The 273128-nt window shown below is 58.0% G+C and overlaps 17 protein-coding genes across 23 annotated transcripts in view; 6 read left to right on the plus strand and 11 right to left on the minus strand.

Annotated features, from left to right (window-relative positions):
* Positions 1–5081: 5081 nt before the first annotated feature.
* IL17C (interleukin 17C) lies at positions 5082–6441 on the plus strand. Its single transcript, XM_058033979.1, has 3 exons — positions 5082–5126; positions 5776–6098; positions 6192–6441. Exons 1-3 carry the CDS (start codon positions 5082–5084, stop codon positions 6439–6441), a joined length of 618 nt encoding a protein of 205 aa, XP_057889962.1.
* Positions 6442–7696: 1255 nt separating this feature from the next.
* On the minus strand, positions 7697–11117 carry LOC131089336 (cytochrome b-245 light chain). Its single transcript, XM_058034028.1, has 6 exons — positions 11036–11117; positions 9720–9789; positions 9457–9531; positions 9268–9351; positions 9112–9193; positions 7697–8882 (listed from the first exon to the last, which is right to left on the minus strand). Exons 1-6 carry the CDS (start codon positions 11091–11093, stop codon positions 8703–8705), a joined length of 549 nt encoding a protein of 182 aa, XP_057890011.1. The 5' UTR covers positions 11094–11117; the 3' UTR covers positions 7697–8702.
* A 716-nt stretch (positions 11118–11833) lies between these two features.
* MVD (mevalonate diphosphate decarboxylase) lies at positions 11834–15297 on the minus strand. The gene is made up of 10 exons (XM_058034024.1): positions 15219–15297; positions 14802–14872; positions 14566–14680; positions 14308–14451; positions 13684–13883; positions 13526–13600; positions 12816–13034; positions 12611–12726; positions 12419–12527; positions 11834–11921 (listed from the first exon to the last, which is right to left on the minus strand). The coding sequence occupies exons 1-10, from the start codon at positions 15286–15288 to the stop codon at positions 11841–11843; spliced, it is 1200 nt and encodes a 399-aa protein (XP_057890007.1). The 5' UTR covers positions 15289–15297; the 3' UTR covers positions 11834–11840.
* A 582-nt stretch (positions 15298–15879) lies between these two features.
* Positions 15880–22273, minus strand: RNF166 (ring finger protein 166). Its single transcript, XM_058034026.1, has 6 exons — positions 22101–22273; positions 20839–20995; positions 20000–20112; positions 19228–19342; positions 18424–18531; positions 15880–17740 (listed from the first exon to the last, which is right to left on the minus strand). Exons 1-6 carry the CDS (start codon positions 22271–22273, stop codon positions 17675–17677), a joined length of 732 nt encoding a protein of 243 aa, XP_057890009.1. The 3' UTR covers positions 15880–17674.
* A 133-nt stretch (positions 22274–22406) lies between these two features.
* Positions 22407–26709, plus strand: CTU2 (cytosolic thiouridylase subunit 2). The gene is made up of 15 exons (XM_058034023.1): positions 22407–22661; positions 23027–23101; positions 23614–23692; positions 23772–23831; positions 23902–23962; positions 24468–24577; positions 24659–24927; positions 25005–25140; positions 25240–25371; positions 25467–25558; positions 25635–25726; positions 25943–25994; positions 26094–26160; positions 26234–26292; positions 26384–26709. Exons 1-15 carry the CDS (start codon positions 22582–22584, stop codon positions 26430–26432), a joined length of 1413 nt encoding a protein of 470 aa, XP_057890006.1. The 5' UTR covers positions 22407–22581; the 3' UTR covers positions 26433–26709.
* A 94-nt stretch (positions 26710–26803) lies between these two features.
* Positions 26804–52776, minus strand: PIEZO1 (piezo type mechanosensitive ion channel component 1). The gene is made up of 50 exons (XM_058034030.1): positions 52713–52776; positions 46519–46614; positions 44848–44970; positions 44550–44592; positions 44314–44470; positions 43337–43472; positions 42300–42513; positions 41820–41985; positions 41535–41627; positions 41360–41432; positions 41022–41107; positions 40660–40920; positions 40493–40589; positions 40232–40410; positions 40010–40158; positions 39679–39858; positions 39497–39585; positions 38683–38840; positions 38435–38611; positions 38219–38344; positions 37770–37970; positions 37484–37688; positions 37302–37406; positions 36461–36614; positions 35496–35739; positions 34922–35018; positions 34666–34834; positions 34502–34591; positions 34337–34416; positions 34064–34135; positions 33331–33428; positions 33153–33249; positions 32577–32749; positions 32392–32498; positions 32160–32282; positions 31816–32074; positions 31550–31738; positions 31077–31350; positions 30844–30949; positions 30607–30754; positions 30304–30518; positions 30023–30181; positions 29798–29945; positions 29503–29691; positions 29323–29415; positions 29047–29219; positions 28848–28970; positions 28686–28765; positions 28252–28447; positions 26804–27481 (listed from the first exon to the last, which is right to left on the minus strand). Exons 1-50 carry the CDS (start codon positions 52774–52776, stop codon positions 27232–27234), a joined length of 7284 nt encoding a protein of 2427 aa, XP_057890013.1. The 3' UTR covers positions 26804–27231.
* A 2406-nt stretch (positions 52777–55182) lies between these two features.
* CDT1 (chromatin licensing and DNA replication factor 1) lies at positions 55183–59684 on the plus strand. Its single transcript, XM_058034021.1, has 10 exons — positions 55183–55574; positions 55939–56103; positions 56191–56405; positions 56621–56815; positions 56906–57054; positions 57288–57391; positions 57585–57773; positions 58220–58354; positions 58745–58946; positions 59033–59684. The coding sequence occupies exons 1-10, from the start codon at positions 55215–55217 to the stop codon at positions 59194–59196; spliced, it is 1878 nt and encodes a 625-aa protein (XP_057890004.1). The 5' UTR covers positions 55183–55214; the 3' UTR covers positions 59197–59684.
* A 1328-nt stretch (positions 59685–61012) lies between these two features.
* Positions 61013–64932, minus strand: APRT (adenine phosphoribosyltransferase). Its single transcript, XM_058034029.1, has 5 exons — positions 64847–64932; positions 64394–64497; positions 63297–63430; positions 62442–62520; positions 61013–62068 (listed from the first exon to the last, which is right to left on the minus strand). The coding sequence occupies exons 1-5, from the start codon at positions 64924–64926 to the stop codon at positions 61926–61928; spliced, it is 540 nt and encodes a 179-aa protein (XP_057890012.1). The 5' UTR covers positions 64927–64932; the 3' UTR covers positions 61013–61925.
* On the minus strand, positions 64412–112458 carry GALNS (galactosamine (N-acetyl)-6-sulfatase). Of its 4 annotated transcripts, XR_009115239.1 has the most exons (16): positions 112377–112458; positions 109840–109963; positions 108569–108643; positions 107423–107525; positions 105170–105313; positions 103293–103359; positions 103057–103184; positions 102212–102351; positions 100928–101031; positions 95164–95300; positions 92612–92714; positions 84377–84498; positions 76542–76659; positions 70342–73392; positions 68972–69616; positions 64412–64497 (listed from the first exon to the last, which is right to left on the minus strand). XR_009115239.1 is itself a non-coding variant. In XM_058034022.1 (14 exons), exons 1-14 carry the CDS (start codon positions 112383–112385, stop codon positions 73306–73308), a joined length of 1461 nt encoding a protein of 486 aa, XP_057890005.1. In that variant the 5' UTR covers positions 112386–112458; the 3' UTR covers positions 70117–73305. The 4 variants fall into 4 exon arrangements, 1 of the variants encoding a protein (XP_057890005.1); XR_009115241.1 differs by lacking the exons at positions 108569–108643; positions 109840–109963; positions 112377–112458 and adding an exon at positions 105512–105637 and having other exon boundaries at positions 107423–107501; XM_058034022.1 differs by lacking the exons at positions 64412–64497; positions 68972–69616 and having other exon boundaries at positions 70117–73392.
* A 92-nt stretch (positions 112459–112550) lies between these two features.
* TRAPPC2L (trafficking protein particle complex subunit 2L) lies at positions 112551–115508 on the plus strand. The gene is made up of 5 exons (XM_058034082.1): positions 112551–112621; positions 113461–113633; positions 114053–114140; positions 114416–114495; positions 115340–115508. Exons 1-5 carry the CDS (start codon positions 112589–112591, stop codon positions 115383–115385), a joined length of 420 nt encoding a protein of 139 aa, XP_057890065.1. The 5' UTR covers positions 112551–112588; the 3' UTR covers positions 115386–115508.
* A 2273-nt stretch (positions 115509–117781) lies between these two features.
* PABPN1L (PABPN1 like, cytoplasmic) lies at positions 117782–121989 on the minus strand. The gene is made up of 8 exons (XM_058034279.1): positions 121970–121989; positions 121208–121385; positions 120986–121094; positions 120504–120568; positions 119616–119722; positions 119451–119538; positions 119205–119347; positions 117782–117821 (listed from the first exon to the last, which is right to left on the minus strand). The coding sequence occupies exons 1-8, from the start codon at positions 121987–121989 to the stop codon at positions 117782–117784; spliced, it is 750 nt and encodes a 249-aa protein (XP_057890262.1).
* A 3439-nt stretch (positions 121990–125428) lies between these two features.
* CBFA2T3 (CBFA2/RUNX1 partner transcriptional co-repressor 3) lies at positions 125429–143070 on the minus strand. 4 transcript variants are annotated; one of them, XM_058034273.1, is made up of 12 exons: positions 142972–143070; positions 133709–133839; positions 132166–132243; positions 130653–130894; positions 130260–130349; positions 128675–128856; positions 128320–128567; positions 128136–128221; positions 127711–127912; positions 127497–127565; positions 127154–127344; positions 125429–126188 (listed from the first exon to the last, which is right to left on the minus strand). In XM_058034273.1, exons 2-12 carry the CDS (start codon positions 133818–133820, stop codon positions 125913–125915), a joined length of 1776 nt encoding a protein of 591 aa, XP_057890256.1. In that variant the 5' UTR covers positions 133821–133839; positions 142972–143070; the 3' UTR covers positions 125429–125912. The 4 variants fall into 4 exon arrangements, with proteins under 4 accessions (XP_057890256.1, XP_057890258.1, XP_057890257.1 ...); XM_058034275.1 differs by lacking the exon at positions 142972–143070 and adding an exon at positions 141265–141741; XM_058034274.1 differs by lacking the exon at positions 142972–143070 and adding an exon at positions 141081–141741.
* Positions 143071–174834: 31764 nt separating this feature from the next.
* FANCA (FA complementation group A) overlaps positions 174835–273128 on the minus strand; it is a 319775-nt gene continuing 221481 nt past the window's right edge. The window contains exon 44 of the mRNA XM_058034414.1: positions 174835–174845. The gene's annotated coding sequence lies outside the window, so the exon portion shown is untranslated. The remainder of the gene's footprint in view (positions 174846–273128) is intronic.
* On the plus strand, positions 179256–232728 carry ACSF3 (acyl-CoA synthetase family member 3). Its single transcript, XM_058034426.1, has 10 exons — positions 179256–179306; positions 181568–182274; positions 183646–183801; positions 194289–194443; positions 194851–194996; positions 201742–201854; positions 214239–214365; positions 230047–230181; positions 230272–230383; positions 232174–232728. Exons 1-10 carry the CDS (start codon positions 179300–179302, stop codon positions 232289–232291), a joined length of 1776 nt encoding a protein of 591 aa, XP_057890409.1. The 5' UTR covers positions 179256–179299; the 3' UTR covers positions 232292–232728.
* Positions 236639–242298, plus strand: CDH15 (cadherin 15). Its single transcript, XM_058034415.1, has 14 exons — positions 236639–236689; positions 238339–238482; positions 238596–238751; positions 238828–238972; positions 239245–239405; positions 239611–239739; positions 239851–240036; positions 240104–240357; positions 240427–240569; positions 240636–240872; positions 240941–241180; positions 241657–241793; positions 241873–242028; positions 242101–242298. The coding sequence occupies exons 1-14, from the start codon at positions 236639–236641 to the stop codon at positions 242296–242298; spliced, it is 2337 nt and encodes a 778-aa protein (XP_057890398.1).
* SLC22A31 (solute carrier family 22 member 31) lies at positions 242788–245798 on the minus strand. Its single transcript, XM_058034422.1, has 9 exons — positions 245460–245798; positions 244889–244992; positions 244662–244816; positions 244274–244442; positions 243905–244026; positions 243697–243805; positions 243406–243620; positions 243204–243315; positions 242788–243124 (listed from the first exon to the last, which is right to left on the minus strand). Exons 1-9 carry the CDS (start codon positions 245796–245798, stop codon positions 242788–242790), a joined length of 1662 nt encoding a protein of 553 aa, XP_057890405.1.
* ANKRD11 (ankyrin repeat domain containing 11) overlaps positions 247940–273128 on the minus strand; it is a 127734-nt gene continuing 102545 nt past the window's right edge. The window contains exons 4-13 of the mRNA XM_058034413.1: positions 272800–272938; positions 263358–263528; positions 262102–262305; positions 259942–260084; positions 259142–259289; positions 251693–258411; positions 250821–250919; positions 250586–250729; positions 249465–249557; positions 247940–249146 (exon numbers count right to left, since the gene is read on the minus strand). Of these exons, the coding sequence (XP_057890396.1) occupies positions 248961–249146; positions 249465–249557; positions 250586–250729; positions 250821–250919; positions 251693–258411; positions 259142–259289; positions 259942–260084; positions 262102–262305; positions 263358–263528; positions 272800–272938 (8046 nt within the window). The 3' untranslated portion in view covers positions 247940–248960. The remainder of the gene's footprint in view (positions 249147–249464; positions 249558–250585; positions 250730–250820; positions 250920–251692; positions 258412–259141; positions 259290–259941; positions 260085–262101; positions 262306–263357; positions 263529–272799; positions 272939–273128) is intronic.

The following is a 273128-nucleotide window of genomic DNA, read 5'->3' on the forward strand; positions in this document are numbered from 1 at the left end:
CCAGACCCCTCTCATTCAGATAACACTTTTTGGGGTCTCTGGATTTCCCATCCTCCAGCCCTGCTCCTTGCTCCAGCACCAAACCAGCATCCCGCTGGTGCCGCTGGAGGCCGTGGGGCCATCCCGGAGGGCCGGTGGCAGCCCTCGAGCCCTTCCCAGCGTTGCCCAATTTGGGATTTCTGCCCGGGAATGCCACGGTGATCTCACGGTGCCGCTGACGCAACGGGGCACGGCCTGGGGGATGCCCGTCCCGGCCCGGTGTCACCGGGACACCCCTGCCCGCCTCCCTGCCCAAATTGCGGGGCTCGGAGGCGCCCGTGCTCCCGGCTGGCACACGTGGAGAGCAGAAGGAAGTGCCGGCCCTGTGCGGGGAGGAGGAAGGAACCTGGAGCTGGAGTTTCCAGGTGTGTGCACATCACCTGCCCGGCCCTATAAAAAGGCGGCGGCGGCGGCGGCGCTGCCACTCGGCCGCCTCATCCCCGGGGCTGCGCTTCCCGAGGGCCCCCCAGACCCTGCCGTGCTCCCGTGCCCAAATCCGGGCCCGTTCCCTGCCCCCCGTGCCCCCCAAACCTTGGCGTGGTGCCTCCACACCTGGCTGATGGTAACGCGGGGTCTGGGGGCGCTGGGGGATGTTGGGGGTGAGGGGGAAAGTGTGGGGCTGGCAGGGTGTGGGGTGTGTTATGTGTCATGTGGGGGGTTTCATGTGTGTTTAATGTGTGTATGTGTTCATTATATGTGTTATATGTCATGTGTGGGGTGTAATGTTTGTGTTACACACCTTGCACATTGCTCTGAGTGTGTGTGAGAGTTCATTATATGTGTTACATGTCATGTGTGGGGTGTTATGTGTATTTAATGTGTGTATGTGTTCATTATATGTGTTATATGTCATGTGTGGGGTGTTATGTGTGTTTAATGTGTGTACGTGTTCATTATATGTGTTATATGTCATGTGTGGGGTGTTATGTGTGTGTTACACACCTTGAACTCTGAGTGTGTGTGCTCATTATATGTGTTACATGTCATGTGTGGGGTTTTATGTGTGTTTAATGTGTGTGTTACACACCTTGGGCACAGCTCTGCGTGTGTGTGTTACACACCATGTGCAGGGCTCCCTGTGAGTGTTTATTATGTGTGTGTGTTCATTATATGTGTTAAATGTCATGTGTGGGGCTTTATGTGTAATGTATGAGTTACACACTGTGTGCATAGCTCTGTGTGTGTGTTTGTGTTCATTATCTGTGTTATTTGCCATGTGTGGGTGTTATGTGTGTGTTACACACCTTGGGCACAGCTCTGAGTGTGTGTGTGTGCGCTCATTATATGAGCTACATGTCATGTGTGGGGTTTTATGTGTGTTTAATATGTGTGTGTTTATTATATGTGTTATATGTCATGTGTGGGATTTTATGTGTGTTTAATGTGTGTGTTACACACGGTGTGCACAGCTCTCTGTGTGTGTTCATTATGTATGTTATATGTCACGTGTGGGTGTTATGTGTGTGTTACACACCTTGGACATTGCTCTGAGTGTGTGTGAGAGTTCATTATATGTGTTACATGTCATGTGTGGGGTTTTATACGTGTGTGTTACACACTGTGAGCACAGCTCTGAGCCTCAGTGTTTATTGTGTGTGTATTTATTATGTGTGTTATATGTCATGTGCACAGCTCTCTGTAGTTTTATTACACGTGTGTGTTACACACCCTGTGCACAGCTCTGTGTGTGTGCTACCTGTCACATGCAGGGTTCTCTGTGTGTATGTTTTATGTGTGTGTGTTACACGTGCACTGCTCTGTGTGTGTATTTTCATTTTATTACCTGTGTGTATCTGTTACACACCATGTGCAGGGTTCATTGTGTGTGAGTTTTATGTGTGGGAGTTGCACATCATGTGTGGGGCTCTCTACATGCGTGTGTATTTTGTGTGTGTGTTCTTGCCCTGTGTGTGTTTGTATCTGTGTGTGTAACACGCCATGTGCAGGGCTCTGTGTGTGTGTACATATAATATATAATATGTATATAATATGTATAAATATGTATATAATATAATATAATGTAATGTAATGTAATGTAATGTAATGTAATATAATATAATATAATATAATATAATATGTATATTGTATTGTATTATATAATATTATATTATAGTATAGTATAGTATAGTATATATATTGTATTATATTATATTTTGTTATATTATATTATATTATATTATATTATATTATATTATATTATATTATATTATATTATATTATATATTTACCTTAATATTTAATATACATTAACACTAATGTATTAATATTATATAAATATATTAATATAATATTTTAATACATAATATATTAAATTTCTAATATATAAATAATATAAATATATTATAATATATTAGTATACTTTAGAATTATATATTTTATAATTCTATATAGACATATATTATATATTTCTATCTTTTTTTTACCTAAGTGTTTATCTGCATTTATATCCGTGTGTGTGCTGAGTGTGGGAGCTCAGCCCACACTCCTGTGCCTCCCTGCACACACAGAGGGATCCAGGGGTGTTTTTGGCAGCCCTGAACACAGGGGCTGCTGGATGCTGTCCCTGTCCCTGTGTGTGTGCACTGCCAACACGCACAGATTTATATTTATTACTGCAGGGATGATATGTAATATGCAGTTATATTCAAATTTATGTTATCTATATCCCATTCTATGATATTTTTATTTGTTATTTTAATTTTCTATTTTAGTCTCATTTTCTATGTCTATGTATACTCTTCATTTCTTTACTTTATCCTTTTCTTTATATTACCTATTCCCTTATTTATTTATTTATTTATCTACTTATTTATACTTATTTTTATTTTATATACTTACATTTAAAAGTTTTTAAGTATATAAATTTATATCCTGCTATTATGTTTGTTTCTAATTTATTTAAATCTATTATTTTTTTTCCATTATTTATTTTCATTTGAGGGGTTGTTTATCCTTGATTTAATATTTCATTCACACACACAAACAGGTGATTTCTGTGTCTGTGTGGGTGTGAGCGCACAGGATTAGCTGCAGGTGTGTGCACAGATATTTCCTACTCCTGTAGGGGCAGGGTGTGCAGACTATGCTAGATGTATGTATGTAAATATAGACATATATTTTTACATAAATATAAAACATAGAAATAAATATAAACCTATATATAAACATATATACATGTATATAAATATAGACATATATTTTTACATAAATATAAAATATAGAAATAAATATAAACCAATATATAACCATATATACATGTGTATATGAATATAAAAGTATATAAATAAATAAAAATAAATAATATAAAATATATGTATATATATATGTATATATATAAATTTATTTGTATACTGATATATACGTACATATGAAAATATATAAATTAAAAATATATAAATAAATATAAAAATATACACATATATAACATATATGTATAATGTATATTCTGCTTTATATTAATATCTATACACGTATACATATATAATTTATAATACATAAGATTTTTAATATATGAATATATCCATGTGCGAGACAGTATGTTTATGTTAGTATATATTATATATTATGTTATATTATATTTTTATATTATATAATATATAATATATAATATATAATATATAATATATAATATATAATATATAATATATAATATATAATATATAATATATAATATATAATATATAGTATATAGTATATAGTATATAGTATATAATGTATAGTATATTGTATATTGTATATTGTATATTGTATATTGTATATTGTATATTTAAGCATATATATTATAGTTCATGTATATTATGTATATACTATGTAGATTTTATGAGACATAAACCATATGAGACGTTGTGTATATTATATTTACTTTACCATGATACATTACATATATTATACATTATGTAGGACACATTAGGCTGGGGGTCTATAGGTGTGTGCTCACCCTCTGCCTGTAAACACCTTCCCTTGGCCTTTAAATAAAAATTTAATATATATCTTTTTATATTTTTATATATCTAAATATATTTTTATGTTTTTCTATAAATATATATACGTTTTATATATATTTGTGTATGTGCACTTATAATTTAGGTTTTATTTTTATTTATTTTTATATATTTATATAAAATATATATTTACTTACTTTTCTATAAATATATCTCAAAAATTATGTGTATCTTTTATATATATATCAAATATTTTTACTATACATATACTTTAATATATTTTATAGAAATATACATTTTTATAGATACATTTGCGTGTGTATTTATAGTTGTGGTTTTTTTCTTTATTTTATATACTTACATAAAATATTTTTCTATAAATATAAAAATGTTATATATCTTTTAATATATATTTTTATATATAAACATATATTTTGTGTGTGCATAGTTTTATATTTTTGTTTATATTTCTCTTATATATTTATATGATATATTTATTCTATAGATATAAAAATTATATCTATTATATATATATCTTTTTATATATATAAAATAGATGTATTTTAATAGAAATATATAAAAAATTAATATATTTTTGTGCGTATGTATTTATAGTTTTCTATTTTTATCTCTCTTTCTTTTTCTATATTTATATAAAATACATATTTATATATATGTGTGTGTGTGCATGTGCAGTGTGTGAGTGTGGATATTGAGTGTATCCAAGCATGTATGCACGTGGGTGTGCTAAGTTTTTAGGGATGGGATACATATATATATAAATATATAGATCTTGTATATATATATATATAAATATAGATAGATATAGATCGATACAGATAGAAATAGAAATATATACACAGCTATATTGATATATTGATATATTGATATATAGATATAGATAGCTATAGATAGAAATAGCTAGCTATATTGACATATAGATATATAGCTATAGATATACTGATATACTGATATAGACAGAGATACAGATATAGATAAAGACAGAGATAGAAACAGAAATATCGAGATAGAGATACAGAGATGCTCTAGAGATATCTATGTACAGATAAAAATGTACAGATGCTCTGTAGACATAGAGATATGGAGACATCTATAGATATAGAGATTATACGGATAGAGAGACGTGTGGGAATAGATAAATATATAATGGACAGGAAATAGATAGATAAGGAATGGATTATGGATAGATAACGGATAGATAACAGATCAATACATGGGCACACACCTGCCCAGGCCCCGGGGCTGCGCACTCACATTTTGGGGAGGGCTCTGCTGGTCCCTGCCCGGTCTGTTTGAATGTCCCTGTCATTTTGGCTTGTGTGCCCGTCCCTTTGGGTGTCTCTGAGTCCCCTGGTGTGTGTGGCTGTCCCTTTGGGTGTCCCTGTCACTCTGTCCGTGTGTCCCTGTCCCTGTGTGTCCCTGACCCTGTGCTGTCCCCGCAGGGCTGGCTGTCTGTCCTGGCCGTGTGTCCCTGACGCTGTGCTGTCCCCGCAGGGCTGTCTGTCTGTCCTGGCCGTGTGTCCCTGTGTGTCCCTGACCCTGTGCTGTCCCCGCAGGGCTGGCTGTCTGTCCTGGCCGTGTGTCCCTGACGCTGTGCTGTCCCCGCAGGGCTGGCTGTGTGTCCTGGCCGTGTGTCCCTGACCCTGTGCTGTCCCCGCAGGGCTGTCTGTCTGTCCTGGCCGTGTGTCCCTGACGCTGTGCTGCCCCCGCAGGGCTGTCTGTCTGTCCTGGCCGTGTGTCCCTGTGTGTCCCTGACCCTGTGCTGTCCCCGCAGGGCTGGCTGTGTGTCCTGGCCGTGCTGGCGGCGCTGGGGCAGTGCCGGGCGCTGCGGCGCGCCGGGGCCGGCTCCGCTCACTCCGCCGTGCGCTGCTTCAGCGGGGCCGAGCTGGGGGACGAGGCTCCGGCGCAGCTGCTGGGCCGCAGCCTGCGCTGGGACCGGCACCTGTCGGTGCAGCTGGTGCCGCAGCTGGAGCGCCTGGAGGCGGCCGGGGCCCGGCGGCGGCGGCGGCAGCGCCCGCCCGCCTGTCCCGCGCTGTCGCTGCGCACCGGGCTCCGCAGCGAGCCCCACGAGCGCTCCATCTCGCCCTGGCGATACCGGTGAGTGCCCCGCTCCCCGACACCCGCCGGGTATCCCCTTCCTGGCCGGTTAGAGCTGCCGGCACGAGTGAAAGCGTCGCCGTGTCCCCGCAGCATCGACGAGGACGAGAACCGCTATCCGCGCAAGCTGGCCTTCGCCGAGTGCCTGTGCAGCGGCTGCGTGGACGTGAAAACCGGCCGGGAGACCACGGCGCTCAACTCGGTGACCATCCAGCAGACCATGCTGGTGCTGCGGCGCAAGCCGTGCCCGCGGCCCGCGGGGCTGGGGCTGGTGGCGCTGGAGGTGGATTACATCCGAGTGCCCGTGGGCTGCACCTGCGTCCTGCCCCGCACGGCGCACTGAGCCCACGCCGCGTCACCCCCGGGACCGTGCCACCCCCGGGACCGCGTCACCCCCGGGACCGTGTCACCCCCGGGACCGTGTCACCCCCATGGCCGTGTCACCCCCATGGCCGTGTCACCCCTGTGACCCTGTCACCCCCGGGACCGTGTCACCTCCATGACCATGCCACCCCCGGGACCGTGCCACCCCCCTGACCATGTCACCCTGGTGACAGTGTCACCCCACCCGTGCTTGTTTTAGAGCACCCGACCCCGCCAGGGTGGCCCCTCCCTGGTTATTTATCAGTTATTTATAAGTTTTGCTGCCAGGGGGGTTTTGTACCCTCTGTTATTTATTGCTGACCCCCGCCGGCCACGGCTGTGCCTCCAGGGCCAGCACTGCCCCACGGCCAGACCCTGTGAGTGCTGCACTCACTGGTTATTTATTCCCCCAAAAATGTATTTATTGTCTCCTTCCTAGTGCTATTTAATGCTGCAAATAAAAGCCAACAACTCCTGGTAAGGTCCTTGCTCTGTTCCCAGCCAGGGCATTGGGATGTGGGGAATTGGGGCACAGGGACAGAGGGACAAAGGGACATCGTGGGACAGCCTCAGCCCCTGCACGGCGGGCAGAGCACCAAAGCAGCAGGGCAGGATGAACTGGGAGGTGACAGGGAGGGCACAGGGTGCCCCACACCCCCAGCCTGGGGGGGACCCAGCCCTGGCACCCCGACACCCACACCTTTCCCACGGCTCTGCCCCCGGGCACCGCGTCCCACGGGCCTGGTGCCACCTGCCAGGGCCACCCCAGCTGTGCTGGCAGCACCTGGGGGACCCTGGGCCACCTGCAGCCCCCGAGGGGCAGGGTCTGTGTGGGGAGGGGGCAGAGGGGGCCTGGAGCAGCTGCTGATCCCAGTGGGATCAAGGATTTGGCACCCACGTCACACTTGCAGCAGCCACCAGTGGGATGGGCAGGGAAATGCTCCCCACACTCCCTGCTGGGGGTGCCCCAGGTTTTGGGGGCTCCTGTGGGACCCCTGTGCAGCTCCAGGGTGGGGCCCTCCCAGTCCCTCCCACTCCCACCCCACTGTGGGCTCCACAAGGATTTTGGGAGGGGGCCCTGCCCTGGCCATACTCTGCACATCCACATCCTGGATTTGCCCGTAACTGCACCGTTTGTGCCCAAAACACCTCCCCAGTCCTGTGCCCAGGAGCGGGGCAGGGCTGGGGGGACTCCCCTGCAGCAGGAGGCAGGGGCAGCCAGGGCCTTTCCCACTTTTTATTGCAACAGCAACTGCAGAAATGACAAAAATGACAAAAAGCAGGGAGAGCAGGAGCAGAGCTGCCTGATCCCCCTGGGAGCTGGGGATTCTCCCTGAGAGCTGCACTTCCACAGGGATCTGGGGATCCCCCAGGGAACTGGGGGTGCCTGGAGAGCTGGGACCCTCAGGGAGCTGAGAATGCCCAGGGATTTGGGGTTTCCTAGGAGCTGAGGAGCCCCTGGAAGAAGGAGACACAGGGAGCTGAGAATGCCCAGGGATTTGGGGGATCCTTAGGAGCGGGGAAGGCCTTGGGGGCTGCAGACCCCACTGGAAGCTGAACGTTCTTGGGATTTGGGGAGCCCAGGAGCTGGGGAGTGCCTGGGAGCTGGAGACCCCACAGGGAGCTGAGCAGGCCCAGGGATTTGGGAATCTCCAGAAGCTGGGAAGCCTCCGAGGACTGGGAACCCCACAGGGAGCATCACATCCCTGGGAAATTGGGAGCTGAGCATCTTAGGGGATTTGGGGATCTCCAGAGGATGGAGATCTTAGAGGGAGAGGGAGATCCTACAAGCAGCTGAGCATCTTAGAGGAGCTGAGCATCTTAGGGGATTTGGGGATCCCCACGAGATCCTACAGAGAAATGGAGATCCTACAAGGAGCTGAGCATTGCTGGAGATTTGGGGATCCCCAGGAGACGGAGATCCTACAGGGAGATGGAGATCCTACAAGCTGAGCATCTTAGAGGAGCTGAGCATCTTAGAGGATTTGGGGATCCCCAGAGGATGGAAATCCTACAAAGAGCTGAGCATTGCTGGGGATTTGGGGATCTCCAGGAGAGCTGGGGACCCCAGAGCATCACTGGGGTTTTGGGGATCCCTTGGGGAGCCCATGGGAACTGATGATCCCAGGAGCTGGGGGCTCCCAGCCCCGGGGTTTTGGGGACCCCAGGAGCCCAGCGGATGGCTGCAGCGGATCCAGGAGCAGCTGGGGAGCAGGAGCAGAGCAGGGCAGGGGATCCCCATTACTCCACCTCCACGGGGATGGGGTTCACCTGCCCCCCCAGCTCCGGCTGCTTCCTGCGGGCGTCGGGGGGCGGCCGGGGCGGGGGGTTGCTGGGGGGCGCCTTCATGGTGCCCCCCCCTTGGGGCCTCTCCCGGGGCTTCTGCTCGATGGGTCTCCACTCCTCCCCTCGCACCGCGGCCTGCGGGGTCACAGCAGGGCCAAGGATCAACCCCCAGCCCAAAAAGGGGCAGGGAAAGCACAGTGGGACCGGAGGGGAGGATGTGACACGACCCCTGCCCACCCCGTTTGGGACAGGCTGTTCCTGCAGCCCCACCTGGGAATGCTGCTGGAATTCCCATGCAAACACCGGTGCGTGGGTTTAGGGGTGGCCTCCCTCTCCCAGCCCCCCAAAACCCCTGTGCTCTCACCAGCAGGTAGATGCCGCTGGCAATGCCCAGGCAGACAGTGCCCAGGATGGTGGAGAGGAGGAATCCAGCAGGGACAGCCAGGCTGTGACAGAGATTTGGGGTTCAGAGGGAGCTGGGGGGGCTCAGCCCCCATTCTCAACCCTGCACCCCACTCACGCAGCGTGGAGGATGGCTCGGATGTAATAATTCCTGGTGAGGGGCCCCAGCAGCTTCACCACGGCTGTCAGGTACTTCTGGCCACTGCAGGGTGACGGCAGGGGGGTCACGGGGGGTGTCCCCACCCTCGGGGGACAGCCAGCCCCCAGGGACCCCCATGGCTGCAGGGTGGGGGGACCCAGCACTCACCACCTCTCCATGGTGGAGCCCTTTTTCCGTTTGCTCCTGGGATACTCGAGCAGGCACACCAGGACGCCGGCAGCGCTGCCGGGGCATCAAGGAAAGGCGGGATGGGATGGGAATGGCCCCAAGGACACCCCAAAAGGGCTGCGTGGGGCAGGGAACGCACAGCGGAGAGATGAGGATGTGTCCCATGCCCGGTCATGCCTCCCACCCCTTCGGGACGGGGTTTTCCCGCAGCCCAGCCCCGGGAATGCTGTCGGGAAGGATACATGGAGTACGCCGCGAAGTACCAGCCCTTGAACTGCCCCGCCACGGCCACGATGCCGCCCGTCAGCAGGACTGCGGGAACGGAGGGGACGGAGCGGTCACAGCGGGCCGGGATAGCGACCCCAAACAGGGATAGCGACCCCAAACAGGGATACCGAGCCCAAACGGGGATACACACCCCAAAGGGGGATACCATCCCCTAAGCCAGGATAGCGACCCCCAAACCGGGATACCGACCCCAAACAGGGATACCGAGCCCAAACGGGGATACCCACCCCAACCCGGGATACCCACCCCAACCCGGGATATCATCCCCTAAACCGGGATAGCGTATCCCACCCCAAACTGGGATACCGACCCCAAACAGGGATACCGAGCCCAAACCGGGATATCATCCCCTAAACCGGGATAGCGACCCCAAACCGGGATACCGAGCCCAATCCGGGATACCGAGCACATAAGGGGATACCCACCCCAAACAGGGATACCGACCCCAAACAGGGATATCATCCCCTAAACCAGGATAGCGACCCCAAAATGGGATACCGAGCCCAAACAGGGATACCCATCCCAAACAGGGATACCCACCCCAACCCGGCATACAGCCCCCAAACCTGGATACAATCTCCCCAGCCCGGGATACAACCCTCCAAACCAGGATACAAACCCCCAAACCGGGATAAAACCCCCAAACCGGGATAAAACCCCCCCAAACCGGGATAAAACCCCCCCAAACCGGGATAAAACCCCCCCAAACCGGGATACAAACTCCCAAACCTGGGATATAAACTCCCAAACCTGGGATGCAGCTCCCAAATCCCCAGTTACAGCCCCGAGATCAGGATATGCCCTCCCAAACTCCGGGTCACGGTCCTGGGGACACACGGGACCCCCAGCCCGGGGTTACGGCCCTGGGGGTCCCCGGCCCCGAGCGCTCCCGGAGCGGACGCGGGGGCGATGCTGGTGCGGGACCCCCGGGCTGGGGAGCTCCGGGGCCCTGGGGAGGTTTTTGGCCTCGGGGGAGGTTTTTGGCCTCGCGGCCGGAGCAAGAGCAGAGCGGAGGAGGAGAGAACGGAACCGAAGAAGAGAGGGCAGAGGAGGAAGAGAAAAGGAGGAAGCGGAGCCTCCAGCCCCGCCGGGCCGGGACTTCCCGGCCGTCCCCCGCCCTCACCCTCAGCCCGGTGGGACCGGGACCCCCCCAAATCCCATCCCAGCCCGTTCCCGGGGCTCGGCATCCCCAGCCCGCGGGGCGCTCACTCCTTCAGAGCCCGGGGACTTCCCGGAGCGCCCCAAACCCCCCAAACCCCCTCACACTCACTGAGCCCGGCGGCCAGCGCCTGCTCGTTCGCCCACATGGCCCACTCGATCTGCCCCATGGCCCGACGGAACCGGCCCGAGCGGGTTCGGCTGCTCCGCTCGGCTCGCTCCGAACGGGTTCGGCTGCTCCCGGCTCCGCCCGGCTCGGGCCGAACGGGTTCGGCTGCTCCCGGCTACTCCCGAGCGCCTTCGGCCGCTCTCGGTTCCGCTCGGCTCGCTCCGAGCGGGTTCAGCCGCTCCCGGCCCGGTTCGGTTCGGCTCTGCTCGCTCGGGTTCGGCTCGGCCCGCTCTGCTGGGATCGGCCCGCTGGAGCTCGGCTGCTCCCGGTGGGCCCGGCCCGTCCCGGTTCGGCTCCGCTCGGACGGTCCCGACCCGGAAGGCGGGTGCGGCGCTACCCGCACAGGCCACGCCCCATTCGTATTGACCACACCCTTTTCAGAATGCCACACCCATTTGTGTTAACCACGCCCCTTTGGAACAGGCCACGCCCCCGAGGGGACACGGCACCGGCCCGGCGCCACACCGGGGACACGGCGGTGACACGGATGGCGCGGAGGGGCAGGGACAGCCCCACGGACTGTCCCCATCCTCTGTTCCTCCCCCAGCCCCACACACAGAACGCGACACCCCAAAACAGCACTGGAGACGGGAACCCTCTATTTCCTTACAAAAGATTAAAAACCAGCCCCGGGTTGACATCCTGCCCCAGGGCTGGGGACAGCTCTGCAGCAGGGCTGGCTCAGGGTCCCGAGGCCCGCTGGTGGCAGTGGCAGAGTCCCCCTGGCTGTCCCAGAATGTCACCAGGGTCAGGCACGGCTCCGGGGCAGCCCATCCGGGCCCAGCAGGTGCTGGCTGGGGTCATCCACGAGCTGGGGACCAGGGCCAGGCTGTGGGACAGAACACAGGTCAGGGACACCAAGGAGCTCCCACTGTGGGTGGGGGGCAGCTCTGGGCCCCACGGACCCCAGAAGGGAATGTGTCGAGAAATGGGGTCCTGCACACCCACCTGGGCATGGGGACAGGGATGGGGGCCCATGCAAAGCCCTGGGGATGGGGACAGGGCCTTACACACCCACCTGGGACTGAGGACAGGGATGGGATCCTGGACACCCCTGGGAATTGGGGCAAGGATGGGGTCCCACACACAGCCCTGGGGATGGGGACAGGGATGGGGTCCTGGACACCCCTAGGGATGGGGACAGGGCCCCACACCCCACCCTGGGGATGGGAAGAGGGATGGGGTCCCACACATTCCCCTAGGAATTGGGACAGGAATGGGATCCCGTACACCCCGGGGCACAGCAGTGGGGTCCCACACCCCCTCGGGGGCAGGGATGGGGTCAGAGCCCCCCCTCCCCAGGCCGTGTCCCCCACCCCAGCTCACCTTGGTGTGCAGGATGTACTGGACAGCCCCGGGCACGGGCTCGCTGAGCACGGCAGCCTCCAGCTCCGGCGGCAGCACGGCCGAGCCCACCGGCAGCCCCCGCACAAACCTGTGACACAGACAGCGCTCAGTCCCCGTGTCCCCAGTGTCCCCAGCACTCCCACCCTCCCCAGTAAGCAGGGCTTCCCTTACTGGTCCCCGTTGGTGGCGGGGGGGAAGCTGCGCCTCACCACCTCCACAAACTCTGCCACGGTGTCGGCCAGCGCGAAGATGATGGCGTTGGGGCCGGCGTCGAAGGAGTAGGCGACCTGTGGTGGCATCGTGGGGACATGGGGACGGATGTGGGGACCCAGTGAGTGCCACAGTGCCATGGCAGCCCTGGGGGCCCCGCGGGTACCTTGGTGTGGCCGTGGTGGGCGTTGTAGCGGTGCGCCAGTGCGATGATGTGGCGCGACACGTCCGTCAGGTAGAAGATGGGCGGGAAGGTGTCCAGGCAGGTGGCGTGGAACTGGTTGCTGTCCCTCATGGCCAGCTGGCCAAAGCCCTCGAAGTCACGGTCACGGATGTGCTGCATCATCTGGGCAAGGCGCTCGGGGACCACCACCTCTGCCCGGTGCTGCCACAGCAGGGTCACCATCAGCCCGGTGACACCCACGGCAGGAGGGTCATGGTCACCTCAAATCAGTGACAACCACAGCAGGGTCACCATCAGCCCAGTGACACCCACGGCAGGTGGGTCATGGTCACCTCAAATCAGTGACGACCACAGCAGGGGGGTCACCATCAGCCCAGTGACACCCACGGCAGGAGGGTCATGGTCACCCCGCATCAGTGACAACCACAGCAGGCAGGTTGTGGCCACCCCAGTTTAGTGACATCCATAGCAGGAGGGTCATGGTTACCCAAATTTGGTGACCACCACAGCAGGTGGGTTGTGGTCACCCCCCAATCTGGGGATACCCACAGGAGGAAGGTCACTGTCCCCGCAGTTTGGTGACACCCACAGCACCATGCCCCTCTGGGTGCCACTGCACACTGTCCAGCCCCATTCCAAGGGAAAGGGGATCCTGTCCCTGCCCGGGCAGGACGAGTCCCGTGTCACCCTACCTTCAGCAGGGGACTGGTCTCCACACTGGTCTGCATGCCCGCCGTGCTGCCCACCGGCTTCTTCTCCCCACTGACCTGTGGGGACACAGACGCTGGGACACGGCCCCTCCTGACCCCCCGTGTCCCAAATCCCACCCAAATCCCTGCCAGCCCCTCACCACCAGGACGAGGACGCGCAGCTCCGGCCAGTGCGTCTCGGGGGCCACCTGCAGGGCCAGGCTGTCGGTGCCATCGGGGCGCTCCCCGCGCTGCCACTGCACGAAGCCACCGAACATGCTGCGACAGGCGCTGCCCGAGCCCCGCCGCGCCACCTCGGACAGCTCCTCCTCCAGCCCATAGAGCCGGGCCAGCGCCGACACTGCGGGGACAGGCACAGGGACAGCCCTGTCACCCCTCCTGCTGCCACCATAGAGTCAGACCAGCGCTGACACTGCGAGGACAGGCACAGGGACAGCCCTGGCACCCCTCCTGCTGCCCATAGAGCCGGGCCAGCGCTGACACTGCGGGGACAGGCACAGGGACAGCCCTGTCACCGCTCCTGCTGCCCATAGAGCTGGGCCAGCGCTGACACTGCGGGGACAGGCACAGGGACAGCCCTGTCACCCCTCCTGCTGCCACCACAGAGTCAGACCAGCGCTGACACTGCGGGGACAGGCACAGGGACAGCCCTGTCACCCCTCCTGCTGCCCATAGAGCCGGGCCAGCGCTGACACTGCGGGACAGGGACAGCCCTGGCACCCCTGGCAGCCCTGGCAGCCCCGAGGGGACAGCCCCACACGCACCCAGGCAGGCGTAGCCGGCGGCAGACGAGGCCAGCCCCGCGGCTGTGGGGAAGTTGTTCTCGGAGGCGATGTGGATCTTGTAGGACAGGCTGAGAGCGGCCGCGTCCTCACCGCCCCCGCGGCGCTTCCGGGCCAGGCGCCGCACTGCGGGGACAGCGGGACAGGGGGGTCAGCGGGGACAGGGGGACAGGGACAGCAGGGACACTGGGGTAAGGGACAGAGGGGACAGCAGGGACAGCCCCAGCAGGGGACACTCACCCTCGCGCAGACAGGCCTGCACCCGCGGGTGCCCCACGTCCGCCTCCTTCCCATTGAGCCACAGCCGGTCCTCCGTGAAATCCCGGCTGGCGGCCGCCGTCGTGGTGGTCTTGAGCTGTGGGGAGAGAGGGAGGGGGGGTCAGCACCCCTGGGGGCTGGTCCTAAACCCGGTCCTGGTCCTAAACCTGGTCCTGATCCTGATCCTAAACCTGCTCATGGTCCTCATGCTGACCCACCTGGTCCTGGTGCAGCGTCACGCTCAGGGAGGAGTTGATGGGCAGGATGAGGTCGGTGTCTCGCTTGCCCCCTGCAAGAGAGCACGGCATGGCACGGCTTGGAATGGCATGGGATGGGTAGGAATGGCATCAAAGTTTGAAGGCACTGATGGACCAGCAAAGCATGGCACGGCACAGCCAGGAATGGCATGGCATGGCATGGCTAGGAGCGGCATGGAGCAGTTCCGAATGGCACTGAGGGACACAAAGCAGAGCATGGCATAGCAGAGCTTGGCACGGCTTGGAATGGCACGGAACAGCACGGCCAGCAGGGACACAGCGCAGCCCAGCCCGGCCCGGTCCGACCGGACACGGCACACCCAGCCCAGCCAGGAGCCCGTGTCCCCGTGCCCGCCCCGGCCGTATCCCGGCACTCACAGTACTTGATCACGGCGATGTTCACCGGGGCCGTGCAGGTCGCCATCGCCAGCGCTCGCTCCGCCGCCATCGCTGCCGGCCGCACTCAGGCCCCGCCCCCGCGCCACGCACGTAACTGTGGGCTGCGGCCGGTCCCGCCTCGCTATTGGTGGAGACCGCAGCGCCCGGTTCCCAACAGCCAATGGCAGCGATCAGACCACGGGCGGCCCCGCCCCCTGAGCGCTCTGGGCGGGGCCTGCGGGGCGCCATTTTTGAATTGGGCAAGACCTGCGCATGCGCAGATGCTCCCGGTACCTTCCCGGTTCTCCCGGTTCCGTTCCCGGTTCCGTTCCCGGTTCCGTTCCCAGCGCTCCCCGCACCGCTCAGCGCCCAGCACCCCACTGCCCCAGCACCGCCCCAGTGCTCCCAGTACACCTCCAGTGCTCCCGCACTCCCTGTCACCTTCACACCCCAAATATCCAAATATCCCCGGTATAAAAGCACCGGATCCCTGCAAGTGTCCGGGGATCCATGGATCCGAATGTCCCCAGGACACTCTGAGTGCCCCCACAGCCTTCAGGGCCACTGTATCCCAGTGCCCCGGCATCCCAGTGCCCCAGTATCCCAGTGTTCCCAGTATCCCTCCAGTGCTCCCCCCCACAGAGGCCACGCGTGGATGAAACTGCCTTTATTGAGAAAAATGGTTTGCTACAAATACGTCATCGAGTTAATTCCTTTTCAAAAAACAGGACGGCTCGTTAAAAGTTCTAATTATGCAAAAAAGTGGCGGGTGATGCACTGGTGGGCACGGCCAGTGGGGTATCCATGGACCCCTGGCACAGAGGGGACCCCTGGCACAGCCTGGTGTGGCCCCTCACACCCAGGGCCTTAAAGTGCTTTACAAAAGCAGCTCTTGCTGCCCCTGCTCTGTCTCTGTGGGGCAAAAAGGAGGAGGAAAAGGAGGAGAGAGGGAAGGAGCCCGAGGTTAACAGAGCTGGATCTCTCATGGAGGCTGCTCCACGAGAGCTGAGCACAGCACAGGGAAACGCTCCTGGGTCCCTCCTGGAAGGAAGATTGCAGTGCTCTCCATCCCACAGGAACATCCCCCAGCACTGCTGGGCAGCTCAGAGAAGGTCCCATCCCTTTCCCTGCCCTGCCAGGGGAGCTCAGGGCTCCTCACAGGGCTGCAGGTCCCAAAATCATCCAGCACTATGAAAACCAGAACAAACCCCAAGGCAGTATTGCTAGAGCAGAGCTGGAGCCAGGTTTTGGATAAAGCTCAGGAATTCCTCGAGCAGAGGGGGCCTCTCCCAGCCCTTCCCTGCAGGAAGGCTCTCAGGAACCACCCCGTGGCTGGTGCCATCTCCCTGCCAGCCCTCCAGAGCCAAGCCCAGCAGCAGCAGCAGCAGCAGGGCTGAGGGGCAGGGGGCTCCAGGACGCTGTGGATGGATGGAGCACCTTGGATGAACAGTGCCCCACTCCCAGGGAGGGATTCCCACAGGGAAATGCAGTCCCTGATTTCTGGGGGGATCAGCAGCTCGGAGCTGGGATCCTGCAGGGACAGCCATTCCATGGGCATCCAACCCAAGCATCCTGCCTGCTCCCTCACAGGCAGAGGATTCTGCTGAGGGAAGGGAAAGGCCCAGAAATATCCAGGGATCTCCCAGAAATATGCAGGGATGTTCCAGAAAGATCCCTGCACCTCCCCCTACCTCAGAGTCTGACCTGCTCCAGGATCCAGCTCCTGCCCCATTCTCAATCCACGTGCTCGTTTGCTTGGGTTATCTGTGTAAAAAATAAACTTTCTTGATAATGTTCCATAAAAATACTCTTGTCCTGGGTGGCAGATATTGCAGAGTGAAGGGGAGCAGCTTCTGAGCCCGCTCTAGAAAACGTGGAAAAGGCTTCACTGCTTTGTGTAGAAAAAGGCAAGGATTTGGTGTCCCAAGAGCCGGTACAAAACGAGGAAGGGGAGGATTCCCTGGATGCCTCCTCCAGGCCTCCTCTGAACCACTCCTCAGTCCCATCCTGGGATTCAGCTGAAGGAGGCAGCTGCAGCCTCCAGCAGGGGGGTCAGGACAGCCTGACATCTCTAGAAAAATCCTTGGAGAGTTTAAAAAAAGAAGCTCTGTGCTGCCTTCCTCCTTTTTGAGAGGATGTGGCTGATTGCAGTCCCAAGGGAGGGTGTTAGGCATCCAATCCATCAGTTCCAGTACCTGTTCTGCTGCACCAGAGAGCAGGGACCAGTGTGCCAAAAAGCATCTAGCAATAAATAGAGCTGGACACAGGGCTAAGCTCCCAACAGGGATATTAAACACAATCCAAGGAGTGATCCCAGCCCCGCTCCACAGCTCTCTGCTCACTCACTGGGACAGCTGGAGAGGCTCCACCTTCTTCAACAAGGTGGGAATTGCAGTGGGAACAGAGAGGGTTCCTGGAGTGTCCAGAAGGAGCCAGGGCAGGGAGAGGGATCAGCCTCAGTTCTCAGAGAGGGACAGAGCCAGGGCTGCCTGCAACGCTGCCTCCTCGTCGATGTTGTAATCCTGAAAAGCAAACAGGGCAGCTCAGAGAGCTGGCACGGCCAGGGCACGCTGTGCCCACGGTGCCCTGCCTGCTCCTGTGCCATGGAGCCTGAATTCCCCTGGCACACGGATCCCAGGAGTGCCACCCGTGCTCTCTGTGCCCACACCACCCCTCTCCTGCCCAGGATCCCAGCCCTGCCAGGAGGGATGGAACCTGCCCTCACAAGCTGAGGCCAAAGGCTGAAGCCTTCCAGCGAGGCCAGGGGTTTTTGCAGAGCTCTGGGTTGGGATATTCCTCTGAAAATGCCTGGAGGTTCTTTTTCCTGACATCTCTCCAATGAAAGCAGGATGGGAACAGAGCCTCCCCTGGGGCCAAGGCTGAGCCATCACTGCTGCCCCCCACACAGGAGGGGTCAGGGACCCCCCACAGGCAGCAACCACAACCCCAAACCCTGGGGCAGGGCTGCTCCCAAAACCTCCCAGAAAAGGAGCTTTGTGTTATAAACCTCAGGGGAAGAGTTCCATGGAAAAACCCAAATTGTGGAGTGCAGGAACAACCCCCTCTCCTCCTGGTGAGTGAGGAGACCCTGGTGTGTGTGGGGGTCTCATGGGTGGGACATGAAGGGCTGGTTTCACCTCCTGGCACAGAACATGGGCAGGGGGATCCCCTTTTTTCCCCTTTTCTGGCTCAGGGTCAGACTCACCACGAAGGTGTCGTAGGAGAACTTGTGCCTGTGCAGCAGGTGCTGCAGGAAGTTGGCACTCTTGTAGCTGGGATCCCCCCAGGGCATGGCCGAGCACACCGGGCACACCTGTGGGGACAGGGACACGGGATGGTGGCACCTGCACAGGCACCCAGAGAGGTGAGTGCTGGGTGCCCCTCCTCTGACAGGCTTCAAGCCCCGTCCAGCCTGGCCTTGGGCACTGCCAGGGATCCAGGGGCAGCCACAGCTGCTCTGGGCACCTGTGCCAGGGCCTGCCCACCCTCACAGCGAAGGATTTCTCCCTGATATCCAACCCAAACCAACTCTCTGGCAGTTTGGATCCATTCCCCCTTGTCCTGTCACTCCAGGCCCCTGTCAACAGCCTCTCTCCACCCTTCCTGAAGATCCTGGAAGGCCACAGTTAGGTCTCCCTGAGGCTTCTCTTTTCCAAGCTGAATAATCCCAATTTTCTCAGCCTCTCCTCATGGCAGAGCTGCTCCACCCCTCTGATCACCCTGGTGATATCCATCAGCTCCAGGTCCTTCCTGTGCTGAAGACCCCAGGTTCCCCACCCTGGTCATCCCAGATGGAACAGGGAGAGGAAATGCAGCACCACCTGGTTTGCAGGAACAGGGGAAGGGAGGCAGCTCATTCCAGGGAGCCTCCAACAAAGCAGAGACAGATCCCCATCTCCCAAAGGGATTTAAACCATCTGGAACACAGCTGTGCCTGCACAAACATCCTGGGATGCTGCAGGGTTGTGGCTGGCTCCCAGAGCTGTCCCACACCCCCAGCAGCACTCACCACTTTGTTGGGGTCATTCCTGTGGTTCTCCATGCAGTGCTTCACCAGCTCCTGCTGGTCCAGGTTCCTTGCCCCGCAGTACGGACACACGAACGTGGAGCGGTTGGGAATGTTGCTGCAACAGAGAGAGAGCAAGGATGGGCTCAGATCGAGGGAAGGCTGCACTGCCTCCTTCCACACTGACACACACACAGCTCTGTGACAGCAGGAGCCAGCCCAGCTCACCTCCCTGCTTGGGTGGATCCCTCATCCCACCCCACACCCCAAAACCCAGAGCAGCAGCGCTGTCGCAGACATCTTTTCATGAAAATCCTTTCTTTAGGATTTTTTATTTTTGAGAAGCTGAGAGGCTTCAAGAACAAACTGTAAGCAATGGTTATCTGCTGCTGTGGAATGTAACAGGTAGATCTTTCATTGGCTTATCTTGAATATTTATAATTAATAACCAATCACAGCTCAGCCAGCTCAGACTCTCAGCCCGAGCCACAAATCTTTGTTTTCATTCCTTTCTATTCTTAGCTTAGCTAGCTTTCTGAGATGAAACCTTTTCTTCTATTCTTTTAGTATACTTTAAATGTAATATATATAAAAAAATAATAAATCAAGCCTTCCAAACATAAAGTCAACATTCTCATCTCTTCCCTCAACCCAAGCCCCCTGTGCACACGGTCACACAGCACCAGGAGGGAAGAGGTGCTGCTCCCCTCCCAGGACAGGCACAACACACACCTGGATTCTGGGGCACGCAAGGAGGGCCACGTTTCAGGCATACCTGGGAATAGGCTGGGACGTGGGGACCACTGGAACAAACTTGGGGCAGTTGGCCATCTGCTCCTGCACCTTGGCGCAGGACGAGACGTGCGAGCGCATCTTGGCCAGGGTCACCTGCAGCAGGGGGACAAGGAGCACTCCTGGAGCTGCAGGAGCACCTGCCAGGAGCCAGGACAGCAGCTGGGCTGGCAGCGACCTCTGCTCCACCACACACAGCACTGGGAACGCTGCACCCGTGGAGGGGCTGGACAGCTGGCCTGCAAGCCAAGCTGGGTTAATAGCAGAAATAACAATTGATGGTTTTGGAGTGCATCCATAGCAGGGAAGGAGACAAGGCCGTCAGCATGGAAACAGATTAGAAAAGACACATGAAAATCTTTGTAAGCTAGACTGTGTGCATAAGTAGATGTGTATACATGCCTTATTAAATTTCTGTAAAACTTTTGCCAATTACATTGACGTTAATTGCTTTGGACCAATGAATATAATAAGCTATTGTGACATAGTTAATGACTTAAAATCACACTTTGTTAGGAGTTTATAAGCTGGAGAACACACAGAATAAAAAACTTTTTTTTTTTCTTGGACCCTGATCACGTGTGTATGTCATGTCCAGCCTAACAGTGACGTGCACCCACCCTGCAGAATGGAGATTTGGGGCTGCAGGGACCCCCAGAGGTTCTGTCCCCATTCCCTGGGGGCAGAGCCTGACCCTCCCCGTCTGTCCCCTCTGTGCAGAGCCACAAGGTGCCCCCTGAGCCTCCCCCAGCTCTGTTTCCTTGTCTGGACACATTCCAAGGAGGATGGGGACAATGGGGACAAGCAGCCTCACAGCTTTACCTTCTTGCTGCAGCCTCTGCAGGGAGCCTTGTAGGACGAGAGCTGTTTCTCCACGCTGGAAGCCTTCTCCACCTTCTTGGGGTCGAACGGCACTCGGCAGAGCGGGCACAGCGGGGAGGGCACCTGCAGGCAGGGCTGCAGGCATTCCCCACAGAACCTGCGGGCACAGGGGGGCCCTGAGCAGCCCAGGCACAGCAGCACCCCAGCAGGGCACCCCGCTGCCCGGCACACCCCAAAACCCAGCTGACGGGGTCTAGCTTTTGAGCATTTTTAGGTTTTGTATTTTCAGGTTCTGCACTGCATTGGTACATAACTCTGAACTCCATACGCAGTGTCAGCAGCTCTCCTCACAGCTCAGGCACACAGAACAATCCTTTTCCTCTCCTCAGTCACACAGAACGATCCTTTCCACCCCCAGAACCAAGGACACCGCTGCAACTTCAGGCCCAAAAAGTGCAAACAACAAAAAGGCCCAAAAAGTGCAAACAGCAGGGAATTGAGCAGAGCAAACTGTGAGGATGGGAGTGCATCACCTGGAGCTGTGACTAGACAATTAACCCCAATGTGGAAATGGACCAAATCTTATAAAAATGTGAAAACCTGTGGCTCAGAGTCCATCCCGGGCTCTTGTACTGCCCAAGGTGCATCCTTTGAAGGCCTTTTAACAAATCCCTATTTTATTTCTTTAACTCTGCTCTGGGCAGTCTCTCAGGGCACCACAGGGATCAGCAACCCTACTGGGAGAACTGGGATAACTGGGAGCAGGGGAGTCCCCAGGGAGCTCCTGCAGGCTCAGACAATTCCCCTGCTCCAAGGCTGGATCTGAAAGGAGCCCAAGCCCGTGCTGGGTATCCAGGCCAGGCAGGAGCTCATTCCAAGCTCCTTACAGCCCCAGGAGCAAGGGAATCCCGTCCCCAAAATCCCATTATCCCGGCATTCCTGGTCCCTCCTGCTCACCAGGAACCCCAAATGCCCCCGAAATGCTGGGCAGACATGGAGGGCCTGGGGACAGCAGCGAGACCCGGGAGCTGAGGGAGGGGAAGGGGAGCGATGGGGATTCCGCTGTGGGATGGGCTGAGGGCCCCGGTACCGAACCATCCCCGGTGTGGCCCGGGGGTCCCGGTGCCGGCTGCGGTCACCGGGAGGATGATCCCAGGGCCGGCACAGCGCCCAGCCCCGCGTCCCGCCCGTCGCCGGGGCCGCCTCAGCCCGAGGGTCCCCGGGGGTCCCCGCCGCCCCCGCCCGGGCCCCGAGTGTCTCACGTGTGGCCGCAGCCCGCGATGCCGACGGCGCGGTGGAAAACCTCGAGGCAGATGGGGCAGCTGAACTGCGCCTCCAGCGCCTCGGCCGCGGCGCCGGGCCCGGGGGCGGCGCGGGGGGGCCCGGCCGGGCCCTGCGGCCGCTGCGCCGCCGCCACCAGCAGGCTCCGGAACATGGCGGCGGCGGCGGCCGGCGGGGCGGGCACCGCGTCACCGAGCGGCGCCAACGCGTCACCGCCGGGCGACGGGAGCGCGCCGGGACACGGCGGGACCGAGACGAGCCGAGTGCGAGGCGAGAAGAGCCGAACGAGGCCGAGCGGAGCCGAACGGGACCGAGCGGAGCCAAGCGGAGCCGAGTGAGAGCCGAAAGAGACCGAGCGGAGCCGAACCAGGCCGAGCGGAGCCCGGGCCGAGCAGGACCCGCCGGGACTCACCGGGACCTACCGGGACCAACCGGGATACACCGGGACCAAGTGGCGCCGCCATGTGCGACGTGGAGGGTGGCGGTGGCGGCTGCGGGGCGGACGCGGAACCGCCGCGGCGCCGCCGCGCACCGGCAGACAGGTGTGAGTCCGGTCCGGCCTCGGATGGACCCGCGGGGCCGCTCCCGGTACTCCCCGGTGTTCCCCCGGGCATCCCCGGTACATCCCTGATGTGCCCGCCAGCACCCCCCGGTACCGCCCCGGTGTCCGCCCGGTACTGTCCCCGGTGTCTCGCTGGAATCCCCCGGGGCCGCCTCTGGTGTTAACCCCGGTAACATCCCCGGTATCCCTGCAGTGCTCCCCATTGCCATCCTCGATCCCCCGCTCCCGGTGTACCCCCGATATCTCTCGGTGCTTCCCCCGGTAACATCCCGGTGCCGCCCGGGGACCGGGACCGCTCCCGGGAGTCGGTGCCGGTGTCCCCGGTGACCAGCCGTGTCCCCGCAGCCAGCCCCGAACGTGCATGAAGTGCCGGCAGAGCACGGCCGCGCTCGTCATCCGCGTCGGGGACCCGTTCTGCCGGTGAGGGACCGGGGACGGCGGGGCTGGGGACAGCAGAAATTTGGGACATTGGGGCTTGGGGACATTGGGACTTGGGGACAATGGGGCTGGGGGACACTGGGGCTTGGGGACATCAGAAATTGGGGACATCAGAAACTGGGGTCTTTGAGTCTCCAGAGGATGGAGGCTTGGGAACTTGTGTCTTGGGGACATCAGGGATTGGGGACATTTGTTCTCAGGGACGTTGTGTCTGGAGCATTGGGATGTTGGGGACATTAGATCTCTGGGACTTCAGGGTTTGGGGACATTGGGTGTCTGGGACAGCAGGGCCAAACAACATCAAGGCTTGGGGACGTTGAGTGTTGAGGATGCATGGGAGGGGGGACAGGAACGTTTGGGGAACGTAGCTCATGGGGATCATTGGATCTTTGGGACACTGGTCTGGGGGACATCAATGGGACTTTGGGGACGTGGGGTCTGGGGGTGTGGGCCCAGCTGTGGCTCAGGAGTCCCCATGTCCCCGTGTCCCCCAGTGGCTGCTTCCGTGAGTACTTTGTGCACAAGTTCCGTGCCATGCTGGGCAAGAACCGCGTCATCTTCCCGGGAGAGAAGGTACTGACGGGCAGGGGGACCCACGGAGGGGACCCAGGGGTGGCCCCAGGACTGGTGACTGTCCCTGCTGTCCCCACAGGTGCTGCTGGCAGTCTCGGGGGGCCCGGCCTCCAGTGCCATGGTCAGGCAGGTGCAGGAGGTGAGTGGGGACTCGGAGGGGTGCACGGCTCGTCCCCCCTCACCCCACAGCTCACCCCACTCTTCTGCAGGGGCTCAGCCGGGAGGCGGCCAAGAGGCTCCGCTTCATCCCCGGACTTGTCTACGTTGAGGGTGAGGGAGCCCCTGTCCAGCTGCCCATTCCAACCCCATCCCTGCTCTACATCCAGCTCTCCAATCCCTGCTCCACATCCAGCTGTCCATTCCAACCCTATCCCCTGCTCTGTGTCCAGCTGTCCATTCCAACCCCATTCCTTACTCCTGTCCAGCTGCCCAATCCAACCCCATTTCCTGCTCCTGCTGCCTCTTCCCTGCCTCACTCCTCATTCCAGCCTCGTTCCCTGTTCCCTGCCCCATTCCCAGCCCCGGTGCCTGTTCCCTGCCCATCCTGGCCCCATACCCGTTCCTGCCCCATTTCCTGCCCCACTGCCCATTCCATGCCCCATTCCCAGTCCTGCTGCCCATCCCTTGCACATTCCCAGCCCCACTCCCTGCTCCCTGCCCCGTTACCAACTCCCAGCACACTGTTCCCTGCACTGTGCCAGGGCTGTGGAGCTGCCACCCTGTCGCAGGGATGTGGCGGTGTGGCAGCAGCCCTGGCAGTGTGCCCACCTTGCAGAGGGAGCCGTGCGCAGGCAGAGCCCGGAGCAGCGGCAGCAGACCCTGGCCCAGATGGAGACCCTGCTGCAGGCCACCGGCTTCCCCTACCACCTGGTCCACCTGGAGGAGGTATTGGGGTGACATGGGACAGCTGCTGAGGTGAGGGGGGACATCTGGACAGCTTGCCCCATATCCCTCTCTGCCCCACAGGCGCTGGAGCTGCCCCCATCCATCCTACAGCCGGGGCCGGAGCGCACCGGCCCGTCCGGCCCGTCCTACAAGGAGGCTGTGGACAGCTTCATCCAGCAGCAGCGGCAGGATGGGGACAGTGGCACCTCCCTGCCTGCTCACAGCACCCCGGACAGGCCAGCAGGAGCCACCCCCTGCCTGCCAGACGCTGCCCAAACCCAGGAGCTGCTCCGCAGCTTCGAGGCCGCGACAACAGCGACGGCGCGGGAGGAGCTGCTGGAGATGCTGCGGTGAGGGACTGACCCTGCCTGGCACCGCTGCCAGCTGGGCACGGGGTGGCTCTGACCCGCTGTCCCCTCGTGCCCAGGACCCACCTGATCGTGCAGACAGCCCGGGACAAGGGCTATGCCAAGGTGATGATGGGCGAGAGCCTCACACGCGTGGCCATCAAGCTCCTCACCAACCTCTCGCTGGGGCGCGGCGCCTACCTCGCCGTGGACACGGTGAGCTGGGGACAGCCACCCGCACCCCAGGGCTGACACGATGCCATGGGGGACGTGGCTTGGTGGTGGCACAGTCCCCTGGCAGCCCTGCACCCACAGGGTTTCACGGACCAGCGCCACGGTGACGTGATGGTGGTGAGACCCATGCGGGACTACACGGCCAAGGAGATCGCCTTCTACAACCGCTTCTTCAGCATCCCCACCGTCGCTGTGCCACCCCTCTTCACCAAGGTAGGGGTGTCCCGTGGTGGGGAGCCCACGCTGGGTGTCCCCAGGGCAGGGACAGGACCCTCAGTGCTGCCCTGCCCTCCCTGCTGTTCCCTCAGCGCCGCGAGAAGCTCAGCATCCACCAACTGGTCGAGCGCTTCCTGCTGGGGCTGCAGGAGGAGTTCCCCTCCACCATCAGCACCGTGTACAGGTATGGAGGGTCCATGGGGGGAAACTGGGGGTGTGGAGGGATTGGGGTCTACCCACAACCCTCATTTTGGCCGCAGGACTGGAGAGAAGCTGAGCCCGGAGCCAGCCAAGGCCAGCAGTGAGACCCAGCGCTGCCTCCTCTGCCTCTGCGGCCTGGACACCATTGGGGGTGAGTGGGGAGGGCTCTGGGGGGATTTGGGGAGCAGCCCGGCACCCCTCAGTGGCTTGGACCCCATTGGGGGTGAGTGGGGAGGGCTCTGGGGGGATTTGGGGAGCAGCCATGCACCCCTCGGTGGCCTGGACACCATTGGGGGTGAGTGGGGAGGGCTCTGGGGGGATTTGGGGAGCAGCCATGCACCCCTCGGTGACCCCCTGGCTCTTACAGAGGAGGAGCTGGCTCTGGAGCCCACGCTGATCTGGGAGGAACCAGCACCAGGGTGAGCACGTGGGCTGGGGGCATTCCAGGATCCCACAGCTGCCCCCAGGCCACCAAGGTGGCACCGCTGAGTGTCCCTGTCCCCATCCCTGTCCCACAGGGTAGAGAGCAAAGCCGCCTACATCCCCCTGCTGTGCTACAGCTGCCGCCTCACCTTCAAGGAGCTGGTGAGATTTTGGGGTGCAGAGGGTGGGCCTCGGGGCTGGTGGGGGTCCCCAGGCTCACAGCCCTCTCGTGCAGGGTCCCCTTGACACGCTGCCGCCCTACGTGCGCGCCGAGGGCCAGCGCAGGATCCGCAGGTACCGGGGCTGGGGGTCCCTGGGGCTGGGGGGCTCCTCCCCACCTGCTCAGCCCCCGAGGCTGTGTCCAGCCAGTGTCTGTTTGCTGCAGAGCTGAGATGGAGCAGAACCAGGAGAACCAGGAGTCTAGTGAGAACTGAAGGGCTTGGGGACAGCAGGGGACACATCCCCATCCTGCTGTGGCACTGCCACTCCTCAGGGCTACATTCCTGACAGCCAGGCAGCTGCTTTTGTACCCCATTTCTGCTGCTTTTATACCCCATTTCTGCTGCTTTTGTACCCCATTTCTGTGCCAGCCAGGAGCAGGGAGAGCCCCCATCCCCATTTATTGGGGGTTGGTTGGGGTGCAGGTCTCCAGTCCCTCCCACCTCCTTGCCCCAGCTGCCTGCCAGCCAGGGAGGCCTCGAGTTTGTTTTATTCGGTATCTGTATAAATAAAACATTTGAATTATTAAAAAAAAAACAAAAAAAAAAAAAACAAAAAACAAACCCAAAGTCACAAGTGTCTAAAGTCCAACTGGGGCTGCCAGACCTCCTCAAACGTGGGGGGGCCACAACCCAGGACCCCCATCCTGGAGCTGGGGAGGGGGGGGGGCTATTGCTTGAGTTCAACCTGGTTCTGGAGCAGGGCTGGGGCCGGCAGGGAGGGGGCACGGGCTGGCTCTTGACCCCCCCATCCCCACCTGGCAGCCAGGGGTGCCCGGTGGGTGGGGAGGGGAGGGAGCCACCTCCTGTCCCCCCTCCCCGGGAAGGCACAACGCGGTCTGTGCACGTCGGACGGCTTCAAAGCAATGTAAGAAAAACATCCAGAAAAGGGGAGCGCCCAGAAGCCCAGATCGCAGTGCCTCCCGGGCCGGGATGCAGCCCCAGCCTGGGGGGCTGCTTAAGGCACTGGCGGTGATGTCCCTGCCAGGGCAGGGGGCTGCGGCCCCTTCCCCCCTTATTCCTTCTCCCGCGTCCACTTGATCATGGTCTCGGGCGAGCGGTAGAGGAAGATGAGCTTGGCGTAGAGCTCCTCCTCCAGCTCCAGCTCGCCCGTCTCGCGCACCAGGAAGATGTCCTGGCACAGCTTCAGGATGCGATCCACGTAGGGCAGCTCCTCGAACATGATGGAGTGCGACACCTCGCTGAAGAAGTCCCGCACGAACTTGCCGATCACCAGCACCACGGACACGTAGAGCCCCATGATCCTGCCAGAGGGGGGCACATCTGGGTGTCACACCGGTGTCACAGGCATCCCAGTTCCTTCCCCGGGTGTGCCAATAACCTCTCCCTTCCCCTCCCTCGCTCCCTGCTGCCCGTCAATCTCGGCATTCCAGAAAGGGTTTTGAGTGGGGACGCTGGGCCATCCAGGTGTCATTTGTCCCCTGAGACTTCCCCCGCCTTACCTGGTTGGCGGGATCCCTACCCCTTCCCTGCCCCTCTCCCCAGGGTTAAAAGGAACAACCACATGGTTTAGGAAGTTCTGTTGGAGGAGATGCTGAATTCAGAGGCCTGTGGGCCAGGAATAAAGCTCTGGATCCAAACCCTCCAGCAGAACTGACTCATTTCCTTCACCATCGCCTTAAAGCTTCTCCAGCAGAGGGAAACCTGAGCTCCTCAAGCCTGGATTTGTTCCAAGTGCCCAGCTGCAATATTCAGCCAGCCCAAAGGTGTCTCTGGGGTGAAACACCACACACCCAGCCAGCCAAAGGTGTCTCTGGGGTGAAACACCACACACCCAGCCAGCCCAAAGGTGTCTCTGGGGTGAAACCACCACACACCCAGCCAGCCAAAGGTGTCTGGGGTGAAACACCACACACCCAGCCAGCCAAAGGTGTCTCTGGGGTGAAACCACCACACCTGCCCCCTTTGGTCAAGCAGCGAGGGCCAGATGAGCCCAGGCACGTCCCATCTGGCTATACTGGTATTTAATTCCAATGCCTCCAGATGCCCCCACACCCTGGCACCCTCCACGTACCCGTAGCCAGCCAGGAAGCCCAGGCTGGGGGGGCTGACTTTGTCGTTGAAGATGACCATGGGGAGGATGCTGCCCACCTTGGATGGCGCGTCCTTCTGCCTCAGCACCCACCACTCCACAAAGTGCTCACCGGGGCCAGAGCCCCTGCGCTCCTGTTTCAGCTGCAGCTCCACGTCCAGGAAGTTCTCCTCGCCATCTGCAGAGGGTGACACCGTCAGGGCAGGGCACAGTGGCTGCTCTTGAGGACAGTTTTTGGGTGGGAGTGACACAGCAGGACTCGCGTCCTCACTGTCCGCAGGGGCTGGCACCACCAGGTGTGCTCCCAGTGCTGCTGCCTTAGGGAGGGACACACCGGGACTCATGTCCTCCCTGTCTTCAGAGAGAGAGGTGGCACCCAGTGCTGGTTTTCTTGTGGGGAACACGTTGGGACCTACCTGGCTGCAGCTCCTCGATGGGTTCGGCTTCGAGGCCAGTGGACGCCTGGATGTATTTGGGGAAGAGGTTTTGCAATGCCCTGCAAGAAAGCGGAGTGACAGGGGGGGTTACACCGTCCCACCGAGCCCAGGGGTCCCGCCACCCCCTCAGGGGACACTCACACGGGCTCAGTCCTGGTGCCATCCAGCATCTCGGCCAGCTGCAGGCGCTCGGGCGTGCCGGGGTCCAGCTCTGTGCTGTGTTTGCCGTAGGCGTTCTCCACCGTGCCCCCCTTGCTCAGGTCCCTGCGGGCACCAGAGGCTCAGCGCGGGCACGGGGGCGCAGGCAGGGCTGGCTCCTCCCTGGCCGTGCCCGAGGTACCTCTGCAAGGTCCAGCTGAGGTGCAGGGTCATGTCAGAGGAGCCGTTCTGCAGCTCCAGCCGCATCTGCTCGCGGCTGGGGGGGCTGATGCTCCACAGCGAGCCCGAGCTGCCCTCGATGCGGGCGGTCACGATGTCCTCCACGTCGTAGATGGTGATGAACTGCATGGCCAACTGCCACCGAGGGGGACAGAGCTCAGCCCCTGCCCTGGGGGCTCTGCCAGCCCCTGCCCCGGGCAGCCAGCAGGGATTTTTTGGGGTGGGGAGGGGATTTTACCAGCTTGCCCTCAAACTCTTTGGTGAGGTCCTCGTACTCCTTGTCGGTGAAGGGCTTGATGTATTGCTGCTGGGAGCTCGCGCTGAACAGAGGCTGAGGAGGGGGACAGGGGCACATGAGCCAGGCAGGGCACCCTGGTGTCCCATCTGGGCAGCCCAACAGCCACCCCCACATCCTCACCTCGTACCCCCCCAGCTTGAGGGTGACGGTGACGTCGATGGGGTGGTTGACGATGCCCACCACGGAGCGCACCAGAGACATGAAGAGCAGAGGGAACCAGATGATGCCCACCAGGAAGAGGATGATGAGGCCGCCCATGCCATACTTCACCACCTTCTTCTTCTTCTGCCCCCTGGGCTGGGGGAATTTCTGGGGTGGGGGGAGACAGTGCACGGTGTAGGGCGAGCTCAGGGGGACCCCAAGAAAGCCCCCGGAGGGGTTTAGTGAGGGACCCTTCCTGGCACAGGGGCTGTACCTTCTCAGTCTCCCGGCTGCACTTGATGATGAAGATGTTGGCGTAGATGTCCTCCACACACATCCAGTCGGGCAGGGACAGCGTGGTGTCCGTCCACACCCAGTCCATGACGGCGCGCAGCTCCACCAGGAAGGGCACGAGGCGGAACCTGGGGGGGACACGGGGACAGGGCAGTGGTACGGCACCCCCGGCGTGCCCAGGGCTCCCCGCGGCCCCGTGCCCTACCCCTGGAAGAGGAAGAGGTTGAGGTAGTTGTATTTCTTGGTGAAGAAGTTGCCCAGGATGCGGGTGGGGTAGCCGCAGCGGATCTGGTAGGCCGACAGTCCAAAGTAGATGCACTTCACAAAGTACCAGAGCTGGGCCACCGTGTTGTGGCGGAACAACCTGCGGGAGGGACGTGGCACCACCCTTCAGCCACCAGCCTGGGCCACCACGTGGGCTGGGGGACACCGAGGTGCCACGCGAGGGCCACGCCGTGCTGCGGCGGGGAATCCTGTGGGACGTGCCTTTGGGTGACGTAGGGCAGGATGAAGAACATCCAGATGTGGATGCCGATGACCAGGATGACCTGGAAGACGAGCTTGCCCAGCACGCTCTTGCGGAGGTAGAGCGCGCGGTCGATGACCATGGTGGTGAACTGGAAGAGCAGCATGAACAGGAAAGCCTCTGGCACTTGGTTTTCCAACAGCGAGGAGGTGATGTCGGCGGCCGCTGTGTATTTCTGGGGGGCAGGAGAGGTCAGGACCCGGCCCAGCCTCACCCCGTGCTGGAGGCAGGACAGGCAGGGCCCTGTGGGACTCCCCGCTCACCCCAAAGGCCCAGAAGCCGAAGATGATGATGATGAAGCCGACCACGTCGGCCAGGAACATGTAGGCGTAGACGTCGGTGGCCGCGCGGCTCTGCGTGTCCACGATGTCCCGAAAGAACTTGCACACTGGCTGGTATATGTCGCGTGCCCTGCAGGGATGGGGACACAGGGAACAGGGGACAGGTGACAGGGACTGCACCCCACAGCCCCCACCCCAACCGACACCCCCACAACTCACATGGTGAGGAAGAAGCCCTTGACCTGCAAGCAAAACGCCCTCAGCTTCCTGTGAGCGTGGCTCTCTTCTGACTCCTCCTCCTCTTCCTCCTCCTCCTCCTCGTCCCCTTGAAGTGAGGCACAGCGTGGGTGACAGCCAGGGTCCTGCACGGCCACATCCTGCCCGACCCCAGCACCCTGGGGGTGGCAGCTTTGCTACTCAGCAGGACATGAGGGTTGGGAACTGGTGCTCACCTTCCACCAGAACCACCTCCGTTGTCTTCCTCCCCTGCTTCTTCCTGAAGCGGAGCTGCGTGGCCTCACTCTCCTCTTCCTGCTCCACAGACTCATCCTCTGGCTCCAGCTCCAGCCCCGCGGCTGCTCCCAGTGCTCCTGGCTGGGCTGGGGCCTCCAGCCCTTCCTCAGCCACTGCTGATGGTGGGGACACGGCTTCCTCCGGCTTCTCCTCCCCTTCCACGCTCCGCTGCTTCTCGTCCGTCATCTTCTCCCGGTCCCACAGCCCATAGGACTGCAGAGGAACACGGTCAGGGCTCCTGCTGCCCCCCAGCCTCACACACCTCACTCCCAGGATCATCCTGCAGCATCAACTCCCACCAGCACTGGTGGGAAACCACGGCAGAGCCACCCAGCACCTGCTGGGTTCTGCCTGGAGCCCCCAGGAGCAGCTCCAGCTCCCCCCAAATGCCCACCCATGGCCCAGGGCTCACCAGCAGCAGGGAGCGATGGAAGAAGAGGGCCAGGAGCTGCAGGAGGTCATACTGGATGTAGTAGATGGACTTCTCCAGGCCAATGATGCGCGGTGGGAAGAAGGGCTTGCCCTCGTTGCGCAGCAGGGTGATGTAGCCGTTCCAGGGGAAGAAGCCAAACTGGAAGAGGTATTTCACCACCACCATCATCTGTGGGGATGCTGGGGTCAGTGGGCGGCAGCGGGGGCCGGGTGGCACCGTCCCTTCACTGGCCACCCCCTGCCCACCTCGGTGAAGATGATGGCGGTCACCCAGAAGCGCTTGGTGGGCCGGGGGTTGGAAAGCATGGCCCAGAGGAAGACGAGGATGGGCAGGAAGAGGGAGAGGACAGAGCCAGTGACCATGTTGTTGAGGACAATGGTGAAGTAACAGAGCAGCTCGGAGCGGCCGGTCCCGAAGCGGTACCCGGCCAGCAGCAGCTTCAGGAACCGGTTGTGGGACTGGTAGAACCGTTGTGACTCATCCAGCTCAGCGACACACAACCTCCTGCAGGATGCAAGGCTGGGGTGAGCCCCCCTGCTGCCCCCCACCCCATCCTGCTGTCCCCACGTCCCCGTGTCCCCCTGTCCACCTGCTCCTGAGGAGCTCGCTGGCAGTCCGCTTGCGCTGCTGGGGAACGGTCAGGAACTGCTGGGCATCAGCCCCGTCCTCCACGCTGATCTCCTGCTCCTGGCTGCCAGAAGAAGGGGCAGCTCTCAGGTACCTGTTGGGGACGACAGAGGGACAGGGCTGAGCCCCCTGCCTTGCTGTGGCACTGCCAGGGTCCCTCAGGGTATCTATGCACCTGCCTGGAAGCGTGGAGCAGGGACGCTGCAGCCAGGGAGGTGGGCGGGCTGGGCTCCTGCAGGAGCTCCTCTGGCGGCAGGTCGTACAGCTCATTGGCGAACTCCTCCTCGTTTATCTCCTCTCCCTGTGGCAGGCAGGACGTCAGTGCCACCCCCGTGGGCTGCCACCCCCGCCCCGTGCCCCGGCGTCCCCCCGGGCTCACCCTGGCCAGCCGCTCTGCCATGACGAACCTCTCGAGGCACAGCACCCGGGACATGTCCGTGTGCTCCCGCGTCTGTGTGTCCAGCCACTGGGCCAGCCCGTCCATCAGGGCCTCGCACAGCAGCCACAGGAACTTGAGCGTGTTCACTGCCCGCTGCAGGGCGGTGCTGCGCTCTGCCAGGGCAAGGAGAGGGCACGAGGGTCACCCGTGCCCCCCTAGACCTCCTCAGCACCCCCAGGGCTGCAGTCCTGCTGCCCACCTACCAGCTCTTTCCACGTTCTCTTCCTCCCGGCCTTCAGCCCCCTAGGCAGCCTCCACCCCTCTCCTTGCACCTCATCACGCCCCGCACCAAATGATGAACATCATTTCTGGGGCTCTCCCATCCCCTGTCCCCCCACATCCACCTGAACAACCAGGGTGGGCACCGAAGAAGCTGCACAGCCTGTGCCAAACCCCACTGTGCCACCAGAGAGCCCCCACGCATGCTGGGAGTGCCCTGCCAGGGCACACAGCGGGCACCAGGCAGGGCTGTGTCCCCTCCTGCCCCCCAGCCCCATTTTGGGGTGTCACACCCACCTGTAGGGCTCTCAGTGCCCGTTGGCTGTGGCTGCCCAGGCTGCTGCTGCTGCCTCAGCACCGCGTTGGGGTTGGTCACCCAGGCCTGGTAGGCGAGCTGGAGGGGGACAGGGGCCATCAGCAGCCTGGGGACACTGCCAGCCCTCGGGCTGCTCTGCAGTGCCCCAGCCCTGCTCACCTGGAAGGCGCTCGGCCTCCCCGACTGTGGCTCCTCCTGCACCTCCTCCTCCTCCTCGCTGTCCGACTCGAAGAGGAAGTAGTCCCCAGAATTCAGCACTGCCGGGGGGCACAGGGCGTCACAGCACAGCCAGGGCCATGGCAGGGCTGCCACACCCCAGGCTGTCCCCGCTGCCATCTCCCAGGGCGCTGCCTGGCACCGAGGACACCCATGGGGGACATCGAACCCAACCACTCAACTGCCACGTCCCCAAAGCGGCGCCAGCGTTCGGAGGTGACCGATGCCAGTGACCCCAAACCCAGCCTGGCACCCCCAGCCCAACACCCCGTTAGTGCTGGGGAGCAGAGAAGCTGTGGTTAGTGCTCTGAGGCTGAGCCTGGTGACAGGGGACATGCGGGGTGTGCCCCTGGCTGAGCAGTGTCCCCGCAGGTGTCAGTGCAGGGTCCCTGCAGGTGTTAGTGCAGTGTCCCTGCAGTGTCCCTGCAGGTGTCAGAGCAGGGTCCCTGCAGGTGTCAGTGCAGTGTCCCTGCAGGTGTCAGTGCAGGGTCCCTGCAGGTGTCAGTGCAGGGTCCCTGCAGGTGTTGGTGTCAGTGCAGTGTCCCTGCAGTGTCCCCACAGGTGTCAGAGCAGGGTCCCTGCAGGTGTCAGAGCAGGGTCCCCACAGGTGTCAGTGGTCCCACGGAGGGACCTCTCGAGGGCTGAGCCCTGTTATGGCCCCGTGCTGGGGCTGTACCTGTAGCATGGTCTAACCATGGCCGCCACCAGCGCTCCCTCTGCCGGGACGGGTCTGCCGGGCCACCAGGAGCTGTGGGATGGCAAAGGGGGCTGAGAGGGGCCCTCCCTGCTTAGGGCACCCACTCAGGGCACCCACCCTGCCCAGGGGGACTCCACAGGGCTCCACAATGCTCCACAGGGCTCCACCACGATGGGCGTCAGCGAAGGGTCACGGTGCCACCCGTGTGTCCAGAGAGGGTTGGGGACACGGGAGGGACCCCCCGGCTCTCACCTGCTTTGTCCCCTTCCTGCTCCGCGCTGGCAGCCTGCTCCTGGTGGTACTTCTGCTGCTTGGTTCGGATCCGCTCCATCCTGGGGGCACAGGGTGCTGCAGAGCCCGCTCCCCAAGGGGCACCCCATACTCAGGGGGGTCCCAGTGCCCCCCAAACCCACTCACTGCCGCTTCAGCTGGTCCAGAGACTTCTTCTCGGCCTGCTGGTGCGAGCGCAGGCTCTTCATGATGCTGGCCTTGAACAGTGCCACACCCCTGGGGGACAGGGACAGCAGAGGGTCAGGGGGGCCCCCCAAACCCGTGGGGACCCTCCAGGACCCCAATCCCACCTGGAAGCCTGCAGGGCGGTGGCTCGCAGGTCCCACATGACGTGCAGGTAGTAGGAGCTGAGGAAGACGCGGCGCTGGAGCAGGAGGAAGAAGAAGCAGATGCTGTCCCACATGATGCCGGCCTCCTCGATGGGCAGCGTGCAGTCGTGGTCCTTGTGCATCGCCTTGGCTGGCAGGCAGAGGAGCAGGCGGGTCAGGCAGCAGCCCAAGCCTGCAGCCCCACGCCCCCCAGATCTCCCCCAGAGCAGAAACTCACGGTTGTAGTAGCCCTTGACGGTGCAGACGAGGCTGAAGAGCTGGATCACCCAGCAGAACCTGCTCTGCATTTGCTGCACAAAGACGCAGGACAGGAGCTGCGGGCAGAGAGGGCACACACGGCTCTGTCACCGCCCCAGGGGACAGCCAGGGCTGCTGCCACATTTCTCTTCACAGAGAAAAGCAAGGCACAACTCTTCCCAAGGATTTTTTTCTGAGATTCACATTCTCTGAACCTCAGAGACAGGGCAAACACAATTCTCATCACTTGCTGTGCCTGTGTTGTGCCAAAGCAGAATGCAACACGGAGATTGTTTATCCAAAGTGAGGATGTTTTGTTTCCTTGGCCTGTCTGGGCCAGGTGTGTGTGTGTGAGGTGACAGTCACGAGATTCTGGGCAGTGTGAGCAGAGTGAGTGCTTGGCAGATTCAGCTTAGATGAAATGTATATAGTACAGTATAATAACGCAATTAATCAGCCTTCTGATATCAACGGAGTCAGATGCACCATCGTCTCCCCTTTGATGTACAACACAGGGTGACCCGAGGAGGAGCCCGCGGGGGCTCAGCACGCACCGAGAGCATGTTTTTGGAGATGATGACGGCGATGTTGTAGAGGATGAGGCAGTCCCAGAGCGCCAGGCGGGCGCGGGCCGACTTGCGCAGCATGGCGGTGCCCGAGAGCAGCAGGTAGAAGCAGGCCAGCACGTAGCCCAGCCCAAAGAGGCTGATGCGGGTGGTGCCGGTGATGAAAACCACCACCAGGACCACCCAGAAGAGGTAGTGGAACACCACCACCTTCACCATGTCCAGGTAGGACCTGTGGATGCATTGGTCAGAGCAAGGCCTTGTCCCTTCCCGACACAGTCCCAGTCCCCCCCACCAGTCCTATCATGGGGGACAAAGGGTTTTGTCCCAGTTTATGGCACAAAGCCTGTGAGGGTCCAGCACCAGGGGTATTCTGGACCACCTCATCTCCTTCTAGAAGAGGCTCAGAGTATCCCTGCTCCAGCCATCAGGGGAGTCAGGTCCAAAGGAACCCTGGCCCAAAAGGGTTCCAATCCCATTCTAGAGGATCCCAGCCCAGCAGGTCCCATCCCACCCACACCCCAAGGGGTCCCATCCCCAAGGATATGCCATCCAGAGGTGGGATTTCATCTTGCCCCTACCCCAAAGAGTTCCATCCCAGGAAGGGCAGCCCATCCTGTCTATACCCCAAAGTTTGGTATCCCAAGGTTGGTGGGACTCCATTGTGTCCACACCCCAAGGGGTCCCATCCCAGGAGACTTGCCATCCTAAGGTGGGATCTCATCTTGTCCCTACTCCAAAGGGTTCCATCCCAGGGGGGAAGCCCATCCATACCCCAAAGTCTGGCATCCCAAGGTTGGAATTCCAAGGCTGGGATCCCATCGTGCCCACACCCCAAGGGGTCCCATCCCAGCTGGGTTCCATCCCAGAGGAGCCCCCCATTCAGTGCCCACAGTGGGGATCCCATTCTGGCAGCCCAGCCCCGGCGGGGGTGCGGTGCTGGGGACACCCACTTGCAGTAGATGAAGTTTGGGGCGGGGTTGTGGTGGTCCTTCTCGCGGTCCAGCCGGTCAGAATTGCTCCCGGCCGCCCGCAGCCACGGCTCGGAGCGCTCGGCCTCGAAGACGCGCCACTGCTGGGCGGCGCACAGCAGCAGCAGGAAATCATCTGGGGAAACAGGGCTCAGCCCGGGCCACGGCCCCCCTAAATGCTGATACCGCCCCCCAAACCCTTCCCCCAGGGGTGGGGCACCCCGCTCCTGCCCAGCATGGGGAGCTGTTCATTCCCTCCAGGCAGCTGCGGCTTTCCCCAGCCCCACCTCCTCTTTAACCAAGGGTGGGTCTCTCCAGGTCCCTCCTTTTCCCAGAAAGGGGTGGGATAACAATTAAGGACCCCAAAAAGGGCTGGGATAACAAAACAATTAAGGTCCTCCAAAAAGGGTTGGGAAAACAATTAAGGACCCCCAAAAAGGGCTGGGATAACAAAACAATTAAGGTCCTCCAAAAAGGGTTGGGAAAACAATTAAGGTCTCCCCAAAAAAAGGTGAGTTTGCCATGACTCCTTCTCCAGCGGGGTGTGTGTGTGATTTAAATTCTACCTCCAAAACAGTGGGGCTCTTAAAGCTCCTCCACCCCTCCTGTCTGTCCTTCCTCCTTCCTGCACCCAAAGGATGGCTGGGGAGGTCCCAGAGGCTGGGACAGGGGGTGGAGTAGGGGGACAGGGCACCCCATGGGCACAGAGGTGCCAGGGGCTGGAGCAGGGGGGCCAGGGGGCTGCCGTGGGCTGTGCCACCCCATAAGCAGGGACTGCCAGGGGCTGGAGTAGGGGGCACCCCATGGGCAGGGGGCTACTCACTGATGAGGTTGGTGGATTTGGGAGCCTGGAAGAAGTCGGGCAGGTAGAGCCACTTGACGAGGGCCGAGTTGAGGGGAATGGCACGGCTCCAGCGCCACGGATAGTCTGGGGGGGCAGGGGGCACCATCAGCGCCAGGCCTCTCCTGCAGCCCCTTCCCACAGACAGGCAGGGTGCCCCTCACCTATGCAGAGGGCGGGCGGCATGCCCAGGCACAGCAGGTACTGGTAGAGGAAGAAGATGACGAGGAAGAGGCAGTACTTGGGCCAGAGGCGGGCGATGGCCGCGCGCCGCCGCCGCGTCAGCATCACCACGAGCCAGCAGCCGTGCAGGATCACCAGGAAGTTCATCCGCTGCCCGATCACGTTCACTATCATCAGGAAGCAGATCTGGGGGCGCAGGGGGTGCAGGGCTCAGCAATGGGATGCTGCGAGCGCCGGCACCCCGATCCACACAAGGGGTGCCCCCACCTCCAAGCCAAACTTGTAGTAGAAGTAGTTGATGAAGTATTTGGCGCAGTTGACGAGGCTGAGGTCGAGGTGCTCGCGGGAGATGTCCTCGAACACGGTCTCGGTGACGGGGGCCACCAGCTGGTGCTGCTTGCGGTGGTACTGCTGGCGCCGGTACACCACGGCCTCGAACACCAGCAGCAGCAGCACCTGCAGGTGGTTCTGGGGAACAGGGCACGCTCAGGACCATGGGGTGACACCAGCAATCCCCCCACAGGGTGGTGGTCCTCATACAGAACATCTCCCCAGGTTCTTGGAAGAGACCTCAGAACCGTGGTGTGAAGCCAAGAATCCCCTCCAGGTGGTTCCCAAAAAGAGCATCTCCCCAGGTTCTCAGAAGAGATGCTCAGGACCACGCTGTGACACCAAGAACCCCCTCCAGGTGATCCGCAGCGTGTCCCCGTGCCCACCTTGACGTATCCCCAGTTGGGGAAGCCCTTGCGGATGCCGAACCAGTTGGCGGGGTCCACGGGGCCGCGGTACAGCGTGGAGTTGCTCAGCTCCTCTGGGGTCAGGTTGGTGCCGTTGGGCAGGGGCTGCAGAGGGGAGCACCGGGGGACGGTCAGCACCCTCAGCCCCCCCATGCAGCCAGGGAGCCCCCCGAGAACCGGCCCCGCTGGGCACACCTGGGTGCAGTTGCTGAAGTACTCGTGGGGGTCCACGACCTCCAGCTGGTAGAGCATCTTGCAGACGATGATGATGCAGGTCCAGACGGTGGAGAGGCACGAGGCCATGTGGCGGAAGCGGCAGTAGGGCACGGCCAGGGTCCACAGCAGCACCAGCAAGAAGTTCATCAACGAGACCTGGGGCAGAGGCCGTGTCAGCACCGCGGGGAGCCCAGCAGAGCCCCCCAACCCTGCACCCCCAGGGGTACCTCCTCCAGGGCCACCCAGACAGTGTAGACAGCCACCAGCTTGAGGACGTGGAGCTCCAGCAGGCGCCTCACGAACACCTCGCTCCGCGTCATCTTGTCCGAGAAGGTGCGGCCCAGCACCACCAGGCGCTCCAGCACCAGCCCCCATTTGTTGGACACTGTGGGACGTGGACCCTCATGGACACCCCCACAGCCTCGCTGGCTCTGAGGACACCCAACGCCTCCCCTGTGTCCTCCCCAGTCCATTCCCACAGCCCCCCAGCCCTGGAGAACAACCCAATCCATCCCTGCATCCCCACCCATCCCTGCATCCCTCCAGACTTGGAGGAGACCCCAGTAAATCCTTGCACTACCCTGGTCCTACCCTGGCTTTCAGGACACCCCAACCCACCCCCATGCCCTCCCAGCCCATTCCTGGCTCAGAGAACATCCCAGACCATCTCCACACCGTCCCAGACTTGGAGGAGACCCCAATCCATACCCTGAAAGGCTCTTCCAGGCTTGGAGGATGCCCCAGTCCATCTCCATACCCTCACACACTTGGATATCAACCCAAATCCACCTCCTTACCCAGACATCAACCCAAATCCATCTCCTTGCCCAGATATCAACCCAAGTCCATCTCCCCACCCAGACATCAATCCAAATCCACCTCCTTACCCAGACATTCACCCAAATCCATCTCCTTGCCCAGATATCAACCCAAGTCCATCTCCCCACCCATGTATCAACCCAAATCCACCTCCCTGTCCTCCCAGGTCCCTCCTGGCTTGCAGGACCCCCCTCCCAGCCCGTGCCCCATCCCTGCCCATACCCAGGGACGCCGTGTCTGAGTCTCGGGAGTGGGTGGTCTCAGAGGCAGCTGCATCCCGCAGCAGGCGGCTCCCATGCAGCTCCTCAGACCTGTGGGGAGGGGGTCAGAGCAGGGACAGGGGGGTCACAGAGCAGGGACAGGGGGCTCAGGGTGCAGGGGGGTCACCCAGCACCAGCCCCTACCTGTGGATGTAGGAGGAGGCCAGAGAGGGGGGCCGGATGTGCTGCAGGTCGGTGATTTGCATGAAGGGCTCGTGGAAGTAGTGGAGCTGCAGGATGCAGGCCAGCAGGAAGAAACCCATCATGAGGATGCTGGAGAAGAGCTTGGAGACGCTGAACTGCTGCAGGCCCATGTCGCTCAGCCTGGGTGGGGAGAGGAGGGTCAGCACGGGGTCCCATCCATCCCACCCCAACCAGGCACCAAGGCTGATCCACACCAGGGACCAACCCCAACCTGCTCCGTGCCTTGGTTTCCCCAGCCCTTGCCCATGCCCAGCGAGTAGGGGACACTCACTGGTCATCGTTGAGCCCTGTAATGTTCCTCCAGTACATGGGGAAGTCCTCAAACTGGTACGTGTAGGTGGCGATGAGCACCAGCATGGTGTAGGCCACCACCAGCCACCAAAAGCCCTTGAGCACCTTGCGCCACAGGCTGTAGTACACCTGCGGGGACGGGGACATCAGCAGGGCCACCCCGGGCGTGGCACAGGTCCCCAGGGGTGCCCAGCCCCTGCACCTGGAACAGCATGAGGCACAGGAGCAGGAGCAGCATGTAGACGATCTTGTAGAGGACGAGGCGGCCGGCGAAGGTCACCACGATGAACTGCACGGCGCAGACGCAGATCCAGAACTTGGCAAAGAAATCCCTCAGCACCTCGCCCAGCTTCTGCAGCACGTCCCGCATCTGGCTGGCTTCTGTGGGGCACACGGGGGCTGCAGGAGCCGGGCAGGGACACCGGGGTCCCCCCACAGGCACAGCGACACCAGGAGCCCTCACCTGTGTCCGTGACAGACGTGGCCAGCGCCTTACTCTTTAGCACCTTCTCGCCAACGAAGCCCCGCAGCAGCATCCAGAAGGTGAGGGTGAACAGGAGCTGCGGGGACAGGCGGTGAGCGGGGCGCTGGCAGCACGGGGGTGGCACGGCGCCGCGGTGCCGCGCTCACCTTGGCCCCCAGCACCATGCAGGGGTAGCTCGGGTGCACCAGCCCCAGCGGCTGCAGCTTCACGAAGCTGAAGCGGGTGGGCAGCTCGGCGGCCACGTCCATGGCCCACACGTACTGCAGGCCGCACAGGCCCATGGCGTAGAGCACCAGGAAGGGCGAGCACAGCATGGCGAAGTGCCGGCGGCTCCGCACCGTCCAGATCAGGCACGCCCACAGCAGCAGCACGAAGGTCAGCCAGCTGTGGTACGTGATGCTCCACACCTGCGGGCAGGGAGGATGGGGGCTCAGACCAAGAGGTGACCCCCCAATGGCTGCGTCCCCTCCCCAGGGCCGTGTCCCCGTGTCCCCTGCCAGCTCTTTACCATCATGGCGATGAGGGCAGCCACGTAGCTCTGCTTCATGAGGAGGTGGCCCACGGTGTGCAGCCACGGCGCCGGATGCCTCCTGCCTGGCATGGGGAGAGGGAGCGTGAGGGACCCCGGGATCCAGGCAGGGTTTGGGGAAGGGGAGCATGAAGGACCCCAGGGATCCAGGCAGGGTTTGGGGAGGGGGAGCATAAAGGACCCCAGGGATCCAGGCAGGGTTTGGGGAGAGGGAGCATGAAGGACCCCAGGGATCCAGGCAGGGTTTGAGGAAGGGGAGCATGAAGGACCCCAGGGATCCAGGCAGGGTCTGGGGAGGGGTTTGGGGTCAGGCTTACGTGGGTTCAGGATGTGGACGGTGCAGTTCTCGCTGCTGGCGCTCCGTTTCCCAGTGTTGGGGTACAGCATGGGCTGAGGGCAGAGAGGGCTCAGAGGCCACCCTGGCACCCCCATCCCGCAGCCATTCCCTGCACAGCCCCCCCAAACGCACCCCAGACCCCCCCCCAGACCCACCTTGGTGTCCTCAGCCACATGGGGAGTGTCCTGGGGCCAGCTCTCCAGCTCCACCAGGTCCCTCGGGCGCGGCCGTGCCGGTGCCGCAGCTCTCTGCGAGGGGCAGGAGCCAGCTCAGGGCACCACCGGGGAGCAGGACATGCCCCAGCCCCCTGCCCTGGCACCCCGCACTGCGGGCACCCCACTGCCCCCCTGCAGCAGGGCCGGGGCGGTCACAGCCAGGCACATTGTCACCATTGCCACCGCTGCCACCACCGGGCCGTGGCTCAGCCCTGCAGCCCTCACCTTGACCTCCCGCCGGCGCAGCTTCACCAGGGTGGCCAAGGTGTAGTAGAGCAGGAGCAGGATGCCAGGGTTGGCGTAGACAGGCCAGGGGTGGCTGTTGTTGAGGTCCAGGACGTTGGGCTGCGAGCAGTTGTGGTACAGGATGATGTCCTTGAAGCCAAACACCCTGCGGGCACAGAGGAGCTGGCATCAACCCCCAGCCAGCACCAGCAGCCAGGCTGGCATCCCCATGGTGGCACCAGCAGCCAGGCTGCCATCCCAATGGTGGTACCAGCAGCCAGGCTGGCATCCCCATGGTGGCACCAGCAGCCAGGCTGGCATCCCAATGGTGGCACCAGCAGCCAGGCTGGCATCCCCATGGTGGCACCAGCAGCCAGGCTGCCATCCCCATGGTGGCACCAGCAGCCAGGCTGCCGTGCCTGTGGGTGGCTGCCCTCCCCAGGGTGGCTCCCCCTGGCACGGCTCCCCCCTGGCACTCACCGTGCCCAGATGGTGGGGGGTGGGAACAGCCCCTGCACGAAGGGGGTCTGGTAGGCATAGAGGCAGAGCAGGTGGCAGGCGCTGTAGATGCCAAGGAGCACGCAGAGGCCGTTGAAGGCCTGCTGGCTGGAGGGCAGGTGGCAGGCCCACCACGTGCACAGCCCCATGAAGAGCAGGAAGTAGACGCTGGAGGAGGCGGAGGGCAGGGTGATCCCTGGGGAGCAGCGCCCCGCGGGCGGTCAGTGCACATCCCACTGGAGCCTCCATCCCATTGAGAGCATCCTACTGAACCCCCCGTCCCACCGAGAGCACCCCACTGCACCCAGCATCCCTCCTCACAGCCAGCATCCCCTCCCCTTGGACAGTTTTCCACCTTGCACCAAGCTCTCCTTCCTCTTGGTCCAACCTTTTCCCCTTTGGACTCCAAATCCCGCATCACTCCTGTTTGGAATGAGCACCGTCCCTCCTTGCACTGAGCATCCTCTCCCTCCCCAGAGCAGGCATCTCTCCCTCCCCAGAGAAAGCATTTGGCCCTCAGGGTGAGCAGCTCTCCTCTGGACTCAGATTTATGCCTGGGATTGAACATTTTCTCCCCTTACACCAAGCATCCCTTCTCTTTGCACTGAGCTTTCCCCTTGGATGGAAAGCCCTCCCCCATGCACCAAGCAGCTTTCCCTTGGGCTGAGCATCCCCACTGGGATAACTTGTTAAATATAAACAATCTACAACTAAATATATGTTAAATATAAACAATCTACGATTAAATATATGTTAAATATAAACAATCTACAACTAAATATATGTTAAATATAAACAATCTATGATTAAATATATGTTAAGTATAAACAATCTACAATCTTTGCCTCTCTGTTCTTCTCAAGAACAGCGTGCGAGCAGGATGTTTTTGTTCATTAACCAATCAAACAGAATCCATCGTATCTCTCTATAAAACCTGTGTTCTCTGGAACAAATCCCTTCCAGCGCTGCCTGCAGCCCGTCCCCGTGTCACCCCCGGCACCGCAGTGGCACACACGCACCTGCCAGGGCCAGCAGCAGGAACGCCAGGCCCTTGCCAGCCTCCCAGAGCAGGGAATGAGCCTTGTCCCGCAGGCGGCTCCGCAGCCTCGAGTCCCTCCGCGCCCTCCGCTGCCGCCCCGCGTCCTTCTCGTCCCTCTGCCGGGACAAGGGCGCGCCCTGAGCCCGAGCCCGGCCGGCTCCGCCGTGCCTCAGTTTCCCCGGTCACAGAGGGCAGGCTCGGTGCCCGCCTGCAGAGCTCTGCCTGCCCGGGCCGTGCTTGCCTTGGCTCCGGGAGCTCCCAGCACGGAGCTTTCCCAGCTCCCTCCTGGGCTCACATGCTCGGGTTACACCGGGGCTGGGTCTGCACGGTGTCCCCGTGACCGGGTGGCACTGCCAGGTGGGGCTGGCACGGCACGGCACAGCGTGGCACAGCATGGCACAGCACCCACCCTGCACCAGCGAGCTCCAGCTGGGGGCCTGTACCCCGTAACTGCCCACCCCACAGCTGCCCACCCCATAACCACCCACCCCATAACCGCCCACCCCATAACCACCCACCCCATAACCGCCCAACCCCATAAATGCCCACCCCACAGCTGCCCACCTCACAGCTGCCCACCCCATAACCACCCACCCCATAACCACCCAACCCCATAAATGCCCACCCCACAGCTGCCCACCCCATAACCACCTACCCCATAACCACCCACCCCACAGCTGCTCACCCCATAAATGCCCACCCCACTGTCCCAGCTGTTTGCCACGATCCCTGTGGCACTGCCAGAGCAAACACAGACACTCCCCCACGGCTGAGCCACCCTAAGCTGTGTGACAATGACCGAACCCCAAAACCACCCCAAACCGGGTCCCCAGCCGTGGGGGTGCCCCCGTGCCAAGCCCCCCCAGGCCGTGCCCAGGGAAGGGACGGGGACAGCCACAGGCGGGCACGCGGTGGCACGCACGGGGGGATGTCCCCTGGCACGGGGGCGGCTCTCACCCACTCAGAGGGCTCCAGGGGCTCGGGATTCCCTCTGGAGGCGGCAGGGGCAGGGCTGAGGCGGCAGCACAGGCACAGCGACACGGACGAGACCAGCAGGATGCCAACGTCGGGTGCCACCAGCCGCACCGAGTTGGGAATGTCACTCCAGTCCAGCCTGGGGGGACATTGGGGCAGGGCAGGGCTCAGGGGTGACCCCCCCAGCCCCTGCCAGCCCCACAGGAGGGTGCCCTTACCTGGTGACCCCAATGTGCCGAGCAAAGACCTCCCAGGAGCTGCCTGTGGGGAGGAGGGGGCACTGAGAGGGGCAGAGCCCTGTGGGCAGGCACTGAGCACCCCCAGCCGTGGCAGGAGGGGCTCTGTGCCCAGGGCACTGGCACCCAGCATGGCACAGGCGAGGTGGCGCATGGCTGGCACACCCTGCAGAGCCTCAGCAGCCCCAGGATGGGTCACACGTGGCACCAGCTGGGGGGTGCACAGGGAGCAGGGCTGGGGCTGGGTGGGTGAGGGTGGGCACGGGCACCCCCTACTCACAGCTGGGCCCCAGCAGCTGGTCCAGGGCGGGCAGCGTGTACAGGCAGATCTGGAAAACCAGGTGGGCGAGGAGGAAGAGGAGGCTGATCCCCAGCAGAGCCTTGAGGATGCGGCTGCCGTGACCTGTGACACGGGCAAAGCTGTCACCCCCCAGCCAAGGACAGCAGGGACCCCAGCAGGGACCCTCAGCAAGAGCTGGGAAGGGAGAACAGTGCCCAGAGATGCCAGGGCTGTGCCCAGGGTCGGGATGCCAGCAGGGCTCTGCCCTCACCCAGCACAGCCCGAGAGCCAAAGGCCTGGGACCACCCTGGGGTGCAGCCAGCATGCCCATTCCTGCTGGAACACCCCATGGAAGGGCTCCAGCACCCCCATCCCTGCTGGAACACCCCATGGGAGGCTCCAGCACCCCCATCCCTGCTGGAACACCCCATGGGAGGCTCCAGCACCCCCATCCCTGCTGGAACACCCCATGGGATGGCTCATGGGGTCCCCATCCCTGCTGGAACACCCCGTGAGAGGGCTCCAGCACCCCCATTCCTGCTGGAACACCCCATGGGAGGGCTCCAGCATCCCCATCCCTGCTGGAACACCCCATGGGATGGCTCATGGGGTCCCCATCCCTGCTGGAACACCCCATGGGAGGCTCCAGCACCCCCATCCCTGCTGGAACACCCCATGGGAGGGCTCAGGGTCCCCATCCCTGCTGGAACACCCCATGGAAGGGCTCCAGCATCCCCATCCCTGCTGGACACCCCATGGCAGAGCCCCAGGGTCCCCATCCCTGCTGGAACACCCTGTGGGAGGGCTCCAGGGTCCCCATCCCTGCTGGAACACCCCGTGGGAGGCTCCAGGGTCCCCATCCCTGCTGGACACCCCATGGGATGGCTCATGGAGTTCCCATCCCTGCTGGAACACCCCATGGGAGGCTCCAGCACCCCCATCCCTGCTGGAACACCCCATGGGAGGGCTCATGGGGTCCCCATCCCTGCTGGAACACCCCATGGGAGGGCTCATGGGGTCCCCCCCCTCCAAGCCCCCCCCCCACCTGGCTCTGCCCCCGTTCCCAGCCGGCTCCCCGGGCCCTGTGCCCGTTTTCCTGGCCGGGGGTGGGCTGGGCAGCGAGCCCACCACAGCTGTGAGCTTTCCCTCCTCTTGTTTTTTCCTGTAAATCCAGGCAAGGCTCTGGGCAGTGCCGGGATCCATGCAGGGCCGTGCAGCCCATGAAATATTCAGAGGGTGAAGCTTGGGTAAAGCTTTTATCTGTGGCCGTGCCAGGCGCCGGCGGTGGGCACAGAGCCGGGCACGGGGGGGCTGCGGGCACCTGCCCGTGGGGTGGGGGTGACCCCTGAGGCCACCACACACCCCAGGCAGGGCGGAGGGGCTGCTCGTGGTGTGCCCACACGGCCCAGCCCTGAGGTTTTGGGTTAAAAAAGCTCCAAACGGGCCCTTGTGGAGCAGCAGGGCTATTAATAACCCCCCTGGGCTGTAATTAACAGAGAGAGGCTCCACACGGAGCCACTGCCCAGGCGGGGTGAAACCACAGCCAAGGTGCCCACGGGAGGGGGGGCAGCTCCCCTGTGCCCTGTGCTGTGCCCACCCCCTGTCCCCTGTGCCCACTGTCCCTTGTGTGTGCCCTGGGGTACCCTGTGCCCACCCCCTGTGCCCCCTTACCTGTGGAAAAGCGTGAGGAGGGCCCCGGGAACCAGGGCAGGAGCAGCAGGAAGAGCAGGTACACCAGGGACAGCACATTGTAGCGGAAAAGGCAGGCTGGGGACAAAGGGACAGGGTCGGTGACAGCGATGGGGCACAGGGAGGGGTCACAGCTGCACCCTCCCCACTGCGGGGATCCCCTGAAGAGGGGCACCCCGAAATGCCAGGTGAGGGGGGCAAGCCCCACAAAAGTGCCATCAGAAAGAGGGGCACAGGCAGAACCTCGGGCTGTGCCACTCTGGGTGACAAGCAGAGGGGACACCAGAGGTCCCAGACACGTGGGGTGACAGGGGAAGAAGAGCCATGACAAAAACCTGCAGCGTTCCCACACCATCCCCACCAAACCAGGCTGAGCAGGGCAGGGACCCCCGGCCATGACCTCTGCAGGGCTGGCACAGCCCCTGTCCCCTGTCCCCTGTCCCCTGGCCTGCCCTGGGTGTGCCACCAGCCCAGCACCTTCCCCCTCACTTATTTTTAGCCCTAAATTACAGCTTGTCTGCAGGCACGAAACTACCGGAGGAGCCAGCGCCCTGCGGGGACAGGCACGGGGACAGGGATGGGGACAGGGACGTGGGCAGGCACCTGCCACCCCGGCTGGGGACTCAGCGTTCCTGTCACCAGTGTGACAGTGACAGACACCAGCACGTGCAGGGGCTGGGAGCAGCCAGGGCAGCACTGAGGGTGCAGGGATGGGCAGCACCAGGGGGACAGCCCAGATCAGAGCCTGGGGACAGGGGACAAGCCTGGGACACCCTGGGATCAGTGCCCAGGGTCAGGGCACTGGCCTGGGACACCCCTGGGACACCCTGGGATCAGTGCCCAGTTGGGGACAGGGCAATGGCCTGGGACACCCCTGGGACACCCTGGGATCAGTGCCCAGGGTCAGGGCACTGCCCTGGGACACCCCTGGGATCAGTGCCCAGCTGGGGACAGGGCAATGGCCTGGGACACCCTGGGACACCCCTGGGATCAGTGCCCATGGACCTGGCACTGCCCTGGGACACCCTGGGATCAGTGCCCATGGACCTGGCACTGCCCTGGGACACCCCTGGGACACCCCTGGGATCAGTGCCCAGCTGGGCACAGGGCAGTGAGCTTTGTCACCGTGCTGTCCCAGGAGCTGTCCCCATGCCCTGTGCTGCAGACCAGGGGGACACGTCCCACCAGCATGGGGGGTCCCTTCGGGAGAGCCCAGGGAGGGGACAGCCCCAGGGGACAGCTGTTTGTCACCCAGGGCAGGAGCTGCTCCCCTTGGCACCACACCCGCGAAGGAGGTGCCAAAGGGGGCGACACGGAGGGTGACACGGGAGAGGTGACACAAGGGGGGGTTCAACTCTGACCCCGTGGCACCGGGGGGGTGAGGGGGGCCCGGCCCGGTGCCAGGGCCGCGCTCAGCCCGGCCCGGCCCTTCCCTTCCTGTGTTTACTCGGTTTCAATGGGACAGCACATCCTGGGGATGGGGACACGCGGCACGGAGCGGGGACACGGCCCAAAGCAGCTCCGGTGCCCGCGTGTCCCCAGAGCGCAGCCCGGGCCGGGACAGCGGCATTGTCACCTCCCCGCCGTGACCCCGGGCCGGGCCGGCGCTGCCGAGGGCTCCTGGCTGCTCCTGGCGGGTTCGGCACGGGATGATCTCATGGAGCAAACATCCCAGCGAGAGAGAGCAATGGAGCAAACATCCCAGCGAGAGAGAGCAATGGAGCAAACATCCCAGCGAGAGAGAGCAATGGAGCAAACATCCCAGCGAGAGAGAGCAGCCTTCCCGGCACGGCCCGGGGCGAGACACGGCTGCTGCTGCTGCTGCTGCTGCTGAGGGAGCCGGGCAGGGCCACCGTCCCTGTGCCACCACCTCTGTGCCACCTCCTCTGTGCCACCTCCCCTGTGCCACTGTCCCCTGTACAACCGTCCCTGTGCCCACCGAGAGCCCCCGGCCCTGCCACGGCACCGAGGGCACGGCTGGCAGCTCCAATGAGAGCACGGATCACGCTGGGCACTGGGGGTACCCATCTGCCAACCCCAAAATTTGGTGCCACCAGGACCCTCTGCTTGGTGGCACCCCCTGCACCCCCCAGGCACCGCCGGGAGCGCTTGACGGCTTCCACCAGGACGGAAAGGAGGGCGAGAAGGTGACGACAGCCGGGTTTGGGGGCACTCCCGGGTTTGGGGGCACCCCCGGGTTTGGGGGCACCCCGGAGCCCGGCCTGGCACCCCTTTCCCCGGGTGCAGCGGGCGTGCCGTGCCCGGTGCGTGGGTGCGCGGAGGGAACCGGTTCCCCGCAGTGCTGACAGTGGGGAAAGTGCAGCTCAGGGAGGAAAAACCAGTTTGGCGTGTGGGGAGAGCAGAGCCCAGCAAAGCCGGGCACAGCCGCCCTCCAGCTGCCACCCGGGGGTGGGCACAGCCCTGTGGCACCCACAGCCCGTGCCCTGCCCTCAGCAGCACACCCCGGCTGCGTGTGGGCACTTGCCGTGCCCCCTAAGCCAGGCACCCCAGACTGGCACCCCAATTGCTGCCCGCCCAGCCCGTGACCCCGGAGCAGCTCCCGGCATTAACGTGAAATATTAATGACATTAATGAGGCGGGAGGAGGCTCAATCACAGCGCCGGGGCTGCTCCGCGCCAGCCCTAATTGAATCTCCCCGTGGGAGGGGATTGGGGTCACCGGGCACCGCGGGCAAAGGGGGCAGCCAGGAGGAGCGGGCATCAGCCAGGAGGAGCGGGCACCAGCCAGGAGGAGCGGGCACCGGCGCCCTTCCCTGGCACTGCGCTGGGAGGAGATTTGGGGTCTGGCACAGCCCCCTCCCTGCCCACCAGGCACCATCCCACACCCAGGCCGCTTCCAGCACGGATCCGTTCCCAGCTGAATGGGGAAAGGGGGATGCCAGACCCCCCAAAACCGGGGGAGCCCCACGGAGCAGCCCCGCGGCATCGCTCTGCAGCCACACCGTGCTCAGGGTTAATTAGCAAAGCTCTTTAATTCCTGCCCTGCTCCCTCACACAGCCCGGCCCCAGCAGCAGGTAACGGGGCCAGGCACACCTGCCGAGCTGCCTGCCAGGTCACCAGCCCCGGGTGGGGACCCCAGGGACACTGACAGGGTCCCCAAGGTGTCACTTTGCTCCTAAGACTCAACCCTGCACCAGCTGGATGAAAACCAGAGGTAGGGTGAGGAACCCAGAGGCCTCATCCCAAAATCCCATCAGTGTTGTTCTCCCTGTCCCAAAATCCCGTCACTGGGGCCCTCCCCGTCCCAAAATCCCGTCACTGGGGCTCCCCCCATCCCAAAATCCCATCACCGGGGCTCTCCCCATCCCAAAATCCCATCACCGGGGCTCTCCCCATCCCAAAATCCCGTCACTGGGGCTCCCCCCATCCCAAAATCCCGTCACTGGGGCTCCCTACATCCCAAAATCCCATCACTGGGGCCCTCCCCATCCCAAAATCCTGTCACTGGGGCTCTCCCCATCCCGAAATCCCAGCAGCCCCAAAGCCACAGCCCCTGGGCACGCAGAGCCGGCCAGCAGCACATTCCCAGCCCCACTTTCCAGGAAAGAGCAGCCCCACCGGCTCACCCTCCACATCCTGTTTTTGTGGAAAGTTCATCCCGCCAGCTCCGACCCTCCTGCCCCCGGGAATGCCGCAGGAGATGCCCCAGGAGGGCTCCGGGCCCGGTGCCAGCCTGGCAAAGCCCAGCTGGGAGCCAGGAGCTCGTGCCAGGGCACAGGGAGCTCAGGGGACAAGTGTCACACACGGGCACACGCCAGGAGGGCACAGGGAGCTCAGGGGACAAGTGTCACACACTGGCACACGCCAGGAGGGCACAGGGAGCTCAGGGGACAAGTGTCACACACGGGCACATGCCAGGAGGGCACAGCCCATGCCACAGGGCTCCTGGAGCTGCAGGCTCACACTGGGACACACGAGGACACGTTCCCAGGGCCACCAACATTCCCAGCGGGGCCGTGACCGTGGCTGCCACATGGCAGTGCCAGCTGTGCCCAAACGCTGCTGTCCTCACCCAAAGGGGACCCGCTGCACCCCTGGTGTGCCCCTCACGGTGTCCCCCACCTCAGTGGGGCTGTGGGGGCTCGGTCCTGGGCACCTGGCCCTGCACCTCCATCCCATCTCATGCTGCCATCCCCTCCCCCTGCCCGGAGGAAGCAGCAGTTATTGCTCTTGGAGACAGCGGTGCCTCTGCTTTTCTTTTTTTATTTTTTTAAACAGGTTTTTTTTTTCCTCCTCTATTCTATTTCCCTGGGTTTTATAAAAAGCACCTGACCGCAGCAGGCAGCAGCTGCAGCCCACGCTGGCACCCGGCTGGGCTCCAGCCCCGTGGCACCCCCAGGGACCCCCAAACACCCTGGGCAGGCAGGGGGGGCCGTGTGCCCACCCCAGGGGGCTCGGGGGGCACCGCAGCCCCGGGGGCAGGGGGTGCCACCCTCACCCATCACCCCTCCCCACGGATCACCACGGGCAGGACTGGCATCGGGAGCGCAGGGCAGGAATTAAAGGGTGCCCCCACAGCACCCCAGAGTCCCAGCAGGAAGGACGGAGCCGCGGTGGGCACACAGCCCGGGGCTGTGCCAGCCGTGGGAAGCCGGGGCTGCCCCGGCCACGGCACCCGAGCCCTGCGGCCGCACGGGCCCCGGGCTGGCCGGGAGCCCCGAGCAAACATCCTGCGGACGTTCGGGGAGAGCCGAGCTGCCCGGGAAGGAAGGGCCGAGCTGGGGGCGAACCCTCCCGGCCAGGTGCGGCGGGACCGGCCGCACCCCCCGTGCCTCAGTTTCCCCCGCGGCTCCTGCGGCCCCCCGGGCGCTGCTGAGTCACCCCCTCCCTGCGGGCAATGAGCTGGAGCGGGACGGAGTCCCCGCCCGAGCGGGGCCCCAAATTCAAACACGCCACCCACGAGCTCCGCGGGGCCGCTGGGCACAGCAGGGCCACCAGCGCGTCCCCAGCTCCGGGGCAGCCGCGCTGCCCAGCGCGCCCCGTGCCGGAGCGGGGGCAGAGCCGAGCCGGCCGGCGGGATTTGGGGTCAATCGGCGCTACCGGAGCGGCAGGGCCCCGCGGGAGGCTGGCCCGCAGGCCACGTGTCGCCCCGGGCACCCATGGGATGCCCCCGGCAGCTCCCGCGCCCCGGCCCGGGCAGCGCGGCCCCGGCTGGGCTGGGTTATAATTAACGCGAACCTCCTGACATCCTGCGCGATGCTCTGAGTCACTCCCCGGCAAAGCAGAGGAAAAGCAGCTTTTTCAAGAGTCACCGACTTCCTCCGCCAGCGAGGCTGCGCCCGGAGGCAGCACCCCGAAACCCGAGCCCGCTCCCCAAAACGCAGCTGGGAACGGGGCCGGCTCGGCCGGGCGCGCCTCCCTCGGCCGGCAGCGTGTCCCTCTCTGTCCAGGGGACAGTGTCCCAAAAGCCCTTCTAGGGCCACCCCAAAGCCACCCCAGAGCTCCGCGGGGCTCGGGCCCCCGGCACGGCCGGTGCGAGCGGCGAAGAGCCCGGCACAGGAGCCCCTCGAACAATCCCCGCTCTAAGGAGGATTTTCCTTTGCGTCTACGCAAACGCAGCGTCCCCGAAGAGGCTCCGGAGCAGGCGGGCTTCAAAGAGCCGATTCTTGTCCTGCGCGTCCCGGGACACGGGGATTTTCCAGGCCGGTGGCCAGCCGGTTGCCTCAGTGGGTGGCACAGCTGCCATCAAAGGCCGACAGTGCCGGCAACGGGCTGGTGGCAGCCCGGGCACCGCAGAGCCACGGGGGCACCGGATCCGCCCGGGCACGGGGACGGGATGGGCACGGCCGCCCCCGGGCATCGCCCACCCGGCCGGAGCTCGCTCCTCACCCCCAGCAGCACAGCGGCGGCGGCCGTGACCCACCCGGGCCACCTGCGCCCGGACAGCTGCGGGGACAGGGGGGACACGCGCGGCGGAAAGCGGCAGCGCTGCCCGCCAGCCGCTCGGTCACGGGCGGAGCCGCGGGGTCGCGGGTGATCCCCGCGGAGGGAGGGACCGCCCGTCCCGGCTCCGGGATCGCCGCCCCGGCTCCCGCTCGCCTCCGGTTCCCCGGCGCTCCCCGCCCCACGTGCCGGGACAGCCCCGCGCCCGCAGCCACCGGCGAGCGGCGACAGCGCCGAGGCACGCTCCGCACGGCGGGGATCCCCGCACTCACCGGCCAGCAGGGCGAGCGGCAGCAGCAGCCAGTAGAGCCCCTGGCAGAGCCCCCGGCGCTTCATCCCGCCCGGCCGCCGCGGCGGGGGGGCCCGGCCCGAGCCGCTCCGAGCCGTTCCGCCCCGCCGGGGCTGGGCAGGCCCCGCTGCCGACGCCGCTGCCCGGTCCCGCGGCGCTCCGAGGCGCTGCCCCCGCCCCGCGCCCGCCGCTTTATAAAGCGGCACCGCCCGCCCCCCACCCGCGGGGCCGGCGCGGCCCCAGCGCCTCCCGCCGGCACCGCGCCCGCCGCTCGCACGGGCTGGACGGGCTGGACGGGCTCAGCGCCGGCCCCGCAGCCCCTCGGGGTCCGCTTTTAGCCGTCGGGGAAAAAAAATACCGACTAGGAAAAAAAAGGGGAAAAAAGGAAAGGAAGATAAGCAGAAGTGCTTCGTGTTTGTTTCGTCCGAAAATGAAATGAAGAAGTCAGAACTTGTTTTTGTTGAATGTTTGTTGTTGATACCAGGGCTCAGAGCTGCTGCGTGGAGTGGGGAGCTCGGGAGGGGTTGATATCCAGCCCTGGAGCTGGGTCCATGATCCCCGACACCAAGGAATCATTCTGTGTTCCTGGAGCTGGGTCCATGATCCCTGGCACCGGGGAATCATTCTGTGTTCCTGGAGCTGGGTGCTGTGTCCCTGGCACCAAGGAATCATTCTGTGTTCCTGGAGCTGGGTCCATGATCCCTGGCACTGTGGAATCATTCTGTGTTCCTGGAGCTGGGTCCATGATCCCTGGCACCGGGGAATCATGCCATGTTCCTGGAGCTGGGTGCTGTGTCCCTGGCACCAGGGAATCATGCCATGTTCCTGGAGCTGGGTCCATGATCCCTGGCACCAAGGAATCATTCTGTGTCCCTGGAGCTGGGTGCTGTGTCCCTGGCACCAGGGAATCATGCCATGTTCCTGGAGCTGGACCCCCAGTCCCACATTCCCAGAGCTCGGTGCCCGCTGCAGAGCCAGATGCAGACCCACACCCCCATGGAACTGGGAGCCCAGGCCACATCTGGAGCTGGGCTGTCCCAGTCCCAAATCCCACCCCAGATCCCGGCGGGAAGGTGCCAGGCACAGCTGGTGGCACGGGCAGTGTGGCTGGTGACACCTGGTAACCACCAGCCTGCAACAGGAACCACCGGCCCATGAAATTCTCCACATTCCTTGGCTCCCCTGAGCTTGTTTTCCCAACACGGTTCATAAACTGGCATCCAGCTGGCACACTGCCACACTGCTCCCCACTCTCCTCTGGGCTCCCTCCAGAGTTCCAGGGCCTCTCCTGCCCACCCCAAATGTGCCCAAGCCCCATCCAGGCACCCCTGCCCACCCAGAACCCCCAAAGCAGGATGGGTCTGATGGCTCCCAGTGTGTGATCCATGGGATCAGTGGGCACAGGATGGGTCTGATGGCTCCCAGTGTGTGATCCATGGGATCAGTGGGCACAGGATGGGTCTGATGGCTCCCCAGTGTGTGGATTCCTGGGATCAGTGGGCACAGCCCCTCGTGGCACCATCCTTATCACGGGGACTCAGCTGCACCCACCCTCAGCGCTGGCATCTGGAGGGAGCTGCTCGTGTAAATGAAACCCTGCTCATCACAAAGATGAAGTTCAGCACTGACGCCGTGTCTGGAGATGGGAATTACCCCTGCCCACCCCCACCAGCAGGGATCCAGGAAAGGGCGGTGCAGCACCCGCAGCAGCCCCGAGCACGCACAGCCAGGCAGGGAATGGAGGCAGTGGAAGCAAATGGGCACCAGAATGGCACCCCAGAGCCCTGCCCTGCCCGCCTGGATCCGGCCCTGCTGCTCTCTGCCAGCCTCGCTCGGGTTTTACGAGGGATGGGGGAGACACGTGAGGCTCAGTAAAGTGCTGTGGGCACGGCCTGAGTGCCTGGTCCGGCAGCGATGGGCCAGAGGCCGCTCCCAGCTCCGGGCACTGCCAACAGCACAGGGCAGGGAACGGCGGGCAGGGGGCAATGCAGGTGCCCCACAGCCCCTCGTTCCCATGGCTGCGCCCTGGAGGGTCCCCGTGGAGCTCCAAGTCAGGGCTTGGCCCCGTGAGCACTGGGGAGAGCAGATCAGGGATGACCACCAGCACCATTCCAATGGAAATTCCCGGATTTTACCCCACTGAGCCCAACCTGGAGTGGGCAACCTCCATCCCTGCCCATGGTGCATCAACTGCTTCCTGACCCAGCAAGGCCAGAGCCCCTCGTCCCCCGGAGCTGTCCCGGTCCCCCCGGACCCCCACGTGCAGCACCGCTCCGAGGGGTGCGGCCCCTTTAAGAGCCGAGTGGCGCCAAACCCGCCTCACGTGACCCCTGCCCGCCCCCCGGTGGGCGGGGCCTCGGCGCGCGGGCTCCCGCCAAGAGAGAAGCGCGCGGGACCGACCCCACGTGTTCCTGGGAGCGGGACCGGGATCGGGACCGGGATCGGGATCGGGACCGGAACCGGAACCGGGACCGGGACCGCGGCCATGGCCCAGCTCCGCCTCACCGACTTCTTCGGCCAGACCAAAGGGACCACCGGAGCCCCGGCCAAGCGCAGCGGCGGCCGCCCGCTCAAGGCCGCCCTCGCCGGTGCCCCGGTGCACCGGGAGGAGGAGGATGGTGTCCCGGCGGGGCTCAGCGGGCGCTCGCTGCCGCTGCCCGGCTCGCCGCGCACCCCGGCCCGCGGGGGCTCCCCGGCGCTGCGGGGCCTGGCGGGCAGGAAACGGAACCGGCGGGAGATGGAAGCGGGGTCGCCGCTCGGGGCCCGGTTCGGGGAACCGAGCGGGAAGTCGGCGCGGAAGAGGCTGGAGCTGCCCCCGGATGCGGAGCCGGGGTCGCCGGGAGCGGTAGGGACATGGAGGGGTCGGGGATGCGGCCCTGCGATGGGGTGGGGGAGGATAAAGGGGCGGGGGAGCGGATGGGCGCGTGTGGAACCATAAAACAACGGCCCCGCAAGCGTTCCACCCCTTTTCCCCGTGCAGGACCCCCCGAACTCGCCTCCCCTTCTCCTGATTCTCAATCCCCCCTCACCCGGACTGACCCCGGCCCCAAGCGCACGAACCCCAAAACTCGCCCCCTTCAGCTCCTCTGCCCCTATTGCAGACCCCTCCATGGCTCCCCCTCCCCATGCAGGACTTTGGGGGGCACAGGGGAAGGGGCGCCGGGCGGGTGGGTTCCCCGGACAGTCCCTAACCCTCCTCTCTCTTGCAGGCCACCAGCTCCTCGCCTCTGGCCACTCCTCGACCCCCGACACCGCTGTCACAGGAGCCGGCCGTGTCCCCCCCGGCCAGCACCAGCGGCTCCCCGGGCCGTGGGCAGGACACGGGGACAGAGCCCGGCCCAGGATCCCCGGGACCGGCCCGGCGCCTGCAGCGGGTACGGGCCGATCCCGGCTCTGCTCCCGGTGCGGGCGGATTCGGTGCCGCCTGTCCCGCTCTGACCCCGTGTCCCCTCCCTGCCCAGGAGGACGTGGCCGAGCTGCAGGGCCGCCTGCAGAGGATGAAGGTGATGAAGGTGCCGGGCCAGGTGCCCTCTGTCCCCAGCGGGACCAGCAGTGACCTGCGGAGCCGGCTGGAGCGGGTGCGGCAGCTGGAGCAGCGCGTCCGGCAGAGGAGAGCGGCCACCGCGCCTGGGGACACCAAGGACACTGGGGTGGCGGCTCCAGAGGGAGAGACCGGGTGAGGAGCAGCTGCAGGGGCGATTTGAGGGGGCTGCCACTGCCCTGAAGTGGTTTTGTGAGGGTTTGAGGGCTGTGGGGGCTCTGAGTGGTGTGACACCGATGCCACAGGTGACGTGACCCCGATGCCGACCCAGAGAAGGGCTTTGGGGTGGGGTGGGAGGTGGGCGCAGGATCAGCAGCAGGGCCCTGACCCCGTGCTGTCCCTCCCCACAGGCAGAAGCTCCCGGCGTACCAGCGGTTCCACACGCTGGCCCAGGAGCTGCCCCCGGGGCTGACGCTGCCCTACAAGTTCCGGGTGCTGGCAGAGATGTTCCGCAGCGTGGACACCATCGCCGGGATGCTCTTCAACCGTGCCGAGACCGTCACCTTCGCCAAGGTCAAGCAGGGCGTGCAGGACATGATGCGCAGGTGAGCCGGCCCCTTTCGGGGTCCCAGCAGCCCCTTTCGGGGTCCCAGCTGCAGCTCTGGGCGTCCCCAACCCCCGTGGTGCTGTCACAGGCAGTTTGAAGAGCAGCACCTGGGGCAGATCAAGGCTGTGTATCCCAGCTCGTACCGGCTGCGCCAGGAGAAGAACGTCCCCTCCTTCGGCAGCGGTGGGAAGAAGAAGTCTGAGTATCAGCTCACGCTGGAGCCAGTCCTGGGGGAAGGTATGGATGGTTTTGGGGTACTCTCAGTCCTGCCTGATCCCTGAATCCATAGGGATGCTCTGCTTGATCTGTTAATTTGACCCCCTGAGCGTACTGGAAGTGGGAAACGGGTTTGGGACAGGAGGGAGAACGTCCAGGCAGCGACTCAGCTCCATGGCAGGGCTGTGGTCCTGTCCTGCCATGGTTTGTGCCCTGCTGGGGCGTGTGGGTGACACTCGTGTCCCTCCTGGCAGAGGAGAAGGTGGATGGGCGCCCGCACCTGTCGGCGTCGCGGCTGCTGGAGCGCAGGAGGGAATTCCACCGCAACCTGGTCAACATCGTCAGGGAGCACCACAAGGTGAGGGGCACTTGGCACCCCCTGCTCTGGCCTCTGGGGCCGTCACTGGTGCCATCCAGGCTGAAGGACACGGAGGTTCCTCTTGAGATGGGCTCTGAATCCGCTCCCTGTGTCATACCAAGCTGTGCTGGGAGCGCAGGGCAGCGGCTGCCTCTCCGTCCTGGTGCCATGACACAGCTCTCACCCTTCTCAGGCATTCCTGGCTGCCCTCAGCCCGCCCATGGTGGTGCCAGAGGAGAAGCTGACCCGGTGGCATCCCCGTTTCAACGTGGACGAGGTGCCGGACATCAGCCCCGCGGAGCTGCCGCGGCCGCCGCAGGAGGAGAGGCTGAGCACGGCTCAGGAGGTGCTGAGCACGGCCCGGGGCATGCTGAGCCCCAAGGTGAGCCAGGGCACCCTGTCTGTGCCACCTCTGGGAAGGTGTGGGTGGCTTCCCACTGCCAGAGGGCAGGGATGGATGAGATATTGGGAAAGAAGTGTTCCCTGTGAGAGTGGGCAGGCCCTGGCACAGGTGCCCAGAGAAGCTGTGGCTGCTCCTGGATCCCTGGCAGTGCCCAAGGCCAGGCTGGACATTGGGGCTTGGAGCATCCTGGCCTAGTGGAAGGTGCCCCTGCCATGGGGACTGCAAATGAGAAGAACTTCCAAGTCGTTTCTCACCCAGAACATTCCATGATTCCATGAAGCACTCCAGGCTCCTCTGTGCAGGCAGGATGGATCAGGATCGCTGGGCTGGGCTGCCGGGTGACAGCGGGGGCGGCAGAGGGGAAACTTCTCCTTCCTCCAGCCTGAACTGTAACCCAACTCCTCCTCCCTCTTCCACATGAGCAGATGGAAAAAGCTCTTGCCAACCTGGCCCTCAGAACGGCCGAATCCAGCGCGGGGGAGCCGGCACTTTCCAAAGCCCCAAGCCCTGCCAGCACCTCCAGTGCGCTCAGAGGGGTGTCCCAGGGGCTGCTGGAGCGGGTGAGTCACCGTGCCGGGCCTCACACGGGGCTGGGGGCACTCCCTGTGCCCAGGGTGGGGGTCCCAGGGGCTGCTGGAGCAGGTGAGTCAGATCAGGCTGGGGCTGGGAGCGCTGCCTGTGCAGCACCCCACGCTGCACCACCCCTGGGGGTGCTGCCCGTGCTCAGGGTGGGTGTCCAGGGGGCTGCTGGAGCGGGTGAGTCACATCATGCCAGGGCTGGGGGCACTCTCTTTGCCCAGCCCATACCCTGGGGGCACTGCCTGTGCCCAGGGTGGGTGTCCCAGGGGCTGCTGGAGCGGGTGAGTCACATCATGCCAGGGCTGGGGGCACTCCCTGTGCCCGTCCCCTCCGCTGGGGGTGCTGCCCGTGCTCAGGTGCCCCCGTTGCAGGTGCGGGCGAAGGAGGCGGCGCGGCTGGCGGCGCTGCTGACGCGGGACGCGGGGCAGGAGCAGCGGGCGGCGCGGCTGGCACGGCTGCCGGCCCTGGCGCGCCTCCTGCGCGGCGCCTTCGTGGCCGAGAAGAAGGCGGCGCTCAGCATGGAGCTGCTCTGCGCCCGCCTGGCCGACAGCTGCCCCGAGCTGGTGGCACCAGGTAGGGAGGGATTTTGGGGGGGGTCTCTCTGTGGGAGGAAGGGGATGGACAGAGCTGAGCGCTGACCCCGCTGCTCCCGGCTGCAGGTGAGATGGAGGAACATGTGCGGCTCTTCGCTGAGCTCCTGCCAGACTGGGTGGGCATCCACAACCTCAGGACGGACGTCTACGTCAAGCTGGACAAAGAGAAGGACCTGGGCCTCGTCACTGAGAGGCTCAACAAGGCGGCCAAGGAGGCTGGAGCCCTCTGAGCCCCCCTCGGGGTTGGGGTTTTTCTGTGCAATCTCCTGGAATGTAGCAAATCCCGACAGTGCTCTGGGTTCTGGGCTGGGCTGGAGGGAGGCTCGTCCTTGGGTGTCTGAGGAAGGGCAAAATGTCTTAATTTAACTGATCCTGTGGTGGGAGCTGTGAGGAGTGTAGGTCCCCTAGTCCTGGAGCAATCCTGGGGTGGTGATGAATGCAACCCTCACCTGAGGAACCTTTTCTTCTCCCTTTCCTGGTTCTCCTGAAGGTTCAACGCATGAGGGGTCTCCTGAAGGTCCAATTTCAGAGGTTTCTTCCATTAACTGGGTCCTGGTGGGGTGAAGGCAGAGCAGGGCAGGCTGAGAGGGTGACAGGCAGGGAGGAGTGAGAGAAAAAGTCACAAATTGATGTTTCTGGAGCTTTGGGCCTCGTTCTGTTTTTAAGGGAGGGAAAACGCATCTTCCAGTCCTCACTGGAAACAACTGCAGGACTTGTCAAAACACATTTGTATTAAATGTTTTAAATATAGCTGACTTGTGTTAACCCAGTGCTCTTCCTCGCTGCCTGTCTCGTGGCTCTCCATGGCAATTGGCGCCGGCGAGGGCTGGCTCCCCATCCAGCTCCTGGAGAAAAACTCACTGGAAAAAGTGAGCGTGGGCTTGCAGGGAGCTGAATGCAGCTTTTGTGGATGGGGCTGGGGGAGCAGCTGCTGCAGGACAGGGCCAGGCGGGGCTCCAGGGGATCCAGGGTTTGCTTTTCCCAGGGGAAATCCCGGGCTGAAGTGGCTTGGCAAGAGGGACAAAGAGGGTGAGGATGGCACAGAGGTGCTGGGCTGGCACCGTGCCCAGGGGCAGGGCAGGCACAGCTCACAGCGCTCCCCAAGGCTGGGGACACCAGGGAGCTGCAGGAAAGGGGGCTCCAGCGTGCCCATTTTCCAGGGAGGAGGAACAGGGATTAAACCCAACCCAGGGTTTGGGTGTGAGGCTGGGGGCTCCTGAGGCAGGCTGGGCTCTCAGCCACGCTCAGGGACCTCACTGAGGTGGGAAGGAGCTGGATTGCAGCAGCTGGAGCGGAGCAGGACTGGAAAGGAGCTGGAATCAGCAGCCAGGCTCACATCCCAGGAGAGCTCCTGGCGAGCTCCCGTTCTGCTCCTCGGGGTAAAACTCGTCTTGGGATAAAACCCTTCTGTTCCTCGGGGTAAAACTCTTCTTGGGATAAAACCCTTCTCCCACCTGGCAGCCGCCCCTGCCCAGCCTGGTCTGTCCAAGCAGATGACATCAGGGGCTGCTGGCAGGGCCAAGGCAGTGTCCCCACGTTCCCTGATGTCACCTGCTGGCACGGGCAGGGCTGACGCTGCTTCCCCAGCACGCAGCTGCTTTCCATGGCTCTCGGGGCTGGAATTGATTTTCCCCTCCTCCTCCTCCTCCCCAGCAGCAGGGAGCTGTGAGGTGCTGCCTGCCCTGGCTCCCCTGGGGCAGCCTGGTCACCAGGGAGTTGTGTTCCTCAGTGCAAACTGAGCAGTGCTGAACGGGCTTTTCAGGAAAAGGGGATGAAAATAGCTGGAATGCTCCTTCCAAGTGGAAGGGCTGGCTGGGAGGTGGCCCCAGGTGCTGGGTGGGGAAGGGGAGCTGAGCTCACCAAGCCTCTGCAGCCAGAGGTGGGTGCAAAGCAAAGCAAAGGCACCTGAATGCTCCCTGGGAAACAATTCCAAGCATTTGGGGGACAAGGGAGAGCTCACAGCACAGCCCTGCCCCACTGACCAGCTGAGACACTGCCAAGGGTCTTTCACGGCTTCAGCCCCTGCAAGAACAGCTCTGAGACAGCTTAGGAAATATAAAAATACATCAATGTTTATTTTACCTGTGAGTCCAGTCCCTGCTGGGCCAGGGACACAGTCCCTGATGGTTTCAGGCTCGTGGAAGTTTTGGCACACAGGGATTTACTGTGAGCAAACTGAACTGTGCTGGAGGAAGCATCTCCAAACCCCCTGACACACCTGAGACCCCTGCAACACCTCTGCTGGGCCTCACCTGGCACCAAACTCCCACCAGGACAGGCTCTGATGGCCCAGGACAGCCCAGCAGAGGGGAAGCAGCAGCACAGGAGTGGGATGTGGTGCAGGAGAGGGGGAATTGTGCTGAACAAAGGTGCCCGTGGCCTCCAGGGAAGGAAAACACTGACTGGGCTCATCCCACAGCAGCACCATCCTGATTTAAGGGCACAGCAGGCACCTCATTCCCCTCAACAAGCACAGCCCTGGTGCAAGAGCAGCTTGTTCTGGTGTGACAGCACAGAGCCCCAGCCCATCCTGAGGTCAGATACAGCAGGATTTGTCCTTTACAGAAATAATTGCTTTTTGCCCATCTCCTGTGTTTCTTTGGGAATTTTTCAGCAGGTTCCTTGGAGGCTGACAGCCCAGCCCAGGGAATGCTGGTGCCCTGTCAGAGCTCTCCTGCCTCAGCAGCAATATTGTCACTTTGGTCTCCTAAAAACCACAGATTCAGAGAAGCTGCATCTTGGTCTCCATCCCCCCCAGTCAGTCTGCCTGTTCCTTCCTCCTGAAAGGATGAACTCCAAAAAGGATCATTACACTCAACACAGTGCTTGGGAAATTCAGGATTGAAGAGCATCTGGCCACGCTCAAAGCCTGTGATTAACCCCATTCCCCCTTCCCCACCCCCTTGTGACAGCCAGAATCACTACATACAGCCCCAGATTTGTTCCCAGTGCTCCCTCCTCAGTCATACTGCAGCAGGGAGTAGAAAGGGACGGAATTGAGCTTTTCTGACCCTTTCAGGGCTTTCAGCTCGATGATCACCAGGCACTCCAGGATTTCAGCCTTGAGCCTCTTGAGCAGCTCGCAGGCAGCACGCATGGTTCCTGTGGAGGGGAGCAGAAACATCCTCACTGCAGGGGCACCCCAAAGCCACCCCTGCTGCTGCCAGGCTGAGGGTGCCAGAGAGGTGTGGATGCTCCTGGCAGTGCCCAAAGCCAGGCTGGAGGGGGCTTGGAGCAGCCTGGGCAGGGGTGGGACTGGATGGGATTTACCCAGCCCAGCCATTCCATGATTCCATGCACACAGGGGTACAGGATCACACGTGCTTCCCTCCCCTCCAGATTTATCACCCCCAGCCATTCCATGATTCCATGCACACAGGGGTACAGGATCACATGTGCTTTCCTCACCTCCAGATTTACCCCTCCCAGCCATTCCATGGTTCCATGTACACAGGATCACACGTGCTTCCCTCACCTCCAGTTGCCAGCAGGTCATCCACAATCACCACCTTCTGTCCTGGCTCCACAGCATCGCTCTGGACTTCCAGCTCAGCCTGTAGGGAGCAAAGAGCAGCTTTGGTTTAGTCTGGCCTTGGGGAGAAGCCCCTCAGGAGCTGCTGGTTCATGCTGGAGCACAGACAAGTCCTCAGCGACATCAGCACGAATACTCAGCACCTAAAATCCCAAAAACCCCACGAATTCCAGCTACAGGGGAGCGCCACAGAAACACAGAGCAGGGAGGGGATTGCTGGGCCAACCCTCTGGCACACCAAGATCCTGAACTTTCACGGTGTGTGTTATGGTGGAATGTTATCCCAGAGCAGCTCTCCAGCGAGGAAAATCTCCTGTCACGGCCTGGGGAGCTCTGCCTAGAGCCAGATCCAAACTGGCACCTGTTTGGATGTGTCACACGAGCTCAGTTGGCCCAGACAATCCTCGTGGCTTAGGCCTGGCTTTGGGGGCTCTGCTGCTGTTAGTTCCTAGTGGGAGCAGCACAGGCTGAGGCTCAGCCCCCGAGCAGCCGCGGGTTACGGGGCGGGATGGGGGAAGCCATGCAGGACAGCTCTGACTTACAGCACTTACTGCCAGAGTGGGGACACTCTCCGTGGTCATGCCCCTGGATTCAAGCCAAAGAAAGCCATTTAGCACCAGGTCTGAGCACCACCCCCTGAGAAGAATCACGGCACAGCACCAAACATCCCCCACGGGCACAAACGGAGCGGCTCGGGGCCGGCTCAGTGCCACTCCCAGGGCATCAGAACCCACCCTGGGACCCCCTCCCCGTGGGTTCAGCCCCCTGGCCCCCCCCAGGGTGAGCCCCAGGCCTTGCCTTGCCGTACTCCAGGCTGTAGGAGATGGATTCGGTGGCACCGGGCAGTTTCCCCTTTTTCCGCACGGGCACGAAGCCGATGCCCAACCTCTGTGCCAGCGGGGTCCCGATGAGGAACCCCCGCGAGTCCAGGCCTGGGGGCACAGCAGGAACAGGCAGTCAGGGAATCAGGAATCATTCACCTGGGAAGAGGCCTCCAAGGCCATCAATCCAACCATCAAGGCTACAGCCGTGTATTTTTTGCAATGGTGACTCCACTACTGCCCTGGGCAGCGTGTCCCGACACCTCATCACCCTCTCAGTGAATTAATATTCCCTCATATTCAACCTAACCCCCTTCAGGTGCAACTTGAGGCCTTTTCCTCTTGTCCCATCACTCAGATTGGAGCCATTTCACTGGGGGAAGGTCTTGGCATAACCCCCCTGTTTTATCCTCCCATTCTAAAAGCAATTTGCTCTTCAAGTGACTTGTGAGGGTTGAAAGCACAGCCCAGACTCCTGTTCTCACTCACACATGCTGCTGCTGGCCCCATGAGCCCATTTCCCTCCCCTCTGACCCTTTTCCTTAGAGATAAAGGCAGCAGGGCCCTGGTATCAGCCCAGCCACACGAGCAGGAACTCTGCACCTCGGGCAGCCCTCATTTATCTCACCTGGGCCAGGTTTGGTCTGTGCTCCTTTGGCTGTGGCCCAGCCCAAGCTCTGCCTTCCTCTTCCTCAGCACCTGGCCAGGTGAGCTGAGGTGTTCTGGCCACCAAGGCCGTTTGTGCTGGCCTGGAAAGGCTCCCTGAGGAAAACCAGCTGGGACAGGGCCTGCCTGCCCTGGGGACAGCGTGGGGACACTGCAGGCTCTGTGTGCCCCCTCCTTTTTAACAATGAATTATGCACTGGCATGGAAGTGTCAAAGGGCACCTGCCACATCCCAGACCAGCATTTCAGGAACGACAGCAGCAGGAGAAGGGTAGAGTTCTGGTGTTACTTCGCGACAGAGGCCAATGTTCAGGTGATTTCTGTGGCCAAGGGCCACAACATTCCCCAAGGGCCGCCCCTCACTTCCCACCCAGGACACACTGCTCAGGGCTGTTCAACCAACACTCACCCACAATGAAGTCGATTTTCGGGTAAAGTGCCCTCACATGATCCTCCAGAAGATCAATCAAAGCCCTGAAGGCCACAGGATCCTTCAGCAAGGGGCTGATATCGCTGCAATGAGGGAGAGCAGGGGTGAGGGAACTGCGGGGCTGCTCTGATCCCAGGGGAGGCTCCTGACCCCAGGGAAGGCTCCCGAGCCCGGGGAAGGTTCCTGGGCCCAGGTAAGGCTCCTGATCCCAGGGGAGCCTCCTGATCCCGAGGAAGGCCCCTGCCTGGTGCTGCCGGGGCCAGGGATGGGCAGCGGGCACAGGAGCCGGCAGCGAGTCCCCGGCCCGGCTCCAGCCCTGCTCCCATCCCCAGTTCCAGCGCTGGTCCTGCCTCATCGCCGGCCCCATCCCCTGTCCTGGTTCCAGCCCCCGTTTCCCCGCCGATCCCATCCCCGACCCCGTGCCGGTCTCACCGGAACAGCACGCCGGGCTCGGGGAAGTCCGGGAAGGGCCGGACGCGGTCGCGCACCCGGCGCAGCCGCTCGTCGCTCATGGCGGCCCCGCCGTGCGCAGCCGCCGCCGCCGCCGCTTCGCTCCCGCAGGCCGGAACGGGCCGCGAGGGGCGGGACGGGGGCGGCACCGGGCAGGGAGCGGAGGTGACCTGGGGACGGAGGGTGTGGTACCGCGGGGCGCCGAACGTCCGTGCCCCCGGTGCTTGGAGCTGCGGTATCCCGGGGCCTTGGACCTCCAGCCCCCCCAGTATTTAGAGCTCCGGTATCCCAGAGCACTGAGCCCCAGTCCCCCCGGTATCCCGGTATTCGGAGCTCCGGTATGCTGGAGCATGGAGCATCGCCCTCCCCGGGCACACGGAGCTCTGGTATCCCGTGCACAGAGCCCCAAATTCCCGGTGCAATGAGGTCTGATACTCCAGACATGGAGCTATCCCAGAGCCCCCAGCTCCCCATGAAGGTCTGGTACGCCAGGACACGAGGCACTGATACCCGCAGGTGTATGGAGCTCTGACACTTCATGTACAGAGCCCAAATCCCCCCGTGCATGGAGCTCTGATAACCCTGGCACATGGAGCTGCAATTCCCAGGGGCATGGAGCTCTGATAACCCTGGCACATGGAGCTGCAGTTCCCAGGGGCATGGAGCCCTGGCACCTTGGCACATGGAGCTGTGATTCCCAAGGGCATGGAGCCCTGGCACATGGAGCTGCAGTTCCCAGGTGCATGGAGCTCTGATAACCCTGGCACATGGAGCTGTGATTCCCAGGGCCATGGAGCCCTGGCACATGGAGCTGCAGTTCTCAGGTGCATGGAGCCCTGGCACAGCAGTGGATGGAGCCCCAGGCTCCCCTCTCAAGAGCTCCCAGGTCCCTGCTCCGTGTGGAGCTGGATTTCCCTGCCTGACCCCAGCCTCAGAAAGGAGCTCCCTGCCTTGGGGCTGCATTTGCACCCCCTCACCCTGCTCAGCACAACACAGACAGCAAACTCCTCAGGACTTCACTGTTTCCTGCTTTCCCATCCCTCATCACCTCGCGTGAACTCCTGGAGTCGTTCTGTGTTGGTTAAACCCGTTGGTTGGGGATGAGGGACAATAACACAGCCCCAGGTCCTGGAGCAACAGCTCCTGGTGTCACCGAGCCCTGGGCAGGGCAGGGAGCTCCCACAGCTCCCATCTCCCATCTCCTGGTGCTGAATGTTGTTTGGCCATGCAAAATCCACCAAGTGAGTTCAGATCTCCTCTTCCATTAGCAAATACACCTTGGATGTGCTCCAAACCCATCCAGGCACGGCTCGCTGTGGAAAGCAGGAGCAGTTGGAGCCTGTAACACCCCTGGCTGAGCTCAGTGTTTGCTGTGAGAGCTGTGACTGGGAAAGCTTCACCCACAGCCTCTGGAGAGCCCCTGCCATGGCAGGGACACCTTCCACTGTCCCAGGGTGCTCCAAGCCCTGTCCAGCCTGGCCTTGGACCCTTCTCTGGGTACCCTGTGCCAGGGCCTGCCCACCCTCACAGGGAGAATTTCTCCCTAACATCCCATCTAAGCCTGCCCTCTGGGGAAGCCATCCCCCCTTACCCTGGCCCTTGTCCCCAGTCCCTCTCCAGCTCTCTCAGAGCCCCTCCAGGCACTGGAAAGAGCCCTCAGGTCCGTCTGGAGCTGCTCAGGCTGCACAACCCCAACTCCTGTTAGGTTAACTCCCTCTGCTGCCAGAGACAGCCCGTGCTCCCTTCACAACCATTCCCCCACAAACCGAGCCTTTCCCTGGACTCAGATTATCTCTCTGGCACCAGAAGAACCCTCGTGGGCAGCTGCTGCAGGGCAGCAGAGGAGAGGGGAGGAAGGACAGGGCTTGCAGGGGAGCTGGGGCTCTGCAGCGCTCACACTCCCTGCCCCGAGCTGGACGGGCTCCTCTGCTGACCTTACAGCACAGCACTGCACGAGGAGCTCTTCCAGCAACTCCTCTTCTTCCTGGCAGATGGAACTGCTGATGGAATTTATCTGCCTACTCGTGGAAATAAATAAGCAGGAGTTTATTTCCTGGGAAAAAGGATCTTTTCAGCCTGCCAGGCAGCTCTGCCGCTGCCTCTCACTAACGGAGGGGCCGGAACGGGGGGGTTTGTGTCACCCCTGTCCTGTTTGTGGCCCCCCCACCACCCCACGCTCACTGCAGGAGTCTGCACCACATTTCCCTGGAGGCTGAGGGAGGCTCCCAGGCCCCTCGTGCCAACCAAGCCCTGGCAAACGTGGCAGGATGAGCTGCTGAGTGCCCCCCTCCTCCTGGACGTGGGACCAATCTGTCCCCATCAGTTCTGCTGGGAAGGGCACAAAAGGTTACACCAAAGTGGACTTGCAGCGACCCAGCTGCCAGAAACCATGGTTAAAAGACAACATTCCTGAGATTCCTGTTGAGCTCCTCACTCATCCCCCATCCCCAGGGATTCCAACTGCACCCACCAGCACAGATTGGACTGGAACACCCCAAGGAAATCAGTTTTCCCTGTGATTGTTCCACCTTCCAAACAACACTGCTGACTCCTACTGCAATTTCCATCTGCAAAGAACTTTCCTAGGACCCCTTTCCAAATGTGATGTCAAAGGGCTCTGGAATATCACCCGGGAGGTGACTCCACATCCGCTCTGAATGCTCTGTGCCTGGCAGAGGAATCAGCACCTGGAATCTGCATTCCCCCAGGGAACTCTGGCTTTGCTCTTTTCTGGACACCATCAGTGATTTAAAAGTGCTTGGAGATCCTGATAGCAGAGGTGTTATTAGCCAGGGAGCACAGAAGCTGGGAATATAAAAGCCTGGGAACTGACTTTAATCAGCTTAACCAGGCAATTAAAGAGCTGTGCTGAGCCTGGAAGTTTCTGTTCTGTTCAGGATTTTAACACTTCAGTGTGAAGTGGAACAAAATGCCCCGAATTTCAACATCTCCCTTCCACGAGGGAAAACGAGCACAAAAATTTCCCTGCAAATCCACTGGAATGTTTCAATCTCAGCTGAGGAAACTCATGCACTTTAAACCCTTAAAAAAAAAAAAAAAAAAAAAAACCAAAAAAAAACCAACAACAAATTTGAAATATCTTATTTCAACACCAGAAGAATGCAGCTCCCCAGCCAGATCCTGGGCTCGGGATGGAAGCCTCAGACCTGGTTTTGTCCCCCTAAAAGAGGGAAAAGTGTGGAAAAAATAAAAGTGATCCAGCTGTGCCTCGCTGGGAGCCCAAGGCAGCACCTCCTGCCTGCTGCAGCAGGTTGGATCAAGCCCTTGGAGAGGACACAAAACTCCTCTCTCTGCCCTGGCCAGCCTGGGTTTTGTGTCTGATCCAGAACTAATGGATTTGGCTCGCGTTCCTCGCTGCTGGCTTTTATCTGCTCTCCCTTTCAGCTGGGAATTGTGCTACCAAGCTCCTGTCACCCAGAGGGTGTTAAGTGACTCCAAGAGGGACAAAGGCCCACAGAGCTGCCAGATTTCCTCTCTGCAGAAGCTGGAAGGCAGAGGTTTTTTTCTCCCTTCTAAAAGGCCACAAGCTTCTGGCTACGGATCCACCTTTATTTAGGATTTATATAATCCCAACTAGGCTTCAAGCAACAAGAAAACTTTAAATGGTGGAAGGGGATATAAAGAAAACAGGCAAATGGAGCCTTGGTGTTTAAAACAGCCATTTTCCAAAGGAGAAAAGAACCCAAAATGGGATTTCAGCTCTTCCCTTACAGCTGTTCTTAAAACCTGACAGTTTAATTCAAGGGGCACCACAGTGTCGCCTCCTGATAACATAGAAAAACATCCAGTGCTACCAGAAAACAAAAGGAAAAGTCCATTTCCAAGTATTCTAACTGCTAGGAGAGATGGAAAACAGGCCATTCTGACTGCAGAACAGTTACTTGGAAGCTGAACAAGCAAAGAACTCTTAAGAGAATAAAAGTGTGTTTAGTTTGTAAAGTTTCCCAGTGCTGAGGACAAGGGCAGGACCCTGGGGAGGGATTTCTCTGCTGCCTTTGCTCCAGAGGCTGCTGGGGACTCTGCAGCCAGAAATCACCTCCCAGCACCCCAAACCTTCCTCCCCCTCAAAATCCATTCAGGTCTCACCTTCCACAGGTCCTGCTTCAGCTGCTGCAGTTCTTTCATGGGGTTATTTCAAAGCTGTTGTCACTGAGGAGAATTTGAGTATCCAACCTTATTATAAGGAATTTTGGGATGCTGTCCATGATGTCTGGGAAGGGCTGGAGGTGACAGGAATGGGAGCTGCCACTGTCCCAAGTGCCACAGCCTCCTTCTTGGACATCAGTTCCACTTCTTGTACTCAAATCCCACTGTCACTGGGTTTTACCAGCAAATCCATGGGACTCTCTCACTTCCCTGGTTCCAGAATTTCCCATTTTCCCTTGGATCATTCCTGAGGCCCCCTTGGCCAGGCAGGGCCGTGCTCTCCTCGCTGCTGCTGCACTCAGGGCAGTTTGCAGGGCATTAACCTTGGCTCCAAGTGTTGGGAATTGATCTGCAGCTTCCCAGTTCCAGCATTCAGCTCCCCAAATTGCTGCTCCCCAGGGAGCAATTTGCCATGGAAATAATCCATTTGTCGCTGCAGGATTTGAAATCAAGGCTCCAGAGCCTGAAGTGCAGCCCCAGCTCCTCCACCATTATTAGTTCCATCCATTTCAGAAGCTTCTCTGCACGGAGGGTGGGATGATAACACAGCCTCAGGGGCAGAGCTGGGAGGCTTGAGAGGCTCAGCTAATTGGAAATTAAAGGCAAGAAAGAAATTCTTTGGACTCTTAGGCCAGGAAGAGATGGAGCTTTTAGTGCTCAGCATAATAAACATAAAGAAAGGAACATCACAGCCCCAAACTCCAGCATTCCTTTGGCATTACTGTCTCTGCTGGAGAACAGAAGCCACCACCAGAGCAGTTTGGCTGCTGCAGGTCCCTGAGTGGGCAGGAAATCCCTCCAGCCCCAGTTCCTGAGCTGGGAAGTTTCAGGGCAGCAGCTCAGGATGGTTTTTAAAGGCAGATGTGGCCACTCTGTGCCCTGAGTGGGCAGTGGGGGCTGCAGGCACCATCCCCACCCTTGTGCTGGCCCTGGCTGGGAGACTGATCCAGGTAAAAATAATTCCAGGAAAACAAACCAAGTTATTTTAACCCCAGTCAGTCCCATGATCCATGAGGAAAATCTGGGAGAGTGCCCCAAAGCAGGTGTCACTCCCTTGGCTCACAGGTGAAATCACAGACTGCACTGCTGATAAATTAGTTTATTTTCCCTCATGAGTTCTTCACCTCACCACTTTTAAATCTGTACAATTTTAGGAAAGGCATTCATTTAAAATTCCTCCTATTATCCAGCTGGAAAACAACTATTCCTATTTAAACTTAAAGCAGAAGCTTTGTCACATTAAACCCTGGTAATTTATGATCTGCTTCGTGTCCTTTTACTCTAAACAGACACGTCAGGGCTTCACTTACTTGCTTTCAAGTGCAGCATTTCCCTGCAGGATCTGTGTCCTGAGATCGCTCCAGGGATGAGGAATGAGGCTTTGCTGTGCAGCATCTCCCAAAGGCAGCTGTGACAGAGCAGGGGAGGGAGCAGCAGGCAGGGGACAGGGAGGAGGTGGCCACAGCAAACTCTGGGACTGAGGAGCTTGGCCAGGCCAGGCCCAGCTCTGATCCTGGGGATCTCTTCCTAAGCAGCACAGAACCCCACCAGGGCTGTTTCCTCACAAGGATTTGAGGGCTGACAGGATTGCCAGGGAGCTGCAGCCAGGTACTCCCTCCTCTGGTTGGATTTTACAGTGAGTGCAGGGCTCTGACAGCCCCAGGGACACAGCTGTGGAATCAAAGCCACTGAGGCTGGAAAAGACCTCAGAGATCAAATCCAGCCCTCAGCACCATGGTCACCCCAATGCCACATCCAGGGGGTTTCAACACTTCAGGGCTGGGATATCACCCCTGCCCTGTGCCCTGCTTTTCACCCTTCCCATGAATAAAATTCCCTGATGTTCAACTCAATATCCCCTGGCACAACTCTGCTCCTGTCCCTGTTCCCTGTCCCAGGAGCTGTGCAGAGCCAGGAGGGCCCCTGAGCCTCCTTTGCTCCAGGCTGAGCCCCCTCAGCTCCCTCAGGATTCTCCATTCCCTTCCCAGCTCCCTCAGGATTCTCCAGCCCTTTCCCAGCTCCCTCAGGATTCTCCATTCCCTTCCCAGCTCCCTCAGGATTCTCCATTCCCTTCCCAGCTCCCTCAGGATCCTCCAGCCCTTTTCCAGCTCCATTCCCCTCCCTGGACACGGAGAAGCCCCAAAGCAGAGCTGGAGCAGCCCCAGCAAACGGGGAGCTCCTGGTTTTATCAGTGCTGACAGACCCACAGCTGCTGGCAGCCGTGAGCTCCCCTCTGAGGGAGCTGCTGGCCACATCTCCCAAGCCTTGAGCTGTGTCTAAACAAGGAGGAATGTTATGGGTGAGCTGGAAATGCCGTGATTCACTTGAAGGACAAGCAGGAACATCCTGAGAAATGTGGGCTATAAACAAATGGCACTTGCACATGTGCAGGGATCCCTGAAATGCTGGCTGGGATTTCTGAGAGGTGCAACAGCAAGAGCTGATCCAAGGGCTGTTGTCATTCCAGTTTAATGGGATTGTCCAGCATGAGACACACAGCAGGGATTACCAGGGAGGTACACGAAGCATGGGATGGGGAAATGGGAGGGTTTGGGGTTACAGGGGGGTAGGAAGCAGCTGGAGCCTGGAGCTGGCACAAGGACAGAGCTCTCCAGCAGCTCCAAGCTTAGCTGGGGAGGGATTTGAGCTGTTTCCAGGTACAGAGCACCTGGATTTTCCTAAGGCAGCACAACATCACACAGAGAAGGCACCTGTGCGGTGGAAAACACTGCAGGGGTGGAAGTGGAGCTGTTGTGGGACCAGTGGAGAATCATGGAATGGTTTGGGTGGGAAGGGATTTAAAGCTGACCTTGCTCCACCCTGTGCCATGGGCAGGGACACCTTCCACTATCCCAGACTGCTCCAAGCTTCTCTGGGCACTCTGTGCCAGGGCCTCCCCACCCTCACAGGGAACAATTCCTTCCTTATATCCAAGCTAAACCTCCCCTCTTTCAGTGTGAACCCAAAGACGCTCAGGCTCCCTCCAGCTGCTGCCCTGAGGGCCCAGGGGAGGCTGGTCTGGCTCCAGACAGGTTTATTGGAGATGGGGAAGGGTGTGGAGCAGGCTCCGGGGCAGAGCAGGGATCTGCCCTGTGGCATTGAGCAAAGGCTGATCCTGTGTTCCCCAGGAGAGCAGCAGCCAGGCTGGGGAAGGTTTGCACAAGGAGAATTCCTGGGAGAGCATGTGCTGGAAATGGGGCAAGAGTTAAGTGCTGGTGCCAAGGGGCATTTCTGAGCCCAGAGCACCAGATGGGAAGCAGGGCTTGGAGCAGCTTTAGACCCAGATTCCTGGAAATGAAGGAAAGCCCTGAAATGAACAGACCCCCCATAAACGTCCTGCACCAACCATTGGCAACAGAATCCTGGAATGGTCTGGGCTGGAAAAGACCTCAAAGCTCTCCCAGTGCAGCTCCACTTCCACTGTCCCAGGGTGCTCCAAGCCCTGCCCAGCCTGGCCTTGGACACTTGAGGGATGCAGGGGCAGCCACAGCTGCTCTGGGCACCTGTGCCAGGGCCTCACCACTCCTGCAAGGAGGAATTGCTTCCCAATATCCCACCCATCCCTGCCCTCTGGCAGTGGGAGCCATTCCCTGTGTCCTGTCCCTCCATCCCTTGCCCAAATTCCCTCTGCAGCCCTCCTGGAGCTCCTGCAGGCCTTGGCAGGGCTGTAACCCCAATCCCCACCTTTCCTGAAACCATCACCTGGGAATGTTTGCAGCTACACATGGAAGGAACTCAGGGCATTCTCCCTGGATCCAAACCCCCCAGCTGTGAGCAGGAGGGATGCCTGGTTTGCACCCAGAGCTCACAGATTTGGGGAGAAAGCAACAACAAGTTGATGTCCAGAGCTCACAATGGAAATGAAATGTTAAAACAACAAGCCACAGGCAAACAAAACATGGGCAGTTTGGGCAGGGCTCCCTGGCAGCTCTGAGTTTCCTGACTGTCCCGTGGCTCCTGTTGGGGCAGCTGAGGGAGCAAGGCTGGGTGGAAGGAGCAGGAGTGATCCAGGGCATTCTGGAGCTGGTGGCAGAGTCCAGAGAGCTTTTCCAGCTGACCCAATCTCCCTGGAGTTACCATTTAGGGAAAGAGCTGGGGGAAGAGAGGAGTAGAGGCTAAACCCTGAGCATGAGGAATATAAACACTGGCCCTTTTGGAAGAGCGAGTGACGATATCATGCACACATCACACCCTTCCTGTGTAAACAGGAGTGCCAACAGGAGCAGGCATTGCACACTGGATGTCCTGTGGGCAGCTCTGCAGGGCTGCAGCCATCAGTGAGGCCAAGAGCATTTCTTAGGATCAGACTCTGGTGCTTTCAGGCACTTCCCAAGCTTCTCGCAGCCCGGAGGGGCCCAATTCTGTTAAAAACAAACAGAAACAGACAGAAAGATGATTCACACCAAGTATCTGCTAAGCTCTCACCCCAAGCAGCTCTTTATGATCCTCACAAAGACACTTTTATGTGCTGCTTGAAAAATGAAACTCCTCTTGCAGCCCAAGCCTCTGGGCTCATAAACTTCCCCACTCCAAACAGTGCTCAAATCAAAGCTGGGAAAGGCTGCAAATGCTGGGCTGTGCAGGATTCCCTGTGCTGGGACACTCCAGTCCCTCCTGGCCTCTCCCAGCCCAGCTTGGGGCGTGCTGCTGACCCTGCTGGGGCAGCACAGAGGAACAGAGCAGGAGGTTTTGGGGACGCCCTGGCAGCCCAGGGCAGTTCCCACTGTCAGCACTGCAATATCCAGGCACTGTCCTGAGGAGGCAGAAGGCAGCACAAGGCCAAGGGTGTGAGAGAGATAAGAATTTTAATGGTATTTTAATGGTATTTTAATGAGTGTTTTGATGGAGGGATCCACGGGCAGAGGGAGCAGGAAGCATTCCTGAGACACGTCTTCCAGTGCCTGCACACCAAAACTATTTGTTTGCCAAAACTATTTGTTTCCACGTTTCTGGAGCTACCTGAATGTGTGGAACACAAAAAGGAGATCCACTGCCAGCCTCAGCTTCCAGAGAGATTAATGGAGGAAGGAATTTGGATAGATGAACATTTTTAATTTCACTGAGGTTTTGCCATTACAAATTTGGGATTGTGGTCATGGGAAGGGCAGATAACACTTCCCACTCTGCCTTCAGGAATTTTTTGGGCCTCCCTCTCTCAGCTGTGTCCATCCATGGGACATTCTTGCTGTCCCCTATTAAAAGCCAGTTCAACACTGACCTCCTGCCTTTCATTTTGCCGATTTTCACCCTGCAAGTATTTCTGTTTTCTTGGAACTAAATTCCTACAGAAAATAAATGCTCAACCCCAGGAAAACACCACTGGAGCAGGTTTTTGTTCCATGGAGCTGACAACAGATGGCAGTGAGACACCAGCAATTCCTGCAGAGGAGCAGACCCAGAGGGAGCTGTGCTGGAGCCACCTCTGCACCGAGGGCTCTGCAGGCTTGCTGAACAATTAATGTCGTTTTCTAAATCTGCTCCTCTGGTTCAAAATGTGCAACCACGGCTGGAAAATCCAGAGCACCCTGCAGAAGGAACTGAGAGCCAAAGGAACACATGAAGTGCAATGTTTGTTCTTTTGAAAAAGCAGAACAATAAAGGGTCTGTGCTGCCTCCTGCAGCCCCGGTCCCGCTGCTGGGCTGAGCTGGGAGCCCCGGGGACACCCCGAGCTGCAGAGCAGCTTCTGCCACGCTCACACAGCAGGAACTCCCAGCAGAGCCTCGGGGGGAGCTCCCTGGGCAGTGGGGTCCAGCAGGGATGGGCTGCAAACACCTCCCTGCCCCTGCCTCCATCTCTGCTCTGCAGGAGCTGCACCAGGAGCCAGCTGCTGTCCTGGAATCCTGCAGTGCCTGGCTGGGAAGGGACTCAAAGCCCACCCAGTGCCACCCCTGCCATGGCAGGGACACCTCCCACTGTCCCAGGTGCTCCAAACCCCATCCAGCCTGGCCTGGGGCACTGCCAGGGATGCAGGGGCAGCCACAGCTCCCAGGGAACAATTCCTCATTCCCAATATCCCATCCACCCCATCCTCTGGCAGGGGGAGCCATTCCCTGTGCCCTGTCCCTCCGTGGCCTTGAACACTTCCCTGAACATTTCCACACACTTTGTTTATATGTAAGTAAAGACAATTCTCCTCCTCTCTCCCAAATACATCAAACACCCTTATCAAATCATCAGGTGACAGGAGATAGTGGCAGTAAATTATCTTTATCTCCCAGCATCCCCCAACACCAGATTTAGCCCCCAGCCCACCCAGCAATAGTCCCTCCCTAAAGGTTTGCTCGGCTTCATTCCTGCTCCCAAAGGCAGCAATCTGTGCCTGATACTTTGGGGTAGTGACCATGGAAAACTCACTGGGTTTCCTGCTGGGACTGAAACATTTCCCCTGGGACCAGGATCCCCCCAGCCCTCCCTTCCATTTGGGAAGCAGTTCTGGAAGAAATGCTTTGCAGTGCTGCCTCTGGCAGCAGCCAGTCCGTGGGGACAGTGCCTGAACCCAAAAGTCCCAGAGGAACAGAGAACAGTGTTTATTAAGGGAAAAGTTGAATAAGGAAAGAAAACACAGAAACAATGGGCCCTCAAATCTTTTTCCTATTTAACATCCAAAAATAAAGAGATGGGCCAAAGCTAAGGGAGATCTTTGCCTTGTTACTGAGGGGACACAGCTCTTTGCTGGTGACAGACCAGAGGCAGCAGGTTCTGACTGATTCAGGAGATGATTTATTTATTTATTATCAGGAAGGTTTTGCCTGTTACTATTTTGTCAGAGCCTGTTCCAAGGGTTTTTGCCTGTAAGAAGATTTTGCCTGTTACTATTTTGTCTGTCAGCCCACAGACACATTCCCTGGGATACATAACCTCCTGTCAAGTGACAACCTCCCCCAGATTATCCAGTTCCTCTCCCAGGTTCTCAACAAACCAAGCAGGGTTTGACAGGGAAGCCAAACTGTAACTTTCCAACAGGAGACTTGAAAGAGCAAACAGAACTGAAAAAATTCAATTTCAAGAAAGACTTTGGAAAATTCAGGCACAAGGGGAATTGGAGGAGACTAAAGATACATCACTGAAAATGTCCCATAGAAGACTCAAAGCAAAGAGGGCAGGGCTGGATGGGATATTGGGCAGGAATTGTTCTCTGTGAGGGTGGGCAGGCCCAGAGCAGCTGGGGCTGCCCCTGGATCCCTGGCAGTGCCCAAGGCCAGGCTGGACAGGGCTGGCAGCACCTGGGGCAGTGGAAGGTGTCCCTGCCATGGCAGGGTGGCACTGGATGGGCTCTAAGGTCCCTTCCCACCCAAACCACTACAGGATTCCACAATTCCAGGATTTTGAGAACTGCAGAAGGGGATTAGAAAGGAGAAGAAGGATCTGCCCTGTCTCTAAGCAAGGAATCCACTATCAGGTAATTGTGCATCTCTTCTTCATCCCTTCCCACCACTGCCAGCTTATAAAACCTTCACAAAATGTATTTCAACCCAAGGAGTCCCCGTGCCTTTGTGCTTCAGCACTCACCATGACAGCCTGGTCACACACGTTCAGCTGGGGCTGGCCTGGCACCAGGGTGGCCCTGTGCTGCTGCACCAGCCCTGAGATGTGCTGCACAGCCTGCTGGTACTCCTCACTGGCAAAGCTGCAGGGGAAAGCACAGGGGTTACTGCTGGGGGGTCACTCTGGTGTCCCCGAGGAGGAGGAGATGTGCAAACACCCACAGTCTGCAGGAGATGGAATCCAGGCTGGCAGGGTGCAGGGGCTCTGCTCAGGGCAATGAGGATGGCAGGGCCTGGTCCTCCCCAGAAATCACCTGCCTCCAGAGCAGCTCAGCCTCCCAAACTGCTGCTCCAGGGGCCCCAAATGCTTCCTCCTCGTGCAGATCTGCTAGGAGCTCATGTGGCCTCCCAAGGGAATTGTCTTAGCAAATAAAGGACATTTCTGGGTTGTCCCTTCAGCGATTAGCCAGGGACACTTCCCAGACACAGGACAAACACCTTCCCAGACAGCTGAGGACAGAATTTCCCAAGACAGCCCTTGCAGCTGTCCCACCTGAGCTCAGCAGCTCCCCACACTCTCCCCCCCTTTCCAAGAGCTCTCCTGCACACCTGCCCAGCAGAGGGGAGGCGTTTGCTGCAGGGAACAGAAGGGAATGTCAATATTTTGTTTTACAAGAGTGTTCTCAGGAAGGGTTTCAAACACAACCCCAGGCCAGTTCAACTCCACAACCACCAAGGAAATAAACTAAAATTATGCAAACACAGAGGAGAAGAATAGAAGGGCCTTGTCCAAGACAAAAATACCTCCCCCACTGCACAAAATACTGAGGTTCTGTCCCATCCACATTCCTCCACTACAGCTTGATTATTCCAAGCTGGGAGCCATCTGCCATGCCCCAAAATGTGCTTCTAATGACCAGATCCTGACCCACCCGATTCCTCCAGCAGCCATTTGCTGGAGTGGCTCAGGGTGCACTTCACTAATATCCCAAGTACTTCTAAAAAGCAGGATTCCTAACAAAGATCTCTCTTTGTCCATCACCTTAAGAGTCACTTAAAAACCACCAAAACCCCCCCAGAGAGCGGCAAATTCCTTGTGAAGATAAAAGAACCAATGCAGCTGGGTCCTGACCTCGGGCTCCCCCTGCTCCCAGGCCAGGCTGGCCAGCAGCCCCACACTCCAGCTAATTTCCTTCTTTGCAAAACAATCACATTTGGAAGGCCAGCGATGTGCCAAGCGTTTCCAGTAAACCCTATAAATATCCCAGCTGGGCAGGCAGCCAGGCAGAGGCTGATTGTGGGGCTGTGCTGATAGAGAGCAGGAAGGGAACGTGGGATGAGGAGCTGGAGCTGCTGCTCTCACACCCAGCTGCCTGGATCCTGCTGGACAGAGCTGAAGGACCACCCTGAAACCCAGAGGATCCTGAGAAGCTCCTGAATTTCACAGAATCCGACAATCTTTGGGTGGGAGGAGATTTAAAACTCCCATATATCCCACCCCTGCCATGGCAGGGACACCTTCCACCATCCCAGGCTGCTCCCAGCCCTGTCCAACCTGCCCTTGGGCACTGCCAGGGATCCAGGGGCAGCCACAGCTGCTCTGGGTACCCTGTGCCAGGGCCTGCCCACCCTCAGAGCCAGGAATTCCTTCCCAATGTCCATCCATCCCTGCTCCATGGAGCTTGGTTTTCATTTCTTGACCCCATTGAATCCCCATTCCATGTGGGTTGGTTTTCCTGCCTTGGCCCCATGGCTCAGTTTTATCTCAGATATTACTGTGCAGCTCCACAACATGCCCCAAAATCCCACATCCACGGATTTGTGAAGTATTTACTGACTGCACAGGAGTTAAAACTGCCTCCAGCCCTAAGCAAGTGCATTTTGAGACAAAATCTGCAAGAGTGCCTGGAATTTGCATGTAAAATGGGGATAATTACCTCATGGTAATCAGCCAGAGCTGTTAGGGGAGCTGGGAACCTCTCCTGCCTGGAGTCCCATCCTCTCCTGGAGTGCACACGCAGGCCTGGGCTGCAGGGCCAGGTTTGCTGCATTCCCTGCCCCACAAAGAGGTGCAATTATCTGTCCAGGTGCCCGGGCACCATTGTCTGGGAGGAGCAGCCTCCAGGGTGAGCTGCATTTCCTATTCCAGCCCAGCAATCCCGGCGAGGAGGGCTGGGAATAGCACTGCAAGGAGGAGAGGGTGAGCAGGTGGTGTTGTGAGGAGCTTGCTAAAAGAGATCCCCCAGCGTCCATGAAATTATTCCCGGCTCAGAAGGAGGGAGCAGAGTGGACAAAGTCCAGGGTCATTACACTAATTGACACTTTACCTCCGGGAAGCCCCTGGAGATGCAATCAGGGCTGCGTTGGAGAGCAGGGTCCCAGGCACAGGTGTGGGCTGTGCTTCCTTCATTTACTGTAATTGTGCCTTGGCAATCTGCTCCATCCTCCTCCCCCCACAGCTCCTGCAACCTGCTCTGCTGCTTAACCCCAGCAAAGCCAGCCTGCAGGAGGAGGGCTGGCCTCACCCAGAGCCAAGCTCTGCTGTGATCCCCTGCTCCTGGGGTTCCACCTGCAGGGATGGCTCCCTGCCACCATGAAATGCACCCTCAAATAGATCAGCACCCAAATAAATGCACGAGCATTTCCAGCATTTCCATTTCCAGCAGGGTTTCAGATGTTTGTGTTACACCTCATGATTCACACTGCCTGTCCTGGGAGTGATGGGGCCCTGGGAGGGCTGGGACAAAATGGGAATGGTATTTTATAAAAACTCCCATAATGGGAGTCACAAAAACCTGACAAAGGGCTCTAGACCAGGCTGCACAGGGCTTGGAGCAGCCAAAGGTGATGAGTTTTACACTCGTGAGTTTTAAAGGCCCCTTCCAATCCAAACCATTCCATAGTGCTAGGAACAGCAGCTCTCACATTGATATGAAGTTATGGGAAGAGCATAAAACGTGGCTAATGATACTTGACTTCCTTCTCCCCTGGAATTATTTTAATTAAAACCATTATTTTTAATTCTGAAATACACCCAGATTCTGATAATTTGATTTTATCTGTTATCAGTGCTTTGAGGCTTCGCAGCACCGTGGTATCCAAGTCTTGATCTTGTCTTATTACTCAGTCTTCCTCAGTTCCTCTCCTCTATTATCAAGTTTATTTGCAATTTAAGGTCTGCACAATGCAGGAGGCAGAGACAGGTTTGGGGCTCTGCTGCTGGAATTACTGGAGAGACTCAGAGGAGCCAAAGGAAAACAAATGAGGAACCAAAGGCTGAAGGTGGCCCCTACCCTGAGTCACCTCTGGTCCTGCAGCATTTTGGGCCCAGATGCATCCCTGGAGGCATGAGGGGCACAGGAAACCTTGGAATGGTTTCCTGGTGCCATCTCCCTTTTCCAGGATGAGGAGTCAGCATCTCCCCCAGGCACAATCCTTGCTCTCTGTTATTATTCACATTTTCCCCCCTGTCTTGCACCTTCTCTCTGTTCCCCACAGCCAGGTTTGTGCCCTGGGCACTAAGGTGAGACTGGCAACTTTTCTGTCAGATCCTTTCCCCTTTAGCTTCCCTTCAGGAGCTCCTTCCCTTTTTTTTTTCTGGCTCCATAACCACTGCAATTACCTCTCTGATGATTTCCTGAATTTTCCATCTGCTCGAAATAGGCACTTGTGAGCTCTCTTCTTAATTAATGTGTTCTAAAATCATTATGTTCATCAACCAAGCCTTATCACTTCCATTTTCTTCCATAATAGTAAAATCCATTGCCCTAAGTAAAACACAGGAATTTTGATGTTCATAATTCAATAAACTCATTGCTCAGAGCAGAAGCTGCTACAAACCTGGAGTAACAACAAGGTGTGAGCAGGCTGTACTCACCCTGTCCTCACTTGTTACTAAGCTTTGCACCTCTGGCTCAAACTGGCAGCATTTCAGAGATTTCTCTTATAAATTCCTTGGCTTCAAAACACTTTCTCTACTTCAGGCTGCATTAGGTATTTTACTAACTGTGTTTTCAGCTGTGCCAGCTTTGCTTTTTATATATACATATAAAATATATAAATAATATATAATATATTATGTATTTATATATCTAAATATAAAGATTATATAAAAATAAAAATAATATTTATGCAGTATTATAGTAAATGTCTGCATAAACAATAATCTGACTCAGATAATAAAACTGACAACTGCTGGTGAAGATGGTACCAAGAGATAATTTTGCTGAATTTGTCACATTGCAGAAACAAGTTCCCTCTGTGGTACTTAGCACACACACCACAGCCCAAAGATAACAGAATCTGGCCAAGGAAAAAACCTATCAGATCTTTTAGTTCTGCATTTGGATAAATTTGGTAACAAGGGCAGTTATTGCATGCAGGGAGGAAACAAAGCCCTGCTCAGAGTCAGGGAAACGCTTCTGCTTTCTGTGCCGCCCCACTCACGTTCTGGGTTATTAAAAAAGAGAGATTTTCTGTCCCCAGCCTGCACTGACCTGGTGACAAAAAGGCACAAAGGGCTCCCCTCTCACCACCAGGGATGAGGTGACTCCTGCACAGGGTCCAAAGGGGCTCCAGGAGAGGGACTGGGGACAAGGATGGAGGGACAGGACACAGGGAATGGCTTCCCCCTGCCAGAGCATGGGGTGGATGGGAGATTGGAAATGAGGAATTGTTCCCTGTGAGGGTGGGCAGGCCCTGCATCCCTGGCAGTGCCCCAGGCCAGGCTGGGCAGGGCTGGGAGCACCCTGGGACAGTGGGAGGTGTCCCTGCCATGGCAGGGGTGGGATGGGATGCTCTGTAAGGTCCCTTCCAATCCAAACCATTCCAGGATATTTCAAGGCAAAGGAAATATCACAAACACAATTGTGTCCCTTGGCAGAAGATGAGGAGCAGCAGCAGGAAGAGAAGCCCCAGCCACGGTGGGAGGGCTGTTCCCAGAGCAGCTGAGGGCAGGGGGCAGCACCACAATGGGCAGGGCCAGCAGTGCCAGACCTGTCCCCACACCTGGCAGGACCTCCTGGAATTGCCTGAGCCATCCTTCAGTGCATGAGGAGCTCCTTTGGCTGGCACTGTTTGCAGGCAGGCTCAGGAAATGCAGGGAGCAGTGTGAGGAAGAGGAAGGACTTGTCCTGCCTCACCAGGGAGCTGCACATGTCACTGCTGCCTCTGGGGCTTGCAGGAGTTGCACCTTCAGGGTCCCCTTTAGCAGCCACTTCAGCACAGACTGAAAAGCTTTGCTTGATTTTTGGAAAAATGGGTAATTTCTATCCACTCACCTTCCTAATACAGAGTAACAATCAGGGAATGGTTTGGGTGGGAAGAGACCTCAAAACTCATCTAAGTTCCAACCCCCATGACATGACTCAAATAGAGGTGGGCTTGGCAGGGCCAGGTTAACAGTCCTGAGGGTCCAATCTGAAACATTCCCTGAATCTGTAAAGTGTCCCTGTGTGTCCTGCAGTGTCCCTGCCCTGCAGGTCAGGGTGACTGAGCTGCTGCTTCCTGGGATTCCCTGGCTCTGAGATCCCAAACACAGAAGCAGTGAATCCCTCTGGAGCTGTAGGTGATGCCAGCCCCTCCTGAGCAGCAGGGACACCCACTGCTGCTGGCCTTGCACATGATCCCACTCCAAACTCATGTAAATCAAGAGAGATGACAGATTATTAAAACCATTTCAAGGGAGAAGAAAAGGCTGCACTAAATAAGGAATAAATGTAATAAAAAGTGAGCAAAAGCAGGCAGGGAGAGCAGAGGCAGCACACAGGGACAGACAGATGCAGGCTGGGAGCAGGATGCTGGATTCCCTTTGGAGAAACATTAGTGTGGGGACTCCCAGCAGGCTCCCTGCCAAGGGGGATAATTAAGCTAAATAAAAATACACACCAGGAACAGCTCCACAAATGAGGATAATTTAATTACCACATTCGATAGAGCAGACCCACTTCCCATGAGTTTTCCATTGTGACCAGAGAGGAGACAATAGCAGCAGAATGTGCTGGAGAAAGGAAGAGTGGTGTGCTAAAAGCAGGGCTTCTATTAGGGGCTGCATAATAAACACCAGCCCAGCTCTCCATAATCGGGTCATAATCTTGCCATAAAATTCAATCAGAGCAACAGCTTGTGAATATCCAAAAAATCAATGCAGCCATATGAGAAATGATTGCAGTTGGAACCCTGGAATTTATTCCAATGCTCACTCTGGGGTGGTGGGAAGGAGCAGTGGAATCACAGGGAAGCAGGTGCTGCAAACACCTCTGAGGGGAGAGCTCCTCTGCCTCAGATCCAGAGGAAACACAAACAGAAGCCCAAAATCACAGAGTGTTTAGGGCTGAGAGCTCTAGAGCTCACCCAGTGCCATCCCCTGGCAGGGCAGGGTCACCTGGAGCAGGTGACAAAGGTGACACACACAGCAGGCAAGCTACAGTTCAGTTACTGCTGCTCATTCTTTTCATTTCTGAAAAAAGATATTATTTCTATACACTCATTTCCTAAAACAGAATTCTGGAATGGTTTGGGTTGGAAGGGACCTTACAGCCCATCCAGTGCCCCCTTGCCAAGGCAGGGACACCCTCCACCATCCCAGGGTGCTCCCAGCCCCATCCAGCCTGGCCTTGGGCACTGCCACAGCTGCTCTGGGCACCAGGAGCTCAGCACCCTCACAGGGAGTAATTCCTCCCCAATATCCCACCCACCCCTGACTCTGGGGCACCCATTCCCTGTGTCCTGTCCCTCCATCCCTTGGGAATGACCCAGCTGTTAAATCTCCCTGGAAGCCCAGCCTGGTTTGGTTTCACTGAGCTGTATTTCCAGCCCTGGGGCTGCAGCTGTGCTCTGTTCATTAGTGCTGGAATGCAGAGGGAGCAGAGCCCCCAAAGAGCTTTACCCACTGCTGATGCCCCTCTAAAGTGCTCTGTTAAGTGAGAGAGAATGGAAATATTCTCCCTCCCCTCCTCTCTCCAGTGAAAACACTCCATGGGCAGCACAGGCTCAGCTCCTCTGGAAGGAACGGGCTGAGTGTGTCCACTCAATTATTCAAACCAGCTGAGTAATGGCAGCCCTGTCAGCTCAGGAAACATCTCTGCCTCTCCAGGCTGCTGCACAAACCCAGCTCTGGGCAGGCAGGCCCAGCAGCTCCTGCTCCTTGATTTATTCCCACCCTGTCCCTGCCAGAGCCCCTGCAAGGGATGAGGCTGAGTGTCCCTGCATTGGCTGCAGGGAGGGAGGTGGGGACACCTTGGGAGCATTTTTGGAAGTGGCAGGGCTCTTTGTGGGCTCTGCTGAGTGCATAAATCCTTGTGGGAATCTCTCAGGGCACGGTGTGTGCCAGAGATAAACATTTCAATAGCAGGCTTAGAGGAGAATGGATTCAGACAGGCAGGAGAGCCCGAGGAAGGAGCAGGATTGGGCACAAAGTCCTGCTCAACCCCTCTGGAGCAGCTCCCTTAGCTGGGGCAGGAGACAGGAAGGTGACCAGCCTGCCCTCCAGGGACTCCAGCACCACACAGGTTATTTATTTATTGCTCCCCTGGCCCCAGAGCTCCCCAGCAGCTCTGTTTGAATGTGCTGCACCCAGCCCTGACCTGGCCTGGCCAAAAATTGGTGTTTTCCTCCTCCCCGAGGGGCTGCAGGACACACAACAGGAACAACCAGGCTGACAGGTCCGTGTGCACACCCATCCCACCTGACCACCCAAAACCAAGGGTTTTGCTCCTTCTCCTGAGAAAAAGCCAGCAGGAAAGCCATCATTTCCCAGCCTGGCTCTCTGGGACAGCTTTTAAAGCAGATTTCAAGAACCAGCAAATAAATTGTGACCAGAGACACTGCTGAGTTTTCAGGACAGCCCAGGAAGTGGCTCACCTCAAGGGGTACTTCTCCCCAGGGTCCCTGCCCAGGTGGAAGAGCAGGGGCAGGTAGGTGTGCTCCTCCTGGCTGTGTGTGGTCACTCCAGCCACGCTCTGGCCAGGACAGAAATCAATGCCCTGCAGGAAAAAGGAGAGAGGCCATCAAAGGTGATGCAGGGCAGGCAGCAAGACTTGAGTTGATGCCACTTTCTGCAGCAAAACACCAACAAACCTCAGGATTGTTTTAAACCAAGAGTCCACTTCAATCTCCAAAACACATTCTGAGCTGCTGGGGTAAAATCAGTTGAGCAAGTGGTGTTGCACTAAGAGCTGAAGCAAGGCCGTGCGTGCTTGTCTTATAAAAATATAATCCCAATAAAATATTCATTAAAATGAAATGGCAGAACAAAAGACAAAGAGGTGGAAGCATTTAATCATAAAAATTCTGCACATGGAAAGGATTTTCTGGCTGGTTTTTCTGGCTTTGGAAAGCCCCCAGGAAGATGGGATTGCTTGACACTTCTGATCACAACCAAAACCCCAGGAGAGACATCCAGAGAGGCAACAGGCACCTGAAAACTCCCCTGGCAGCACCTGAGGGATCAGTTTCTCTGAGAAATGAAGCAAATCTGGTAAATTTTATAAAAACTGGTGTGTTTTCAATTGGATTCATGGCAAGCTGGTATTGAGGGGCTGCCCTGGGCATGACAGTGGGGATGGGGGTACTGCAGGAAGGGGAGACACCCCCACATTGCTGTCTCTGGCCATCTGGGGGGCACGGGGTGGGATTTCCCTGCAGCAGCACTGGATTTGAAGGGCTCAGCTCCTGGGGAAGCAGCTGGCAGCAGCAAGGGGTTAAATGCTGGCTGGGCACCAGAGCTGCCAGCTCCATCTGCCCCTGTCCTGCCAGCCCCCCTCCCTTCCTCCCCAGCCCTGATTTGCCAGCTGGGAGCTCCCTAATCCCTGCCCTGCAGCCTCCAGGGCCACCAGAGCCCATTTAAACCCCTGCAAGAGCCAAAAATGCAAAAAGCACTCATTTCCCTGGGCAGGCAATAAAGCAGGGCCCCCCAGTCCAGCCCAGCCCTGCCAGGCCCGGCCCCAAATGGACTTGTTAAAGCTGGGTTTTACAATTCCAGCCCCCATGCTGCTCCTCACAATCCCAAAGTGCCCCAAGCCATGGACACAGACACGGAGAGCAGGTAAATGGGAGTGCTTCAGGGAAAGGGGGAAAGCAGCTGTAGCATTTGCTTATAAAACAAACTGAAAAGGCTCTCTACAGATGTTGGTAGGATTTGATTGGCAAACAATTTTCTAAAAATATCCCGTGTTTTTAATGGACAGCTGGTCAGTGGAGCAGTTAATATTCTGCTTTTCAATAAAGCAAGAAGTTTAGAAGCCCATGAAATCCCATTTATCTGCACAGGGCTATAGATTCCTGAATCACTGACTGGAAAAATAAGGGAGTTGCTTGATAGGTTGGAGTGGCCCTACCAATAATGGACTTTAAATGGATACAAAACTGATTGACCTTCCCACCCTGTGATGCCACAGGCTCTGAAACACACAGGGAAAAGAGATTTTTGTGGGTTTTTTTTCCCCCACAAAAAGACCGGTTAATGAAAAGGTATCAAAGCCTCCATAACATCCAAATTATAATTTGGATGCAAATCAAACAAGCAATTTAATTAAGAGCCTGCTAATTGGTACAATGCTCCTCGCTGCAAATGCTTCAGTGTGAAAGATTTTTGTCTCTGGGGTGTTTGTTTAGACATTGCTCTGTTTCTCTTTTATCTTGTGTTTCCCAGGAAATCCTTGTAGCCCAAAACACAGTCCCAAAGATTCCCAGGAAAGAAAATGCTGGGACAATTTGCCTGATGCCACCAGCCCAAAGCCACCTGTCATTCCAATTTAAGCACTCAGTCCCCTCTTGAAAAGCAGTCTAGTGGAGAAAAGTCAAATAAATAAATAGGTAAGCAAATAAAACCCCAAGAATATAATTTTAAGACATTTCTAAGGCATTCCAACTTTATCCCTGCAAATAAAATGGAATATTGCTATTTTTATGTGCTCTGTGAGTCAATATTCAACCTGCAGAGAGAGCTTCAAAGATTTTCTATCTACTCATCAACAAATTAGTAAAAAAAAAAGCTATAAATATACAAAATTCAATATTATTTATTTTGCACAGGTAAGTTTGGTGATGTTTGGAGCTGGAGAAGAGGCAAGAGCTGCCTAAGCAGGATAACACCACCCAATTCTACTCTTCTGTTATCCCTAAAGCTGTTTATTGTCACACTGTTCATAGCAATGTGCAGGGATCAATAATTTGGGCACATTCCTCACTTTTGTCCCTGTTCCCTCTCCAGGTAATGGCTGGAGCCCCATCCCTGCAGGGCTCAGGGAAGGACTGGATGAGGCTCAGTGCTCACACCTGGACTGGTCCCTCCATGACCCTGGGGCTTTTCCAGCCCTGGATTTTGGGATTCGCAGAGCTCACTGATCAAACACAGCACAAAGGTCACTCCCTGTGTTTCAGCAAACTCCTGGGCTTTTCTCCTCCTGAAAAAGCCTGAAAACCAAACCAGCAGCTCCTTTCTGGAGCATCTCCTGCCTTCTCAGGGAGCCACACAGAGCATCAAAGCTCCTGCCCAGCCCTTACAGTGTTTTGCACCACCACAGAAAGCTGTCTGCTGCAGGAGAGACCCCAACCATCTCTATGATTCTGACTAAAACATGGCACTCCCTGCCCACCAGGTGAGCTTCCAGCCATCACCACCCTGTCCTCCTCAGCAATCCCACAGCCCTGTTGTTTCTCCATCGCTGGCATGCAGCAGCCTTTGGTTGCACAGCTTTAATTTCCAGAGCAAATGGCCCACAGATGCTGTGTCAATAGAGACATGAGGCAAACACAGCCACTTTGGGCTCCCTGCCAGGAGATGGAATCACCACTTGTGTTAACGGGAGCCCTCTGGCAATTGCTCAGCCTGGCTGCAGCCCAGCCCAGCCCAGCTCTGCCTCCTGCTCTGCTCTGCTCACCCCAGCACCAGCAGGGCACCAAAAGCAGGTGAATACTGCAAGGAGAAAAGCACAGCTGCCAATTAAAGCCCGGAATTTTTGTTTCTTGCTGTTTGCACAGGTAAACGGTGCCCTTGGTGTCCTGGGGAAATCCTCCTGGGGATCAGCTCCAAGTGGGGGTGCCAGGCTGCAACCCTGTGCACCCAAAACTGCTGCTGATGGGATAAGAGGCTGGAAGAGACCCTGGCATGGGCAGCACCCTGTGGATGGGCAGCCCCTGGAATGATGGGCAGCACCCTGGGATGATGGGCATTCCCTAGAATGATGGGCAGCACCCAGGAATGATGGGCATTCCCTGGGATGATGGACATTCCCTGGGATGATGGGCAGCACCCAGGGATGATGGGCAGCCCCTGGGATGATGGGCATTCCCTGGAATGATGGGCAGCACCCAGGGATGATGGGCAGCACCCTGGAATGATGGGCATTCCCTGGGATGATGGGCAGCACCCAGGGATGATGGGCATTCCCTGGAATGATGGGCATTCCCTGGGATGATGGGCATTCCCTGGAATGATGGGCAGCACCCAGGGATGATGGGCAGCACCCAGGGATGATGGGCATTCCCTGGAATGATGGGCATTCCCTGGGATGATGGGCATTCCCTGGAATGATGGGCAGCACCCAGGGATGATGGGCAGCACCCAGGGATGATGGGCATTCCCTGGAATGATGGGCAGCCCCGGGATGGGCAGCGCAGCGAGCTCGATCGATGCCTGGTTCGTATGCTCAGAGGACCAAAATCAAATGTCATTATTTGTGAGGTTCTACTTGACTTCACATCCCCGGTGCAGAAAAGGCTTTATCGATCCCTTCACGTGCAGGAGAAGGGCAATGGCAGAGCCTGACTGGAATAAGCCCTCTGGCATTTCGCATTAAAACAATAGCGGCAGCTTTAGAGCCGCACCTCAGGAATCCCACGGCAGGCTCCCAACAGGCTGACAGCACAAAGGTTGATGTTATCAGCCCCTCTCCCACAACCAAAGGGCGTTTTCCACTTTCCCTTCGTTATTTTTTCCCCCTTCTTGCCTCGGTGCTCTTGGGAGATGCAAGGGCTGTTCTGTGCTGGATGCTTTTGGTGGGAGGCAGAGAAAAGGAAATTTCCTTTTTGCTAGCTCCCATTCCTGCCTCCTCCATCCAGCACTACATTAGCAAATGCCTGAGGACTTGCTGCCTACTCTAAATTTATAGAAAATACCCATTTTTTACCCTTTCAGACCCCTACTCTCAAAAAACCCCAGCATTTGACAGGTGGCTGCCAGTAAAAGTCCTGTGTGTTTTCACTGTCCAAGAGGGCTCTCCCCAGGTTTATCCTCAGGTTTATCCCCAGGTTTTTCCTTAGTTCTCCCTTTGCTCCTGCACACATGGCTATTTCCATCACTGCTGATTTTTGCTGCAAGGAAAAAAAGGTGAACAAGAATGGAAAAGCTTTGGTATCCAGCAGTCCTGGAGCAGCAGGGACTGAGCCAAAGTGCAGGAGGCAGATTTTTCTGCCTCTATCAAACTGTTTAAAAATACAAACACATTTTTCAAGTCAGGCTTCCTTTCATCTCCCTCTGTCCCATTTATCACCTCTTGAATGTCAGAGATGTCAAATTATGTAAACATGAGCCACCTATATGGATGGAAGGCAGGTAAACAGCTCCAAATAAGCATCCTGTGCAATCCTCAGGGAAAATGTCCCACAAAATGCTTACTCCCACTTGATTCTGTGAGTGAGCCTTCCCTTCATGCCTTCAAGAGATCACCCCCCCAAGAATCAAGAAATCCAGTTAATCCAGCAGAAAAGGCAGCAGCAAGGTATCCTCCAGCACTGAGACAGACTACAAGACTTCCTGACAGGAGTCAGACTAGAAAATAAAATTGCTTGGGGGTTAAAAAATAAACAAACAAAAGCTGGGAAGAACAGAACAGCACAATTCATCAGTGTGTCAGATGACAAGCCCTAATCCCAGGCCATAAGGCAGAGGATGCAGACCAGCAAGGGCATGCTGCTGTCATGGGACTGGGGGATGACAGCAAACCTGTGTGCTGCCTGCATGGGATGTTTCCAGAGCAAATACTGCGAGTGCCAGATGGAGAGAGGAGCCCTCAGAGCCCTGCTCTGCTCTGCTAGGCTGTGCCTGCTGCAGGCTGTGTGTCCCTGGCAGGTTTTTATTGGTGTGTACATCCTTTATTGCTGAACCAACTCACACCCCAGCCAAACACAGCTTTCCAGGTGAGGGGCCACATCCTCCCTCACCATCCTGCTCATCCCAAACAGGCACCAGCTCCCCATTTTCCAGGAGCAGCATGAAAATGGGGTGCTGGTTGCTTTCATGAGATAATCCCGTCTGAAAGTCCAACAAAAATGGGAATTAAACCCAGGGCAAGTTCACTGTATCAGTGATTTTCCACACAGTCAATTAGCAAGGGAATTCTGAAAGGGAAAGGAGGGCTGGCTAAAGTCTGTCAAAACCATGAAATATTCCCCTACCCATAAAATAAACCTCTCCAAAATGTGCAGGCAGCTGTTTGGCCACATCTGGCAGACTTCAGCTCTCTTTCCAATAGATGACAGGAAAACCACATATTCCAGGTCTGAGTGGGGACCTTCACACAGAGAGCTTCATATCTGGAAGTCTCACTGGATTCACAATGAGGAAAGACCTCTAAAGATCACACAATTAACAAATCCTCATTAGCTGGAGTTCTACTGGGATGGCAAGTCAACCTTATTGAACAAACAGCCAACAGTCAGAATTCCAAATGCCACAGATGTGCATGGATTTATAGTTGTTTTTCAAATGGAATTAGCAAACAAAGTGGCCTTTTTGATTCCAGAGTCCAATATCAACACAGCTGGGAAGCCCAGGCACTGAAAGAGGGAACTGTGCTGTAAGGTGAGCTTAGAAACTCCTCCAGCAGGGCTGGGAGCTGCTCTGCATTCTGATTTATTTCTATTTTTAAACTTGTGAGGTTTGTAATTAATGGCTCGAAGACATGAGGAGAATTGGAACAAATCTCAGCCTCCTCTGCATGTTGTTAATGGCTGCTCTGGCCACTAATGTGCTCCAATTTTCCCCACATCAAGCTCATGTGATCCAAGCTGCAGGAAAGAGAGTGGATTTGTAATCGTCTCTCTGATGTACAGGATAATTGCTGACTTTTATCAGACAGCAGTTAAACAAAGACTTGGAAAGAAATAAATATTCCTTAATTGCAGCACTGCCACTGCTCACAGTGGGAGAGCCTCTGGAAGGAGTAGCTGGTCCCCATTATCACTGTTCCACACTCAGACATGCAGGAAGGAGTTGAGCTCCACGCAGGGGTTTATTTATTTCCCCACTGGAATGAGGGTATGTGCTTTTATCAGCACGGAGAGCAAGGATTGCTGTGGGAATCTGCCACCCCTACACCCAAACACACAGACACAGGAGCTCCCAGTTCCTCCCACCCAGGGAAAACCCTCCACGGGCGATAAACAGGTTTTACTCACACACAAGACAAATAAATGATCTCATTTTATCTGTGTGGAATTAGCACCGAGACAGAGCATAAAAAACATTTCTGGAGCCAACTTTCCTTTCCTGCCTGCTGCCTGTAAAACAAGCTTTAAATCCTGAAGCACTGCAGTCTGAAAAAAGACAAACACACACATTTACAGCCCTGAATGGAAATGACTCCCTTGGAGCTGACACTTCCTTCTACCCCCCAGGACATCCCAGGGAAAGAATCCCTGCACTTTTATATCCACAAATGTCACCAGCACTTAGCTCTGCACCTGTGATGCCTTGAGGACCTTCCATAAGTTCAAAAAAAAATAAAAAAAAAAAATAAAAAAAAAATTAAATCATGCAAACAATCCCTCCCCTCCCCAAGCCCAGGCTGCTGTCAGGGCCTTGGTGCTCTGGGTTCCTGTCTGAAGGGATCTGCAGCAAGGCACACGTGTGAAGCTGCCACTCAGCAAATGCCCCAGAGTTTAGAGCCAAGAAAGACACAAAAAGGAAAGGAAATAATAGTGCTTAACATCTAACTGTGAGGAGATTAGCCAGGAAATAAATATAATAAATAAAATGGTGTACATAGTGTGATGTGGGCTCACAAAAGTGCTGATAACAGATTAAACACATTTATTTCACTGGTTTCAACCACTGCTGTATTTTCCACTGTGCTTTTCCTACAGCTTTCCTTTTAAACCATCACAAACTCAACAAACTCATCCCAGTTCCATTTCAATAATTCAAAATAGGTGTTTTGTGCCAGGAATTGTGAGACTCATGGTCAGTGTGGCTCCAGACTTTCCCAGAATCACAGAATATCCTGAGTTGGAAGGGACCCACAAGGATCAGGGAGTCCAACCACAGGTGAACATCTAAAAGCTCAGATTCAGCAGGGAAGGTTTAATATTAAGGGGGATTAAGTGCTGATTAAAGGGAGCATCCCTCAGAACAACTTGGAATTTGCTCATTTTCCTCTCTTTGTACCTGATTTCAGGAGGGGCAGGTCCAGTCCCCTCAGGTTTTTTAGGATCACAGAATTATTTAGGTTGGATATCCTCTAAGATCATCAAGCTGTTCCCCAAGTACTGCCAAGGCCATCACTGACCCATGTCCCCCAAATGCCACATCTTGTTAAACAGGGGGGCTGGGACTCCACCAGCTCCCTGGGCAGCTGTGCCAGGGCTGGGCAGCCCTTTTGGGGCAGAAATATTCCTGGTACCCAACAGAAATATTCCTGGTACCCCACAGAAATATTCCTGATACCCAACAGAAATATTCCTGGTACCCAACAGAAATATTCCTGATACCCCACAGAAATATTCCTGATACCCCACAGAAATATTCCTGATACCCCACAGAAATATTCCTGGTGCCCAACAGAAATATTCCTGATACGCCACAGAAATATTCCTGATACCCCACAGAAATATTCCTGATACCCCACAGAAATATTCCTGGTGCCCAACAGAAATATTCCTGGTGCCAACAGAAATATTCCTGGTACCCCACAGAAATATTCCTGGTACCCCACAGAAATATTCCTGGTACCCAACAGAAATATTCCTGGTACCCAACAGAAATATTCCTGGTACCCAACAGAAACCTGCACAGCAGCTCTGAGGAGACTGAAGCATGGTGACATCCCCCAGTTTAAAGGGGTCTGTGCCCAGGATCCCAGGTCCCTGTGCCATTACCTTGCTGTGCTCCTCCCAGGAGTTGCTCCAGGTCCAGAAGTGAGCTTTGTAGAGCCCAGCTCTCACTGCCATCAGCTCGTTGCCACGATAATAGAAAATGGGCCTGGAAGGAGAGCAGAGCTGCATGAGAAACACCAAGAGCCAGGGCCCAGCCTCCTGATAAGGGCCACAAACCCCTTAATGGCATCCCACTTCCCATGTGGATATCAGGCAGGAGCAGGCTGCCTCCTAATAGTCTCCTCTGCAAGGTTTTCAATTAACATTTCTTAAAGTGTTCATCAAGTTGAGAGCTCACAGGGTGCAAGAATGAAACATTATCCAGCTTGGCTGCCAGTGATTGTTAATCCTTGAACTCCCAGCCCCCGGGATTTCCTCTGGAGCGTGGCGGTTCCAGTGTCACACAGCTCTCAAGTGCCTGCCTGCCTGCCTGCCAGGGAAAAGGGGATTCAGGGGCTCTGGGATGCTCAGGCTGCTCTGCCCAGCCCTGCCATGGAGCTGGCAGTGCCACACAGGCAGGGTGGAGCTGGCAGTGCCACACGGGCAGGGTGGCCAGGAGGACACCAGATGCCGGCGTGTTCTGCATGACATCTCTGAGAAACTCCACATGGAAAAAGCTGGCAGCCAGACATGCTGTGGTTTTAATTCCTCTCCATTTTTTCCCCCCAAACCTCACTTTGCAGCATGTAAACACGCTGCTAAAGCTGCACTTGCTCCCAGAGGTTTCCCTGATTAATAATTCATCCAGGAAATGCATCTCACTCGCTGCATCTGTGCTGCTCCCTGGGCATCCCAGCAACATTCCTGCTGGTTTTCCCTACAAAACACTCCTGGTTTTTCGGGGGGAACAGCACTAAATTTTACTGGAAGGGACAATCTGCAGGAGAGGGGGTTGATTTGTTGGTGCAGCTCCTCTGTCCAGCTCTTTTAACAGGACACAAGGGTGAAGCTGTTTGTTACTGTCAGAGGGAACCTTTGTCTTTCCTTCTCAGATGCCATTCCAAAAACGACTCACTCTGGTGATGCCACCTGCAAAAACCTGTCCCTAAACACAAGGTGACATTTAAATATCCCTGTGTGAATGACAGGAGTGGCCTCAGAGCTCTTTTAGCCTCAGTAACAATGAGCCTCCCTCCTTTGTCACCAAGAGGAACAAAGGGAAAACAACTTTGTCACCAGGAACAAAGGGGAAACAACTCGGTCCCCAGGAAGAAGGGGAAGCTGCTCCCAGAAAATCCCATTCCTGCATCCTTAATGCACCTGGAAGGGAAATAAAGGCAGCAAGAGAGACCTGCCAAAGTGCAGCACCTGATCTAAACCAGTGCCATCAACAAAACCTCCCAAAAATATTCCACACAGCACTCCAGTCCCCTTTTCCATGCCATCAACAGCCAATAATGATCAGTTATTATGTGCCCTCCTGACTAAAGGTTTTAAGTTTTTCCTTGTAAAAAAATACATTTTCTATTCTGAAGGAAGATTCCAGCTTGTACTCAATATTCTGATAAAAATTATTTCTTTTCTCCCTCCCCATTGACTTTTTCCTTTTTAAGCTTAAAAGAAAACAAAAACTGCATCTCCTGGGAAGTTTTTGGGGGGCTGTGAAAACTTTGTCCTGGTCATGTAAAAAAAAAAAGAAATAAAAAAAGGAGAAAAAAAAAAGTCACAATGTGCTTTGAGTGACTGTTATTGTAACACAAGCAAGGGGTTGGTGACTGCACTGAAATTCCCTTTTAAAACAACAAAGAAACTTTCCAGACTTCCAGAAGAGGGACCAGGCTGTGTTTGAGGAACCTGCAAAGCTCCTGTAATACTCAACTGTGTTCCTTGCTTAGGAGGCACAAAAGGAATTTCACAGCACAAAGGTTCTCATCCAAGAAGGAAAAGAGTTCCAAGAATGTTTTCCATGCATAAATTTCCTTGCTATCTCCCAAAGAATATGATTGCAGTCAGATTTCCCAGGCTGCCAAATTCCTCACCAAAATGCCAACTCCAAGACCTCTCCTGACTTTGGCACTTCCAATAAAATATTTGTTGGCAGGATTTGCTGTCAGATCTTGGTGCCCAAGAGCTGACAGCACATAGAGATTCCAGGTCTTTCACCCAAATCTATCCCTGCAGAAGCACTCCAGGACTTTGGGAGGAGGATTTTCCTGGTGTTTCCAGGTCCTCTGCAGCAGCACAGCCTTCCCCTCCCAGCTGTGCAGCAGGACAAGGACCCAGCACACTCTGGGCAGCTTCTGCAGTGATAAATAATGGATTGTCCCTCAGCCAGGCTCCAGTTCTCAGGCTTTTATCTCCCCTCCTGCCATATGTTGTTCCAGGGATCCCTGCTAACCCTGTGACATTTTCATCTGTCCCCAGACTCCAGTGTATGGCAACATGCCACATGTCAGGAATTCCCAGCTCAGCCTGTTCCAGCAGAGCAGGAGCTCAGGGGCAGCTCTGCTGCTGCCTGCACTCAGCTCCCATTAAATACTCGTGAGCTGGTGATAAAAACCCAGCCCAAATCTGGCATCCCTTCAGGCAGGAGCAGGGCTGGGATAATCACTGACCTGTCAATGAGCTTGCCCTGCAGGATGACAGGTAAAAGGTCGATGCCATCAATCTGTCTGTCACTGGGAGGCTGCAGACCCGCCAGGGAGAGGCTGGTGCTGAACAGATCCATCACACTGCCCAGCTGATGGCTGACCTGCAACCAAAAAGCAACAGGAAGGCGTCTGCAAAGAGCCCTTCAGGAAAATCTACATGGAAACAGGTTCCCTCCAAAGCAGCCTGAAAACATCTCCCTTCACACTGCTGCAGCCACCAGTAAACTCCTCTGAAAACAATAAAGCAAAGGAAACAATCCTTATTTCACCACTTCCAGGGAGAATTTGCATTTTTTATTCTTTTCCATTTTCCTCTCCCTCTCCTCACTCCTGTGCATCCCTTTTCCAGGAGTGTGCTGTCACAGGGCTCAACTTAATTTAGCAAATTCCAGCTCATTTGTGGATTGAAAAATCAGCACTTACACCAAGGGAAAAAAAGTCCTTGATTTGTTCCCTTCTCCAGGTCATCTCTGGAGTCCAGAATACCCTGAGAGAGTTCCCAGAAAGCACAGGGATAGATGGATAATAACAAAAAGAGCCTGATGACTTCATCTGCAAACCATTTCCAACAATTCAAGAACTGTAAAGTTGTGGTATTTTTAGTCCATATTTTAATAAGGGAGAAAAACATCTGGGTTTGGCTTCAATGGAGATGTGCAAGGGTTTTTTTCCCCCTTTTTCCTTACTTGGAAGCCATACTCATCTCTATGCTCTTAATTATTTATATTTTAAAACCCTCCAGAGTCTGTTCTGCCTGATTCTTTGTGAGCCTCTGCTCCCTCCCCGATGGTGGGAGCTGTTGCAGGGTGTTTAATTAGTCAGTGACACGCTCACTTAGAGCAGATGCTGCCACATCAGGAGCACCAGCATGCACCAGCACAAGATGTGACAGGAAAGGAGCATTTTCAGCCCCAGCACTCGTTGGGAAACAAGAAACCATTGGATACAACCCCAGAGCCGTGAGCACCAAAGCACTTTCTGACCAAAATCCAAGTCCAATCCCAACAGAACAATGTTGGGACTATCAAAGACCTTTTACCTCTGCTTCTACTCACAAACAGACCCCCAGCCCCTAAGCTGACACAAATTATTTAAATGCAACAAATGATGACATGATAAATGAATTTTTACGAGATGCTGGCTCAAAACTAAAGGGGAAAAAAAGGGATACTAAACCTTGTATTAAGAGGCTGGGCTGAACAAAGTGAACACAAAGGAAGAATTAAGAAATTAAAAAGAAAAAAAAAAGAACTGGAGAAAGCAACATGCAGGGGCCTAATTACAAGTTTAACATTACAATATCACATTACTTGATTACAGTCATTTCAATTTTTAATGGCTTTCATTCATCAGGAGGTGTTGGCAGGAACACATCTTATTAAAGCTGCATGCAAGAACCCTGCCACAATTCCTTGGGAGGAAACAAAGTGCAGAGCTTGAAGCACAGGAGGGAACCTGGCTGTGCAAATCCTTGGGAAAGCAGCTGGATCAGCTGCCCATGACCAACAGGGCCCTCAGTTCAGGATTCATCCATGATTCATCCATGGCCACAGCCTGGGAAAGGTCCTGCTCAGCCTGGCCTTGGGGACAGGCACAAAGGGAGACCTTTCCCAGACAAGCTGGGGCTGCCCCAGCTCTGGAAGTGCTCAAGGCCAGCTTGGATGGGGCTTGGAGAACATTTATTCTTTATTTTACTGCAGCCTTTTCCTCTCCTTAAAATGATTTTAATGATCCACTCCCAGCTCCAGCAGGGCCATCCCAGAGCACAGGGCACAGGATGGTGTCCAGGCACTTCTGGGGTGTCCCCTGAGGGAGCTCCACATCCCCTCTGGGCACAGAGGAAAGCTCTGCCTCATCTCCAGGTGGAACTCCATGGGATCAGCTCCTGCCCATCCCTCCTGTGCCATGGCTGGACCCTGCCCTGTCCCCTCCCTGCACAAGGACACAGCCAGGGTCCCTCTGAGCCTGTCCCCAGGGCTGAAGCTGGCCCATGAGCAGCTCCCAGCCCCAGAGGTTCCTCCCTGGGCTCATTCCCACCTGCAGAGCTGCAGAAGGAGCAGCTCCAACCCCTCCTGCTCCCCCCACCCAGCCCCTGGCTGAGCCCTTTTGTAATCAGAGCTCTCACAATTTCTCCATCTAATCCAAAAATCACTTTTCCTGTTGTGGCTCCGTCCCAGCACCTCAATCTTTTGATAAGAGGCAATCGCTGACCCTGGGCTCGTGCCTTTAATGTCACCTCATTTATCCAGAGCGTGGGGACACTCCTGGGGGGCCACCAGGCTCCCCTTGTCCTGGCCCTTATTAACCAGCACCAGATGTAGATGACTCTCTTTAATCATCCAATTACGTTTCTGCTCTCAGACAACATTTTTGCCGTGAAGCAGAGAAAACTTCTTAAGGAAATTAAATGCCCATGCCACAGCCACTTGGATTTATCTGTGCTCTGCAGCAGCACATTGAAGAAGGAAAAAGGAAAAAAAAAAAAAAAAGGTTAATGTTTATATAAAACTTTGAAGTATTTTCAGAGAAAAAATAAAAAAAAAAATCCATTTTTCTCCTGTCAACAGGGCTCTTTCATTCTAGTTGCCTTTCCCTTTTATTTATTTCATTTTTTTTTTCAAGAAAAGAAAAAGAAAAATCCAGAGAGGGCAACAGCCCAGAGAAAATAAATAATATATAAACGGAGGGAGATCAGATATTGCTGTATCAGTGAGGAACAGCCGGTATTACGCACGTAAGGACGGATTTTTTCCCCCTCCTTTCCCCCCCTTCTTTTTAATAAACTCTCAGTATCCACACAACGTCTTTAAGAAAATGAAATCCTTTTGCTGTGGGCCACGGCGCTGGAAGAAATAGTCCCCAGTGCTGTTATCAGTGCTTTCAAGCTTTAACTCTGAATCAAAGGCGACAATTAATAAAGTCGCCCCCGCCAGGAATGGAAAGGAGGAAAGCTAAATATTTGAAACTGGGTGAACAAATGTCAGGGTGTTTTTAAATAAAATCCTTTTACAGTTATCACAGCGAGCAGACCTGATATCCCTGTCTAATTCAATTTCAATTTGCGCCCCATGGGAGATAGGGAAGAAAAGGTTGCAATGCTGTCTTTGGGTTGATATGTTCTTTTCTCCTTCAGGAAGCAGGCACGAGAGAGGAAGGGGAGGAGGGCGAGGGGAGAGAGGAGGAGGATTCAAATACCAATAGAATATGATTTTTTTTTCCAGCTGGATCCTTCCAGAAGGCAGATGTGATGTGGGGAATGTTGAAACGCTGATTTGTTGTGAATTCACCTGGAAAACGGAGCCGAGGAGGGAAGTGCAGCCAGGCTGTTTGTGTGGGAATAAATATTCCTGGTGGGGAGCAGAACTCACTGAGTGTTGATGCCAAGAGCAACACACACTCCTGAGGCATCTTTCCCCTCCAAAAACCTGCAAACCAGCCAACTGCACCAATTATCCCCAGCTCCACAGAGAGCCTGGCAGGTACTCCCACCCTGTCCCTCACTCCTTGTGCTTAGACCCTGCTGCTCCTGTATTTTTATTAAAGGAATGTGCCCTTTAATAAAAACAAAATCCCCTAGCCTTATGGATCAATAAAATTATTAACAAACTGCCAGGTGGAATCATGGAATGGTTTGGGTTGGAAGGGACATGAAAGCCCATCCAGTGCCACCCCTGCCATGGCAGGGACACCTTCACTGTCACAGGTGCTCCAAGCCCTGTCCAGCCTGGCCTTGGGCACTGCCAGGGATGCAGGGGCAGCCACAGCTGCTCTGGGCACCTGTGCCAGGGCCTGCCCACCCTCACAGGGAGAAATCCCTTCCCAATATCCCACCTAACCCTGCCCTCTGGCAGTGGGAGCCATTCCCCCCTGTCCTGGCACTCTCTGCCCATATAAAAATCTCTTTCCCTCCATTCCCAAGGCACTGCAAGGCTGCAGTGAGGTCTCCCTGGAGCATTCCCATCAGCAGACAGATCTTTCCACACAATATCTGGATTTCAGTGGCCAGAGACACAAACTCTCCTTTTTCCTGGCTGCAGCTGTTCCACCTGAAACAGCTCCTGGCCCTTCCCTTGCTCCTCAAACTACTGCCCTGGGAGCAAACCCAGCACAGGAAGGACTTGACCCTTCAGCTTTGTGCTGAAGCTCAGAACTCCCAAACCTTTGCTTCCTTCAACTCTGGACAAGTAGGAGCAATGAGAAGCAGCTTTCCCACATTTCACAGCTACCTGGAGTACACTGGGGCTGAGCAGTTAAATCTCCTCCAGAGGATGGTGAAGCTACAGCAAGGTACAGAAAAAAAAAAGCCAAAAATGCAGTGGTGGACACAAGTCTCTCACCTGTGGTCAGGGCTGCTGAGGAGCAGTGCAGGAGCCTCGAAGGCAAGAACACAAGCAGAAAACACAGGTGAGTTTCTATCACAGTTCCTGAGCAGCACATAAGGAGGATTTGAGGCTGAGCACGTGCTTAAGGCTGACACTGGCATGGTGGAGGAGAAATTTTGGGTGCATCCCAAAACCTGGGAGCTCCAGGCACAGCTCAGCTGCCCAGCCCACCCTGCACACACAGCTCTGCTGCCTCTTCCCAGGAATTCCAGCAGCAGCTCCCAAAATCTACCTGGGAGAGGGGTCCCAGCCAGGCAGAAAAGAAGCAGGCACAAGGATTTCTCTCTCCTCCTGTTCTTAATTATCCTCAGAGTTACTACAATGGAAAGAATTTTTAAATTTGGGCATTTTCTCGTCCCCATTTATAATGCATGTTTACTTTTAGCACATTATTTAGTTTGGACCCAGCAAACAAAACACTCAGCTGCAGTTTCATGTTCTCCCTTGCTAGCCCAGGGCTGTTGTACTTGGCTTGCAAAGGCTTTATGGAAATGTTTAAATTTAAACAAAACGACTGTTTTCATTTCAAATTAGAAAAATAATAAACCATCCTTGGTAGGTTTGGTGAACTCTGGAAAAATAATGAAACCAAACCACCCTCCTGCCCTCAGCTGCAGATCTGAGCTGCCTCATGGTCCCTCCTAAATGTAAATGATAAATTATCATTAGCCTGCCTCAATTAAACCACCCCAATGGAATGCAACCTCCACAAATGTTTTATTTATGACCAGTTTGCAGGCTGGAGCACAGAGCCCAGCTAATGAAGGATCACTTTCTGCAGGGCTCAGGGATGCTCACCAGGGGGAGGGGGCTCTGCTGTCCCTGGGATCCTGCAGCAGGACTGATTGCATCCTTCTGTAATGAGAGCTGGGACAAGGGGGGCTGGCAGTGCCACTGGGGGGTTATTCTGAAATGATCATATCTGCATTTGTGTACAGGCAGCACACAGCAATCGTGTGGTGTCTGAACCTCCCTGAGTGGGACTTTCATCAAGCACCAAAGTGAGAGATGTGAGGGTCAAACCCTTCAGCACCTCAGGGCATGGGGAATGGGGAGCAAATTCCTGCTCTTTATATTCCAGTTTGTTCAAACACATGAGAAATATTGAGGTCCAAAAGAGTAAAGAGGTTAAAAAGAGCAGGAAGACAAGAGCAGAGCCTCACAGCAAAACTGAGCACAAATTTTAATGCAAATTTGCATTAAAATGGCACAGCTGTCTGGGGCAGCAGCAGCAGCTCCTTATTCACACAAACACCTGGGCTTGGGGCATGGTGAAAGTGTGAAGCAGAGCCCCCTGAGCCCAGCAAGGAGCCCTCCATCCCTGCAGCCCCCAGGCACAGACTCACCCCTCCTGCAGGGATGTGGCCGGGCCACCAGGCGATGGCTGGCTCCCTCATGCCACCCTCGAAGGTGGTTTGTTTGCCACACAGGAAGGGCCCATTGCTTCCTCCTAGGGACAGAAAAACAGCCTTAAACCCCACAAAACACCAGCATTTCAAAGGACACTCTCACCCAGGCTGGTTTGAAATGATTTTTCATTTCTGCATGGATGCTTCTCCAAAGGACACAGCCAGAGTTGGGTTTTTGTCATTATTTCCTTGTTTGTTGTGTTGTGTTTGTGGGGTTTTTTTTCAATATCCATTTGTGATGAAATTTTAGGAGTGTCTTTTCAGCACAGGGAGACGGTGACAGCTAAACACACCTTGCTATAAACAACCAAATGAAAACCAAACCACAAACAAACAGGAAATACCTCACTGGTGTTGTCCTTTCCTCTAAGGGTGTTAACTGCTGTCTGTAACCAAAGGAAATCTGACACTTTCAGGCAGAAATAGCATTTTTTCACAATGATTTTAAATTTTATAGTACCAGAACAATATTAGATGAAGGTGTAAGAGTGAGAAAAATAATCCTGCATTCCCTGAATGGTCACTCAGAGATGGCCAGGGCTTTGCAGGAGTATCTGGAGTTTTAACCCAGCCCTGGAGCTCAGCTGGCCAAGGAACAATCAGGGAAGTCTCATAACTGATTCCAGGTCACACAAAGTCAAAGCCAGTGGCTGAGCTGAAATCAGAACTCAGGTTACTCCCTGCTCTGTGGTTCAATAACCACAAGGCAAGCCTGGCTCCAAAGAGAAGAGAGCAGGTTCTAAAATCAATCTGCAGTGATTTGTTACAGAGAAACCATCACTGAAACAAAAGAAAATTTGTTTGTTAACAAAACTCATTTCTCTTCTTGATATTTTTCATGAGAGCAAAAGAATGAGGGACTCTTGAAGTCTCTCTAATTGCTCAGAAGGCTGAAATATGCATTTGGCAGATGGAGAGTAAACACCCTGCTAAGTTACTGAGCCTGGTTCTCAATAAATTACAGAATATTCCCTCCCTGACAGTGCAAATACACACAGGTAACAGCAACACTGGGGCAGGAAAAATTCCATTTGGCCAAGGACACCTCCTCCAACAGTGACCAGAAGCACTGCACATAAATTATTCCAAACATAAATACTGTCTTTTGAGGCTTCTCCTACCTCATAACACAGACTCCACACACAGGGATTTTTTCTCCCCAGAGAGAGAGAGATTAAAGCCTTGATTTCCCAAGGCCAGGTTGGTTCAGCTGAGCCTCACCTTGCTTGGGAGCTGAAATGAGAGCAGCCCCGTTATCAGAGGTGAAGAACACAAAGGTGTTCTCACTGATGCCCAGCTGCTGGAGGTGCTTCAGGATTCTCCCAACGCTGTCATCGATCTCCCTCACAGCATCCCCATACCTGAGGCAAAAGGAGATGAAAACGCTCAGAGCAGCAAAAAAGGGTCAGCATAATGAGTTCAGTGGGTTGAATTTGTACCTGTGCTGCAGAAATCCTTCTCACGCATCAGGTTTTCTGCTGCCACTGCAAACCTTTGTGTCTCTGGCCTGCAGAGAGCAGCCCTTGGGTACTGAGGGTCAGGGTTTGCTCAGGTGTGAGCCTTGAACTCTTGGACAGAGGAATTCAGCCATAAAATTCACAAACACAGGCAAACCCACCTTGCCACAGACTGGGAGGTAATAACATGGCTTTCCTTATGGTTAGAAACGTTGAAGCAACACTCCCAGTGTCTACAGAGCTCTTTGCCTCCTCCAAACTGCATTTTTAGGAGTGTTTTCTATTTGCTGGTCCCATTTATAGGCTTTTAAAAGAGGCACTGATCATACAAAAGCCTCCTAAAAACTCATCTGTGCCACAGACAGCATTTCACTCCTCACACAACTGGCACAGGAGCTCAGAGGCCCCCCCCTCCCCATGGGGTCATGTGAGCTTCACTTCAGATTAAAGCCAAATTATGAAACAACAATTCAAGCAAATAATGCATTTCAGCACACACACACACACTTGAGGAGTGATCCATGCCTTGGATCTATCAAGCACTGCTCAGGTTGGCTGTGGCAGCTGCAGGAGGAATTCATTAAAACAACCCCAAAAAGCAGAACTTACAGCCCTCTCTGACTCGTGCCCAGGAACTGTTTGGAGGCATAAACAGGAGCGTGGGTAGCATCAATTGCCCAGTATAAAAAGAATGGCTGCTGGCTGGCCTGCTGCTTGCTAATAAAATCCAGAGCTTCCTGTAAACAACAATAAAAATGAATTTATCCTCTGCCGTCAAAATTTCTCCAAAAAAACAAAAAAAGCAGAAAGTCACCTTGGCTTAGAAGCCAGCACTAAAATAGTACCTGCAGGTAGAGCTGAGTCAAGTTGGATTCACCTGTCTTCAGATTAATTTTGAAGTCTTCATAGTATCTTAAGATAAAAGGAATCAGAGAGGGGAAAAAATCAATCCTAAGGAATAAGCATCAGAAAAAGGATTTTTTTCCCCTTTTATGGATTTTTCCCCTTTTAAGGATTTGTTCCCCTGTGTAAGGAGGTGACAAACAAGTCATAGTTACTCTTCAGATATTAGAAATATGTCACCATAATTGTTCTTATGGGAGAAAGTGGTGACAGAGCTTGATGCAAATTAATGACTTCAAGTTTTGGACAAACCTCAGGGACTGGCCTTTTGCTGTAGGGGACAAAATGCTTTAAAATCTCCTGGTGATTCATAAAGAGCTGGTTGAAATGTGAATAAAATTTCAGAAGCACACAACAACTTTCAGTGAGAGAGAGAAATGCTGGAAGCAGAACTTGGGCTGCTTTGGAAACATTATTTTAGAGGGCAGAGAAGGGCCTGGGGAGGTGCTCAGGGGAATAACAGCAGTGAAATGAGACAACAGCAGAGTGAAAAATGAGTGGACAAGAAGGGCCCAGACTGCAGACTGGGAGCAGGGATGGAGCTATGCAAACACACAAAATGTTATTCCAAACAGGAAGAGAAGGAACAAAGAGGTCTTTCAGTGCAGAATGGGAGCAGCTTCCAAGAGTGGAAGCCTTTAGGGTGCCAGGGATGAGCAAACAGCTCTGGGAGGGCAGCTCCACATCCCTGCACCATCCACAGGACACTTCCAGGCTGGTCTTGGTGTTGGGACCTTTATGAACCACAGAACCAGGGGATCCCAGAATTGCCTGGCTTGGATGGACCCCCAAAGCCCATGCAGGTGTGAAATGGCTGCAGGAAGAGCCCAGAGCAGCCCAGGAGCTGGGTTATGTAGGAGTGATGGGGGTAGGATGGTCAGGACAGACAGAGATGAGAGATCTCTGGAGCCAGGTCAGGAATTTGGGGTTTTTGCAAAGGGCCTGGGTGCAGGACCCTGCTGGGAGCTGCAGCCACAGCTGGAGCAGGACTGAGAGAGAGAAAGAGAGGGGTAAAGGGAGAGAAGGCAAGAGTGTGGTAAAGAGGATGAGAGAGTGAGGTTCCAGTTACAATACCATAAATCTTCTTCTGTGTTGAATATTCCAATTCTCACTAACCAATCTAGTACAATATACAAATCCTATAGCATTTACAGACAGCCTATAAGAATCATTACATTACCATACTGTGTTACATTTTAAACCCTGAAAACTCCTCTTTGGGCCCGTCTACAGAGCTGTAGGGTCTGCTCTGACCCTTGGAGATGTCTGCAAGCAGAGGGTGCTGTGTAATGAAAAGGGGATCACCTTCAGTGGCCACACCATTGTTTTCCCGTTGTTCAGTAACTGAGGTATCTCAAAGCTTGCTTTCATTTCAATCTCATTTATAGCTTCCATATTCTCACAGTCTTTTGCCAGGCAATGATATTTATAAGGGTTTCCTGTTTCCCTTGCCCAGAGTTACCTGCCAGCCATGTCCCAGTCCCTGTGCATGGGGATGTTGGGGCACTCAGTGCTGTCACAGGGCCTGAAGCGGCAGTTTGGGGACCCAAACCACTCCCCAAAAACTCCTCTTTGGGCCCTTCTGCCAAGCTAACAGGGTCTGCTCTGACCCTTGGGCCTGTCTGCAAGCAGAGGGTGTTGCTCCATCACAAGGGGATTACCCTCAGCTGGCCATGCCATTGTTTTCCCGTTGTTCAGTAACTGAGGTATCTCAAAGCTTGCTTTCATTTCAATCTCATTTATAGCTTCCATATTCTCACAGTCTTTTGCCAGGCAATGATATTTATAAGGGTTTCCTGTTTCCCTTGCCCACAGTTACCTGCCAGCCATGTCCCAGTCCCTGTACACGGGGATGTTGGGGCGCTCGGTGCTGTTGTAGGGCCCGAAGTGGCAGTTTGGGGACCCAAACCACTCATCAAAGCCGTGCCTCAGGGGGTGGAACTGGGGCCTGTGCCCCAAGTGCCTGGCAACAAAAACAGCAGGTCAGAGCTAAAATCCTACTGCAGAGCAGCCACACATCATCAGCTCATCAGAACAGCATGCAAGAACACAGTGTCTGCCTAAGAAATCAAAACTCAAAGCATTTCAATCACATAAATGACTCCAGAGCAGGGTCTTGAGCTCTCTCACACTTGTTGCAAGCACAGCCATGCAGACTCACCCCAGTGCTCACTTATATTCCATTTTATTTACTCTCCAATCACTGTTTTCCATTTTTTCCTTCCACTGGTGTCTTCTCCCATGCTGTCTGATGATCAGCACTGATGGACTACACTGCCCCAAACCACTGCAGAGATCACATAATGTTTCACTTAAGGATTCTGATCTATGACAAGTCCCTTTTATCCCACTGAGCTGTAAAAACACAAGGCAGAGCTCATGAAATGCACCATTCCATCCTCATCCCCTTTATGGAGCATTCACGCTGCCAAAATGGTACAAAGAGACCTGAATGGAAATGAAATGAGGTTTTTGTGTGCACATGTGGACTTAAAACACATTTAGCTACTCCTGATGACAGCTCCTCTCTACTGTGCAGCTTGAAAATCCTCCATCCTTAACTTCCAGATGAGGCTCCTCTCTAATCTCCAGGTTTTGTGCAGCAAATTCTACATTTCCTGCATTTATAGCACCTTGAAGACAGAGAATCCTCGTGCTCTCTGTCTCTAAAGGGGATTTTGGTGGCTCAGTGTTTATTTAACCATTCCATCTTCCCCTCACGAGCCTGGATCTGCCCCTGTCCACTTTGTGCATCCCCCTCTGCACCTTCTGTGCATAAAGGGCATAAAATGCATAAAATGCATTCCCTTGGAGTTACTCTGAGCTGTTCCAAATGAGTTATTACAGAAAGAATCCTCATTTCAGCTCTGGTTACAGCTTGCTGATGTAACTGCCACTGCAAGTCTGACCTGCAGGATTCCACCCTTTCCCTTTTGTAGATGTGGGAACACAAAGTTATTCCTGGCTGTTCCTACAACAGGGCAGATGGAAAAGCATCTTATCCTACAAAAGCCCTAAAAGAACTTACAGGGACATTAAACAGTGACTGAGATCAGTCTCTGCATCTTACAGCACAAAAAACCCCTGAGATTTAATGAAACACAACAAATTCCACACTGGTCATGGAAAATACTTGACTTGCAAACTTATAATTAAACCATGGAATTCACACTCACAGGACACACTGAAGAGATTTTAGAAGGGATGATGAAACAATAAGAAAATTATCTGCTGGAAAGCCTCTGTGAGGCCAGGATGAGACTCCAGTTTTACCCAGCATTTCTTCACACCTTTCCAGCCCTGACCAGAAGTTTTGGGATGCACAATAATGCCCTGCACATTCCTACTTAGTCCTATTCCTGCTAACAGCTGCAGGTCCTTCCAGATTTGCCTTTTTTTTCCAAGGAGCTGGCACCAATCTGCATTTGCCTTGTTTATTCCTTTTCCCTGAGTGTATGAATTTCCATTTATTAGCACTGAACTGCAGCTGATTGCACCCAGCCCACTGAGCTGATCCCTCAGGGCCATTCTCCTGCCTGGATTTGTGCTGATAAATAATTCACTGTCTTAGGGTGCTTTGCTTTCCTCCCAGCTCCAGCAGGTGAATCCAACCACAATTCAAACTCAGCCTTCTCTAACTTATTAATGAAACTGATAAAGAAATTCCTGTTACTTTCCACAGGAATTCAGTTCATTAATAAAACCCCAAAATATAGCAAGAGTCAAAGATAAAAACCACGTAGGTGCTCAAGGCAAATTCCAACAGAATATCCTGGTGTTTTCTGATCAAATAAGTGGTGTGAGGTGTGGATAAAAGCCCAGAGTTGAGGAGTTTATAAATACAAATACACACATAAAACCTTCTCAACTCTTTGTATGAAGACATATGTAAGTATTTGTAATGGGAACACTCAGGAATTGATCCCAGCAGGGGGAAGATCCACCACACTTTCCAAACTTGGACATTTGAGCTTCAAAACAGTTTTTTTCCTGTAATTCTGTTTTTATTGCTGCTCCTTCCCAACACACACAGAGTGAAATCTCAAAGCAAGACACCTCCACATAAATTTACCATTTGCCAATGATCTTATTGGTGTAACCAGCTTTCTTCAGGAGCTCTGGAAGCAGTAATTCAGAATCTGGGATTCCTCCTACTATGTCCTGTGGTGTGTATGCTGTGGAAAACAAATCACAAACACTTTTCTGACTCTCCAAAATATTACAGCACACAGCTCATGTACTGGATCAGGAATAGACTCATTTGGAATGCCATCAATGCCATTCCCTGGAAGTCCTCCCATGGGATGGAGAGAATAAATTGATGCAGGGAGACCAAAGGGAGATTTCCACCCACTTGTGCATGAGGGTAAATGATAAAGGGAGCTGCCACCCCAGAGTGGAGGTGACACCCTTGAAAGGGAGATGTCACAGAAAATCAGGTGCTTTAGGGGTGGTCTTTATGCTGTAAATTTGCTTTGTGCTTTCTAAAATGAAGGCAGCCTTCTCCTAAACCAAATAACCAATAAAGGTGCTCAGACTGCAAGGGCTGATCTGATCTATTATAGGTTGGACTTGATGATCCCAAAGGTCTTTTCCAACCTAATTCATTCTGTGGTTCTGAAGGAAATGAAGAGTGTCTCAGCCCCTGAGGCTCTCAGGTGTGATTGTGCTCAGGGAACCAACCCCAGGCTGCTGCTCCTGCCCAGCCATGTCCCAGCACGTGGCATTTGTCACTCTGGGACCCAAACCAACCCAGGGACCTTCCCTGGAGGCACCAGGGATGGAAACCTGCTCTGAAACTGGGTGGAAATGTGCCTGCTGAATAAACCTGTGAGCAGCCAGCTCTCCCCTGTGGGTTTCACACCCCCACCTGATTGTCCTTCACCAGACCCCAGTTCCCCTGCCCAGAGGAAACATTTCTCAGAAACATTTCAGAAATATTTCTCAGAAATATCTCAGAAATATTTCTCAGAAATATCTCAGAAATATCTCTCAGAAATATCTCAGAAATATTTCAGCAGGAACAAATGGATCAAGCAGCCTGGTTTATCCTCCTCATTTGAGGAGGAAGCAATAAAATTCACACTTATTACCCACACCTAACAGGGTTTGGTGGCACTCTGGAACATCCATGGGGATGTCTGTCCAAAGAGAAACTCGGAAACAAGGCGCAGAGGGAAATCAGGAGAGGAAGGGAGGTGAGGGATGAGGCTCCTACCGTTCCTGGCGTGTCCATTGGTGGTGTAAAAGCCGTTCCTGACCGGGAGCCGGCCTGTCAGCAGGGCTGCCCTTGCTGCAAGCAACACAAACACTTCTTCACAGCCATCCTCTGCTAAATATTCAGGTATTAAAGACTGAATATAGGCATTTATATTGCTACATGATATTATTGCAGGAGGATGAGGGCTGCACACTGACTGGAGTAACGGCCAGCCACCAAATCACTCACACTCTCCCATGAGCCACGGGGAGAATCAGTTCTGAGGCATCATTTCAGTTATTCCAGCTGAAATTTGGCCCCTTTATTAAATTAGCCACACTGAAGAGTCATTCCTTTGAATAGTGAATGGAGGAACCCTTACAGCTCAGTTATATATATATTTATTATGTATTTAAGAGGAAATCCTAGCACAAACTGATTAGATGCTCAAGGCTAAGCTTTCGAGCTTGACTGAGCAAAAGTCATGAAATACAAAGAAAGAGCTGTCCAGCTTTGACAATAAAAGTCAAGTCCTGACTGCAGGGAATATTTAAACAGATGTTTAACTTCAAGTATATGCAGTGCCACCACTGGCTTAGCAGGATTTCAGCATATTTTAAATGCCTTTTCTGAGCAAGGACATCATCAACACACTGGCAAGTGCTATCCTAAATGAGAGCCCAAATAAAAAAAATATAAAGCTCCTGTTCTTCATTTTTGCTTCAGTTCTTGGCAGCTAATCAGGTTTGAGAGGAAAAAAGAAAGAAAAAAAGAGAAACCACCTCACAGAAAAAACAACAAGGAGAAAAATATCTGCCTCTCCCAGACCCAAACGTTCCTTTTATCTCCTGTCCCTGTCCCAGGAGTCTTGTAAGACACCGGGGTCAAAAGCAGGACACAAACTGCTGCCTTTCCTTGCATGAAAGGCTCACCAGAGCCAACAGAATCAGACCAAATATGTCCAGCAACAGATCAGATCCTGCTTTGTTTAACCCAAAATGAGAAAGATGAAAAAAATGCAATGACTGGTGCTGGAGTACTGAACTGGAATGGTACAAAAATCCTGATCACTGAAGCAGTGCTTTGTATGAACTGAAAACTGTCGGGTTTCCAATCCAAACAGAAATAAGAAGGGAGCAAAATGCAAGATCAAAGCAGCAAATGTGATCTGTGGCCTGAGGGCAGGACTGGTTTGGTTGTCAGCCCATGTCAGAGGCTGGCACACTCCCCAAACTCCTCAGAGGGAGATGCTCCTCATGCTGACACGGTTCCAAGTGCTCTGTACTTACAGGGAGAGCAGAGGGGGCTGGCAGTGTAGAAATCCAGGAACAGCATCCCTTCTGCAGCCATCTGGTCCAGGTTAGGGGTTTCCTTGGAGGGCTCTCCAAAAGCTCCCAAATCCCCCCAGCCCATCTGGAAAAGGAACACACCAGAAGATGCCAAAGTCCCTTTCTACACCCTCATTTTTGGGCCCACATAACACTTTCATTGTACCCTTTAATTTATAAATGTTTACAGCGCTCATCTCCCTACTCAGCACCTCACAAATGTGACACAAATGTGACACAAATGATCTCTGCCAGCCCCGTGGAGCAGGGAACTCTCACACTTTCCCCTGCTGGGTGGGAAACTGAGCACACACAGGATTAAATGATTTATTAACAGGGATTAAAGCACTTGCAAGGAGCCCAGTGCCTTCACTGTTACTCAGAGGCCTGAGGCACACCCAGAGCAAGGAGGAAGAGGAAGTTACACGTGGTTTACTCGGGGTTGTGCAGCTGCACGTCTGAGCCCTCAGTGCCTGCCCTGCTGTCTGTGCTGGGGCCCAGGATTCCACCTCAGCCTCTGCAGGACTGCAAACACAAGGACAAGCCCTGAACTCCAAAGCAGCACTGCAGGAAAAGCCAGGAAATGTCTGAAAAGCCAGAGGAACCTGCCAGAGGCACCACCAGTCCCTGTGCTTATCTGCAGGACTGTGCCTTCACCCTGCTCTTCCTCCTGATCCTGAGGGCTCACACAGCAGGAGAGCCACAACATTCCCATCAGGGCTCTGTGCTCACTGCTGGAAACCATTCCAGGCAGAAGGTTCTGGAAGGGAGCAGCTCAATGGGCACCACAGGTGCTTTGGGAAAGGCAAGGTGTGTGTCAGGTGAGCCACGGATGCATCCAGATCCTCAGGGAACCACCTGGTGCCATCAGATAAGGAAATCACTGCAGAGATGGTTTCTGAGTTAAGGAGCATCCCTGGGATGAGGGATTAAAATGGATCCAATGGATTCGCCCCCAAGTTCTTGATTTTTCTGCATCATCAAGGAAGAAAGACAAAAAGCATCTCATGTGGCTCTAATTCCAGAGTCACAGAGGGTGAAGGGAAAAACGCAGGGAGAGGTGTTTTTAATGAACATATTAAATAAATCAACATTAATAAATCAATATTAATAAATCAATAAAGCTGCAGACAGGAGCCTCATGCTGTACCAACACTTCCAGAGTGGGAGAACCCCTGTCCCAGAGAGCTTTCCTCTGGAAAATTACAAATGCCAGCTCGGGAGGGGGAAATATTCCTGAATGGAAAACTGAGATCACTGAGCTTGGGAAACACTCTGAGTCCCAGCTGTGCCCAGTCCCCACCCTGTCCCCAGCCCAGAGCACTCAGTGCCACCTCCAGTCCTTCCCTGGGCACCTCCTGGGGACTCCAGACCTGCCTGGGCAGCCCCTGCCAGAGGCTCAGCTGGCTGGAAATGCAGGGGATTCTCCTGCTCAGGAATGTGGGAACACCATGGAACAATGGGCACGATAAACTGGCAAAAAGGGAAGGTTTGCCCACCCTTGTGAGCTCCTTGAGCAGCTTCAAACAGCAACAAACACATTTCCACCACAAACACACCTGGAAGGGGACAGGAAATTATCAGGAGAGAAGCAAACTGGGCAGATGGCAGCGACCCGAATGTGTTGGAAATGAATATAATTCCTTATCCGCGTGGCCAAGGGTGCAAAATTGAAAAGATTTTGAGTTAGAAATAAATCTGTGATAATCCCTGCCCTTTAATAATTTACTGTCATTTTTTCTCTTCCCAGTTCAGAGAGCAATAACGAGCAGAATTACTTTTCTTGTTTAGTTTTTCAGGAGGCCACCAAGCCCCTCCTTGTGACCAACAATCACCAGGGTAGGAAGGGAGCAAGGCAGGGACACCTGGGGCAGGTGACACAGGGACACGTCCAGGTGGCTTTGGGATGGCTCCAGACAGGAGACCGCACATCCCTGGGCAGCTGTGCCAGGGCTGTGCCGCCCTCCATGGGCACAGGCTCTCCTCGCGTTCAGAGGGAACCTCTCGTGGTTTGGTTCGTGGTCAGTGCAGCTCCTCCTGTCCCTGGGCACCCCTGGGAACAGCCTGGCACCGTCCTGTGACACCCACGGGGGCGTTCGTACGGATTGATGGGACCCTGTCAGCCGGACCTTCCCCGAACGGACCCGCCCGGCTCCCGGTGCCCCCTCAGCCGGACCCGCCCCGCTCCCGGTGCCCCCTCAGCCGGACCCGCCCGGCTCCCGGTGCCCCCTCAGCCGGACCCGCCCGGCTCCCGGTGCCCCCTCAGCCGGACCCGCCCGGCTCCCGGTGCCCCCTCAGCCGGACCCGCCCCGCTCCCGGTGCCCCCTCAGCCGGACCCGCCCCGCTCCCGGTGCCCCCTCAGCCGGACCCGCCCGGCTCCCGGTGCCCCCTCAGCCGGACCCGCCCGGCTCCCGGTGCCCCCTCAGCCGCACAGCGCTCCGGGCCCCGCACACCCGTCCCTCCATGCCACCACGCCGTCCCCGCGGTGCCGCACTCACGTCGTCCATGAGCAGCAGGACGATGTTGGTGGCTGCGGCGGCGGTGCCGAGCAGGGCCCAGCACAGCCCCAGCGGGCCCAGGGCCCAGCGCAGGCCCCGCGGCCCCGGCGCCGCGCTCGCCATGGCAACCGGGCCGCGCGCGCCACGTGACCGCGCCGCGCCACGTGACCCCCGCCGCGTGACCCGGCGGGAGCGGGAGGGGCGGGGCCAAGATGGCGGTGTGCATCGCCGTGATCGCCAAGGAGGTGCGGACAGACACGGGGGGACAGCGGGACACGGGGGGACAGCGGGACACGGGGGGACAGCGGGACACGGGGGGACAGCGGGACACGGGGGGACAGCGGGCCCAGATGGCGTCATGAGGCCTGAGTGGGGCCGGGTGCAGCAGCGAGGCGTGAACGGGGAGCGGAGGCCTCAGGTTGAGGGGAACAGGGGTCAGTGGGGTCTGGGGAGGGGTGAGGGGAAAGAGGACAGCTCTGGTTTTGGGGTCTGAGCAGGGCCGGGGCTGTGACAGGTGATGGGGTACGGGAGAGGGGAATGGGCAGGATTTCGGGTTGTGGGGTTAAGGAAAACGGGATTAGTGGGGTCTGGGGAAGGGCGAGGGCAGAGGGGCTGGGCCTTAGGTTGTGGGGTTGAAAACAAGAGATCAGTGGGGTGTGGGAAAGGGTGAGGGGAGAGGTGCTCTGGTTTCAGGGTCTGAGCAGGGCTGGACTGTGGGGTAGGGGAGAGGGGAATGGGCAGGATCCTGGGTTATGGGGTCTGGATGGGGGTGAGGGAAGCAGAACAGAGCCAGGGGCAGGAGGGCAGCACTGGGGGGAACGGGCAGCCAGTACAGGCACAGTGTGGGGGTGCTCCAGGCTGTCCTGCTGCAGGGACAGAAGGGTTTTCCTTGGCACAGACGGGCACAGGCTCTGCTGGGGCAGGAGAGCACAGAGACCCGAGCCTTGTGTGCTGCCCGTGCCAGTGGTTCTCCTGCCACGGGGACAGCTGTGCTCCAGAGGGGCCGTGCTGGGAACACAAAGGGTTAACCAGCCCTGGCAGCAGCAGCAGCAGTCCCCAGGCAGTGTGGCTTGCTCTGCTCCAGAATTACCCCCTGTACATCCGGAGTGTCCCCACGGAGAACGAGCTCAAGTTCCACTACACCGTGCACACCTCCCTGGACGTGGTGGACGAGAAGATCTCAGCCATGGGCAAAGCCCTGGTGGACCAGAGGGAGCTCTACCTGGGGCTCCTCTACCCCACTGAAGACTACAAGGTGTATCCTTGTCATGCTTTGGGCCAGGCCTTTGTGGGTTTGGTTTAATCTCAGAATATCCTGAGCTGGAAGGGATCATCAATCCAACCCCAGCCCTGCACAGACACCCCAACAACCCCACCCTGTGCATCCCTGAGGGCATTGTCCAACCTCTCCTGGAGCTCTGGCAGTTTGGGGCTGGGACCATTCCCTGGGGAGCCTGGGCAGTGCCAGCACCCTCTGGGGGAAGAACCTTTCCCTGAAATCCAACCTAAACCTGCCCTGACACAGCTCCAGCCATTCCCTGGGTGCTGTCCCTGTCCCAGAGAGATCAGCTCAGTGCCTGCCCCTCACGAGGAGGTTCCCCCACGTTTCCTGTCCCTCTGGGCACAGCCCAGCCTGCTTTCTGCTGTGTTGGAGCAGCTCCTTGACCCCTGCCCAGCTATGGCTACGTGACCAACTCCAAGGTGAAGTTTGTCATGGTGGTGGATTCCTCCAACACAGCCCTGAGGGACAACGAGATCCGCAGTGTGAGTGCCCCGGAGCAGAGCAATCCATCAGAACTGATGGATTCACCTCCAGCCTCACTGGGGCTGCCCCTGCCAGCCCCCCAGGCTGCTGAGGAGCCAGCAGTTGATGGATTCACCTCCAGCCTCACTGGGGCTGCCCCTGCCAGCCCCCCAGGCTGCTGAGGAGCCAGCAGTTGATGGATTCACCTCCAGCCTCACTGAGGCTGCCCCTGCCAGCCCCCCAGGCTGCTGGGGAACCAGCAGTTGATGGATTCACCTCTCCCCTCCCTTTGCAGATGTTCCGCAAGCTGCACAATTCCTACACAGACATCATGTGTAACCCCTTCTACAACCCCGGGGACAGGATCCATTCCAGGTGAGTGCCTTGTCCACGTGGATCTCTGGCACCTTCCTGGCATTTTCAGGGCACTTCTGATGCAACAGGACCAACCTGTGGTGGGCCAGTTCAGGTATGTGCTCTAAGAGCCCTGATGAGACCAGTGGTGTTGGTTTGGGGCTGTTCCTACTCCTGAAAAACTGACAGTGTAATAAAAAGTTCTGCTGAATTCTCACTGCTACCTCAGAACTGGGGTTACAAACATTAAGCCAAAAAAATGTATCTTTTTGTAAGAAAAAATTACCTGAAAATAGAGGTAATAATCATAACCCCCAAACAAACATAGAATTAACCCCAGAACTAACCCCCCCAAAAAACCCAAATAAAAATACAAACCATGATGATAAATCATCAACCAGTCACCCACCAAATTTTACATTCTTGTAGCTTGTTTGATGGTCCTAGAGGTGTTCTGCAGATTTAATAATTGTGAATATTAAAGTGTAATAAGTAGAACAGGTTAGAGTGAACAAGGGCCCTTGTCCAGGGTTTATCCTTGGGTGGGGACAAACATTCAGCACATGGAATTGCTCACCTGTGAGGGTCAGTGTCCCCCATTCCCACTGTAACCTCACAGGGAATTTCAATAAATTGGGAGTTTCTGTTTCTTGGCAAGAACAACTCTGCAGACACAGAGCAGCAGCCAGAATAAGACCTGTCCTTACCTCAGCTTAATTAAAAGTCATTAATCCCTCAACAGCCCATGGTGTAAAGAGGAAAACCCTGTGTCCAGGCAGAGGCAGGGTGAGAAAGTGGTTTTGTTACAAAAGCTGTGCAGAATGAGCTGCTTCCCTTAATAATCTCTGTTTATTCCCCTCTGCAGGGCCTTTGATACCATGGTGAACTCCATGATGATGCAGGTGTGCTGAGCCCCTTCCCACCCCCCTGGGAAACATTCCCTGTGTGCAGGAGCATGCCTGCAGTGCTGTAAATATTCCATTCTGTGTCATAATTTAAATTTCTTCTGTGTAAAATAAACCTGACACCTGCAAGGTTTGCCTGGATTTGTACTTGAGCAAACACAAACCACTGCTCAGAGATTCCTGGCGTGGTTTGGGTGGGAAGGGACACTAAAGCCACCTCACAGGGACATCTTCAGTGTCCCAGGCTGCTCCTGGAACAAGAGGAGCTCCAACCCAAACCTCTCCAGGAGTTTCCCTGCCTGGGCTGATTTCTGGGTGCCTCAGGTGCTGTTAGCACTTTGCACAGTGACTCCCAGCCCAGGTAGAGCAGCTGGAATGAACCCACCCCATCCAGCATGGACTAAGCCATCAGGATTGCACAGCTGCCTGCCTCATCCCAAATTCATCTCCATTAGCATCTCCTCCTCCCCTGCAGCTCCCTGCTGCTCTAATTACAGACTCCCGAATCAGCAGCAGGTATTTATCTGGAATAAAGCACAAATTGCACTGAGAAGCACCCCAGCTCCATCACAGGAGGTGCAGGCACACACAGCTCTGCTGCAAGCACCTCCTCAGTTCAAAGCCACAGAAACCAGCTAAAAATAACAGATCTGCCCAGCCCCAGGGGCCTGGACAAAGCCAGAACTGCACACCAACTTCACACAGCAGGATCATTTATTTTAAAAATAAGTAACAGTTACAAATACTTTCTCAAACAGAACTTAAAGCACATTTTATCAGCAACCACCTGGAATATCATGGGAGGTTCAAGCCTCTCCCACCATCTCCACAAGGCACAGCTGTGCACTGTTATCCACAAACATTTCCAGCTAAAAAATTTGGCTGTTTTCACTCACAGAGATGGCAGCTCAGTGTTGCCTCTTCCACAAGAGAGCCCAAATACCCCAAAGTAGTTTTTTTTTATTTAAAAATAACCCTCAAAAATGTATAATCCTATCAAACAGAAGCCCTAGAAAAAGCTGGTTTATAGTCTAAGCCTAAGGGTAGCTCAAATCAAGGTCGGTCTCAGCAGCTCTGAGGACAGTATCAACATAACATGAAGAGTTAAGGCCCCAAGCTTTAAAAAAATCTAGAGATCCTAAAGGAGAAAAAAAAAAAATCTGGGATTTTTAGCCTGGCAATGCCCCTGAGCTGTGAAAAGCTGCTTTAGGAGTCGGTTGCATCTGCTGCATCTGGGTTAGAGGGATCCTAACCAAGGATCCTGAAAGATTAGAGGGAGAATTACATAATAAAACCCATTTCCATGCAGAACTTCTCCCAGGAATGCTGTTTGCCTGGGTTCCCAGCCTGTCCATTCTAACACAAAGCTTCTCCTTTAAAAACACGGGGCTGCATAAACACAAATCCAGCAGGAAAGGGAAGAGCCAGGACCCCTAACTTGCCTGGTACCCAGCTCCTGTGGTGCTCTTTGGTCCTGAGCCTCCTGCAGGGCTCACACCATCCCCAAAAGTGACTCCAGAGCAGCAGTGGTGATGGGAGTGAAGAGGCCAGACCAAAGTGCACCAGTGAAGGTGGTTTTGTAATGCTGCCCTGCAAGAAATAAAGTGAGGAGTTGCCAGCACCCCTGGAGTTTGGAATAAAAGCAGGAGGGAGGGAAGAGGGGTTTGCTGACAGCCAAACTAAAAAAGAGGAAGGATTTTGTGACACCCAGGCCTTGGTTAACTACCACAGAGATACAGAGGCTCCCAGAGAAACAAGAGATATTTTTTTTTCCCTGTCCTGGATGTGCAAACACAGCGAGCTAAAAGCCAGACCCAAAGCACATCAGGCTTCCCCAGAGGAAGGTCACACCCAGGGCTGATGATGGAAAAGCTCCCCAGCAATCAGATCTGGAGCTGCAACCCAAAACCTGCTCCATGGATTTGGGAAAGGAAACAGTCTCTAGGCTCTCAGAAGAAGAGAGGGCTGAGCATCCAGCTGCTGTAGGAAGAGCTGAGGAGCTTCTTGGCCAAGCAGTGGCATGGAGGGCATGCAGTCAGGTAGGAGCCAAACCAAACTCTCCAGGACGGCCTTTTCCGTGGGATAAGGAGGAGCCTTGATGGTCTGGGAGAGCTCTTCCCTTCCCAGGACAGAGTTCTCTGGAATGAGCCAGTTCTCTGTGCCAACACAAGGCTCTGGGCAGAGCTGAGGTGGGATGAGCTCTCCTGGCTGCTGGCAGCATGGAGCAGGTCCCATCTTCCCTCCTGCAGCCAGCACGGGGCTCACCAGCAATCCTCACGGCCAGGCAGATGGCATTTTTAAAATTAATCTGGTTTTTGGCTTGGGCAGGCATATTTTTAAATCTCTCCAATCCCATCTCCTCGTTTCAGTCCCATTGGCATCACCAGGCAGTCCAGCCTCTTCTAGTATGGAAAATACCAAGGCAGCAGCCTTGCCCGACCCCTGCACAGGAACAAAAGCAACACCCTGAAGCACAGGGGCACCACTCCCTGCTCCTTCAGCCTTCCAAGGGCTGAGACCCCCCCAAAACTAGAGGATCCCCACAGCCAGGCCCAGCTCTGGGACTGGTCAGGCTGGGACAGTGCAATGCCCACCCACCACTCCCAAATTCCTGCAGGGACAGGTGACAACTCCAACATTCCAGATATTCCTTCCCTCCAGAGCCCTCCTCCATCCTCCCTGGGTGGGAGTGGCACAGCACAGCCCACCCTGCTGCACACCTGAGAGCCCACAGCACAGTCCACCCTGCTGCACACCTGAGAGCCCACAGGAGCACAGCACAGACAAACCTGCTGCACACCTGAGAGCCCACAGGGGCACAGCACAGCCCACCCTGCTGCACACCTGAGAGCCCACAGGAGCACAGCACAGCCCACCCTGCTGCACACCCAAGGAGCCCACAGGGGCACAGCCCACCCTGCTGCACACCTGAGGAGCCCACAGGGGCACAGCCCATCCTGCTGCACACCTGAGAGCCCACAGCACAGCCCACCCTGCTGCACACCTGAGAGCCCACAGCACAGCCCACCCTGCTGCACACCTGAGAGCCCACAGCACAGCCCACCCTGCTGCACACCTGAGAGCCCACAGGGGCACAGCCCACCCTGCTGCACACCTGAGAGCCCACAGGGGCACAGCACAGCCCACCCTGCTGCACACCTGAGAGCCCACAGGGGCACAGCCCATCCTGCTGCACACCTGAGAGCCCACAGGGGCACAGCACAGCCCACCCTGCTGCACACCTGAGAGCCCACAGGGGCACAGCACAGACAAACCTGCTGCACACCTGAGAGCCCACAGGGGCACAGCCCACCCTGCTGCACACCTGAGAGCCCACAGGAGCACAGCACAGCCCACCCTGCTGCACACCTGAGAGCCCACAGGGGCACAGCACAGCCCACCCTGCTGCACACCTGAGAGCCCACAGGGGCACAGCACAGACAAACCTGCTGCACACCTGAGAGCCCACAGGGGCACAGCACAGACAAACCTGCTGCACACCTGAAAGCCCACAGGGGCACAGCACAGCCCACCCTGCTGCACACCTGACAGCCCACAGGGGCACAGCACAGCCCATCCTGCTGCACACCTGAGAGCCCACAGGGGCACAGCACAGCCCACCCTGCTGCACACCTGACAGCCCACAGGGGCACAGCACAGCCCATCCTGCTGCACACCTGAGAGCCCACAGGGGCACAAGGAAAGCCCACCTTGCTGCACACCTGAGCAGCCCACAGCACAACCCACCCTGCTGCACACCTGAGAGCCCACAGGGGCACAGCCCACCCTGCTGCACACCTGAGCAGCCCCCAGGCCCAGACTCACCTGTAGGTTCTCCCCCTGACCCGGGGCTGCTGCCCATAGGGGCCCCCCCAGCGGCCCAGCCCGCCCCGGGCGTGGAAGCAGCCCCGGTACCCGCCGCGGTCCGTGCTGCTGATGCCGGGCATGTTGGTCCTCTTGGGCAGCACCTGCGGGGCAGGGAGGGGCTGCTGGAGCTGGGGTTCGGCCCACACCAGGCAGGCAGGGCTGGGAATGCGGGGAGCAGCCCCCGGGGGCTCCCCCAGCTCTCACCTTGATGACACGGCCCCTGAAGATGCTCTCGTCCAGCTCCACCGCAGCCTTGACGGAGCTCTGCTCCTCGAACTCGATGTAGGCATAGCTGTGTGTGGGCAACGGTGTGAGCAGAGCCCCAGGCACACCCTGCAGCCCCCAGCCCCCCCTGCACGCTGCACTGACCCTTTGGGGTGGCCCGAGAACTTGTCACACAGGATGGTGACGCGGTTGATCTGCCCACAGCTGTTGAAGTGAGACTCCAGCTCTTCTGCTGTGCCCCCGTAATCCACCTGCAATGACAGCCCCAGCCCTCAGCTCTCTGATGCCTTGGGGTTCAGCTTTTACATTTTTCAGGTTCTCTGCTGCCTGGTGCGTAACTCTGAAACTTCCTGTGAGGTGTTAGTAGGGTCTCTTCACAGGGTGGTTGGACAAAACAATCCCTTCCCAGCTGAGAATCAAGGACAGCCTTACCCCAAAAGCACAAACAGCTGTGAAGGGAAGGGAGCAAGGCAGGGGGTTGAGACTTCATGAGCTGGAGCTGTAATTGGACAACTGAACCCAATATGTAGATGAACCAAAACTTATAAAAGTGTAAAAACTTGTGGCTGGGATCCGCCTTGGATTCAACCTGGGTGCAGCCCGGGCCAGGCTCTTGTGTTGCCCAAGGTGTGTCCTTTTAAGGCCTTGCAGTAAATACCTATTGTGTCCATTTAGCTTTGTCTGGTCTCTGCTCCAGATCAGCCTCTCAAGGCAGCAGATCCACACCCCAGCAAGGGGGGCAAAGGGCCCAGCTGGCCCCACGCACCCCCCAGCACAGCTCAGCCCCTGCTGAGGGTCAGGGGACCCTCCCAGCTCTGAGTGCCCCCACCTGGAACACAAATCCAACAGACAACCTGCCCTGTTTTGAAGGAACAAGCAACAAGTGGAGGATAATGAGCCACATTCCCAGGCTGGGCTGGGCACAGGGGAAACACCTGGGATGGGAACAGCCAGGCTTTGGGGAGGAGCAGATCCACACCAGGGATTTGGGACACACACCCAGCTGGGCACAGAGCAGTGGCTCCCACTTACATTGCCCACGTAGATGGAACGCTGGTCAGCCTCCATCTTCTCCTTGGTAGTCAGTGGGAAGAGAGCTGTGGAGAGGAGGGATTTGTCATGGACAGAGGGACATCTGTCTGCTCCCAGCACAGCCACCCGAGCTCCTCAGATCCCTGGTCACATCCAGGTGTACCCAAACCCTCACACTGCTGCCTCCTCCTCCACCCCCTTGCCCCTTTTCTTTTCACTGTGACTCCTCTACTAGGGCTGTTGGTACTAAACTCAATTACTTAATTGAATTAAATACAATTAAATTAATTTACTACATCTGGGCCCTCACAGGTAGGAGGTTAGAGCTGACAGAATGTGCATTAGCAGGCCTGGAACCCCCCTCACCCACCTTATGTGTCCAGTCCCAGAGAGGCAGAGCCAAATCCTCTGGCTCCAATTGCCACCCTGCGCCCCAGAGGTGTCCCTAGGGAGGGACAAGAGCACCCTGTGACAGCCCATACCTGCTTCTGAGCTCATGAACAGGTGATTGTCAGCTTCCAGCTGCAGCTCCTTCAGCCTCTCATCCTCCTTCTCTATTTCCCGCAGTTTGGCTTTGATGGCCTCCAGCTCCTGCATCCCAAACCAAGAATTTCACAAGCAGCACTCGGAGCAGGGACACCCCAGGTGTAAAAGGGTCCCCATTCCCTTTGGAAGGCCGGTTCCCCGTGCAGGCAGGCACTCACCGGGTCCTGAACATCCTGCTCCTCCTCCGCGCTGTTCTCCTCCTGGGGGCTGGGGTCCGAGCCCTCATCCGCTGCCTTGCACACGGCTGCCACCTCTGCCACGTCCCAGGGCGCCGCCTCCGCTTGCAGGGACGGCGGGTCCTGCCACCAGATCTCCGAAGTGTCCAGGAAGAGAGGACTGGGCAGGAGAGGGGGCAAAAGGCATTGAACCAACAGCCATTTAACGTCTCGGCTAAAGCACAGCCTCCGCCGGGCAGGGCGTTTCCAGCAGGAGGATGGAGAGGGGACATTAACGCAGCTGCTTCTCTGCGCAGCAAAGCCCCAGCACTGCAAAGGGCAGCGGGTCACACTGAGGGGGCTCCCAGCTCACGGGGGCTGCAGAGGGAACAGGGAAGCAGCTGCCCTAAAGCGGCGGGTAGGGACGGGAACGGGCAGGCAGCACACGGCCACCGGCAGAGCTGCGAGCAGCCACGGCAGAGCCGCACCCTCCCAACCCCCGAGGGGGCACGGAGGGACACGCCCTCCCACCCCGGGGAGCGGAGCGCCGCCCGGGCTGCAGCCCACGGAGCGGTGTCCCGGCGGTGCCCAGCCGTGCCCGGGCGGTGTCCGGGCGGTGCCCAGCCGTGCCCGGGCGGTATCCGGGCGGTGTCCTGGCAGTGCCCAGCCGTGCCCAGCCGGTATCCGGGCGGTGCCCGGCAGTATCCAGCCGTGTCCCGCAGCCGAGCCCGTCCGGAGGCCCCGCGGCCCCGGCCCCGCACGCACCTGGCCCGGCCCCCGAACATTGCTGCGCGCGGCCCGCGCGAGCGGCGACCACGTGCGGCTCTCCCGCCACCACGAGCGGGGCGAGCGCCCGCGCGCCGCTTTTCACACATCAGCGGCCAATCGGGGCGGGGCGCGCGCCCAGGCCCCGCCCACCGCGGCCGGCGGGGGAACGGTCCCGGGGCCGCGGGTTCGAGACCCGGCAACGCCGTTCAGCTGGGGTGGATCGGGGTGGGCAGGGTCCCGCCGCCCCTCCCATCGCAACGAGCCCGCTGTGGGGCCGGGGCTGCGGCCGACTGGCAGCGCAGGTGCTGCAGGGGGCACCCCAAGGGCGGAGCTGCAGCCACAGGTGTGACACATCTCTCTGAGTGCCCCCAGGACACACCTGAGTTACCCCGCCATGAACGCCCCTCCTTCGCAGTGAGCGCCCCCGGGGCTGTAATGAACCCCCCGAGGCAGGAGTGGGGGCACCGGGTGCAAAGCACTGCCAGGAATGGGGGATGAGGGCACCCAGCACAAGCCCAGGCTACGGAGCCGCTGGTTGATATTAAATTGTCTTTATTACACAGATACAGAGTTAAGAACAGACATAACCTGAATCATAAAGTTTACATCTTTCACAGGTCAAACATACAGTACACTTAGAGAAAGCGGGGAACAGCAAGGGGGGACAGCATGCCGAAGGAAAGTCCTACCACGTCATCTCTCGTCGTGGGCTGGCCCCACGCCTGGCCCGGCCGGGGACTCTGCTTTCCAGCCCCCCGGTGTCCCCAAGCCGGGGCTGGCAGGGCTCGGCCCCGCACGGGCTCGGGGAAGCGGCCGCCAGGGACGGGGGACAGCGGCACCCCCTCCCCGCCGGGGCCGTGGCGCTCGGTGACACCGGAGGAGCCCCCGGGGCTGCCACCGCACGGGGGACACCCCATCACAGTGCCTGGCACCGCGGGACACAGCGGCATCCTGTCCCCAGCCTCAGAGCCGCTGGGATGCGGAGGGGACCCCGGCAGCCCCCGGAGGAGGAGGAAGAGGAGGAGGAGGAGGAGGAGGAGATGCTGCAGGGGAGTTCGGGGGGCTCTGGCAGCGATGGAGCAAAGGCCAGGCAGGTGTGGGACCCTGCTCCAGCCTGGCCGGGACGCGGCACTTTGGTTTCAGCTGGGATTGTGGGTTGGGAACGAGAGGTTGGAGAGGGGACCCCGAGAGAGCCACGTCCCTCCTGCCACCTCCCAGTGCCACCGCAGCGCCCCGGGCTCTGCCTCCCCGCGGGCACGGGCACCTGCCACACGCTGTCCCCGTGTCCCCGATGTGGCACCCGTGTCCCCAGGCTGCCCCACAGCACCCGGCCCGGCCAGGCTGTGCCAGCACCACGCTGCCACCTCCGAGGTGCCACCAAAGGGGCACAGGTGCCTTGGTCCCCAGCACCACCATTCCGGAGCAAAGCCCCGGGAAAGCGCCCGCAGCATCACCGCAGCCCCGCGGCCGCTCCGTCCTCCCCGCAGCACAATTCTGTTTTTTTTTTTTTTTAATTTTTTTTTGGGAAATCTGACATTTAAAGCTGTCGTTCTGGTTTGGCCGCCCGTCACCGCCGTGCCCTCCCTCCCCTCCCTCGGCTTTTGGTTTCAATGCAAGGTTCTGTAGGGTAGTTTTATTCTTAATTAAAATTAAAAAAAAAAAAATTAAAATAATTCAAAAAATAAAAAAAAAAAAAAAAAAAAGCAAACCAGCAGGGAGCGGAGCGGAAAGGAAAGGAGAGCAGACCCTGGGGAAGGGATCTCGCCCCCGGTTTCCCGGCGAGGTGGAGGTAGAGAGGCAGAGCCCCGGCAGGAGCGGGGCCGGGGGCGGCGGGGACGGGCGGGGACAGGCGGGGACGGGCCGGACACCCGGGCGAGCAGGGGCATCTGCAATACTCTTATATATTACCTCTTCTCAGGAAACGTAAGAAAAATAGACAATATTACATATGTCACACCATAAATAAAGTGAACAGTCACGGGAGGGGCACCCGGCGAAGCCCCCAGGGTTGGGGTGGGGGGCACAGAAACCACCCAGGGGGTGCAACGAGGTCTTGGGGGGCACAGAAACGTCCCTGGGGCTGGGCCAAGACCTTGGGGTGCACAGGAAACCCCTGGGGGGATGCACCAAGACCTTGGGGTGCACAGAACCCTCCCAGGAGGATGCACCAAGATCTCGGGGTGCAGAGAAACCTCCTGGGGGGGATGCACCGAGACCTCAGAACAACAACCCTGGGAGGATTCAGAGAGATCTCGGGGTGCACAGAACTCACCCAAGGTGACACACCAAGATTTTGGGGTTCGCAGAGCCCTCCCAGGGGATGCACCAAGGCCTTGGGGCGCACGGAACCCCCAGCAGGGCTGGGTGACAGTGGCACAGGGCCATCACCCTTGGCGTGTCCCAAGCTCTGCTGTGGCCCAGCCCAGCCCTGTGACCGGCAGCACAAGCCCCCGGCCCCGAGCCCTGCCCTCCTCTTCCTCCCCTACGGAAAACACACAGGATGGGTTTTGCAAATGCAGAAAAACTACAGCTCCTCTCGATGCCAGGCCCGCTCGGGCCAGCGCCACGGCTCCACGCTTCCTCCTCATCCTTTATTTGGCAAACGTCTCTTATTATTATCACTAGCATCATTATTATTATTATTATGGTTCATTTTTGGACCTCTGCAGACACTATTTACATTCACATTAGCGCACAGCACTGCTGCCTCTGCTCGGAGCTCGGGCTTCCCCTATTGCACTTCCTCCTCCGTGCTGCTCCAGCGAGGCAAGAATCCCAATAATCCACATTGTCCTTGGCCAGGAAGGCGGCAGCGTTCCTTTTCCTTTTCCTTTCCTTTTCCTCTTAAAAATCCTTGTGAAACAAATCCAGTGTGGGGTGTGGGAGCAGCCTGGCAGTGAAGGGATGGGGGGTCCCCCGACGGCTTTGGAGAGGGAGAAACCCAAAATCTGTCTTTTAACTTCCTTTTTTTAAATTTTTTTTTTAATTATTCTCTTTTTTTTTTGTTTTTTAATCTCCTTTTTGTTCTCCTTTTCCAGGGTGGTGGCGGGCAGAGGTAGAGATGTGCCAGCTCCGGCTGTGGTTCTCAGCCCCATCTCCCCCTCCCACGCCTTGGGGGTTGGGGTTTTAGTAAAAAAACACCTTTTTTTTTTTTTTTTTTCCTTTATTTTAATAGAAATTCTTTAAAGCCCCAGGGGCATGTCCATCCATCCTTGTGGGGAGGGGAAGGAAGCGACAACAGAACGAAACGAACTTTGGCAGTGGAGAGACGTTTGGATCTTCCTTGGTTTTGGATTTCCTTTGGAGCAGAGGTGAGTCTGGTCTGTTCTTGGCTAGCTAGCAAGGTAGTTACAGGTGAGCGTCCGTCACGCGTCGTCTGGTTTTTGGATTTTCCTTTTTTTTTTTCTTTTTTTTTTCTTTTTTACAATTTCTTACTTAAAGCCAAAGAGTCCGACGTTTTCTTTTTTATTTTCTTTATTTTTTTTTACAAAAAAAAAAAAGGTAAAAAGAAAAAAATTAAAAAATAGGAAGAGAGATATGAAGAAAAGAAGGTTCTTTCCTCCTCCAAGTAAGCCCCTCGGCAGCGCTGATGGGGGGTGGGATCAGGCTGGTCTCTCCCCACAGCACTGCTTGGTGATGCTGGAGCCAAATCCCTCATCCAAAGAGCAAAAAAAGAAAAACAAAACCAGCCAAAAAACCCAAAAAATCCCAAACCACAATCCCCCAACCGATAGAAAACCAACCGAAAAAAAGCCAAAAACAAAGACTGAAGAAAGAACAGAGACCGGTATTTGCCTTAACTCCACTTAAAGCCCAGTTTGAGGATCCGTGAGGATTAGTTGTGAGAGCTAGAGAGGTCGTTTCGGAGGTCACACGAGTCAGTCAGGTAGCTGAGGAAATTGCACGGGGTGCAGTCAGTCAGTCAGCGCGCGGCTCCGGCTCAGCGGGACGCGCTGTCCAGCGGCGCCGGCGTGGCCGGGGTGCCGGCGCGGGACGCGGCCACCGAGCCCGCCTCGCTGGGGCTGCTGGCCACGGCGGGCACCGCGTCGGGCTGGCCCGGCCCGGGCGCGGCGGGGCCCGGCAGCCCCTGCAGAGTCTGCCCGCAGACGTGGTGGTGCTTCTCCCAATCCTTGTGCTGGCAGAAGGAGCCGCAGTAGCGCGCCGTGTTGCAGCCGCTGCACGTCTCGCTCGCCTTCCGCCCGCAGTTCCAGCAGCTCTGCGGGAATGGGAACGTGGACTCAGCTCTGGAGCGTGCACCCCAGGCTGGGCTGTGCACCCTCACCTGGGACTGGGCACTCCATCATCCCAGAGCGTGTGCATTCATCCCAGAGTGTGCACGTCCATCCCAGAATGTGCACTGCATCCCAGAATGTGCACGTCCATCCCAGGGTGTGTACATCCCTCCTAGTCTGTGCACATCAATCCCAGAGTGTGCACATCCCTCCTAGTCTGTGCACCTCTGTCCAGGACCATGTACATCTCAGAGAGTGCACATCCCTTCCAGTCTGTGCACGTCCATCCCAGACCATGTCCATCCATCCCAGAACGCGTACATTCATCCCAGAGCGTGCACCCCTGTCCTGGACCATGTACATCATCCCAGAATGTGCACATCCATCCCAGAATGTGCACATCCATCCCAGACCATGGACATCCATCCCAGAATGTGCACATCCATCCCAGAATGTGCACATCCATCCCAGACCATGCACATCCACCCCAGAACGTGTACAGCCGTCCCAGAGTGTGCACCCCTGTCCTGGACCATGTACATCATCCCAGAGAGTGCACATCTATCCCAGTCTCTGCACATCCATCCCAGACCATGGACATCCATCCCAGAGTGTACACATCCGTATCAGACCAAGCACACCAATTCTGGACCATGCTCCCCTATCCTGAACCAGGTCCCTCCAATCCCAGACCATACAACCCTACCCTGGACCATGCACAACATCCCAGACCATGCACATCATCCTAGACTGCATCCACATCCATGCACCCCATCATTGCCCACACCCTGCATCCCCACCTTGGTGCAGGAATTCCCCTCTCCTCCCATCCCAAATGCTGCTGCACGCTCCCATTCCCACCCTTGCACGCAGATGCTGTGACATCAATGACATGACAAGCAGGTCCCACACACCAGCACTGCCACCACGCCGTCCCCAAGGTCCCCACCTCGCTCGAGTCCTCCTGCTGATTGATGACGGTGAGGGCATCCTCGGACGCCTGGCGCTTGGCCTCGGCCAGGGCCCGCTCCATCTTGGCGCGCTCGGTGGTGATCAGCTCGTGGGCCTTGCGCTCGGCGTCCGACACGGCCTTCTGCAGCTCGGACATGGCCTGGCGCTTCACCTCGTTCACGGCTTCTTCTGGAAGGCAGCAGCCGAGCGTGGCCGCGGTGTGCCGCTGCCCCGGCATCCCCCTTCCCGCTAAACCACCCCAAATTCCTCCTGCACCGCAGGCACCCCACGAGGGGAGCTGGGCAGAGCCCTGCCAGGGGCTGCACCCACCCCGCACTCACCAGCCTTCCTCCAGATCTCCTCGGGCATGTACCCAGAGAGCGGCCGCGGCGCGAAGTCCCGGTGAGCGTCTGCCAAGGAGAGAGGGGACGCCCTTAGGAGATGCCATCCCCCGGGAACGCCCCTGCCGGCAGCGCCAGACCCCCGGGAGAGCGGCGCGGGCACCCGGAGCGGGCGCAGCCCCCGCAGGCAGCCCGCGGCCCCGGGGGTCAGTACCTAACTGGGGAGCCTCGGCGGCGGCCGAGGAGGAGGAGTTGTGGGGGCGTGCTGAGGGGGGGCTGCCTTTCTTCATGTCCTCGGCGTCGCTGTAGCGCCGGATCCAGTGGTTGAGCTCCTCGCGATCGGCCTCCTGGCACCGCCGCAGCACCGTCAGCGAGCGCCGCGTCTTCTCCACCATGTCCATGATGCAGTTCAGCAGCTGTGGGGGCAACAGCGGGCGTGGGGAGGGGGCTCTGCCGCAGGCAGCTGGGTGCTCAGTGCCCAGCGCTGGGCAGGGCGATTTGGGCTGTGCCAGGCTGTGCCAGCTCCAGAGTGCCGTGCTGGCTGGGGAAGCAGAGGATGCTCGGGAGGAAACGTCCGTAGGGATTAAGGGCAGAGTGGAAGGACACACAGACACGGGATGGGACAGCGACGCCACTTACGTTGTTGAGGTGCTTCCACTCCTCGGCCCACTCCCGGTCCGTGAGCCGGTGGTCGATCACCTCCTCCTGCCGCGTCCCGTGCACGGCTGCGGGGCAAGAGCAGAGCGGGGTCAGCCCTGTGGGACCCCTCTCCCTTTGGGGTCCCAGCCCCGTTCCCCCCATGCCCGGGCACAGCAGGGCTCACCGGCGGGCCGCGGGCGCTCGCGGGGCTCGGGGTGCCGGTAGCTGTCCCGGTAGTGGTGTGCCATGGCCATGTCCTCCAGGCGGTAGTGCTGGGGCAGGGGGGGGCCGGCGGGGGGGTGCCCCAGCCCGTTTGGGGGGTGGCTCAGCCCGTTGCTGGGGCTGTAGCGCTGCGCTGGGCTCATGGTGCACGGCCGCTTGCTGAGGTGCTCGGGGTGCAGGGGGTCTCGGTCCAAACCGTTCTCTTTGGTCCTGGCCGGAGGAGAGGAGGTTGGTCCCCACTGGGCCCCCCGGAACAGCCTCCCCTTTTCAGGGCTGTGCCCCTGAAGGATCCCACACGCCCCTGCCCAGGCTGGCACCTGTCTGGCGTCCTCCTCTTGCCGCTCTCGCCCACCTCCAGGAGCAGCTCGGAGGAGTCGATGGGAGAGGAGGCGTTGGCGTCCAGCAGCAGCTGCTCGTGCTGGGCCAGGTACTGGGCCGGGGTCTGCTTGGCCATGCGGGCGCAGTGCAGCAGCTCCCGCTGCAGCAGAGGCAGGTTGGCCTGCAGAGGGGGGGTGACAGTCCAGTCCACAGCCCTGCAGCCCCCCCGAGCAGCCTGGCTGTGCCCCCAGCTCGCCATGGGCACGGGGTGCCAGGGGGTGCCTTCCCTTTGGGGTCCTGCTCCATTTCCCCAGGGATGCCAGCAGTGTGCCCAGGGGCCAGGTGGGCTTTTGGGGAATGTGTGTGGCACCCCACAGGGTTCAGACACAGCTTCAACAGAGCCCTCCTGCATCCTGGAAGGGGCTGCAGAGCATCATCCCTGGGCCAGATCGGCACCTCGGCCACCCTGTCCCCATGACTGCTCCGTGGGGACTGTACCTATGGGACCCCCACAGCCCCTGTGGCACCCACAGCTGTAAGGATCAGCTGTGAACTCCCCTCCCACCCACCCACTGTGTCCCCCCACGGCGCAGCAGCCCCAGGAGCAGCAGAATTAAGCAGCAGAACCCCCTTTTGCCCAGCACTCTGGCTGCCAGCCCTGGATTTTGCCTTAGGCAGCTGAGCCGCAGCCAAATCCCATCTGTGGGACACGTTAGCGCCACAGCCCGAGCTGCAGTTGCGGTGAGCAGGGCCAGACCCTCCCTCCCCTTCCCTTGCCTGGCCCGGGGGGGGAGCAATCCCACAAAAACAGCAAGTCCCCAGTCTGGGAAGCACGCCGAGCCCGGCTGGTTGCAGTTAGGATAATGAGAAACATCTGGGCCGGGCGGTGGGAACAGCTGGGAGCGGGGTGCCAGGGCGGCCGCTGCGCTCCTGGCACAGGGACAGCGGGGATGGATCCCAGCCTGCCTGGAGCCACAGGGCCACCAGGGCCTGCCCGGGCCTGCCAGGTCACCTTCCCTGCTCCCACGGAGCCCAAAATCCCTGCAAACTGCTGTCCCCCTCCAGCTCAGCGTGGAGATTATCCAGCAGATTCCTGTGATAAACACAGACCTCCGCTCATGGACCCCTGCTCTGGGGGGGCTGGGATGCAGAAGTAGAAAAGGGGCTATTTTTGCACTTTTTAATTATTCCTTTGCTACAATGGACAGGGGACAGCAGGCTCAAACATCTGCTGGCAGTGCCCATGCTGCCAGGTGTGCCAGCACCGGGCAAATCCCTCCAGAGCAGGGTGACGCTGCAGAGTCAGCACAAAATTAAAAGGCAAATTAAAAAAAAAGGGGGAATTTTTAATGAATTTGCAATTGCAAGTGGCAACCAGCTGGGCTGACCCCTCGCTTTATTGCAACCGGCCCTGGCCCTGCATGACTCCACACGTGTGGGGGTACACGTGTGCCTGGGGGGACACGGGCAGAGCCACAGGCAGCTGCCAGCCCAAAAGGCACCCCCAAATCCCCAAAGGCACCCCCAAATCCCCTGTGCTGAAATGCTGCCATGAATCCCACCCTGCCGAGGCTGGAGACCCACCTTGAGGAAGGGGATGACGAAGGGTCGCAGAGGGAAGTTGGTGGCCTCTTGGAGCTTGGCGTGGAACTCCTCGATGGTGAGGGTGGAGTTCTGTGGGGACAGCCTGGGCTCAGCACCCCTGGCACAGCCCCCTGCACCCCTGGGGCACACCTGCCTGTCCCTGCCCCACTCCTGCTCCTCTGCCAGGCCCACAGGGAAACCACACCCAAGGGAAAACCATGCTCAAGGCTTCACTGGCCATGCCAGCAGCCAGGACCAACCTGCACTGACTGCACTTTCCTCCAGGATTTAGATCAATCTAGGCCACTCTTTCCCTCTTAGCAGCATCTCCATCCCCAGAACAAAACCCAGGATCCCCAGATGTGGGGTCCCCTGGCTGAGCCCAGGACGTACCACGAGCCCCAGGACGAGGGTGCGCACCCGCTCCCCGATCTCGGGGGAGATGTCGTTCCCAAACTGCTGCAGGGTGGTGAGGAAGCGCTTCAGCTTGGAGAGCTGGCGGGCACCACAGGCTGGAGGGAGCTGGTGGGTGGACAGGGAGGCGCTGGAGGAGGTGGCCGGCCCGTTGCTGAACCCGTTGGGGGTGGACGGAGCCCCATTGATGGCGGTTGGCGAGTGGCTGCTCCCGTTCATCACTGGGGACACAGGGAATGGGGGGTCAGAGCGGGTGGCTGTGCCATGGCACCGCGGGGACAAGGTGGGATGGTAGGACCAGAGTGTCCTGCTGGGTAATGTGGGGCTGGCACCCCCTGGAGGGATTCAGGATGCTGGTGAATCTCTGGGGCTGCATCCTGGACTGATGGGAGGGCAAGGAGGGGATGCAGAGCATCCCCCAGCATGGTGAGGGCCTGAGCAGCTCCTCAACAGCCAAGCAGCCAAGGGAAGGGGCTCCATCCTGCCCCTGCTCAGCACTCCCACAGAGAACCATTTCCCACGGAGCCCAGCCTGGCTGGCAGAACACCACTGCCACCTCTGTCCCCACTGCCCGCTCAGCCAGGACAGGAGCTGCCTGCACACCAACAGACCCAGGGGGATATTCTGGGGTACCAACCATCAGAGGGGCAGACCCTGCTCTCCTGCACCAGCCCCACACGAGCACAGGGACCCTTTCCTGGCCAGCACAGGTGACAATGGGTGTCACCTCTGTCCTGACAGCGTGGACAACAGCACACATCACCCCTGTCCTGATGGCACAGGTGACAACACACATCACACGTCCTGATGGCGCAGGTGACAACACACATCACAAGTCCTGATGGCGCAGGTGACAACACACATCACCCCTGTCCTGATGGCACAGGTGACAACACACATCACCCCTGTCCTGATGGTGCAGGTGACGACACACAGCACATATGTCCTGATGTCACGGGTGACAACACACATCACCCCTGTCCTGATGGCACAGGTGACAACACACAGCATACATGTCCTGATGTCACGGGTGACAACAGGCATCACCCATGTCCCAGCAGCATGGGTGACAAGACATGTCACCCACATCCCAATGGCAGGGGTGACAACACCTGTCACCCACATCCCGAGGGCGCGTCACCCCTTCCCCCAGCACGCACGCGCCTGTCCCCACTGGGACCCCCCACACTGGCCTGGGGGTGCCTGGGCGTGCTGCCCTGCCCTGCCCTGCCCTGCCCGCTCAGGGGTCCCTCTCCGCTCACTCTCTGGCTGGGCAGTGCCCGCCGCCCGCTGAAGAGGTGCCAAAAATAACCCAGCAGCCACCAGGGCTTTACTCCCACGACAGCTGCGTGCCCAAGCTGGGCAGCACCGCACACGTGTCCCTGGCCGGGATGGGGCTGGGGGTCCCATCCCCGTGTCTGGTGAGGGGAGCACCCCGGGGCTGTGGCTGTGCTCAGGTCTCTCATGAGAGCGGGTGTTTCATTTTACTTACAAAGACAGACCATCGACCATTTCAAGCAACCATGAAAACGGCCGCGAGGCAGAAACGTCGGAGGGCCAGCGTCTCGATCTGCAAGCAAAATAAAACACGCTATGATGAGAGAGCAGAGGGGGCAGCTCTCGGCCCGGGGCCCTGCACGGGATGCTCCTCACCATGGGCACACCAGACCCACCAGGAGCCGGGTCCCTGTGTCCCACTGCAGCCACAGGGAGGGTTCACAGGGATGCTCGGCTGCCTGATAAAGTCCTGACAGTTTAGGGACCAAATGAGGTCCCCCGAGGCCAAGAACAACCAAAACGCCATGGTGGCCATGCCAAGCTGCTCCATGCCCCCAGCCTTGTGTCTCAAACCCCGCTCCATGCTGAGCTGGGATGGAGAGGCTGCCTGCACCCCAAATCCTGCTCCGTGCTGAGCCATGGCAGAGAGGCTGCCTGCACCCCCAGCCCCGTGTCCTGAACCCCTCTCTGTGCTGAGCCGTGGTGCAGAGGCTGCCTGCACCCCCAGCCCTGTGTCCTGAACCCCTCTCTGTGCTGAGCCATGGCAGAGAGGCTGCCTGCACCCCAGCCCCGTGTCCTGAACCCCTCTCTGTGCTGGGCTGTGGTGCAGAGGCCATTTGCACCCCTGGTCCCTCATCCCAGACTCAGCCATACCTGGGCTGCCACATCAGCACAGGGCCGGGAGTGACACCCAAACCAACCAAGCACGGCCAAGCACAAACTGATTTCTAGAGTCCACAAGCACTGCTGGGGGTGCAGGGGTCAGGGGATGGATCCTTGGGGTTGTTTTTGGGTGTTTTCTTCCCCACTGGGGTTTTTCTGAGCAAGAAACAGCTACGAGCAAAACCCTTGCACATGCACATGCCCAGGAAAAGTCTCAGCAGAACTGGAGCAGCCGCTGGCAGTGGCCACTGCCACTCCTGCCAGGGCCCAGCCTTGTCTCCTGCCTGTCTGGATCCTGCACTGCCTGTGCCTTGTCCATCCACGTGCCAGGACAGTGACCCCGGCACAGCGACAGACCCCTGGTGCAAACCCTGTGGGTGTGCAATGAGCCCACGTGGCTCTGGTGCCACCGCCACGTTGGGTGGCTGTCCCCACTCAACTACAGAGACTGCAACTCCCACCTGGCATCCCCTGATGCCACCACACCATGGCCTGGGCAGGACAAGGAGCTCCCAGCCACTGTGGCTGGCCATGACACTGCCCTGCCACCGCCGGGTGCCACATGCAGAGGGACAGACGTGTCCCCACACGCGTGGGGCCATCTGCAATCCACAGGAGCTCCCCCAACCCCACCACCCTCCAACCACACACTGCCCTGTGCCAGCACTCGGTGACTGGCTGGCAGGATGTCCCCGTCCCCAGGGACCTCACAGGAACATGCTGCAGCCATGGCTCGGCAACGGGCACCCCAGCAGAGCCTTGAGGCCAGCTGCTGTCACCCGTGTCAGCGCCAGCGCCGCGCTGGGCTCCGGGTGCCGCGCGTCAGGAGGAGCAGGGGGCAGCCCCGGGCTGGCAGCCCGTGCCAGGGTACTCACTGGTGCTGGGAGTGAAGGAGGGGTGGCGGGAGGCTCCCTGGGCGGCGGGCGGGGGCATGCTGGGCGGCGAGGAGCGCGCCTGCGTCTTCACGTCGGCCGGCGAGTCGGGCATGGCGGCGTCTCCGCGTTATCTGCAGGAAGAGGGCACGGGGAGGTGAGCAGGGCGTGCCAGGCAGGGCTGGGATTCCCTGGAAAACTGGGGCCAGGGGTACAGGGGACACTTAGGGACATCAGGCTGGGCTGGGCATCGCTGGTGCCACTGGAGAGCTCAGGTGACAGGGACGGTGCCCGGGGTCCTGTGTGCCACAGGGTGGTGGGGAGGGTACGGAGCTGCTGTTCATGGACACAGCGCTGGCACCGCTCTGCCCCTGCAGTGCCAGGCCTGCCCCAGCCTGTGTCACATCCCTGCTATCACAGTGACACATCCTGGGAATTGCTGCTGCCTGCTGACCCCTCGCCATGCCTGGCAGCATCACCCAGGGCTGGCACAGCCCCTGGCAGAGAACTGTGGGGTCATTACAGCCACTGTTTAGTGGCAGTGACAACAGCAGGACCCACACATCCACCAGTGACTGTCCTGCCCAGAGCTGAGAGGCCCTGCAAGGTCAGGTCCTGCAATCCAGGGACCATGGAGCTCCGGCCATCGCCATCACCATCGCCATCACCATCACCATCATCATCATCATCACCATCACCATCACCCCAGAGGGCATCACCGCCTCCCTCCCAGCCCCAAACAACTCCCAGCAGTGTATTCCCCACCAAGGGGGGAGCATGCCAGCACCATCCCCTGCAGACACAGCCCCAGGGCAGGCTCTGGGCCCCTGGCTGCCACGCTGGCCCTGACGGGTGGCCACAAGTCCTGGCAGCTGTGGGGATCTGACATTGTCACCGTGCCCATGCTGCCACCGGCTCCAGCCAAAGATGGAAGCGGCCACCACGGCCACCCCCGGCCATGGGGGACCCCCCGTGCCTGGCTGATAATCACTAATCCAATACCCAACCTAAATCCAGGGCAAATGTGGGGAGGTGAATTGAACCCGGCCACAGCACATTGGCAGGGCTAAGCAAAAGCAGGGCCTGATCCCCACGGAGATGCCATCGGGGTGGTGCCGCAGGCAGTGGCACACAGAGCACCAGGAGATGCTGGCAGCAGCCAAAATCTCAGCTGGTCACCCACAGGATCCTTCTGGAAGGAAGGATGACATGGGATAGCACATGGCTATCCCTCTCTGTCCACAGCAGACTGGAATGCTGCAGTTCCCTGTTCCTTGCTCCCTTCTCCCTGCCCAGCCACAGGAGAAACCCCAAGACCTTGCAGCTTTCCTTCCCCCGAAACCTCAGCTTCCTTACAGGGCCTGCCAGAAGAAATTATTTGTTTAGAAAAACTTTTCCTTTTTGTGAAATGTCCATCTCTGGGCAAAACTCCTCCAGCCTTCCAGGCTTCCCCTGTCCCTCAGCAGAGCAGGATCCAGCTCTGACAGCACAGGATGAGCCCTGAGTGCGCACAGGGGTCACAGCTGCAGCTCCTGGATCCCACAGGATCCTGGCCTGCATCCCTGGCACCATCCCTGTCCCTGTCACACCCCTGGCAGCACCCTGGCACCATCCCTGGCACCATCCCTGTCCCTGTCACACCCCTAGCAGCATCCTGGCACCATCCCTGCCCTGGGCCCTGCCTGCATCCCCCCCATGCCAGCCCCGGTCCCCCTCGCTGCCCTGACTCCCTGCACATCCCCACACCAAGGAGAAAACATGGACAATTCATCCTGGCACTGACATGGCTTTTCCACAGCTTCCCATCGGCAGGAAAGTTTCCATCAAGCTGAGCAAGCACTCAGGCCAATGGGGCCTGGTTCTGGTTTTTCTTGTGTTTTCCTTTTTGCCTTTAAGTTTTAAATTTTCCCTGAGGTGTTTGCAACCCAAACACAGCCAGGCAGGCACAGGAATGGTCCCAAATCCAATGGGATACAGAGCTTGGAATGCCCAAAGGACCCAACCACAGCTGTGCCAGCACCTCAGCTCCTCTGCAGGATGGGATGAGCTCCAGGAGAGCAGAGGAGGTTTTGGGGAGCACAGTGCAGCCTCCCCTCAGCACCTTCACCAGCGATTCCCCAGCACAGCTCCAGCTCCAACTGCACTGGAATTATTTTTCCCTCAATTTTTTTCTCTCTTTGGGGTAATTTGTCCCAGCCGCTCGGGGCCGTGTCTGTTTTCCTCCATCTGGTTTCCATTAGGTCTGTGCAGCCCAGATGAATAAGTAATAATATAAAAATAAAAGGATTAGTATTTTCTGCCGGGCCGGCGGGAGCGGCCGCTCCCCACCCTGCCCCCGGGGCCGGCGGATGCGGGACCCCCACACCCCCCGTGTGACCCCAGCCCCCCATTTGTCACACGGCAGGGAGGGTTGGACCCCGGGGCAGGGTGACACTGTCACACATTCCAGTGGGCATCCAGAGGGGCAGGGGCAGTGCCCGAGGGATGGGGCTGGCAGCCATCCCATGCCATCCCATCCCATGCCATCCCGTGCCATCCCGTGCCGTGCTGTTCCCACAGCCCCGGGGAGCCTTGTCCTGCCTCCTCCCAGGCAACAAGTGGGATGTGCCAGCTCCAGGATGCCCGGGCTGGCTGCCCAGCTCTCCTTTCCCCAGGGATGGGGTGAGGCAGGCACGGAGCTGCCCTGGATGTGGCCGCTGGAAAGCTGCGGCTCCCTGCAGGCAAAGCAGCCCGGGCGAGGAAGGGGTTAAAGGGAATTCAGCGCCCAGCATCCTTCATGCTCTCCAAATGGCCACAAATGAAATCCAGATGCTGGAGGCGACGTCTCCCCAAGCCAGGCTGCCTGCGAAACAAAGGCAGGGAAGCATTCCTGCTCCTCAGCTGCCGCAGCCGGCGGGGCCAAGAACAACTCCCCGATAAGATGGCAGGGCAGGAGCTGTCCCAGCTGGAGCAGGTTCGGAATTGGAGGCGTGCAGTGCCTGAGGCGGGGCAGCAGTGCCAGCCACGTGCACCGGCCCGGCAGAGCTGCTGGGACCTCGGGGCACCATCAGCCACCATCAGCTCCGTCCTGATCTCTGGGATCAGCTCCCTCCTGCCCTGCGCCCATCCTGATCTCTGGGATCAGCTCCCTCCTGCTCTGCACCCATCCTGATCTCCTCTCTGGGATCAGCTCCCTCCTGCTCTGCACCCATCCTGATCTCTGGGATCAGCTCCCTGCTGCCCTGAGCCCATCCTGATCTCTGGGATCAGCTCCCTCCTGCCCTGCACCCATCCTGATCGCTGGGATCAGCTCCTGCTACCCTGAGCCCATCCTGATCTCCTCTCTGGGCCATGGTGACAAAGGTGACACAGGTGACACAGGCAGCTTGGAGTGCATCCCCAGTTGCACTTGGAGCAGGACAAGGCAGGAGTGCAGCTGTGGGATGGGACAGAAGGTGGGTTTGGATTGGACATTGGGAAGGAATTGTTCCCTGTGATGGTGGGGAGGCCCTGGATCCCTGGCAGTGCCCAACGCCAGGCTGGACAGGCCTGGGAGCACCCTGGGATGTGTCCCTGCCCATGGCAGGGCAATGAGCTGAGCTTTGAGGCCCCTCTCAATCCAAACCATTCCATGATTCCATGATGATGCTGCCCACCCATCACTGGGGTGTTCCAGGGGCTCATTTTGGGGAGCCAGCCCAGCAGGGAGCAATCCACACCCAGCACTCACCAGCACAAACGAAGCCCTTAAAAATTAAATCCAATTAATCAAACTCTGCACAATCTGTAAAGGAACCCAGATCCAGGCAGCTCCAGTCCTGGGGAGCCCCTGCAGGTCACCCCCAGGGGCACCCTGAGACAGCTCCTGTGCCCCTGGCCCAGCTGGGACCCCTCCCAATAGCCCAAATTTCATAGGGTAAAGCACATTTCCCCAGCTCAGGTACACCCCAATTTCCCAGGGTAAAGCACATTTCCCCAGCTCAGGGACACCCCATTGTCCCAGGGTAAAGCACATTTCCCCAGCTCAGGGAGACCCCAATTTCCCAGGCTAAAGCACATAAAGCACACAGGGACACCCCAATTTCCCAGGTGAAGCACATTTCCCCAGCTCAGGGACACCCCAATTTCCCAGGCTAAAGCACATTTCCCCAGCTCAGGGACACCCCAATGTCCCAGGGTAAAGCACATTTCCCCAGCTCAGGGACACCCCAATTGCCTTTGCTTTCTGAGCCCCCACATCCTGCAGTGCCAGCCGTGCTGGCAGATGCCCCACGGGCACCAACTCCAGGCCACCATCCCCACCAGGTCCCAAGCCCTGCAGTGTGGCAGTGACAGCACAGCTCCACACGGGACAGCAGCACCCACAGCCAGGCTCTCAATGCACCCCAAAGCCCAAAATCCCAGTTTTTAACCCAAACCCACCCAGCCAGGGACCCAAAGCAGCTGGCTCGGTGCCACCAGGGCAGTGCCAGCAGCCCCAAGCTGACAGGGCCAATGGTGGGGGATGGGGATGGGCTTGATTTTTCCTCGAAACAACAACAAAAAAGCAAAAAAAAAAGAAAAAAAAAGGTGCCCTCTCTGTTTTACAAGCCTTCATTTGCTATTGTTTATGTAAACAGGTAAATTGTTTCGTATCTCAATTAAAAACATCTGCCACATAAATGAATACCAATTAACTCATCCTGTTTTTAATTACTCTGTTAATTACACACAGGCAGCAAAAAGGATGGCAGGGGAATAGGGAAAGCATGCTCACACCCCCCCTTCCCACCTTGCTCTTGGCAAGGATCCGAAATGTGCCCAGATAATGATGGATTAAGGTGAAAGCTGTGGCTCCCGGCCAGCTCCGGCGTGGCGGCTCCTCCCGGGGCTCCTCGCACAGGGATTTCCCGGCACCCTCCGGAGAGGTTTTGGAAACCCAAAATCCCGCGGGATGCCCCAAAATCGGCGTGGCCCAGCCCCGCTGGCACTCCCGGTGCCAGCCCCGCGCTCCTTCCCCAAACGCGCCCACGGAACTTTGGGATCGAGGCGGCAGCGTCCCAACGGAGCGAGCGCATCCTTGTGCCCTCCTGGCACCCAGGGGTGGCACGGGGTGGTGCCATCCCTGGCAGGGACCCCGGGCGCCGCCGGCCCCCCCCGGGCGCGGGCAGCTTTCCAAGCGAGCAGATGGGGCAGGGAGCGGCGGCAGGAGGAGGAGGAGAGCAGAAAAGGCTATTTTCTCACGCTACATATTTTACAAGTCGAACATTTTGTGCATTTCAGCCCTGCCTGTAAAAGCATCTCGGCCTCAGCCCCGGGACTCGACGGCGGAGCCTGTGAGTCAACAGCGGCTGGCGACGACGTGGCTGCTGGGGGGGGACGGGCTGGAGGAGGGGTCCCCCCCACACAGGGGTGGTTTGGGGGGGTCCCCCTGACCTGTCAGCCAGCAGCACAGAACCCAGAACCTGCTGCAGTGTTGTACCCGCTGCCACCATCAGATTGATCCCACCGGGGTGGCACAGGGAGGTGGGCACACACACACATACACACACACCCTGCTGCTCCCCAGCTGCCTCACACTCCTGGAAATTAAATATCCTGGCTAAACACCAGGAGTAAACAGCGCCGCGGGCAGCCCGAACACCTGGAGAGGAGCAGGGCTGGGGCTGACCGTGCCGGAGCTGCTCCCACCCAGGAAACACCCACGCCTGGGCTGCCAGAGGGGCCCCCCAAATCCCCGGCCTGGGCTGCAGCATCCCCCAGAAGGCTGCCAGGGGAGCACCCCAAAACCGGCCCCGTGCCCCAAAACCGGCCCTGCGCCCCAAAACCGGCCCCACACCCCAAAACCGGCCCCACACCCCAAAACCGGCCCCGTACCCCAAAACCAGCCCCGTGCCAAGCGGGGATCTCTGCATCCTTGCGCGGGGAATGCTCGTGCCCCCAAAGGTGGCCCCGATGGCCGAAGCAGCGACGAGCGGCGCACGCAGGGGGCTCGGGGCATCCTGGAGGCAGAGAGCGGCTGGAGAAGGGAAAGCTCCCCCTGCACCCGCGGCTCCGGTGGTGGCACCGTGGGAACGCCGAGGCAGAGCCGCTGCCCGGGCCGGGACCGGCTCCGAGGGGATCCGGCCGCGCTCTCCCACAGCCTCAGGCTCTGCTGCCTCGCCGACTCTTTGTCTATTTTTGAACCGCGGGCTTCCATTTCAAGGCGGTTTTGCCCGTGTGAAATTGAATCAAAGAACACACAGGGGAAAAAAAAATATTAATGAGAATTTTGCAAAATAAACAGGAAATCCCTCGGATGTTTTCTGGAGGCATCGGTCAGCATCCTCCGAAGGAAAGCTGGGGGTTTGTCAAGGTGGGGTTCCCCCTGGGGAGCCTGAGCACAGTGGGAGGGACGGCACAAAACAGCTTCAGGAAATATAAAAATAGCCCCAAACCAGGCAATGGCACTGAGGCCAGAGAGTGCCCTCTGTGCCACCAGCCTGTTCTTGCCCCTGGCGGACAAGGATTGATCCCAGCTCGGGGACTGCCCATCCTGCAGGGCAGCTGAACCCACGTCCCATGTGAGATCCAGCCTGGAGAGCACAGGGCAGGCTGCAGAGCACAGCACAGCCCCCGAGCTGCGGCACCCACAGCATCCCCGGCCCCAACAGCAGCGATTAAACCCGGCCTAACCCCTGGGCTGGCCCTGGTGCCTCCCAGCCCCGTTCACAGCGCCCGGCCCTGATGTGCCCCTTGTGCTCGCTGCGGCCCTGCTGCCCAGCCGGGGGGTGCAGAGGGTCGCTGCCGGTGTGGGGGGATTTGTGTGTCCCACTGCCAGCACTCCCTGGCAGCCCTGCACTCCCCGGTTGACTCGCTGCCAGCCCCCTGACTCCGGCCAAGAGGTAAAATAACAGAAATTTGTGGGGTGCCTCCCTCCCCGGGGGTGCCACAGCACCGGGCGCCGTGCACAGCCCCGGGCAGAGCTCAGCGGCCCCGGAGCTCAGCAGGGACTGACGGCAGCGAGCGGAGCCAGACCCCGCTCCCAGGGCACCGCCGGAGCCTCAGCGCCCGATCCTGCCGGGGTTTCCAGGCATGCAAACACCCACGGCTCAAAGCGGAATTCCAGGAACGACAGCACAGACCTGCCAGCCCCAGGTACCCCGTGGGACCTGCCAGAGCCCCCTCCTGCCCCAGCAGCCCAGCCCTGAAGGGGGGCTGAGCACCAGAATATTTTTCCATCCTGCAGCCTGGAAGTTCCTGATGTAAAAAGCAAATCCTGCAGCCACACGAGGCCTCCCCACTGCCCAAACCCACCGCGGGAGAACAGCCTCTCCCCCTCCGTGTCCTGGCTTTCCCCCCTACAAACCAACATCTGCACTCGCGTTTGCCAAACAAAACACACCCAGCATCTGCCCGCTCCCGGGTAGAGCCTTACCTGCCAGCACGGGAGGCAGCCGGCAGGGCAAACCCCCCTGGCACAGCCCGGCTCGCCTCCACTCGCCTCCCCAGGCACGGAACCTCTCCCTGTGTGCAAACTGCCGGCAGGATTCCTGCCTCACAAACCTCCGAGGGTCCAAGAGCCCGCCCCAGGCGGCAGCTCGGCTCCATGGGCTGCTCACCCGAGCGCCGAGGCTGTCAGCATCCTCCGCGGCTGCTGCTCCGTGTGTGCCGCGGGCTCTCGGGCTGGCTCCCCCGCTCCTCCATGCCCCGCACCGCGGCACAGCTCGCCCACCGCGGCGCCGAGCAGACGGGCGTTCGCAGAGTGTCTTCGAGTCGCTCCACAAAGGAGCGGGGAATTAATATTCCTTTTAATTAAAGGCAGAAAAAATCTCTTTGTTCCTGAACAGAGAGAAAACAACAGAGGGAAGAGCTCAAAAGCTCTTCCTAAGCTGGAGACGAGACCATCGCTTGGAATCAAAGACACTGTCAGCGCACACGTGACCTCGAATTAAAAAAACAAAATGAAACGCAGCAGCGGCGGCGGCTCCTCTCCGACAGCGAAGCAAAGTTGCAAAGTTTTCCTTGGCTAATAGAGGGCAAAAAAAGGATTCCAAGAAAAGGTGTGTTTAACTAGAGGAACGCTCTGCGGTATCCGAAGGCACCATCCAGCGGCGAGGGGGTGACGGGGAGAGCTGCTTGTGCTCCGGCTCGGTGTCGCGGGGCCGGGCTCGCTCCGTCGCTCCGCAGGCAGCGTTCCTGGGCACGGCCGGGCTGCCCAGCTCAGAGCGATTCCAAAGGGAAAGCGAGAGCGGGCGGTGATGAACGGCAGCGCTGGAGGCTCCCGAGCCAGCCTTCCTTCCCAAATCCGCGTCCGAACAAACAAACAAACAAACGAACAAACATGCCCTGGCACACGCGGGGACTCTGCCAGCGCTCCCAGCACAGCCCCTTGTCCCCAGCACGGAGCCGCGTCCTCGCACCCAAACACACAACGGAGGGGCTGCAACTTCCCGGAGCGGCCCCGGGATCCCTCCCGCACGCTCTCCCGCGTGGGGCAGCTCCTCCTCGCCCCCAGCACGGCTCCGGCTCCCGCCCACAGCAGCCGGACAGGAATGCGGGCACGACAAAGAGTTGGATTGCAGGGCACGAGTGGGGAGGCACAGCCGGGGGGCTCTGCTGTGGGTGGGCACAAACTCGCGTGGGTTCCCGGGGACGCTGTGCCGCCCCACGCCGCCCCGGCGCTCGGGGGGACACGGACAGGAGAGCAGGAATTGCCCCGGCAGCGCAGGGAAGCGGGGTCCGCGCCCCGCCGCCCCCGCGGCAGCGCGGTGCGTGGGAGCGGGTCCGTGGGCGCGGTGATCCCGCTCCGGGGCTGCCTCCGCCGCCCTGCCCCGCTCCGAGCGCTGCCCCGGCCGTGCCCCCGCTGCCCTGCCCGTGGCGGGCACCGCGCTGGCTCTGGCACACGGAGCATCCCCGTGCCCTGCGCACCGGCGGCTGCCCCGACACCGGGAGCCTCGCCCGGGTACCGAGAGCATCTCGGACTCCCGCACAACAGGAGCGTCCCCCGGGCACCGGGAGCCTCCCCGGCTCCTCCACGCCGGGAGCACCCCCCGAGCATCGGGAGCGTTCCCAGCCCCTTTCCACGGGAGCCTCCCCGGGCACCGGGAACCTCCGATTCCCCGGGCACCGAGAGCATCCTCCGAACACCGGTAGCACCCACAGCCCCTCTGCCCTACGAGCCTCCCTGGGCACCGGGAGCCTCCGATTCCCCCGTGCACCGAGAGCATCCCCCGAACACCGGGAGAATTGCAAGCCCCGCTTTCACCGGAGCCCCCGCGGGCACCGGCAGCCTCCCCATCCCCATCCCGCTGGCGGACGGCACTTACCGTCCTGAGGTGTGGCGGAGGTGAGGTAAGTCCCAGGGCAGGGGCCGGCGGGGCCGGCAGGAGCGGGCAGAGCCGGCAGCGGCCCCCGGCGGCGGCGGCCCCGGTCCGCTTAAGGCCGGCGCTGGCGGAGCGCGGCCCCGCGGCGGCGGCTGCCCCCGGCACCTGCCCGCCGCCGCTCGCCGCGCCCGGGGCCGCCGCTCGCCGCCAGCTCCGGGGCTCGGGGCGCTTCCCCTCCCCCCGGCGGGGGGACACCGGAGAAGCGGGGGAGGGCGGAGAAGCCGCGGTAAATCCGCGGGGCCGCTTCACCCCCGGCGCCGCATCCTCCCGGCGCCGCGCCCCGGCCCTGGGGCGCCCGCGGCCGCGCTCCGTGCCCGGCCGGGCCCCGCCGAGCCGCCGCTGCCGCCGCTGCCGCCCGCCCGGCCCGGAGTGAGCGGGGCCCGCCCGCGCCGCTGCCTTAGAGCGGGCCCGCCGCGCCCGCCAGGGGGCGCCCCCCGCCGCCGCCGCCGCCACCGGAGCGGGACCCCCGGGATGGGAACGGGAGGGGATGGACCGGGACCCCCGGGATGGCAACGGGAGGGGATGGACCGGGACCCCCGGGATGGCAACGGGAGGGGATGGACCGGGACCCCCGGGATGGGAACGGGAGGGGATGGACCGGGACTCCCGGGATGAGAGACCGAGACGGGAACGGGAGGGGAAGGACCGGGACAGGGAACGGGAATGGGAATGGGAGACATCGGGATGGGAACGGGATGGGATGGACCGAGAATGGGAGCGGGAATGGGAATGGGAGACATCGAGACGAGAATGCAAGGGGATGGACGGGGACAGGGAATAGGAATGGGACAGGGAATGGGAATGGAACAGGGAATGGGAATGGGAATGGGAATGGGAATGGGAATGGGAATGGGAATGGGAATGGGAATGGGAACGGGAATGGGAATGGGACAGGGAATGGGAATGGGAATGGGCAGCATCGGGACGGAAATGGGATGGGATGAACAGGGATACGGGGCTGGGCCGCACCGGGGATTCTGCACGGAACCAGGGCACTGAGTGGGACACAGGGCTATGTGACACTGGTGGTCTGCACATGGGGCTGCCCAGGGCTTCAGGGGGAGCGTGGGACCCGGTGACACTCTGGGGCCTGGAAGACCTGATGTACGGGGCTTGGAAGCTGCAGGGATCTGGGTTTGCAAAATCGTCAGAGTTGGGGTCGCTGAAGATCGAGGGTTACAAAGCTGAGAGTGGGGGGATGCATGGGGGGCAGAGTAACACGTTTTGGGGAGCTGCAAGGAGCTGGGAGTTGTTTTGAGGGAGCCGGAGGGACTGCAAGGGAACGGGCCAGGGCTGGTCTGGGGCCATGGGAAGAGTCAAGGGGCTGGAGGGCTGCTGGGGGATGGAGCCGTGCTTGCTCAGCTTCCCTCTCCGGGGGCCCAAGGGCTGAGCTTGCACTGGAGCAGCCACAAGAGCACGGGCACAGCCTCAGAGTCCCACATGCCCATCCCAGCCCGGCCTTGGAGTGCCTCCCACCCTGCTGGGCCTCGGGGAGGCTCCGAGGGCAGCCGCGTGCTGGGAATGCCCGTGGGACCCTCCCCGACAGCAGGGCACATCTGGCTGCCCGGCACACCCTTCCTGCGTGCCCTGTGCCAGCTGGGGGACAGCATTCAAATTTTCCCTCCCCAAGTCCTCCTACAACGCTGCGGGAACACAGTCCCTGCGAATTTCCCTGCGAATTTCCCTGCGAGCCCAGCCCTGCCTCTGTGTGTAATTACTGTGCCTGGCAGCTGCTTCCCTCTGCGACTGCCCTGTGCCGGTGCATTACTCATCCTCCCCTCCCCGGGGATTGGGAGAGCGGCAGCTCTGCCGGGCGGAGTCACCGGCTCGGCACGGCTCGGCTCGGCCGGGCTGGGGTGGCACAGGACAGCTGCGGGGCCACTGGGCAGCCAGAGAGGCAAAGACACTGGGCGGGCACTGTGAGGGCACTGCACGGCCCTGGCACGGCCACTGCACAAGGGCTGCATGGCCTCTGAGTGACCACTGCATGGCCTCTGAGTGACCAGTGCATGGCCTCTGTGTGACCACTGCATGGCCTCTGTGTGACCACTGCATGGCCAGTTAATGGTCATTGCATGGCCTCTGTGTGACCATTGCACGGCCTCTGAGTGACCATTGCATGGCCAGTAAAGGGTCATTGCATGGCTACTGTGTGACCATTGTATGGCCAGAAAATGGTCATTGCATGGCCAGCAAAGGGTCATTTCATGGCCAGTAAAGGGTCATTGCATGGCCAGCAAATGCCAACCACAAGGCCACTGAGTGACTTTTCTATAGGTAGTAAATGATCATCACCAGGCCACTGAGTGACCATTCTGTGGCCACTAAATGGCCCATTGCTTGGCCACTCTGGGGACGTCCCAGAGCTGCTCAAGCACTGTGGGGATGGGCAGGTGGCACTGCCACCTGGGACAGAGCCACCACATCTCCCCCAGTGGTGCCATCCCGTGGGACAGCAGGGGGACAGAGCCACCACATCCCCCCTCCCCAGTGGCGTTTGGGTGGCAGGGGCTGCTGCGTTCCTATTCCACGCACGCAGCCTGTAATTTTGGTCTATTGAAGTCATAATTCACCACTGTGAAAATAAACATTTGTGTTAGCTGGCTTTATTCGGCGGGTTCGGCTGACTGTTGATCATTCCCCGCCGGCACCTTTGCACGTGGCCCGGGGTGCTGGGACAAAGCCGGGCCACCGCGGCCGTGGCCGTGGCCACCTCCTCCAGGCTTTGGGCGAGTTCCCCCCCTCCTTTGTACCCCGTCCCTGGGATCCCCCGGATCCCGAAGGAAACGGGAAAGGAGAGCCACTTTGTACTGTCAGGGTTAATGAGGAAAATAAATAGGATTTTTAGACAATATTTGGAGTGCGGCACCTACTCAGACCCTTCCCATCCCTGTCACTGGGTTTGTGACCTTGTGCTGTTTTGTGGGTGCTCCCATCACACCAAAGGCACCCCATCACCCATTCCGTGCCATCGCCATGCAGGAGGAGCCTGGGACCCCCAGCCCCGGCTGTCCCCAGGGCTGTCCCCAGGTCTGTCCCCGCTGGGTGCGAGGGGCTGGAGCTTCCCCCGGCATTTGCATCTTCCCAGCCTTTATCTCCCTCCCGGTCTCTGTATTGCTGCAATTACAGACACTTTAAAATACAATGATCTGGCTGTTAGCGTGATGGATGACAGAACCTTTCTGTCTGGTTTAAATCATTGCTGAGAGTGAGCAAACTTCCCCGGCTTAACCCTTTCCTGCCCCGAACCCGCTGCAAGCCCGGGGCTGCTGTGATCTCCATGGTCACCCATCCACCACGGGTGAGATAAAGGCATTCCTACAGGAAACATTCCCGCACCCCTCAGCCCCGGGCTCCGCGCTGTGCCTGGGGACAGGGATGGGAGCAGCCCCGGCCGGCAGAGCCGGTGGGAAATGAACGGCTGGAGCGGAGATAAGCGCGTGCCAGAGCCCGATAGCCGCGGGATCCATCCCAGCCCCGGGCTGGCTGGCGATCCTTCCTTCCCCCGGCAAATCTGGGAGCGGGGCACGGCGGGGCCCAGCGCGTTCCCAGCCGTGGCAGAGGATGGAAACTCCCGTCCTGACTCGCTGTCGGTCACGGTGTGCGATTGATGGCGATGAGCCACACACGGTGCGGCGATCCCCGCTCCCTTCGTTGTGGGGAGGTGGCATCTCCCACTGCCCAGCGTCCTGCCCAGTGCCCATGCACAGCGCCTGCCCACCCACGGGTGTGCCACCCCAAGGGAGGTGTCACCGTCACCCATCCAATCCACCGCACGGATTTAGCTGCCCAGCAGGATGGGGTGTCACCACCGCCTGTGCTCGGGGGTCACATCCTCCATCCATCCATCCATCCATCCATCCATCCATCCATCCATCCATCCCTGCCGGGTGTGCACATGGAGAGGCTGCACGGGGCGCTCTGGAGGGTGACAAGGACCTGTCCTGGGGGAAGGGACGCCCCAAGGCACAGCCTGGGGGAGAAGGGGAGCCTGAGGCCTTGGCCTGGTGTGTGCCAGAGATAAGATGCTCGCTGAGGGCAGATGAAGGCAACTGGTACCAAAACCTCACAGGAAATGGTCACCACCGTGTGCAATCCGTATCTGCCCTGCACAGGACCCCTGCCCGCTATCGGGGCTGTGCATGTGGGCAGGGGCAACGAGGCGGGTGCTGGGCTCACGGTGCCACCAGGGCACCCTCAGATGGCCCCTCTTGCTTCTGCAGCCATCACAGTGGTGGGACACTTTTCACACCAGCCATCGGTGGTGACCCAGGGCTGTCCCCACACACTCCCCTTGTCCTGGCTCTCCCGGAGCTCCATCTCAGCCCCGGCGCTCCCCGGCGCGCTGGGACGAGCTGATGACTGATTGCCATTCCTGCTGCATCCCCTCTTCACAAGCCTCAGGCATTTAAAGCAGCGCACGGTGCTGGTTTATCGCGCCTTGCCCCTGGCCAGGCAGGTGGCCCAGCCCTGTCCCTCCCCTCCCCGAGCCGTGCCGTGCCGTGCCGGTCCTGCCCCCGCCCGCTCTCAGGGGACCGATGGTGTCTGCAGGCGAGAGCACCGAGCCGTGCTGTGCTCAGCCCTGGCGTGCCTCAGGTTTCCTGTGTCACCCCCCGCGGGTCTGTCTGTCTGTCCGTCTGGGTTTCTCAGTCTCTGTCCGTTCCCTCTCGGGGAGCAGAGCATCCCTGGGTACCAATCTGGGTCCCTGCAGAGCTTGGTGACAGCGTGTGGCCGAGTGCCCACGAGCTGCAGTGACACAAAACCCTACACGGCCCTGGGGTCCCCAACCCCCGTTTGCTTGGAGCATCCCTGCAGGAACAGGGAGCTGCTGGGCTGGGAAGGGTCGGTGTGACCATGGATGGTCCCATTGCCCTGGCTGCAAAACCTCAGCGCCCAAATCCCGGTGCCCAAATCTCAGAGCCCAAATCTCAGCGTCCAAATCTCAGTGCCCAAACCTCAGTGCCAAAATCCCAGTGCCCAAAATCCCAGTGCCCAAATCCATCCCTGCAACAGCACCGAGTACCATGAGCCAGGCTGCAGCCCCCGGCGCTCTTCCCTTGGCATTTGCCTTGCAGCAGGAGCCCCGGCGCTGGATTTTCCTGCCCGTTAATCCATGGGGGAATGCAGCAGGGCGATAAGGGGCCGCTGGGGAGCCAGGGCCGGGGAAGACGCTCTCCTGCCCGCGGCTATCGCCCTCCGCAGCTGCATCCGCCCGGGGACATCTACTGGGCAGGAAGCGCCGAGCGCCAGCCTTTCCCAGGAAAGGGCTTCGTTTGTGCCTGGCTTCCCTCCGCGACCACTCCTGGTCACCCACCCTGCAGCCATCGGCCAGCAAGGAGCAGCCCCAGCGGCTGCTGAAGCACATCCAGTGGCTTTGTGGCTTTCCCACAACTTCCACATAGAAAAGGGAAAAAAGCGCATCTCCCATTAAAAGAAAAAAAATAATAATAATAATTAAAATCCTGTTTTCCTTGCTAACAGATTCGTTCCTGCTTCGTGGCATTCAAAGGGAAACCACCCCCTACTGCTTATCATCGCGCTCACCCTGCGCTGCTGGCTCTGGAAAATCACCAGTTTGCCTTAAATATGGGAGACTTTAGGGTACAGCACGGCTCCTCTGGGTGCTTCCAGGTTTTGGGGCTGCCAGGGGCCAATTTCCAGCTTTTCTTTGCCATGGAGAGCCTGGGAAGGGTTTTAATTGCAAAGCAGAGGTGGCCACGTGCTGCCCTGACTCCTGGTGTTTTGGGGTGCATGGAGACCGTGCTGGCACCTCCAGGGGAGCAGCACCAAGTCCTCCAGTCCTGCCAGCCTCATCCTTGGCCAGCAGGAATTCACTGATAGATATTGAGCAAAACCCCTGAGATGCCCTTGGGTTCCCAACAGGTTCACATTCCCCTTCTCCCACCCTAACTTTGGGGACCAGCTCCTTCCTGGCCCTCCCCATCCCACAGGCTGCACTGCCTGCATCGTTCCCAATAACAATGGGGATTTAATTAGCAGGCATTGCACTTCCAACACTTCGCATCCCTGCAAAAATCAATGGGAGCTGGCAGGAGCTGCTGTGAGCCTGCCTTCACTCCAGCACGCAGCTTGGATGGACATCCAGGCCCTGGGGTGCTTCCAGAACCTTCCCAGGGCCAAACTCCTCCAGCCTGGGGCTGGGCTGTGTGGAGCCAGTGCTGATCTGTGCTGTGCCAGGCCATGCCTCGGGGAGCCATGGGTTGGTGCCGGGTGAGGTCTGGGATTTGTTCTGAGCTCCAGATGCGCCACAGCAGCAGAGGACGTTGCGGCTGTCTCTGGCCACCTGCATCGTTTCCAAGTTCCCAGGCTAAAAGCAGGGCTTGTTATCAAGAGCAAAAAATGTGCCACCTCTGTTGTATTTCATTTCCCTTTCCCCACCTCTTCCCTGCCCGCTGTGCATCAGAGATAACAGCGCTCGGTGCCGGAGCCGGAGAGCGGGGCCGGCAACGGCCTCGCCAGCCCTATCGCTGCCTCGCCGGCCGCAAGGAAATCAGGAAGTTTGCAGAGATATTTGGCCAGCAAAATAAACATTTCTCCTGCCAAAAGCCTAACGGGCAGGCCGGTGAGCCTGCAGCAATCTGCACGGCTCCCTGGCTGCAGCCTTCCGGAGCACCGAGTCCCGGCCGCATCCCTTATCGGAGCGTGCTCTGGTGGCATGGGCCAGCTCGGGGGACAGGGACCCCAGCACAGCTCCCCCACCCTTGGGGGACGAGCACAACAGGTGCAGCAGCCAAACCCTGCCCTGCACTGTCCCAGCTGCGTCCCTGACCCACGGGAGGGTGCCAGGGTGGGCAGGGGGCTGCGGCCGGAGCGCGGTGCCGGGGCAGCGGGTGGGGAGTGAGGGGAAGCGAGGCACGGGGCCAGCATTGTTCACACCGGTGACTCAGCCGGCTCTGCTTTCCTGCCCGTGCTGGGCACAGGCCCAGCAGAGCCCCCGAGCCCCCCAGAGCTGCCACAGCCCCTTGGCCTCAGTGCCTGGGGATGCTCCAGCACAGGGATGTGGGATGCTCCGCACTGCAAACTGTCTGCAGCAGCACCTGGAGAGCCCGTGGGGTCAGGTGTGAGCTGCTGATCCCAGGATGAGCACAAACACCCAGCAAACACAGGGCTGAGATGTTGGAAATCAAACATCCTCGGGGCTGATCACTCGTTATGGGAAGGTTTAATCACAGAGCAGGCTCCGAATGGGTCCCCACGACAGTGAGCCCATGGTGCCTTGGCCATGGGCTTGGCCGTGTCCCAGCTCCCCATCCTCACTGGCTGGTCCCCAAGGAAGATGCACTGACTGCTGCCAGCCACATGCCACCCTCGGGGAGCACCTGCCTGCCCAAGGCTGCATTTGGCACTGGGGTGTCACCCGTGCCACAGCACATGGCACTGCCACGGCCCCCACACCTTCCCGCCATCACCGCCTCTCACCTTGGCCGTTCCTGCGTGGTGCCCTGGCCCAGGAGGGGTCCTTGTCCGCTCTGGAAGGTCCCAAGGAGATGGTGGCAGCACCCCAAATCTGCGAGCACTGCCGCCAGCCTTGTCCCAGGTGTGGGCAGGAGCTGTGCTGGGGCTGGGGATGCTGAGCTGCGGAGGGATGCGGGGTGTCCTCCCTGGAGAGTTGTGGCGTGTCCTGCCCAGAGGGGCTCGGGATGTCCTGCCCGGAGGGGCTCAGGGTGTCCTCCCTGGAGGGTTGCGGCGTGTCCTGCCCTGAGGGGCTCAGGGTGTCCTGCCCAGAGGGGAGCAGGGTGTCCTGCCCGGAGGGGCTCAGGGTGTCCTGCCCAGAGGGGCTCAGGGTGTCCTGCCCGGAGGGTTGTGGCGTGTCCTGCCCAGAGGGGCTCGGGATGTCCTGCCCAGAGGGGAGCAGGGTGTCCTGCCCTCCTGGCGCCTGCCCGGCCGCCGGGGCCGCTCATGTGCCGGCCGGGGCCGCGGTGGCAGCGCAGCCGTGTCCCATGGCGAGGGGAAGGTGAACAGCTGCCGGGCAGTGATAATGCGGCGGGTGGGGGTGGCCGGGCAGCTGCGCCCGTGTCCTTCCCCAACAGGAACCATCTGTGACCAAGCCCAGCTCTGCCTTCCCTATCAGCCATTCCGGTCTGACTTTCCAACAACTTCCCCTTCGCGCCGGCCTCACTTCCTCACTGCGAGGGGCTGGAGCGGTGCAGCGTGGCACGGCAGGACACGCACGGCAGGACTGGCATGGCACAGCATGGCAGGACTGGCATGGCATAGCACGGCTGTCCTGCTACACCTGGGCACAGCCAGCCCCGTGCACAGCAGCATGGCACAACCAGCATGGCATGGTTGTCCATTTGCAGCCTGGCATAAACACAGGGTTCATCTCCCCTTGCCGCAGCCCCTTTGCCCAGGATCATCCATGGGATGAGGTTTTCCCACAGCTGCTGCTGCTGCTGCTGCCCTGATCTACAGCTGCAGCATCACCCCGACCTCCCCAGCACTTGGGGGACCCCCCCTGTGCACCCCATCCCTGCAGCCCCGGCCAGGCCCCTCTGTGCCGGCGTTTGGGCTCCCCAAGAGCTGTCAGAGAGAGAGAAACAACTTGTTAGAAACCCGAAAGGCGGCTCTGGGCTGCAGGTGGGAGGGAGGAAACGTGTCCTAAAAATACAGCAGCGCCTGCACGGTCCCCGAAGGTGGCTGAGCAGATGGCGTGTCTCGGCGGCCACCTGGGCTCCTGCAGATGGTACCCGGGGCTCCCCGCCTTGTGCCCCCCGCCCCGGCCTCGGGGGGGCCACGAAGGGATGGGGGAAGTGGGGAGGAAGGTGCCGGGGTGTGGGGGTGCTGTGCTGTGCTGTGGGGGCAAAGCAGGGTGTCACCAGCAGGGTCTGTGCCCTGAGTGCAGCCTCGAGCCCCAGGGGACGTTGAGCATGGTCTGAGTGCTGCAGGGGAAGCCCCAGCACGGGGCTGATGTGCTGGGGAAAGGGCCACAAGCTACAAAGCACAGCCTGACCCTTCAGGACTGTGTGTTTGGGGGGAGATGTCACAGCTGCCCCCACATCCTGCATCCCAGCAATGCTGGCACACCCCAGCTCCATTCTACCCACCCTGGAGGTGCCCATGCCCCACCAGCACAGGCACAGCAGCCTGAAGGCTGGCAGAGGTTTTGGCAGGGTTTCCAGCTGTGTTTCAGGCTCTGCTTTCTTCCCCTTTTCTTTCTGGCCAGCCCAGGTGGGCGCTGTGTCATCACTCGGGGTTTTGCCAAGCTGCCCCTCGGCCAGGGCCAGCCTCACCATGGCACACAGAGTGGCAGCTCTGGGGAGTGTCCCAGGGCAGCGAGTCAAAACAAGAGGGTTTCAGGACCAGCCAGGAAAATCCCTGCCAGCTGCGGCCCCGTGTCCCCGGGTCACCCCCGCGGGAGGGTTTTCTGCGCCAGGAAACGGAGAGCACCTGCCCGGGCAGCTGCGGGCACCGGGGAATGCCCCAGCAGGGGAGACCCCCGAGCTGTGCCCCAGCGTGCAGGGAACCCCCGGGCTCTGGCTGGGCAGAGGGGAACCCCTGGATCCAGAGCTGTGATTTACTGAGGGAGGGGAACCCCGGGGTCTGAGGGGAAACCTCTGAGGGGAAACATCTGAGCTGCCCTAACACGGAGAGGAGCTGTGAGGGTGTTGGGCCCGCCCTGGCACTGGGAACCCCGGGGTCTGAGTGGCCTGAGGGGTCTAAGGGGCAACATCTGAGCTGTCCTAACACGGAGAGGGACCATGAGGGTGTTGGGCCTGCCCTGGCATGGAGGAATCCCGGGATCCCGGGCTCTGAGGGGGAACATCTGAGCTCTCTGAACACGGAGAGGAACCATGAGGGTGTTGGGCCCGCCCTGGCACGGGGGAACCCCGGGGTCTGAGGGTCTGAGGGGAAACATCTGAGCTCTCCTAACACCCAGAGGAACCCTGGGGTGTTGGGCCCGCCCTGGCACGGGGAACCCCGGGGTCTGAGGGGAAACATCTGCGCTCTCCTAACACCCAGAGGAACCCTGAGGGTGCTGGGCCCGCCCTGGCACGGGGGAACCCCGGGCTCCGGGGCCTGCCCCGTCACGGGTGACCCCTCCCGCCCACACTCCCGGCGCTCCCGGAGGTTTCTCTCTGAGTCACAGCGGCTCTTGCTGCAGAGCAGGAACTTCCCCCGGCTCAAGGAGAAGCAGGACGGGCTCCCACTGCCCTCACACTCACTGCGAGCTGGGGGAGCGAGGTCTGAAAGCCCCGGGGTGCAATGGAGGTGTTGCCACCTTCGCAGGTAGTGGGGCTGTGCCATGGCATGACACAGGATGGCACAGGATGGCATGGCACGCTTCCCCAGTGCTGGAAATGCCCAGTGCTCATGTGCCCCTCTGCCTGCAGTGCCCCACTGCTTTCCCCTCTCCATTTGGAAGCGATGAGTGGGGGAACAAGGGGGAAAAGGAAGCGGCAGCAGCAACCGGTGAGCAAAACATCAGCGGCAGCTGCCGGAGCCAAACCGAGAGCGCCGCCTCCCAAAAGGGGCTGGGATGGGGCACGGCCCAGCCTGGGCTCGGGATGGGGCTGCAATCCGCCTCCTCCAGCCCTGGGAAATGGGGATTTGCAGGAGCCAAGGCAGGAGCTGGGAATGGGAAGGAGAGCGGTGGCCAAGCCGGGGAGATGGGAGCTGCCGAGAGTTCACAGGGAACACAAAGACAAATTCTTTAAGGAAAAAAAAAAGGGGGGGGTGGAAGAAATCAAAGGGATGTGGAGAGGGAGATAAGAGGGAAGACGGAGCAGGGAGACGGAGGGAGCGGAGAGGACGCGGGCAGAGGGAGGCGGGCGAGGCGGGAGCCGGGGGAGCTGTCTGGCGCGGCCCTATCGCCTCTCTCATCGCGGGAGCCCAACCTCGAGTAGTTTTTCACCGAGATTGGAGTGATCAGGTAGGGCTGCCCTCGGCGGCAGCTGCGGGGCTGTGAATAAGCACCTGCTTATCTCTGCCCAGCGGCTGTGCGCGGCTGCAGATTGCGGGGGGACGGGAGCTGGCTGCCGGCTGCGATTTCCATATCAGCGCCCTGCAGCCGCCTGCGCCAAATAAACACAACAGCCCCACGGACAAAAGGTTAATTATCAATTTTCAGAAAGGGAGAGACAGGGGAGGGGGAGAGGGGAGAGCAGCGGCCGTCGGCAGCCGCGGGGACGCGCAGCCGGGCCCTGATGGGTGCTGGGCTCTGTGCCCCGGGCACAGCATCCCTGAAAACTCCTGGGTACAGCATCCCCAAAAAACCGCCGGGCACAGCATCCCTGAAAACTCCTGGGTACAGCATCCCCAAAAAACCCCCGGGCACAGCATCCCTGAAAACTCGTGGGTACAGCATCCCCAAAAAACCCCCGGGTACAGCATCCCTGAAAACTCCTGGGTACAGCATCCCCAAAAAACCTCCGGGCACAGCATCCCTGAAAACTCCTGGGTACAGCATCCCCAAAAAACCTCCGGGCACAGCATCTCTGAAAACCCCCGGGGCTCTACCGGGACCCGCCGGGCTTCGGGGAGGGGCAGAGATGGGATGGGATGGGATGGGATGGGATGGGATGGGATGGGATGGGATGGGATGGGATGGGATGGGATGGGATGGGATGGGATGGGGTGGGGTGAAAATAAGGACACATTACTAGGATGGGGGCAGTGACAGGGATAGAGATGGGGATGAGGACAGGGATAGGAATGGAGGTAGGGATGGGGACAGACATCAAGATGAGGAAGGGGACAGGAATGGGGCTCTACCTGCACAGGAGCAGTGGGACTGGAGGAAAGACATAGGAGAAAGAAAAAGAACCCCTCCCAATACTCTGTTTCAGCCCTGACTGGGCAGAGGCCGGACTGGAAGAAGGCACATCCTCCTCCTCCTCCTCTCCGGGCATGCATGGACCTGCTGGCTCCACTTCCCGCAGCCACATTTCAGTATTCAACAGCTTTCTCCTCTTATCAAAGCGACCATGAGCTCCCAGCTTGGCTGGGCCTCGGGGCTCGGGGAGACACAGGGAGGGCAGAGGTGCCCTGATGGCCCCAGGGGGGGAAGAGGAGCCCTGATGGCCCCAGGGAGGGCAGAGGTGCCCTGATGGCCCCGGGGGAGGCAGGGCAGGGCTGGGTGGTGGCATCACCTGCCTGTGGCTCAGACCCCGTGCAGCCATCAGGGATGCTCACGGGCTGTTGGTCACCGTGCTTGGGGTCAGGGCTTGTCCCCTCCTCCTGACACTCAGGAGTTGTTCAATGTGGCAGGAGGTGCTGGTGTTCCCCTGGTGTCCCCCACGTTCACTCGGGGCTGCAGGAAGGACAGCTCTCCTGTTGCTGGGATGGTTTTCCCACTCTGTCCCACTCTCAGCACACCCTGGGCAGGGAGCACTGCCCTGGCTGTGCCCATGATGCTCCCACGAGGACACACAGAACCCAAAGGAGCCCCACAGGGCAGCAGCTCCGTGGCCGGGAAGCCTCGAGCCCACACGGCACCAGATTTAGCCACAGACACGTCCTAAAAATAGCCAGGAGCTGGGAGGCTGCAGAGCTGCATCTGCTGCCACAGGGAGCAGCCAGAGCTCCAGCCCTCATCCCCGGGCTGGGAGGGATGGAGATGGGAGGGATGGAGATGGGGTGAGCAGAGATGGGGTGAGCAGAGATGGGGTGAGCAGAACTGGGGTGCACAGGACTGGCCCCAGCACAATTTGGCTTGAGGAGAGTTCAGAGGCACCAGCCTGGAAGGATCCAGCCACCCCTGTGCCAGCCTGGACAGCAGGATGGAGATGCTCTTGGTGCTGGGATGGTCCTGATCCATTTGGGAATCAGAGGGGCAGCTGTGGATAAGAATAATGAGCACTGATAATATTCAGCACCTTTAGGGCAGGCAGGGCTCTGCAGCTCCCACCTGATGGGTGTTCCTGTTTCAGGGAGAAGCTGGGGGCAGAGCCAGCACTCAGAAAGCTGTGGGGCCTGGCTGTGAGCTCAGTGTGGCCCCAGCCTGCCCCTGATCCCCAGAGGGGCCCGACCTGCAGCTGATAAAACACTAAAAATAGCAGGATAAATATGAGGGAATGCAGGCGGGGTGTGAGCATCCCGGGCTGGCTGCTCCAGCCCCCCCTCCAGCCCTGCCCAACCCCCCCACACACACAACCCCAGCCCAAAATACCCACCCAGGGCCCATCTGGTGTCCAAGTGATGAGCACAGATGTGTTTGGGATTTCCGAGCCGGCTGGCAGCCGTTCAGACCTGGCGCAGGCTGCACCTGCTGCAGGATATTTTCCCTTCTGGATTTAATCCCCATCCCCCCGGCAGCCCCCCGGGCTGGGCAGGCAGAAGGAGACCCCCCCCAAGGGCTGACCTTCCCGACCCCTGCCCATCCCTGCCATAAATATGGATGTGGGAGCAGGAGAAGGGGGAGTTCAATGCCCAAGGGGGGTCTGTGCTGCCCAGATCTCAGCCCCCCACCAAGGAAATGCCCGGGGGAGGGCTTGGTGTCACAGCCAGCCTCCCCTGGCATGGGTTCCACCACCTCTGGCTGTTTTGGGGAGGGCAAAGGGTTCCTGGGAGCATCCCCAGCCACAGAGACCCAGCCCTTCACTGCAGGCTGAGCCCAGGGGATGCTGTGGGGTTTGGAAAGTGCATTTCCCAGCCCATCAGCGCTGCCCCCCAATTAACAAACACAGCACTCTCGCGTTTTAACAAGGCTCTCCCAGCTCAGATGTTTGACCCCTGTGATGATCGCGGAGCCTGCGGAGGGAATAAACAGCAAATCCCCTTTTAAATGAAGGGCTCGCCGAGGGATTAGGAGTGAAGGGGTGGCCTGTCCCCCCCCGTGTCCCCCCCGGGGCTGCCTGTGCAGATATTCCGGGCAGGAGAGGCCTCGTCTGTCCGTCTGGCCCGTCTGAAGTGCTCCTGGCCCATAGGGAGTGATTAGGATTAGACACATCCAGGATGAGAGTTTTTTCACCAGCGAGGGATGATAATGGGACCCATGGGGAGGATTAGGCTCCCATCTGTGTGTCCGTCTCCTGCTGCCTCTGCTGCCCCAGCGTGTCCCGCCGGGCTCTGGGAGGGCAGCACTGACCCCCTGCACCTTCCAGGCTGCACCTCCCGCCCCGTCCCCACCAGGGTCAGGGGGCACCAAGGGCTCCTGGCCAGCTGGGGTGGCCAAAGTGCAGTCCTGTAATGGGGACAGCACCCCTGGTACCATCCCTGGGTACTCAGCATCCCTGATACCATCCCTGGGAACTCAGTATCCCTGCATCCCTGGGAACTCAGTATCCCTGCATCCCTAGGTACCCAATATCCCTGGTACCATCCGTGGGTACCCAATATCCCTGGTACCATCCCTGGGAACTCAGTATCCCTGATACCATCCCTGGGAACTCAGCATCCCTGCATCCCTGGGAACCCAGCATCCTTGGTACCAGCATCCCTGCATCCCTGGGAACTCAGCATCCCTGCATCCCTGGGTAGCCAATATCCCTGGTACCATCCCTGGGCACTCAGTATCCCTGTACATCTCTGGTTCCAGCATCCCTGCACATCCCTGTGGCACTCAGTATCCCTGAATCCCTTGGTACCCAGCATCCCTGCATCCCTGGGAACTCAGCATCCCTGGGGTATTCAGGCATCCCCCTGACACGTCCTGGCTTGGGGCCACCTCTGCAGCCTGGGGACGCTGCCGAGGGGACAGAGGGGTGACACATCCCTGTGAGCACAGCCGGACCCTTTGCCATCCCTGACCTCCCCATCCCCGGCGTGAGAGCAGCGCTGCCAGCCCATTCTGGGGAGGAGGGCGGTGAGAACCGGCCCCATTCCCATTCCCGTTCCCAGCGGTGAGAACCGGCCCTTTCCCGTTCCCATTCCTGTTCCCAGTGGTGAGAACCGGCCCCGTTCCCATTCCGGTCCCCAGCGGTGAGAACCGGCCCCGTTCCCATTCCGGTCCCCAGCGGTGAGAACCGGCCCCGTTCCCATTCCCGTTCCCGTTCCCAGCGGTGAGAACCGGCCCTTTCCCGTTCCCGCAGCCGCTCCCTGCCGGCCGCATTCCTCCATTCCTCCCTGCTGAGCTCACAGGCACCCGGCTGAGCCCCCGGCTCCTGCCAAGCACAAACATTTCCTATTTGGGATGTTTGTCCCGGCCTGTGCACGGCCACAGCATCCCAGGGCAGGCCAGAGCATCCCAGGGGACACTGGAGAGTCCCAGGGCAGGCTGGAGGATCCCAGGGGACACTGGACAGTCCCAGGGCAGGCCAGAGCATCCCAGGGGACACTGGAGAGTCCCAGGGAAGGCTGGAGGATCCCAGGGGACACTGGACAGTCCCAGGGCAGGCTGGAGGATCCCAGGGGACACTGGAGAGTCCCAGGGAAGGCTGGAGGATCCCAGGGGACACTGGAGAGTCCCAGGGCAGGCCAGAGCATCCCAGGGGACACTGGAGAGTCCCAGGGCAGGCTGGAGGATCCCAGGGGACACTGGAGAGTCCCAGGGAAGGCTGGAGGATCCCAGGGGACACTGGAGAGTCCCAGGGCAGGCTGGAGGATCCCAGGGGACACTGGAGAGTCCCAGGGAAGGCTGGAGGATCCCAGGGGACACTGGCGAGTCCCAGGGAAGGCTGGAGCATCCCAGGGGACACTGGAGGAAGCCAGGGCAGGCCGGAGGATCCCAGGGGACACTGGAGAGTCCCAGGGAAGGCTGGAGGATCCCAGGGGACACTGGAGGAGGCCAGGGAAGGCTGGAGGATCCCAGGATCCTTCCCAAGCTGAAGCTGCTGTGCCCGCCGTAATTATGGGGGGGAGAGAGGGGGAGAGAGAGAGAGAGAGTGGCATTTTGAAGTTTGGATAAAACCTTAATTGAAGTCTTGGCTGGTGTTAATTATATTAAAGGCAGAGTGAGCGATGGGCTTTTTATTAGTTAATGAGGATTTTCATTTTCTGGCAGAGAAGCCCTTTGATGTTTCCAGCACTAATGGCTGTTAAATTCGACTTACTCGCTTTGCCAGTGCTGGAGGGTGATGGGGAGCAGGGGCTGCTCCAGTCACGGTGCCCACGGAGCCACCAGCCAGGGCTGGGGTTGTCCCACCACATCCCCACCCTGTGGGAACGGGGATTTGTGCCCATCAGGGTGGGACATGGGCTGTCCTGCACATGGGCACGGCACCAGCAGTCCTGTGTGTCCCTGTGGTGTTCAGGCACCCCCTGCATCCCACGGATCCTCAGCATCCCTGGGGCACCCCTGGGACACCCAGCACCCCCAGGTTATCCATGACCCTCAGCCTGTCCTGCTCTCCCCGTGGATTTTTCCAGACTCTCTCCCAGCCCCGTGCCAGGCCGCCTCCCTTCTGCCACAATTAGCATTTATTACGATTATTTTGCATTCATTACCCGCTCTCCCCCGTCTGGAATCATGTGCACATTCCCTGAGCATCCCATTTCCCAGCCTTGCAGGGGAAGGGCTGCACAGTTTGGATGTTCCAGGCTCGGGGAGCGCCCCAGCCACGTGGCCAGGCTGCTCCCCAGCGGGGTGGTTTGGAGCATTCATCAGCACCCAGAGCACTTCGCATTTCAAATGCTGGCAGGCGAGAGCCAGGCAGGAGTCCGGGCTCTGGGGAATGTTCAGGAAGAAAACGGGTTTGGGTTTGTCCTGGGGGTTTGGGTTTGGGTTTGGGTTTGTCCTCAGGGTTTGGGGTTGTCCTCAGGGTTTGGGGTTGTCCTCAGGGTTTGGGTTTGTCCTCAGGGTTTGGGTTTGTCCTCAGGGTTTGGGGTTGTCCTCAGGGTTTGGGTTTGTCCTGGGGGTTTGGGTTTGTCCTGGGGGTTTGGGGTTGTCCTCAGGGTTTGGGTTTGTCCTCGGGGTTTGGGGTTGTCCTCAAGGTCTGGGTTGGTCCTCGGGGTTTGGGTTTGTCCTCGGGGTTTGGGGTTGTCCTCAGGGTTTGGGGTTGTCCTCAAGGTCTGGGTTGGTCCTCAGGGTTTGGGTTTGTCCTCAGGGTTTGGGGTTGTCCTCAGCCTGACCCACAGGAGGTTCTGGGTGGGAACTCGTGGCACTCCAGTGGGTTCTCCCCACATGGCAGGGCCCCAGGGAACCCAGCAGCTGTTTCAGGAGTTTTTGGGATGCCCAGTGGGGCAGGATGGGGTGGGATGAGGGGTTGGGATGAGGGGTTGGGATGAAGGATGGGATGAAGGGTTGGGGTGAATGGTTGGGATGAGGGGTTGGGATGAAGGATGGGATGAAGGGTTGGGGTGAGGGATTGGGGATGAAGGATGGGATGAATGGTTGGGATGAGGGGTGGGATGAAGGGTGGGATGAGGGTTTGGGATGAGGGGTGGAATGAAGGGTGGGATGAGGGGCTGGGATGAGGATTGGGATGAGGGGTTGGGATGAGGGGTTGGGACTAGGGCTGTGATGAAGGGTGGGATGAAGCGTTGGTGGCAGTGGGCACAGGACTCTCTGCAGCAGCACTGGCAGCAGTAAGAGGGGCTGGGGGCACGGGGGTCCCCCAAGGCTGGGTCAGGAGGGGTTTCTCCCCCCAAATGGCAGCTCAGCCCCTCCTGGGGGGGCACTCTGCGTGTGGCTGCCGTGGGGCAGCAGGGGAGGGCAGGGGGGCTCTCTCCTGGTAATTACCCCTCGTCCTTCCCTGCCAGGCTCACCGAGGAGGGAGCCAGGGGGGACACAGCTTAAGCTATCAATGGTCCTGCCTTGATGGGAATAAAATATGCACTGAAAGACATGAAAATGGAGTAAATAAAAGAGATAAAAATGGAACGATCAAGCCAGCAACTTCTCCTCCTCTGATTAAAAAGAGGGAGTGGGGGGGGGAGAGGGGATGCGCTGAGCCCTTGAAGAGGCAGCTGCTGCTGCAGCCTCAGCCCTGATAAAGGGGCTGAGCAGCCTGCTTGGGAGAGATAAAGTGAAGTCCCAGCGTTTCCTGTCCTCAATCCAAGCCTTACCATCAATATTAATACAGCCTGACAAACTGGCGTTTAAGATAGAATAAATATAGACTGGTGCTGCTATTACCTAGACCTTATTAATCTGCTTGGAGGCATTTAAATGCCGTTAAAAATATGGAGTTTACTCGCTGGCACTTCAATAGCTTTACAATCCATCAGCGTTTTGTTTTCCACCCTCCTCCTCCTCCCCTTCCCCAGCTGGTGGCTCTGGGTGCCCACTGACCTGGGCTGGGAGAGAGAAGCCAGGGGGGAACTGAGCTGGGAGCTGGGCTGGAGGATGAGGATGATGATGATGATGATGATGATGATGATGATGATGGGTGGGAGCTCAGCATGGAGCATCCATGGAGATGGTGAGTGGAGCATCCCAGAACCCTCACGTCCAGGTGATGGAGGCTTCACCTGTGTGCTCCTCACTGGGAGAGACTCAGGGCTGCCAGGTGCAGGAGGCAGAGAGCCCCAGGCAGGGAACAGCCCCAGGCAGGGAACAGCCCCAGCAGCCCCAGCAGGCCCTGCAGCCTGGGGGATGCACAGAATCCAGCTCGGGGAGCTGCTCCCATCCCGGCTGCTCTGCTCCTGGCAGCACAGACCTGGGCTGCCATGGGCTGTGCCACCCACGTGTTCCTCCCCTGCCAGCCCCGGGTCCCCAGCACCCACAGGGGTAGGGGCAGCTCGGAGTTCATGGGTGCCAGGTGCGTGGCAGGGCCTCCATGGTGTGGGGATGAGTCCATGAGTGCCAGGGACATGGCAGGGGGGCCCTGGGGTGGGGCAGGACCCCTGGATGCCAGGGACACGGCAGGGACATCCCTGTACGTGGCAGGACCAGTGGGTACCAGCTGCATGGCAGTGAAACTCCAAGATGAGAATGGATCCGTGAGTGCCAGGGGCACAGCAGGGTGTGGGGCAGAGTTGATGGGTGCCAGGGATACAGAAGGGAGTGGGAATGGATCTATCGGTGCCAGGCACATGGCAGGATGTGGGGCAGGACCCCTGGGTGCCAGGGGCACAGCAGGGTGTGGGGCAGGGTTAATGGGTGCCAGGGGCACAGCAGGGTGTGGGGCAGGGTTAATGGGTGCCAGGGGCACAGCAGGGTGTGGGGCAGGGTTAATGGGTGCCAGGCACACGGCAGGGTGTGGGGCAGGGTTAATGGGTGCCAGGCACACGGCAGGATGTGGGGCAGGGTTAATGGGTGCCAGGGGCACAGCAGAGTGTGGGGCAGGGTTAATGGGTGCCAGGCACATGGCAGGGTGTGGGGCAGGGTTAATGGGTGCCAGGGGCACAGCAGAGTGTGGGGCAGGGTTAATGGGTGCCAGACACACAGCAGGGTGTGGGGCAGGGTTAATGGGTGCCAGGCACACGGCAGGGTGTGGGGCAGGACCCCGAGGTGCCAGGGGCACAGCAAGGTGTGGGGCAGGGTTAATGGGTGCCAGGCACACGGCAGGGTGTGGGGCAGGGTTAATGGGTGCCAGTCACACAGCAGGGTGTGGGGCAGGGTTAATGGGTGCCAGGCACACAGCAGGGTGTGGGGCAGGACCCCGAGGTGCCAGGCGTGTGCCAGGGCCATCACCCCGGGCTGCGGGGCGCAGATGGGGCGTGCGGGGCAGCGGCGGGCGGGGCACGGCGCTCATTAGCCGTGTATTATTCATCGGCAGCTTCTGTCGCCTGCCATCTGCTCCGGCGGCGCGGGCGGCAGCAGCAGCAGAACGGGGCTGCGCGGCCCCGCGGCTCCTGCTGGCACACCTGGGCTGCCACCCGGGCCGGGCCCGAGGGGGTGGCACCCGGGCAGGGCGGGATGGCACCGCTGCCCCCGGGGTGCTCCACGGGCTGGGTACCGCGAGCTGGGAACAGGGAAAAGGGATGGAAAAGAGATGGCACGGCCTGGGTCGAGCCCTGGGTGCCCTGGGTTGTGACACAGCCCCGAGCAGGATTGGACCCTTCCCAGCCCAGAGGCAGCTCTGAGCTGAGCCCAGGTTGGAGCTCCTGCCCAGCTGTGTGCTCTGGCCAGGTCTGAGCAATCCACACCCATCCCAGGATGTTCCTCCTCGAGCACACCAGCCAAGCTCATCCTGTATCCAAGCAACACCTTCATCCCCTCTCCTTTTAATTAAAACCCTTGATGAACTTTCTAATGAGGGCGTGGCAGCCCCATGGACTCCCCGGAGGTGCTGCCTGTGTCAGGGTGAGGTCCCAGCTCGGGGATGGGCACTGTCCCACTGCCCCATTCCTGCCCCTCCCCTGAGCACCAGGAGCCAGGAGCTCGCTGCTCCGCACTGCTAATTGCCAGGTTTAATTACTTGGCAGCCAAATGACCTTTTGCATCCTCCAGCGAGGCCATGAAACCTCTCCCTGAGTGGGAGCAGGGCAGGGGGAGTGTGACAGGGCTGAAATGCCACCAGCACCACCCCAGCAGGTGCCAAGGTGTCCCACAACAAGGCCAAGGTGACAACAGCACCTTCAGTGTCCCTGGGGAGAGCTGGGCACTGCTCCCCACGGGCTGGGAGGGACATCCCTGGGCACAGCTGCCCTGGGAGCCCCATCCTGACACAGGGTGCAGCTCCCTGCCCGTGGAGGGTCCCTTCGCTGCCCCTTCACTGCCCCTTTGCCCCCCAAGCTGCCTCTGCAGCAGCCCCATCCCTTCCCCTTCCCTGTCTCCAGGAATTGAGGCCCCAGGGCTCAGCAGAGGCCGATGCCAGCCCCAGGCTGGGCACAGCCCCTGCCTGCCTCTCCCTGCATGTGCTCGGGCTCCCCTCCCAGGGAAAGGAGCCCCTCTCCTGGTGATAATTACGGCAAAGTTCAGCGCTGGGAGAGGCGGGGGGAGGGCCGGATTAAAATGCATGCGCACAGCTTGGGCCTCGCAGCAGATGTTGGCATAATTAGAGAGGAAAAAATTATGAAATTAATTTGTGGTTCAATGTAAATTTTGGCGTTGGGGGGAAGCTGGCGCGTGCTCCATGGCTGCCAGAGGGACCTGCCGGGGTCTGGGGGGGCGCCAGGGGTGGGAAATGCCTGTCCCAGTGAGGAGGGGCCGGGCAGGGCTGCATCCCCGCTCTGTGCCAGGGCAGAACGGCCTGGGGAGGTGTGAGCAGCCCAGGGAGAGGGATCACAGCCCAAGGAGAGGGATCACAGCCCAGAGAGAGGGATCACAGCCCAGAGAGAGGGATCACAGCCCAAGGAGAGGGATCACAGCCCAGGGAGAGGGATCACAGCCCAGAGAGAGGGATCACAGCCCAGAGAGAGGGATCACAGCCCAAGGAGAGGGATCACAGCCCAGGGAGAGGGATCACAGCCCAGAGAGAGGGATCACAGCCCAGAGAGAGGGATCACAGCCCAAGGAGAGGGATCATGCATGAGGAGAGGGATCACAGCCCAGAGAGAGGGATCACAGCCCAAGGAGAGGGATCACAGCCCAGAGAGAGGGATCACAGCCCAGAGAGAGGGATCACAGCCCAAGGAGAGGGATCACAGCCCGAGGAGAGGGATCACAGCCCAGGGAGAGGGATCATGCATGAGGAGAGGGATCACAGCCCAAGGAGGGCACAAACAGCCCCCAAGGGTGCCAGGCCCTGGCTGTCCCTTCCTCATCCTCCCCAGCAGCTTGGCCAGGGCTGGCCCTGCAGCCTGGGGGTCACTCCCACACCCCAGTGAATCCCTGGGATAAACAGATGTGCCTGCCAAGGACAGGTGTGCTGGGGTGAGAGGAGAGGGGCTCTCCCTGCCCTCACACCGGCCGTGCTGGGCAGCACTGGGGTGCTCTGGGCGTCCCTTGCAGGGAGAGGTGAGATGGGGAGGGCTTGGGATGCTCTGGGCATCACTTTAAGGGAGAGGTGAGACGGGGAGGGTCTGGGTTTGCTGTGGGCATCATTTACAGGGAGAAGAGAGATGGGGAGGATCTGGCAGGCTCTGGGCATCACTAACAGAGAGAAGTGAGATGGGAGGGTCTGAGATGCTCTGGGCATCCCTTACAGGGAGGAGTGAGATGGAGAGGGCCCGGCAGAGCCCCCTGCCCACCTCACCCTCTTTCCGCGGCGCCAGCCGGGCACAGTGGGCACAGTGGGCACGGCGGGCAGGCGGGCACAGGCGGGTCCCGGTGTGATTCCATCTGGCTCCGTCTGCTCCCCCCGGGCTCAGCACCGAATGTGGGTCGTGGCGGGCTCGTGGCGCAGCACGGAGCCCTGGGCAGCAGCAGCTGAGCCCCCGGGCCGGGCCGGGCCGGGATTACCGAGCTGCTGCCGCCGGGCGGGCACCGGCACCGGCTCCTCCCGAAGGTTCCCTTCGCGGGGATTACGGATAATGCATCTGCAGCGGCGCTCGCTCGCTCGCTCATCCAGGTCTGTGATTTATCTGAAAATCAAATTCCAGTAATCTCGGCTGCCATCTGGCCCCGCGGGGCGGGCGGGGGGCTCCGGGTCCCTCTGAGCATCCCCCGAGGGAAGGACAGAGCAAACCCCGAGGGAAGGGAGGGACAGAGCGGCGGCCGCTCCCCGGGGCGGCTGAGGAGGAGATGGCCCAGGAAGCATTTTGGGAGCGTGCTCAGTGCCAGCATGCAGGACCTGGGGAACTCATCTATCTCCTCGCAGGGACATCCCTGTGTCCCCACACATCCCTGGATGTCACCATGGGGGCAGGACCAAAGAACTCAGAGCCGTGCAGGGACATTTCTGTGTCCCCTGGGATGAGAGCAGGACCCGGAGAGCTCAAACTCCTTCAGGGATGTTCCCGTGTCCCCACACATCCCTGGGTGTCACCATGGGGGCAGTGCCCAGAGAGCTCAGACTCACAAGAATGTTCCTGTGTCCCCACACATCTCAGGATGTCACCATGAGGGCGGAACAGGAGAGCTCAGAGCCGCACAGGGATGTCCCCATGTCCCCACACACCCCTAGGATGCAGGCCAAGCCCGGAGAGCTCAGCTCTTGCAGGACCACGGGCAGGAGGAGGTGATGGGGAGGAGATGATGGGGAGAAGGTGATGGGGAGAAGGTGATGGGGAGGAGATGATGGGGAGAAGGTGATGGGGAGAAGGTGATGGGGAGGAGATGATGGGCAGGAGGTGACGGGGAGGAGATGATGGGGAGAAGGTGATGGGGAGAAGGTGATGGGCAGGAGGTGATGGGGAGAAGGCAATGGGGAGAAGGTGATGGGGAGAAGGCGATGGGCAGGAGGCGATGGGCAGGAGGTGACGGGCAGGAGGTGACGGCCCCGGCCCTGCCCAGGGCACACGCTGGCAGCAGGGACGTCCCGCGGCCCAGCAGGGAAGGCAGAGCAGAGCGGGATCCATCCTCTGCCGCGGCAGGAGCGGCCCAGAGGGGAGCCGGAGCCCCCAGCACTCCCCTCCCTGCCCCTCATCCCCAGCTCATTAAGGCTCTCCCATTATTCTGACATTTTGTGCGCGTCACGTAGCGGGAAGAAGTAATTTACTTAGAAGAAATTAAAAGTTCATTTTAATTGAGCGCATACTGCAGTATGCAAATGCGGGCGCATTATGTACACTGATGCGGAGACAAAGGCTGTAATCAGCTGTTAACCCTTTCCGAGCCAGCCCCGCGCTCCTCCGCAGCGCCGGCGCCGCTCCGGCCACTCCGGAGAGCCCCGAGCCGCATTTGGGATGCGCCCCTTGCCCGCAGCTCCGGGCAGGGGCAGCGCCCAGCCCCGGGCATCGCGCCCGGCTGGAGGCGGCACCAGGCAGGGATGCCCGGGCTGGAGTGTCCCCAAACCGCGGTGACGCGCTGGGGTGGCTCCGAGCCAGCCGCACGGGGGGATGCTGGGGCAGGGGCGCTCCAGGGCTGGGGAAGGCGTTTGGGGGCGCTGGGATGGAGGTGCCAAGGGGTATCCCTGGGGATACGTGTCCAAAGGCCAGAATAGTGGTGCTCGTGGCTGCTGTGACCACCCTCAAATCCAAATACCTGCGTAGCGAGAGCTGCATGTGAGGGTGGTCCGGCTGCCACGAGCCCGTGAGATTCCCAACATCCTGTTGCTATTTTTTTTCATGTTTTGGGTTTTTTTTTTTTTTTTACTACCTGTCAGACCTGAGAATTTTTTAATGGCAGTGCAAATGGAAGCGGCTCACAGATGCGAGATGACAGCCCGCTGCAGGAGACAGACAAATTACCTCCAACCTCGGCTCAAGACGCCCACAGACTCCCAAACAAAGGGAGGTGGTGCTGGGGGGCTGCTGTGGGCTCAGCCAGGCTCCCACCTTGCTCCTTGGGTGCTCCTTGGGTGCAGCATCTGTGGGACTGTGCATTCCATGGGGCGTTCCTGCCGCAAGGGGCTTTGGGGAAGGCACAGGCTCATCCAACACCTCCCATGGGTGCATGATGCTAAAAATCAGAGCCCCGAGGGCAAAGGCGTCGCTTTGAAGGGGACACAGCAGGGATGACAGAGCGGGCCCAGCCACTCTCCGCAGGAGGGATGACACCGTTGGGAATCCCTTCTCCTGGCTCTGCCGAGGATGCTGGGGATGGATCCGGGATCTGCCACCCTGAGGGGGTGACAATGGGTGGCTTTTCACTGGAACCACACGGGGGAAGGGCTTGGGGGACACCTCGAAGCTGCCACCTCCACCTGAGCCACTCTTCATCTGCCTTGTGATGCCAGGAGCCACAGCCTGGCGCTTGCAGGGAGCTCCCGAGGGCAGCAGGGTGGCCGGCAGGGTTTCACTGCTGTGTGCCACCTTTGCTGTGTGCCACCTTTGCTGTGTGCCACCTTTGCAGCCCGTGCCACGCAGCCCGGGCTGGCACGGAGCTCCCCAGGGCAGCAGGGTGGCCGGCAGGGTTTCTTTGCTGTGTGCCACCTCTGCTGCCCGTCCCACGTGCCGGCTCCGCCGCTCCAGATGGCACCCGGGAAAGAGTTAAGTCCGCTGTGATCAACAGCAAGAAGCAAGTGGTAAACAGTTTTTCTCTCCCTCTGCTAAATTAATATGCAAATTCCCCCCCCCTCCCCCTTCTCTCTCCCCCCCTCCTCGCTTCGAAATTAGCGAGGTAGAATGCTTGGGCTAATTATGCATTCAAACGAGCAGGCTTCGTTAATGTGGCACTAAGAGGAGCCTGAAAATGATTGTGAGACGATGAAATTGAAATTGGAGCACGGCACTTCTAATGCATCTGGAGTCACTCTTGCGTGCCCCGGCAGATGTAACCTGGCAGTGACCGGCAGCCCCCGCCGTGCCCGGGCACCCGCAGCTCCCGGCACCCCAGAACCGCTCGGGCTCCCCCATCCCACTCCAAACCAGCTCCAGCACCCCCTCGGCTCCCCCATCCCACTCCAAACCAGCTCCCAGAACCGCTCGGGCTCCCCCATCCCACCCCAAAGCAGCTCCAGCACCCCCTCGGCTCCCCCATCCCACCCCAAAGCAGCCCCTTTACAGATTCCCCAGCCCGGTTCCCTAGACAGAAGGCTGGGATGGCCCTGTGCACACAGAGCTCCTGCTGTGGGGTGAGGATGGGGCAGACAGCCCAGAGCATCCCCAGGACACGGAGAAGGGCTGGATTAGGAGTGGTGGGGCTCCGGGTGAGCAAAGCAGGTGCTGGCACAGCCCCGGGAGGGTCCGTGCAGGTCCCCTGGGTGCTGCTCCCGGTCTGAGCAGGGCAGGGAGCACATTCCTCCTTGCCAGGCAGAATCCCGGTCCCCAAGGCAGCCAGCAGGGCCTGGGTGTGTTTGGTGAAGCTCCACCTGTGCTTGCATGGATAAACCTCAGGGTAAATGAAGCTGTTTCACTCCGGGGATGCTGAGTGCTGCTGGCTGCAGGAGCTCACAGGGGAAATCACATTCCCGTTGCCACATCCCAGGGGATTTGGTGCTCGGCAGCTGTTGGCACAACCCAGCAAGGAGCAGGCTGGTGGCACATCCTCATCCATCACACCCTGAGAGCCCCAGGACTGTCCCACAGCAGGGAGGGGTGGCACAGTGACAGCCAGGGCCAGGACGGCTCCTATGGGCCTGAGACCTGCAGAGGAGAAAAAGTAGAGGGTGACAGACAAACAGGGAGATGTTTTGTTTTGTTAGGCTGAGCGTGAGCAGCCAGCAGCTGCAGTGGGCACAGGGGATGATGAGGGATTCACAGGAATGCTGGCTCAGGATGTCACCAGTGCCATCTCCGCTGGGATAACTGCTCCCTGCCATCTGCACAGCCGGGATGAGCCACCCAAGGGCTGAACCCAGCTTCCCGTGAGACACAGCAGCACCAGCAGAGACTGGATGTGGTGTTAAATACTCATCAGAGGTGTGGGATTTACTGGGAGCATCCATTAGGGGGTGATGCCCCATCCACGGGGTGCTCCGCAGCCGGGGCCAGGCTGAGAGGGGTGGAAGGCAGCAGGAGAGGGGCGTGGATGCTCTGGGGGAGGCTGCGGAGCCCCAGAGCAGAGGCACTGTGAGGAATGAATGGGGAGCTCCAGGCTTCGGGCACCCAACCACCGGGAATGGAGGGAAGGAGTACACAGACAAGGGGATGAATAACACCCCGGAAAGGAGGGGAAGGAGTGGGGGAGCTGCAGGGACACACACCCTGGAGGGGATGGTCCCTGGGAAAAGGGTGGGATGGAACGGCATGGTTGGGTCCAGGGGGATGGATACACACCCTGGAGGAGATGGGGTGGTTTGGTCAGCAGGAATACAGATCCTGGAGATGATGGTCCCCGAGAAAAGGGTGGGATGGAATGGCACGGTCTGGTCCAGGGGGATACAGATCCTAGAGGAGATATCTCTGACAGTGGGCTGTGTTGGAGTGGCGTGGTTGGGTCAGGAAGGATACAGATCCTGGAGGAGATGATCCCTGGGAGCAGGGTGGGATGGAATAACAGGGTTTGGTCCAGCGGGATGTGGAGCTCCAGGAGTGATGTTCAAGCATCCCAGAGGGATGCTGAGCAGTCCTGAGGACACACACCTTGGCAGGGGAGGCTGCTGGGCTCAGAGTGAGCTGTGGTGTGCCTGGGCAGGGCCAGGGCATCCCAGGGACATCCCAGGGGCATCCCACGGGCACCGCACTTGGGGCTGGCACACAGAGGGGGTTGAGGGAGGGGTTGTGGAGGGGTTGAGGAGGGGTTGTGGAGTGTGGAGGGGGTTGTTTTGCTCCTCTCTCCGGTAATTTTTCCCTCTGACTATGATGCATAGCGGTGCTAATTCGGCACGTTGCCATTAATTCCAGCACAGCTGCCGCTCTCTCCCTCAAGGCATTTCGCTAATACTCGGCTTCAGAGCCTCTCAGCAAATTAACATCATTTGTTCTGCAGAACATGTTTTATTTCTACACTACATGCATAGCTTATTACTCCTCCAGAAACTCGGGGTGTGCAGGAGGCAGCGCCATGGGCACGGCCCTCCAGAGCCAGCCCTGCCGCCCAGCTCGCCGTGCCCACCCCTGGACGGGCACAGGGACACGGCCCGGCCCCTTGTGCCACCTCCCTGACCCCAGCTGGAGCTGCAGGGATTCCCTCCCAGTGCCAGGATGCTGTGGTGCTGTTGGAGCACCCAGGGCTGGTGATGTGAGGGGGGATGGTGGCGATGCTGGGTCAGTCACTGACTGGCATCTCCTGCATCCCCCTGGGCGATGCCACCTCTCAGCGCTGCCACATTTAGGAACAGAGCTGCCAAGGTCTCCCGGGATGTCAGGACCAGGCTGGGTGTGACACTGAAAGGAGCCAGGAGCCCCCAGCACCAGCAGGACAGCTCAGATCCTCAGGCAGCACCTCTGGGATGGAGGAGAGCACCTTCCACCAGGCCCTTGGGGCTGTTGGTGGGGGAGTGAGCTGGTCAGGGTGTCACCAGCCAGGCAGGGTGTCACCAACCATGCAGAGTGTCACCAGCCAGGCAGTGTCACCAACCATGCAGAGTGTCACCAGCCAGGCAGAGTGTCACCAGCCATGCAGAGTGTCACCAGCCAGGCACAGGGTGTCACCAGCCAGGCAGTGTCACCAGCCAGGCAGGGTGTCACCAACCAGGCACAGGGTGTCACCAGCCAGGCAGAGTGTCACCAACCATGCAGAGTGTCAGCAGCCAGGCACAGGGTGTCACCAGCCAGGCAGAGTGTCACCAGCCAGGCACAGGATGTCACCAACCATGCAGAGTGTCACCAGCCAGGCAGAGTGTCACCAGCCAGGCAGAGTGTCACCAGCCAGGCACAGGGTGTCACCAGCCAGGCACGGGGCCCTGCCACCACCCAGCAGCCCGCAGCCCCTGCCAGCGGCAGTTTCAGGTCTTTCGCTTTGATTAAGGTTATTTAAGCTTTTTACCAAAACATAAAACCTGATTGTTTGCATAAACAACCTAATTGGATTATAGTGCACAGCATCGCTAATGCCGCGGGCTGGCTGGGAGCCGGGGAGCACCGGGAGCACCGGGAGCACCGGGAGCACTGAGAGCACCGGGAGCACCGGGAGCACCGGGAGCACCGGCGGCACCGGGAGCACCGGCGGCACCGGGAGCACCGGGAACACTGAGAGCACCGGGAGCACCGGGAGCACCGGCGGCACCGGGAGCACCGGGAGCACCGGGAGCACCGGGAGCACCGGGAGCACCGGCGGCACCGGGAGCACCGGGAGCACCGAGAGCACCGGGAGCACCGGGAGCACCGGGAGCACCGGGAGCACCGGGAACACTGAGAGCACCGGCAGCACCGGGAGCCGGGATGGGCAGGGGTTGTGACACCCCCGGTGCGTTTGCACCCACCCGTCCCCTTCTCCCAGCCGAGTGGGACAGCGGTGTCCCCAGCGTGGCTCTGTGCCCTTGGTGCCGCCTCAGCCGCAGGGCAGAGGGGACACGGCCGCCGCTCGGGCAGGGCCGGTGGGAGGAGGAGGAGGAAGGTGCAGGAGCCGAGCGGGAAGCAGGCCCGGGAGCTTTGCAGGAATGCTGCCTGCGCAGCGTTTCCATGGCTGGGAGCTGCAGAAGGCTTTCATGGCAAGAGGCGGAGAGGCTCCATGAATATTTCATTAGGAAAGCAATGTGGTGTGCTGCAGAGAACATCTGGCTGGAGTCCCTGGAGACCCCTGCCTTGTGCAGGAAGCAGGAACTGTGAAATACGGAGGAAAACGAGGGAGAGGGGGAGATGGGGGGATCATCCCGTGGCACGGCAGCGTTCCTGCCCTCTCGGCCCCGCACGGCGCTGGGGCTCTGTCCTCTGGGAATGACGGCAGCTGGGAGGGCTGTGGTGGTGCCACCCGGGTGGAGGGTCCTTCCCTGGACATTCTGGGGACCAGGCTGCAGCAGGGCGCTGATTCACCCCGATATCCAGTGCAGGAATGGGCAGAGCTGCTCCTCCAGCTCAGAGCTGAGGGGCCGAGTGATCAGCCCAGCATTGGGATGGGATGGGATGGGATGGGGATGGGGATGGGATGGGATGGGATGGGATGGATGGGATGGGATGGGATGGGATGGGATGGGATGGGATGGGATGGGATGGGATGGAATGGAATGGAATGGAATGGAATGGAATGGAATGGAATGGAATGGGACATCTCTTGCCACATCACTCCCAGGGAGAAGCTGGTGCCCTCAAAGCTGGCTGCTGGGATCCCTGCCCCAGCTCCTGCAGGTGATGGGTGCTGAGGGAGGTCTGTCCTGCTGGGACTGGTGCACAGTGGGCATCCCCGGGCACAGGGGTGTGGTGGGCACAGCCAGGGTGCAGAGCAGCAGGAATTGGGGTGCTGTGACATTTGGGATTGCCAGCATCCCTGTTTCCCTTCAGTGCCAGCTCCTTCCCCCAGCACGGGCCAGGTTTGGTGCCTGGGCGCCCTTTTGCAGCCGCTTCACACCGTGCCAGTGCATTGGTGATGCCACCACGCTGCTCCTGGCTTGGGAATGGCTCCAGCATTGCTCCTGCACCCCGGGCAGGCAGGAGGGCACACAGCAGCACCAGCTCCCTGCCCTGCACCCCCCACCCCCTCCCCAGGGCTCCCCACTCCCCCCACACCCCCAGGCCCACACAAACACCCACTCACACCCCATCTCCTTCACCCAGCACCCCACGGCCACGACCCTGGCATTGAGCGAGTCATGGCCATGGCACCACGAGCTTCCTGGCAGTCCTGCCCTTCCCTCCTCCTCCTGCCCAGCACGGTGATGGATGTGGGGGATCTCTGCCCACCCTCCCTCTGTCCTTCTCAGCCAGCCACCAGGCCGTGCTCCGGGGCAGCGCTGGGCTGGGAGCAGGGCGCGTTTCCCACGTGCCAGCACTGCTGGCGGCAGGACCTGGGCTCGGCAGACTTTGGCTCGGCAGACTTTGGCTCACACCTCCCTTCCCGCAGCCCCTCTGGCCCCGGCCCCTCCACCGCCGGCAGACAAAGCCCAGGCAGACAAAGCCCCAGCCCCGCTCGCCGGCCCCGCGTGCTGCAGAGCCTCTGTGCAGCCCCACGGTGAGGGTGAGCCCGGCTGGCACCTGGAGCCCGAGACTGCCCGTGCCAGGGCAGGGAAGGGCTGTGGGACAGGCCAGGGCAGGGAAGGGCTGTGGGACAGGCCCGGCAGGAGCTGGCGGGCCAGGCCGGGTGGGAGATGGCGGGACAGGCCATGCAGGAGATGTAGGGATGGCAGGGAGGCCACGGGCAGGCTGTGCGGAGCCTGGCACAGACACATGCATGCACACGCACACCCTGCACAACGAGGGCACGTACCTCTGTCCTCTCTGGCTCCCCACGCCGTGCCTCCTCCTTGCTGCCCGTCCTCCATGTGCCATCCATCCTGCTCTGGGCACGCCGTGCCTCCTCTTCACTGCTCATCCTCCATGTGCCATCCATCCTGCCTTGGGCACACCGTCCCTCCTCTTCACTGCTCATCCTCCTTGTGCCATCCATCCTGCCCTGGGCACGCCGTGCCTCCTCTTCACTGCTCATCCTCCATGTGCCATCCATCCTGTCCTGGCCATGCCGTGCCTCCTCCTCACTGCTCATCCTCCATGTGCCATCCATCCTGCCCTGGCCACACCGTGCCTCCTCCTCGCTGCCATCCTGCTCTGGGCACGCCGTGCCTCCTCCTCGCTGCCATCCTCCATGTGCCCGCGCTGCCAGAGCCTCCTCTCCGCCGCCGCTGGGTTTTGGCCCCCGCTGCCTGCTGGCGTTTTGGCAGCCTCGCCGCTCCAGCGATGGCATGTGTCCATTATTTTTTTTTCCTCTCCTCTCTCCCTTTCACAATCCGTCCTCCCCAGCCTTCTCTGCCGGTGCCTCCGGAGCTGCCTGCGGTGCCAGCTCGCAGGGAAATTGGCAGCGAGCGCGGCACAGGGATCCTCCCGCAGCTGACGGAGCCCTGCCAGGCGCAGGCAGCCCTTCTGCCAGCCGCCAGCCTTGGCACGGGGGGCCGGGGGGCTGCAGGGGGCTGCCAAGCCTTGGCAGCCCTTCCCCGGCACGGCGCGCCCCGGCTCCGCTGCCGAGCGCCAGACGGGGGGAGGAAAAGGGGAGAGGGCAGAGCAAGGAGTTGGCATCGCCGTGCCCGGTGGCTGGGACCCACCAGGGACCCCTTCCCTTCGCCAAGGCCAGCTGGGCGACGTCCTGGACCTCCAGAGCCCGTCTGTGGTGCCAACATCGCAGGCAGGGGCTCAGCCCCATGTGCCTCACGTTGTGCCCCCAGCCCGGTGGGGAAGCCATGGCAGGGATGGCAGGGTTGGCAGAGATGGCAGGGATGGCAGGGGTGGCAGGGATGGCAGGGGTGGCAGGGATGGCAGGGATGGCAGGGACGGCAGGGATGGCAGGGATGGCAGGGTTAGCAGGGATGGCAGGGATGGCAGGGATGGCAGGAGCCGGCACAGCCCAGCAATGCTGCGTGGCGAGCACGGCTCCCACAGACACACCTCTTACCCAGCATCCGTCTGCTGCACAGGGGGGCCCGGGAAATTGGGAAGGGGAGAGCGGAGGAGGGACTTGTGGTGATGGGTGGGGGTTTTGGGGTGCCCTCTGGCCGTGTGCCGCCTGGCACGGCCGTCCCAGCCTCGTGCAACGGAGCATCCCCAGCTCGTGCCAAACCCTGGCCCCAGTGGCTCAGTCGTGCCATGGCTCCATCCTGGCCAGCCATCGGCGTGGCAGCCAGCCCTGCTTTCACAGCTCTTCCTCCCAAAGCTCCTGGTTTGGGTGTCCTTCTGGAGGTAGGAGTGGGCATGTGGCCTGTGCCTCCAGTGCAGTGTGGCTGCTCCTGGTGCCAGTGCCTTTAGAGGGCCCTTAAGGCCAAGGGAATGGGGTGGGAATTGCCAGGAGGAGACAAGGAACAGATCCTACTCAGTTTCTCCCAAAATGAATCATTTACTGGGAGCCACTGGGAGCCACATTCACTGGGGCAGGCACCAGGAGCACGCAAAGAGCAGCGGCCATCCCTGGCTAACAGCCTTGCCCCTGACCAGGGATGTCTTTATGGAATCTTTGCCCCTGATCAGTCTCCATGTCTTTATGGAGTCTTTGCCCCTGACCAGGGATGTCTTTATGGAGTCTTTGCCCCTGATCAGGAATGTCTTTATGGAATCTTTGCCCCTGATCAGTCTCCATGTCTTTATGGAATCTTTACCCCTGATCAGTCTCCATGTCTTTATGGAGTCTTTGCCCTGATCAGGGATGTCTTTATGGAGTCTTTGCCCCTGATCAGGAATGTATTTATGGAATCTTTGCCCCTGGTCAGGGATGCCTTTATGGAGTCTTTGCCCCTGGTCAGGGATGCCTTTATGGAGTCTTTGCCCCTGATCAGTCTCCATGTCTTTATGGAGCTGGCAGGAGGAGCCAGGAGCCCTCCATGGCAGGATGGGGTGTGAGTGGGTCCCCCTGGCCCTTCCCATCCTCCTGCCACGCTGTCCCGGTGCCTCTGGCACATCCCACATCCCGGGGATGTGGCATCTCCTGGGACGGCAGTGATGTTCGTGCCATCCCGACGTGCCCCATGCCCCCGTGCCCCGGCGGCTGTCCCGGCCTGCCCGTGTCACACGTGCGCCTGCCATTTCCTCAGATAAGCAGCTAATCTCCATCAATCACGGTTCCGGGCAATTATCATAATAGGGCCATTTTGCACTTATCCTCGCCACGTGACGCGGGAGCCACTTAGGGCTGCACTTCACTGCGAGCTGCTCCGCTCCCCGGGGAGCCCCCACGGCAATCGTGTCCCCTGCAGGGCCCTGGGGACACGGCGGCCCTGCAGCGGCTCGGGGATGCTCGAGGATGCTCCTGCAGGCAAGGCGGGAGCTCTGAAACACGGGGGAAACACAGGGAGAGCCTGTCCCTGCCACGGGAGCAGCAGCAGCAGCACAGGGTTAAACCCGAACCGGGGACACTCCATCTGCTTTCTGCCACCACAGGGGCCTGGTGGCATCGGGTGATGCCGATCCCACGTGGCTGTGGCAGGGGACAGGGCCGGCAGCCCCTGGTGACCTTCACAGCCTGGCAGGGAGCAGCTTAGGGAGGCTGGGAAGGCACCAGGGCCTCGGTGGGGATTAGGGGCCAGCAGATGGAGGGAGATCAAACGTTTCACTGCCCCTTGTTTACAACATCCTGCTGGGATGGGGACCCCCAGCACTGCTCTGGCTCTGTGCCTCCCAGGGCTGGGGCAGGATGGGGATAGGGACACACTTCCATGGTTTTGGGGTGTCCCCGTGGGATGAACAGGCTCCCACCTTGCTGTGCTGCATCCTCACTCCAAGCAGTGCCACAGTGGAAGCTGCCAGTGCCTCCATCCCATTATCCCATCCCATCCCATCCCATCCCATCCCATCCCATCCCATCGCATTATCCCATCCCATCCCATCCATCCAATCCCATCCCATCCCATCCCATCCCATCCCATCCCATCCCATCCCATCCCATCCCATCCCATCCCATCCCATCCCATCCCATCCCATCCCATCCCATTATCCCATCCCACAGCACTGGGATGAACTCTCTGTCACCCTGAGCACTCCCTCACCCCGCAGTGTTTGTGCTGTTTACACCACCCCAGTAATTACTTCCCTTTTTTTTTTCCTTTAATAAATACGGATGCGCCACAAGTGAACTCCAGCGCAATGAAAGCTTTCTGCTGGCTGCATAATTAACCACCGAGCCGAGCAGGGTGAGGAGGGCAGGCACAAAACCCTCCCGTCCTCTGGGGCTGCGGGCTCGCACTTGGCTGGGAGGGACCCGGGAAGCCGCGGTGGCAGCTTGGGGACAGCCCTGGGGACTGGGGCTGGGTCCGCTGGGAGGGCACTTCCCTTCCCTTCCCTTCCCTTCCCTTCCCTTCCCTTCCCTTCCCTTCCCTTCCCTTCCCTTCCCTTCCCTTCCCTTCCCTTCCCTTCCCTTCCCTTCCCTTCCCTTCCCTTCCCTTCCCTTCCCTTCCCTTCCCTTCCCTTCCCTTCCCTTCCCTTCCCTTCCCTTCCCTTCCCTTCCCTTCCCTTCCCTTCCCTTCCCTTCCCTTCCCTTCCCTTCCCTTCCCTTCCCTTCCCTTCCCTTCCCTTCCCTTCCCTTCCCTTCCCTTCCCTTCCCTTCCCTCAGCACTGTCCCTGGGGACATGGCTGGCTCCAGATGGCCGCTGGCACCAGGTGCTGGGCTGGGGTGGCACAGGGTGGCTGGGGTGACATCAGCTGTGTGTGACGTCCCGGCCAGCTGGCCTTGCCGCCCTCGGGGGGGGCACAGCCCTGTCCCCTCCACAGAAAGGGTCCTGGCTGGAGGGGCCACTCCTGGCTCATCCTTGGATGTCCCAGTGCTGTCCCCAGCTCTGTGCCCGCTGTCCCTGCCAGTCTGTGTGCCACCACGGCGGGGTTGGCACCAGAGACCTCCCCATGGGCACACACTCCAGGGAGGGGGCTCAACCCTGTGTGGAGAGCTGTGCCACGGGGAGCTGTGCCATGGAGAGCTGTGCCATGGGGAGCTGTGCCATGGAGAGCTGTGCCATGGAGAGCTGTGCCATTGAAAGCAGTGCCATGGGGAGCTGTGCCATGGAGAGTCCTGCCATGAGGAGGGAGTTGTGTCATGAGCAGGGACCTGTGCCATGGAGAGCTGTGCCATGGAGAGCTGTGCCATGGAGAGCCATGCCATGAAGAGGGAGCTGTGCCATGAGCAGGGAGCCAGGCCATGGAGAGCTGGGCCATGAGGAGGGAGCCATGCCATGAGGAGGGAGTTGTGCCATGAAGAGCTGTGCCATAGAGAGCTGTGCCATGGAGGGCTGGGCCATGAGCAGGGAGTCATGCCATGGAGAGCTGTGCCATGAGGAGGGAGCCATGCAGGATTGTTGGGTGCAGCATTGTTGGGTGCAGCATTGTTGGGTGAAGGAGTGTTGGGTACAGGAGTGTTGGGTACAGGAGTGTTGGGTACAGGATTTTTGGGTGCAGGATCACTGGGTGCAGCATTGTTGGGTGCAGGAGTGTTGGGTGCAGCATTGTTGTGTGCAGCACTGTTGGGTGCAGCACTGTTGGGTGCAGGATCACTGGGTACAGCATTGTTGGGTGCAGGATCACTGGGTGCAGCATTGTTGGGTACAGGATTGTTGGGTGCAGGATCACTGGGTACAGGATTTTTGGGTGCAGGATCACTGGGTACAGCATTGTTGGGTACAGGAGCGTTGGGTGCCTCCCCCAGCGCTGGGATCCCGGCCCTGTTTCCGCTCCCAGCCCCGGTGGAAACACACCTGGGGGGTGGGTGGGGGTCACCGCGGCCGTGCCGCTTCACGGCCCGCTGGGCACAGCCGGGCAGCTGGGCTCGGTGTGCCATGGGCCGTGTGCCATGTGCCACCACGGGACCTCTGTGCAGCCCCGCATGGCTGTGTGTCCCCAGGGTGGCTGTGTGTCCCCAGGGTGGCTGTGTGTCCCCAGGGTGCCTGTGCATCTCTGGGATCTCTGTGCCCCTCTGGGATGCCCATGTGTGAGTGTTACCCGAGCCCAGGCCATGCCTGTCCCCTGCCCACACCCCCACATCCCCACATCCCCACATCCCCCAGAGCAGGCCCATGGCCCCGGACCCGCGGGGCACAGCTGGAGCTCCACACCCGCCCGCCATGCCATCCGAGGGTGACACTCCGGGGGCTGCAGGCACGGTCAGCCCCGCGGAGTCCCGGCCCCGCCCCCCGTGGGCGTTTTGGGGCCAAACCCCCACAAATGAGGCACGGCCTGGCGGAACGTTCGTGCGCGGAACCTTCGAGTCGCGGCGCCGCGTTCCCGCCGGAGCTGTGCGCGGCCGGAGCGGTCCCCCGCGGCAGGTGAGGCCCCACGGGGCTGCGGGAGGCGGCGGGGCCGGGATGGCCCCGGGATGGCCCCGGGATGGCCCGGGATGGCCCCGGGATGGCCCAGAGCCGGGACGAGCCGGGGCCCGCTGCCCTCGGCCCGCTGCGCTCGGACCGGGCCCTCGTTCCCCGCGGGAGCCGCTGGCTGCGGGGCCTGCGGCGGGGCGGCCCCGGTTCCTCGGCAGCTCCGCGCGGTTTGTGCCCGTTCCTGCACCGGGATGTGCCGTGAGTTGGCTGAGAGCTGCAGGGGGGAAAATCCGCTCCGTAGTGAGAGGAGAATAAAGCCCTGAGGGTGGGCAGGCCCTGGCACAGGTGCCCAGAGCAGCTGTGGCCGCCCCTGGATCCCTGGCAGTGCCCAAGGCCAGGCTGGACAGGGCTGGGAGCTCCTGGGACAGTGGGAGGTGGCACTGGATGGGCTTTAAAGTCCCTTCCAATCCAAACCTTTCCCTGTTTTTTGTTTTGTCAGAAGGGAAGAACAGTCAGCATCTCGGGCATTATTTGATGCCTTTTCCAAGTCCCTTAGTTACTTCATGATTATCTAATAAAGTAATTTTTGTGATTTTCTAAGAATGCAGTATTTTATCTCTGTTGTAGAAACAGCCAGGAATCCTTTTGTGCTCCCGTGCCTGTAAATGAGGCAAGGGTGGAGTCCTGCAGGTCAGGCTCACCCTGGCAGCTGCCCAGTCACGGCTGGAGCCATGATTATTCCTGTAATAACTCACCTTGGAGCAGCTCAGAGTAGCTCCAAAGATCATTCTCCTCCAGGAAATGCATTTTATGCCCTTTGTGCTCAGAAAGTGCAGAGGGCTGTGCAGTGGGTCAGCTCCCAGTCTGCACTGGTTTTGTTGTGCTGGGAGCTGGGGAGAGCCCTCCAGCTGCTTTGAGATCTTCAGCCTTAGGAGGAGGAGGAGGAGGGCTTGGATTTTCCCTTCCAGGGGATTTGAACCTTCCCTTCCAAGGCAGCAGAGCCACATCTCTGCCCTGCCCTCACCTTCCCGGGGATCCAGGGACAGGTCTTGTTTCCAGGTGTGCTGGGCTGGAGTTTGTGGCACCAGTGATCCCTGAGCAGCAGGAGGGGATGGCAAACAGCCCCTGGATTTACCCCATGTGTAAATGGGGTAAATCTGCAGCCCAGCTCTGGAACACTCAGCATTCCCAGGCCTTCTGGAGGTGCTGCTGTGGATTGCTCCATTAAACACAGACTGGTGGAACGGGGTAATTTGATTTTTGGAAGGAGCTGGAGGAACAGTGCGAGCAGTGAGAGCATCGGCCACACTGGTCCCAGGCAAAACCAGCTTCCAGTTCATGCTCCTCATCGTGCTCAGGGCTCTGACACCTTGCCATGGCCACAGCTTCACTTTAGGGTGAGAACTAGGCCAGGTTTTTGCATTTCAGGCTCTCCAGAGCAATGCAGAGACATCACATGAGCTCTGCCTTGAGCTGCTTTGTTTTTTTCCATGCCGGTGGCAAACGTTGGGAGTTCCCACGCTCACCCCGCTCTGGGGCTGCAGCCTCTCTGCTCCCCCAGATGTTTCCACCCTAAATCACCTGCTTGTTTTGCAGAAGCAGAAATTGAGGTCGATTTGCAAAAGAAGATGTGAGCAGGGCCAGTGTCTGGGCGGGGAAACGCTCCGAAGGCGCAGGGCAGCGACCGCAGCGCTCACGGAAAATGAGCTGTGCGTGCAGTGTGTGCAGCCTGAGCTGGGGCAGCCCTGGTCAGCTCCGCCCTGGGGGGCTGCTGGGCTGGCTCCCCTTTGTTCCAGCTCCTCCCCACGCTGGGGAGCTGGGCTGGGAGGCTCTTGGAGCTGAGCTGCTGCACTAATAGGCGTTTATCAAAAATAACAGGGGAGATCAGGTTGTTATTGGCGGCGTCAGGGAAGTGTCACGGACGCTCTCGGAGAGTGAGAGCTTGTCAGCCTTTGGCTGCCTCCTCTTGTCATGGAACCTCTCTGGGGATGTTTTGGTGCTGATTGGATTCTGTGCAGCAAATCCCTCCCTCTGTCTCCTGCCACAGCCCTGTGCTCTCCTCTCTGCTCTCTGTTGCTGTATGGAGGGGGTGTACCAGGCTGCACCAAGGGGTTTAGGATTCTTCACAGAATCATGGAATGGCTCGGCTTGGAAAGGACCTTAAAGCCCCTCTCATTTCACCCCCTGCCTGCCAGCAGCCTGGGACACTGGGAAGGTGTCAGGGGGTGGAACTGGGTGGGCTTTGAGGTCCCTTCCATGCCAAACCGTTCTGGGGTTCTGTGAAAGCTGGTTCATCATTGAAATGAGCTGGCAGGGGGCTGTGCAGGGAAGGATCTCTGCTCCTGTTCCATCGCGCCAGGACGCAGGGATGCTCAGGCCGCCCAGGATGTGGCACTCTGAGGCAGGGACATAAATAATACAGTGGATATTATTCAGATGAGGGCTGCCACTTTGCCTGGGTGGGAATAACCCCCTGGGCAATCCCTGCCCTGCTGATGTGCCATCATTGCTCTCTGCAGAGTCGCTCCAGCCCGGCAGGATGCTGCTCCCCCTGCTCTGCCCCCAGCGCTGCCGGCCCCTCCGCCGCCTCCTGCGGGCCCTGTCCCGCTGCCCACGGCATGGCAGCAGGGCTGGCTGTCCCCACAGGGCTCTGCACACAGCCTGGGCCCCCCGCAGCAGTGACATCACCCCCGTGTTCACCAGGGCCCCGGCGTTTGGGGACAAAGTGGCCATCGTGGACCGGAACGGGGAGCACACGTACAGGGAGCTGCTGAGCCGCAGCCTCCGCCTGTCCCGGGAGATCTGCAGCGTCCTGCAGTGCCCCAGCAGGGACCTGAAGGAGGAGAGGATCTCCTTCCTGTGCCCCAACGATGCCTCCTACGTGGTGGCCCAGTGGGCTGCGTGGATGAGCGGGGCCATAGCGGTGCCCCTGTACAGGAAGCACCCGCTGCCCGAGCTGGAGTACGTGATCCAGGACTCCCAGAGCGCCCTGCTCATCGCAGCCGAGGAGTTCCTGGGCAAAATAACCCCCAGTGCCCAGAAACTGGGAGTCCCTGTGCTGCCCCTTCCCAGCTCTGGGGCTGCTGGATCCGCTGCAGCCACGGAGGAGGGGCCCTTGCCGAGCTGCTCCTCGTGGAAGGACAGAGGAGCCATGATCATCTACACCAGCGGGACCACGGGGAGGCCCAAGGGTGTGCTCAGCACCCACGAGAACGTGCAGGCTGTGGTGAGTGCTGCTGCCCCCCTGCCAGGCTCCTGCCAAGGTACAGAGCCTTGGGATCTGGAGGGGATTTGGGGTTGCAAACACCTTTCTATTGCCAAATTCCTGCTGAGAGCTGTGGGGCTGCAGCTCTGGAATCCTCCACGCTGGGAAGGTGAGCGCACAGCAGGGTGTGAGGCTCTCAGCCTTGGCAGGGCAGGTGGATTCTCCTCCCTGCTTTCCTGGAAAGCAGAATGGATGAAACCTGTTGTGAAAATCCTGGTTTCTTTGCAGTTTGCTTTTCTGCCCTCTGACTAGGGGAGAATCTTTGCTCCTAATTGGAAAATATCTTAGCCCAGCCCGGTGCTGTGTGAAGCCTGTGCATTATTCAGCTCTGTATCCCCAAGGCAAAAAAGTCCATTAGCTCTCGGAGCCAAAAGGAATTAAAAGTTTGAATAAGCCTGCTGACTGCCTCACCACTTGGTTATCAGTGCCTGCAACTGCCAGCCTGCTGCCATTAGGGAAGGAGGGCAGGGAATGCAGGGTGCCCTGAGAGCTGCTCGGGGTGCTCAGATCCTGCAGGGTCCCAACAGGAATGAAAGCCTTGATGGATGGAGCCAGGCCTTGGCTATATTGGGCAAAGAATCTGTTCCCTCACAAACATGCTGATTATTTGGGGGGTGGCCTGAGCAGTCCCCATCCTTTGTGCTGCCCTGCAGGAAGCCTGAAAGCTGTTCCCTGCCCTGTGGATGAGGGTTCCTGTGAGACACAAGCAAATTCCACTGCTCAGATGCTTTTCTTATTTTTAGGTGGCTGGAAATAAGCTTTGCAGTTGCCAGCACTGGGCTCTGAAGGGCATTGTTGACCCAGAAACCTGATAATTATCCCTTCAGATAATTATCCCTTCAGAGCAGAGTGTTTTGGAAGCTTGATTCTCTCATAATTTTTACTAACATGAAACCTACTTTCTGTTTATCAGCAATTTCCTGCTCCTACTGATTATCCCTTACAGGTGCTAAAAGCCTGATGTCATCAGTGTCCTAACTATGGCAACAGAATTCTGGGAAAATTAGCTTTTTGATTACTATTTCTGCCAAATCTGCATGTGCAGCAGTAGATTAATATTTTTGTATGTCCTACTTAAAATCACTGTTGATATTTCTCAGTAACGAGGAAGGGCTTTGCTGATTTAAAAGACCCATCCTGTCAGCATGCTGAAGGTGTTCCTCTTATGTTCTGCTGTTGTGGTGGGAATTTTTCTCCTGCTGATCCTGAAGGAAAGATTTTATGCCCAGGCTTGGCATTCCTGCCAGGGAATTTGGGGATTGAATGACTTGGGAATACCTCGGGAAAATCTCCCCTCCTGCCCTAAGGCCGTGCTGTTTGTTTTCTCCTCAGACCACGGGGCTGGTTGAGAAGTGGGAGTGGAAGAAGGAGGATGTGATCCTGCACGTGCTGCCTCTGCACCACGTCCACGGGGTGATCAACAAGCTGCAGTGCCCGCTGTGGGTGGGAGCCACGTGCGTCATGTTCCCGGAATTCAGCGCGCACACGGTGAGCCCAGGGGAGCCCCAGCAGCAGCAGCACCCGGGCACAGCAGCTCTGGGAAGGGGTTCCTGAGGAGTTCCAGCCCTTCAGGCACTGCCTGTGGCTGGTTCCCAGCAAAGGGAATTGCTGGGGTGCTCAGCCCGGGGTATATGTGCTCTTCCAGAGGGTGCGGCTCGTGTGAGTGTGATGTTGGGATGGGAATGCTGCTCTGCACTCCCAGCCTGGGGGTGGCTGGACCCTTCTGTGCCCACTGAGAGTGTGTCCATCCAGAATTGGGGTTGTGGATTTTTTTTTTTACTGCCAGGAATGGTGGAAATACTGTTTTTTCTCTTGGGTGTTAGTGGTGTGCTGCTTGGTGAATTCTTTAGTGACTTGCATTTCCCAGAATCCACAAAACACTGAGGCTGGAAAAGACCTCCAAGGTCACCAAGTCCATCCTGTGACCAATCCCCACTTTGTCACCCAGCTGAGAGCACTGAGTGCCATGTCCAGTCATTCCTTGGACATCTCCAGGGGTAGGGCTTCCACCACCTTCCTGGGCAGCCCCTTCCAAATTTTCCCCTTCCAGTCCTACATCCTTAGTGTTTTGTGTTGCATTAATGACAGAACACAGCCTTTTGAGTTTTTTGCAGCCCAGCTAAGGGAAATCCTGGTTTTCCTCCCTTACATGGAAAGGTGGCTCTTCCTCTGTGGAGCAAAAATAGTTAACAGAGCTGTCAGGTTGGACTCAGTGATGTGAAAGTGAGTTTCCAGATCCAGACCTTTTTGCAGCTTTTAGGAAAAGTGGCAGGAGGGAAACCTTATTGCAATGATGCTGTTAAAGTGTTGTTTTCTGTCTGAGCCAGGAAACACCAGTGGCAGTGTTCTGCTGCTCCTTCGTTCCCTGCAGCAGTGGCACACCGTGGGGAGAGGGGAAGGGACAGGCAGCAGTCAAGGTGGAACAGGTTCTACATTTCCCAGCCCCTGGGATGCAGCACTGCCCATCCACATCTCCCAGTGTCCTGGGTGGTGTCTGCAGTGTCACTGCTAAGGGACAGTTGGGTTTTCAGGTGCTGCTGCTGCTCAGAGCAGAAAGGAAGCAGAGGTGTGTTATCACTGCAGGGTTCCCTGGGAAAGCCAAAGGAGCCCGTGCTGGGTGGCTGCCCGGGCTGCTCTCCCTGTGTGTGCTGTCCACGTGTGGGAAGGCTTGTCCCACGGCAAGGACAAAGTGCACAGGTGTGGGATACACCTGGGAGCCTCTGGCTGTGCTGCTGCCAGGTGAGGGCGGGCCCGGAGCCACCGCAGGGCCGGGTGATCCTTCACAGCTCATTTCTGCTTCTCAGAGCAGCAGCCACAGAAAATGCACACTTCCCTTTTCTGTCAGGGGGCTCTGACACCTGAGCACGGATCCTTTCTGGGGGTACAGCCCCTGAGTCTTAGCAGGGCAGCTGTGCACTTCCAGAGCAAATTGGCAGGATGCTGTGGTAGAGGGCAGGACCATCCCCAGCTGCCATAACCTGTGCTTTCACCCAGTGATTGCTGCCAGATTTGTCTCCCTGGCGTTAGGGTGACCCCAAACCCCGGGTGCAGCGGGGCTGTGCAGGAGGTGCCGCTGAGGGTGTTAGGGTGACCCCAAACCCCGGGGTGCAGCAGGGCTGTGCTGGAGGTGCCGCTGAGGGCGTTAGGGTGACCCCAAACCCCGGGGTGCAGCGGGGCTGTGCTGGAGGTGCCACTCAGGGTGTTAGGGTGACCCCAAAGGCTGGGGGCACAGCAGGGCTGTGCTGGAGGTGCTGCTCAGGGTGTTAGGGTGACCCCAAACCCCGGGTGCAGCAGGGCTGTGCAGGATGTGCTGCTGAGGGCGTTAGGGTGACCCCAAACCCCGGGGTGCAGCAGGGCTGTGCAGGATGTGCCGCTCAGGGTGTTAGGGTGACCCCAAACCCCGGGTGCAGCGGGGCTGTGCAGGATGTGCCGCTGAGGGCGTTAGGGTGACCCCAAAGGCTGGGGGCACAGCAGGGCTGTGCAGGATGTGCTGCTGAGGGTGTTAGGGTGACCCCAAACCCCGGGGTGCAGCAGGGCTGTGCTGGAGGTGCCGCTCAGGGCGTTAGGGTGACCCCAAAACCCCGGGGTGCAGCAGGGCTGTGCAGGATGTGCCGCTCAGGGCGTTAGGGTGACCCCAAAACCCTGGGTGCAGCAGAGCTGTGCAGGATGTGCCGCTCAGGGCGTTAGGGTGACCCCAAACCCCGGGGTGCAGCGGGGCTGTGCAGGATGTGCTGCTCAGGGTGTTAGGGTGACCCCAAAACCCCGGGGCGCAGCGGGGCTGTGCTGGAGGTGCCGCTGAGGGCGTTAGGGTGACCCCAAAGTCTGGGGGCACAGCAGGGCTGTGCTGGAGGTGCCGCTGAGGGCGTTAGGGTGACCCCAAACCCCGGGGTGCAGCAGGGCTGTGCAGGATGTCCCACTGAGGGTGTTAGGGTGACCCCAAAGGCCGGGGGTGCAGCGGGGCTGTGCAGGATGTGCCGCTGAGGGCGTTAGGGTGACCCCAAACCCCGGGGTGCAGCAGGGCTGTGCAGGAGGTGCCGCGGAGAGGCTGGAGCGGGGCCTCTGGAGGGCGCGGTGCTCCACGTCCTGTGCCGCGGTGATTGATGCTCCCTCGCACCCCTGCCTTCTCCCCTGCTCCCTGCCCACGTCTGCGGATCGATGAGCTGACGTTGAGCGATGGGATGGGGATGGCGGAGCGGGACCCCCTCCTGCCTGCTCTGATCAAAGCTCTCCCCAGATGCGGCACCGGGGACAGCCCGGGGCGGCCGCTTGACCCTGCAGCTGAACTTGGGCGCGGAGGGCGGCGGGCAGCGGCTCCCGGGGCTCTGGGGGACGGCGTTTGCTGCTCTGCTTTCTTTCATTCCCGTTATTTTTCCGAGGGCCTCCCGTGGGAGCCGCGAGTGGTTTGATCGACACTCCAAAGCGAGCACGGGAGGGTAAATAAGGCTTTCTCCTGGAGTGTATTGCAAGCTGCCTTTCAGTTCCACTCTATTTTCACCAGCTGTTTACAAAGTGCCCTTTGCTACTGCAATCAGCTTGCAGCAAAGCAGCAGTGGAGGATTTTGCCAAAGGAGCCCGAGTTTTGCTGTGTGCTTTTTTTCCTTGGCTGCACCTTGAGAAAGCAGCCAATTATAGTGTGATATAAAGAAACTCGACTGGCAGCTAAAACACTTGACAGGCTGATCAAAACAAGGCGAGGAACTTACTCTCAACCTGCTGCAGACATATTTAGCCTTGAGTGATACTGGCAAAGGTTCAAGAGAAACCGCAGCAGCACGCCCGATGTGTGTTTGGTTTCTAATCACTAACACTTCATTATACAAAATAAATACTTTATTATTACAGTGTTTATTAAATTACATAATTTGCGGCGTGCCTTATAGTCGTGGATACAGATGGCAGTCTGGTTTTGGTGGTGGGAATAATGCTCTTTTTTTTTTTTAATTTTATTTCCCTGGGAAGACATTCCCAGCCCCAGACCACAGCTTGCTTGTCGTTCCCCGCCGTGCAGGGGTGGGAGGTGGCAGCTTTCAGACCTTTACGTCTGTTTTTGGGAGCTGTCCAAGGAAAGGTTGAAAATCAGGACTGTGGAGTAGCCCAGTGTCCTGACCAACATCCTTCCCCTCACTAAAACAGCATCTGATGCGTGTGGCTACTGCTGAGGCCACGACAACTCATTAAAGTTTGCTGAGGTGCCTCAACCGTGAAAGTTGCTGCATAAAATCAGATTCTTTTTATTAAATGAGGACATCCATTACGCTGCACTAGCTACTGTACATGTTATAATTCACTTTATAGCACCATCTGTTAAGACTGTCTTGCTTAAGCTTTTCGTAGCATTTTTTTATTGCAAGTTATTAAAAAATATGGCTGCATCTATTAATCATTTATTAATAAAGGGTTTATAAATGGACCCTCAGTTTCCAGAATTAGTCGACTCGTACATGATGTACTGAGTCCCCTGCTGCTCGTGCTCCTTGGGGTGCAGTGTCTCCACAGGGAGCCCCTGGGAGCACATCCAGTGCTCCTGTCTGTGCTTCTGGGGTTGGGAATGGCAGGGATGGCTGTGGGGGGACACTTGAGCACAGGTGGGTGTGGAGCAGGCAGGAGAGCAGCAGTGAGCCCGAGGGGTGTGCTGCCAGCAGCTGTGTGGGGCACGGCTGGCTGTGGTGTTACTGGTTTGTTGTTCCATTGGTTTTCAAGGGTGACAAGTGTGAGGGCTTGCTGTGGAGCCAGAGCAAGCTGCAGCCTCAGCATGCCTGTGTGATCCTCCCTCCATATCCTGCTCCCAGGCTGAGTTTGCTCTTCCAGCTGCACTGGTTTGTTTGCACTTCCAGCTGCTGCTGGCCTGTCCCAGATGCTGGAGTGGGAATTTCTTGTCCAGGAGTAGGGATTTTAAAGGTGTTGTGTTTGTGAAAATTTTGTGCACTTTGGTGACAGAGGTGAAGAGGTGAATGTCTCTGTAAAGGAAGGAGTGCAGGGTGAGCCTTCTCCTCCTGGCCAGGTGCTTTTGGAAGGCTCTGAGCATCACCAAGCACCCTCTGGAGCATCCATTCTCGGTGACTGCCTCCCTCCATCTCCCTCCCTGCATCAGCTCAGGCACAGCCTGTGGTGAGACTGTTGCTCTGTGGAGATGTCAGTGAGTCTGGAGGGACAGACCTGGGGAAGCCAAGTGTCCCCTGTGCTTGCTGTGAACAGTCACACACTGGTGTCCCCATTCCAGACCAGGCACTCCTTGGACAGGACCATTTTGGAGCAAATGAGGTCAGTGTCTGGTTTACAGGATCCTCTGCTGTGATTTTTGGACAAAGAGGATCCATTTTGGGCTTGAACCACAGGAAGAGCTTCTCTCTGCCTGGGACACCCCTGATCTTGCCTCAAGGGGAAGATGTTCTAATGGCACAAGGTTCCCTGTCAGCTCTCTGCATTGATAAACACAAGAGCAGATCCTGGGAGGTTTTCCAGCCTCTTGTGCAGAGTGGGAAATAAGAGTAGTGAAGAACCTGAAGGAGGAAACTTGCAGTGCTGAGTGATGGGAGAAGCTGATGGAAATCTCCATTTTGGGTGACCCAGCTGTGGCATGTGCTGCCTGTCCAGCTCTGCTGGGCAGCTTTGAGCTGTGATGTGCTGCCTGTGCAGTGACAGCCCTGGCTGTGCCCTGCAACCCCTTCCATGATGAATATGCCAAGATGCAGATTTCCTGCCCTGCAGTTCCAGGAGCTGCTGTTTCAGTGCCAGCCTCGCTGCGTGTCTGACTTAAGGTGCTCCGAGGATCAAGCCCTCTAAAAACCATGCCCTGTTTTACAATGTCACACTCAAAGCCATCAAAACAATCTTGTTTGGAGCCTTCTTTCTAGGGAAATAGGAAAGCTGTGTGCCCAGAGGTGGTGTGTGGTTCAGGACAAGCTTTCCTGGTGTCCTGTCCCCCGTGGCACCTTTTCCCCGTGGTAGGAGGGAGCTGCAGGCCGGGCACAGGATGAGTGGGAGGTGTTGCTCCAGGGTGCTGCTGCATCGTGTGCTCACAGCCCTGAACTCCTGAAGGCCTGGGCTGTGTCTGGGAGCAAACTTTGTCCTTGTCTCTGGTGTTGTGTGTGTGAGCCAGGCTGGCTGGGTGCTGGGGCTGTCTACCTTGGCTGGGCTGCACAGGGACAGCCAGGGCTCAGCAGCCGCTGTTGCCTCCGGGAAGGAGAAGCGTGCACTGCACTGAGCCTCTCCCCTGGATCTGTCACTTCTGCAAACATCACTCTGGGCAGCTCTTTTGGTTTATTTTTAAAAGAAAAGCAAATCCGAGCAGAGGAGCCTGAGCTGCAATATCCAGGCGCGTTGGGGATCGCGGCCCCCATCCAGTTTCAGCTGGAGAGAGGCTGAAAGTCTTTTCATCTGTTAATGGGAGGCTTCAGAGGAGTAATTTTATTTCAGACTCAAAGAGGAGTCAGTGGAGGGAGGAGCAGGTCACTAGTGAATGGATTATGTTTGATCACTTCTCACAGACCTGGCTTTAAAAAGTTAGAGGTTTTCTTTCCCATCTCCCCAGATCTGCCGTCTGTCCTCAGCATCTGTTCCCAAGTAATGGCTTTTGATGTGTGTGGGGAAATATAAAAAATGGAACCAGAGCCTGTCATATTTACTTATATTTCCAGGTCCCAGGGAAAGCACTTGCTCCTTTCAGTATGCCTCCAGCATAGGAAGGGTTTAAAAGCTTCAGCCTGGAATGCAGAGGGGCCATCAAACTGTGCTGATGAATAAATGATTAAAACCAGAGTCGCACAGAGCACAAACAGTTTGGGGTTATAACAAACATGAGACGAAGCCACCGAGGGCCTGATTTCTCTTTGAAGACAAGAATGTTTCTCCCTCTCTGCATATTGGTCGTGAAGTGTTGGAGCCTCAGTCCCTGGGAGAGAGCAGAGCTCCCCTTGGTGCTCTCCTACCTCATGTGCCCATCTGCTTTTCTGGGGTAATTTGGTGTTGGATGTGTGTGCGTGGTCCTGCAGTCCCTTGGCTGCTGCTGTTGAGTTACAGGAGCTTCCCACCCTTCTGTTTGGCACAGATCTCACCAGAGAAGCAGCTGCTCTGGCCACAGCGCTGTTGCTACCACAGACATTCCAAAAATCACCAGCATCCCTTTTCCTCGATGGTGCTTCCCACATGGCAGCAGTCAGTGCTGAACACAGACCCATCTCCCCGAGCAAGAGGGGAGTAAAGGGCTGAGTTAACCTTGCATTAGAGGCATTGTTATTGTTGAAAAGGTTTGAAAAGATTCAATTACAGCAGAAAATGGCGCAATAATTTTGTAGAAGAGAGGAGCTGTTGTGTCTGTCAATAGAGGCTGCACCGCGGGCTGGCTGTGATCCGTTTGTGGGCTGATGGAAAAATCCATGCTGATATTTGCTTCCTTTACAGCTTGTAGTTCTCCTGGCTGGTTTTGGGAATCTTCTATCAGCCAAAATCTTACATGGATTAGCACATGGGTTTAAACTGGGTTTGCTACTGTTTCTTCTCCTTTTGCATGAGAAGATGCCCAGATATTGGATTTGGTGTTTCAGGCTGGTTTGGGGCATTGCACATCTCCCTCACTAAAGGGAAAAGTTGTTGCCTTTTCTTCTCTGTGCTCACATCTTTTCCTTCAGGTGATCTTAGCAGGTCTGGAGGCTGGTTGGGAAGGTTGCTGTATGGACTGACCATTACTCACCATCTGTGTCCTGGGAAAAATACGTGGGAAAAATCTCCCAGCTGTGCCTTGCTGTGCTTGTTTTGTACCCACTGGTGTCATTTTCTCCTTTTTTTTTTTTTCCTTTAATGATGGCAGAATCCCACTGGTCAGCTCATGATATGCTTTAGAGCAGTGGGAGGGGAGGAAAATCAGGAATGTCACGCTGACAGGAAGGCTCTTGGGAACATTAGGTCTCCCACTTCTCTGCTGGCACAGACAGCCCTGACCCAAAGCATTTGCTGCCCTTATTGCTGGTGGGAAGCTCTATCCACTCTTGCTTTCTTGCAGTGAGAAACTTTTTGTTTCTAACCCTTGGTTATCTTAAAAGGAATCCTAATCAATCTTCTGAGCATATTCCATGGGAAGGCTGCAGAGCCTGGCAGCCCTGGCACACAGTTTGCTTCCCAAATCCATGGCTTTTTAAAAGCACTTGGAGGTATCAGGTAAGCACTACAAAACAGAGCATTGGGCTGGCAGTGCCCTGTGCACAGGGAATGAACATGGTGACAGTGACAGGGGATAACCCAGGGGGGATTGATGGTGCTGCTCAGGCCCAGTGCTGCACAGGGATGAACATGGTGACAGTGACAGTGACAGGGGATAACCCAGCGGGGATGGACAGTGCTGCTCCAGGCCCAGAGGTGTGCTGGGTGCTGCCAGGACAAAGCTGTGGCCTTACATGGGGTTGATTGATTAGTGCCAGGTAACGAGGCTTTCCCAGATCCTTCTCTCAAGCCTGCAGTTAGTCAGAAGCCAGGAGTAGCTGCTCCAGCTGGCTGGGCAGTGCCAAGCCCTCCGGCCAGCTTGGGCTCCGTGGAGTGCTCAGAGCTGCCAGCTTTGTACCACGGCTCAGTCCTGCTAAAACACATGGGAAGGATCCAGATTTGGCTGAGCAGGAGCAGAGCAGGTGGAGAGGTTTGGCTGTCAGCAGATCACCCCAGCAGCTGGTGGCACAAATCCAGAGGCAGCTGCTTATCCTCAGGAAGGGGCTGTTGCTGGGTGAGCTGGACTGACATGGAAAAGCTGCTCCTGTGGCTGCACTGCAGGATTTTATCTAAGGCAGGAGTTGAGCTGGCACGTGGGGACAGGGGACTCTGGGGTGCAAGGGAGACTTGCTCTGTTTGCATGGGTTTGGGGTTTTTTGAGGTCCAAAGTCTGGCTGCATGGCCAGACTGGAAGTCTGCCTCCACTCCCACAGCTGCTCAGGACTTGGGAAGGCAAAACAAAATCACACAGCAAGGATTGAACAAGCCCTGAGCATCTGTTTCCCTTCAATCCCCTCGGCACAGTCTGGTCCCTGCTGGCCATCACACGTCCTTCCCTGCCCACAGCAACGGCCCTGGGGAGCACCAGGCTGAGGAGAGCAGATCCATCCAGCCCTGGCTTTGGAGAGATCCTTCTCCACCCTGCTGCCTGGAATGGCAAAGATACTGGGAAAAAAGGGGGCTGGGAAATGATGCCATGGGTCTTAGCTTTTCTATTTTTCAGGTTCTGTGCTGCCTGGTGCGTAACTCTGAAACTTCCTGTGAGGTGTTAGTAGGGTCTCTTCACAGGGTGGTTGGACAAAGCAATCCCTTCCCAGCTGAGAATCAAGGACAGCCTTACCCCAAAAGCACAAACAGCTGTGAAGGGAAGGGAGCAAGGCAGGGGGTTGAGACTTCATGAGCTGGAGCTGTAACTGGACAGTTAAACCCAATATGTAGATGAACCAAAACTTATAAAAGTGTAAAAACTTGTGGCTGGGATCCACCTTGGATTCAACCTGGGTGCAGCCTGGGCCAGGCTCTTGTGCTGCCCAAGGCCTTGCAATAAATACCTATTTTGTCCATTTATCTCTGTCAGGTCTGTGTTCCAGACCAGCCTCTCAAGGTATCAGTTCAAACACAGGGAGGTTAGACCCCTGTAAATGCAATTTTACCTAATCTGGCTGGTAGGGGGTTTCTGTGCCAGCATCAGTGCAGGAAGTCACATCCCAGCTCTGCTCTCCTTTCCCAGGGCATCCCGCAGCGTTCGTGTCCCACCTGCCGGGGTGTGCAGTGCCCCTGCACCTTGTGCATTCATCTCTCCCTGTGAGGGCCAGCCCTGGGCTGGGGGCAGCGTGAGCTCCCTGCTGTAGGGTGGGACATTGCCTCTGTGCATGTGTCCTGCTCTCCTGCTCGGTGCAGGGAGGGGTTTTAGGAGCTGATTGTTGCGGGGCAACGGAGTGCGAGCTGCGGGGGGAGGAGAGAGGGATGAAAGGGAGCAGAGTGAGCAGAACCAGCACGGAGGGAAGGGGCAGAGTGACAGCGTGAAGGAGAATCCCTGGCTCACCTTCAGTCAGGGCCTGCCTCGTGTGCAGCTGAGCGTGCCGCGAGCGCCCAGGCAGCGCTCGGTGTCAGGAGCTGTTAGGGAACACATTTGTCACCGGGGGGCAGGGACAGAGCACAGGGACACAGGGCTCTGATTTATTGATGGCTTTGCTTCCCTCCTGCCTTGGGAAGAGCTTACCTGGCAGGGACAGCGCTGAGGTGTGGGAGCAGTGGGCTCAGGTGTGACTGTGTGCCTCTGAGCCACGGTTGGCTCCCATCCCTGAGGTGTTGTTGGAATTTTTCCCCATTCACAGCTCCCACAGGCCAGCAGGAGCTGCAGCTGAAGAACATTATTCCCACAGGGAATATTCCTCTCAGGAACAGTGTGGCTGGGGTGGTGGCCCTCCTGAAAAGCTGCTGCTGTCTGCTGCTGCCCCTGCTTTACCTGTGCATTCTGATGGCTCCCCTGACCTCACCAGGGACACTGCTCTCTCACAGCACCTCACCACTTTCATGAAATCTCACTCCCAGTGCCTGACCTCCCTCTTCCCAGCTTTGCCTCAGAGGTGGCTCCAAGAGGTGGCTGTGTATTGAGTATCAGGTGTGGGCTGTGTCTTTCCAAAGAAGAGCTCCCGTGCTTTGGAAAACTGGTGGCTGTGTGCTGCCTTTGAAGAGCTGTGCATGATAGAGGAATGAGCTGATTCTGCCACAAGCTTCCATCTTTGTGAGCAAATTCTTGGCTGCAACATGACAGGACTGCCAAATGCCATTTCCATCATCTCGAGAGTGATGGTGGGTGGGGGATCCACTGGTGGGACAAGAGATGAGCGTTATGCCTTGGGAAATAAGGGCATGATGAAAGTTGGGAGCTTGTCTTGGACAGGGGTGGGGGCACACAACAGCCTCCAGCTGTACTCCCAAGAAATCTTGGATAGCAAAGGTGTATTTTCATCCATGTGTGTTCCCTTCCTTCCTAGGTGTGGAAGAAGCTCCTGAGCTCCGAAGCTCCCCGTGTCAATGTGTTCATGGCAGTGCCCACCATCTATGCCAAGCTGATGGAATATTATGATGAGCATTTCACCCAGCCCCAGGTGCAGGATTTCGTGCGTGCCTATTGCCAGGAGAACATCAGGTGGGTGAGCTGCTGGCTGTCTGAGTGCTCCAGGTTCTCCTTTCAGCATCACCTCTTTCAGTGCTGGCCGTTGTGCTTTGGTGTCTCTGTGACAGGAACAAGGGTGACATTATTTAATTATGAGCCACTCTTGCATGGGAGAGCCACAAGGGGCTCGTTGTGTGTCACCCTGTGGAACACATGGTCCTGCAGCCCAGGATCTCTTGTAAGAGGCTGGGAAACCAGCCTGTCCTGGTTAGGTTAAACCCCACATCAGGCTGAGAATGTGAGGGACATCTTTGGTGCTGGTTAAGGGGATTTTGGGGCTGCAGGTTTTATGCAGAGCTGTTTGTGCCCCTGTGTCAGGCTGCAAATTCCCTAGAGCAAAGCTTCTCTCAGATCCTCTTACCTGACCTTTCCCTGTGCAGGTTAATGGTGTCAGGCTCAGCAGCCCTGCCTGTGCCTGTCCTGGAGAAGTGGAAGAGCATCACGGGGCACACCTTGCTGGAGAGGTATGGGATGACTGAGATTGGGATGGCGCTTTCTAACCCTTTGCATGGAGTCCGAGTGCCAGGTAGGAGTCCCCAGGGGTGCCCCTGTTTGGAGGCCTGTGCTGGGGGTGCTCTGGGCTGTTCTGTGCACAGCAGTGAGGAGAGGCCACGCTGGGAACAAGGCTGCTGGCAACTGGCACTGGGGGCTCAGGGTGTGGGCGTGTGGGAAGGGGCTGCTGGGTTGCCCAGGGGTCAGAGCTGTGTGTGCAGAGCTGGCAGTGGTGCCCGCTGCCCTGACCAGGCTGGCACACTCCAGACTGATGCTCTGTTACTTTCAAAGTCTTAGTGAACTGCTGCCTGGAGTTGTATTTCTGGGTGGTGTCACACAGGATTCTCCACACAGCAGTGCTTGTCCAACCCATCAGTGCTGAACGCTCAAAATAGGATGTCTGCTCACTCTTATTTTAGTGCCTGCTTCTTGCCTCTTCAGGAATTCAAAATTGTCACACCTCGCTGTACACTCTGGGCCTGTTCTCTCCTTGTCTTTCCCCCCCTTCTCTGAGCTCCACTTTGTGATTCCTCTCCATGGCTGTACTTTCTGGAACCTAGAAATAAATTGATCTGAGACATTGCAAATGTGAAATGCCCCCACTCTCCCTGTGGTTGGAGCGTGGCCATCTGTGTGCCCACCCCGTGCCACCTGCCTCCCCACAGGCTGTCTGTGCAGGCATGGCACCATCTGCAGCCTCCTGGGGAACTGGTGTTACCCCACAGGGGGTCCTGGGTGTCACAGCCTCCCTCAGCACCCCAATCCCATGGCATGCAGGAGCTGGGTCCTGCAGGGGTGGCTCAGGGAGAGGAGAAGCCAAAACTCCCCCTCATTGACTCCTCAGCCTGAGAACAGCTTGGAACACAAATTCTGTTTTACTTTTGCAGGGTAACTGTCATTCCCTCACCCCACCTCAGCCAGATTTATCTCCCTCCAGCAGGCAGGAGAGGGAGGCAGGCAGGAAAAACAAGACTCCCATCTGCAGGAGCTCGAGCTGTGTGTGTGAGCCCCACAGCCCAGGGTGACAGGGCAGGCATCATTGCACTGGCCCTGTGGAATATTTGCTTTTTATTGATTTTCATCAGGGAAAAGGAGTGGAGACTCCAGAAATTTCCCAGGGGACTAAAAGGGAAAAGGAATAAGACTGAAAGCAGCATGGCAGTGCACAAGCTGGCACCCAGGAGAGCAGCTCCTGCCCCAGAGCTAATGGCTGTGCTCTTGAACATCATCCCTGTGGATCCTGGGGTCTGCAGGGCACCTGGGCACAAACCCTCTTGTGCAGAGGGGCTGGGGACTGTCACTCCAGCCCCATCCAGGGGCTCCTGCAGCCCCCAGAGGGCAGAGAAGTGTCTCACAAAGGTGGGGATCAGCAAGAAGCCGTTCAGAAATGAGGCTATAATTGAATAGGCTTGATTAATTTATTTCAGGAAGTGTCAGCTGGGAAGCAGATGGGTGAAGCTGAGGCATAATTTACTGGAGCTGTGAAAAAGCTTTTGATCTAGTGCCCTGTTAGAGGCTGGCTGGGAGGTCACCAGGTACCACAGAGATCCCAGGGGCAGCTGAGGTGGGCTGGGAGCAGGGGACATCTGCCAGAGGGTCTCTCCTGGACTGGGAGCAGCACACATCCTCCTGCCCTGCTCTGACCTGTTGGACTGAGCCCAGAGGAGGCACCAGGAGGGGCAGAGGGATGGAACACCTCTGCTAGAGAATTGGGATTGTTGTTGGAGAAGAGAGGGCTTTGGGGTGACTAATTGTGGCCTTCAGTTCCTGAAAGGACCTACAAGGGAGATGGAGTGGGACTTTGGACAAGGGCCTGGAGTGACAAAACAAGAGGGAATGGCTCCACAATTAACTTTAGGTTTAGATTAGATATTGGTAAGAAATTCTTCCCTGTGAGGGTGCTGAGGCCCTTCTCTGGGTGCCCAGAGCAGCTGTGGCTGCCCCTGCATCCCTGGCAGTGCCCAAGGCCAGGCTGGACAGGGCTGGGAGCAGCCTGGGATGGTGGAAGGTGTCCCTGCCATGGCAGGAGGTGGAACGAAATGAGCTTTAAGGTCCTTCCAAACCATTCTGTGATTCATGAGCCTCTGAGAAGAGATCCCGGGGCTTCCCTTGCCGCCTTGGTGTGGCAGGAGAGAAGTGGAGTCCTTGGACCCTGCCCATCCTGCCCGTGTCCCCAGCACTGTGTCCCCACTCACCATCCTCAGCACAGGTCTGAAGGGGCAGGCATGGGATGTGGGAGCTTTAATTTCCAGAAGCAGCAAAGATGAAAGATTTGAAAGATAAATGTTTGCTTGTATATGGTTAAAACCCTGCTTAAAATGCCTCTGTTTTCACCAGCTCTCATTCTAATCCCCCCTGGTGCTGTTACTGTGAAGGGAGATGAATAATTCATGGCCGGAGAATGCCTCACTGGGCCTAATCACCACTTTAATTGGAGGTTTAGATCAGAGCAGCTAATAGCTGCTACAGCGGGGACTCCGTGTATTGTTGACAGTGAGATCCTTGAGTGCCTTATCGTCGGCCTGCCCCAATCCTCCCGGGACTCGGCGGCCCCAGCTACCCAGATACCGAAGGACACAGAGCACGGGGCCAATTAAATTTATCTGGGAAGAGCTGACAACTTTTTTAAGCGGAGGAGAGGGGGTGAAAGCAGAGTGGTGTCACCCCCTCCTGCCTTGCCTGCAGCGCGGTGACACCGCGGGCGAGGCGCCAGCATTGCTGAGCATCCAGGAGTCTGCACATTGCAGGGAAGGAGCAGAGATTTCTCCCCAGTTTCCCCTCAGGATTATGGCTAGGGGAAAAAGGAAGTGCCAGCATTGCTGAGCACCCAGGAGTCTGCACATTGCAGGGATGCAGGGGGGAAGCAGCAGAGATTTCTCCCCAGTTTCCCCTCAGGATTATGGCTGGGGACAAAAGGACGTGCCAGCAGTGCTGAGCATCCAGGAGTCTGCACATTGCAGGGATGCAGGGGGGAAGGAGCAGAGATTTCTCCCCAGTTTCCCCTCAGGATTATGGCTGGGGACAAAAGGAAGTGCCAGCATTGCTGAGCATCCAGGAGTCTGCACATTGCAGGGATGCAGGGGGGAAGCAGCAGAGATTTCTCCCCAGTTTCCCCTCTGGATTATGGCTGGGGGAAAAAGGAAGTGCCAGCAGTGCTGAGCATCCAGGAGTCTGCACATTGCAGGGATGCAGAGGGGAAGCAGCAGAGATTTCTCCCCAGTTTCCCCTCAGGATTATGGCTGGGGACAAAAGGAAGCCAGTGCAGAGTGTTGGCCCCTTCTGATCACCCCAACTGTGGCTTGATGAAGGCAGAACTTCCTGGGCTGCTCCTTTGGGAACGAGCCCAAATTTCTGCTGACCTGTTGGAGTTGGCACAGGGTGTGTTTTGACACCTGGGAAGCTCCAGTCATTGTTTTTGCACAAATTCTATTAATCCTGGCAGGTTTGTGGAGCTCTAATCAATGGTAGGGGCTTTTTCAGCCTTTACAGATGTTGATTTCATAGTTTGTCACTTTTCCTAAATACCAGAAAAGCTTCTCCAGACAGAAACATAAGGAAGCAGCTCTCCACCAGGGACTTGTTGTACATGCTGGTTTTATTTTAGCCAAGCAGGAGAGGAGCTGGTGGGGCTGTGTTAGTAACTGTGATCTGAAACACTGTGTGGGGAACATGCCACCTCCTCTGTGCCAGCCCTGTGCTCATCTTTGGTGTCTCATTGCCAAGGGCTGGGGCCAGCAGTGGGCACTAATCCTGGGGTCCTGCTGCCCATGAATCACTGCCCATTTCCACGTTGAGGTCAGCAGCTTGCATCCAGGGAAGGAGCATATTCCAGGAAGGCATCTGCCTGATCCTGATTTGAAAAATTCCAAGTCTGTGAGAGCCCCTGGCAGTTCCTTGCATTGGTTTCTGCTCCCTCCATGGGCTTTCCAGGACTGGTGCCTGCCCACAGACGTGCCATGTTTTGTGGGCAGATTGGAGTCTGTTCACACACAGTTTTTCACCCTGGAGGAACTGTTCCCACAGAAGTCTAGAAGGTGGCTCCAGCAACCTTCCATGCAGCACTGAGGGTGTTTTCTGTGACTTGTTACTTGCTATGAGGCCTCTTGGAGCCTGCCATGGCAGGTGCAGGATTGTTTATAACACATATGGTGTGATTTTTAGGGTTGTCCTGTGCAGAGCCAGGAGCTGGACTTGATGATCCTTGTGGGATCCAACTTCTGTGATTCTCTGATTCCATAAATACCTCGACGCCGTACCTCAGGGCACTGCTGCCTCGTGCCCCCTCCTTGCCCTGCTGCAGCCCTGATTCCTGGCAGTGCGTGGCCTGGAGCTGGCAGCAGCCCAGGGGTGCTGGTGCTGAGGGGAGGCCGTGGCTGTGCTGTCTGACCAGAGTGCCAAAGGCAGTTGTGAGCAGAGCTGACACGGATCACGGGGCTGCCACGTCGCTCTGTGTTTATTTCCAGCCAGATTTGCTAATTGTTCGGGTCGTTTTGCTGCAATAAAATCTCACTCCCTCATAGCCCATCTGCTCCTGGCTGCTCCTGCAGGGATGCCATAAATCTGGGCTACGACGACATATCCATTTCCATGGCAACTGACCAATGTAGCAGACACAATCGTGATGTCACGGATAGCGCATCCCCAGGGCTTCAACAGAGAGGGAGAGCAGGGCAGGGAAAATGCCACTCCAGCCCAACTGCCTGAAATGTGAGGCAGACAGGTTCTGCACTCCCTGCTCTAGGGAATTCCCAGTGTCAAGGTGATCCTGGCAGACCTGGGAAGCATCAGCTGGAGGCACTTCAGGGGAAAAAAATGATCATCCTTTAAAGAGCACAGTTACTGATTTATGGAATCACAGAATGGTTTGGTTTGGAAGGGATCCCTCAGCTCATCTTGTTCCCTGCCCTGGGCAGGGACACCTTCCACTAGCCCAGGTTGCTCCCAGCCCTGTCCAGCCTGGCCTTGGGCACTTCCAGGGATCCGGGGCAGCCCTGGGCACCTGTGCCAGGGCCTCAGCACCCTCCCAGGGAAGAATTTGTCCCTGATATCCCATCTTACCCTGCTCTCTGGCTGTGGGAAGCCATTCCCCCTTGTCCTGCTACCCCAGGCCCTTGTGAAAAGTCTTTCTCCAGCTGAAACTCACTCCTGTCCCGTCCTGCTGAGCCACAGGCTGCTGTGAGCTGCTGTCCCTCTCCCTGCTCCCAGGGGATGAAGGTCACAGGCCCCATCAGGAGCCATCAGGAACCATCAGGAGGCCGAGTGAGACCTGCTGAGGTCTGCTGCCCATCCCACAGGTCACAGAACAGAGCTGCCCTCTCTGCTGAGCTCTCAGGTGCTCCCCAGCAAGAACAGGCCCTGAACTTTCCCAGGGGGTGGGGAAGCTGCAGGTTGGGGAGCTCTGGGTCCCAGACACAGCTTGGAGCTCAGCAGTGGTCGTTGTGACACTGTGTCAGCTCCTTGGCTTTGAAACTGAAACCTGTGGAAGAACGGGGTGGTTTTGATCCCTGCTTTTCTCCTGTGATGTTTTCTATCCAGTCTATTGATGTCTCCTAAAACTGAGATAATCCCTGGCAATTCTCAGCTGTTAAGCCTTTGCCTCCCCTGTCAGGTGCAGGCTGTAGAGGAGCAGAGTGATTGCTGTGCTCTCTCTTTTCACAGCTTTGTGTAGCTTTTGTGGTGCCTTTCTTTTTTTTCTTTAAAAAAAAAAAAAAAAAACCAAAAAGGAAACAGCTTCATTCCTGAGCTCTGAAGAGGTGCAGTTGTCTTCAACGAGTGGCCAGGAGGGTCTGTTGAGGGCTGGAGACACGTTCAGAGGCATTCCCACACTGCCTGCTCCTGACACACGGTGGGATCACCCCTTCCTCAAGGGACACCCCCAGCTAGGAAGTCCTTTAGGGCAGCACAGCAAATGCCATTGCTAGAGATGCTGTTTGCCTCCCTGGCTGTGTGCTTTCCCTGCTGTGCCCTCTCAGGACTCTAGCTGGTCACAGTGACCCCAAAATGTGTTAGAAAGTCTCTTTTCCCAGCCCAGTGCTTGAAGAAGGAGTCAGAGCTCTTAGTTTCTCTGTCTCAAGGTTGTTTATTGTTTCTTATCTGTAAAATTCTTTTTCCTGTCCAGCTGAGACAGTCAGAGGCACTCTGCCTCCCCTGGGGTGGTGTTATCTTTTTATACTAAAAACTGCATGTACAATATTTACAGCTACTTGCCAATACCTATCACCTGTGTTAGACAGTGAGCTTCTACTCTAAACCAATCTGTAAGTGCCACCATCACAGCAGAAGGTGGAGGCCAAGAAGAAGAAGGAGAAAGGCTGGACACACCCAGAGTCCTCCATCTTGCCCTCTGAACCCCCATTCTAAAAACCCCAACAATCTATTTTTCACCCCATGATAAATTCACTATCATTCTACTTAAACTGTTGTGGCTTGCAGATCCTCACACAAGGTTGGTAATTTGCTCCGTGGGTCATAGGTGTCTTGGGCTCTGTGCCATGGTCTCAGCGCCCCCTGGCAGGGGTTTGGCAGTCCAGGGCAGGCAGAGGGATGTGCTGGATTCCGAGATGCCCATTTTCCATGCTCTGTGCCCCCAGGTTCCGTGGGCACCCCCCTGCCCGGCGTGGCCGTGCGCATCGCCAGCGAGACCCTGAGCCATGGGTCATAGGTGTCTTGGGCTCTGTGCCAGGGTCTCAGCGCCCCCTGGCAGGGGTTTGGCAGTCCAGGGCAGGCAGAGGGGTGTGCTGGATTCCGAGATGCCCATTTTCCATGCTCTGTGCCCCCAGGTTCCGTGGGCACCCCCCTGCCCGGCGTGGCCGTGCGCATCGCCAGCGAGACCCTGAGCGGCGGCGCCCGCTCCTACAGCATCCACGCCCAGGGCGATGAGAGCAGCACACAGGTACTGCCCCCTCCTTCTCCACTGCTTCACTCTGACAAGGTCTGTCCTTCCCAGCCTCTGAAAGCCCGAGGATTGTGAACTCAGTCACAGGGTTTGTTGTACTTTGTTGGTGGGTTCCTGCAGCTGTGGTGCTTTATGGATGGATGGATGCTGTCCGTGCAATCATGGAATGGACAGGGCTAGAAGGGACCTTAAAGCCCATCCAGTGCCACCCCTGCCATGGCAGGGACACCTCCCAATAGCCCAGGTTGCTCCAATCCCCAGTGTCCAACCTGGCCTTGGGCACTGCCAGGGATCCAGGGGCAGCCACAGCTGCTCTGGGTACCCAGAGAAGGCCCTCACCATCCTCACAGGCAACAATTCCTTCCCAATATCCAATCTAAACATATTCTATTTCACTCTGAAATAGACTCACTAGACTCTGACCAGGTCTAGTGGAAGGTCCCTGCCCGTGGAAGGAGACGAGCTTTAAGGTCCCTCCCAACCCAAACCATTCCATGGTTCTGTGCTTGGAAGGGCAGGACTGCTGGCCTTGGGGATTGCATTCATTTTGAAACAGCACTGGGGGAAACCCATCAGGTTGCCATGGAAGTCAAGCTCAGTGCTGAGCTCCACGTGATACCTGCACACAGCTGTGGTGTGCCAGAGGTCAGACATCTGGGATGGGAATCATATTCTACCCCAGTGCAGGGTGCTGAGTGTTCCCTGCCCCAGCCCCAGGTCCAGGCTGTCCCTTGCCTGCCACAGAAGTGGCTGAGCAGGGTCTGCATTCCTGCCCCCTGCCCTCCACACCCTCGCTGTGGGTGTTGTGCTGCTCTGGCAGATCCATCCCTGCTGGTGCCTGGGCTTGGCTGAGCAGATAAATGCAGTGTGTGACAGGAGTGACCCCAGCAGTGACACTGTGTGGGTGGGACACAGGCAGGCGTGAGATTCAACCTGAAACAGGTTCCTTTGCTCATTCCCCTGGGAAATGGCTTCTCATCCAGCCACCTACAGGCTGAGGGTTTGAAAGGGCTGTGCCAGAGACACTGCTGGTGTAAGCACTGCTGAGAGGCTCAAGAAAATCTTTTTTTGTCTGAATTATCTGGTGGCAGGTGGAGGAGCCGGCAGGGCCACAGGCAGCCCCGTGGGTGGGCTGTGCTCAGGTTGTGTTTTGTGTTCTGATGCTGTAAGAGCTGGATCCACCCCAGACTTGTAAAGCAGCCCAGGGGACAGCTGGGAGGCACCACAGATTGTGGCTTTTATTAAAAAACCCTCTTTGCTGCTCTTTACTCTGTGTCACTGCTGTGGCGTGGCCGAGCAGTGGGCAAAGCAGGAGGGTCCCCATGTCCTGTTTTTGTCACTTCCTGGATGTGTGTTATATTTCACAGGTTTGTCCTCTGATCCCAAAGTTTGCTCTTGGCCTTTTTTTTCCACTTGTGTGGAACTGAGACATGAAATATAGTGTGTCCCTTTTAATAACGATCCTCTAATGCTTTTTTCCCCTCAGGGATCCCTGGGCACTTTACAAATTAGGTCTCAGACACGAGAATCCCCAAAGTGCAGCTCCTTCCAGGATGAAATGTGGATGTTGTTCTACTGAATTGTGAGAGGAAAAAATATGAAATGTTATTTTTTCTGCTCAGCACTCCTTCCCCTCCCTTCTCATTGCGCTGAGCGACCAGAGAGGGGGAGCCCAGATGATCTGTGTCTGGTGCTGGGAGCCCAGCACCTCCCCAGGGCTTCACAGAGCTGGTGTTCACATAACTCTCCTCTTTCCTCTGGCTTCAGGCTGCTTGGGTTTATTTTGGGGGCAGAGGAATTGCCCTTTTTCCTGGTGATTTCCCACCTGCAGCCCCCAGTGTGGCCCATACCCAGAGCTCACATTCTTGCGGGAGCTCCCACCAGCGCTGGCCTTGGCTCCCTGCCCCTTGCTGATGGTTCACTTTCCGTCAGGCTCTCCCCTGGGGACCTTTTGAAAGTTCTGGTGAATTCTCAAGTCATCAGCAGGGGAGGGTGTGGGGAGGTGGTAATTTGCCTCTGGGCATTGGCTCATGGGTTGGTTCCTCTCTGAAAAGCTGTCCCCGTGTCACTCGCCATTCCCGTCTGTTCAGGCCACCCTAGGAGACAGTGGCTGGCTGGGTACCTCCAGGACATCCACAGCATTTCCAGGAGCAGAGCAGAGCCAGCTGCCTCCGTCCCTGGGACTGTCACGAGGTGGGAAAAGCAGTCCCTGCTCCCAGCATGTGTTGGCACAGATGGCTGCGTGGAGATGCCAGGAGTTTGGGGTTTGTGTGCCCTGGGCACGGAGTGTGACTGTCCCTGGCGTGACCAGGTGGCAGCCATGGTGACAACACCTCTGCTGCCAGGGATGCTGGAATTCCTGTTCCTCACACCTGCGGTGCCAGGCAGAGCCTCACCTGCTCAGCGCCCGCCCCAGCCGTTGCTGCCGGCGCTGTGTGCATCGTGCTTGGTTAATAATTCATGTCAGGGGACACAGCGTCGGTGGAATTTATTTCAAACCGGGCGGATCTGACAGTCCGAGTGCTCCTCACGCCCCAGCGGCCCGGGAAAGGCCCGGCTTTGTTAAAACCAGCTCCTCCTCGGCACAGGGGCTGCCCCAGGGATGGGAGGAGCTGGCTGGTGTCACCAGATAACCCCCTGCCTTTCCCTTGCCTCCTGTGAGAAGGATGAACAAATCCTTGCTCGCCTTTCTCACAGGAGGGCTCTGAGCCTTATAGTGGAGGAGACTGAGGGGAGGCCTCGGGGGTCTTCAGTGTCCTCAGGAGGGGCAGGTACTGATCTCTTCCCTCTGGTGAGCAGGGACAGGACCCAGGGAATGGCTGGAGCTGTGCCAGAGAGGTTTAGGTTGGATATTAGGAGAACAGAGTGTGCTGGGCACTGCCCAGGCTCCCCAGGGAATGGTCCTGGCCCTGAGAGCTCCAGGAGAGTTTGGACAACGCTGTCAGGGATGCACAGGGTGGGATTGCTGGAGTGCCTGTGCAGGGCCAGGGGTTGGATTGATAATCTTTGTTGGTCCCTCCCAGCTCAGGATATTCCATGATTCCGTGATTCAAGCACCATGGGGCTGATCCAGGGGGATGCTGAGCAGGAGTCGGGCTCTGAGCCATCTCTCCTCCCCGGGCTCCTGTGAGCAGGTGATCTCTGTGCCGGGGCTGAGGCACCCTCAGGGCAATGTGGGAGGCGTTCACAGCTCGGCTGTGCCTGCAGAGCCCTCCCAGCAGAGAGCAGAGAGCAGAGAGCGCTGCCCTTGCCAGGGAATTGTGTGCGGAGCTCGCAGGGTCAGCGCGGGCTGGGCTCCTGCTCCTGCCCCACCTCTGCCGGCGTTATCCGAGCTGCTCCTTCCCCACCAGCACCGTCTGTCCCTTTCCATGTGCGACCCAAACAGGAGGAGGAGGAGGAGGAGGCAGGCTGTGGGTGGCAGGAGCTGGGGAGTGTTCCTGCTCTGCCATCCCATAACTGCCTGAGCCTGCAGCAGGGGACCGCTGCAATTTGCAAAGCTGGTTCCTGGCACACCCTGGAGATCAATAATCTACTTAGCTGAAAGTTTGCTGGATCTCTGTTCTGCCCTGCATTTTCTCCCATCCCTTGATTGGAGATTTCTTTTGGATTCCTTTCCTTCAGTCCTTCAGTCTCCTCTCAGGAGCCCTGTGCTCTGTTCATCCCGTTTGTTCAGGGTTTCAGCCTGTCCTGTGCTGCTTTCTGTGGGTGTTGTGACCAGCCTGACACATCCCCTCTGCCCCAGCAGCCTGGGGACACCTGTGACAGGCCAGCGAGGGCAGCAGGTGACAGTGCCATGGGAGTCACAGCCCTGACTGTGTCCCCAGCTCCAGCCTGTGCAGGAGTGGGGCATGCAGAGCTGTTCCCTGCAGAGATGCTGCTCTGGGAGCCCTGGGAGAAAGGCTTCTCCTCCAGCATCCCTGGGAGCAGAGGTGTGGGAGTGGACAGCACTGCCCTGAGTCACCCCACAGTGGAGCCACTGGCATCCAGAGCAGTTCTCAGCTCCCCACCTTCCTTGGCCAGCTGTCTGCGGGGCCCATCTGACCCCTCAGGCTCGGTGATCCTTCATCCCATGGGCTGTTTCCCCCTGGGTTTTTGGCAGCTGTCCCTGTGGCTGTGGCGCCCAGGAAAGGGTTACAGCTCTCCAGCTCTGAGCGTTTCAGTGTGCTTTGTTCAGTGCAATGCATATTTCATACGCTCAGCTTCCCAGCTGGCAGAGGCCTGGAAACCCTGCAAGCTGTCGGGTATTGTCTCTCTCCTTCTCCCCTTGTTTGTTTGTTGGCTTTTTTGGGGTTGTCATTTTTGTTGGATTTCTCTTTTTTTTTTTTTTTTTTTTCTTTTTCATCTTTCCCAAATTGCTGTCTCTCACCAAAGCCCAGCCCTGGTGCTGACAAAGGGGGGCTATCAATAGCTGAATGGCTCCCCAGCTGTGGCCAGGGCTGCAGCCGGGGCTTTCACGGGCAGCAATTTCCTCGCCGGGGCTGCAGAGGGAGCGTGGGGACGGGCAGGAGCTGGCAGCAGGAGGACGCCGTGCCACGGGCTTCCCCCCCTTCCAAAGGTTGTCATTATCTCGTTTATCCATATGCAAGCTGTCGTGCTGGACGGGAGCGGGCTCGCCCGTGGCTGTCCCTCCCTCCCGAACGCCACCAGCATCTCTGTCCCCTCCTCCCGTGCCCCCCGTGGCTGTGCCATCTGCTCCCAGCCCTGCTGCTTGCCAGAGCCTCGGTGGGGCTGGGGGCAGCTGCCTCTGTCCATCCCCCGTGCTTGTGATGCAGCTCTTGGCTGTTGGTGTCCCCAAGGAGGGGACCAGGAGCGGCTCCACCTCGCTCTGATCGTCCCAGATCTCTTCAGAGCCCCTGGGGTGGTGCCCACTGAGCTGCCAGGGCTGTCCTGAAGGACTGGGCACCCCCTGGCTGGTGTGGGTGTGGGCACTTGGGTATCCCTGTGGGATTCTCCTCACCCATCCAGGTATCCCAGCACAGCTGGGGAGGCTGCAGCTGCTCTTCTGCAGAGGCCAGGGATGGGCACGTGCCCCTGTGCCTGGCACTCCTGAGAATGGCCAGGGATGGGCACGTGCCCCTGTGCCTGGCACTCCTGAGAATGGCCAGAGATGGGCACGTGCCCCCGTGCCTGGCACTCCTGAGAATGGCCAGGGATGGGCACGTGCCCCTGTGCCTGGCACTCCTGAGAATGGCCAGGGATGGGCAGGATGTGGCACCTGGCCCTGCCTGTACCGTCCCAGAGGAACAACTGAAGGAACACCTGGATTGTTCCTTTCCTAGCCCATCCACACCTCAGCCTAGACCTGTTCATTCCTTGCCCTCAGTGCTCCTGCACCTCCAGAGCAGCTCTCCTCCAGTTTTCACTGGTTTTCTTGTCCCTGCTCCATCCCATCCTGGTGTATTGGTGAAGTTCACCATCCTTCACTGAAAAGTGAACTTTACCTGCAGCATCCCCACTGCATCTCCCATGAGGAGCTTTCCCTCAGCTCCATGATCCCTTCCATCAGCAGTGTGGGGAATGTGTTCTTGAAGGCAGTCTGGATTAGATCTGCAGCTTTTCTTCTCTCTGCAACCCCAGCCCTCAGGATTTCTGGCACAATCCACCTTTGATAAAAACACCCTGCATTTATTCCCATTTTCCATTTGCCTCAGCTCCTTCCAGAGCCCTCTCAGTGCTGGACACTGCACTTGTGTGCGTTCCAGTTATTTTGGGTTTTTTGCCATATTTCTCTCATCTCCTCAGGATCCTTTTTTGTGTCCTGACCAAGTAATTCAAGAGTCTCCACTTTGTTGCCCAGGCTGCTTTTGTTCCTGTATAAACATTTTAGCTGCTTCTCATTGATCACATGCTGTTCCTTACTCAACTCAGGCATTGATTCCATTCTCAGATGTATTTATATCTCCTTCCTTCTTTCTGTCTGCCCTCTGGTTTGGTTTTTATTTTTAATTTGTGGCCATAGCTCTGTTTAATTTCTTCCTGGTAGTAAAATAGAGGCAGAGGTTGCAGTAGCATCATGTCCTGTTGTTTCTCAGCTGAAAATTCTTCCCATCACAGGGACAGCCCCGATTCCAGGAGAATATTTCCTTGCCCAGGCTGCTTTTGTTCCTTTATAAACATCTTAGCTGCTCCTCATTGATCACATGCTGTTCCTTACTCAACTCAGGCATCGATTCCATTCTCTGATGTATTTATGTCTGCCAAGAGGAGCCCTCTTTCCACAAGAGTTTCCTTTGAGCTCACCTTTGTCACAGCACCCTCAAGACCTCCATGAATCTCTTTGCTGTTGTTTTGTTCTTCCACAATATCCCAGACTGGTGTGGGTTGGGAGGATGAAGCTTATCTCATTCATGGGCAAGGAACTTCCACTAGAACACTCCTGTTTGTAGCTGAGGGAGGATTTGGGGTGTTTGTGGAGGAGCCCTGGGCGTGGTGGGGAGGTGCTGAAGGAGGAGGAACTGTCTCATTCCAGGGTTCTGGCAGGGCATGGCTCAGCACAGGGAGCAGTCAGAGGTTGTGGGCAGTGTCTGTGCAGTCACAGCTCATCACAGCCCCCAGGCTGCACTTACAGGGAAGGCTGGAGGAAACCAAACCAAAGATATTGGAATATGATCCCAATATTACCAGGCAGGCCACTGATGGAGTCCTTGCCTGCTCCTCTGCCTGCTCCAAGCCCAGAATCAGCTGAGGGCACATCCAAGGAGGAGAGCAGGGGCAGTGGGAAGATGTGCTGACATCTCACCTCGTTCATCATCCCAGGGAGCCTGCAAAGCACAGGGATGAGAACAGCAGCGTGGGGAGCTGCTGGCATCTCTGCAGCAGTGTCACACATTTAATTTATGGTGTCAATATAGATCAAGAGCTTCCGTGCCCATGGAACAACTGTGAGAAGGGCTGACCTTTCCCAAACTTGGCTCGTTTTCTGTCCTGCTTTTGGGATCATCTGGAGCTGATCAGGCTGGGAACCTAAAAACTTCAGTATTGCCTAAAAATATAGACAATCACTTTTGTTTTCAGTGGAGCAACGTTTGCTGTAAGTAGAGGGTTGGGTTGTTTGAAAATAAGTTTCAGTGTTCCAGCTCCACTGTGCACCAGCCTTGCTTTTAAATTTATAACTCTCCAAAATGAAAAGTAAATGGATTGTGTTATTCCCAGCCCTTTTATAAAAGTTAACATTGCAAAAACAGATGTGAAATGTGGCCTCGCAGATTACAGCCCGAGCTTGGGGTTTTTTGGTTGGGGTTTTATTTTTTCCTTGCTCTCTCAGTGCTGTGTCCCTGAGGAGCAGAAATCTGCCTTTCTCCAGCAGGAGGAAAATTGTTCTGTGTCTAAATTGCCTCCTGCCAGGCTCGTGTGTTTGCTGCAGGACACGGAGCTCCAAGGAACCATAATGCCTCTGCAAAACCAGGCAGCTTAGCAGGGAATTTTTAATTAGGAAAGTTCAGATTGCCTGGGAACTTGGTAATGCTCTAACACACCTCCCAGTCCTAGGACATCCATTCCAGTGTGGCCCTGGGAATGGTGATTGGAGGCACTGGTGAGCAGGGGTTATCCCCAGCATCCTGCAGGAGGCAGGTGAGCACGTCCTCACCTCCCACACCAGCCCTGCCTGTGGTGGGGTCTGGAAAAGCAGAGTCTGGGCCAGGCCTGGAGCTGTTGGATGCTGTGTTCAGCCTGGAGAAAAGGAGGCTCAGGTGGGACCTTGTGGCTCTGCACAGCTCCTGACAGGAGGGGACAGCCAGGACATCGGGCTCTGCTCCAGGGAACAGGGACAGGACAAGGGGAAGCAGCTTCAAGCTGTGCCAGGGCAGGCTCAGGGTGGACAGCAGCAGGAATTTCTTCATGGAAAAGGTTTTCAACCTTCCCCCAGCCCTGGAGGTGCCCAGGGAACACCTGGAGGTGGCTCTCAGAGCTCAGTGCTGGGGACAAGGTGGGGATTTGGCACAGCTTGGGCTCAATGATCCTGAAGCTCTTTTCCAGCCTCAGTGATCCTGGGGTTCTGGGACAGGCTCTGGGCCACCAAAGCCTTGGAGGGGGGATGGAGGGGACAGGGAGGTGTCTGGAGGAGTGAGGAGCCTGGCTGGGGCGCAGGACAGAGCTGGATCAGTCCTTCAGGCTTTGTTGTGTCATTTCCTGTGCTCTGGTATGTTAAAAAAGCCCAGCAAACACCAGGAAGAAGTGACTTCTCTGGCAGAAGAGGTAAAAGGGCTCTGTCACTTCCATAAACCTCACATACATAAATTATTGGCTTCTATTAGTCACTTTAGGGCTCAGTTGCTTAATTATTTTGATCACAGTAATCATTTATTTACAAGGTGGGGAAAAATGCCAAGCACTTCCAAGCTGAGCAGCGCAGCAGGGAGGAGGCAGGGCTGCAGAAGCATTTCTTTCCTCCCCACAAGTCAAAATGCTTTTGCTTCATGGAGTTACAAGGTCCTTTTTGAGGTCCCTGCTGAGAGATGATGCTCTGATCCACAGCATTTGGTCTCCCCCAAGAAAGAGGTTCAGCAAAACCAACTTCAGGTCCCTGTGCAGGAGAAGGATCCAGGGAGAGCTCAGAGCCCCTTCCAGGGCCTAGAGGGGCTCCAGGAGAGCTGGAGAGGGACTGGGGACAAGGGATGGAGGGACAGCACACAGGGAATGGCTTTAAACTGAAAAGAGGCAGGCTTAGATGGGATATCAGGCAGAAATCCTTCTCTGTGAAGGTGGGCAGGCCCTGGCACAGGTGCCCAGAGCAGCTGGGGCTGCCCCTGAATCCCTGGCAGTGCCCAAGGCCAGGCTGGACAGGGCTTGGAGCAGCCTGGGATAGGGGAATGTGTCCCTGCCCATGGTGGGACTGGAAAAACTTTGAAGTCTTTCCAACCCAGACACTTCCATGACTCTGTGGGTATTTGGGAGGTGAAGGGGGAAGGAGGCATCTGGTAGGGTTTAAGTGGATCTCTCTAAAACCTGTTTGCAACCTGGTATTTGGGTTTTCTCCTAAAAGTCTGTTTTCCTCCCAAAGGCCAAGAACACGCTCTGACCTCCTCAAACCTCACCCCCCAGCTTCCCCTCTGTGTGTCCCACATGTTTCTGCTCAGGAATCCACTATGCCTTCCCTGCTTCCCAGAGAGGGACAGGCAGCTCTGAGCCTTCCCTGATTCCATGAGATCCATTGGAGCTCCGAGCTGCAGCTCCTGGTGGGGCAGAGACTGCAGGGAGCAAACGAACAAACCAACAAATGAATAAACGAACAAACGGCCCCTCAACAACCCAGGCCTGTGCCAGCCAGGCTTCCCAGCCCTTTACACACCACCCTCCTAATAGAGAGGTAAAATGGCACCGGGGAGAGGGGAAATATGCATTTTCTAATCACCCAGATTTAGGCCTTCAAAGGATTTATTACAACCTTTTATTTCCATGCGTGGAAAATGGAATCTTATCTCGCGAGCCGGCTGGTCCAGCTCCACTGCCTTTGGAGCTCTCTAACAACCTTCAGGGCCACGCTGTGCCTGGCTGTTAAACTTGCTGGAATGCATTAAAATATGGCCCTGGGAGAGGGGGAGATGGTGCACTCAGCAACGTGATGCCTCCAGCAGCTGCTCGTGCCATCGAGCCGTGCTGGAACAGCAGGAGCCACCAGGGCTGGGGTGAGGAAGGAAACCCCAGCTGTGTGTGCCATCCCTGCTGCCAGAGCCAGCCAGCACGGAGTACCTGGCACTGCAGAGGGGTCAGCTGGCAGGAGATGAATGCCAGGAACCTGCAATTTGAGTTGCTGCTGTTGGGGAGCAGGGCTGGGGCTGTCTGTGCCCCTGTGCCACGCTGGGGCTGTCTGTGCCACACTGGGAGCAGGGCTGGGGCTGTCTGTGCCCCTGTGCCATGCTGGGGCTGTCTGTGCCTCACTGGGAGCAGGGCTGGGGCTGTCTGTGCCCCTGTGCCATGCTGGGGCTGTCTGTGCCACACTGGGAGCAGGGCTGGGGCTGTCTGTGCCCCTGTGCCACGCTGGGGCTGTCTGTGCCCCTGTGCCATGCTGGGGCTGTCTGTGCCCCTGTGCCACGCTGGTGACACTCTGAGGGCAGCAAGCAAAATCCTGTTAAGGTAACGTCACGGCCCCTCTGTTTTACTGTGTGCAAGCCAGCCATAACATCATTAAATTACACGACAGGGAGGTGCCTGCTGCCAAGGGGCTCTGCTCGAGATAAGATGTAGCTTGAGCCGCTGCCAAAGTTGGAGTTGATATGACAGGAAATTTGGAGCGGGTTCAAGGCTTGATTCACACCAGACACGGCACTGTGCAGGTAAATCAGGGCAGGATTGATCCCTGGGGCTCTGCAGGTAGCTGGCACTGTGCAATCCTGGGCAGGATGGGGCTGGAGGGGTTTGGAGCAGACAGATTTACAGCTCTTCTCGTGCTCAGGGCTGACAAGAAGCAACCAGAGCCTGGCAGGGTGTGTAGGTGAAGTTCAGGGAGCTGTTTGCAGGTTCTCAGCTCTGCCAGCCCCTCCCCAGCCCTTCTGGGGAGTGGGAAGGAGCCTGAACACCAGGACACTGCTCAGGAAGCTGCTTGCTGTGTGATGCCACAGCTGGAACGTCAGGAAAAGGAGCGAGAAGAAAGAGCTGCACCATAAAACTCCACACAGCCTGTAAGAGCCCTGAAGCCAGCCTTGCTGGTCCCTCTGTGCCACCCACCATGTCCCTGCAACTCTTGTCCATGGAGGCTTTGTGCCTCTTGTGCCCTTTGTGCCCATTGTGCCCTTTTTTGTGCCCTTTTTTGTGCCTCTTTGTGCCCTTTTTTGGATCCTTTGTGCCCTTTGCTGATGCAGGTGTGGAATTTTGCTCCAGGCCCTCCAGACCTCATGGATAGTCTGGACCTCAGCTCCATCTTTCAGATCCCTGGGGAGAACTCACCCAGCACCATCCCCACTCTGCCATCACTCAGCAAAATTCCTCGCTGGCATTAAGGACTTTTCTTCCCTGCATCATCTTCCAGGCAGGGAATTGATCCCCAACCAGGGCTCAGGAAGCCTGGGCTGTGTGTGCAGAGATCCCCTTGTCACCCCATCCTCCAGGACAGGACATGAGGAAGGAAATACTTTAAAATGGTGCCTAGGAAGCAGTTTTCTAAGCGTTTTCCATTAGGGAAGCTTTGTTTCCATCAGAGGCTGCAGAGCCTGCCCTGCCCTGGGACTGCCTGGCGCTCCAGCACTGCTATTACAGCTTTCCCTTGTGGTTCTGTTTCTGGCACTGCTGAGTTTTGGGGTCCCAGGTGGATCCTGGCCATTGCAGCAGCTCAGGTACAACGTGGCTAGGAAAATGGTTTGGAATTTCTGTTCCTGAGCTGTTCTCCATGGAGCAGTGTGTCCAGGCACATCCCACAGCACCCTGCCATCCCAGCAGCGCCTTTGCACACCTTGGTTATGGGTTTCAACTGACAGAGAATGGGTTAGATGGGAGATTGGGATGGAATTCCTGGCTGTGAGAAGCTCTGGCTGCCCCTGGGTCCCTGGGAGGGCTCAGAAAGGACCATCCCATCCCCAAGAGTATTTCCTGCACTTCTGCCCGTGTGACCTCTCTCCCAGCAGCTGGAAGTTCCAGGGTGGCAATCCTTGTTTTCCTATAACACAGCTGCTCATTGCCAGTGCTTTGGAAATCAAAAACACCTGGATGAGCCCTTCCACCTGAGGAGAGAGGTCCTGCAGGTGGGCAGGGTGTGGTGGAGCTTGGCCAGGGCTGGAAGAGCCCATGGTGTGGGTCCTGCACGCTTCCTGCTGTGCTGCTGGGGTCTCAGGTTTCTGTGGTTGAAATGACCCCCAAGGTATTAGAAAATCTCTTTTTTCCCAGCCCCGTGACCAAAGAAGAAGTTGAGATTCCTCAGTTCTGCTTTTCAAGGTTGTTTATTTTCTCTTAATCTATTCCATTCTTTCTCTGACCTGCTGAGGTCTGTCTGGCAGGTCGGGTTGTGGCACAGTGCCTGCCCTTGGGGTGGTGTTAACTTTTTATACTAAGAACTACGTGTACTTTATTTACAATCATTTTCCAATACCTATCACCTATGTTATACAGTCTGTCTAAACCAATCCAGAAGTGCCACCATCACAGCAGAAGATGGAGGACAAGAAGGACAGAACACACCCAGATTCCTCCATTTTGGTTCCTCCTCTTGAACCCCCATTCTAAAACCTCAAAATTCTACTTTTTCAACCTGTGACAAATTAACTGTCATTCTACTCAAACTCTTGTGGCTTGTAAATCCTCACACAAAGTTGGGAGTTGTTTCCATGGGCTAAAATGGATGGCACGGGTGTTTGTGACTCCATGCCAGGGTCTGAGTCACCCAGGGCAGCCAGAGCAATGTGACATTGGGGACAGGTGATGGGAGCTGCACTGACCGTGTGCCTGTCCTAGGTGACCCCGGGCCTGGAGGGACAGGAGGGGGAGCTGCAGGTGAAGGGGCCCTCGGTGTTCCGCGAGTACTGGAACCGCCCCAAGGAGAGCGCGGACGCCTTCACGCCCGACGGATGGTTCCGGACAGGTACGGGGTCCTGGCACAGGCACAGGGACAGGGACAGCAGCTCGGGGTGGCTGGGAGGGTTGGAGAGAGCTGGGAGTGCAGGCTGGATGTGCTTCCATGCCAGCCTCGGCCATGGTGAGTCACCGAGTGATGGGGGGTGTTTGGGGTCCTTTGCTCCTAGGCATGAAATGCCAGTGCTCAATGTTTTCCTGGGAATCCAGCTTTGCAGACAGGTGGGATTTGTCTCAATTTACACAGGGATTGTGTCTCAGAGTCATTAACTACCAACTAGAGCCCCCTGAGAGGGGTGTGTGGCCAGGTGGGGGTTGGGCTCCACTTCCAGTGATTTGAGGAAATGGCCTCAGGCTGTGCCAGGGGAAGCTCAGGTTCGACATCAGCAGGAATTTCACAATGGGAAGGGTTGTTCATTGGCAGGGGCTGCCCAGGGAGCTGCTGGAGTCCCCATCCCTGGAGGTATCCAAGGAGCAGCTGGCTGTGACACTCAGTGCTCTGGGATGGGTGACACGGTGGGGATCAGTCACGGGTTGGACTCGATGACCTTGGAGGTCTTTTCCAGCCTCAGTGATTCTGGGGTTCTCTGATTTTCCCATTCCACCCGCAGCTCCGATTTCCCCATTCCCCTCTTTACTGTGTGTTAGCAGTGCTGTGGTGGCAGCAGTCAGGCTGGATTTCTGATGCCTCCTGTGTAAGCTGATTTATTGCTGGTTCCTGGAGAAGCTGTGATTTATTCTAATTGTTCTCCTGAAGCAGAGCTCGCTCTGCCAGCAGTGTCACCCTGAGTCCCCAGGCCAGGCGGGCACCGCGGGCTGGCACCGGAGCATCGCCAGCCCTCACGTGGGGTGCAGGGCAATCAGCTTCAAAAATTTTTTCTAGTCAACACTCCTGATGAATATTTCAGCTGCAAAGGAATAGCGTGCATTAATTATTGCAAAGAGATGTCTTTAGGAGAAAATGATTTTGAAATTCAGTTTAATTTCATTGTAATGCGCCGCAAACAGGAAGGGAGTATGTGTGTTTAATTGGCTCTCGGGGGTAAGGCCGGGAAGATGGCATGCCTTTGTCACAGGCCATTAGTGATACAGACTGCATAATGAGGGACTACAATCAGCTCACAGCTGCCGGCTCCTACGGGGAGAGAATGATATTAAATAGAAATCAGTATAAATTAAACTTAACCCTTTCGCCCACTGAGCAAAGCTCAGAGCTGGAAACAAGGGAGGGGAGCAGTGACAGGAGTGGGGGGTTCAGGGTGGGTCAGGGGGGGCTTGGACAACCCCCCCAGCAGGCAGGTGACCTCCCTGATGTCCCCCTTCCCTCAGGTGGGAGGTTTGAACTCCCTTCCCCATCCCTACCCCCACTCTGCCTTCCTTCCCTTCCTTCCCTCTCCTGCTGCATCTCTCGTGGATATCAGGTCAGTGGGACTGGGTTTTTCCCAAGCCTCATTTATCCAGCAGTGCCAGGAGCAATCCCATGGCCCCATCCTCTCACTCTGCCTGCCCCAGCCTCATCAGCAGCCTCTGGAGATCACTCAGAGGTGGCAAATGTCCTGTGGTGGTAAAAAACCCTTGAGGGAATGAAAGGGGTTGTGTCCTGTCACAGGGATTGGATCTGGAGGGTGAATTATCCCCATTAAGCACAAACTGGTTACCCTGGAGCCAAAACCACACTGGCAGGATCCAGCAGAGGTGAATCCAGGCTGTAATTCCCTGTGTCTGCCACTTCCAGGTCATCCAGGTGAGTGTTTTACAGGTGAGGCTGAATGGCAGCACAGGGTGTTCCCAAAGCCCCAGCCATGGCTTTCCTGACTCTGTGCCAGTGTTCTGCTCACTGCTGACCCTGGTGGTGTCCCCAGCAGTGACCTGCAGGCTGCAGGTGGTGGCCAGGTCCCTCAGGGCTGGGCTTTCACAGAGTTATGGGGATAACTCTGGATGGGGAGAGACCTTTAAGCTCATCCTGTCCCATGAACAAGGACACCTTCCACTAGACCAGGTTGCTCCAAGCCCTGCCCAAAAAAAATGGGGAAAAAACCCAGTGACTTTGATGAATTCAAGATCATGGCTCTTCTGAGAAGACTCTGAACTCCTGGTGATGCAGAGGGGATGTGCTGTTGCTCCCATCCTCTTTATTCCCTGGGATTTGTGCTGCTGGCTGCTGATCCCTCCATGTCTCATTTCCATCCCAGTGAATTTGATTATTTTTATTGTATTAACGCTGTTGACAGAGCTGCTGAGATCAAAGTCCCCTCCAGCCATTTCCAGGGAGACTGCTGGGTTTCCACCTGCTGTCATCCATCCAAGTGGCACCGAGCCCTCTGAGGCCGAGCTGAGCCCAGAGGAAAAACGCCTGTGGGCATCTGGCTGCTGTCCCTGCTGAGCCTGCCCAGCTCCTGCCCAGCTGTGCCAGGCCCTGCCAGGTGAGAGGCAGCCTCAAACCCTCACCTGCTCCTGAGAGGGGAGGAGAGGGAAGGAAGAGGTTTTTTAGCACGAGGCCCTGGCACAGGGTGCCCAGAGAAGCTGTGGCTGCTCCTGGATCCCTGGAAGTGCCCAAGGCAAGGTTTTGGAGAAACCTGGGACAGTGAAAGGTGTTCCTGCCCATGGCAGTGGGTGGCACTGGGTGGTCTTTAAGGTCCTTTCCAGCCCAAACCATTCCATGATCCTGTGAGCAAAATCCTGTGAACCATGATCCAGTTCCCAAAACTTGGGAATTGGAGGAAAGCAGCAGAGAAACAGCAGCTTCCATGGTCATCCTGGTGTCCATCTATCCCTCCATCATCCCTCCATCCATGCATGCATCCATCCATCCATCCATCATCCATCCATCCATCCATCCATCCATCCATCCATCCATCCATCCATCCATCCATCATCCATCCATCCATCCATCATCCATCCATCCATCCATCCATCATCCATCCATCCATCCATCCATCCATCCATCATCCATCCATCCATCCATCCATCCATCCATCCATCATCCATCCATCCATCCATCATCCATCCATCCATCCATCCATCCATCCATCCATCATCCATCCATCCATCCATCCATCCATCCATCCATCCATCCATCCATCATCCATCCATCCATCCATCCATCCATCCATCCATCCCTCCATCATCCATCCATCCATCCATCATCCATCCATCCATCCATCCATCCATCCATCCATCCATCCATCCATCATCCATCCATCATCCATCCATCCATCCATCCATCCATCCATCCATCATCCATCCTCCATCCATCCATCCATCCATCCATCCATCCATCATCCATCCATCATCCATCCATCCATCCATCCATCCATCCATCCATCCATCCATCATCCATCCATCCATCCATCCATCCATCCATCATCCATCCATCCATCCATCCATCCATCCATCCATCCATCCATCCATCCATCCCTCCCTCCCTCCCAGCCTTGCCATGCCCCCCTGGGCCATGCCCTGGCACTGCCAGGCTGTGTTGTCCCCACTGCCAGGTGGCTTTGGGAGCGTGCTGGGTGCCCACCATGGTGCCCAAATCTGCCACTCCAGCCGTGCTCCCTGGGCAGCCACAGGGCCTGAGAGCAGCCTGCTCCCCCAGGGAAGGGCAGCTTCCATTCACGTTTGCCCACAGATCCAGAAAATTAGAATCTGGTGTATTCAGGGAGATTTATTTTCAATTACAGGTTAAGGCTGAGACATGAAATAGCACCGGGTTTGAAAGTAGTGCATAAATCCTGCAACAAATCCATGTATCCCTGCTCCATATAATAAGATTTTATTGATTGCTATATTGTATCTGTCAGAATAAAACTCTCTTAATGCATGCATCAGGATGGAGAAGATAGAGAGCTTGTTGGGAGTAGAATCTGATTCAAGAATCAATGCACTTTGATTAATATGTTGTTAAGAAAGTAAGAGTTATTTAACTTGTTTGATGCACCCTGCAGAATGATGACTCATTTCTTTTAAATTTCTTTCTTTGAGCTGCATTTCAAAAACCCCCACAACCTTGGAGCTGTTTTTCACATTGTTATATCTTGGTTTATCAGTGAATTTTTGCTGGATCCTTCTGCCCAGGTCACAAATGCCCCTGAACCCCATCAGTAATAAATCCTATGCCCAAAACACTTCTCATATCCTGTTGTTAAGGTTTTAGAGGGACAACAGAGTGGGCCTGCTGTTTCTTTATTCCTTCTGGATGTTCTGCAGTGAAGGAGGAACTCCAGGGAAAACAAAACAAAACAAACAAAACCCAACAACAAAAAGAAGATGTTTTTCCACTGTGATTACAAATCCAAGCACCAAGGACAAGCCCTGGCTTAGCTGGGAACATCCCACTCAGCCCTGAATTCCCAGCTGGCTCCAAAAATGGAACATGCAGCCCTGAGTCCCAGTGCAGGGGATGGTCCCAGTGCCTCTGACTGGTCTCAGTCACCTCCTGCTGTCTCTGTGTCATTTTCAGACTCAGCTGACACCAGCTGCAGATCCCTGCCGTTCCCAGCCTGGCCCCTGCAGATTCCACACAATCATGGAATACTTTGGGGGAGGGAGAACCTTTCAATGCCATCAGATCCAACCCTCCCATCATGACTGGAGCAGCAGGAGGGGCTGAGGGAGCTGGGAAGGGGCTCAGCCTGGTGAAAAGGGGGATCAGGGGGGACCCTGTGGCTCTGCTCAGTTCCCTGACAGGAGGGGACAGCCAGGGGGGAAACAAGGGACAGAATGAGACAAAATGACCTTAGAGAAGGTTTAGGGTGGAGATGGGGAAAATTTCTTCATGGAAAGGGCAGTGATGGAGTCCCCATCCCTGAAAGTGTTGGAAAAACATAGATGTGACACGGGGGGACGTGGTCAGGGGGACCATGGTGGTGGTGCAGGGCTGATGGTCAAACTTGATGATCTTAAAGATCTTTTCCAGCTAATTCCATGAATCTGTGATTCCCACCCCTTCTGGTGGGAAGGGCAGAGCCTCCTGCAGTTCCCAGCACGGAGCCATGTGCTGTTTGCAGGAAAGGCCCAGGGCAGGTCACCCCCAGCTCCTGCCTGCTCTGGGGCTGTGCCTGAGGAGCAGGAGCAGGATGCAGCCCCGTCCCCCTGGCAGGTCACCCCCAGCCCCTGCCTGCTCTGGGGCTGTGCCTGACGAGCAGGAGCAGGATGCAGCCCCGTCCCCCTGCTCAGCCTTTTCCCCATGCTTGGCTGTCCCCAGGGAGCTGCAGGTGTTTCCCTGCCAGGGGAATTGCTCACATCCGTGGGTGGAGCACAGACACCTGAAAGAGAAAATACTTGAGGCTGATCAAGGCAGATTATAAATAGAAATGCATCTAATTAGCATCTTAATCTGCAGGTTTTCTGTTTGTTTGCAGTGGCTTTCCTACTCACAAATCCAGCTAATGCAAATTCTGTTTTTACGGAGATGATTCCCTAATTGCAATGTGCTGGAATGATGTGAGTTACTGGTGAGATCCCTGTGGATGGAGCAGGGGCTCCTGCCTGGAGCAGCTCCTGGTGGGGTCAGCTCTGGGCTGGGGCAGGATGGCAGCACTCAGCTGCTGCCTTTGGGAGCCTCCTTCCCACAAATGCCATGGAAGGACACCCCAAAAACGCCAGGGGCACCCCAAACACGCTGCTGTAGGAAGGAGCAGGAGCAGAAGCCAGACCAGGCATACACTGGGCTCCCCTGTCCACCCAGCCCTAATTTAGGAAGTGCTTCTAAAATTAAAAACATAAAGATGGAATATTTTCTGGTATATCAGCCTTTATCACCCCCAGAGGCTCCTTACACACACTCAGAGCACTTTGGAGAGAGAATTCCCTTTTCTGCTTCCTGCTTGAGTATTTACTCCTTCTCCTTGAGGATTCAGTATTTCCAGGATATTTCCATTATAGTATTTCCATTTCATTTGCCTGGCTACTGGAAGCCTTGGGGTCACCAGCACATGGGTAGGGTGGAACGAGATGAGCTTTAAGCTCCCTTCCAACCCAAAGCATTCCGTGATTCCCTGATTCTGATTCCCTGGCTGCTGGTGAGACTGATGTTTTCAGCAGCTCAGAGTGACTTGGGATTTTTGTAGCTGTAAATGAGAGCAGCTTTTGGCACAGAATTTGTTTACTCTCTGAAGCTCTGCTCTCGTCGTATCAAACATCTTGGATGCCAACCCTTCCCTTCCTTGAGAACCTCTGCTGCACTGAGGCTCCTTTCCAGAGGCATGGAGCAATTGCTCCCCAGCTGAGAGGCAGTGGGAACAGCAGGCACCTGCAGCTCCAAAATCCAGCTCTTCCCTTTTGTTCTGTGGCTGCTCTGCTGCAGCAGTGCTGCTCCCACAGCCTGGAGGGAGAGCCTGGGACCAGCTCCTGGCTGCTGGGGATCATCCCTCCCATCCCATCTTGGTCAATTCCATCCCATTTCAGGGATTTAGGCAGGAATTGTTCCCTAGGAGGGTGGGCAGGCCCTGGCACAGGTGCCCAGAGCAGCTGGGGCTGCCCCTGCATCCCTGGCAGTGTCCAAGGCCCCGGGTCACTGCATGGAAAGGAAGAGGTGATTCTGCCTTTTGCTAAGGTTTGATTGTCCCTCAGGGGCTGCAGGGAGCAGGGGGATCTGCTCTAATGTTTTTATTATTACCATTATTATTTTTTGTTACCACACTATCCAAAGCTCCACCAGCCACATGCAGCCACACCTTGGAGCATTTACTTATTTAATACTCTTTGAATTTTCCTTTTCTTCTCCTTGTCTGCAGGGATTTCCATAAATATTTAAATGCTAATGTGAAAAAAAGAAGTGTTTTTCATTTTTACTTACCCATTTTCTTTTCTGGCTGCTCCTCTGGGCAAACCCGTCTGCAGTAATTCAGGCTGGAGGAGCAGGGGGGTCCCTGCTCAGTCTGCTTGTGTCATATCAGCCACCCCTGAGTTCCTGCTGGTGAGGACTCAACCTCCAAACCCTTGGCTGCCTGCTTTGCAGAAACCTCCCAGGTCTGCCTGGTTTGTCACTGCTTTCCATTGGGGCAGGACATGCAGCCTGGGGAGAGTTCATCTGCTCCTGTCCTTCAGCTCTGAGGCCTTGGAGAGGCTCCTGGCCATGCTGGGCTGAAGAAATGAGATAAAAATGAGGAGCAGCAGCACCTCTGCCAGGGCAGGCAGCATCCGAGGCTCTGCCAGGCTTTGCCAAGGCTGAGTTTCCATTTGGTGCTGTCCTGTCCTGGCACAGGCTGTGGGAGGGGGTCAGTGCCAGCCCAGGCCAAGGCTGGAGCAGGGACCATCTGCAGCAGGAACAGCAGGGCAAACGTGGCTCTTTGTACCTGGTGGGCAAAGCTGCTGCCCAGGGGGTGTGTTGGGAGGTCTGGCTTGCAGGGGATGGGAGAGGGATGGGCTGGAGAAGGGATGGAAGAGGGATGGGCTGGAGAAGGGGTGGGAGATGGAGGGCTTGGAGAAGGGGTGCAGTGGATGCTGCTTTCCCTGCCCCAGGAGGATCCTGGGTGCAGACACAGTGCAGTGGGACTCTGACACCAGAGGGTGATGCCCAAACACTGCCCTGCCTTCTTCCCTGTGCTCAGACAAGGAGAAAAATCCTCCTGGGAGCAGGGAAGGGTTTGTGTGGTGGGATGAACCCGCTCACAGGAGCCAGGATGGGGTTGTGGAGGGGGAATGTGGGTGGTGAAGGAAATGGGATGTGCAGACAAGCCAGGAGGGTCAGTGGGCATCAGCCTGACCTCACCCTGCTGAGGGGTGCAGTAAATGTGAGGGGTGCAGTAAATGTGAGGAGCCTTTGGAAAACACCTGTGTGAGGGGAAGGGATCTCTGAGAGATCAGCCAAGACGAGGGGTAGCTGCACTCAGGGCAGGTGCCCAAGCCCCTCTGCCCCCTGGCTGGAAGCAGGGTGGGCAGAGCTCAGCTGAGGCTTGGCTCAGGCTTGTGTTACCTGCTCCTTTCCCCTGCAGGTCCCTGAGCTGCTGCAGCTCTGCTGGCTCTGCTCCATGTCCCACGCAGCCACACAGCGTGGGGGGGAGAGCCTTATTAGCACAGCTCTTTGTGAGATGCCCTTGAGTGATTTATTTTTTTTTCCAGGTGTAAATGCCAGGGGAGGCTGTTCCAGTGCTTCCCATTCTTTCATCTCAGCAGGGTTCTGCCCTTTCTCCCAGCGTGGCTCTGACAGCAGGCTCAGAGCTGCTGCCTGTGGAATACAAAGTTCCCTGCTACAGAGCATGACAGGAATTCATTCCAGCCTGGGCCCTGCTTTTTTTTATTTATTTCTGGTTTTATTTTCTCCTCGTGCTGGCTGCTCCAGGAGTCTCTGGAGAAGTTTTGAGAGTGGGGAGTGCATTGTTCCCTTTCTCCTGGGAGCAGGCAGCTTGAAGATGACCCAAAGCCTGTCCCAGATCAGTCATGGAATAGCCTCAGCTGGAAGGGATGCATTAAGATATCAAAGTACAAATCCTGGCCTTGCACAGACCCCCAACAATCCCAGCCTGTGCCTGAGAGCGTTGTCCAAACCCTCCTGGAGCTGTGGCAGTTTTGGGGCTGTGCCCATTCCCTCAGGCAGGGACACCTCCCATTGTCCCAGATGCTCCCAGCCCTGTCCAGCCTGGCCTTGGGCACTGCCAGGGATCCACGGGCAGCCCCAGCTGCTCTGGGCACCTGTGCCAGGGCCTCACACCCTCACAGAGAAGGATTTCACCGTGATATCCCATCTAACCCTACCCCCTTTCAGTTTAAATCCATTCCCTGTGTCCTGTCCCTCCATGCCTGTCCCCAGTCCCTCCCCAGCTCTCCTGGAGCCCTTCAGGGGCTCTGAGCTCTCCCTGGAGCTTCTCCCCTCCAGGTGAGCCCCCCCAGGTGTCCCAGCCTGGCTCCAGCCCTGGGGCAGCTCCCTGGCTGCAGCATCTCCTCCCGCTGGCTCTGTGAGTGCAGCTGGGGCTGCCTGGAGAGCAGCAGCTCCAGGCTGAGCTCCCCTGCCTGTGCCCAGCCCCGGGATGGATCTGCAGCTGCTCAGCCTCTCCCCTCCCTGGCCCTGGGCCCTGCTGGAGGATGCTGGCAGCGGTTTGGGGCTGTGCTGCCAGCCAGGGCCGCCCGTGCCAGGAGAGCAGCTGGGCCCAGAGGCAGTGCCAGCCCTTCCCCGTGCCCTGGCTCTGCTGGGCAGGGCAGGGACACCGGGCAAGGCTTTGTCCTGCACCCAGGGAGCTGCTGGGGAGAGGCTTTCCTCAGGAATAATGGCAGTGCAATTAATATACATGTGGTTTTCTGAGGAAGTTTCAGACTCTCCCGGTCAGGAGCCTTTCATGCTCTGTTAATGATCACGGGCTGTCCAAATCCAGAGGGAGCCCAGAGCAGCCCCAGTGCCCTTGGACAGGATCTCCTGTGAGCCCAAGGAGGGCACTGCTGGCCCAGGTGAGCTGGGGAGGGTGGGTGGACTCAGGTGTCCCCCAGGAGCCACTCCAGGGTTGGGACACGCTCCAAAGGGAGCAGGGAGCTGCACTCTGGGGCCGGGCAGGTCTCACCCTCCTGCTCTGAGCAGGGTGGGGAAGGTGGGGAAAGGCAGGAGCTGATGATTTCAGTGGGCTGGCATTACCAGGAGCTGCTGGGAATGCAGCCTGCTCCCAGGGAATGGGAGTGCTGGAGGGCTGGGGTGGATGGGGATCACTGGGGAGAGCAGACCCGGTCTTTCCCCAGTCTAATTAATGTTAATTAGCTACAATTAGTGCTCGTGACCTCTGTTGGCAGCCAAGATGGCTGACAGCAGGGACAGGCATTCCTCACTTCCACGCAATAAATCAAGCTAAAGGTGCTCAGTTATTCAGCCTATCATTCAGCATTTCATGAAAGAGATCTGTGCACATACATCAGTGCTGCTGAGCCCCAACCCCTGCAGGAGCAGGGATGGCTCCCATCAATCCCAGCAGTGCCAGGCAGGCTCTGGATCACTGAGCTGCGTCTCTCAGGTGCTGGGAACTCACCCAAGCACAGGATTCCAGCAGGGAGTGACCCACAGTGAGGGTGCTGCTGGTCCTGCAGGGAGATGTGGCGTGGAGGGAGGTCCCACCTGGAGGATGAGGGGGAATTCCTGAGCTGGGACGGGCTGGAAGGTCCCTGTTGAAGGCAGGGTGATGATTCAGCTGGGCCCTGCTTTGCCATGGTGTCTTCTCCCATCTCTTCTCCTAGGGAACAAGAGTGAGCAGCCTTCCCTGGTATCTAACAGCCTTGGAAATCAGGGGAGCTTTCCTCATGGGAAGGGCTGCCCAGGGCAGCAGCGGAGCCTCCATCCCTGCAGGGATTTAAAACCATGAGGATGTGGCACTTGGGGACACGCGTTAGTGCTGGGGAATGGGTGGACTTTCCTTTTCCAAGGGCCTTTTTAAGCTGAATAATTCCATGGTTCTCCCCATGCCAGCAGCATTCCCGTGGCATACTTGGAGGAGGACTCTGCCTCTTGCTCTGCAGGGTTTGTGGCTGGGCTGCCCGTGCATCCTGTGCCCTCCCTGTGCCAGGGCTGCGTGGATAAATGCCCCACCAGGCTGGCACAGTGTATCAATCTTGTTTAATAGACTGGAAAGCTGCTTGCACTGTGCAGGTCGGGGGAGCAGGGTGATGGATTGCACCTTCCCCGAGCCCAGCGCCGCTGATATATAATGAAATATTTATGATTTATTCCAGCTAATAAACTGGAGTGAAGTGTGTGATGGATGGGAGCAGATGGGGGATCTGTGCAGGCAGTTTTCCTGGTGTGGGGGCAGGGAAAGGTGGATGCCTGTGACAGAGAGGCAGCGCTCGGCCACCCATCCCACAGAGGGGATGGATTATCTAATTCCTATAAAAAGCCTTTAGCACCTGCCTTATAATCATTTATCCACCCCACGTGGCTTTTCTCCAGCACAGGAGCCTCTGGGAATGGGAACAAACCATTTCTCTTTGCACTGGGCTTGGGAGCTCGTGCCCAGAGGGAGGGGAAGAGAGGCAGAGTGAGCACAGCAATGTCACTGCAGTGCCACCCTCAGCAGCTGCCCAGCCCCACTGCGTCTGTGCCACCTGCAAAAACATCCTTCCCAGGAGTTTAGGAGGGTGGTGAGACACTAAACTGCTCTGGAAAGAGCAGGGAAACTTGAAAGCACGTGGGAAATGTGACAGGCACGTGGAGCTTGTGGCTGCAGGGGGATTCCAAAGCCTGGGAAGGAGCATTCCCATGGCCTGATCTGCAGGCAGGAAAACTCTGCTGAAAGGAGGAGGATGGAGGAGAATAGAGGAGGACCTTCCAGCCAGCATCCTCTGAGTGCTCAGGGGGACCATCACAAGCCCTGGCTGGTCCCCATCCAGCTGTGGGTGCTGGGCTTGGAGACTTGCTCCTGCAAAATGCTCACCTGCCAAAGGGGGTTTGAGCTCCCAGATTTTGGCTCTGCTCTCCCAGAGGTGTGGATCAGGATCAGGGTTCAGGCTCTTCATCACCTGCCTGGGCTGCTGGACCAATCCTACCTGGAAAATAAATCCTGACCTAATGAGTGAGGTGTGTGTGCCAGAGGCTGAGCTCTGCCCCAGCCTGGTGGAGCAGCAGCACCAGCAGTGCTTGTGGGAGGCAGGTAGGAGCTAATGCCAGGGTACAGCAAAGATCCAGAGCCTCCTGCCCACTGCTCCTGGGGTGTGAGGCCACTGCTCATCCCACAGGGGCTCCTCCTCACCCCCAGCTGCTCCCTTTGTGCCTGATCAGCCTCTGGATCAGTGTGCTTGGGGATCCTCTGCTGAAAGGCACCAAGAAGGGCAAAGATTGATTATTCCCTGCAAGCTGGGAGCTTGCTGGTCCCCCACACATTTACTCACTGGGTGAGAGCAGCAATTCCAGAGGAATGCAGGAGGGTGTGCTCAGCTCTTCCCTCTGGAAATGAGGAATCCTCAAGGCAGGAGAGCAGCTGACAGCAGGGAATTCCTCCTGGAATTTGGGGAAAAATAAAAATAAGCAAAGGCCCCCAAAGGAGCAAGGTGCACCGTGTGGTCTGAAGGAGCTCTGCTGGCTGCCCAGGGGTGGCACACGGTGGCTGTCCCCCGAGGAGATCTCTGTGTCACCTGGAGGAGTGGCTGTGAGACTTTCCTGCTCCCTGTCCCCACTCTGAGGAGCACTGGGCTGGGCTCTGCATGGAGCCAAAAGTTTGCAAAAATCAGGAGTGACTCATTAACAGCAAAAGGGTCTAATTAATATTTGAAAGTGCTCCAAGCACATCCTCTGCTGGCAGGGAGGAGCCCCCCAGCATCCCCTGGAGCTCCGGGCTGGAGCACGAACTGCTCAGAGCAGGAGGCTGAAATAATCAGCAAAATAATTTGCCTTTCTAAAGGACGTTTGCTGTTTCTTGGCGTTTTCTGCTGTGCAGCACTTGGTCTGCTGGAGCTGTGGCAGGCATGGGAGGACATCACAGCTGCAAAGAACCACATCCCTGGGAATGATGCTGGTGGCACTGGACTGTGGGCTTTGGTAGCAACCTGGCAGTGCCCATCCTTGGATGGGAGAGCACCCAGGGCACAGCCAGGCCAGAAACATCCCTGCTCTCAGATCAGCTGTGGCAGGACAAAAGGATTCCACTGATCTCCCCCTTGCAAGCGGATTCTCTTGTGTGCACCACACTCAAAGGGCAGCACCAGCTCCTCTGCCCTAACAGACCTTTTCACTCTCCCAGAGCTGGCACCACCCCTGAAATAGCCTGGGAAGCACCTGCCGGGTCCCTGTGGAGCCCTGAGCACCAAGGAGGAGGTGCGGGGGTCCCGTGGGGCGGGGAGGCAGCTCCCAGAGCCGGGGGAGCCTGGTGGCAGCTCTGTGACAGCTCAGTGACAGTTTGCAAATCGCGGTGGCACCGCCTGCTCCGGGCCAGCCCCGCTGCCACTCGCGGCTCGCGCGTCTGTGCTGTCACTGCCACCAAGCTGGTGACACCTGTTGGCAAACAGGCACGGGCTCCCGAGGGACGGCTGTGCCCCAGGCAGGCTGGTGAGCCTGGGGTGGGCCCACCTCTCCTCATCACCCCTGTGCAGGCTTGGAATCCTGCACCCACAGAGCCCCAGTGCAAAGCCAGCACTGTCCCTGTTTGCCCAGCACATCCCAGAACATCCCTGACCTCTGTCTACACCAGGCTGAAGTCACCTGATTTACCTAAAAAGTCCTTTTTTGTGCATACTTCAGCTACCTTAGACCTCCCCAAAGCCACTCAGTGTTTCCTTTCCTGAGCCCAAGTGTTCCCCAGGTCAATAGCTGGTCGTGGCTTTGATGTGGGAGCTGTGCTGTGTTTGCCAGGAACAAACCACGCTGTACAGGTGAGGGTGTTGACACAGGTGAGGGTTTGATCCTGCAGCTCAGCTCGAGGAGCAGAGGGGCTCTCGTTGTTCTCCACACCCTGGGAATCAGCTCCAGCAGCCTCTGGGTGCCCACGAGGTCTCAGCACTCACTGAAGGAGGTGCTCAAACTGCAGCAGAGTCCCAAGGGCCCTTGTGTGTTTGCAGTGAGGATTTTGCAACTCGAGGAACCTCACGGCAGAAATCTCTGCAGTTTGAGTTGGGAAATGTTGGTCTCCATTGCCTGTGTCTCCTGCATCTCTCTGGGTGGTGAGGGCTGAAGCAGGTTATCCAGAGCAGCTGTGGCTGCCCCTGGATCCCTGGAGGTGTCCAAGGCCAGGCTGGACAGGGCTTGGAGCACCCTGGGACAGTGGAAGGTGTCCCTGCCATGGCAGGGGTGGAACAAGATGAGTTTTAAAGTCCTTCCAACCCAAACCTTCCCCTAATTCTACGTTTTTTACTGGATAAATATATCTGTAACTGCCTGTAACTCCAGCAAAGGGCAGCCCCCACCAGCACAGAGCCTGCTCAGTATGCAGCTCAGCAGAGCTTTTAACATTTCACAGAACAGATGCCCACTGAGCATCTTGAAACAAATCCAAAGGTAGCAGTGACGGCTGCTGTCAGGGAGCAGCAATCCCACGGCCCCACGTGCCACGAGGTGCTGCTGCCACAGCTCTGTGTGCAGTGCCCCAGGCAGGCAGGGCAGGAGAGGGGGTGTCACAGACCCTCCTCTCATCTGCCAAAATTCCCTTTCTGCTGCAGCTGGACCAGGGCAGGGAGCGCTGGTTGTGGTTCTGAGCTGCATCCTGCTGGATGGAGCAGCTGGGATGGATGGGACACAGCAGCAGCAGCTCCATCCAGGGCTGGGGGATGGATGGATGGGGCAGGGACTCACCTGTGACCCCCAGCAGGACAGGCACAGGTGAGTCATGGGGTAGGAACTCACCTGTGACCCCCAGCAGCACAGGCACAGTCCTTGCTGTGGCTCTCGGGGCAGCCCCACGTTGGAGGTGACACTCAGCCCTGCTGGGGACAGTCAGTAAATTCAGTGAGTAAATTCAGCATCTCCTTTTAAGTGGTGTGGAATCCCCCACTGGCTGGGGAGGCAGGGAGTGCTGCCTGATGTGCTGGGCTGGAAGCAGATGGTGCAGGGCAGAGGGTGACAGGGCTGTCCTCAGTGGATGGCGTCCCCAGGGCACTCGGGGCTGTCAGCGTGGGCACTGACAGCCAGGGCCTGCTGCTGGAGAGGAGATGGAGAGGAGGAGATGGGGGGAATTACAGAGCTGGGCCCAGGAGCTCCCAGCAGTCACAATGATAATGTGACAGATCCCCTGCCTGGGCTGTGCTGCCCGTGCAATGCAGGGATCTGTGTGGGGAGCAGAGCTGCCAGGGATCACTCACCCCAGTAAATGTGGCTGGTTTCCTGTGCTGACACCCCAGAGAGTGACATGGGAGCTGTGTGCCACTGGGGCAGGGCTGAATTCCCTCTCCTCTCCCCACCTTCTCTCTGTGAATAAGCAGCTCCTGCCTCTCCCAGTGGCACCAGTTAATCACTGTCCCCTGTCCCACCGTGTGTCAGTCACACACCCCAGGATCAGGGAGCAGGAGGCAGTTCATCACAGCAGCCACAACTTCCTCCCCACTCCAAACACCCAGAGAGCCCCAGTTTCAAACTGTCCCCAACTCCAGAATATTCCAGGCAGCCTTCAGCAGTCACAGAGCGCCAAGGGGCAGGGAAATACAGGAACAATCAATCATTCCTTGGCTGGGCTGAGCTGCTCAGGATTTTGGCAGGTTCCAGCTGAGCAGGGACACAGCTCTTCTGGGGAGCAGCCTGGATTTTCAGCACTCATTCTGATGTTTCCTTGCCCTGACAGTTTAAATCTCTGGGCCTTTGCTGCACCACGGTGCCAGAGGTGAGCTGGAAATGGGCTGTGAAAACTGCATCATGCTGGCACATCCTGTGGTACCTGGGCTGGGCTGATTATGGGATCACACCTGTGGGAAGGACAGGTTGGACCAAACATCTTGCTCAAGACAGGCTCATTTTCCCAATGTCATTCTCCACCTTTTTTTTTTTTTTTGTGGAGTCACAGAATGGTTTCGTTTGGAAGGACCTTAAAGCTCATCTCATTCCACCTTCCACTATCCCAGGCTGTTCCAAGCCCTGTCCAGCCTGGCCTTGGACACTTCCAGGGATCCAGGGGCAGCCACAACTTCTCTGGGCACCCTGTTCCAGGGCCTCACAGCCAAGAATTGCTTCCCAATATCCATCCCTTGCAGCAGTGGGAGCCCATTGCCCCTTGCAGCGCCAGCTGAGTGCCACATCCCCGTGCCAGGAGAGGCAGAGGGGGTGAAGGAGCAGCCTCTGATGGAGCTGTGTGTTTTCCAGGAGACACGGCAGCCTACAAGGATGGGGTGTACTGGATCAAGGGCCGCACCTCGGTGGACATCATCAAGAACGGGGGGTTCAAGGTCAGCGCGCTGGAGGTGGAGCGGCAGCTGCTGGCACACCCCCACATCACAGGTGTGTGCTGACATCCCGTGGCATTTCCCTCGCCCTCACACCTGTGCCCAGCTGTGCCCAGGTCCCTGAGGGTCCCTGCTGTCCCTGCAGACGTGGCGGTGATCGGGCCCCCGGACGCGGTGTGGGGACAGCGGGTCAGCGCCGTGGTGAAGCTGCGCCAGGGCCAGATGCTCTCCGTGAAGGACCTCAAGGACTGGGCCAGGTAAAACCCCAGGAGGGGACAGGGAGCAGGCTCAAAGCCAGCAGTGTCCTCATGGAGAGGATCACAGAGTCACGGAATGGTTTAGGTGCGAAGGGATCTTAAGGCTCACCCAGTGTCACCCCTTCCGTGGGCAGGGACACCTTCACTAGGCCAGGGTGCTCCCAGCCCTGTCCAGCCTGGCCTTAGATGCTTCCAGGGGATCCAAGGGCAGCCACAATTTCTCTGGGCAATTGTGCCAGGGCCTCTTCACCCTCCCAGGGAAGAATTTCTTCCCAATATCCCATCCGTCCCTTCCCTTTGGCAGTTTGAAGCCATTCCCCCTTGTCCAAGCACTCCAGGCCCGATAACAAAGTTCTCATAGAAAGTCTCTTCTTCTCCCACCTGAACAAGCCCACCTCTCTCAGCTTTTCCTCACAGGAGAGATGAGCTGCTCGTCCCTAAATCCCGTGCTGGGGACATTGGTGACCCAGCCAGGAGATCCCTCCATGCCCCACCTGCAGCCTTGGGGATCCCCCAGGCTGTTCTGGGGGTGCCGGGCAGGGGGCTTTGCCCAGGCCCCCCTCCCAGAGTGTTCCCTGCACGTCTCCTCCCGTGGCTGTCCCCAGCCCCGTGACGGGGATGTGGCTGTCCCCAGCCCTGTGACGGGGACGCGGCTGTCCCCAGCCCGGCTGTCCCCAGCCCTGTGACAGGGATGTGGCTGTCCCCAGCCCTGTGACAGGGATCTGGCTGTCCCCAGCCCTATCACGGGGATCTGGCTGTCCCCAGCCCTGTGACAGGGATGTGGCTGTCCCCAGCCCTGTCACGGGGATCTGGCTGTCCCCAGCCCTGTGACGGGGATCTGGCTGTCCCCAGCCCCGTGACGGGGATGCGGCTGTCCCCAGCCCTGTGACGGGGACGTGGCTGTCCCCAGCCCTGTGACAGGGATGTGGCTGTCCCCAGCCCTGTCACGGGGATCTGGCTGTCCCCAGCCCTGTGACAGGGACGTGGCTGTCCCCAGCCCTGTGACAGGGATGTGGCTGTCCTCAGCCCTGTGACGGGGATGTGGCTGTCCCCAGCCCTGTGACAGGGATGTGGCTGTCCCCAGCCCTGTGACAGGGATCTGGCTGTCCCCAGCCCTGTGACGGACGCGGCTCCGGAGCCCTTGAACGCGAATGCCCCGCAGGGCCCGGCTGCGCTCCCCGCCCGTCTCTCCCTCTCGCGCTGTCTCTCCCCTTTATTTTCTCTGTCACTTAGGCTGGCCGGGCCCCGTTCTCGCCCTGCTGGCAGGAGACACATGTCCCTCCTCAGAGTGATTCCTTTTGCGGCTCTCGCCGTGCCCGGCGCTCCGCGGCGACAGGCGCCATCCCGAGCTGGCCGGGCGCTGGTGGCATGGGGAGGCCGCCCTGGCATCTCACCCTGGGGCCAGTGCCAGGCGCTGGGCACGGCCCGGCCTTGGTGACACACGGGCAGCAGAAGGCAGCAGAGCCCTCCCTGCGCTCGGGATGGGGCTGGGATCGCCGATCGGTCACCAATCCCCCGGAGGGACTCACCTGGGCACCTCGGGGCTGGCACCAGGAGCGCGTGGGGCCCTGCACTCCTCACAGCGCTGTCCCTGCCCTGGGGACATCGCTGATCCCAGCTGCAGGGCCTGCAGAGACAAACTGGGAACGAACATCCTGCCACATCTCTGGGAGGGCTGAGCTTAAATGGGCTCCTGGGCCGTGGGTGGGGGTCCCAGCTGGGGCTGGTTGGGCTCCTGGGAAGGCTCAGCTGGCCCTGCCCAGCCCTGACAGCCCAGTTTGGTGTTCCAGGGACACCATGGCTCCCTACGCCATCCCGACAGAGCTGATCGTGGTGGAGGAGATCCCGCGCAACCAGATGGGCAAAGTCAACAAGAAGGAGCTGCTGAAACGCTTTTACCCAGCCTAGGGCCCACCTGGGGGGCTTGGCCCTGATCCAGGGCATCCTGCCCCTGAGGAGGAGCCGGGGGATCGTCCCTGGCAGCTCTGGGCTCGCTGACTGCAGCCTAGCCCTTGATGAATGTCCAATAACAATAGGGTTTGTCCCTCCTGGCTGAGCTGAGCCAGAGCTGCAAGGTTGGGGTTTCCTTGTGGGGAGCCCTTTGCAGGAATCACAGAATGGTTTGGGTTGGAAGGGACCTTAAAGTGCATCCAGTGCCACCCCTGCCATGGCAGGGACACCTCCCACTGTCCCAGGCTGCTCCAAGCCCTGTCCAACCTTGGGCACTGCCAGGGATCCAGGGACAGCCCCAGCTGCTCTGGGCACCTGTGCCAGGGCCTGCCCACCCTCACAGGGAATGATTTCCCAGCAGAAATAAAGAATAAATCTAAAATCACACACAAATACTGACTCTGTTATCCAGTTCATCCGCCACCACCAAGTGACCCCAGTGCTCTATTGATGAATCCCACATTTCACGATGAATCCTACATTTCAGCGTGGAAGTTTGGCCTGTTTGACTCCACACATGAGCTGCCAGCCCCAGGGGGGTGATGGTGCCAGTGGGGCACAGCAGCCCCCATCCATTGGGTCCATCTGCTCTGGTCCTGTCCAGTGTGGGGCTCTGGGAGCACCAGAGAGGGCAGGAGGAACAGGGAGCACGAGTAATTACAGGGATTCCTTTGTTAGGGTCACCAGAGCCCCAAAAATCTGGGAGGACGTGGAGGGGACCATGGAGGGACCATGGCAGGCACACAGTGCTGGGCAGAGCAGGCAGGGAGAGGCTGGGATGAGAGTGGGGCTGGGAAAAGGGGAAGGGGGTGTGGATGGGGACATGATTTCTCCAGCCCACTGCGCTGGGGTCTGGCCATGGGCCCCCTCTGTCCATCCCAACACCCTGCCCACTGTTGCATCTCCTGGATTTCCGTACTTCAGGCTCAAAAGGACCTGAGATGGGGACACGAGGGACACCCAGAGCTCCCGAGGCGCCTCTCAGTGTGTGTCTGTCCCACGTGGCAGGCACAGGGACTCACACGTGTGCAGCCCACAGCAGCGGGAGGGCCCCGGCCCATCCTTTGTTAAAACATCAACGATGCAGTAAATTTTTTAACTTACCAAATAGATCAATATCAAATTATCATGTCTCGCATTCATAACTCTTAAGCAAGCAACAATGGAGAGAGACAAGGTCACTGGAGAATAAATAGCAGCAAAAGCTCTTAATGATCTATCATTCTCGACAACCCCGGGCACCCTGCACCAGCCCGGTGACAAGATCATTAATAAAGCTCTGCAGGAACGCTATCGATTGCTGTGATGGATGATCACAGGTAGCAAATACTGTAAAACACCTGGCTGTCACACTCGGAATGAGGAGCTGGACTCACACCTCGGCAGGGACCAGCCTGGGCTGTGCCAGGTTTGCTCCTCGGGGATTCCCACAGGGAGGGCTCAGGGGTGAGCCCAGTTTGGGGCTGCCATCCCTGCTGGGCCCTCCTGCTCCCAGCTCCACTCCCACGCTGCTCAACATCCCTGTAGCTGGGACCTGTTAATTAAAAGCATCATTAAAACACCTGGTGACAGTGGCCTGAGTGGGAGCTGAGCTGGATGGGGTGACCTGGTGCCACTGGATGGACCTGGGGACCTCCAGGGACACCAGCACAGCCAGGACCGTGGGGATGGATGGGATCCCAAGGCCGTGGGCTCTGCTCCCCCCACACTGCAGGGGGCTCAGCGTGTCCCCCCCAGCTCCAGGCACTGCTCCTGCGAGCCACACGGCATTGACGGTGGGATCATGTGTACACAACCATTCAATTACCCCGTAATGGCTGCAGGCGATTAAGCCATCAATCTCCTTCATTAGGGCCTGCCAGGCCCGGCCCAGCATCACCCAATAAAACCATTAAAACAACAACAACCACCACCCAAAGCAGCAGCTTTAATGCATTGACCGTAACCTCAGCCCGTGACAGCGCTGGGGGTGTCCCCAGCTGGGGACCCCCTCACCCCGAGGATGTGTTGCCCTGCTGGGGCATCCCCAGGGAGCTGGGGGCTGCCCACCCCTCTGTGCCCCCCCAGCTCGGCGCACCAGGACCTGCTCTAGCACTTTATAGCTGACATTATCTTTTATTGCCACATAAAACCCAAGCTCCGGTGGCTTTATGGGGCTGTGCTGGCGTGTGGCACCTCTGCTCTCCCAGCTGTTCCCTCTGCCCCCCTGGCACTGCCCTGACCCCCCCAGGCACTGCCCTGGGGTCACAGCTGGTCCCGGTGCACCATGCCACACCTGAGGGACACGGCTGTGCCCCACTGGGGTCACGGCCGGTCCTGGATGTCATTGTCCCAGCACACACAGTGGGTACGACTGCTCCCTGCACCCGTGAGTGACACTTGCGCAGCTGAGCAGCTCAGGGGTGCCATGGGAGGGAGAGCGCTCCAAAATCGGGACACCCAGCACCCAGAGCAGCGCGGGAAGTCGCAGTCCTGGGCTGGCCAGCATTTGTGGGAGCCCAAATGGCGGGAGGCGCGGTTTGCAGGGGCTGTCGCAGATCCCGTGCCGCGGCCGTGGCCAGCCCTGTCCCCAGGAGCGGGGCTGGAGCCCTGTCAGAGCCATCACGTCCGCCCTGCCCGCTCGGTGCCGGTGGCACGGAACATCTGCTCGGCTGGCAGGGCTGGCAGGGCTGGCAGGGCTGGGGGCGGCCCCAGCTCCCCCGGCCAGCGCCGCTCCTCGCCCTGACGCTGATGCGGGGTGACGGGGCGGCGGGGCGGACGGATGGGATCGGACAGACAGACGGGCAAGTGAGCGCCGCTGCCCCCGCCACGGCCCGGCCACGCCGCGGGTCACCCGTGCCCGACACTCACCGGCTCCAGACACGTCCTTGGGGACAGCGACAGCCCTGACAGCGCCCGACACGCTGTCTTTGGGGACAGCGACAGCCCTGCCAGCGCCGCTCGGCTCCTGGCTATGGACGGGACACATCCCGCATCCCTCCTCCTGTGTCCCTCTCCCCATCCCCGTGCTGGGCACCCGCACCGAGGCCACCCAGGACATTTATCCCCAAGGAAGGGACAACGCTGGGCAGGGGCCCCACAGTGCCGAACAGGGTCCAGGTGGTGCCACCGGTGTCACTGACGCATTTTCATTTCCTTGCCAAGCCCAGGACTCGGTTTCCCGGGAGGGCAGGAACTCCTCGATCCCTCCGCCCTGCCCGGGGGTTCGTGGGTCTCCATCCCGGCTGCACTGGGGTCCCCCGGGGATGGGGATGCTCCCGGTGCGGCAACGCGGGCTGCGAGGGCGGCCGGGACCGGGGCCGGTGGCCGGGACGATGCTGCCACCTGGTGCCACGGCACGGCTGCGACACCGGGACAGGCACCGGGCGTCGGGGGAAGCACCGGGACTGGCACCGGGGTCGGGGGAAGCACCGGGACCGAGACCGGGTGGACAAAAACACCGGGACCGGCCGCGGGGTCGAGGGCAGCACTGGGACTGCCCAAGGGAGTCGGAGAAAGCACCGGGACCGGGGGGTCGGGGACAGCGCCGGGACAGACAGCGGGGCCCGAGAGCCTTGTCGGGACTCCCGGAGCAGCCCCCGCCCGGTGGGGACCCGCCGGGCCCGGGAGACGCGGGACGCTGCCGGTCCCTCTCCCGACTCCGCGCTGGGACGGGCCCTGACGACAGCACAGACGGCACCGGCACCGGGAACGGCCGGGGATGGACGGGCGGGCTCGCCCCGACGGGAGGCGCGGCCGAGCGGGGCGGGAAGAAGCGGTCCCGGTTCCTCTCCCTGTCCTGATCCTGGTCCAGGTCCGGGTCCAGGTCCAGGTCCAGGCCCAGGTCCAGGTCCAGGTCCAGGTCCAGGTCCAGGTCCAGGTCCAGGTCCAGGCCCAGGTCCCCGTCCCAGTGTCGGTGTCGGAGCCTGTCCCGGTCCCTGTCCCGGTCCCTGTCCCGGTCCTTGTCCCGGCGCCGGAGCAGCCGGGGGGCAGCGGGCTCGGTCTCCCCCTCCCGCCAGCCCCGTCGCGGCATCCCCGGCCCGCGCCCGGCGCAGCTGCCGCGTTCCGCCCGCCCTGCCCGGGCTCTGCGCCCCCGGCCCGGCCCGCGGGACCCCCCCGAGCCCCCGCATCCCCCAAGGCCCCCGCGCCGCCCCCGTCGGGCCCCGCGGGCCGGGCAGGGCCGGGCAGGGGCGCGGGCCGGGGCCGGGGGCGGCGGGCCCAGCTGCCCGCGGGGGGTGCGGTGCCCGCAGCACTTGTGCTGTCACTCAGCCAGGCCCGCCGCTATTTCAGCTCGGGGCCGGCGGCCGGGCTGTGCCCCGCTCCAACATGGGCCCCCCGCTCCTCCTCGCCTGCCTGCTCGCCCCGCTCTGCGCTCGGGTAAGGCCTGGGGGACACCGGGGCCGCGGGGGGACCGGGAACACCGCGCGGGATGGGACCCCGGCCCCAGGAGGGCTGCCTGGGATGGGGAGCCTGCACACGGAGCCGGGGGGCGGCCGGACCCCAGAGCCCGTGGGAACTCATCCGTGGGGGCGGCGGGGATGGGGCTGGGGGCGATGGGGGCTCGGGGCCCCTCTTGAGGCGTTTCCCACCCCACAGATGGCGGCGGCCGGGGGGGGCCTGCGGCTCCGGCACATTGCCCGCGCCCGGGCCGGGATGGGCTGAGATGGGCTCGGGGGGAGGGTTGGCCGCTTAAAGACACCCTGCTCCTCTTTTCCCTCCCCAGCTGTGGGCCCGGGGCTCCCTGCACCCCCCTGTCCGCTCAGGGCCCCCCAGAGCCCCTCATCCTGGTCCCAGGCCTGAGCCACAGGGGCCGGTGTGCTTCTGGCCTGGAGCCTGCGCTCGGCTGCTTCAGGGCAGGGAAGGGAAAGGGGATCAGCCCCACAGGAATGGGGTCCCCAACATCCCTCCCCCACATCCCCATGCCCCCCAGCTCCAGCGGCCCCCAAGGACGGGCGGGAGGCTTCTCCTGCTGGAGGAGGGAGCAGAGAAAGACCTGGAGGCCACAGCGCAGCCCCCGAGCCTCAGAACCAGCCCCTTGTGCTGCCCACCCCGTGGGGCTGGGACACAGCCCCCTCCCCACAGCCTCTCCCGGGGACCCCCGGCACAACCAGTCCCCCTGCCCTGGTCCCCTGTCCCCCATCAGGGCACACACGGCCCCCAGAGCTCCAGGGACCCCCGGCAGCCAGCGGTGCAGGCACAGCTGGACACAGATGTGGGTGCAAGGCAGGCACTGCCCAGATGTGTTCCCTGGGAGGGGAGGGGACAGCGCCTGTGCCCGGGCCCAGGACAAGGGTGGCACGGAGCTGGGGTGGGTGGCTCCATGCACAGCGCTCCATCCCCTCCCCACCCCCGGGCCCCACAGTCCCCCCACAATCACCCCAAATCCCTGACCTCGGTCCCACACAGCCCCATAACCCATCCTTGCCCCCACAGCCCCCTGACCCCACTGCAGCCCACCAGAACTCCTGTCCCCCTTGTTTCCATCCCCAATCTCCCCTCACAGCCCCCAGCTCCATCCCAGGCCCCAAACTCCCTCTGCCACTCCCCAGCATCCCCTGCCTGTCCCCCAGGGTCACACTGACAGCCCAAACTGACCCCTGAGCCCCCAGCCCTCTGTGCCGCATCCATGTGGTGACAGTGACGTGGGGACAGGCCATGGTGGGTGCTGCCTGCCCGAGGTACCCCCCCTTCCCCATGGGTCCTGTGGGGCACAGCCCATGCCCAGGGCACCACCAGGGCCATTTGTGGGGCACCCCTTCCTGGTGCTTCCAACAGGACACCCATCACCATCACACCGGGGTGCCAGGGGACACTGGCACAGAGCTCCTGGGCAAGCTGGGTGGCCTCTGTGTCACCCCAGCCCCACCCCAGCCCCACCAGGGGCACCCAGCCCCACCAGGGGCACCCAGTCCCACCGTGCACCCCACTGTGCACACCCAGCCCAGGAGCAGCTCCCTGCCCACTGCCCTGGCATCCCACCCCAGCCCGGAGCTTTGGGGGTCTCTGGCAGCACCGTGTCCCCACAGGGTGCCAGCCCAGCCCAGGCAGGAGCTGCAGCCCCCCAGGCCTGGGGGCAGCACGAGGCCCCTCGCAGGGTGAAGAGGGCCTGGGTGATCCCCCCCATCAGCGTCTCGGAGAACCACAAGCGCATTCCCCACCTCCTGGTGCAGGTAGGTGACAGCCCCCGGCCTCTCCCCCAGCTCACAGAGTGGGGGCACAGGGGGCACCCCAGAGGGGCACAGGCCCCAGCCTGGGACCCCCAGCCCTGATTTTCCTGGGGCAGATCAAGTCGGACAAGCAGCAGCCTGGAGGGGTCATCTACAGCATCAAAGGGCCGGGGGTGGATGAGGAGCCCCTGGGCATCTTCTCCATCGACAAGTTCAGCGGGAAGGTTTTCCTCAACGCCATGCTGGACCGGGAGGAGCACGACCGCTACCGGGTAAGGACAATCCCGGGTGCCCCCCGCCCCTCCCTGGGTCCCCAGGCAGACCCCGACCCCCACTCTGCACCCACAGCTCCGAGCCTTCGCCCTGGACCTGGGCGGGGTCACCCTGGAGGAGCCCACGGACCTGGAGATCATCGTGGTGGACCAGAACGACAACCGGCCGCTGTTCCGGCAGGACGTGTTCACCGGGAGGGTGGTGGAGGGCGCTGAGCCAGGTGGGGATGGGATGGGATGGGATGGGATGGGATGGGATGGGGTGGGATGGGATGGGATGGGATGGGGTGGGATGGGATGGGATGGGATGGGATGGGATGGGATGGGATGGGATGGGGTGGGATGGGATGGGATGGGATGGGATGGGATGGGATGGGATGGGATGGGATGGGATGGGATGGGATGGGATGGGATGGGATGGGATGGGATGGGATGGGATGGGGGCACCCAGCCAGCCCTGAGCCAGCACCCACTGGGCACTCCGGGCCCACAGGGACCTGTGTGATGACGGTGGATGCCACGGATGCCGACGACCCCGACACGGACAACGCGGCCCTGCGCTATTCCATCCTGGAGCAGGGCACTGCAGGAATGTTCAGCATCAATGCCACCACGGGGGAGATCTGCACGGCACGGCCCGGCCTCGACCGGGAGGTACCGGGGTGGGGGCACCGGGATGGGTCTGGGGGGCACCAGCACTCGGGGCACCCATGGGCACCCCACATGGGGAAACCACAACTCCATCCATGAGTGTGGGGACAGGGTGGGTGGGCAGAGCTGGGGGATCCCTGTGCTCCCTGGGCCATCTCTGTGCTCCCTGCGGCTGGGGACTCAGCTCTGCCCCCCCCGTTCCCCACAGACCATGGGGGTGTACAACCTGACGGTGCAGGCGGCCGACATGTCCGGGGACGGGCTGACCACCACGGCCATGGCCGTCATCTACCTGGAGGACATCAACGACAACGCTCCCGAGTTCACCAAGGAGGAGGTACCAGCCAGGATGTGGGGACGAGCCGGGCTCAGCAGGGCGGGAGCTGCCCGCCCGGGGGTCTGAGCACCCCAAAGGGGCAGAATCCAGCCCCGCTCCGCTCTGCCCCAGTTCTCCATGGAGGTGGAGGAGCAGGCGGCCGGCGTGGACGTGGGCAAGGTTTTTGTGCACGACAAGGACCTGGCGGGCTCGCCCAGCTGGTTGGCCAAATTCACCATCCTGGAGGGCGACCCCGAGGGCGCCTTCGCCATCCGGACCGACCCGCACACCAACGACGGCGTGCTCTCGGTGCTCAAGGTGGGCAGGGGCAGCCGGGGGTCCCCGGGGCTCTCAGGGCTCCGCTGACCCCCGGCCCCTCCCGCAGCCGCTGGACCACGAGGTGCGGGACCGCTTCGAGCTGACGGTGTCGGTGCAGAACGAGCGGCCGCTGGAGCCCTCGGCCCCCGGCAGCCCCCGGGCGCTGGCCACGGTGCGGGTGCGGGTGCGGGACGTGAACGAGGCGCCCGCGTTCCGCGAGAACCCGCGGCGGGTCAGCGTGCTGGAGGGGACCCCCCCGGGCACGGCCATCACCACCTACACCGCCAGCGACCCCGACACGCAGCAGCTGCAGAGCCTCTCGTGAGTGCCGCTCCCCTCCGCGGCCCCGGGGCGGGCTGGGGGCGACGTCTCACCGCCCCTCGCCCACAGCTACGCGCTGCTCTACGACCCCGCGGACTGGCTGCAGATGGACCCTCACAGCGGCACCGTGCGCACCAAGCGGGAGCTGCTGCACCCCTCCGCCTTCCTGCAGGGCGGCTGGTACATCGCGCTGGTGCTCGCCCGCGACGATGGTGAGTGAGCCCCGCGGTGCCCCCCGCGCCCCCGCCGCCCCCGCTGAGCCCCTGCTCTGTCCCCAGCCGAGCCCCCGCTCTCGGCCACCGGCACCCTGTCCATCGAGATCCTGGAGGTGAACGACCACGCTCCGCAGCTGCAGCCGCCGGCCGGGGTGCTCTGCGGGCGGCCGGGCCGCGGGGGGACGCTGCTCCTGGGGGCCACCGACGATGACCGCCCCCCGCACGGAGCCCCCTTCCACTTCCAGCTCAGCCCCCAGCACCCGCAGCTCGCCCGCAACTGGAGCCTCGCCCGCTTCAATGGTGAGGGGCAGCCTCAGGGCAGGGGGACGCTGCACGGAGGGTCCCGCTGACCCCTGCCCGCCCCGCAGTGACCCACGCCGTGCTGGCCGTGCTGGCCGAGCTGCCCGAGGGGCCCTACTCGCTGCCGCTGCTGCTGCGGGACTCGGGGACGCCCCCGCGGGAGCAGCAGCAGCTGCTGAACGTCTCGGTGTGCCACTGCGGCCGCGACGGCGCCTGCCTGGACGGGGCTCTGGCCGCGGCCCGCGCCGGGGCCGGCATCACCCTCGGGGCGCTCATGATCATCGCGGGCAGCGCCATCCTCCTCCTCGGTGAGTGGGACCCCCACCGTCCTTCCCCCATCCCTCCACCCCAGCCCCGAGCTGGTCCTGGCCACCCCTCCGAGCCCCACCAGCCCCTTCTGTCACCCTGACCCCCACCCAGCGCCCCATCCTGGGCCTGGCCTCCCATCCAACCCCACCCATGACCCTCAACGCCTCCCCCTGCCCAGCAACCGCTCCTGACCGCAATCCCGACCCCCTCATCTCCCTCCCTGCCCATCCCACCCCAATCCCACCCCAATCCCAATCCCACCCCTATCCCTCCTCCCAGCCCGACTGCATCCCACCCCGGCCATCACCCCGTGCCCGCCGTGCCTCGCCATGCTCACACGCGTGTCCCGTGTCCCCGTGGTGTGCCCATGTCCCGTGTCCCCATGATGTCCCCATGGTGTCCCCATGTCCCCGTGGTGTTCCCATGTCCCATGTCCCCGTGGTGTCCCCGTGGTGTCCCCGCGGTGTCCCCGCAGTGCTGGCGGCTCTGGGCGCTGCGCGGGTGCGCGGCCGCCGCCGGGCCCTGCGCAAGGGGCTCCTGCAGCGCTCTCGGGACGATATGCGCGACAACATCCTCAACTACGACGAGCAGGGCGGGGGCGAGGAGGACCAGGTGAGCAGGGCCCGTGGCAGGGGGGTGCCGGGGGTGCGCAGCTCGGCCCCGCACCCCTAAACCCCTCCCGGCCCCGCAGGACGCCTACGACATCAACCAGCTCCGGCACCCCGAGCTCTTCTCGGCCCGGGCCAGGCCCCCCCTGCGCAGGGACGCCCCGCTCAGCTCCGGGACCCCCGTGGCCCCCCGCAAGCTGCCCAGCGGCCCCTCGGACATCGAGGAGTTCATCAATGAGGTGGGTGCGGGCCCGGCAGCCCCCAGCAGTCCCCAGTCACGGGGGGCTGACGGTGACCCCCCGTCCCCGCAGGGGCTGGAGGCGGCGGACAGCGACCCCAGCGTGCCCCCCTATGACACCGCCCTCATCTACGACTACGAGGGCTCGGGCTCGGTGGCCAGCCCGCTGAGCTCCATCGTGTCCAGCCTGACGGACGAGGACCAGGACTACGATTACCTGAGCGAGTGGGGGCCCCGCTTCCGCCGCCTGGCCGACCTGTACGGGCACTAGCGGGGAGGGGGCAGGAGGGGACACCCAGGAGGGGCTGGGGCAGGGACGGGGCAGCGGGCAGCTCACACACACACACAGGAGATGCCCAGAGCGGCGGCAGCTTCACCGATGGACCCGCACAGGATGCCCGGCTGGAGCCGCTTTGCACACGCGTGTGCAACGAGAGGCTCCGCGCAGGGCGTGCACACCCACACACCCCGCAGAGCCCGGCTCAGCAAACCTGGGGGGGGAACGCCGGGGTGAGCCCCACACAGCTGGGGAGGGGGCGAGGAGACCCCTGGGCACCCCATAATAAAGAGCGGGGTTGGTGGCGGGGCTGCGTGACCCCCCCACACCAGTAGAAACAAGGCACTTTTATTGGGAACCGGCAGCACCCCCGGGGGGCTCCATCCCCGCCCCAGGGCCGCCGGCACCGCGGGGACCCGGCCCCGGCCCGTCCCTCCTGCTGCGCCCTGGGCGGGGGTCGCTGCTCAGCCCCCCGGGGCACCGCTACATCTCGCGGGGGGGCTCCGGGCAGCGCAGCGTCCTCCCGCCGGGGGCGGCCGGCTGGCCATAGGCGCGGGGGGCCAGCAGGGGCAGGCGCTCCTCGCGGGGGCCGCGGCGGAACAGCGGCGGGCGGCGGCGGCTCTCGCCGTCCTGCAGCGACTGCGGCAGCGCCCGGCCCTGGCTCTCGGGCAGCAGCATGATGCTGAGCACGGCCAGGATGGCGAAGGACGCGAACACGACGTGGTGCAGGAAGAAGCCGCGGCTGTTGGGGATGGCGGTGATGGGCGCCGCCGCTTTGCCCACGAAGTTGGCGCCCAGGACCAGGCCCAGGCCGGCGCCCCTGCGGGAGGAACGCGCTCAGGGGGCTCTGCCCGCGCCCCCGCTCCGGGGCAGCGCAGGACGGGGCAGCTCCCCCTCACCTGACCACGGTGGGGAGAACCTCGCTGGCAAAGAAGATGCTGAGCATGGTGACGGCGTGGGAGGCGGCCGTGCCCACCACGGACAGCGTGAGGACGATGAGCTCCAGCAGGTCTGCGGGGGGTGAAGCACATCAGGGGCAAACCCCGCGCCCTCCGCCGCTCCCCCGGCTGGGGCGGGGTCCGGGGGTCCCGCGGGCCTTACACTGGGTGAGGGCCAGCAGCAGCAGGGAGGAGATGCCGGTGAGCACGGTGCAGAGCAGGAGGATGGCGCGGCGCCCGAAGCGCTCGGCCGTCAGGCACACGAACAGGCAGGCGGCCGCCTCGGTGCCCAGCAGCGCCAGGTGCGAGGAGAAGAAGTGGGGCAGGTGCGGGAGCAGGTTGCGGGTGAAGCAGTGGCGGATGCCGGAGCCGATGAACCTGAGGGACAGCGGGGTCAGGGGGCCGCCAGTGGCACCCCCGGCCCCAGGGCCAGCCCGGCACCCCCGGCGCTCACGCCGCGAAGCCGAGGATGACGCCGTTCTTCCAGATGACCCTGGTGCCGCAGATCTCGCACACCGAGTGGTACCGGGGCCGCTGGGGCCCCTCGGACAGCGCCTCCAGCTCTGCCGGGAGAGGGGAAACCGGGATAGAGCCGGCTCCGCTCCGCCACCCCACAGCCGGGGTCGGGCACGGGGCCGATGCCCCCGCAGTGCCCCACGCACCCGCCACGAGGCTGTCCTGGGGACAGTTGTCTTCGGCCAGCGCCTGCAGGCTCCTCCTGGCGCTCTCCAGCTGCCGTGTGGCCAGCAGCCAGCGCGGGGGCTCCAGCAGCAGCGCCGGGCACCTGGGGCACGGCTGTCAGGTCACAGGGTCCCCGCGGGCCTGGCCACCCTCCAGCACCGACCTTCCCACCTGGCTTCAAAGCAACGCTGCCCAGAAACCCTCAGCTCCAAACCTGAGCAAACATTTACCCAGGGTGGGGGGTTCCACTCCTCTGGAGAGCCCCGGGCGGGGTGTCCTGGGCTGGGAACAGCTTGGCACCAGCCCCGGGCACAGCCCAGCCCCGCGCAGCCCCTGCCCGGGCTCCTTACCACCAGCCGGCAGCCAGCAGGGCCAGGATCATGGTGACAGCGCCCTGCAGCACCCGCCAGTCCCGGCAGAGCAGGGCCAGCCCCGGCAGCAGCAGCTCCCCGGCCATCCAGAAGAACCCGGCCACCATGGTCACCCCCAGGCGGTGGGGGGGGTCACACAGCTCCAGCCCTGGCGGGGGGCGAGGGGCCACAGTGGGTGCCAAGGACACCCTGTGCCCTGGAGCGTCCCATATTCCATCCTGGGACACCCCACAGCCTGGAGCACCCCGCACCCAGGGCACCCCAGAGCATCCCATATTCCAGCCCGCTGCAGGACATCCTACAGGAGCACCCCCCATCCCAGGGCACCCCAGCCCCCAAACCCCGCGAGGTGCCCTCTCACACTCACGTGCCACGTAGAGGGCGAGGAAGGCTCCTGCCAGCGCTGCCCCAAAGAGCAGCCGTGCCACCAGGACCATGAGGAAATCCACAGCCAGTGCCACGCTGAGCCCCACGGGGACGGCCAGCGCCAGGGACAGCAGGAAGGTGGGACGGCGGCCGAACCTGCCAGGGAGGGGCTGTGAGGGCTGGGCACGGTGCCCCCTGCCCGCGGGGCTGCCCAGGGACCCCCATTACCTGTCACAGGCCAGGCCGGCGGTGACGCTGCCCAGGGTCCAGCCCAGCAGGTGCGTGGTCTGCTCCAGGGGCACCTTCCAGCGCGAGGCACACACCAGGTCCCACTGCGGGGACACAGCGGGGAGGTGTCAGCGTGGGGGGCTTGGCAGACCCCCGGCACTGCCCACAGGGCTGGGATGGATGGGGCTGCAGGGCTCCTGGAGAGCCCCCGCCCCACAAACAGAAATGTGGGACAGATGCGGGGGGACAATACTGGTGATTCCACCCTGCAGCCCCCCAGCAGCTTCCCCAGGGCTCCCCCAGCCAGCCCCGAACCCCTCCAGGGGTCACTGCTCTCCCTGCACACCCAGGCCTTTCCCGAGGCATCCGGACCCCCCAGCCGGCTCTGGTGGGGTCCGGTTTGTTCCCCCGACTCCTCTCAGGTGTCGCCCCCAGAGCGCTCCCAGCCCCTCCCTTAACCCCTCCTTTACCCACGGACCCCTCACCCCCTCCAGCCCCGCAGGCTGCCCCAGCCCCGGGGTGCCCGCTCTCCCCGGCCCCGGCACCCCCCGTCCCGCTCCCCCGTGCCCACCTGCGTGACGAGGTTGGCGCGGAGGCCGGCGGCGGGCAGCGCGTAGTGCCAGCCGCGGGTGCAGGGCGCGGTGCCGTTGGGCCGGGGGCTGCCGGGGGGGTAGCGGTACAGCTGGCAGGGGCTCCAGCCGCCGCGGAGGCGCGGCACGGCGGCGCGGAGCAGCGCGGGGCCGCCCAGGCGGCGGAGCGGCGGCGGCAGCAGCGCGGGGTCGGGGCGGCAGCGGTGCGGGGGCTCCGCGCCCAGCGCCCAGCCCAGCGCCCAGCCCAGCGCCAGCGCCGCGCACGGCGCCCACCCCCCCGCCGCCCGCCGGCCCCGCGGCCGCGACCCCCGGAGCGCCATGGCCACCGGCACCGGCACCGACACCGACACAGCCTCGGCTCGGCGCGGCCAGGTGGGGCGGCACCGGCCGGACCCGCCCCGCGGCACCGCCCCGACCGCTCCCTCCGGATCTGACCCCCAGCCCCGACTCTGACCCCGCCAGCCCCGGTTCGGACCCCTCCAGCCCCGGTTCAGGGACCCCCCCAGCCCCAGTTTGGATCCCCAGCCCCGGTTCGGACTCCCCCAGTCCTGGTTCGGAACCCCCCAGTCCCGGTTCAGAACCCCCCAGTCTTGGTTCGGACACCGAGCCCTGGTTCGGACCCCCCCAGCCCCAGTTCACTACCCCACAACACGAGGCTCAGTCCTGGTCCGATTGCTTCTCAAGCCCGGTTTGTCCCCCCAGCCCAGTTCAAAAACCCCAGCCCCAGGTCAGATCCCCAGCCCTGGTCCCAATCCCCAGTCTGGTTCCCAAACCCCAGCCCTGGTCCCAATCCCTGTCCCGGTTCGTCCCCCTCAGCCCCAGATCTCTCCCCCCAAGCCTGGCCCCAGTTCCCACAGCCTGCTGCACCCCCAGCCTGGTTTCCCCCTTTGGCTCTCCAAGCCCCATTCCCCCAGTTCAGCCCCAGTTTGCCTCCCCCAGCCCCAGTTCACTGCCCCCAGCCCAGCTCAGTCCCCCTCTCCATGATGCTCCTGCCCCCTCTCAGGACTGGGGACCCCCAGCCCAGCCGGTGTTGGGGGTCCTGCGGTGCAGCTGGGAGCTCCAGGACCCATCTGGGAGCACCCACAAAGGCACCCAGGTCCCCCCAGACCTCAGAGGGGGCCAGGGGAATCTGTGACAGCCCCTCTAGGAAGGGAACGTGCTGGCACCCAGCACCACGTGAGCCCGTGGGAAGAGCCAACAGAGCAGCCAAACTGCAAACAGGCTTCACTTCCCTCTTCCTTCTAAAATTTACTCACAAATGTGATTTCTGGGGGCAGCAGCATCACTTGGTGTTCAGCTTCAGACCTGCAATGGTGGAAAAACTCCATCTGCAAAATCACATTGAAAGCCACACTGAAAAATCACACCTGCAAACTCACACTGAAAAATCACACACAAAAAAATCCCATCTGCATTGTTTTGCCTCCCTCTGAGGGATCCACACCCCCACACACATCTGGGAGTTACACCGGGAGGAAAACTGGAGACTCCCAAGGTCACCAGCACCGTGGTCAGATGAGCCTGTGGGACTTTGCAGCTTTACATGCTCATGAAAGGCCTCTCTGTCATTACAAATTTATGGTTGTTTAACAAAATAAAGACAGGGATGGAAACTAATCCAAGAACAAGTGTTACCTGTGGCTGTTTTCTTGAAGCCCCTGACACAGGAGCAGCCCCTGGTTCCACACTCATCCCACAGCCCAGAAAAGGGTGGGGAGAAAATCCCTCTGGCTGCAGCTGGGCCATGGCACTGCCATCCTGCTGAGGCTGTGTGAGCCCCCGTCCTGGTGCCAGCAGGGCCAAGGCAGGGGCTGAGGGCTGGGCAGGGGACAGTGGCTCTTCTGAAGCTGCTCTGATGCATCGGAGTGAAATCCTCCAGGATCCCCCTGCTCCACCATGGAAAATTCCTCAAGTGGCTGCAAAGCTGGCAGCAGTGGGGGAGCTGGGGGCTGAATCCAATCTGGTCCCAACAGAGGAGGCTGGAGAAGCCAGAGCTGGCAGTGGGGGTCCGTGGGGGCACCTCTCACTGCTGCCTGGGGCTGGCAGCTGCAGCCACCAGAAAGGCTGGGCAGCAGGAGGAGGGAAGGCACAGAGGTCCTGGAAGGGCACCGGGATGGATCTGCCTCCAGCTGCATCCCTGAGCTGCTGAGCGAGGACTGAGTTCCTGCATCCACCCATCCCTGTCCAGACTCTGCAGCCCCAAAACAGCATCTCCTGCTCAGTGAATTCACCAACACAGGGAGGGTCCCCTCTCCTCATGACCCACCCCTGGAGGGTTCCAACCCCACTGCACACAGAGAGACACAGAAAAGAAAGAATGATGTTTAGAATCATAGAATAGTTTGGATTGGAAGGGACCTTAAAGCTCATCTTGTTCCATCCCTTGTCATGGGCAGCTGATCTGAGCAACCTTTTCCTTGACAGGGAAACTGCTGCCCAGGGTGAACTGTAAATACAAAGATAATTTTAATTAATTTATTTATTTCTTTACACATAACTGAAAGTGATGTTACAGTACATAAGTTATTTACAACTGTGCAGTAATGTGTTGCAAAATAAATTATCTAGAAGGCAGCAAAAGTACATTGTTAATGTATATAAAAACTGTACAGCATTTATGGGATACAATTTTTCTTTATATGAGTATTGGCTCTGTAGTGTTTTCAAGTTATGTTCTCAGAAAGAGAAACGAAATGCCCAAGATTAAAGGAAAAAATATATAAACCACGTGGATTTTACTCCATTAAAAACACAGTTGGCAAAGTCCTTTCTCTGCGTCGCCGTCTCCCCGGCCGTGCCGCCCCGGCGGCTCCTCTGCCCGTCCCCAGCGGCTGCTGCGGGGCCACCGGCACATCCCGGAGCCGTCCCCGCTCCGGAGCCGCCGCTGCCCAACCCGGACACTGTCCTCCTTTTGTTTCTAATCGTTGGATTTTTTTTTGTGATTTTTTTTTTGTAGCATTTTTTTTTGTTTGGTTTTTTTTTTTTTTTAGACATACCCATGATGGAACGAGAAACTCAAACACCCCCCCCCTCCCCCCATGGTTTCCTACTGCAGCTTCTCCGAGAGGAGATCCGCGCCCGGTGGAAAACAGAGAGCTGGAAATCACGGTGTTCACAAGTACATGGTTCACGTGGTTGCTGGCCCCGCTCAGCAGCTTCTGCAACACACACACGGTGTCCTCGGCCTCATCCCTCCGCGCCTCGGCCAGTCCCGGGGCCGCTGAGCGCCCGCTGCCCGCGCTGCCCGGAGCCTCCCCCGGCCCGCTGCCCCAGGGGCCGCGTCAGTCCGGAAGCGAGGGACACGTCGTGAAGAAAGTGCAATTATTTTTCTTATTGTTTTATTTTCTGCCGATAGCTGCTTCCTCCTCCTCTGACCAGGGATTCATCAGCAAGCGGTTAAGGGTGAATGTGAGCTCGACCGCCCGACCTCGGAGCGCTCCCGTCCTTGCCAGTGTTCAGAGATGTCTCCTGGGCTGGAACTGTCATGCCGGCAAGAGCACAAAGTCATCGTTCACGTCGACCATTGGCACATAGAACGAGGGCACCTCGTTGACGCAGAGGGATTTGTGCCCCGCGGGGTCCAGCTCCTGCACCTTCAGCTGCCACTCCATCCTCTGCACCGCGTTCAGGGCAGCTGCTTCGTGTTGCTGTCGCATGAGCAGGCACGTCTGGATGGGGAAACAGCAACGGGACGTGAGGGTGAGTGGCAGGCACAGGCAGGACCATGCAGCCACAGTTAAATGCAGCAAGGGGTGCCACACACGGGACACCTGGATTTGGAATCTCTGCTGAGCCCAGCTCCAGCAGGAGCTGAGGCAAATCCAAAAGTTTGGGTTTGAAAGGCTTGTCAGCACTCCAGAGCATCCACTGCCATGCAACACTGCCCTGACAATCTCTGGACACCCACTCTGTGCTGGAAACCACTAAGGCAGCTCCCAGGCTCTGGAATGCCCCTGCCTGGAGCACGGGGCTCCCACAGCTCTCACCTTCATCCGGTCGTACTTGTCATCCACGTCCTGCAGCCAGGAAATGAACTGTCGCGCGTTGAAACGGTCTCTGACCGATTTGTTTTCGTCTCCCTAAGAATGGGACAGCAGAGGGAGGAATATGGGATTAGTTTTGTGCTTTAAGCAGTTACAGGTCTCACAGGCCATATTCATAAGCCCCTCCTGGGGCACACTCCTCAGAACTGCAGTGCCTGCAGGGAGGGAGGATGGACATCACTGCTGCCAGCGGTTCCTGCAGCCCTTTCCAGGGGTTCAGCCTCAGGTGGGGATGCACTCATGTGCCCATACTCCCTGTTTCTCCTTGCTTGGCAGGGAGTCTGTCCGTCCATGTCAGCCCATCACAGCCCTGCACCTCCCTGACTCCTCCAGCTGATGCCAGGATAGCAGCAGCACAGACACTTGGCTGGGAAATGCCGACGGATAAATCAGAGCTCCTGGATCAATACACAGCTCGCTAATAAATCCCAGGATGCTGTCCCTGCCCAGGATCCCTCCTGCAATGCAGCAGTGTAATGTTTCTCTTCCTTTCACAGGGAGAAACACCTCAGAGTGTAGTAAAGGAAACCTTTCCAGTGTGCAGATGATCCTGACCAAGGAAGATGGAGGGTCCCAAGACTCACTGATAAAGCTGAGCCATCTCTGCTCCTAACAGACATGAACTCCCTGTATCCTACATTCAGTTAGACAATTAGGCAAATGATGCTCCAAGTCACAGAATAATTTGGATTGGAAGGGACCTTAAAGCCCATCTCATTCCACTCCCTGCATTGGGACACCTTCCACTATCCCAGGTTGCTCCAAAATGCATCCAACTTGGTCTTGGACACTTCCAGGGATAGAGAAGCCACAGATTCTCTGGGCACCCTGTGCCAGGGCCTCTCCACCCTCACAGAGAACCATTCCTTCCCAATATCCCATCTAACTCTGCCCTCAGGGGGAGGTGACATCCTGCACCTGTGTGCAGTGGTGGGTGACCTGAGCAAGGGGGCACTAGGAACTCCTGCCTCCACCCTTCCCTCCATCCCTCCAGACAAGCCCATCTCCCTCAGGGTCTTGCAGAGCTCCTGAGGCCCTCCCTCACTGCTGCGGCAGGCACTGACCTGATTTTCCAGAGGCATGTTGTACACCTCAGAGTCCAGCAGCATGGTGCAGGCACTGAAGGGCACGGCCTGGTTGGCGATGGTCCTGGCTGCCCGGCAGTGCACCCGCAGGATCTCCTGCTCGCAGGACACGATGAGCTTCTCCTGAGGAAGAGCAGAGCAGTGAGTGTGGCAGCCTCAGCCTTGCCAGCAGGGGAGACTGGGGCCCTGTTCCCCACGGGGAGCGTGCCCTTACCCGCTCTATGCTGTGCTGCAGGCGCAGCTTGCCCCGCACGGCCTCCTGCTGCTTGAAGAGCTCCTTGAGCGGCTCCGCGAGCGACGGCGGCGGCGCGATCTGCGGGCACAGGGCGCGGGCAGGGTGAGAGCAGGACCTCTGTGGGGCACAGCCAGGGCTGCCTGCACCCTGAAATGTGTGCTGGCCACAGAGGGAGCAGGGACATCCCACGGGGTGCCTGGGGAGAGGCTCTGCCAAGGACAAGGCCCTGCCAGTGCTCAGACTGAGTGAGGGTGAGGACTTGGCAAGAAGAACAACCAGAGCCTGACACACCCTTGTGCTGCAGGGCAGGGTGTGCAGCAAGGAACGGAGGCTGGTCACTGACCCTTCTCCTCCAGCCTGGAGCCCAGATTTACCACCTGCGGCACCACATTTATTGATGCATTTGTATTAGTGAGGCTGCTCCTGCAGCACAGCAGTGAAATGCTGATTCCAGTGCCAACTCAAAGAGCAGAGCTTGGGAAAATGATGGCAGGAGTTAAGAGCCATCTTTTCCCCATGTTCCAGGGTCATTATCCTGTTACTACACTGCTGCAAGAGCAGTTTTATCTCCCAGCCTCAGATCTAGTGGATTCTTACAAACTTTGCTCTGAAGCCCAACTAAATCTCAGGCCCCTCAGCACAGTTCAAGATCTTCTCTGCAAAAATGCAGCAACTCAAGGGCTGCATTTACCACACAGCCAGGCACTTATCCAGGCTCAGGTTTGGTGTCATATTCCAAAGGCAGGTTGGGGCATGTTGGCATTGCAAGGTGGTGACAGGGCAGGGGGGACAGCTTGGATGTAACAGTGAGGGGGGACGGTTCCCGAGGCTAAAGAGAGAAGATGACTCACCACTGGAATATGGAGCTTGCTTAGGGGTTTGCCATCCAACAGGTAGGAGCCTGTGTAGGTGACATACTCAGCGTAGCACTGGGGAGCTTGGGGAGTAATGTAGCACAGGATTTTCCGCTTCTCCTCAATCTTCTTCCTGATCTGGAGGTACTCGAAGTAGGGGTTGGACCTGTCGCTGTGGTAAGGTTCGATGTCGTCCAGTTTGATGGCATCGACGATAGCTGCCAGGGTCTGCTGGATCATCTCCCTCGTCTGCTGGGTGGACGTGTTGATCTGCTGCTGCAGCTGCTGGTTGGAGCGCTGGAAGCGGCGCTTCCGCGGGTGCTGAGCCTGGGAATCGTCCTCCTCCGTGATGCGGCCTTTGGCGCGCGTGACGGGCGCGGAGACGGGAGGAAATTCCTTCTCGGACGCGGCGGCGTTCTGCTTGTTTTGGTTGGCGAGCATCTGAGCCCGGTTCCTGGTAATCCGCTGAGGAATCTCTTCTATTTTGGGTGGTTTGGGAGCTTCTGCTACTGGTTTTTGTACTGGTTCCACAATTTCTGCTTGAGCGTTGCCAGGAGGAGCGTCCGCCTGGGGTGGCGGGGCCGTGGCACTGTCCTGTGGAGTGCCAGCCTCAGAGCTGGCCACGGGCACGGGACAGGGCTGGGAGCTGCCCTCTGCCACCCCGCCAGCCGACGGCAGCTCCTCGTGCACGGCCTCCACCTCTTTGCTCTCAGCCTGCGCGGGCTCGGGCGGCGTCTGCTGGAACACCTGCGCTTCCGAGTCCTCTGCTGCCTTCTCCTCAGCTGCGTTCAGTGCCTCAGAGGTGGATTCTTGTACAGCCACTTCTGGTTTCTGCTCCTCTGCTGGTGGCTCTGTGTCCGTGGGCAGGGTGGCCGGAACCGGGCTGGCTGGCGGCTCCTCCGGCTCACTGGACGCTATCACGGACGCGCCGGCTTTGATGATGCCAGCGCTCGGTTCTGGAGCTGCTGCTGCTGCTGGGCTTTCCTCAACCGCTTCTGCCTCGGCCATCTCTGTCTCTGCCACGTCCTTAGGCTGGAGTGGCAGCTCTGGGAGCGAGAAGGGGCCAAGGTCCAACTCATCCTCGGTGTTGGTGAAGGGGTCTGGCCACGTCACCGCCTCCTCTGCGTTCGCAGGTGCTGCGTTGTTGTTTTCCAAATAGTTGTTTTCTGGTGCAGCAACGACTTCGGCCTGAGGTTCTGCTGGCACACACGGGGGCTCTGGAGGGATCTCTGGTGCTTCTTCTGGAAGAGGCTTGCAGTTGTTGAAGAAGGTGTCTAACCTAGTAGGGGACATGTATGGAGCTTGCTCTTCAGCGTTTGCAATTTCTGCTGGAACTGCTTCCTCAGCATCCTCCTTGACTTCCTCCAGCCTCGGTTCAGACACTGACAGAGGGTACGAGATGGGAGAAACAGGGTAGGAAGTCTCTGTGGGAATGAAGGCTACTGGTGCAGGATGAATTGGCTCTAGGGAACAGAGCGGAGGTTTAGGGGACTCGGAAAACCTCTGGGGAGATTTCATCAGAAGCTCCGAGCCCATGGACCAGGTGACAGAGTGCTCTGCGGGGTTGCCCATGAGGCTGGGAGGAATGGCGGTGTCTGGGTTTCGGGAAGGAGGGTTATCCCAGTCTATGTTGTTTTGTTCAGGCATTCCTGAACTAAAATGGTTTTCCTCGATGGGGGGCAGGTAGGTGGATTCTGGCGGCATGATGGAGGCAGTGGCTTGCTGCTCCTCTGTGGTATCCAAGGGCATGCCGATGTCGGGGGGAAGAGCACTTTCCACTGAAGGAGCCAGCAACTCATCCCTGTGCGAAGGGGAGGATTTTGCTTGTAAACCAGAAAAGACACTTTCGGGAGACTGGGCGACCCCGCTGACGGCTCCTGGTGCACAGTGCAAAGCTTCCACTTTGGGTGAGGAAACTCCATAATCCGGGGAGTAATACCCAGGAGACAAACACTGGAACTTCTCAGCAGGAACAGAGGGAAGGGGAACTTTGTCCTCCATTAAATGCTGCACAGGAGAGTCATAATTTGATGTTGCTGGGACACTTTGCTGTCTGAAAAACTTATCTCCAACGCTGAACTCCTCTTCGGGCGCCCTCCTGATATCCACTGAGATGGAGCGGTAGAGGTTTGAGGAGGGAATGGTGCGAGTCGGGGTCTGGCTGGGGTTCTCGGGGAGCCCGCTGGAAACGTTGGTGTATCTGTCAAAGAAGGAAGGAGAGCAGGCGTTCATGGACATGGTGGAGATGGGCAGCGAGTGCTGGGAGTCTGCACACTCGAACATCAGGTCTGTGTAGTCCTCGTTGCTGCACGATGGAGTCCTGGGAGTCTGCATCACCTCCTCGTAGCTCGGGCAGGACACGACGGACGCCGGGGTCGGGACGCCCGTGGGCCGGTTCTGATCTGGCCTGGGAGATGCTGGGAGGATCTCCTTCAGCTGAGGACCCGTGATCCAGTCCTTGGAGTCTGTCCCCACAGCAGGCTGTGCCTTGTTTTCTGGTGACAGGATGGGAGTCAGGGGACCCAACTCCTTGAGTTTCTTGTCCTTGAGCTGCGTGTCCAGCGTTAGCGGCTTCTTGGTTGGCAGATCCAGGCTCCTCTTCCGCACATCCTCCGAGCTCTTAAGTTTGTCCTTCAGCTTGGGATCCCCAGACCTGTGCCGCATTTTCTCCATTTGTTTCATTCTCTCCTTGTGCCTTTTGTGGCGTTCCTCGATCTCCAGGTCCTTCTGGCTCAGCATCCTCTCAAAGCTGGTCATCATCAAATCACCATCTCCCAGAAGTTTCTCCCTTGGCCTAGCATCCTTCTTGCTGCTGTCTTTGGAAAGCGTTATTTTTTCATTCCCATTGCTTATTTTTATGGACTCTGATTTGTCTTTGTCTTGATTCTCCTTAAGCTTCTCCTTCAGTTTGGTTTCACCGAATTTGAGGTTGTCCTCCTTGGATTTATCTTTAAAGGTGGTAACTTGAGGCCCGTCCTTATCTTTGAGTGTTGACTTTGGCTCATCTTTGTGATGTTTAAAGAAACCATCTGTGTGTTTGTCCCTATGCTTTTCCTTTTCCTCCTTCCATTTTTCCTTGTGTTTATCCCGCTTCTTTTTCTCTTTAGCTGTGCTGATGGTGCTGGAACCGTAAGTCTTTTCTTTCTCCGCCTTCTTTGACAGCTCTCTTTCAGAATCATTTTTATCCTTCTTTTCAGAAAATAAGTAATCAATGCTCTTCTCTGGTTCCTCATCAGCATCTGCCTTCATGTTGTAGGAAGAGCCAAAAGCCTCCCCATCCACAGAGAAATCCTTTTCATAATGAGTGGAATCCTTTCTGCTGCTGGAGTCCTTGAATTCTTCTGATTTTTCCTTTTTCTCTGTTTTCTCTTTCTTTGCTTTTTCTTTCTCGTGACTTTTCTTTGAGGAAGATGAGGAATGTCGGTGCCTCTCCTTCTCCTTGAGCTTGTCCTGAAGGCAGGGTAAAGGGAGAGAGTCCTTAAACTTTTCTTCAGCGGCATCGGTCAGAGAGAGGTTAGAAGACTCGAAGAGGCTGGTGAGTCCTGGCTCTTGCCCTCTGTCTGTGAAGCTGTCAGAGGAGATCTCACTGATTTTGTCATTGGAGTCATCCCTGTAATCATTTAGAGCCTCCTCCTCCAGTTTCTCCAGCAGACTCTTCTCCGACTCCCCTCCTTTTGAAGATTTCTTCTCTTTGGAATGCTCCTTGTCCGGCTTCTCCTTATGTTTGCTTTTCACCTTGTCCTCACTGGTGTGTTTCTTCTCAACCTTTTCTGGGAGCTTTTGCTTGTTTTTCTTCTCCTGAGTGGAATCTATGGACATCCTTTCCTTCCTGTCCTTATACTTCTCACTGGAGTCTTTATCTTTCTTCTCTTTGTGTTTCTCAAAGGAACTCTTCTCCTTCTTCTCCTTCCCCCCTTCCGATGTTCCTTTGTCCTTTTTCTTCTCCTTGGACTCCTTGTCCTTCTGCTTGTCCGAGTGCTGCCGGTCGGAGGAGTACTTGCGGTGCTTGTCGGGGTACAGCTCCTTCTCGGCGGTGGCACCATCGTCCTTGTCCTGCAGGCTGTCCAGGCGATGCCCCTCGCCGCCAGCCGAGTCGCCCACCTTGAACCCGCTCAGGCTGTAATCGTCCCTCTCGTCCTCGCTCTCGTCCGTGAAGATGTCAGCGATGCTGTACCAGCTCTTCTCCTTGCCCTTCTTCTCATCCTTCTTCTCGGAGAAATCGTCTCTGTCCGTGGAAAAGGTTTTCTCTTTCTTCTCCTTCACCTGGTCAAAGGAGCTCTTCCTCTCCTTGTCTTTGCTGTGAAGATCCTTGTATTTCTCCTTAGTTTCTTTCTTCTCTTTAAAACTCTTCTCTAGTTCTTTGTCCTTCAGGATTTTCTCTGGAGCAGCTTTTTCATTTTTCTCCTTGTCGCCTTCTTTGGATTTTTCCTTGTATTTTTCTGGCTTCACCTTTTCTTTTTTTTCTTTATCAGGAGCATCTTTCTTCTCCTTTTCCTTCCCAGAATGGTGCCTCTCCCAGCTCTCCAGGGTTTTGCCACTGAACTCAGGGTCAGACTTATCCTTGAAGAATGTTTCACAGCCATACTCCTTGAAGTCATCTCGATAGGGCTCCTCCTGCTTCGTCTTGGGATCTTTTCTCTCTTTAGAGCCGTCAGAGGAATCTTTTCTGTCTTTGTTGGTTTCACCGGTGTCTTTTTCTTTCCTCTCCTTACCAGTCTCCACAGAATCCTTCCTTTTCTTATCCTTTTCAGGTAAATAACTGGGAGTAACTTTGTGCCTGTCTGTTTGGTCCTTTTTCTTCTCAGAGCTTTTCTCCACATAATCCCTCTCCTTTTTCTTTAAGAAAGTGTCCTTTTCATTCCGCTTCTCGCTGTATTCCTTCTTCTCTTTTATTTTATTTTCCTTTTTCTTGTCTTTAATTTCCTCTTTCACAGGTTCTATGATTAGCTTTGCCACGCTGTCATTTTTAATCTCCCTGAAATCTGTTATTGGAGAATCCCAGCTGTCCTCACCCTTGAAATCGAAGGATGAATCAGAGGACAGGTCTGAAAACCACCTCTCCTGCTGATCGTCCGAAAGGCTGAACTTTGTGTCCTCGTTTTCAGCAAACTGAGTTTTGTTATTAAACTCATCAAACCCGGACTCGTCCCTGTAAAGTTTTTCTTTTTTGCATTTTTCCTTCTCTTCCTTGAAGGATTTTTCTTTCTCTAGTTTAGAAACTTTCTCCTCCTTCAGCTCATTCTTCTTCTCAGATTTGGACTGCTTGTCCTTTGACTTCTTCTTTCTCTCCTCCTTGTGTATTCTCGGCTTCTCCTCCTTGGGAGATTTCTCCTTGACAGGTTTCTCTTTTTCTGATTTACTCAATCCTTCTCTGAAGGATTTGCTCAGGTCTTTACTACCATCTTTGATTTTTCTTAATGATTTCTCCTCTTTTGAGGATTTTCCAGTCTCATCTTTAAACAACCACTCCTTCTCCTCTGCTTTACCTTTGGGGAGCTTTTCCTCCTTTTTACCATGTTCCCTATCGTGCTTTAACACTTTCAACTTGTTTTCGACTGGATTTTCTGTCTCTACTATCAAGCCTTTCTCAGGCTTTTGTTTAGAGTCCTCAAACTCAAAAGAAAATGTTTTGATTATTTTAATGTCTTGGCTGATGGGACACTGTCCCTTCTCCTTGTTTTTATGTTTGTGTTTTGTTTTATGCTTTTTAACAACCTTCCCCTCTTTGTCCAGCTTTGGAATTGCTCCATCCACATTGCTATGGAATGAATTCTTTTTCTCAGAAACAGTGTTGTGGGGGGTGTTTTTCTTTTTGTGCTCTGGTTTCTTCCTGACTGGCTTTAGTGACTCTAAGCTCGAGTCCTCGGACGAGTAGTCTGACTCGCTCGTCAGCCTCGTCCTGGTGGAGTCCGAAAGGGAACTGACGTCTGACCAAGCTGGAGAAGATATGGTTTTCCAATTGTCCGTCCTCCAGTGCTTGGAGTGCTGTTCTGTAAGACTGGGATTATGTTTCTGGGATGCTAAACTCCCATGTGAAGAGGTCGATGAGGCAGACAGAGAGTTAAACAAGGAGGATTCCTTTAGCACTAGCCTTGAGTCCTTTACACAGCTAGAGCTCTGTAGAGAGTCTCTATCATCCTCCTCACTCTCCACGTTTTCACTCTCTGATTCAGAGGAACAAAACTTGTCATTTTTTTTGCCAAACCGAACCTCTTTGTTTTTTGTCTCCTTCTTCCGCTTCTTTTTTACTTTGCTTTTCTCCTTGGGCGCCTTGGTGCTGGCGGGCTCCCGAATTTTGCTGCTGGGCAGTATGGAGTGGGTGGAGAGGCGCAGCTTCTCCCCCGTGCCCACGGCCACGCTGGTCTCCTCCTCGTCCGAGCTGTCCGACAGGATGCGGTGGGCAGCTTTCTTTGGTGTAATTGTGTTATTTTTAGTGTAAGTTTTCACTTCCATTTTGGGTATGGAAATGAAACTGTTTGCTTTAGTCTCTTTCCTGTAATCCTTTTTCAGCAAATGTTTGTCATCGACCGGTGGGACCCGGTCCTGCTCATCGTCCTCATCGAATTCATACTCATCCTTCACCGGGGTGATGGTTTTGGGGGGCTCCTGGGCCTTGGGCTTGTGCTTCAAACCCTTCTCAAACTCTGAGTCTGTGTTATTGCCATCAACGGAGCTGGAGGGAGCGAAGGAAGGAGCATCCTCCTCTTCTGAGGTCTCTGCAGAGAGAGAAGAACAGCGTGTGAAGGACTGTCAAGGGTTCTGGGGAGGGAACATTATTGGTCTCCTGCACACACCAACCCCTGCAAACAGCCCTGACACCCTTTGGCCTCACCCAGCCTTTGCAACCTGGCACCCAACAGCTTGGGGGATCTTTTTGGAAGGAAGCTCCTCCAGCTCCAACCTGCATGGGGTGTTCTTCAAAATAACATCCTGGGTGTACCATGAGAACTTTGGAACAGGGTTATGACTGCACACAGTGTAGGTGAAGGCTCCCCAAAAGACTGAAAACTCTAATTTGCACTAATTAAAACCTGCAGAGTGTCCCACAGTGGTGGCAGTGGAGGAAGAGGCTCTAGCAGGGACAGTCAGGAAGCAGAAACTGAAACACCTGTGCTGGGACAGCTGAACAACAGGAACACAGGGTGGGCACTCAAACCCCCTCCTCTCCACTGGAATTACCCACCTTCCAAAGGTAAGACATCCATTTACCTGCAACTGGCTTTCAACCCTACATCCCAACTGCACCAGGGAAGTAATCTCAATGCTGGCTTCCAGGGCAAACAGCCCCCCAAGCTAAAGCTGGTGGTTATGTTGTCTGAATCTGGGTTACAGCCACAGGTGGGCTCCTGACCATGGCAGCATCTGACTTCCCTGTCCTCCTAAGGTCTCTGTGTCAGCTGCAGGCCACAGCTGTCACTGCCATGGCCACAGAAAGGCCAGTCTCACCTGTGGAGCTCTCCTCACTGGAGGGGTACGTGGTCTTCCCTAGGAGCAGGTTCACCATGGTGGGAGAATTCGCTACTTTCAAAGGCGTCTCACCCTTCCTGTTGCTTTGATGAGGATTCCCTCCATAATGCAACAACAATTTCACCACCTGAAAAGAGAAACTGAGGCTTGAGGATGCTCACCATGTTTTGATTCCAGTTTTTTTTGCATGATTTTCATACATAACTAAAAAACTGGTGTCTTCACGGCATGCCTTGTGGTACTAACATAAGAGAGAAGTCCCAGCAACACTCCCAGGGAAGTGGTGGAATCACCATCCCTGGAAGTGTTCAAAAAACATTTAGGGACAGGGTTTAGTGGGGCACTGGCAGCAGCAGGTTAATGGTTGGGCTTGAGGACCGGGGAGGCCTTTTCCAACCTTAATGATTCTGTGATTCTCAGATCCAACCTGGGCAGGAAAGAAGGGGGAAGAACAAGGCACAAAATCATGCTCCTGTCTCAATTCCAGAAGGATGAACTATCCCCCTGTGCAGGGGGATAAAAACTCAACAGCTCTGAAACAGGGAAATTCACACAATCAGGGACTAATTTAGATTGGAAGGGACCTTCAAGCCCACCCCATGCCATGGGCAGGGACCCTTCCACTAACCCAGGCTGCCCCAGGCCCCGTCCAGCCTGGCCTTGAACACAACCTCCTGCCCCTTCCATGGGAAACGAGACAAAACCACCCAAATCTCTGTGTTTTCACACGTTTCCAGGCGAGTGGTTTAAAGCAGGGCAGGGAATGGCAGCAGCCTGACCTTGAAGTGGCCATTGTTGGCCGCGTCGTGCAGGGGGGTGTCATCGTCCAGCCCCTTGGTGTTGACCTCGGCGCCCGCCGCCAGCAGCTGCTTGGCCACGTCGTAGTAGCCCCGGTTGCAGGCCTCGTGCAGCGCCGTCCAGCCTGCAAGGACAGGGACACTCAGCATGTGGCACCACCCTCACAGTGACACTGAGACACGGGGAAAGCCTGCGGGGGCAGCCTGGGCAGGGCTGTGCTGCTCTGATGGCCAAGGGTCTGCCCAGATGCCCGTGGTGCAGCAGGAAGGAACCTGCAGCTCTGCCCCGCTACTCCAGCCAGGCAGTCACAGCATCAATGCCCCTTCTCCCTCTGGTCATGGCATGTGCTACAGTCAGAGCATCTGCCAGACCTGACACAGTCCCTGGAAATGCAAAGTTTTATATGGGAAATAAGGAGAATTGCTGATGTCATGCAAAAGGCAGGTCATAAATGCGTTCTCCTTTATACCATCATAAAATGGTTTGGGTTGGAAGGGACCTCAGAGCTAATCCATTCCCACCCCCAGCCATGGGCAGGGACTCCTTCCCCTGTCCCAGGCTGCTCCAAGTCCCCTCCAATCTGGCCTTCAATGCTTCCAGCAATGGGGCAGCCACAGCTTCTCAGAGCAACCTGTGCCAGGGCCTCAACACCCTCGCAGGGAAGAATTTCTTCCTAACATGCCATCTAACCCTGCCTATGTCAGCTTAAGGCCATTCCCTCTTGTTCTGCCACTCTGTGGTCCTGTGAAATGTCCCTCTCCAGCCTTCTCTGAAGCTCCTTTAGGTTTGGCTTTAGGTTCCAAGCCCTCTGTAAGGGAAACTCTTGTGCCCAGACCAGGCCTGAGCTCAGAACTGCAGACAGGGCTGGAGACAGCCCCCACACAGATTTTCTGTGTGCTCTCCAAACACAGAAACACCTGCCTGGGCTGGGGGGGAAACCAAACAGCAGCCTCTCCACAGTAATGGCAGCTCCAGCTCTCAAACAAACCTCTGAAGAGCACAGAACAAACTATTTTATCGTGTTCCACAGCCTATTTTTAAGCAGAGGCTGTTTTGAAGTTTGGCAGCGCGGCTGCTCCGGTGTTTTGCTGATAGCGCCGTGGGAGCGCGTTCCGTTACCTTCACTGGGAGCCTTTGGAGGGGGCACCTGTGCCCGGAATTAATCACAACTGATACTTCAGTCTGGCACTGGGATTAATCATACGGGTGGAGGAACAGCCATGTCTATTTATAGCCCCAAAATCATGCGAAGAGAACAGCAAAGAGCAAAGTCAAGCTCTGGGATCCAGCCCCACTGAATGGCACCTTCATCACCCCTTCACCAGCATCCCGTGGCTGCCTTCTCCCTGCAGGACTCAGGGCTGTTCCCATCTCATCCCACCACCCTGAGCAGGAGCCTGGCAGCACTGCTGAGGAGGAGGAGGAGGAGGAGGAGGAGAAGGAGGAGGTGGTAATAACTCCTGAGTTGAGGGTCAGGATTGTTAATAGATCCTCCAACTTGGGTGTCTGGTGGGAGCCTAACCTTGCCCTTCACATTCCCTCCCCATCAGCAGCACCCCCACATTCAGTCCTTAAAAACAACTCCCAAAAATTCACAGGCATCAGCCCCCCAACTCCAGAGAGCTGACTTCACAAACCCACTCTCAGCAGTATTTCTGTGCACGTAATTCCTTCTATTTTAAGTAAAAATAGAGCTAAACCAGCCCACCTCCCTTTGCAAATCACCCTCCAGACCTCCAACATGGCATCCCCATGGAAGAGCAGAAGGAAACAGTCCAGAGTGGCCTGGACAGTTTTGGTGTGTGAGCCACAACAGCTCCAGGGATTCTCTGGATCTGCCCAGCCCAGCTTCACCACCTCAAACAGACTGCACAGCCTGGGAGTTCTGCTCCCAAGCTCCAACAATAAAACTGATGCTTTGGGGGATTTTTAATGTGGCTTTTTGTTGTTGTTTGTTTTGTTTTTTAAGGGGCAAAAAGACTTTTTCCTTTTCAAAGGGCAAAATCACAATTTTTGGCAAACCCCCTCTTTCCAAGGCACAACCTCGCGTCAGAAACAAACTACTTTTTCTGGTGGGAGCTGTTCTTGGAGGTGGAACATGCAACCAGGTGGGAAGAAAGCTGGGATTCCTGGGCAGTTACCTGCAAAGTCCTTCACATTGACATCTGCACCCTCGATGATGAGCTCCTTGATGCGCCGGGCGTCCCCGCGGATGGCAGCGCGGTGCAGCCGAGTCTCTCCTCGCTCGTTTCTCTTATTTACTTTATCTTTGGTTTTGGAGGCAGAGTTGGGAGTTCCCTTCTGACAAACTGTAGACTGAGAGGGATGCTTTGGTGTTGTGTCAACTGCAGGGAGGAGAGAAACAGCGTCAGGGACTGCCATTCCATGGAGTTCCCAAGCCCTTAGAGGGAGCTCGTGCATCACGTTTGGCTCTTCCCAAAATATTCACCACAAGGCAGCAAGAGGCAACCCAGGCTCTGGAGTGGATGTGAACAGAGCAGCCTGTGTGTCCCACAGAGATGGGAATCTCAGGCTGCCAGACCCACTGGAGAGCTGCAGTCCTGGCAAACACCGTGGGCAATCCCGTGATCTGGGAGCACACAATGCAGCTCCTTACCCTCAAACTTTAGCTCCCGAGGGAAGTGGCCTTTTACCAAGCACATGTGAGGCCTGATGGCCATGGGAGGAGACTGCATTTCCTGGGAGAACACTGGAATGCTCTGCAGCTTTTTCCCTTTTTGTTTTCCCAAATAACAGCAACACAAGCAGTGAGATTGGTGGTTTTTTTGGCTAAAAGCCGCAGTGTTGTGTGTAGGATGTGGATGTGAGCACAAGGATAGCACAGAGCCTCCAAAAATGGTGGGGGGGGGACATGTTTGCAACAGATAAAAATTACTAGAACACAAAATCTGTGGTAAACACATTCCAGCTGCTCCACACCTCAAGTTACAGCTCTGGTGGTTACACATCTTATCCCCTTCTGAGAGAAGAAACATTAAAAACCTACAGAGGATGGTATTTTGTCTTCATTCACAATCCTCCTTTACTGAGATAGCCTGAGAGGCCAGTGGGAAACACAGAGCTGAGGTGGAGGAGGCTCCCATGGAAGCAAAGCTCCAGCTGAGCAGCCAGGGCGGGCTGGGAGTGCCTGGATTGGGCCCGAGGGAGCCTGGAAAAAGGAAGGGCAGCCAGAGGCACGAGCAGATTCCAGCGACACCACAGCTGCAGAGCCCTGTGGAAGGAGTGAGATCCCAGAGAGCAGCAAACCAGGGGTGGCAGCTCAGTCCTGCTGAACCTCTGGAGACCCTGGGGATTGGGAATTCCGGACATTTGGGAGCCCCCGGCTGCAGCTCCCTTCAGCTGCCTGCCCACCCTTCAGAACAACCCCCCAGCTCACCTGGGCTGTTTGCAGACTCTTCTGCTGTCATCTGCATGAGGAGAGCGACCTGCTGGCGCTCGGAGAGCGGGTACCCGGCCCGGATCCCCGACAGGCCCATGCCGAAGAGCAGGCCCGGCTTCCTGGTGGCGGGCTCCTTTTTAATCCTCTTCCGCTCGGGACCCTGCTTCTCTGTGGGACAAGGACACGGGGACAAGCCATCAGTGCCACTGGAGCCCAAAGACACGCTCCTGTCTGAGTGTGGGATGACAGATCCACAAAGCTTGTGCTGAGGGACGGATGGATCCCTGTGGTGAGGGAGGGATCCCTGTGCTGAGGGCTGGATCTGTGTACTGAGGGAGGGATCTGTGTGCTGAGGGATAAATCCCTGTGGTGATGGATGGATCCCTGTGCTGAGGGAGGGATCCCTGTGCTGAGGAAGGGATCCCTGTGCTGAGGAAGGGATCCCTGTGCTGAGGGAGGAATCCCTGTGGATGATCCCTAATGGATCCTGCAGTGGGAGCACTGGCACCTGGAGCAGGCTCACAGCAGTAAAGGTGCAGCCAGGATATGCCCCACTCCTGCTCCTCCAAGAGCGTCCCATTCTCCTCCACAACCAAAGAGCAGCAGAGGAAAGAGGAAACAGACCCTTTGAGGGGCCACAGCCAGTGCTGCACCTCCCATCCTGCTGAGGAGGCTCCATCCCATGCCAGGGTGCCTGGAGGAGCCTACTCAGGCAGACTGACACCATCACCCAGCTGGAGGCACTGAACAGCATCAACAAGGAGAGCTGAAAGATACAGGCTGGCAGCTCAGAAATGTGGCCATCACACCCATCTCATCATCATCATCATCATCATAGCAAGGAGGCTGCAGCCAAACAGGTGTGGGCAGCACCATGCTGGTCCTCTCCTCCCAAAGTGGCTGCTCCCACCTGGCCCAGAGCACCCACCTGCTTCTTCAACCCTCTAAAAAAAATCCCAAACAAACATGAGGGGAGGTGAGGAAGAAGCCCCAGAAGTGCCTGGTTTGTCATCCCAAAGCCTGATACTTGCTCTCCTAAATCATCCAGCAGAGAGAACAAGAGCAAGCACCCCCAAACCACAGTCACACAGCCATGGAATGGTTGGGTGGGAAGGAACCTTGAAGCCCATCCAGTCCCACTCCCATGAGCAGGGACACCTTCCACTAGCCCAGGGTGCTCCAAAAACCAGCACTGCTGGTTTTCATTAAGGTGAAAGTACTGAGGCACCTTCACATTTCCAGAGCAGCTGCAGCTGCCTCATTCCTGGCAGTGTCCAAGGCCAGGCTGGACAGGGCTTGGAGCCTGCAGAAGGTGTCCCTGCCTGTGGTAGGGGTGGGATGAGATCAGTCTTAAGGTCCTTCCCAACCTAAACCATTCCATAATTCTATGAAATGCAAGCCCTGGAAACATGTCTGCATTGAAGGCGAATCCCAGTCTACTCTGAAACCACATTTTGGTCATCCTGGCAGCTGTAACAGAGCTGGAAGATGAAATCAGATCCTAGGACAGTTTTTTAATGGCTTAAAATAAAATTAAATCCAGCGTGCTTACGGGAAGACAACTTTGCCAGGGTGGCTCCAGGAGCTGTGCTGCTGTGCTGTATGTCCTGCCAGGGGACACACGGACACCTGACCCACGTGTGCAGCACCTCTCCAAGCTGCTTAAACCCTGCTCAGCCAGGCCTGGCTTCCCCCGGCCCTGGTCACATCCAGGCATGCCCCAAAGCCAGGCATGAAGAGCTTGAGGGGTCACATCTTGGCCAGTGCCACCAAGCAGAGCCCCTGGAGCACACCATGCCCAGGGCTGCTCCGCACGTACGGAGCCACAATTAGAATGGGAACATTTTCATTAATATCCCTGGGCTGCTGCAGGTTGTCAGCACGAGCCTGGGATTTGCAAAAATTGATTATCAAGTTCAACCGAAACCCCCCTAAACTCCTATTCATTCTGCAGTTGCAGAAATTTCCTCCTCCACAGAACATTTAACATTACAAAGCATGTGATCAACAAGATAAAAATAAATTGGAAAGCGGCTGCCGCGCTCTCGCTCGCTATGGGGAGGCAGCCGAGGACTCGGGCTCGTGCTTCCTGCTGGGAAGGGCTCAGGGCCAGCTGGATGGGACCTGGAGCGACCTGGTGTGACACCCTACCCTGAAGGTCCAGTGGAGGCTGTACCTGCCCACGGCAGGGCGTGGAGATGAGCTTTAAGCTCCCTTCCAACCCAAACCATGCCATGAGTCTGTGATTCTATGGCTCCATGGCATGGGCAGCGTGGCAGCCCCCGGCTCCCTGCCTGGCACAATCCTCAGGCAATGTGGAGGGACCACAAAAGCAAGATCCTTAATCTGAAATGTAAGCAGAGGATGGAGCCAGAGCTGCTCCCATCATCCACTTCCCATGCTGAGCCTCAGCAGGGTGAGAGCCCTGCCTGGCACTGGGCTGGCTGGTCCCAGGCTCACAGAGCTGCACGTGTGTTATTTCAGCCCAGAGGATTTTCCTCAGAATCAGATTTGCAGCAGATTTAAAGGCGTCCCTGCACAGAGATCTCAGCCTGCTGGCTCCTGCAGGCTGCTCCTGTGCCTCCAAATAACTGCGCCTCTGGAACATCTTGCAGCAACACAGAGAGACTGGAGACAAACTCTCCCAGTGTTACCCACCTTGGCTGACAGAAAAAAAGCTTATTTGACACTGAAACCCCTTCAGCAAGCACAAACCCAGCGGCACTGTGCAGGCAGGCAGCCCTCAGTGCCGGCAGCCGGACCGTGCACACAGATCCCAGCGGGAGAAGACCACGGCAGCCCACGGATGCTCTGTGAGCCCAGGATGAGCCACACCTCCATGCAGCTATTTTTAAAGCAGCTTGTTTGCTGCTTGCTTCAGCCCTTCTGCAAAGCTCCCGAGCAGCAGCCCTGGTTTAATTCGGGGATCCTGCTCGGCTCTTCCCTCGCGCTGACGCCAGCAGGAACCGCGTGCGCGGCTTAAAGGGGAAAGCAGGAGCTGAGCTGGGAGCTGCTCCTTCCCTCCACCGCACCGAGCCCCAGAGGCTGCCAAGGCTGAGCAGGAGCAGACTCCCAGGACAAAGGGTTTGAGCATCACCCAGAGGGTGGTTCTGGTGCCCACACGAGACTCCGGGCAGTGCTGCAATAGGGAGCACAAACCCAGGGCTGCTGGAAGTGCCTCGGCAGCTCCATAGGGATCCCAGGGCTGATTGAGAGGGATTCAGAGCTGCTGGGCTGGCTCTGTGTGCAGACACAGGTTGAACCCAGCCCCAGCTGCAACACAGAGGGGCAGGAGGAGAGCAGGGCGGTGATGGAAAACCTCTCAGAGGTTTCTCCACACACGGTGTGACTCTGGCAGGTCGTGGGGACACCAGAGCCACGCGGCCCCTTGCTCCCCACGCACACAGCACACCCTGTAATGCAGAAAGCATCTGCTCCTGCTGCTCGGCATGACAACACACGCACGGGAGGTGGAACCCTGAGGAAAAATACCAGCTCCAAAGCAGCAGCAGCAGCAGCAGCTCGTGCCGAGCGCCTCGGCCACGCCGAGTGCCGCCCCAGCGGCCAGAGGACTCGGCAGGCGCTGCTGAGCCCAGCCAGCACCACCAGAGATCAATAGGAATAAATTAGAGCGGCTCAGACAGCAACAGAGACTGCACTGCACCCCCGGGAGAGCAGGCGGGCTGCGCTCGCTCCCCCAGCCCGGCCGGCCTGCGTAACTGTGACTCATTCCTGCTGCACAGCTTGCAGGGCAGGAAACCTTCTGGAGCACGCTGGCTCAGAGCAGGGCAGAGCAGGGCCAGCCCTGAGGATGCACTCCCAGGCTCACAGGGCACCTGCAATGTGGGCCCCCGGCTCAGGAGGGAAAGGCTGACAGCAGCACGGTCCCACCAGTGCCAAGGCTCTGGGGCGCTCCAGAACTGAAGGACAAGCAGGCTGAGGGAAGGCTGGAGGTGGCAGAAGCAGCACCATGGCACAGGAGAGGGCAGCAGGACAGGCCAGAGCACTCAGTGGTGAAGAGCTCAGTGAGGAGGTGAGCAGGAGAGCCCTGGAATGCAGAGAACACGGCTGGGGGGACACTGTGGCACCAGGAGATCATGGGCACACTGCACACAATGGATCAGAGGCACAGCCAGGAGCTGACCTGGTTTATCAATCTAGTGCCACAAAGGAAAACAAGAGGAAAAGCAAGGTCTGCCTTGACAGAAGGCACCTAAGCTGCACCCATAGAGTGGGGAGCTCGTCCCAACCTGAAGGATGGAGAACCAGAGCCAGAGCTTCATCCCACACTGATGGAAAGGATGGTGGAGACCTTGGCTGTGAGTCAGGAGCAGAGAAAAGGTGCCAGCAGGAGGAACAAGCCCCTTTATAACCATGTCAGAATGTGCAGCTGAGCCCACCATCCCCAGCGCTCAGCTGGGCTCCCTGGGGATGAGGATCTGCAGGGCCAACCCCACTGGCTGCAGTATTTTAAAACACAATTTGACTAGAGGGGTTTAATGCTGTGTGACAGCCTGTGGTCCAAATCCAGGTGCTCTCCCTACCCTTGTGGGTAGGACCCCACAGCTGTGCCCTGATGTGTAAAAGCAGCTCCTTCACAGAATGGCCACTGGCTCCCAACGTGCCGTGAGAGCAACCCAGAGGCTTCATCACAAACAACAATCTCCATGTTAAGAGTGAGTTATTCAGAGCAAGATCAATTTTCAAGTCCAGACCGTTCATTTCCCACGAAATAGAAAGAGCTGGAGGAGGGAGGACGGGGGAGGAAGGCTCTGGCCAGCCCTCCCCTCCCGGAGCTGGGGCCAGGACACTCTGCAGACAGCGCTGATAAAAGCTCTTGTATTAAGGAAAAAGCCATCATTGATAGATTTTTGGTTCACAGAGACACAGCACACTGCAACCTCTCCCTCTGCATGTTAAGGAGGTGATGAGGGGGGAGGAGGGAGATTTATGGCAGCTCCCATCATAAAACGACCTGGTTTTCTGCGCAGCCCTCCCCAGATGGCTGCTGCACACGGGGAGTTTCTCAGGGTGATCTGAAGGCTGCTGTGTGCCAGGCTCTGCACACTGTACCGGCATTATGGAGCCCGGCGAGGAAGGGAGAAGCTCTGACATTCACTCTCTCCCTGGTTGCTAGGTGAGAACAGTTTCTTACTATTTTAGTAAAAGGACTGAAATGACACAGGCAAAGAAAGCCCCGCTGCAGCGCAGCCCCTGCGAGCCCCAGCTGCACACACCGGAGCCAGCCCGGCCCAGGGAGCGGCACAAACACCACTGTGGGCTGCAGATGCCCTTTTTAATAAGGCAGCAATTTGCTTCTCACGGATCCCCTGGCCAGCCTGGCCGAGCTGGGACTAACGAGCCCGTTCCCATGCCGTGTCACTCCAAACACTCCAGCATTAGGCAAGCAGCAGCCGGCTCCGGGAGAGGATGGTTTGGGTCAGCTGATTCATCAAGCATTTTCTAACCTACTAATTAGCGTCACGTAACAACCTCGGGGGATTAGAGAGAAGGAGTTTGAAGCTCCAAGGCCAGCTCCTGCCAACCATATTCACTCTGGCCCTTGTCCACCACAGCACCTCCTGGCCGGCCACAAGCCCCTGGAATCAGCCCTGGGCACCAGGAGAGCCCTCGGAGCCCAGGAAGGTTGAGATGCACAGACCAGCTCGGAGAGCTGGTGGGGCTCCTCCCTGCCTTACTCCTCCAAGAGCACTCAGGGGAGGAGATGGACACACGGGGAGGGAACTGGACAAAGAGAGAGGGACTGGAACACACAGGGAGGGAGCTGGGCACCCAGGGAGGCAGTGGGACCCCAAAGAGAGCAGGGCTCCCAGCACTGCTGGGGACCACCAGCTTTCACCCAGCCTCACTCAGCCCTTCCCAGCTGCCAGGGAGAGCTGTCAGAGACCAAAATTATCTCAGCACGCTCTGAGATTTCTACTGAGCCCCAACTCTCCCTGCTGATGACTAAAGGCCCGGAAACCACAGCTGCACCTCGAGCCAAGGGACTCAAGTGACAGCGTGCCATCCAGCTAAGGAACCCATCCTCAGGAGCAGCGGGCACAGGGAATTGTGCTCTCCGTGCCCTCCCAGCTGCTCCCCAGCAGCGTTCCCTGTGCCCCCGTGCAGCAGGGAGCTGTTGGTGCAGCTCCACGGAGCAGAGCCCGGGGCAGGTGGGCAGTGCCCGGCAGTCTGGTGCCGTTGAGTCAGCCGTGACTCAGCCGTGGCTCAGCGCCGCTGCGCCAGCGCCCATGCCCACCTCTGCTGCCAGGTGCCTGCCCAGCAGGAGCGTTCCCCTCTCCCTGCTGCTGCTCTGTGCGTTTGTGAGCGCCACAACCACCCGTGCTGCCGGTCTGAAGCCCCCTCCCAGCACGGGGAGCTGCAGGCAGCCTGGCACGCTGCTGGGAGGGAGCAGAGCTGGCTGGGCTCGTCCAGAGGCTGCCAGGCAGCACGTAGGCTCTGTGCATGTGGGGAGATGCCACACTAGGGAAGGAGAGGGAAGGAGGACAAGTCTGAGGCACAGAGATGCTGCTCCCACAGTGCTGGAGCTGTAACATGCACAGTCTGGAGGCTCACAGCTCGATGCCTTTTTTTTTTTCCTAAAGACAGTTTATTTAGTTAACTCTGAGGAACCCGAGAGCCAGAATTGTTGCTCTAGAAACCATTTGGAGGAAGATTATTTTAAAAGATTTAGCTCAGAACCAACTGTACCCAAACCATGGGCTCAGCACAGTGCTGGCCAGTAGTGCCTCTGGGAGCCCACAGAATCCTGGAATGGGTTGGGTGGGAAGGGACCCCAAAGCCCATCCAGTCCCACCCCCTGCCATGGGGGACACCTTCCCCTATCCCAAGGTGCTCCAAGCCCTGTCCAACCTTGCCCCATCCAGGGGCAGCCACAGCTGCTCTGGGCACCTGTGCCAGGCCCTCAGCACCCTCACAGGGAGGAATTCCTTCCCAATATCCCATCTACCCCACAGCCATCCTGCAGCAGCAGCTGCTGCCCCACACCTGGCCTGGGCAGGTTGTGCTGGCCTTCCACGGGAGACAAACCCACCTCTGATGTTCCTCACCCCAGCTATGGAGCACCTACGTCAAGGCTGAGCCAGAGCCATCCGGGAAAAAAGCAACACACACCGTGCTAAGGAAAATGAGTCACTGCAACACATCAGGATGAGGATCCACGCTATTGTTTAAACACTTGAAGAGGAGAAAAATACCCCACTAGAGGCAAGGAGAGAGCTCAGCTAGCTCCCACGTCCTTCCAGCTGAATTCCACATGGCTGTGGAACATCCTGGCACACCCCCTCATGCAGACACAGCAGCCCATGGACACAGCCTGGGAAGCAGGAGCACGTTACATAAACCAGCCGGGGTCAGCGATGGTGCAATCCCACTTCTCTGAGGGCTGGCAGCAGAGCTGAGGAGCACAGCAAGCAGCAGCAGCCTCCCCCTGCTGCAGGAACATGGGGAACACAGCAGCCTCTGCTCCACGCAAAAGCCTGTCCTGTGTGTCACACCTGTGTCCTCAGCCAGGTGTCACTGATGGCACCAGCACAGACTTGGGGGCACCTCTCCACCCCAGAATGTGCAGCTTCTGAGCACCACAAACACGCCTGTACCTGCCTCTACCTCGAGCCAGGCCAAGGACCACACAGGCTTGAAACACCCCACAGTTGCAATGGGGTGGTGCAAGAGCAGAGCAAGGTGCCAGGAAGTCTTCTCCTATCTCCACTAAGTCTTTTCCCACCTCCAGCACCTGATTCCTGCTGGAGTGAACGATGACAGGGATGAGAAACAGGCTCCTGCTAAGCACCAGCCTGACTGCACACTGATTGCTGCTGGGATTTCCAACCCCGTGGCTGAGTCACTTCCTCCCCAGTCCCCACAAAACAGGTTGCCTGCACCTCCCATACACCTTCCCAGAGGTTGTGAGAGCCCAGTTTGTTTGTAAATGGGTGCCATGAACCCCTCTGGGTCTCCTCTGGGAGCTGGGCTGCTGCTGCCCCTCAGCTCACCCACTTCCCCAGGAAGGATGAGCTGTGCAGAGGAAGAGGAAGAGCTCTGCAGAGGAAGGAGAGGATGTGTCTGAGATAAGAGTCACACAGCTGCAAAAGCACAGGGGTACCAGGGCAGCCCTGGGCAGGGGGGGCTCATGGGCTGCTGCTCCCACCCAGCAGCCACAGCCTCTCCCAGCAGCTCTCTCTGCTCTCCTCTGCATTTGGTTTCCTTCTCACTGCTGCCAGTGCAAACATTTCCAACATCTCTGCAGCCAGAGAGAGCCTGGAGCCCTGGGAAAAGCAGATAGATCCCTGTCGTGACATTCCAGCTGTCAGGAGGGTCAGACAGCCCTGCAGCGAGTGTGGGCTTCAACTCCCAGCCCAGCATTGAATGTGGCACAAACACCCTTGACAAAGAGCAGCTCCAGCTCTGCTTCACCAGCTCTGCCTGGCCCCAGGCACACCCTAAGGAGACACCACAGCAACACAAAACCTTGCCAATGGCCAACACATTGAAGAGAACTGATGAACGTTTGGGAACTCTGTCCCCAGACAGGGAGTTCAGGAACACAAACCCATGGAGACCCTGGGCCACCCTCAGGACACATCACCACCACGTGTCCTGCCCCTGGAACAGCCCTCACTGCTGCACTGGCACTCCTGGCCCTCCCAGTGTGCCCTCCTGGCTCCTGAAGCAGAGGAGACACATCCCACGTCAGGCCACCTGCCAGGCTCACCCCACACACAGCACCACCAAACACAGCCCTTGGGCCGTTTGCCAGCACGTTCTCAACTTTTAGCCCCTTTTATCTCTTTACACAACCACTGAGCTTTATCACAACCATTTCCAAATGCACATTTCTTAGGGATGTACAGTAAGGACCCACACAAACCTCTGCCCAGAAATCCACAGCTCAGCCCCTTACAACCAAACAATACCATTTTCTCCATGCTCAAACTTTGTGACAGCTCTTCCCAACTGCTAACAAATCCAACAGCCCATCCAGGAGCCTCATGCACCAGCCACTCTTCTGCTACAAGACTGACCTGCTTGACCAGATTCTACTTGCTGATTTTCTTTTGAAGACTACTCAGCTTTAGTCCCTTGTTTTCCAAGTTCTCAGAAGCAGGCCCTGCTCCATGGCTTGTCCCAGCCACAGTTCCTGAACTGGGGTAATCAGAAACAAGGAGAACAGACAAGAGCTGAAGGAATGGGGGATCTCCTGACACAGCCATGGCTTTGTCCACCTACAAATATCACTAAGAACAGATGTGCACATGTGGAGCAGAGCAGCTCTCCAGCCCCTTGTCCATGTGCCTCTTCCTTCAATTAAAAACCACAGGGAATTTGGTGCAGCATTTCCCTGTGGATTGGCTGCACTCTGGAGCCTGTGTGCCCCCCAGCAGCCGGGGTTTGAGGGTGGGATGAGGCATTGCTGTACCTGTGTCCGAGTCCTTTTGATCTCCATTGGTTCCGACAGTGAAAGGCAGCTTGCGTTTGGTCGCTCGCTCTTTCACCTCTTTGCCGCCATCGCTCCGGTCCAACTTTGGAGTCTTGGTTAGAGAAACTTTATCTTTATCCTGCAAAGAAAAGAGACCCAGGTCAACAAGAGCCTCCTCCACACTGTGCTCACCTGATTCCCCCAATCCTGCACAAGCCTCACAGAACATCCCTTCCCTTTCTGCTGTGGGTTTGCCAAGGCAGCCTCCACCAAGAGACAAAGCTCTACCAGCACCAGAGAAGAGCCAGGCCCATCAAGGCTGCTATGTG

Source organism: Melospiza georgiana, chromosome 14 (genome assembly GCF_028018845.1).
Source record: "Melospiza georgiana isolate bMelGeo1 chromosome 14, bMelGeo1.pri, whole genome shotgun sequence".
In the NCBI taxonomy this organism is placed as follows: domain Eukaryota; kingdom Metazoa; phylum Chordata; class Aves; order Passeriformes; family Passerellidae; genus Melospiza; species Melospiza georgiana.

Bases quoted from the DNA above. Each gene is read 5' to 3' on its own strand.
- ACSF3 (XM_058034426.1), top strand. The intron at 182,275-183,645 runs GTGAGTGCTGCT...TTTTCTCCTCAG, and splicing joins ACGAGAACGTGCAGGCTGTG to ACCACGGGGCTGGTTGAGAA. The intron at 230,182-230,271 runs GTGTGTGCTGAC...CTGTCCCTGCAG, and splicing joins GGCACACCCCCACATCACAG to ACGTGGCGGTGATCGGGCCC.
- SLC22A31 (XM_058034422.1), bottom strand. From the start codon at position 245,798: ATGGCGCTCCGGGGGTCGCGGCCGCGGGGCCGGCGGGCGGCGGGGGGG. The intron at 244,993-245,459 runs GTGGGCACGGGG...GTGTCCCCGCAG, and splicing joins GCGCCAACCTCGTCACGCAG to TGGGACCTGGTGTGTGCCTC. The intron at 244,817-244,888 runs GTAATGGGGGTC...CCTCCCTGGCAG, and splicing joins GCCGGCCTGGCCTGTGACAG to GTTCGGCCGCCGTCCCACCT.
- CDT1 (XM_058034021.1), top strand. From the start codon at position 55,215: ATGGCCCAGCTCCGCCTCACCGACTTCTTCGGCCAGACCAAAGGGACC. The intron at 56,406-56,620 runs GTGAGGAGCAGC...CCCTCCCCACAG, and splicing joins GCTCCAGAGGGAGAGACCGG to GCAGAAGCTCCCGGCGTACC. The intron at 56,816-56,905 runs GTGAGCCGGCCC...GTGCTGTCACAG, and splicing joins GTGCAGGACATGATGCGCAG to GCAGTTTGAAGAGCAGCACC.
- CTU2 (XM_058034023.1), top strand. From the start codon at position 22,582: ATGTGCGACGTGGAGGGTGGCGGTGGCGGCTGCGGGGCGGACGCGGAA. The intron at 23,102-23,613 runs GTGAGGGACCGG...CGTGTCCCCCAG, and splicing joins GTCGGGGACCCGTTCTGCCG to TGGCTGCTTCCGTGAGTACT. The intron at 23,963-24,467 runs GTGAGGGAGCCC...CCCACCTTGCAG, and splicing joins CGGACTTGTCTACGTTGAGG to AGGGAGCCGTGCGCAGGCAG.
- PIEZO1 (XM_058034030.1), bottom strand. From the start codon at position 52,776: ATGAAGCGCCGGGGGCTCTGCCAGGGGCTCTACTGGCTGCTGCTGCCG. The intron at 39,859-40,009 runs GTGAGTGTCCCC...CTCCCCACCCAG, and splicing joins ACAGGGCTCAACGATGACCA to GCTGAGCGACATGGGCCTGC. The intron at 37,971-38,218 runs GTGGGCACGGGG...CCTGTTCCCCAG, and splicing joins CCAACTGGGGATACGTCAAG to AACCACCTGCAGGTGCTGCT.
- IL17C (XM_058033979.1), top strand. From the start codon at position 5,082: ATGGAGACATCTATAGATATAGAGATTATACGGATAGAGAGACGT. The intron at 5,127-5,775 runs GTGGGAATAGAT...CTGTCCCCGCAG, and splicing joins TTATACGGATAGAGAGACGT to GGCTGGCTGTGTGTCCTGGC. The intron at 6,099-6,191 runs GTGAGTGCCCCG...GTGTCCCCGCAG, and splicing joins ATCTCGCCCTGGCGATACCG to CATCGACGAGGACGAGAACC.
- RNF166 (XM_058034026.1), bottom strand. From the start codon at position 22,273: ATGTTCCGGAGCCTGCTGGTGGCGGCGGCGCAGCGGCCGCAGGGCCCG. The intron at 19,343-19,999 runs GTATGCCTGAAA...TCTCTGTTGCAG, and splicing joins ACGTCCCAGCCTATTCCCAG to CAACATTCCCAACCGCTCCA. The intron at 18,532-19,227 runs GTGAGTGCTGCT...CTGTCCCCACAG, and splicing joins GGAATGACCCCAACAAAGTG to GTGTGCCCGGTGTGCTCGGC.
- GALNS (XM_058034022.1), bottom strand. The intron at 108,644-109,839 runs GTAAGTACAGAG...TGTTGCTTGCAG, and splicing joins CAGCCCCCTCTGCTCTCCCT to CAAGGGCAGCCCTGCTGACA. The intron at 73,393-76,541 runs GTGAGTGCTGAA...TGTTTTTAACAG, and splicing joins TGTGTGACCAGGCTGTCATG to AATTGGGCCCCTCCGGGCTG.
- PABPN1L (XM_058034279.1), bottom strand. From the start codon at position 121,989: ATGTTCGGGGGCCGGGCCAG. The intron at 120,569-120,985 runs GTATGGGCTGTC...TCCTCTCCACAG, and splicing joins GTTCATGAGCTCAGAAGCAG to CTCTCTTCCCACTGACTACC. The intron at 119,723-120,503 runs GTAAGTGGGAGC...CTGTCATTGCAG, and splicing joins GTTCCATCTACGTGGGCAAT to GTGGATTACGGGGGCACAGC.
- CDH15 (XM_058034415.1), top strand. From the start codon at position 236,639: ATGGGCCCCCCGCTCCTCCTCGCCTGCCTGCTCGCCCCGCTCTGCGCT. The intron at 236,690-238,338 runs GTAAGGCCTGGG...GTGTCCCCACAG, and splicing joins TCGCCCCGCTCTGCGCTCGG to GGTGCCAGCCCAGCCCAGGC. The intron at 239,740-239,850 runs GTACCAGCCAGG...GCTCTGCCCCAG, and splicing joins CCGAGTTCACCAAGGAGGAG to TTCTCCATGGAGGTGGAGGA.
- APRT (XM_058034029.1), bottom strand. From the start codon at position 64,926: ATGAGCGACGAGCGGCTGCGCCGGGTGCGCGACCGCGTCCGGCCCTTC. The intron at 63,431-64,393 runs GTGAGTGTTGGT...CTGTGCCCCCAG, and splicing joins GAAAATCGACTTCATTGTGG to GCCTGGACTCGCGGGGGTTC. The intron at 62,069-62,441 runs GTGAGGGAAGCA...TCCCCTCCACAG, and splicing joins TGACCTGCTGGCAACTGGAG to GAACCATGCGTGCTGCCTGC.
- CBFA2T3 (XM_058034273.1), bottom strand. From the start codon at position 133,820: ATGCCCGACTCGCCGGCCGACGTGAAGACGCAGGCGCGCTCCTCGCCG. The intron at 128,222-128,319 runs GTGAGCCCTGCT...CTTGCCCCGCAG, and splicing joins CGAGCGCCCGCGGCCCGCCG to CCGTGCACGGGACGCGGCAG. The intron at 127,345-127,496 runs GTGAGTGCGGGG...GCTGCCTTCCAG, and splicing joins GGAGATCTGGAGGAAGGCTG to AAGAAGCCGTGAACGAGGTG.
- TRAPPC2L (XM_058034082.1), top strand. From the start codon at position 112,589: ATGGCGGTGTGCATCGCCGTGATCGCCAAGGAG. The intron at 113,634-114,052 runs GTATCCTTGTCA...ACCCCTGCCCAG, and splicing joins CCCACTGAAGACTACAAGGT to CTATGGCTACGTGACCAACT. The intron at 114,496-115,339 runs GTGAGTGCCTTG...TCCCCTCTGCAG, and splicing joins GGGGACAGGATCCATTCCAG to GGCCTTTGATACCATGGTGA.
- MVD (XM_058034024.1), bottom strand. From the start codon at position 15,288: ATGGCGGCGGAGCGAGCGCTGGCGATGGCGACCTGCACGGCCCCGGTG. The intron at 13,035-13,525 runs GTAGGGTGACAC...CTGCTGTGGCAG, and splicing joins AGACCAGTCCCCTGCTGAAG to CACCGGGCAGAGGTGGTGGT. The intron at 12,727-12,815 runs GTACCCGCGGGG...ATGCCACCACAG, and splicing joins CCCACCACGGCCACACCAAG to GTCGCCTACTCCTTCGACGC.
- LOC131089336 (XM_058034028.1), bottom strand. From the start codon at position 11,093: ATGGGGCAGATCGAGTGGGCCATGTGGGCGAACGAGCAGGCGCTGGCC. The intron at 9,790-11,035 runs GTGAGTGTGAGG...CCGTTCCCGCAG, and splicing joins GGCGCTGGCCGCCGGGCTCA to TCCTGCTGACGGGCGGCATC. The intron at 9,194-9,267 runs GTGAGTGGGGTG...TCTCTGTCACAG, and splicing joins CGAGCCATCCTCCACGCTGC to CCTGGCTGTCCCTGCTGGAT.